The sequence below is a fragment of the Sminthopsis crassicaudata genome, chromosome 3 (assembly GCF_048593235.1).
Source record: "Sminthopsis crassicaudata isolate SCR6 chromosome 3, ASM4859323v1, whole genome shotgun sequence".
NCBI classification, from domain to species: Eukaryota; Metazoa; Chordata; class Mammalia; order Dasyuromorphia; family Dasyuridae; genus Sminthopsis; species Sminthopsis crassicaudata.
This window is the reverse complement of record NC_133619.1, coordinates 429719344-430007701: the sequence shown is the minus strand read 5'-3', so window position 1 is coordinate 430007701 and position 288358 is coordinate 429719344. Positions and strand designations below refer to the sequence as shown.

At 34.5% G+C, this 288358-nt stretch overlaps 1 protein-coding gene across 8 annotated transcripts; it reads left to right on the top strand.

The window, feature by feature from the left end:
* The first annotated feature begins 168631 nt into the window (after positions 1–168631).
* Positions 168632–269187, top strand: UBE2E3 (ubiquitin conjugating enzyme E2 E3). Of its 8 annotated transcripts, none has more exons than XM_074302970.1 (6): positions 168632–168654; positions 171596–171814; positions 173695–173745; positions 263980–264112; positions 267177–267324; positions 268539–269187. In XM_074302970.1, exons 2-6 carry the CDS (start codon positions 171621–171623, stop codon positions 268634–268636), a joined length of 624 nt encoding a protein of 207 aa, XP_074159071.1. In that variant the 5' UTR covers positions 168632–168654; positions 171596–171620; the 3' UTR covers positions 268637–269187. The 8 variants fall into 8 exon arrangements, with proteins under 8 accessions (XP_074159071.1, XP_074159066.1, XP_074159065.1 ...); XM_074302965.1 differs by lacking the exon at positions 168632–168654 and adding an exon at positions 169037–169080; XM_074302964.1 differs by lacking the exon at positions 168632–168654 and adding an exon at positions 169231–169359.
* Positions 269188–288358: the final 19171 nt, after the last annotated feature.

Below are 288358 nucleotides of genomic sequence, written 5' to 3'. Positions count from 1 at the left end.
AAAAATAAGCTTAATAGTCAATGAAACCTAAATCAAAGACAACATATGATGTCAATATTAAGTAAATTTAAAGCATACATCCTTCCTTTCTGTTAATAATCAGCAAATAACATGAGGATAAATTTGATTTGTTCAACTCTAGGTCACTGCTTTCTTCTTCCAGTGTTTATACTCAATGTGTCACATTAAGGCTTTTAAAATATACCCTTAAGATAATATTTCAGAGCCTCAAAATTAGAAATAAACCAAAGTTGTCTCTGAAAGACTTTCCCATTACAGCTTCAGCTTTATTGTAACAGTGACCCCTTACATAAAAGGTTCACACTAATCACTGCCATCAGGCACCTGGAAAAGAGACACAGAGAATATATCCTCCATGAGCTACTATTCTATAGAGACTATTCCAGGGAAGAGACATAAAGACATGGCCAAATAATACAATGACATCCTTCCCAAATTCTGGAAATGTGTGTGCTTCTTGCTTGCTCTGAGGATAATCCAAACAATCTTAGGGCTTAACTATTACCAGATTAATGAAATCAATGAGTCTGAATAATAGTTCTTTCTTTAATATTCCCATCATCAAATGCAATACTAACTTTCACCATTCTGCTTGGTGTGGCTATTGGCCCTGGTGTTGTCACCACTACAAGCCTTTGTATCTCTTAGTACCATAATGAGGCATTATAATAGGATTCTTTCTGGGTGCCAGAGGCATCATTAAAAATATTGTGAAGTACATTCTAATGAGAAAAGTAGGCAGTAGATGAATCAATAGGTTTGTAAGCAGTGAATGCAGAAAAAAGAAGAAAGAAAGAAAGAAAGAAAGAAAGAAAGAAAGAAAGAAAGAAAGAAAGAAAGAGAGAGAGAGAGAGAGAGAGAGAGAGAGAGAGAGAGAGAGAGAAAGAAAGAAAGAAAGAAAGAAAGAAAGAAAGAAAGAAAGAAAGAAAGAAAGAAAGAAAGAAAGAAAGAAAGAAGAAGAAAGAAAGAAAGAAAGAAAGAAAGAAAGAAAAGAAAGAAAGAAAGAAAGAAAGAAAGGAAAGAAAGAAAGAAAGAAAGAAAGAAAGGAAAGAAAGAAAGAAAGAAAGAAAGAAAGAAAGAAAGAAAGAAAGAAAGAAAGAAAGAAAGAAAGAAAGAAAGAAAGAAGAGAGAGAGAGAAAGACGAGAGAGAGAGAGAAAGAAAGAAAGAAAGAAAGAAAGAAAGAAAGAAAGAGAGAGAGAGAGAGAGAGAGAAAGAAAGAAAGAAAGAAAGAAAGAAAGAAAGAAAGAAAGAAAGAAAGAAAGAAAGAAAGAAAGAAAGAAAGAAAGAAAGAAAGAAAGAAAGAAAGAAAGAAAGAAAGAAAGAAAGAAAGAAAGAAAGAAAGAAAGAAAGAAAGGAAGGAAGGAAGGAAGGAAGGAAGGAAGGAAGGAAGGAAGGAAGGAAGGAAGGAAGGAAGGAAGGAAGGAAGGAAGAAATACAAGTGTCTCAGGTTCTATAATAATCAGGGTGGACCAGAACTAGAATTTTCTTTGATCCTCTCAAGTTATGACTATTCTCCAAACCAGAAATTATGTTCCAAATTTCCTCCCTCTTTCTTGTGCCATAGAAATACCAGTTCCAGGTCAGTGTGCCTTTGCAGTTCTCCAAAGTTGCTGAGGACACACAGACAGTGCCCCAGGGCAACATTCTGTGCTACAAAAGATCACTGCTGTAGGGTCAAGAACAGAGAGGAAAGGTAGGACACATGTCTGGCCTTGAAATGGAACTCAATACTACACTACACCCATGCTCCTTCCAGAGCTTTAGAGGGTCAAACTACAAAAATAAAACTAATAGCACCAGCATAACAGCTCTCTGAACTACAAGTGTCAGACCAATGAATTAAGAAAAAGAGAGTGTGGAAAAATTCCAGGTCAAAACACTAGGAAGTGGTCAAGGAAAAGGCAGGCTGTGTAGAATTCCATTAAGTCTTCGAGAAAGCACAGAATCCAGGTAGGTCCAGTATTAACCACCCAAAAGTAACTGGAGACAGAAAACTAACGTGGTATACCATGAATTGCTCAACATGAGAGAAGGCTAAAACATTTTGAGATTTAGTCTGCAAAGAAACTACCATCAAAAGAGAACAAGTCAGAAAACTCAGAAAGTGAGCAAAATATGGGAGAAAATAAAGGCTGAAATTATAAAATATTTCAGGAAGAAGAAAACTCAAAGATCTTGAACATAAGCAAAAAAAATATGGACAGCAAACATAGATATGGCCTCTGGGGCTAGTAAATTAGTTCAGATACCTTCATGAATAAAAGCTGCAGAACAAAGGGAAATAATTCAACACTTTATAAGAAAGTTTCTGGGGAATTTAAGAAGAATATGGAACTGCAAAACACTGTTTCTGAATGGTTCAAAAGAGAAATGAGAATTACGAGAGCAGAATTTTTAGTCTGAACAACAAAAATATTGGGCAAAATAGAATAACTGAGAACTTTAAAAACAAGTCTCACAAATGAAACAAAAGAGGAAAGTAGATCAGGAATGCAAATATAGAAACTTAAGGACAATGTAAAAGAGAAGCAAAAAAATAGTAACATTAAAAGAGAATATATTCATCAGACATGTAAAACATGCTGATCTTGAAGACAGGATGTATAATAAAAACCTAAGGATCATAAATCATCCAGAAGAATATGACAGGATAAAAAAAAAAAAAAACCTTAGCATCATAATGTAGAAAATAATAAAACTGCTCAGAACTTCTAAACAAATACAATTAAATACTCATTGAAAGAATTGATAGATTGCCTCCAAAAGGAAAAAAAATACAGGACTGAAAACTCCAAATTGTGGTTACATTCAATCAGGAAAAAAAAATTTCTGCAAGTAATCAGGAGAAACATCATTATATATAAGCAAAGGTAATCTTAATGACACAAGACTATTCAACAGCTATCAGAAAACATAGGAGGGAATGGATTAATATATTTTGAAGAATAATAAAACTCAGATTACAACTCACAGTGATCTACTCTGCAAATATAATTTTAATCAAATGGCATTTGAAACATTCTGAGAAAGAAAACCAGATGTGGAGATATTATTTGCTCCTCAAACAAATATATACAGAGGATAAGTCAATAAGTCCAAGGACAACAATAGCAACAAAATGACAACAGAGAGATTAGTAAGAGAACTCTTTCTAAATATATGCAACAAAACAAGCTCAAAGACAAAAATCCTCAAAATAGATGCTTCCATTTTCTCTCCTCTCCCTCTCTTCTTAATAATTTATGATCCAATTTATGATTCTTATTATTCCATAGAAACTGCTCTCTTCAAAACTGCCAAACCTAATGGTCTTTTTCAGTTTTCATTCTTCTTGACTTCTCTGCAGTCTGCCCTTATTGATCACTCCCTCTTCTTGATACTCTCTTCTCTCTAGGTTTTCAGAATACCACTCTCTCCTGGTTCTCCTCCAACCTATCTAACTGGTCCTTATCTTTCTCCTTTGCTGGATCCTCTTCCAGATTGTAACCTCTAAACATAAGTATTCCTCAGAATTCTACCCTGGATCATCTTCTTTCCTACCTCTATATAATTTCCCATAATGATCCCATCAATTTTCATGGCTTTAATTATCACCTCTATGCAAATGATTCTCAAATTGGTGTATCCCATCCTAAATTCTGATGATCTCCAATCTTGCATGTCCAAATGCCTTTTGGATATCTTGAACTGGATCTCCTAAATTCAATATGTTTAAAACAGAATTCTTATATTTCCCCATAAAGTCAGCCCAACCTTCTCTTTTATTGTACAGAACAATACCATCCTCCTAGTCTACCAGAATCACAATCTAGGAGTTATCCTGAATTCTAACCTATCTCTCATGGCCCATACCTAATCCACTGTTAAAGACTATTGATTTTATCTTTGTAACATCTCTCTTATATACCCCCTTCTTTTTTTCAACACTACTACCATTGTAGTGCAGGCCTATAACCTGACAATGGTTCTAACAACCTCTAATCTCTCTCCATTCTCCATTCAGCTACTAAAGTGACAAGTCTGATCATTACACATAGCCTTGTTAAACTCCAATGGCTTTCTGTGGCTTCCATAAGCAAATACAAACACAAAATATTCTGTTTGGCATTCAAAGCAATTAACAACTTCGCTGACGTCACCACCACCACTTTTCCAATCTTATCACACAAAACTCCCATATGTACTCTTTGATTCAGTAACACTTTCCTCCCAGTTGTTCTATTAACAAGATATTTTACTTCTTACTTTTTAGCATTTTTTCTCACACTCCTCCATGGTTGAAATATTCTCCCATCTAACTACTGACAACCCTGGCTTTCTTTAAGTCCCAACTAAAATCCCACTTTCTAGAGGAAGCCTTCCTGAGCCCCTCTTAATTTCAGTACCTTTTCTCTGTTTATTGCCTGCTTTTTATTCCGTGTGTATGTGTATATACCTATATATAATATTGTTTAGTTCCTTGAGAGCAGAGATTATCTTTTATTTCTTTTTGTATGCCCAGCACTTGGAACAATGCCTGGTCAATAATAGACATTGAATAAAAGTTATTGATTGATTGGTCTGGGGAGATTTGATGCTTGAAAAGTTCAATTTATATTTTTAGAACCAGTCTTAGAATTCTTATCAACTACCAGAATCTGGGAAACTTAGAAAGTATGAGCATGGCAAAGGGAAGAAATTTTGAGGCAAATAAAGAAAAGAAGTTAGTTGGGGAAGGTATGCATTAGTGATAGGTGGTATAATCATGGATATGTTGGGGGAGGGGCCCCATTATGGGACAGGGTCCTCTCTGAAACCAAGAATATGCATTGTTTTAAGTGAGGAACAATGAAAAAAAGGAATCTGCAGGGCAAAAATCTATAAATAGAAGAAAGTTTTAAGTGGGGAAAGCTAAGAGCAGATACTATAGAAATCAAAATAAATAAAGATTAGATAATAATTTGGGGCCAAAAATCAGAAAATGTATTTTAGAGAGAGAAAAAAAAAAGATAGATAATAAAGAGAGTGAGAGATTTTTTTTTTTTGGAAAGGTATACCAAAAATGAATTTTTTAAAATTAGTGAACAAGATGAATTGAAGAAGAGAATAAAGGGAACTCTACTTAACTGAGAGGGGGGAAAGGGTGAGGAATTTATAAATGGATAAAAGCAGAAAAGAGGAACTAATAAAATTTTAAAGAGAAAAGGATAACAAATAAGAAGAAAGAATCAGGGGGAAGGGGAAGAGAGTTGGTAGATATAGGGTCACCTTAAAAAGATTAAGATAAAGTAAGTAAAGAAACATAGTACTGTTTACAAAAGAAGAGGGAAGGGAAGAGAAGAGAATTATAACTTGAAAAAATAGTAAAAATGGATGGAAGAAAATGCAAAGTTAACTCTCATCTCTTTAAATGTAAATGGATTAAACAATCCAATAAAACAAAAACAAAAAAGTAACAGAATAGATAAGAAAACAAAACCCTACAATCTGTTGCTTATAAGAAACACATTTGGAAAAAAAAAAAAAAGACATTCACAAAATACAACTGAGTGAATGGGAAAAAATACATTATGCATCAGTGAATCCAAAAAAACAGAAGTCACAACCAAGCTATCTGGTGATGTAAAAACAAGCAGTCACAGCAGGATGATTTCAGAGAGGCCTGGAGAGATTTACATGAACTGATGCTAAGTGAAATGAGCAGAACCAGGATTATTATACTCAGCAATAACAAAATTATATGATGATCAGTTCTGATGGATGTGACTCTTTCCAAAAATGAGATGATTGAGGCAAGTTCTAACAATCTTGTGAAGAGAGCCATCTACACCCAGAGAGAGAACTGTGGGAACTGAGTGAGGATCACAACAATATTTTCATTCTTTTTGTTGTTGTTTGCTTGCATTTTGTTTTCTTTCACATTTTTTCTTTTTGATTTGATTTTTTTTGTGCAGCACAATAATTGTATAAATATGTATATCTATAAAACAGAGAAAATTTTTAAAAAACTATTCAGAAAATAGAGATAAACAAAAAATTACATAATGCTGGAAAGAATGATAACAAACTAATATCAATAATAAGTCTTACCTATATGCTTTCAATGACTTAGCATCCAAATTTATAAACATTAACTAAGTTATAAGAAGATTTAAACAGTAACACAATAGTTTTTGGGAGATTTCATCTTTTGGTTTTGAATAATCCCAATAGAAAGATAGGCAAAAAGGAAAATACAGAGTTGAACAAACTACTGGAAACACTAGAAATAAAAGACTTATGGCATTTTCTGAATGAGACTATAAAAGAACATACATATTTCTCAACACCACAGGTAGCTTCTGCAAAAATTATGTATAAGGCACAAAGATATTACAAACAATATAAAAAGGCAGAAAGTACATCCTTTATAGACCATAATGCAGTAAAAATAATAATTGGTTCAGGAACTACAAACAAAAGACATAGACCCAAATGGAGATTTAATGGAATTCTAAATGAGTGGTTTAAAGAACAAATCATAGGAATAACTATACTGAGGAAACAAAATACTAAAATTTCTTGGTTACCAGAAAAGGTGAAAATAATCTGAAAAGGTAGAAGTATTAACTAGTGGGGGAACTAGGAAAGACTTCCTAGCTTCATCTTGAAGCAGTCCTCAGGGGAAAAATGATATCTTTGTAAACATACATTAACAAAATGGAAAAAGAATATTGATAATTGAATATACACTAAAAAGTTAGAAAATCCAAGAAATTAACAAACACAAAATAAACACAATAGAGAACATATAAGAAATAAAGGGGAAAATAGGTGAAATGGAAACAATAAATCCTTACTAATTATAAATGAAACAAAAAAATTTAAGACTAACAAAATTGACAAACCCTTAACTAATCTGAATTAAGAGAGAAGAAAATCAAATAGATAAAATAGCAAATAAGCAAGATGAAATTAGTGCAAAACTAGAAGAAATGAGAGGATAAATAAAAGAGGGGAAAAGCAGTCAGATCAGGAGGGGATAATCAAATGTCAGATAAAATAAAATCAAAGAAAATTAAGATTGAGAAAAGGATACTGATTCTATTTTAGTAGAATGGTGGGAGGGGGCAGATTTCATGAGGTTTGACTGATAAGTGAGTGGTTAGAAACTGTTATCCCTATGGGTGCAGGAACTGTGTTTTATCTAATTTTTTTTTAATTTCCCAGGGTTTATTAATAGTCCACACCTAGTAAATGTTTAATGTTCATTAAATAAACTGGGGGAAACAATGAGGAGTTAGTAACTGTAATTCAGTAGTATTAATCTCAAATAGAAACATTTTCGTGAGATTAAAGCTAACCAGAAGAGGTGGTTTGTAGACATTGAAAAGAATGAATCTGGGCTTTTCTTTTCCAATAGAAGACATAAACCAGATAGTCTCTCTTTTTTTTTTTTTTTTTTTTGAAAATATAGTCTAGTGTGTTAAGTTGTTTCTTTCTCCACACATAATTGATTTGTGGAATGACATTCACTTTGACTATAGACAGTTGTGCCTTTGGGACAGATGCAGTTGTTTCTACCTTTGTCATTTTGTAGAATAGCAAAAGAAAGGAGAACACTTTTCTTTCAAAATTACTATGAAAGAAAACTAAAAACCAAACAATATCATTTTGTATGTTCACTAAAGAGAAAACAGGCTTTCTTCTATAAACATCTTTTCTCCTTATCGCCAAAAGAGGGATGGGATGGGGCAAAAGATCCAATAAAATCTTGATTATACAACTGAGAGTGAGAACACATCAATTACTCCCCAAGATAGAGGTATGTGGTATATAGAGAGAGACACAGAAAGACAGAAAATAATAGATAGATAGATAGATAGATAGATAGATAGATAGACACTTAAATGATATCATATTTCATAAATCTGTAAGGGATTTAAAAGTCATCTAGTTGGGGCAACTAGGTGGTTGCCTATCCAGTGTAGGTGGTACACCAGATAGAGTACCAGCCCTAAATTCAGGAAGGCCTGAGTTCAAATCTAATCTCAGACACTTAACACTTTCTAGCTGTGTGATCCTAGGCAAGTCGTGTAACCCTAAATGCCTCACACACAAAAAATTCATCTTGTCTAATCTATTTTTCCCATTGTACATGAGATAAACGAAGTCAAATAAGGTTACACGAATCACTCAGGTTCATGTGTAACAATCAGCAATATTAAGGTTCAAACTCAGATCCTCTGAAACTATAGTATATCTCAAGGCAGAAATACTTAGTAAACACAGAAAATTCTTTACATGTCACCAAAAAAATCATTAAGGCTTTTAAAACAAAGTGCTTTAAATTACTAATAGAAAAGAATTAACAATGCACTGTGTACTTTTCTTGTCTTTCCTTCTCAAATGTTAAATAAAATAGAGCAAAATATGCTTAATATATAACTAAATGCATACTGCAAAAAACAAATTATTAATTTGTGAAGGAATAAATTTTTCTGCTAACTATAATAATAAATAAATGTTAAAATTTTTCAATTGAGTTATTATTTCATGAATCTTTCATGCCACTGTATTCAAAAGTAAATCAAATACAAAAATGACTCACAGCTTAAATTAACCAGTTCAGAATTAAATAAGCAACATAGCTGGAAAGAAATCAGGAGATGAATATCATTTGATAGTTTAAGACAATAGATTATATACAATAAAAATGATTTTAAGAATTATACATGAATTTAGTATTTGTTAAAATAATGGAAAAATAATAGTTTTACGTGGTAAATGTTTTTCAACAAAATATACTTAATTAACAATACAGAGCTATAATATAATAATGCAACTGAGGAATTCATTTTTTTTAAAGTAGTGTTCTATTAAACTATTAATTGAAGGAATATAACATGTTAAATATTCTACTGAGAGTGAGTTTTCCATCACAATTGAAAAATTCATCTTACATAAATAAGAATTTCTGATTATAGCTGTCCAATCTCCATTTAACTGGTCCCCAGAGATCCATGAGTTGTTTTCCAAATTGGATCTACTTCATCTTTCCAAGTCATCAAAAATCTCCACAATTTGGTCCTCTTAAAATTTGCTCCTAATTTTTTCCCCTCCTTCTGAGTAACTAGAAGGGAAAAAAAAAATAAATGGAAAATTATATTATAGTCAGCTGAGAGATCAGGGTTTAAAGCCATAGTGATTTCCAAAGGGAGTGCTGCCTAACACCTCTCAAAGCAAAACTCCTCTTCACCCTACCCCACCCACAAGTTCCACCTTTCTCTCTCTTCTCCATACCCAATCCTCAGCTATCATTTGCTATCTGCTCTCCTTAGCTTAGCTTTAAAAAAATAAAAATAAAAACAAAAACAAAAGTCTCCACTTCTGGAGATACAAAGGGACCTCCTCCACTACAAATTCTTGGGAAAGGGGAAAAAAAGAAATCTTAAGATCCCTTGGGTCTAGAGGCCCCAACTGCCTGGGAACCTTTGTCTTTGTTGTCAATGAAAGTATTTTATATGTCTTGATTACTTGTGGCAAAGAATATCGAGGCATGAATGGAGAAAATTAGAAAACCATTGCTATAGAGTCTCTTTAAGCATAAGGAGAGCACAGTGGACAGGCACCAGCACTGAAGTCAGGAGGACCTGAGTTCAAATCTATTCTCAGACACTTAACACTTCCTAGCTTTGTGACCCTGGGCAAGTCACTTAACCCCAATTACCTCAGGAAAAAAAAGCATGAGGAAAGACAAAGTTATAAGACTTTCATGTATATGCTGCCATTTGTCTCATTTGTCTCTAAGGTATACTCATCCTAAATCATTGGCTTCATATTGTACTATGCTCAGTTCTAATCTCCTAATCTATACCTCTCTTTTTGAATTTTCTCTCAGTTCTTTGTTTCATTGCTCCTAAATCTGTCCTCTGGGGTCAAGCTGAATAAGTATAATTCTTTTTCTTTGAAATACTTCTTCAAATACCTAAATAAAATCATTTCTTCTAGGGGTGAGCATTGTTAGTTCCTTCAAATTATTCATATGGTAGCATGAACTCTAAGCTTTCAACATTGGGGCTGTCCTCCTTTGGATACTGGCTGGTTTATAAATGTTCTTCATAAACTACAATTCCAAAACCAAACAAAATACTTTATAGAGGTAGAAAAATAAAAGTGATAAAGGAAGGAAGGAAGGAAGAAGGAAGGAAGGAAGGAAGGAAGGAAGGAAGGAAGGAAGGAAGGAAGGAAGGAAGGAAGGAAGGAAGGAAGGAAGGAAGGAAGGAAGGAAGGAAGGAAGGAAGGAAGGAAGGAAGGAAGGAAGGAAGGAAGGAAGGAAGGAAGGAAGGAAGGAAGGAAGGAAGGAAGGAAAGGAGAACAAGTGAAGGCTAAATAACACTTCCAGACTTGAAATTATATGAGTAAACAATAATGCAAATCTCTATAGTACCAGGTTAAACATTTTTTTAATGATTGAAACTAAAAAAAAAAAAAAAAAAGTTCAATACTCTTTCCATTTATGCCATGATGCCTTTTTAAATTATATGAATATGTAATTTATAAGAGAAAATTCAAGATGAAGTTAGCAGAACCAGGAAAGTAATAGGCAATGACCACAATAATGTAAATGGAAAGAACAACCAAAAAACAGAATTTCATGGAAACACAATGACCAAGACTGGCCCTGAAAAGAACTGGAAAAAATGCACTTTTATCATCTCTATGCAGAGCCTGAAGATGCTGAGAATGAGATATTGCATAAACTGTCAGACATGGTTCATGTATCTATTGGTCTTACTAAAATTTTTCCCCATTTTTTTTAAGGATCTATGTTAAGAAGAAGAAGAAGAAGAAGAAGAAGAAGAAGAAGAAGAAGAAGAAGAAGAAGAAGAAAGAAGAAGAAGAAGAAGAAGAAGAAGAAGAAGAAGAAGAAGAAGAAGAAGAAGAAGAAGAAGAAGAAGAAGAAGAAGAAGAAGAAGAAGAAGAAGAAGAAGAAGAAGAAGAAGAAGAAAGAAGAAAGAAGAAAAAGAAGAAGAAGAAGAAGAAGAAAGAAGAAGAAGAAGTAGAAGAAGAAGAAAGAAGAAGAAGAAGAAGTAGAAGAAGAAGAAGAAGAAGAAGAAGAAGAAGAAGAAGAAGAAGAAGAAGAAGAAGAAGAAGAAGAAGAAGAAGAAGAAGAAGAAGAAGAAGAAGAAGAAGAAGAAGAAGAAGAAGAAGAAGAAGAAGAAGAAGAAGACAAGAAGAAGAAGAATCTGTGTTACAAGGTATGGCTCAGTAAATAGTATAAGGGGAAAGGATATATTAAAATTGAGAGGGGTGATTAATAAAAATAAGATTTTAAGCAAACAACCACTATACCAACAAAAGAAAAAGAAAGAAAGAAGAAAGAAAGAAAGAAAGAAAGAAAGAAAGAAAGAAAGAAAGAAAGAAAGAAAGAAAAGAAAGAAAGAAAGAAAGAAAGAAAGAAAGAAAGAAAGAAAGAAAGAAAGAAAGAAAGAAAGAAAGAAAGAAAGAAAGAAAGAAAGAAAGAAAGAAAGAAAGAAAGAAGAAAGAAAGAAAGAAAGAAAGAAAGAAAGAAGGAAGAAAGGAAGGAAGGAAGAAAGGAAGAAAGGAAGGAAGAAAGGAAGGAAGGAAGGAAGGAAGGAAGGAAGGAAGGAAGGAAGGAAGGAAGGAAGGAAGGAAGGAAGGAAGGAAGGAAGGAAGGAAGGAAGGAAGGAAGGAAGGAAGGAAGGAAGGAAGGAAGGAAGGAAGGAAGGAAGGAAGGAAAGAAGAAAGAAAGAAAGAAAGGAAAGAAAGAAAGGAAAGAAAGAAAGGGAAAAAAAGAACTACGGGGACAAGAACTCAATAATGCTCAAGGTATTTTGGGGCTCAGAGCAAAGTATAAGAGGATTATCAATACCTCCTTAGACAACCATTTGCCACTTAAGGTAGTCTAAGATAATATTTCTTTGTGACAATATATCGCACATCAGCAGATGTAGTAAATAGAGAGCTTTTGATCCATGACCCAGAAAGACTTGAGTTCAAGTCCCACATGTGAGATATAGTTGTTTTGTGATCTTGGGCAACTTAGCCTCCAGATATACCAGGTCTCTTTAAGACTGTAAGTTTCAGTACTATCACTGATCTGCATTAATATTAGAACTTCCTTCAATGGGACTTTCCTAAACCAATAAAATTATAAGTTTGAATCAAAAAATAAATAGAAACATATTATTGACGTACTGAGTTTGTATTTCACCAAAACCTCAAATCTTTTTCAAATGAACTTGATGAGGAAACCCAAAACTCTTAAAATCTCCTTGGACTCTGCCTCATGGAACACCCCAAGCACAGTTTCATCTTTATCTAAAAACTCATTGAATTCTATTCAAATTCTAACCCTGGCTGAAACTCAAGCCCAAAACCAATCTGGGATTCCACCAATGAGCCCCTTCAGATTATCCAAAGCCCCCTATTATAAAAAGAGCCAAACTAGAGTCCAATCTTTGCAGAGATCCCAAACATGGCATCCTAACGCCGGCCATGTTAAGGATTTCTGCCCACTGGAACTGTAGTTCCAGTGCCCTTTTATCTCTACCTTCAAATTTACAAACTAAACTTTACTTCCAAACCTCATAATAAACCTCTTTTATCAATCTAGGTTTTCAGGTATATAAATTCCTTTACAGAGGACTCTTGAGCAGCTACTAAACTTCATTTAACTCTGTATCTTTGCACCAAATCCAAAGGGGTTGCAGGGGAGCTCTATTTGACTCCCTGAATCCCAAACCTGCCACTAGACCTCAATTAAACCTAATTTCATCTAGGTGCCCCTTATCCAATTCTCATCAAACTGTTATCTATATAAACAACCCCAGTCTTGTGCTTGACAAACTGACTTTTCTGAAGCCAAGTCTTACCAACTCAATTTCAACAATATCTCTTACATTTGTCCCATCCTATCTATTCTTACTATCTTAGTTTAGATATTTGTGCCTGAACAATTGGAATAACTTCCAGATTGTCTCCATCTTCTCTTCTATCATATCAAAACTTCTGCTATGGAATATTATTGCTCTGTAAGAAATGACCAGCAGGATGAATTCAGAAAGGCTTGGAGAGACTTACATCAACTGATGCTGAGTGAAATGAGCAGAACCAGAAGATCAATATACACTTCAACAACAATACTGTATGAGGATGTATTCTGATGGAAGTGGATATCTTCAACCCACTTCCAGTTGATCAATGATGGACAGAGACAACTGCACCCAGAGAAGGAACACTGGGAAGTGAATGTAAAATATTAGCACTACTGTCTATCTACCCAGGTTACTTATACCTTCGGAATCCAATACTTAATGTGCAACAAGAAAATTGGATTTATGCACATATATTGTATCTAGGTTATACTGTAACACATGTAAAATGTATGGGATTGCCTGTCATCTAGTGGAGGGAGTAGAGGGAGGGAGTAGAGGGAGGGAGGGGAAAATCTGAAAAAATGAATACAAGGGATAATGTTATAAAAAAAATTACTCATGCATATATACTGTCAAAAAAATTTATAATTATAAAATTAATTTTAAAAAAAACTTCTTAAACTGTAAGTCACAAGTCCATATGAAGCTACATAACTGAATGTGGGTTATCAGTAAAATTTGATTTGCATATGTATTTTATATACCTACATAATGGGGTCTTGTAAAAATTTCTCAGGAGAAAAGGGGTCACAAATAGAAAAAGTTTAGGAAGCTTGCTATATACTTTCCTTATTCACCTGATAAAACTTGATAGCTTTAGTGGAAGGAACCTTAGATATCATCTTATCATACCCCTTTATTTTATAAATGAAGAAACTGACTCCCAAAAAGGTGAAATAATTGTTCTAAGTCACTTGGATAGTGAAAGAGTTATGATGATGAATCTAGGTCCTGTGACTCCAAATTCAATACATTTTTCCAGTAAACTATATTACCCTTCTGATGTTTCCTTGTTACTATAGAATGAAATCCCAGCTCCTCAATCGGATATATAAGAATCTTCACAATCTGTTTTTAACTTAATTCTCAGGATTTTTCTCATTCATTCTTCACAGAACCTATTTCCAGACAAACTATACTGCAATTATATTTCATTTTCATGTCTTCTCCTACTAAAATTCCACAATTCTCTACATGTTGAAATCATGGGCCTAGGGCATAGAATAAAGTCCAGAAGACTTAATTAAATTCCTAATTCCTAGAATGATTCTGAAAAGTCTTAATCTTACTTATGTTTTGGTTTCTTCATCTACAAAATGATGGATTTACATTAAATAGCCTCTACAATCCCTTCCAGATCTAAATCTTTGATCCTATGTTCCCATAAATTTTAAGGTCCCTGCCATTCCAAATCTATCAGACAAGCATTTGGTAAGCATATACCATGTTCCAGGTACTGTGTTAATTTACACTATGGCTAATTTTCTTTTTTTAATTAGATAATCCCTGTCCTAAAGGAGCTTACTTTCTAATGACAGTACATATTAATCAGAAGACACAAGTAAATAAAAGAAAACTAACTTTATGGGGGATGGCATGAAAAGTGACCAAGAGAGGGCTCCTATAGGGGGTAGTCCTTAAATTGAATCTTAAAGAAAGTCAGAAATTTTAAGAGTTGGAAGATCTTTAAGGCATTGAAAATAGCTAGTGCAAAGGAATGGAAATGAAATATGGAGCATCATATGAGAATAACAACAAGCAAGCCAGTATGGCTGAACTGTATAGTGAGCAAAATAAAACAGAATGAAACAAGATTGGAAAAGAAGGAAGAGATCAGTTTATGAAGAGCTCTTACTGCCAAACCAAGGAATCTAGATTAATCTTTCATGTCATTGAAACATACTGGAGTTTATTGAGCAGAACAGGGACAAGGAGTGTGATGATCAGATCTATGTTTTAGGGAAACAATTTGGTAGCAAGTCTCAAGGCACAAAGAAGCTTATAAAGCCTCCTATGGCATGCCCATGTGGAAATATTTCCATTCTCTTATTTCCCATAATTCTTTTTGTTTGCACTTATCATATGTACTTACCCTATTCTAATTTGTATTTTCACTATGTGTGTACCTGTCTCAAATTCAATTGTATGCTCTTGAAAACAGACTATCACATTTTTCTTTGAATCTCAATGCCTGGAGCCTCATAAATGTTTTTGTTTGTTTATTTGTTTGTTTTTGCTGAGGCAATGGGGGTTAAGTGATTTGCACAGGTTTGTTTGTTTTTGCTGAGGCTATGGGGGTTAAGTGACTTGCCCAGGGTCACACAGCTAGGAAGTTTTAAGTGTCTAAAATCACATTTGAACTCAGGTCCTCCTGACCCCAGGGCTGGTGCTCTATCCACTGCACTACCTAGCTGTCCCTCATAAATGTTTCTTAATGTAAAACAAATTCAATATCTGATAGTCTGGGCATGAAAAAGAATATTTCATGAATTTCACTACTATGCTGGAGTCCCTTGGATCAGAGAAAGAAGGTGTTTATAATTGGATTGCCTTCATAAATTCAATAGTGTTAAGTGAGCTAGGGGCTTCCCTTCATACTAACCTTGGAATGCCACTATCAGCAATTCTTTTCTCAATAGCCTAGTATTCCCAAATTTCATTAAACATTTCGATGAATTTATTCAACATTTGTTAGATCAATTAAACCATCTTTCTTTGAAAAGAAATGCCCCCAAAGTCATTTTCTTAAAGTTTCAGCTGCCTACCCTAACCAAACCCATGGCAATATACAAAAAAAAAAAAAAAAAAAAAAGAAGAAGAAGAAAGAAAAAAATAAAAAGATTAAAATGTGCAGATATTTATTCCTTACAGCACACTAATTACTTTTAAGACCACACTAAAGTTAAAATGTTTAGGCTTGACAACTACTTACACAGGATGTGTCCACAAAATGCCAAAACAACTAGTCAACTGAGCTAAAAACTGAGGCAATTCTGTGAATAAGTTAGGCAAATCAGACTTTCTTTTGGCATAACATGTAAACAAAGCAGTTGGCTAATTGGCTGATTTATTTTTAATAAAATCCTCTCAACTTTTTTTAATCATTCCTCCTACCATGACATACTGTCTATAATGTTTTCTGATTCACCATGACTTTCCCCATCTAGATATTTGAATATGAAACTTATTTAGTGGCCTTTTTCCAAATTTCTTTACCAAAAGAATCAGAAACTGACAGACTAAATATAAGCACTTTTCCATATTTACAACAAAAATAATGAATTTTAGTTAATCTGTATTCTAATAGTCAAACATTAATGTTTTTCAAAATAGTATCATGGGCACAATGTCCCATGTTATGTGTAGCTGTGAGATAGAGAGCATATGTGCTGTATCTTTATTCACAGAGACTTACAAAGTAGAAAGAACCAGAACATTTGGAATTAAGAGTTAGCAGTGTGCACCAATCTGAGAAAAAAACAGGTGGGACATCTGCTTAATTAACACTGTTAACTCTTGTTTTAGACACCTGATAAGCACATCTCCCATGAGCTATCTGTATACTGTAGTACATTTCTTTCCACTGCCTAAATAGTGAATTAGTAAGACTACCAAAAAAAAAAAAAATTACAAATCTAGATCACAAAAATGTGATATTTTTACAAAAGTGGAAAAAATGTCTTGAACAGAAATTTTTCTTTTTCATTTGGGGGAGGGTGTTAAATGGCTTATTCAAGATCACACAGTTAATGTCACCTATTCATTTTCAAACCATCATTCTCACCTTCTCTGCCTCCCCTTAATGGAAATTAAATTTCTTTAAAATTAGAAAAGAGGTGTTTTGATTTTTTTCCCTTTATGCTCTTTAGTTTTGAATGAAATTAGTAACTTTAAGCCTTAATTGCTTCAGGGAGAACAAAGAAATTTTGCCTTGGGAATTGGGTGGAGAAAGGAAGAAGGTAATTGTTATGAATAAGAATTCAACTAGATTTCTTAAACAACTAGCCAAAACCTTTCAAGTATTTTTAACCCAAGACAAGCAAATTTGATTAAAACCATGAATTTTACTTTATTAAGTATTATGATTCAAGACAACATTGAGTCTAAGTTTAACCATCATTTATTAAGTGCCTAGTAAGTGGTAGGAACTGCTAGAATACCAGGTGCTCTAGCATAGAAACAAATAAAATGATGTTTTTATTCAGTCATCTCCAACTTCTTTGTGACTCCATTTTGGGTTTTCTTGACAAAGATACTGAAGCAGTGTGCCATTTCCTTCTTTAGCTCATTTTTACAAATAAGGAAAACTAGACAGGATCAAGTGACTTGTCTAGAGTCACACAGATAGTTAAGTGTCCTAGGTTGGATTGGAATCTGGTTTTTCCTGAATCCAGACCCAGTGCCTGCCCATAGGGAAATTACTGGTGGGAAATTACAATTACATAGATAAGATAAAAATCAGTTTCGGGAAGGAATGAAGATTAACAACTATTGGGATCAGCAAAGATCTGTAGTTGGTGTCTGAGATCTGGTGTGAAGAAAATTAGGGACTTCAAAAGTCATGAAATAGGGGATAAAATGTTACTTCTGTAATGTGAAATAAAAATAAAATTTAGTTAAATTACAGATTTAGAGAATTATAAAGCTCTTTTGTTTCTGTTCAAGAGCATATCACCTAAAACATATGACCAGATTCAATCAAAAATCCAACTTCTGTAAAAATCCTCAAAATAGATTTTTCTGAAATTTCTGTATGATTAAGGAACTTCCAACTGAAAAACAAAGTAATGTTATTTTAATAAAATCCAAGCAACAAGTAAATGTTTTCATACATACACAAGGATATTTATTTTACTATCTTCCCAATTAAATTTAAGAATTAGTTCCAATGTTATTTTTCCTTTTATTCTAGAAAGCTGACCTGCTTTGGAATAAAATTTTGAAGCAGACATTAAAAAAAAAAAAAATGCCATTGATCCCCAAAGTCCTTTTTCATCATTTTCTTTCCTCTTGTAATTCTTCTCCTTAACCCTACAAATTTAGTATCATTACAAAGTCCTCCCCTACATTCAATGCAATCCCCAATAAGTATCTCTTCCAGATACACCAGACTTTTCTCTTTCCTCCAGCTCCCTAACATTAAAATTCATCTATCCATTACCCATTCCCTAAGGGCCCTGGTCAGAGCCAAATGAAAGCCAGCTAATCTTTATGTACTAATCTATACAGATGTGATAATAGCAAATAATATTTGCATTTTAACAAGGCCCTTCTGTGCCTTAGCTCAAAGAAGAAGCTGAAAAGGTTGAAAACAGATTATGTCTGGCTGATGAAGGAGATTTGGGGTATAAAAGGTAGGCAGATCTTTCTGTGCCCTGAAAAACCACTTTTTGGAAATTTCCCCTACTCTGGACTTTTTTTTTTTAATTATTATTATTATTATAGCTTTTTATTTACAAGATATATGCATGGGAAATTTTTTAGCATTGACAATTGCAAAACCTTTTGTTCCAACTTTTCCCCTCCTTCCTCCATCCCCTTCCCCAGATGGCAGATACACAAATACATGTTAAATATGTTAAAGTTAAATACAATATATGTATACATGTCCAAACAGTTATTTTGCTGCACAAGAAGAATCAGATTTTGAAATAATGTACAATTAGCCTGTGAAGGAAATAAAAAATGCAGATGGACAAAAACAGAGGGATTGGAAATGCTATGTAGTGGTTCACACTCATTTCCCAGAGTTCTTTCACTGGGTGTAGCTGGTTCTATTCATTACTGCTCTATTGGAACTGATTTGGTTCATCTCATTGTTGAAGAGAGCCATGTCCATCAGAATTGATCATCATATAGTATTGTTGTTAAGTACATAATGATCTCCTCTGAAATCATCCTGCTGGTCATTTCTTATAGAACAATAATATTCCATAATATTCATATACCACAATTTATTCAGTCATTCTCCAGATGATGGACATCCACTCAGTTTCCAGTTTCTGGCCACTACAAAAAGGGCTGCCACAAACATTCTTGCACATACAAGTCCCTTTCTCTTCTTTAAGATCTCTTTGGAATATAAGCCCAGTAGTAACACTGCTGGATCAAAGGGTATGCACAGTTTGATAACTTTTTGAGCATAGTTTCTGGAACTATGTTGAAAATTCATCATCTCTACTATGTGAGTTAAACGTTATGATATTCACTTTTTTTCATATTATTAGGAGACTTGAAAGGAATCTATTCAGTTCTGACAGCTATAACCCACATGGTTAGATCACCTAGAACTGAATGGGTTTTGGTGCAGTTGTTTTGGTTGTTGTTTGTTTTGTTTTATTTTGTTTTGTTTTGTTTTGTTTCTACTGGGCAAAAGTTAATTTAAAGAATATTTAGATGGTTTTTCTCCTTTTTAAGAAACTATGAACAACATCCTATCCTAGATATTATTCACCCCTATTCACACAAGTCTATTCACATAAGAGTGAAAATTGTATCATTAATTCTATATATAAAGTCAGGTTCAAATTTTTGAAATCAGAATTATAAAATGAAAGACTGAATCTTGGCTTAATATGAGAATCAAGTAAGATGTCCCTACTATTTTGAGCTATCACAGTTCTACTTAGAAGAAATAATGTAACAATGAGATTATAGATTTAGTGATAATGTCATTGAAACTACTCCATAAATGTTCAAAAAAATCAAGCATTCTATCAAGAACTATTTACTGTTGTTCAATCATTTAATTATTTCTGAATCTTCATGACCCCATCTGGGGTTTTGCTGACAGAGATATAGGGACGGTTTGTATTTCCTTCTCCAATTAACTTTACAGAATACAAACTTTACAGATACAAACAGGGGTGATGACTTGCCCAGTGCCACATAGCTAATGTGTCTGAGGTCAAATTTGAATTCAGGAAGATGAATCTTCCTGACTCTAGGCCCGGTACTTTGTCCACTATCACCTAGCTGCCCCTGTCAAGAACTATACCTTTGAGCAATTAAAAAGATAAATATAATGCCTTACATATTTGTATACAATGCCCTTCACATTTTACAAAGAGGTTTCATAGAAATTATTGTAAATGATCCTAACAACCTGTGAAGTAGCCAGGTTGGGACTTAGAAGTTACTCCATTTTACAAAGAGGACATTAAAAAAGTTCAGACATTAATTGTCTTTTCCTAGATCATTTAACCATGAAGTGACATTGCTATTACTAGCCTGATCCTCTTCATATAGAACCTGACTAAGAAATACCACTATCATCTTGATAATTAGGTGCTCCACCAAACAACAGAAAGAGCTTTGGAGAGGGAAAAAAGTGCTCTGTCATTCTCAGAAAATTAATGGCTTTTATCCTCTACCTCCACCACCATATGAGTATCATCTGTTCATTTAGTTAGTCTGAGGTATGTGGACAATATTGATTTATCCAATTTAAAGACTCTTCAAAAATTCTCCCCTCTTTTCTGGATCTATTGTATTACAATTAGCCAGAGTTGAGCAGGCAAGGAGTAAACCAGAAGTACAGACAAGCATGTTAGTTATATATAGCCTTTTTGCTTTGCAATCAATAAAAGGAATAAATCAATATGTAACATAGCATCCTTCTTATTGCTCTTTAGTCATTTTTCAATCATGTCTAACTCTTCATGACCCTATGTGGGGTTTTCTTGGTAGAGATATTAGATCTCCTTCTCCAGCCCTTTTACAAATGAAGAAACTGAAGCAAATGGGGTTAAGTGACTTGTCTAGGGTTACACAGCTAGTATTTGATTTGAACTCAGGAAGATGAATCTTCCTGATTCCAAGCCCAGAACTCTACCTACTGCACCACCTTGCTACCCTAATAGAACATATCCCCCCCACTCTTCTCAAATAATTGTTGCCCATCATCAATCTATAAAAAGATTCCAAACCCAGAAATTTTAGGAAAAACAACCCAATAGTTTAGTCCCCTTAGTGACTCTTCACTCCCAGGTACAAGCAAAGAATTTAAATTTAAAAAAAAACACACACTGTCCAAATGTTGTTGTATTCATGGTTTCCTGAAGGGTCTCAGTCAAGGTAGGTGAGGATTCAGGATCAGAGTGACTCATCTCCTCCTTATGGCACTGAGACATGGACTTGGGAGACAGCCCAGATCAGAAATAAATTATTCCAGCTGTGTTTCTTTCTTCTGGCTACTTCACTCATCATGCCTCCAGACTTACCATTAGACTCATGAACCATCTCCTGCCCAAAGGCATTACAGCCTCATAATGGAAAATTGGCAACAAAGGCAGAGCAAATTCTCTTTGCCCTGATTGCCATCTTGCTGCTCTCACTCTCTTCTTCAATGTTCAAATTTGAATGTGCTGACTGAAATCACTTCCTTCTCTGTTTTTTAAGCTTGGTTTTCAACTTTGGCCACTCCTTGTTTTTTAATTTTTTGAACTTTTAAAAGTTTTATTAATCTTTTGTTTTTACATCATAGTAGTTTATGACTATCCTCGTTCCCTACCTACCTCTACTACTGAAATTTGTCTTCTGACAAATATAAAAAAGTCCAGTAACAGTAATCAAGACAATAACCCCATACTCTCCCACCTTCTCAACAAACATTTCTTCATTTCTTCTCTAGATTAGACTTTGACATAGTACTTAAACAGAGTTGCTACTTTTTAAATGTCCTTTTTACTTAAATTGTGGATTGAGTTACTCTTTAATTGTCTTTCATCTGGTGAATTAGTAGATCCATTCAGTTGTCATATATGATTGATTCTATTTTTAATGGGGTGAATAAGATCCTGGCAAAAGGCCATGTCCCTGGTAGCAAACCAGTGACTAGGGAGAGAATCTGACAGGATTACCTTGTCTCTAAGTGGGCCTTTATGGAACTTCTTCCATTGACAGGATTATCTTGTCTCTAAGTGGACTCTTGTTGAATTTCTTTTAATAACAAGATTATCTTGTACAAATAAAGCTATTTTAAACTGACTCTCACAATTACTGTATATAATAAGGCTATATAAACCTATAATGACTTTCTGAGGCAAGCATACCCCACTTTGAGTTCTTTCCTATAAAAAGTCCTGTCTTTTCCCTTGTAAATTAGGAGTTATGCTAGAGAATTTAGATGACCTTATGGCATTATAATAAAACTTTTGGGCCTTGACTCATATGGCCTGAGCTTGTGAATTTTTTCCAAACAACTCCCCACCTTCATAGCTTTTTATACTCCATCAATCTTACCCTTATATGCTCACCTTATTATAAGCTCAACATCTTAGTTCAAAATGTATAACTTCTCACTTGGGTTGTCTCAATTGCCTCCTACTTGGTATCCTTGCCTCAAGTGTATCCCCTTTCATAGATCCAGCCCAGAAGAAGCAATTTAACCTAACCTATCAGTGAATCAATCCTGCAGCAAACTACTGCAAAAAGGGAGTAATTTATCTGTCAACTAGTCCACACCCAGAACAATTTATTGGGGAGAGAGCAGTGAAATCTATGATTGTCATTATCCTGAATCAACTCTTTCCAGGGATCAAATGGATATATGAAACAAAGAATATACCTCCGACTGGGGGATAACAGTACATCTGTTCTCCCTATACTTTTAAAGCAATTATTCTTTTGTTAAAACTAACTTGCATTAATGGGTTATCAATTATATTGGGGAGATATTAATCAAGAATAATTTTGGGGTAACACATCAGGTAAGTCTCTAGAGCAATAGTACCAGGAAGCTCCCCAGCTTCTCAGGGTTATGTCTAGAGCCTTCTAGGAAGCAGTAGGCTATTCTGTTCTGGGAACAAGGGCAGAAGGTGAATGAAATCCAAAACTCCATTTAAAGAGGTCAGTTTACACATCTCTTTTCTCACCTAATGTACTATTTGGGGGCTTGTCTGACTGAATTCTCCATCATGTTCTAGGAAGTTCATTTTTGAGATAGCCTTGGCATCCTGCTAGACTTTATCACCTTGATAGTCCTCATCATTACCCCCTACCCCACTGATTGGAGGGTTAAGCCATGAACTCCAAATTTCCATTTAAGAAGAGAGTTGGATTTGGACATCTTCTCAATTATCACCTGGTTATCGCACTTCCGACTTCTCCACCATACCCTTATATAGGATGTCTTCCCTTTTCCCAGTTAGATTGGAAGCTTCTTAAGTACATGGGTTGTCTTTTTTTTTTTTTTTTTTTTTATTCCCAATTCTTAGTATAACTTGACAGTTAATAAACATTTATTAGTGATTGACTGTAACGCCCGAAAAACTGAGGCAGGATAGAGATTAGAGAACAATTTAATAATTTATTTGAAAGGGAGAGATTTACTGGGACCAAATGGATCCATGGTTTGGTCCCAGGGCCGAATGAGAGTATCACCTCCAAGAATCCAGCAGTGAATGTTGGATACAAGATTCTTTTATTGGGTAACAAAAACAATGACCTAATGGGGTGAGGCACTTGGGATGACATAATGGAAGGAGATACCAAAGAGGCTTCTTATATTCTAATGCTGCCTAAAATGGTTAAAGACCCATCAAACCTTAAGAGGGAATGATTATAGCCTGAGGTCTAAGATATAAGACCTTTATCCTATCAAACATTAAGAAAGAATGATTATAGTCTGAGATCTTGGGGCAGAGTAACTGAGGTAGGACAGTTATGGAAACTGGGTCAGGACATTAAAAGGGAACTGTGGCACAACAGACTAGAATGTGAATTAGTAGAGGTTCCACTCTTTGTATTGCAAATCATAATTGCAGATCATTAGTCAAAGGGCAGAGCACATATCAGTCCATGTTAGAAAGCCTGCAGAGTATGCATCTTTCATTTCAGCTTCACTATTCTTAAGAAATAATTCTTTTAAAAGCATCATCTTCAATAATGAAAGGAAATTTAATACAGGGTGCTATTGTTCCTTTCCCTGTATCCTGGGAATATTTCTTTCCTCCCTTAAAAACCCATGTAAGCCCATGTAAACCCTAGAGCAGGGAATACCCTGAACATAATTTAACATAAAGCTTTTATAGAAAAGAATCAAAAGAATAGTAAGAGAAAGGAGACAACATTACTAGTTGTTTCCTGGGTATACAAAAAAGTCAGCATTGTGCTACACTGTGGTCAAAATTACTATTAAACATTGTCACAGTGCTTTATATTTACAAAGTGCTTTGTAGTCCTTAGCCTTATTATTCCTCACTGTAACTTTGTGAAGAGAATGACATTTTAATCCTATTTTCTGCCATTTCATGACACACAAATGCTTTCATGTAAGACAGAATTAACCTTGAAGAATCAAAATCTTCAGAGTGAGTAGAAGAACAAAGATGATAAGTGATAAAACTTCATGCTTGAGGGTTTTATTCAAAAAAGAAATACAAAAAAGAGATCTTTGTGTTGGAGAGGCAGATGAAAGAGAGAAGAAAGAGAGAGTAAAGGCGCTATTAAGAAATGTCTCCTCTGAGAGTAGTAAAGCTTGTGATGGTGTATGTGGCCATCACAGAATTTCAAAATTTCAGAGCTAAGATGGACCAACTTCTTTTTGGAAAGGAAGCTTCTCTAGAATCTTTTTAACACCTGGCTATCCAGACAGTACCATCTCTTCCAGCCCTTAATTCTCAACCTTCTACCAGGTAAATGAGATCTCTACTAAATATGCCTGGAGTCCAAAGCTCTCTGGTGACCTTCATCACATCCTGCTTTATAATGCAATGTTACCTCTCCTCTGCTCCTTTATGAGCTTAGCCTCTTTGGGGGGCAGGGATTTGTTCCTTTAAAAATTAACTCTTCCTCATTTGAAATTCTCTACTTTTTCTAAGCCCTAGTTCAATTGCTGCCTTCTTTATAGATCCTTAATTGAGTTATGGAGTTGAATTCACCAGCTAATAATGATCATGCCCTCTTCAGTTTTTCCTAGAGTATTTTCTCCTCCCTCACCCCCTTCTCTCTCTCTCCTTCCCCTTCCTTAACTTCATCCTATTCTATGTCTCATTTCCAAAATTTTGGAAGAGCTTCAATGAAGAATGAGATAGGAAAATAATTTCAGAGAAATAAAAAGACTACCTTGCTACAGTAATGGCCCAGTTATGATGGATAGCATGAATACATGTTATCCAGTTACCAAGATTGAGAGACTTAATCTGCCTATTTTCAGCAGCTCTCTAAGAGTAGAAGAGACTGGTGATGGGAATAATCAAGGTTTATAAGAGATAAATAGGAATAGAACATGTGGGTAAAGAATTCAAAAGCAAAAGACAAAATAAAGTTGAATATTGAAATTACAACTGAAGAGAAAGGAAAATAAAATCAGAATAGTCAAATAAAGACCAGAGAAAATGCTAAAGGATAAAAGGATTACAGGTTTCTATGAGGGCTAACAATAAATCAAAAGAGGAGAGGCCCAATGATAGGCTATGGTCAAATAGAGAAATGCTTAAGCTTCTACTTAATATCAGGAAGATATCAGAATATTCATGTTATGGATAATTTTATATTAAATATATAATTATATTTATATCACCTTCATCCACTAGCTCTTCCAGCTTTCCATGCTATTCCAAGTAGTACCCATGGAGGGAAAATGTTTTTCGTTTTGTTTTGTTTTTTTAATGTAGTCACAGTAGAAGGTGAAAAAGGTGATATTGAAAGAAACAGAAAAAGAAGAGTACAGAGGTTGAGGAGACTAATGTGTAAGACATGTAGTAATTATGTTCTTTGCACAGCCAATTAAAGTCTGTTGTTCTTAAGGAAAACAATAAAAATGATCACAATGTTCAAGCTCAGAGAACTTAAGAAGAAGCTAAAAGTCATCCAAAGAACAAACTGAGTGACTATTCTTCAGTCTGGATACCTTGTTACTCACATCATAAACTATTTAAACACATACCAAGCCTCTCTGATTGGGTTTCAACACTTGTTTGGACATGGCTTCTATTTAAAATAGTGGAAAGAGCACAGTCTGAAATCAGGAAGACCTGAATTCAGATCTTTTCATAGACACTTACTAATTGTGTGATTCAGGGCAAGTCAATTCACCTCTGACTCATTTTTCTCAACTGTAAAATGGGAATGATTGCACCTACCTTCCAAGATTGTTGTGAGGAGCAAACAAAATAGTTTTTTATAAATCACATAGCACAATGCTTGGAAGTATTTAATAAATGCTTGATCCCTTCCTTCCTTAATGACTGGTCCCCACTTCATCCCAATGAGCAATTTCTTCTATTATTGGTTTTAACTTATTAGAATGCTTCTATACCCTCATACCTCTCAAACTAGGGACTTGCCTGATGAATCCCATCTCCACTCTACTCAATCAAGTGCTCCAAACTAAAAGTGTATTGAGGAGCAACATAGAACTTTGTCAGATATAACCTATAATAATGCAGATCTCATCCTGAATGAGACTGATTGGATGAAGAACTGCTCAGCATTGAAACTGGGCCTGGATCACCTGATCCCCATACTCAGACCTTGAACCCTGGGTTGCAGGAGGTGATAGGAATTTGCAGAAAGTGATGTGACCTCTGGGGGAAGGGGGGGTGGACAACATTTATGACCATTGGTTAAGGATGGTTACATCCTTTTGGTCTATTCAATGAAAACGCTCGGGTCTTTTCCTATTTAATCAGTTGTTCTACTTCCCTCTGTCCAAGTTCAGGAGCACATGATGGGAGTTGGGATGGTTCCCAGGTGCTGATCTAGGCCTTTCCCTGCAGGGATTTAATAAATGCTTTCTCTTTGTACCTGAAGATGTCTCTGATTAATTAATTGGGAAAGGAGGTCTAGCACTCATCCCACACCATCCCAATCCAGGACTGGGACACAAGAAAAGACCCTAAAGAGAAAAACCACTGCTATTTAAGGCAAAATGCTGAGGATATACTCTCCTCCTGTCTACCTAATATAAAATCCAAATGTATTTCTTTCCATGTGAGATCCTTTTCCTTTTGCAAATGGAGGGTGGTTCAGGAAACTAATCACATTTTAAAAATATGATAATCTGATTCAATCGAATTCAACATTTCATAGGTGCTTGCTATGTGTAAGACATTGGGGATAAAAAGGACCCCAAAAATGAAACCACCTCTTAGTGAAAGGAGATTTCATTTTACTAAGTAGTTATATGATAAAGTGCACTAACAAGATATGAGTGAAAATCCTGTCAATGCTACTTACTATGGAGGTAATCTTCAGCAATTTCTTAACTTCAATTGGCTTAATTGCCCTCATTTGGAAAATGAAAAGGTTTAACTAAATGACTTCTAAGGTCCCTTCCATTTCTAAATTTGTGGCTCTTCCATCTTGTGTGAAACAGTCCCTGTCTTCAAGAAGCTTACACTGTATTATGTGAGGTGAGGAGGTATATTCACAGATAAGTAAATATAGAGTAACACAAAGCAAATTCAAAAAAAGAAATTGAATAACTGGGAAGATTAGGAAAGACCTCAAGCAGGAGATGCCATCTGAGCTGTGCTTTGAAAGAAGCTAAGGATTCTAATAATAACAATAATAGAGAGCATTTCTAAAGCATTTTGTGGTTTGCAAATCACTTGACATGTGACAACTCATTTGATTCTATTAGGTAGAGTTAAGAGAGAGTGCATTTAAGATGTGGTTACATTTGGCCAAGGGTTCTGAGGTAACACTTGAAAGGGAATCTATGGAGAATCACTAAGCAGGCCTCTTTACCATATCACCCCACAACAATCACCACCACCACCATCCTACAACTCTCAACTCCCCACACACACTTTTGAAGAACAAAGAGTACACGAAAGGAGTAATACAAAATAAGCCTAGAAAGGTAGGTGGGAGCCAGATTGTGGAAGGCTTTAAATGCCAGGCTGAGAAGTTTGTATTTTATCCTGGAGGCAATCCTTCATGCAAAATCTGGTTCTCATCCCACTTCTCAGCAAAAATGTAATCACAGAAGGGGGATTTTACATTGCTAAGATTTCATTATTGTGTAAAATTTGAGCTATGTTTTATACTAAATTTAAGCAACACTCATCAAAATAATAAAATCAATTTAGTGGAGCAACCTGTTTGATTCACAATCTTGCTTTTTAAATATCACTGACTAATTTGCAAAATTTGGTCACTTGCACCAGATCCTATTGTCAATATTTAAAAATTAATATCTTTTTATTATGCAGCCCATAAAAGGAAGAATTGGGAAATTATTCTTTTCTTTCATAGTTATCTACATTTAGTCATCCCCGTTAGAATGTAAGCTTCTTTGATTCTGTTTTTGACTTTCAATACAAAGACCTTAGCATAATACATAACACATAGTAGGTGCTTAATATATGCTTTTTGACTGACTTCTGGCCAGCCTAAAAGCTTCAGCCAGACACAAAAGTAAGTACACATTAAGTAATATTTTCTATTTATTGATATCCCTCTACAGGAATGCTTGTTTTCCCGAAGGCACACAGATTTAAGTGATTATGGCGTTGTGTCAGGCCATATGTTCTGCTGGTTGGGTTTGACATGTGGTAGGCTAACTATTCAGAGCTACAATCTTTGCTTTTTAGCATATACACTACAGATGAAAATTATCGAGCATCTAAATTTTTAGCTTGGTAAATCATCTATATGTCATTTAATTACCACCTACTCTATACCACACATTCCACATAAAAATCTTTGTAGATTCATTAAACATAAAAGAGCATCTAGCTTATTTAAAATGCCATTTCTGGTTTGTTTATCACATAAAACCGTGTTCTGGTGGGGCTTTTTGTGTAACTAATTGCTAATTTTTTTAAGACACCAAAAAAATCTTGATTTTAAATAAATCTTTAAGAATGAATTAGTGTGATTCAAAAATACCATCAAAGACTTGATCAAATTGAAGGGAAATTTTATATATATATATATATATATATATATATATACAAATATGATGTTTTTTTTTTTTTTTCATCAATGATCCCCTTGAGTATATGGTTCAAACCTTTGCTTAATCATATAACATAGTATTAACAAGAGTAGTAGCTTTTGTGGAATTTAGGGGAAAGAAGTGAGACACTGGTTCCACTCTGATATAATATCAATGTGAATGTTCCCTATGGAATTAATCGCAATATATAGTTGATTTAATCACATCCCCAGATTCTTCCTATATAGTCAAGAATGGCTAAACTTGTCCCATTCACAAAAAGTTCCCTTCTGGAGATCAAAATATCATAATTTAGAATTTATTGTTAAAGAACAATTTTAGCTAAAATAATTTCTAGTATAATACTCAAATACCCAATAGATTTATGATCTCACTGATATGGGTATTTCCTTTAAGAATATTGATCCAATTATATTATAAAGCAGCAGTTACCAAAACCATTTGGTATTGGCTAAAAAATAGACTAGTTGATGAATAGGTTAGGTTCAAAAGAAAAAACAGCCAATAACTTCAATAATCTAGTGTTTTACAAACCCAAAGACCCCAGCTTTTAGGATAAGAACTCACTGTTTGACAAAAATTGCTGGGAAAATTGGAAATTAGTATGTCAGAAACTAGGCATTGACCCACACTTAACACCATACACCAAGCTCAGGTCAAAATGGGTTCATGACCTAGGCATAAAGAATGAGATTATAAATAAATTAGAAGAGCATAGGATAGTTTACCTCTCAGACATGTGGAAAATGAAGGAATTCATGACCAAAGAAGAACTAGAGATCATCATTGATCACAAAATAGAAAAATTTGGTCATATCAAATTAAAAAGTTTTTGTACAAACAAAACTAATGCAGACAAGATTAGAAAGGAAGTAATAAACTGGGAAAACATTTTTACAGTCAAAGGTTCAGATAAAGGCCTCATTTCCAAAATATATAGAGAATTGACTCTAATTTATAAGAAATCAAGCCATTCTCCAATTGATAAATGGTCAAAGGATATGAACAGACAATTTTCAGATGAAGAAATTGAAACTATTCCTAGCTATATGAAAAGATGTTCCAAGTCCTTAATCAGAGAAATGCAAATTAAGACAACTCTGAGATACCACTATATACCTGTCAGATTGGCTAGAACGACAGGGAAAGATAATGCAGAATGTTGGAGGGGATGTAGGAAAATTGGGACACTGATACATTGTTGGTGGAATTGTGAATACATCCAGCCATTCTGGAGAGCAATTTGGAACTATGCTCAAAGAGTTATCAAACTGTGCATACCCTTTGATCCAGCAGTGTTACTACTGGGCTTATATCCCAAAGAGATTTTAAAGAAGGGAAAGGGACCTGTATGTGCAAGAATGTTTGTGGCAGTTCTCTTTGTAGTGGCCAGAAACTGGAAACTGAGTGGATGTCCATCAATTGGAGAATAGCTGAATAAATTGTGGTATATGAATATTATGGAATATTATTGTTCTGTAAGAAATGACCAACAGGATGATTTCAGAAAGGCCTGGAGAGACTTACACAAACTGATGCTGAGTTAAATGAGCAGGACCAGGAGATCATTGTATACTTCAACAACAATACTGTATGATGATCAATTCTGATGGATGTGGCCATTTTCAACAATGAGATGAACCAAATCAGTTCCAAGAGAGCAGTGATGAACTGAACCAGCTACATCTAGCGAAAGAATTCTGGGAGTTGACTATGAGAATTCTCAATCCCTATATTTTTGTCTGCCCACATTTTTGACTTCCTTCACAGGCTAATTGTACACTGTTTCAAAGTCCGATTCTTTTTGTACAGCAAAATAACTGTTTGGACATGTATACATATATTGTATTTAACTTAACACTTTCACATATTTAACATGTGTTGGTTAACCTGCTATCTGGGGGCAGGGGTGGGGGAAAGGAAGGGAAAAGTTGAAATAAAAGGTTTTGTAATTGTCAATGCTGGAAAATTACCTATGCATAAATTTTTTTGTAAAAATTAAAAAAAAAAAAGAATATTGATCCAAATCCATCCCACATATGCCTATCTGATATGATTCTTGTCTTAGTCCTTCTTAAATTTGTCATAACAGTCCCAACAAGAATGTGGGGGGGGCCTTCCTTGATTTCTCTTAATCAGGAATATGTGGGCTATCCAGCCAATACTCCTCTTTATCACCATATAACCAGCCTAACCTTTCTTTTTTTTTTTTTCTTTATACATTCAATTCATGCTATCTTTTATAATATCCCTACCTCAAAATTCCTTGCTTAACCCACTGAAGCCAGCTCACATCCACTGTATGTCTCTCCAAGTGTTTCATTTTCAATTATTTATAGATTATAGTATTGTTCTACCTAGGGAACTTAAATCAAAACCAGCCTTCTACTTCATAGAGGAGAAGGAATTTGATTCACAAATGAGTTACTTTCCAAATGGTCTTAAGATGCTAGTTTTAGGATGGGAAATGACATTGTTGTTGTTCAGCTGCGCACTACTCTTCATGACCCCATTTGGGGTTTTCTTAATAAAAAACACTGGAATGGTTTGCCATTTTCTTCTTCAGCTAGTTTTGCACATCAAGAGACAAAAGAAAATAGGATTAAGTGTCTTACTTACCTAGGGTTACATAGCTAATAAGTATCTGAGACTAGATTTGAACTCAGGTTCTTCTGGACTAGTGCTATATCTACTGAGCCACCCCAATCATCTATTTAGAGAATAATAGTATCACTGAATTTGAGAGTTGCTGAGAATGAGAATGCTGAGAACTTCAGCATTCATACAGATCAAAAAATACATGAAAAGAACTCCTTTTATATTAAGTCCAACAAAAGGATGTCCAGCCTCTGTTTGATGATTGTCAAGGATGCAGAGCTTACCTCCCATTAAATAAGTCCATTCTATTTTAGATAACTCCCATTGTTAGGATGTTTTTTTCTGACATCTAAATTTTTCTCTTTGAAACTTCTATTAGTTGTGATTCTGTCCTCTGAGGACAAATAGAACAAATCTACACTGACAACCCTTCAAATACTTTAAGACAGGAATCATTCCTCCCCCAAGTCTTCTTTTTTACAGTCAAGATGAATCAAGCATTTATTAAGTGCCTGTTATTGGCCCAGACAGGATAGCTAAGTAGTATAGTGAATAGAGGAATGAGCCTAAAGTCAGAAAGACCAGAGTTTAAATACAGCCTCAGACACTAGCTGTGCGACTCTGGATAAGTCACTTAACTATGCTTCAATTTCCTCATTTGGAAAATAAGCTGAAAATGGCAAATCACTACAATATCTTCCTCAAAAAAAAAAAAAAAAATGGGTACACAGAGAGTAGGATACAACTGAAATGACTGGGTAACCAGGCACTATGCCAAGTGCTAGAAATTTTTTAAAAAGCCAAAAAAAAACCAGTCCCTCCTCTCAAGGATCTTGTGGGGAGATAATTATATGCAAACAAGATCTATACAAGATACATTAAAGATAATTTCAAAAGGAAGACACTAAGATGAAGGAGGGTTGGGAAAGACAATATTTGCAACCAATTATTTCATGTCATGGACTCACCCATGAAATCCAATCAATGCTTTTCAATCAACTTTTACATGTCATAGACTCGAGGCTGTTCATAGCCTGATTGCTGTCCTCTGGACATTTTCCAGATTATCAATGTTCTTCCTAAAATACATAGAATATAGAAGTCAATATTCCAAACACAATACAATGAAGACAGAGAACAGTGGGACTGTCATACCCCTATTCCTGGAATCAATAACCCTCCAAAAACAATCCAAGTTTGTATCAGCTTTTTTTGGCTTCTACATCACATTGCTCACTCACCTTTTAATTCACTAAAACACCAACATATTTCTTTTTCAGTGCAACTGCTGCTTATTCATGGTTACAGATCTTACAACAGTGAAATTGGGTGTGTGTGTGTGTGTGTGTGTGTGTGTGTAACCAAATGTAAGACTTTATATTTATTCCTACTGAATCTCATCTTATTAAAATTCAGTCCCATGATCTAACCTGTCAAGCTCCTTTGGGATACTGACTCCATAATGATACTGACTCCATAATCCAGAATGTTAACTATCCCTTTCAGATTTGTGTCATCTTCAAATTTAATGATATACCTTTTATACCTTTATATAAGTCACTGAGAAAATATTTAACAGCACAGATCCCTTTCCATTTGGCAACCCTAGTGATTTCCTTAAAACACAAGCGCAACTCTCTCTCTCTCTCTCTCTCTCTCTCTCTCTCTCTCTCTCTCTCTCTCTCTCTCTTTCTCTCTCTCTCTCTCTCTCTCTCTCTCTTTCTCTCTCTCTCTCTTTCTCTCTCTCTCTCTCTCTCTCTCTCTTTCTCTCTCTCTCTCTCTCTCTCTCTTTCTCTCTCTCTCTCTTTCTCTCTCTCTCTCTCTCTCTCTCTCTCTCTCTCTCTCTTTCTCTCTCTCTCTCTCTTTCTCTCTCTCTCTCTCTCTCTCTCTCTCTCTCTCTCTCTCTCTCTCTCTCTCTCTCTCTCTTTCTCTTTCTCTGTCTCTCTGTCTCTCTCTTCTCTCTCTATTTCTCTCTCTTCTCTCTCTGTCTCTGTCTCTCTCACACACACACACATGCACACACTCATACATGTACATATACTCTAGTTCAGCGATATGGCTTCCTCACTATTTCTCAAACAGGACATTTGTACCGTTCATATCTTGGCATTTTCTCTGACTATTCCCCATATCTAGAATGTTCTCTTTATTCAACTCTGCCTCCTTGTTTCCCTATTTGCCTTTAAATCCCAGCTAAAATCCTACATTGTCTTTCCTAACCACTTCTAATTCTAGTGCCTTCTCTCAGTTAATTATTTCCTGTTTATTCTGTACATAATTTATTTGTACAAATTTGTTTGCTTGTTCCTTCAGGACCCTAGCTGCTTAATAGCTGTTTATTGATGGATTGATTGATGTAGCTCATGTGGGCCAGGTGACCTGAATTCATCAAGGAAATCTAAGTATTCACTTACTGTCTTCTTACTTATCTTTGGCTATCAACTCCCTGTTAGCTATTTTATTTCTATCATTTCCAGTGTAAAGGTCATTCTTCTTTCAAGATAATGTTGATACTGAGATAGAGAAAGAAGGGTAAAGATTCAGAGGAGGCCAGTATGTGAACCACAGAAATGTAGTAACTATTTCCTTTCCACGGTCAATGAAAATCTGCTAGTCCTAAGGAAAATAATGGCAACTTTAAAGTTGAAGGAACTTAAAAAGATGCTAGAGGACAGGGCTGGTCAGGCATAAAAATATACCCAAAGAACAAACTGAGTAACTATTCTATTGATCTAGACACTGTGGAGATTATGTTTGACCCCTGTCATGTCTTCCCAGTCTTTTTCTTCAGCAACCTGAATTAGGACTGTCACCATGTATCCCCACTCCATCCCCATTTCCAAATGACTGCAGAGCCAGAGAAAGTGAGAAGGACCAAAGAGACTGAAAAGACCATAGAACCAAAGTTACTAAAGAGAACTTGAAGAGACTCTTCTCTTTCTCACTCTCCAACCCACTTCTCCCCTCATGTAGGTATGGGGCATTAATTTCCACCAAAGAGAAAAGAGTTCTTTATCAATAAACTTTGGAAAGCTGTAAACCACTGGTGGGAGATCAAGGTACCTGAGGTAGCAATTCTAGCCCAGACGGTTATTGCTGTTGAAGATGATGATGTTTTTGTTGTTGTTTGCCTTTGTTCTGGAAGAAGACCACGAATCAGGAAGGTGATGTCATAACATGAAAGTGAACAGAATTTGATCGAGGGAAGGCTATGCAAAGTCACCAGCCTCACTTTCTCCTACTAAGTTATTTGTATCTAGTGGCAAGATTTAGGTTAGGACAACTGGAGATGACTCTGGATGCAATGGGAGAGCTTGGATGGGGAGAGGGGAGTGAAAGGGGGTAAGAAAAGCTAGTTAGAAGCAAGTCTTCAAGGAATTAGGGTAAGAAACTGGAGCAGGGCTTTTAGAATGAGAAAATACAGAATGGTGCAAACAGCAAAGACATCATCAAAAGAAGGCATATGCAAAAAAGATCTTAGCTAATGTTTATACAGTACTTTAGGTTTGGAAAGCAGTGATGAGTTTGATTTGAATCCTTGAAGGGACATGCCATGTGAGTAAGATCACAGGCAGATCAGAGCATTTTGAGATAGATAGCATTTAGCTCAACTTGGTCTTTAGCAACAAATTTCAAATTATGATTGGCTTATCTCCAGAAGAGGATTTTCAGTGAGTGGTTCAGATATGGACATTCTTAGATGTGGAGAACAATACCTGGGGGTGTGATTAGCTCCACCAGCTGTAGTGATTAATTCTAAAGTAAACATTTGCCTTGCTATATCAGAGTGAAACAAATGTTTCACCTCTTTTCCCCACTTTCACAAGAGGCATTTCCTATCCTGAAGACAATTAACAGCTGTCAAGAATGTAATATTACATGATAATGACATGTCATTTATGCAAAGTTCAATTCCCAGCTCTGACACATTACCTGGGTGAGTCTTTACAAATTGTCCTATAAAGGGAACCTCTCTGGGCTTCAGTTTCTTTATCTATTAAATAGGGATTGGGAGTGAAAGTGAACCAGATGACCCCTCTGGTTCCTTCCCAGTTCTCAATCTATCATCCTGTGATCCTACAAAAGTGGAGATAAACAATGAGAAACTGAAGTACTAGCTCTTTCCTTCACAAAACATGCTATTTCCAACCTCTACACCTTGTACAAGAAGCAATTTCCCCATTCATGGAATAAATTCTCTCATTATCTCAGAATCATCAGCATTTTTGAAAGCTCAGCTCAGATACTACCTCTTCCAGGGAGTCCTCCTTCCATGGAGTGAGTGATAGAAAAGGTGCTAGATTTTGAATTAAGAGTCAGGCTTTGAATCCCATCCTTATGACTTAACATTTAAGTGAACTCAGCCAAGTCACTCCACTTCCCTGGGTTTCAGTTTCTTTATCTGTAAATTGAAGATATTCGACTAGATGCTTTCTAAGGGTTTTTCCAGTTCTAAATCTATTATTTCCACCCAGTTGCTAATGTGTTTGGGCGTTTTTTAGCTCCTCTTCAAATTTCTTTCTGATTGTGTGTGCATGTTTTAATCACTCTAAAATGTAAGCTTCTAGAGGGTAGAGATGCTTCATTTTTGTCTCTGTATTGCCAACACCCAACACAATGCTTTATTGGCCACTTCGTAACTGTGTTATGAAATTTTTTGTTAAAGAGAAATAGTGAAAAGCAGAATCAGATGGAATGACTCTTCTATCCTCCGTCCTGTTTCTCTCTTCTTTATTATACCTGTCCTCCCTCACTTCTCTGTCTTTCTTCTATCTTCTCTTACCATCATACCACATTTGCTACCTTACTTCCTCACCATCCCCTTTCTACTCTGCCAGTGTTTTGCAATTTGGCTTGTCTCCACCACTATTTGATGGGAACATCCTTGTTCTCCTCCACATCCCATCAGTTCTTTCATTCTATCTCTAGCAAAATTTTGCTTTTCCATGTAGGGAAGGAGGGTTGAAAAGAGAAGGAGAATAAAAGAAAAGGGGCACTCACAAATCTTCAGTTTTTAGTGTACTCCCTTTAAACTTAAGAAAAGTAGGCCCATTCCAATACCTAGGCATACCATTTTGCTATACAAAATCCAATCCTGCCTGCCAAAACTAAAATTGTGAATGATGACACAGAAAAAGCAGAGAGTATGCTAATCAAAAAAATTAAAAACCTGAATTATGTGACTTGTCCCAGAATTCCACCTCTGGACCCTGGGCTGACTCCTCCCTTTCTTGCCCTTCCTGATTTGAAACTTAAGCAAGTCCTGCCCTTATTCCTTATCTCCTTAGAACCTAAGTGAAGTCAACTTACTCTCTTTATTCTTCTTTTCCTCTTGTGTGCCACTAATTTTGCCTCTTACCTTATGTTGTTTTCCAGTGCTTTCTGAACAACTTATTTGCATTCCCTGCTTTAAAAACCCCAGAAGAAGTTGGGAAATAGGTAGCCACAAAAGGAAGAGCAAGCAAATGAGTATAATCCTGTAAGGAAAAAAAAAAAATGCTGAAAAAGCAAGAAGCACCCTATCAGGCAACTAGAAGAGAAAGTACTATGTGGGAAAATTCATCTTATCTTATTTGTGAGTATGTAGTGGAGTTTGATGAGAATTTTTTTTTTTTTTTGCTTTTGCTTATATAAGTTATATATGTTCAAAAGAATCTGATTGTAGCTTATAGGGAAGCAAAAATACATATCTCTAGAGTCTTCTTTCTTGGCCTCCTCCTTCTTCAAGAAAGACTTTTATTCTTGTTGGGAGAGGAAGGAGAAAGTTGACGCCAGAGGCTAGCTACTTTCTTCAGAGAAAGGAGGTACCAGGCTAGAATTGTATCTATTTACTCCCTTAAATATTGTTAATCTAGAGAAAATAATTTTAGTTTCAATCTGTATTCCTATACTTAAATGGGAAAGGAAGATGCTAAGCTTTATATCAAAATAGAAATCAGAAAAAAAGCGTACATAAGAGATATCACATAATACACAATGAGTTCTCCCATTAGGAGTGAGAAAATTCAACTCAACTAAGAGAGAAGGTCTCAGATCTCACCCCCAAAGTCTCTAATGTCATAAACTGGGATTAGGAATGCTATTAAAGTGCCAGATCCTTAACATGTCAATGTCTTTCTTCTTAAGTCTAGCTCCCATCAAGGACCTGCAGAAAAGGTTGGAACTACATGTCTTCTTTCTCCAGGGTAGAAGCCAGTACCCCAATCTCTCTTCTACCCAGCTCTCACCAACTCTGTCCTTCACCAAATCAATCTCTACCAATGAGGAGAGGTTTATGTCAATGATCCTTTGATTCATAGATTAAAACAGAAAAACAGATTATTTCAAAAAGATCAAATAGAATGAATTCTCACAGCTCCTGAAGGAGGCCACTAAACCTGTGGCTGTGGGATTGGAAAGAATGAAGAGATTAGAGACATTCTGGTCCAACTGTTCTATAGCTGGTTCCATTTCCTGGACATAGGAATAACTACCTCCTCAAAAAGAGATCTGTGCATCATTGAACAAGTGGAGGAAAGATCAATAGTGGTTAATGAGCCCTGCATTTATATCTCTCTGGAAATTTATATCTCAAAGGTCTCTAAACCACTTGAATGGTTCAAGTCTCTATTTGGGGTAAAAAGTCCACTGGAAACAAACAAACAAAAAATAGCATGTTTGTTCTATATGTTTTGGAGAAAGAAATTCCTACTTTCATCTATAAATTAAACTTGTTCTTTATTTTATACCATGTGAAATTGAGAGCTGATTGTCACCCTTTATGGGCTAGCATACACTGACATTCTCATGTCATGTGCTACTCTGGTAGCAATACAATACTTCAATGAAGTTCTCAATGTTCATCTGGATAAAGGTATTTGAACCAGAGAGAAGAGTTTTTCATAATGAGGAAGATCCTCTAACACAGTAATCATATACCTTTAGAAAGTCTTTCATTCTATTCTTTCCTGTCTATTTCTACAGGTTTTTTTTTTTTTTTTTCTGTAGATCAGGCTATTATCTCTCATGTAGACTGTTATGATAGTCTCTTAATGCAAATGTCTGCCTCATGTCCATCTCTTTTCCATCCTAACCTGCATACAGCTGCCAAAATAATCTTCATAAAATAGTTAGATAGTATAATTTCACTCATCAAAATCCTTCAATAACTTTCCATTGTCTAAAAAGTAAAAATCAAACTTTTATCATGATATTTGGAGCCCAGATCTAGGCTTAATCTGTTATATCTCCCACCACTATGTTTGTAGAAATCTATACTTTAGATAAATTAGAAAACTCAATACATCTTACACTATAAATGCTATAAACTTTGGTATTTGTTAGTCTCTCTGCTTCAAATATCTTTCCCTCCTACATATTCTTCAAAGGCTATTTCAAATAATGCCACATTCTCCAGTGGATCCCAGCCTCCCTAATTCCCCTAACAAGAACTGAACTCTCCTCCTATGAACACCATAGTACTTTGTCCATATTTCTTTAAGAACACTTCTTCCTTATATTAGAGTTATTCCTTTATTCTTTCTTCAACTAATGAATTATGAACTCCTTGAATGCAGAAGCCACATTTTATTAACTTTGCAAAATTAATGAATCCCCCTAAATTCAACACAATGTTTTACATGTCATAGATTCTCTGAAGTCTTTTTTTTTTTTAACTGAATTAAATTGAATTCAAAGGGCAGCATTGAAAAAAGAGTAGCATCAGGATTTTGGATCAATTAGCAGAGACTCCATAGCTGTTTTCTAATATTTTTTTCAACTTCATTATTTCCTCAACTTCCTATGAAGCTTACCGATGCTAGCAAGTAGTAAAGAATAGAAATTTTCATAAAATCACAGAACATAAAACTGGAAGGGATCTTAATTATCATTCATCTTAACTTTTTTTTAATTGTATACTTCAAAAATAAAAACTTTTGAGCCTGTCCGTATGGCTAAATTGTGTATTTATAAATTTTATATATGTAATTATATCTTAATAATTATGTGCATAATAAATTTACATAAAAATATGAAAGCTTAAATAATGAAATTAAGATGAAATAATTTTTGATCATAGAATCAATAGGGAGCCACTAGACTTATTGAGTTTGGGACTGATATGATCAGATTTATGCTTTAGAAAGAGCCATGATGATAGTTATGCACAAGATGGATTAGAGAGGGAGATGTTTGAAGCAAGGAGACCAATAGGAGGCTAATGCAATGGTCCAGGTATGAAGCGATAAGGTTCTCAACTAGGATGGTGACTGTGTGAATAAAGTAAGAGGGAAACATTTGAGAGATGTTGTGAAATTAGAAATAAGATTTGATAACTGAAAATGAGGTCGTGAAGAAGTAACTGTGAACCAAGATGACTAGATACATGACAGCTAGTTTGACTATAATAGGAAATTCTAGAAAAGAAGTGACTTTGGATGTGTGTGGGGGGGAGATAATATAATGAGATCTGCAATGCAGGTTTGAACTCATCTAGGCTTGTTCATCCTGTCTTGCTAACTTTGTCCAACTCCAAGCAAAAAGTGGCAGACAGAGTATTTACAGGTCATTGCTCCAAAATATAGAATTTTCCCTTGAAAAAGATGGGGGTGTTTGAATAAGAGGGTACCAGTGATATGTGCCCATCTATGGCTTGGGATATCTGGGCACATTGTAAATCTTTGGAGGAGCTAGTGCCTAGCTCAGAAAAGGAGAGGTTTGGAGTTGTAAAGAAAATGGGAGAAAGTATAATGAAGACGTAGAAGGGATAGTTGTTCTACAGACATGTCCCACAAGTCTTTAGTGCTTTTTTCTCAGGATTCTTTTCCTCCTATTCTCCATAGATTCATACCAGGAGATTCAGGGAACACAAGAGGCCACTTAGTCAAACCTCCTAAGCTTTCTGAACGACAAAACAAAGCACAAGATCACATAAATGATAATTATCAGGGTTGGGATTTAAGTACAGATCTTATTCCTCTATAAGCAATATTTTTTGTTTTGTTTTGTTTTGTTTTTTCCCATTGTACCACATTTCTACCATAGACCTTTCTACCAACTAGCACCATGGGGCAGCTTAAGCATTGTGCAATCAAATCATCCAGGATTAGTCAAAATCTCCAGAATGAAAGTGGAAAAGGGTAGGGCATATAAGAGACATCAAGGGGAAAGAAAGGAGAGAATTACTAATAGGACAGAAAAGAGAGAGAGAGAGATGTCTAGGGAGGAACCCCAAACAGGTAAGAGGATTTCTATTTCCTAGTTGGGCAGACTTTTATGTAAAGGACAGACTGACCTTAAAAAACTCATGATTTGGAATAGTCCAAGTGTTACTCAAATTGTAAGAATCAAATGGTTTTGACTCTAGAATACTCTTTTCAACCTTTTGGATCTTCTGAGAACTTAAATATTGGCACTGGGTTAATTTCACAACAAAATAGTATTTATAGTTTCTAAGAAAGGGGGCTTTCAAATCATCTTGGATAATGAAAGACTCTAGAAAATCACATTTGTTAAGTAAAATATAAATGTATCACAATCTGAGAAGCATTCCATCTAACTGGTTGGGTTTTTTTAATGAAAAATATGCTTAGCAAAACATGCTTTCTATTTGAATAGACTCTAAATAGTCCAAAATATTCAACTTGCCCTACTTTACCATCATTCTATTATTACCTAACTAACATGCGGTAGCTTTATTGATCTGGAACAATTCAAACCATAACTTTCAGTCAAAGTAAATAGGAGCCTTTACTTTTCGCCCACTCCATTATAAGCAGAGATATTAAACTTCTGAAGTACAGCAAAAGTTATGCTACATAGAAAAACTGAGATTATTATATTGTTCAAAAGTTATTGATGGATCAGTTCTCCTGCTATCAACTGGATAGAAGATAAATGGATCACCTTCTTCCATTGGTAAGTTCTCCTCATATGCTTCACTCTTTAGACTTTGACACCCTTCTCCAACACCTTGATCTCCTTTTTTCAGTTCCCTTTTATATGTCTTCCCCTTTTAGAATGCAAGAACATCTTTCTTTTAACATGTATTTATATTTCCAGTACTTAATACAATGCCTAGCACATTGCAAGTGTTTAATAAATGCTTGTTAACTTGATCCAATCCAAGCTTGAATTCTACCTCAAATATAGAATTGTATGACAGAGTCAAGATATTTAAACTCTTTCAGCCTTATTTCCATCAATATTTATTAAGCATTTGTTATGTACCAATTACTGTACTAAGTTCTAGGGATACAAAAAAGAAGAAAAGACAGCCGTCAGTCTAATGAGGGAGACATATAAAAACTTCCCTCACAGAGTTATTGTCAGAATCATGAGATAACAAATAGGAAGTTTTGTAAGCCTCAAAGCATGATAGAAATACTAGCTGTTAGCAGATACCTAAGCCAGCACTTTAAATGGAATAGCCAGAGTGCAAAATAGATCTGAGTTAATGTTACTTTTTCTGAGCACAAGAAAATTGCTCTGCCCCATTCTCTCCTGCTTTCCCCTCTCCCCTGCCTTATTTATTTTCTCTTCTCTCATTGCCCCCTATTCTTCCACTTTATATTGGGCTGTAAAGAAGATGGACAGGGGCAGCTAGGTGGCGCAGTGGATAGAGCACCAGCCTTGAATTCAGGAGGACCCGAGTTCAAATATGGTCTCAGACACTTAACACTTCCTAGCTGTGTGACCCTGGGCAAGTCACTTAACCCCATCCTCAAAAAAAAAAAAAAAAAAAAGAAGAAGAAGATGGACAAAGAAATCATCCTTCCTATTTCTATTTTTTCACCTTATTTCCAGTCTTGATTAGTAACTAAAGAAGTAAAAAAAAAAAAAAGGGGGGGGGAGAATAAACTTTGAGTGATAGTTTTTCATGAAATATCCCACACAAGTAGTATTAAAGTAACATTACAGTCTTACAAATTTTCAAAATTTGATATTTGTGTCAGCTTTTCCAATTTAGACAGATGCTAATGTTTTATCTTCAATTTTGGTTTCTATAGATTTAAGGGACTATTAAATCGATGTTCTAACCCATCTGATTGTTTCCTTTCTTCCATGGGAACCAGACAGCTGTCAATTATATAACACTATAGAAAGTTTCTGAGATAAAAAAAATAAGCATCTGCAAGCTAAAAAGAGACTCAGAACAGTTTGGTAGTTTAGGCTTTTTCTCCAAAAACTGTCAGACTAAACTAACCACAAAAGAAAATGATGTAGTGTAGACAGAATTCCCACTTATCATAGTTTTTTGTAAGATTCCTCTATTTTTGGCTGACAGGCACAATTGCTTTGTAAACTCATAATTCTTGGATAGTTCTTGACCTGGGGCCTCAAAAAGATGATAAAAATGAATCCCTGAATGAGTAAAAACTACATTTAATAGGCTTAATTAAATGCTCTCTTTCAGAGTCAGTTGAATACTATGAGTGCAAGGTACAGGATGATTGAATCAGCAAAATCCTCTGGGAAAATGGTACATTTTTATGGGGGCACAGGTGACAGAGGAGTAAATGGCACAGCAAAAACAGAACCCCCAACATTGATTCCAAATTCTAAATATTCTGTCATCAGCTTCAGGTTCCTCTCCATTTTGTAATTTGGTGAGAATGCCCTCCTTGGAGGGTTTATCCCAAGGGCTATACTGCAGTCAGCTCTAACCAGATGAAGGGAAATAATTGTTCAATTTTCAGTGTGAGTGTTTATACCTTAGAAATCAACACCCTAACATGAATACATCGTTAGTGGAGTTGTGAATTTATCATACTACTCTGTAGAACAATTTGGAACAGTGCCCAAAAGGCTATCAAACTGTGATCCAGCATTGTCTGTACTGGGCCTGTATCCCAAAGAGATCATTAAAAAGGGGAAAGAGGGGAGGATTCTGGGAAGATGGTGAAGTAGATTGGCAAATTTTAAGCTCTCCTGATTCCCCACTCCCCCCAATAGAAAAATTTGTGCCTCAGGGCGAACATAGACTGGTGAAAAATCAAAAAGACTTGGGGCAGAACAAGGATCCTTCTGATACAATCTGAGAAAATCTGAAGAAAGATCTTAAGCTGGGGATTAGCCTGTCTGAAAAACAGACATCTCTGGGCTAGCTGTGCAAAAACATCAAGTAGAGAACCCTGGGGCTAGCTTGGTGTGACTGCAGCCTCAGCAGGAACCACAAAGAATTTCACCTCCCAGACTGTGGAGTTGGGGTTTGAATCTGGGAAAACAGGCCCAGCTGTGCTGCTGAGATGCAACCCTGGACTAGGTGAGTACAGAGGCAATGGGGCAGGGACACTACTGGCTGCGGGCACTTGAAGGAAAGTGAAGCTCTTGGTTTGAGATTCCTGGTCAGAGTGAAAAGCTGAAAGGAAGCTTGAGGCACCATCCTCCCCCCCCAATTAGAAGTGCTTACAATAATATCTCTTATTTTGAAAAAATAAAATGAACAGCAAAGAAGAAAGAGCTCCACCATTGAAACATATGGGAACAGAGAAGACTGGGATTCATATTCAGAGGAGGACACTTTAGTTAAAAAAAATCTCGTTTACCCCAGAGAATAATATGAAATGGCTCCCTTCCCAGAGAGAATGTGCAGAAAAACTCAAAAAAGAATCTAAAAGTCAAATGACAGACATTGAGGGGAAAAAAAATAAAAACAAGAACTATCCAAGAAAAACAAGATTATGAAAAAAAATTAACCAACTAGAAAAGGAGGTACAGAGTCTCAAAGATGAAAATGATTCTTTGAAAATTAGAATTGGACAATGAGAAGCCAGTGAAGCTATGAAAGACCAAGAAATTAAAAAAAAAAAAAAAAAAGAATGAGAAAATAAAACACAATGTGAAACATCTTATAAGAAAAATGACAGATCTGGAGAAGAGATCAAGAAGAGAAAACATAAGAATAATTGGACTGCCAAAAAGTTGTGACTAAAAAGAGAAGCTTGACACAATAATATGTAGGAAATAATCCAAGAAAATCATCCTAGAGTGATAGAATATGAGGGTAAAGTAGAAGTAGAAAAAATCCACCAATCACCACCTCAAAGAATTCTTGAAACCCCCAGATCAAAGAGAAAAATTTTCAAGAAACAAGAAAAAAACAAACACTGGAACTACAATTGGAATTGCACAAAACATCAACAGCTAAAATAAAAGACCACAAGTCCTGGAATCATATCTACTGACAATCAAAATAACTAAGCTTGTGGCCAAAAATATCATATCCAGCAAAATTATCTGTAATTTTGAATGAGAAAAAATGGACATTCAACAAACTTGCTGTTTTTCAGGACTTTCTATCAACTAAACCAAACAAAAAATTTAACATATAAGAACCAAGATCAATTTTAAGGAATTCAACATAGAGAAAGTTTAAACATGGTCAAATTGTTTATTTTCTTACATGGGAAATGTATGCTATATATTTAAGATTTACATCAACAACAGGGTAGCTCAAAAGAAAGATTGGCAGAGTTAAAGTAAAAATGGTAATCATGTTATGCAAATGAGGTGCAGAGGAAGAACAAAGGCATTAGAGGGAGGAGGAAGGCTCATGGTTCTGAAAACCTACTCACTTTGGGAATGAGCTCAATAGGCAACACTATATATATATAATATATTATATATATCCCATGGAAGGTACAGCACCCTCCAAAATCTATAAAGAAATAAGGAAAAAGGGATGGGCAGAAGGGGAAGTAAAGGGTGAGAAAAGAAAATAAGGGAGGGATCTTTGGGTGGGGAGAGGTTAAGTAATAGCAAGACAAGTTACAGAGCAGAATTTAATTAAAGAGTAAGCAAGAATAGGAAAGACATGTGTGCATATATGGGGGGGGGCGAGTGTCTGTATATATGTATATCTGCTTATGTATACATAAATATATCTTCTTAACTATAGCTTGCTTAACAATAGCAAAGGTATGAGGGTATGGGTGGGGATGAAAGGGGCAGAAGAATAAAGTAAGATATACAGCAGAGAACCAAAGAAAAATTTACAAGGAAGCAAAGAAAAAATGGACATTCATGAATATAATTTATTCTACTAATACACATATGTTCTTGATCTGGTCATTTATTGTTAAATATTTTGAATTCTCCCTAATGTTCTGCTGGGCACATGAAAATCTTCTCTTTTGTTTTGCTTTATTTTACTTTATATTCCTTTTCTGATTTTCTTTTTTTCTTACTCTATTTTTTCAAATAAATAATTTTTTAAAAAATAAAAATAAATAAAGGGAAAAAGACCCACATGTGCAAAAATATTTGAAGCAATCTTTTTGTAGTGGCAAGGAACTGAAAACTGAGCAGATGCCCATCAATTGGAGAATGGCTGAATGAGTTATTGCAGGGGTCCTCAAACTACGGCCCGTGGACCACATGCAGCCCCCTGAGGATGTTTATGCTGCCCACCTGGTTATGGCAAAATCAGACCGGAAGTGACATTTGACCTAAACTTGCATTAGCAACTCACACTTCCGGCACTGGGCTGAGGCGGTGGAGACAGAATGTGAGGTGATACCGAGGTGAGGTGAGTTCCCAGGCAGGGGTGGATGGTGTGGGGAAGGGAGAGAGATGCAGAAGACGGAAAACTGACAGCCCTCAGCCTTGTAAAATAACGGAAGCCACCACAACAGACAGGCGCAAGGGATGTACAGTGCATGCTGCGCATGTCATGGCTACTGCCGGGGGAATAGATGGGCTATGTCTGGTGGGCAGGTATAGTAACAGTTAGTACTACAAGTCCCAGCTTGACTCTATCATTGTCATTATGCTATAATGACAATGTAATAGATTCCTCTCTAGCACATGTTGCAGTACTGACTGCTATTGTCACCCAGAGTGAGGCTCCTGGTACCAGGCCGTGGCCCTGTATCCATAGTGACCTCATGTCTGGCTGTTGTGGTCATCAGTTTTATCATTGTGTGTATGTTCTGTAGTTTCATAAAGAGATGGAATATTGGGGCAGCTAGGTGGTGCAGTGGATAGAGCACCACCCTTGAATTCAGGAGGACCCGAGTTCTAATCTGGTCTCAGACACTTAACACTTCCTAGCTGTGTGATCCTGGGCAGGTCACTTAACCCCAGCCTCAAAAAAAAAAAAAAAAAAAAAAAAAAAAAAAAAAAAAGAGATGGAATATTGCTAACATATGTCATCACCTTATAATCACTGGGGGTCTGGCCTTAGTGCCCCCCACTTATCCTGAGTATGAGGGGGTGCAGAGCTGGTGTACTGCTTCTTCCCCCTCCAGATTCTTAAGGTTCCCATACACTTGTGCAGCTTCTAGTCACATGATGACCTCCCCCGGAAGCCCCAATGTATGATTTGTCACTGAAGCTCATTCTGCACATACAATATATAGCACAGTTATATACATATATGCACAGTCTTGCCCGTGATTATGACAAATTACAAGTGCAGCACATACAATCATGCAGCGCGGGATCATGAGAACTGATCCCAGGATTCAGAGGAAGTCAGGGCATTTGGGAGGGCCGCCTGAGCGGTGACTTGTGTGCAGTGAAGGTCTGAAGCGGGAGAGAGAGTGCGGGAAACAGAGGCATCACAGCGCAGAGGCAGCTGGAGGAAGTTGGGCATTGCAGTCTGCATGTCTCTGTGTGGGCAAAGTTATTGCTGGTATATATATTTTTAGCAAAATATATATATATATATGTATGTATGTATGTATGTATTTTACTAATAGCAATTTGGAATCCTTTAGAAATAATGATGTCAAGAAAAGAAAAATTGACTTGGAGTGTAGGATATTCAAAAAATAGTGGACTTATGATTACTTTTTCATGCAGTACAAGGAAAGAGCTGTATGTCTGATAGGCCAGAATATAGTGTCTATGTTCAAAGAATATAATTTGCATCAACTCTATGAAACTCAATATAAAGATAAATATGATTGTTTGGTTGGAAAAGTGAGAAAAGATAAAATATTAAAACTGAAAAATGCATTGACAACTCAGCAAAATATTTTGTGAAGCAGAAGCAGAAGCAGCTAAATATTTCATCACTGCGAGCAAGTTTTCAAGTTGCCAAGCTAATAGCACGCACTGGCAGACCATTTGTGGAGAGAGAATTTGTTAAAGAATGCCTTCTTTCTGTGGCCAAAGAGATGTGTCCAGAGAAGGCGATTTATTTAGTACAGTGAGTCTTTCAGGACCTACAATTACACAGAGGATTGAAGAAATGGGAGACAATCTGCATCAGCATTTGCAAAACTCCAAAAAAATTTTCATATTTTTTCCTTGGCACTTGACGAAAGTAATGATGTTTGTGATTCTGCACAACTTCTAATTTTTATTCGTGGGACGAATGATTATTTTGAAGTCATAGAAGAGCTTGCTGCACTGCAAAGCATCAAAGGAACAACTACAGGAGAGGATATCTATGAAAAGATTTCCCAAACTATGAGTGGTTTAGAGCTGGACTGGGCTAAACTAGCCAGCGTGACAACTGATGGTCTCCCTAGCATGGTGGGGTCTAAGAAAAGAGTAATTGATCACATTAACCAAGAGATGGACAAATATGACCATTCTCATCCAATAGCCATACACTGCCTCATCCACCAACAAGCACTATGTAGTAAATCACTGAAGTGGGACTCTGTTATGAAAATTGTGGTATTTTGTGTTAACTTCATTAGCGCTAATGCAATAAATCATAGACAATTTCAGGAATTTCTGTCTGAGCTAAATGTTGAGTATGAAGATGTTCTGCATCATACAGAAGTCCATTGGCTGAGACGAGGGAGAGTTTTGAAACATTTCTGACTTACTTCCACAGATTACAACTTTTCTGCTTTCAAAAACAAAGAAGTACCAGAGCTCAATGATGCAGAATGGAAATGGCACCTTGCCTTTCTGACAGGTGTAACAGAGCTACTCAACAATTTCAATATGCAACTTCAAGGAAAGGGGAAGCTCATCTGTGATATGAAATCACATGTCAAAGCATTTGAAGTAAAATTAGGCCTCCTCATCAAACAAGTGAAGGAGGAAAACTTCTGCCATCTCCCCACAACTCAAAATATGTTAGCAGAAAAACCGCTCATTGCATTCCCAAACAAAACATGTGTGGATTCATTGGAAAAATTGCAAAAGGAGTTCCAATTTAGATTTAAAGAGCTTCATTTCCATAAACAGGACATACAACTTTTCCGTAACCCATTTTCTATTGACATTGAAAATGTGGATACAATTTACCAAATGGAACTGGCAGAACTACAGAATTGTAACTCTCTGAAAGACTCATTCAAGTCAAGCAGCCTTTATAATTTCTATGCATCTCTCCCTTCTGAGACATATCCTCATCTCAGGAACCATGCACTCAAAATGGCAACCATCTTTGACAGCACTTATGTCTGTGAGAAGATTTTTTTCTAGAATGAAATATCTGAAATCTCCAATCAGATCAAGACTAACAGATGCATACTTGCATCACTTGTTACGACTAGCAGTGACAAATATGGAACCAGACATTGACCATCTCATTAGCCAAAAGCAGGCCCATAGTTCCCATTGAAATACTGGAAAGTTTGTTGATTTAACTTTACTTAATTTTAAATATTGTATTTGTTCCCATTTTTTTCTTCATTTCAAAATAAGATATATGCAGCGTGCATAGGAATTTATTCATAGTTTTTGTTTTTACTATAGTCCGGCCCTCCAACAGTCTGAGGAACAGTGAACTGGCCCCCTATTTTAAAAGTTTGAGGACCACTGAGTTATTGTATATGAATGTTATGGAATCTTAATGTTCTATAAAAAAATGATCAGCAGGATGACTTCAAAAAGGCCTGGAGAGACTTGAATGAACTGATGCTAAGTTAAGTGAGTAGAACCAAGAGAACATTGTACGCAACAATAAGATTTATGCATTGATCCATTCTGATGGGCGTGGCTCTTTTCAATAATAAGGAGATTCAGGCCAATTCCAATAGACTTGTGATGGAAAGAGTCATCTGCACCCGGAAAGAGGATTATAGAGACTGAATGTGAATCACAACAAAGTATTTTCAATTTTTTTCTTGGTATTTTGCTTGTTTGGAGAGGTTTTTTCTCATTAATTTTTCCTTTTTGATCTGATTTTTTTTGTGCAGCATGATAATTGTGGAAATATGTATAGAAGAATTGCACGTTTAACATATATTGGATTATTTGCTGGCTAGGGGGAGAGGCTGGGGAGAAGGAAGGGAGAAAAAATTTGGAACACAAGATTTTGCAAGGGTAAATGTAGAAAATTAACTTTGCATATATTTTGAAAATAAAGTGCTATTATTAAAAAAAAGAAAAAGAAATCAGCACCTACAAATCAGGGCTTAATTTATTGTTTTGTTGATTGTCTAGACTTAAGACAGTGATCAAAAATATTAACAATATAGATTAAACCTAAAAGGAGCTTCAGTCAGCTGAATCAACTTGCAGTGTCTTCACTGCCTGTTCTTCTGGAATATCCTTCTTCTGCCAAGTTGAAGTCTTTTGTTAACTATATAATGATGTGAGTGACTCCTTTTGTTCCAGAACCAAACCTAAATTACCAAGATCCTAATCTGAGATAGAACCAGCCCAGAACAGGTTTTTGAGATGAAAATCAATATTGAATACTGTCACTCAGTGGTATAAGTAGTGATTTTAATATTTAGATCAAGAGGGGAAGGAAGTAAAAAGTTGGGTCATTTGGGGTAAGATCTCTTTGGGGGGGGAGGATACAGTGAAGTTTCTAAACTGATTAAGTACATTCCTGGATAGTACTGTGGACCTCCTCTAGATTTTTATACCCCCAGGACAAAACTCCAGCCACTATTTCCCTAGGTTAGTTCTATTATTATTGTTTAGAAATAAAATATCATGTAACAAAGGAGAAACAGTCCCATTTCTCCAAAGTTATTAGATAAACAAACATGTTTATTTCCTTATTGATAGAAAACTAGCCTTGGGTTTCATACATATTTTTGAAGCAGGAAAACAAGATATCCTGATATCTGCCAGGATACCTCAAAATTACTCTACACATCAAAGGTGTCATATGGAATATATATTGCATCTTTTAAATTTCTCAGCTTTTTATTTATCTGGCATCTAATAGGTAGTTAGCTATCAGATTCCAAGCTCTTTGAGGGCAAGAGTATCATTTCACCTTTGTTGCCCCAGAACTTAGAACATTGTCTCACATATACGTCAATGATCCATGACTTCACTCATTCATCAATAGATATAGGAGACCTTCAGTACTTTAGAAAACCATCTTCAAGAGTTCCTAGAAGCTGAAAACATTATTAACTTGACAACTAATGAACCTCTCTAATTTTAGCTACTTGGTACCCAAGAGGAAGACATGCACTAGGCTAACCAGTTGGTATGTTCTGTTAGAACTTACTCTTGTGGCATAATCCTTGAGGATCTTGAGTCACATCCATTTCAAAATGGGAAATTAGAGTTGCGCTTGAATAAGAAAGTGTGACATTTAATTTCAGTGATAGTTATGTGGTCTACTAATATCACTTGAAAATCACATGTGAAAATCACACATTTCAAATCACACAATTATTATTGTTGTGTCATTTTCAATTGTGTCTGACTCTTTGTGACTCTGGTGGTATGTTTTTGTTTTATTTTGTTGGAGGAGTGCGTCATTTCTTCTCTAAATCATTTTACAAATGAGGAAACTGGGGCAAGGATTGCTCAGATTCACACAACAAGAAAGTATCTAAGGTCAGATTTGCACTCGGGAAGATAAAGACTCATAGAATCTTAAAAAATGTTAAATGAATTCTTCATTCATAATGTAGAACTTTAGAAATCTAAATGGTGACTGTTTTCATGTTAATAGCTGCTATGATGAAAGACAAAGTGACTATGCAGATGAATTGATTGTCCCCGGTTTTCCCTCTGTCCTGGACTAGGCCAGACTTTAAGAGGATATGATTCAGGATAGTTTCCTCACAATTTATGCAGTCATATTATTATTTTAAAAATAATTGTAATAATTTTAGCATTTATTTATCACTTTAAGTACTTTGTAGCACTTAACTTTAGGTATTAAAAATACTTTATATGTTATTACATTTAATCCTCTCAACAGCTCTGCAAGGTAGGTGATATAATTATTACTATTTTATAAATGAGGAAACTGAGTTTGAGAGGCCAAGTGAACTTTCCCAGGATCATATGGTTAGTAAATGCCTGAAGCAGAATTTGAATTCAGACCTTCCTGACTGAAGCTCAACGTGCCATCTACTAAGCCACCTAATTGTCATATGTTCAATATTGGAAAGAAATTAAATACCAGTGGGTCATTGAACAATTAACAATATTTTTTTGATTATACAAAAGGAATGATATTTAAAAGAGATATGCATTTATGCCCCATGTTAGTCCAGCTGAGAGATGCTCCCCTCAATGTTGTCTATGGTAATCCTCCAGAAAAGCATCAAATAGCACCTGAAGATGCCTTGTAGCCTTTTTGTATTTAGACTAAGCTAGAGTTATTGTGGTTATTTTAGTTACCTGATCAAGTCAAGTATCAAAATTAGTTTTAATACCTTTTGTTTGGCTAGGGAAGGGAGAGCACAAAGGAGATGGTAAGAGGAGATCAAATATTGTTACCACTATAAGTTATTTCTATAATCAAGAACTGACTTTTAAAATTTTTTATTTTGTTCTTATAGAATTAAAACAAGCATTCTCATAACATAGTACAATAAAAAGATTATTGCACATAAAACTGCAAATCTACTATGCACAATTTGCTATTCCTTTCAAATATACAACAATATTATCACATAAATTTCTTTTGTCTTCCTTGTGTTTCTCTTCCCTTCTCTTTCTCCACCATATAGATTGCTTTCATTAGACACAAATAGAAGTGTGTGTGTATATGTGTGTGTGTTTGTGTGTATAAGTGAAATTATTCTATACATCTATTTATTAGTTCTCTCTCTGGATGCAAATAGCATCTTCATATGTCCTTTATAGTTAATCTGGGTATTTATAATAGACAAAAAGAACTGACGATGAGTTATTGAGCAGAGGCATGATATCAGCAGAGCAGAGGATTCAGGGCTGGGGGATGATGGTGCAGCAATATAGTTGAAAAGCACTATACACCAAAACTCACAGAGATAACAACAACTCAATTTAATAGGTATTTGCTGAACTAGAACTGTGTTAGTCTCTATGTTGGTACAATACACTAGGCACAAGATTTAGAGCTTAGAAAACCTTGATTCAAATCCTAAATCTGACAGCTCCTACTTACATGTCCTTGGCAAAGCATTTAACTTCTCTGAGACTTTGTCTTTTGGGTACTAGATGCCACAGTGGATACAGCAGAGGACTTGGAATCAGGAATATCTCATGAGTTCAAATCCAGCCTTAGATGCTTATTAGCTGTGTGACTAGGCAAGTCACTTAACCCTGTTTGCTTCAGTTTCCTCATCTGTAAACTAAGCTAGAAAAGGAAATGGCAAAATCTTCCAGTATCTTTGCCAAGAAAATCCCAAGTGGAGTCTCAAAACAACAATAAAGTGACAACTGGACCAAATGACATAAAATTCCCCTTCATGTTTGAACTTTTAATTAAAAGACTCCAAAAGAAGAATATTGTTGGTTTTGTGTCACCTGTGACCATGCCTGCAAGTAAGATTGTAGAAGAATAAAGTCTATAGCTTTTGATGACTCTTCTCCACTCAACATTTAATAACTAAGAAGTATCTGACTGAACAAAACCATTTCCTAGTCTCTAAATCAACACCTTTGCTTTGGCATCACCTGCAGTGAGAAGTATATCTTTTTTAGAGAGTTTAAAAGAAAAGGGAAAGGTGTTGTTAGAATAGTCAAGGGAGTCTTTAACCACTGCAGATATAAGCAATGGCTACATTCCAATTGGAATGAATGTCCCATCTTGTCAGCAAAGACAGGAAACCTTATATTTTTTTAAATGATGCTACACTTGGAATAGTGGGGGGGGGGGTTTTGTTCATGTTGGGCTATAACATAGCATGGTCTGGGAGCTTTTTGCTCTTTTATTTTTATAATCTAATTCTTTTGCAACATAAAAGTTTACCTGTGAACATTTGAGAGACACAGCTTATGTTTTACAACAAATACAAAGTATAAGGGGGGGTGGACTATTTGGCACTAAAATGAAATTTTAGAAATTTTTCCACATAGGTAAAGATTCCTATTATTATTTTCTTGTTAGCTATTTTTAAATTTCCCTACTATTTCTAACAAATAGCTATGTGTTATATACATAGACACATACATGTATATATGTGATATATTTGCATGTTTACATATGTTTATCAACTATTATACTTATCTCTGTAAAATTACTAAATTTTCTATTGGTTTAATTTATTGATTTCTAAAATTATATATAATTAATAATACCTATTGACAATGTACTGGCTTCCAATTTTTTTTCTTTTTTTAATAGTATTTTATTTTTCCAAATACATGCAAAAATAGTTTCCAGCATTCACCTTTGCAAAAGCTTGTATTTCCAAATTTTTCTCCATCTCCTCCCCTTTTCCCCTTCCCCAAGACAGCAAGCAATCCAATATAGGTTAAACATGTACAGCTCTTATAAACATATTTCCATATTCATCATGCTGTGTAAAAAGTGAAAAAAAAATCAGATCAAAAGGGAAAAAAAAATATAAGAAAGGAAAAAAAAACAACAAATAAACAACAACAAAATACTGCTTGAAAATACTGTTCGTTGATACACTTTGATTCTTTCACTGGATGTAAATAGCACATTGATTGAGAATACTGAGGGAAGAACAATTGTACTCAGAGATTACTAATTTTTTAAATTATTCCACTTTAATCTGAGAGTCTGTGATACAGTGTCATAGGACTCTGTCCTTAAGCCTTTTTCTATGTTGAACATTTTTGTTAATCAAATATATAATACATAAAACCAAATTATCATTTATGCAAATGTAGAAAAACTTGGGTGAAATAGTTGTTGTGACAGATGACTTGGTAGAATAGAGATTCAAAATAATTTAGACAAGCTAGAATACTGGACTGGCACAGACAATAACAGTGATGATAAATGCAAAGTCCTCCATTTAGAGTCACAGAAAACTTGCAGAACTATAGGGTAAACCTACAGTTTAGTTAACCATTAGTTTAATATGAGCCACAGAGAGGCATGACTATTGAAGAGGGCTGTTCAACTATAAGCTACGTTGATAGTAAAGCAGCCAAAGGAAATGCTGATTAATTTTATACTGCTCTAAATGATCAGTCTCTTATTCATCTGAAAGATAACATTTTAAGAGAAACACAAAAAATAAGAATGAGGAATAACTAAGATGATAAGAAGTGTGGAAACCACCTTATGAGAAATTTGAGGATATTTTACCTGGAAGACAGAAATTTAAAGGCATACTAGAACTTCAAATAGTAAATATTCATTTGAAGGACTGTTACAAAGTCAGGAATGTTCTTCTGTTATGTTGTTTCAAAAGTCAGAACTATAACAACTAGTTAAATAAACTCTAGCTTTTTTTTTCCACTCTAAGATTCTATGATTCTATGGTATGTAAGTATGAATAGTTTATGAAGGATCCCCAGTATTCAGAATCCTTGTACTACTCAAAGGATTTTCTGGAAATTTACACTAACTATAAATAAAATGAATGAAACAATCACTCCTAACAAATCAATTACATTCTAATGAGGGAGACAAAAAAGTACATAGCATGTAAACAAATATAAAGAGTACAAATCAGCACCAAATAAATAGTCATCTACAAAATAGTTTGAGGGGGAGAACACTACTAGTAGTGGAATACAAAAAAGCTGCATGACTTCTTGTCTTGAAAGAAAAGAGGGATTCCATGAGACAGAAATTCCAAGAAGGGAGAAATTGTTTCCTACATGAGATTTTCCATCTTACACAGGCTATCCACATGCTTGAACCGCACCCCTCCTTACATCTGCCTTTCTCAACCACAATTTCCTTCAAATCTCATGAGGACATTCTCTTCATCCTCCCCAGTTATTAAAGACCTCCCTCAAAAAATTAATTGCCTATATATATTACAGGTAGTTCTCTGTGCACATGCTGTTCTCCCTTCAAAAAAATGTAAGCAAATGAGTGTAAGGACTGTGCTTTTTTTTGACTTTCTATTTCTAGAGGTTAACACAAAATCTGGCACACAGTAGGCACTACACAAATGCTCATGGAATGAATGAATGCACTCTAGTGACAATGCTTAGCCTTCTTAAATGAGAGCTATTTGTGGAATTCAAAACCAACTAGCAAAAAAGCTTCCAAAGACTCAAGCCTGCTGTTTCTTTAGATTGCCCTGAGAATCAAATTGAGAAAATGAGTAACGACTTTTATCCTCCTTTACCTGAGAATGTGATTATTTGGAGAGGAAAATAACATGAATTTTAAACATGTTCAACTTGGCCACAGCACTCTCCTGACAAGTTTGCTTGACAGGCACCATATGTATTCATTGTCTTACTGCGGATTTCCTCATGGAAATCCCTGAGGACTGCTTTAAATTCTTTGAAGCCCTTCATTTGTGACCAGGAGAAGCCTAGCATGATGATCAATCATGACTTGTCACATTTTCCCACAGTCTAGTATAAAATCTCATGATAAAGAAGAAATTAACACATGTCACAACTGTAGCTTCTGTGTCACATTTAACTATGCATGATGATTGTAAGAAATTATTTCTACAACCTGGACTTAAGGTTCCATTTCTCTTTATGTCTGTATCAATATATGCATATATTCTTAGTATATTTGGAAACTGTCAGTGATGCAGATAGGTTTCTGTTAATGATCATAGTTCAAATTTCTATAATGTTCTAAGAGTTACAAAATACTTTCTCCACAGCAACCTTGTAAGTTAACTAGTTCATGCATTAATATTACTGTTTTATAGATGAGGAAACTGAGTTTCAAAGGAGAATGTGACATCATCATTATCATACTAAATTATACATCAGAAGCTCATTCTCTTTCATAAGCTAAAAGAAGACAAATTCCTTGTACTACAAATACAGACCACAAAAACATCCTTGAATATTTAGCAATTAAATAGCTCTGGAACTCAAATATTATCCCAAACAAAATTGTTACCCATAATTGCTGGGATATAACATTTGATTCATAAAAATTAAGGGAAAATATTTTACTATTAAATATTTAAAGCTACATGGAATGAAATGCTTTCAAAATATAGTCATCAGAAAAATGTGTGAATAGGATAACATACATATCCTTTACTACTTATATGATCCTAAACAGGTCATTTTCATCTGTTTGCCTCAGTTTCCTTATCTGCAAAATGGAGCTAATAAAAGCACCTACCTCCCAGAGTTATTGTAAAGACAAAATGAGATAATATTTGCAAAGCACTTTGCAAATTTAAAATGATAACTTTAAAACGTTAAATTAATGCTACCTATTATATTCATTGTCTTGTCTATCACTAAAGCTAGTCTAAAGATGCTTTCAGCTGGTCTAAAAATGGTTTCTGTAAGCTTAAAGAAGATGAGCCCACAATATTAATACAAAAAAGCAATTATTTTACCCAACTGTTTTATAATCTTTGGAATGTTAAATACATAAGAATTATTGCAGAACAAAAACTTCTCCTGGGGCTATTTCTATCTGAACTCCTTTGAAAAATATGAGGATTGAGAATAATAATAACTATAAGTAACATTTATATAATACTTTATGGTTAATAAGTAACATTTATGTAGTACTTTAAAGTTTGCCTAACACTTTCCATATCTCATTTCTACTGGATCTCAAACTATTCCTCTGAAGTATGTAGTACAAATGTTATCATCCCTCTTTTTCTGACCTGAGGAAACAGGGCAGAGACTTCCCATAAGCAAGTCATTCAACAGTATAGTTATATTAACAATACAGTTAGTAAGCATGAGGAGCACAAATTTAACCAAGGTCATACAGATTTCAAGTCCACATTCTCCCACCAAGCCACAATAGTGCCCCCATAAAATTTGAAAGTGTAATGTATATAGATGTGTGTATGTGTACATAAATAAGAAAATAAATGTAAATACAGAATTACATTTAAAGGTGTTGACAAGTTGTTATGCAAATAACAGGGAAGAATTATATAAAAATAATAACAATAAAAAGAAAATCTTAGAGATATAATAAAGAAAAAGAATTATTACAGATATTGTTGGGATTAAATTATTCATTCAATCACACATTTTCACTCTATATTATGCAGTTGAAATTTCAGCAACTTGCCTTTTTCCTTTCTCCTTGGTCCTTGAAATCATGATTCAAATGTCCTCTTGCTTGTCCTGCAAAAGATGTCAAAATAGCTCAATTTAACATAGCTTTCTACACCGTTTAGGACAGTGTGTGTGTGTGTGTGTGTGTGTGTGTGTGTGTGTGTGTGTGTGTGTATGATAGAGCATACTATTAACTATTTTGCAGTCATAGAGAATTATAATTACAGCCTTCATTGACACTATTTACATGGCCAAAATTATACCCCTCAGCAAAGGAAATGTGAAATTAAAAGGGAATTCTCAGTATCTACATTATTATTAACTAATATATTTATCCCTGCTTTTGAATAGCTTTTGTTAGACATAGAAAAAGCATCTTAATGATTTTCAAGCTCTTCACTCCACCCCAAGAGAAATCACAGAATCTTCTTACCCTATATGTGATAGAAGTATTAGAGATGTCTCATTATTTAACTTCACATCTTGTTTTAACAAATTAAATATTCAATTTTTTCTTCTTTATATAAAATCACTTGTACTAAACACATATAATTTTCTGACAAATCCAGTTCAACTCAAATCCTAAGATTTATTTTCACCCTTGAGACTCCTTCCAGCTCTCATCTTATGATCCTATAAACTAACCCCAGCCTCAGACAGTTCCTTAAGCTTAAGTATGGGGCAGTGGGAAAAGTTTAAGATCTGAAGTCTGGATTCAAAACCTGGCTCTTTTATTTACTTATCTGTGTGATTCTAGACAAATCTATTCACTTCTTTATAATTCAATTTCTTGGTCTCTGAAATGAGAGGATTGATCTAAATAACCTCTAAGATCACTTCCAAATTGAAATCTATGATCCAATAATCAACTAACTTACAAGTTGCTTAAAATTTGCATAGATGGGAAGAATTCCCATGCCAAGGAAATCATAGATTGTTGATATTTGAAATCCTTGATGCTTATATGTAACCTTTTCCCTCTTAGTTGACTGCACAAGTGTAATGCAAGGTACATAGTTGCTTAATAAATGTTCACTGGTTGATTGATTAATCAATTAGTTGGTCTGGTAAATAAGAATCAACAACTACTTTTGTGGAGGCTTTTTTGCTTTTGTCCATTTCAGTTATTTCATTGATGGAGTTCTTCCAAGATAGAAATTCCCTCCAACAATGTAAATAACAATTCTTCTGTAACATTGTCTAGAGATTAAGTAACTAGACTATGGTCAATAAGTTCCTGTGTATCAGAGTTAAGACTTGAATGTAAGTCTTTCAGATTCCAAGACCATCTCTCTACCTACTATGCTATGTTCTTTTAAAGCCTTCATTAAAGCACGCTTGACCCAATTTCTTCCATTGTTTATTTTTAGCACTTTTTCGTGATTTAACAATTTTACACCAAAGAATTTTATTCAATTTAGTGAATATAAAGATGTGGAAATCAATTTTGGCATGTTGGAGAAAGTCATTTTACTGTATAAAGTGAAATAAAGTAGAGAGTTGAAATGATCTATTTAATTCAGAGTAACAAAACTGCTCTTAAGGGGAAAAAAAGCAAGATTTTAAGTTTATGGAGTGAAGAACATACAAGAAATTATCTAATAACATATAAAATTATCATTTTTTCTTAATTTACATAAATTTATTTTTAGAAAACTCTATATATTATTTTACTTACTTTTAAATTTTATTAGTACATTTAGTTTTGACACAAAACATTTTTTGGCTGAGGCAATTGGGGTTAAGTGACTTCCCCAGGATCACATAGCTAGGAAGTATTAATTGTCTGGAGTCAAATTTGAACTCAGGTCCTCCTGACTTCAAGTCTAGTGCTCTATCCCTGGCACCACCTAGCTGCTCCCAATCTGATTGTCTTTAAAAAAAACAACAACAACAACTAGATGACCTTATCTTTTGACTATTTTTTCTATGGAAGAATGTCCTTAATCTTACAAGTTTGTTTCAGTTCCCTTATATCAGTAATATTTAATACAAAAAATATTTTCTCAGCCTCCATTTTTTTCAGATGATAAATAGCTGCATTGATTTTGTTTATGTAATTTTTTAAAATTTAAATTATAAAGGTTTCATGTTGTATCATTTATTCTCTCTTCTATCCTTTTTCTGGAACAAATTTGTCACCTATTCAAAAGTGAGGAAAAATAACCTTCATTCTCCTCTAGTTTTTTTGACATGATTTTTAAATTTTAGATTCTCTTATGCATTTGGAATTTATCATGGTATGGGGTATAAAATGCTGATCTAAACTTGTTTTTCATCAGATTACTTTCTAGTTTTCCCAGTAGCTCATATCAAATAAAGAACCCTCTATTCAATTAGAATAGTTTGTGTTCTTAGATTTTTCTGAGAACTGGCCTGCTGTGCACATTTGCTTCTGGGTTATGCTTACCCAGTCTATTCCAAATCCCTAGGAGGAAATGTGGTGCAGTGAAAAGGTGATTGACTTTATAGCCAAAGGAACTGACTTTGAATTCCAACTTTTCAGTTTATTTCTGTGACCAGAAGAAAATGACTTCATCTCAACTTCCTCATCTCAAACACAAGGGAACAGAAACTAGATAATATCCAAGGCTCCTTTTCAACTCTAAACATTCAGTTCCTCCACATAACTCATAAATCTTTTATCTAACTCAATAAAATATCTCTATGATAATTTAATTAGCATAGCAGAAACTCTATAAAGTAATTTGCATAAGATAATCTTTACTATATTGATATGGTCCATCTAAGAACATTGACTATTTCTTCAATATTTCTGGTCTTCTTAGTTTTTTGTTTCTAATTATATTTGCTTAAGTCCTATATCTATATATCTATGATAGGCAAACTACCAATATAAAATGAATTTAATTATTATCATAATGAAATTTCTCTCCCTACTTATTCTTTTCTTTGTAACATATAGAAAAAGTGATAATTTTTTTTTTCCTGAGGCAATTGGGGTTAAGAAACTTGCCCAGGGTCACACAGTTAGAAAGTGTTAAGTGTTTGAGATCAAATTTTAACTCAGATTCTCTTGACTTCAGGGCTGGTGCTCTATCCACTGTACTACCTAGCTTCCCCAAAGTTAATGATTTTTGTAGCTTTATTTTATATCCTACTTCATTCCTGGGGCTATCAAATGTCATAATAATTTTTTAAATTGATGTTCTTAAGTTCACTGAGTAAATTACTTTATCAATTCCAGAAATAATTTTGTCTCCTCTCCTTATATGTATTTTCATATTTCCTTTTCTTGGTTCATTGTTATAGCTAGCATTTCTATCACTCTGTCTAATAATATTAGACATTGTGAGCATCCTTGCTTCTTAATTTTATTGTAAAATTTTTCATTGTTTTTCATTACACAAAATGTTGATTGGTGGTTTTAGGCAGATCCTACTGATCATGTTAACAAAAGAGTGCTTCCCATATTAATTTTTTTTATTTTAGATATAGATAAATGCTGATTTTGTTGCAGAATTTTTCTGCATTTTGATATAATTTTGTGATTGTTATTAATATTTATTATTATTGTAGTTTACTAAAGTTGAATCATTCTTAAATTCCTTATGTAAATTTAGTATAATTATAGTGAATATGGGAAGAAGATAGAAAAGAACTCTTTTAAGTTTTTAAAAATGTTTATGTCAATATTTGTTACTGATATTGGTCTATATCTTTCTTCTTCAATTATATCTATTCCTGTTCTGAGCATTGCAAACATAGTTAAAGAAAGATTTAGTGAAGATTCTCACATTTCTATTTCTATAAAGAGTCTATGTATTAAATGACAAATTTGTTCTTTAAATGTTTGGGAAAAAATCCAGTTGGATTTTTTTTTCTATTTGGAATTATAATTCTTTCTACAGTAGCACTTATTAACTTGGATGTTCATTTCTGAATTACTTGATTTCTTTTCCTGAGATTTAGATAACATAGATATTCTGTTTCATTAATTTGGGCATTTAAAAATATTCATTTCATGTAAATTGTTCATGTTGTTAATATATGATTAGATATAATAATTTCTAATTATTTTGTTGTAATCCCTCCATTTGTGTTCATTCTTCACTTTTTAATCTTTGTAAACTGGCATTCTTTTCTCTTTGTTTTAATTAAAAGGTTGTTTTTTTAATTGGGTTTAAAACAACACTATATTGTTTCTTGACTCTGTTCTATTTTTATTTTATTTTTAAATTTTCTATTTTTGTGCTCATGTGGTCATTTGTTGTTATTGTTTAATGTAACATGCTGTTGTCTCCAGAAGCTGCCAATCACTCTCTGGGAGGAGATCTGCTGTGTCAACTCAGATCTCTCAGACAGATTCTTCTTCCTGTAGAGAACTGTTGTCTCCAGACAGTTGCTGTTAACTCTGGTCCAGAGTAGTAACTTCCCTCTTTTATCCTCCCAGAGAATGGGCATGGGATAATGCAAGGGCTTCTGGGGAAAATTACTTCAACCAATGAACTTGCTCCTCCTAAGCATGCAAGCTCTTCCCCAGGAATTCACAAGTCAAACTCCCAGTAAAGGCCGGAACTAGAGAATTGTCAAGTACTGACATAGCACTTAGTAAGAACCTAATATCTCATTATCTCATTAACACTTAGTAAGTGTTTATAAGTAAGTTTAATTCCTGAAAGCTCACTAAAGAATGGAAAAGATCACAGACAATATTTCTTTCCTCCAATGAGTAACCAAGACTTGCAACTACCATCCCACATGCTAGCTTCTAATTTCTACAAAATCATTACAAGAATGATTAAGTATATTCTTGACAAAACATGAGAAGAAAATAAGACTTTTACATTCTATTGTTTTTAGAAGACTGCATCCTTGTAGTTGATAAAGAGGAGCTGATGATGCAATCAATAGAGTGGTCAGCACGAAAGTCAGAACAGACCTGAGTTCAATTCCAGCCTAAGACATTTACTAGCCCTATGATCCTATGCAAGGCACTTAACTTCTGTTTCCTCAGTTTCCTCAAGTATAAAATGATGATAATAATAGAACATACTTTAACAAAATTACTCTGAGGATCAAATGAGAGCTCTTTGCAAGAAGGGCTTGGCACAGTGCCTGGTACATATTGGGTGATGTATAAATACTTATTCCTTTTCCTTTACCCTTTACCTTAGTGATAAAAAAATTCTATTTAGAAACCTTTCTAGTCTCAAGCACTTACTAATTGGGCAACCCTGAATTAGTCAATTAACTTTTCTCTGCCTTAGTTTCTTCTTCTTCTGCAAAATGGGAACAATAATAGCACCTGGTTCCCAGAGTTGTCAGAGAAAAAATGAGATATCTGTAAAGTGCTATGCACACCTTAAAGCACTACATAAATGTTAGCTATTATTAAGAATGAAATCACAGGTCTAGAGAAAACAAAAGCAAAAGGAAGTCCCACTTACAGAAATGCCAGCTATTTCAGCACATCCACTTTTAGCTTCCAATAAAACATGAGCTTCTTCTTATCAACACTACTAAGGTAGGATCAGTTAATTTGGGCTATTGGATGGTGATTATATTCAAATAACTTTTTACTTAGATGATCTCTTTGGTTTATGTCACCTAGCTTTGACTAATGTCTAACAGAATAACTCTTGGTTAATCATTTACTCCCTTTTGCATTGCCAAGATATTATAGTTTATTTCCTATAATCTGTCTAGTTTCTTTTCATTTTCCACTAAATTGTCATTAATAGAGATTTTCTAATGTATCACAAGTTTCTAAAGTATCAGAAGGTGGGCAGCTAGGTGGCGCAGTGGATAGATCTGGTCTCAGACACTTAATACTTCCCTAGCTGTGTGACCCAGTGAAGGAGGAGGAAAAGCAGAAGCATAAGAAGAAACAGCAGAAGAAACAGAAGCAGAAGCAGCAGCAGCAGCAGCAGCAGCAGCAGCAGCAGCAGCAGCAGCAGCAGCAGCAGCAGCAGAAGAAGAAGAAGAAGAAGAAGAAGAAGAAGAAGAAGAAGAAGAAGAAGAAGAAGAAGAAGAAGAAGAAGAAAAAGGAGAAGAAAAAAGAAGAAAAAGGAGAAGAAGAAAAAGGAGGAGGAGAAGAGGATGAGGAGGGAGGAAAGGAGAGGGAGGGGATGAGAGAGAGAGAGAGAGAGAGAAAGAGAGAGAGAGAGAGAGAGAGAGAGAGAGAGAGAATGGAATGATGGGAAAGAATGACTCTTATAGTATGGAAAACCTAGGTTTAACCATCAACAACATTTAAAAATTTGATATGTGACCAAAACTAAGTCACTTAGCCTCACAGTGTTCTAGATATCCCTAAGAGCCTAAGCTGAAGAGCAATTTCTGATCTCTACTGGTAGAAGGAATTTCCTTACTGAAGAATATACATATCTTTCTAATATAATAAAACATTTGTATGCTTTTCCAGTGGTTTCCTGATCTCTCTAGATGCAGGTCACCCATTTATGCAAGATTAGTCTTACATCCCAAAGGTAATGGCAGCTGTGAATATGGTGTGAGAAATTAATAAACTGAGGTTTTAATGACTAGTAACTACAGAGAAAGATACCCCTTAACCAGAAATAACACTTCTTGTGGCCTTTGACCACATCTAAAATTCCCAACATTATTCACTCCTTTTTATTGCAGCATTGAAGGCAAGCAGCTATTAAAATGCAAATGCTAAACTATTATCAGCTATGAACACCCCAGGGCAAATTAATTTCTCTCTTACTAGTCCAGAGCAGGACCCTGAAAGGATATAGGACAGTCATGTTTGGAAAGACTGGAGGAAGAAATATTTCCCAGCTTTCCTATCTGTGGAATGCTTCAATAAAGTGCTCTAGGTTTCTACTTTGCAGAATGAAGACATTGAGTACCTAGAAGGGAGTAACTGAATGAGTGGAGAAGGGTATGCTAAACAAAGTTTTGCTCCTGTGGGCCAATCAGTAAAGTGAATTTCCTTCCTAGAGAAGTCTTTCTTCCTGACACTGAGACCTAGCTTTGACCCACCTCAAACTAGCTGATCCTGCAGTGGTGGTGCCTCTTTCCTAAAGAAGGCACCTGAAGAAAAGTAAGCCATTTTTTTTTTTATGAGTACCAGAAAAATACAAAAATAAGTCTTTCATGTTCAAAAGAATTAAATATGGAAAGACAATGTAGGTTAAAGTAAAAGCTAATAATAGGTTTAAGAAAGCAAAAGAAAAATAAAATTTGTTGGTTGAACATACTATTTTCACTCTTTTAGATGTTGTTTGCTTGCATTTGTTTTCTTTCTCATTTTTTTTTCCTTTTAGATCTGATTTTTCTTATACAGCATGATGTGGAAATATGTGATATGATATAGCTTCTAGGGAAATATAGCACTTATTTGGGGGTCTCCTGACATTGGAGGGCTTCTATTCTGGCAATCTAGTCCTCTGGCTTTGCCCCACACACATACACACCCAACCTAGGAATGCTATCATTCTGACAATCTGCCTGATTCTGGAGACCACTCTTCAATTCATTCCTGACTGATAATCTGTCAGGGAGAAGAATCAAATTCCAGAGACCACTTTTCCTTCCTATGAACCATAGAATTAGCATATCTATGATAGAAAGCTGGATAAATGTGTCTCCTTGCTTCTGTTTCTCTGCTAATTTCTTTTGGAAATTCAGCCAGCTTTGTAATGGTATTACAATTACAATAAATTTTGCCCCTTGACTTGGAGATGGGTTTAAGCCTGCAAATTCTTGACACCAATATGTGATCACAAACTTTTGGAGTCCCTTTCCCAACCTCAACATATATATAGAGTAATTGCATATGTTTAACATATATTGGATCATTTGTCAATTGGGGGAGAGGGTAGGGGAAGGAAGGGAAAAAATTAGAACACAGGGTTTTGTAGGGGTGAATATTAAAAATTATCCATGCATTATTTTGAAAATAAAAAGCTTTAATTAAAAAAAATTTCCGTGGTTGGTATGCACAATTCACCTTACATACTATATTTGATCCCACAAAATAGAAAAGGAAGTCGTTATACCAAATAAAATTTAACTATTAGGGTAAAAGAGAATGTTTGCAAAATTTAATTTTAAAAATTTCAAATTTTCTTCTAAAATTATAAAAGTGGTATACAATGGAAAAAGCTCTGGGTTTTACAGATATCACTACCTACTCTGAGTTTTACTCAGTCCCTGCTACTAAATCACCATCTTTGCAGTCTAGCCAGCCATGACCAAATCTATCTTACATACTTCAACATTGCCATTAACAAGGAGCCCTTGGACCAAATTATTTTTGAGTTCTTTGGAAACAAAGTTCCAAAGACTAAAATTAAACTTTCAAGCTCTGAACACTGGAAGGGAAAGACTCAGTTTTAAAGCATCCTGTTTTCATCAAATCATTCCTGGGTTCATGTGCCAGGATGGTGACTTCATTACATGTAACGGCACTGGTGGCAAATGCATTGATGGGAAGGTATTTGCTGATTAAAACTTTATCCTGAAGCACATTGCTCCTGGTATCTTGTCTATGGCAAATGTTGGGCACTACACACATAGTTCCTAGTTTTTTCATCTGCTGGCGTGATTGACTGGTTAGTTATTATCATCTTGGCTGTTATTATCATCTTGGGTCAGGTGAAAGAAGGCATGAATTATGAAAACCTATGTAGTTCTTCAGAATCCAGAATGATAAAGACCACCATAGTTAATTGTAGACAATATTTATAAGTTTTTGTTTTGTTTTCTTTGCCTTATCTATTAACCTATTCATCTGTAACTGGGGAGAATACCCCCAATCTTCAAGTGCTATAATCTCTATGTTCTCACTTGCTATAATTCTCTTTGGATTTTATTTCCTTCTTTCTTTCACAAGTCTGGCTAGATTATAGAATTAAGTTTATGATTACAAAATGAAAAATAAACTACAAAAAAAGAAGAAAGTTCGCTAAATTTGTAGCAATTGAATCGGAATCCAAATCTTGTATCTGTAATTTAGTAGTTTGTATATCAATGGACAAGTTACTTGAACTCCATAAGTCTCATGCTCCTCACATGTAATTTACTGGTAATAATACTTAGATAGTATGTACTTTGTAAATCTTAAATTGATTTATTAATTTATTAATTTGATTTTTTAACGAGTTAGCCAATCTTTTATAATTTGTGAAAACAAATTTAAAAGAAGATAATTTTAAATGCTAAAATCACAAATATTTTACAAGAAAATACTTAATCTCTTTCTTCTCAGATCTAAATTTCTCCTAGTTTGGCTTTTAATGAGGAAGCTAATTCAGTAGAAGGAAAGAAAATGCCAAGTTGATTCAAATAACCATCTTTTAGATGAATAATAGTTAATAATTGAATAGATGAAATGTTTATGTGGGATATTAGCAATTATTTCTGTTCAGAAGCTGGCTGATAGGAAAGGGATATGTATCTTGTAGCATAGATTTAGGAGCAAGGAGAGTTTTGCAAAATAGGGGTTCGGATTCTAGATTTATGTGGATTAAGTTTAGTCCTAGGAGAGCCTGCCCTTGAAGAGAAAAGTATCAAACTACTCACACTCCATGGCTCATTGCACCCTATTTCAGAGTTCTGGAGGAATATATCTTAAAGAAAATTTTGATATGGCTAAGAGTCTCTTCTTGTAAAGGTTCTCAATAAAGATAACAAGTATAGGACAGTTATTTCCTCAAATACACAGAAATGCTTGAAACACAAAAGAATCATAACAAAAACTTAAAACATGAAACAATAATCCATCACTCATATTATAATCTCCTGGAAATAAAGACAACATTGTAGGAAGTGAACTAATATTTTACTCTCTCCCATCACCTGTGTTATCTGCCTGCCTATGTATCAAATATTCAAATTTTCCCTATCTTGCACATCACATGACCACTGAGTGATCTATATGTGAATTATAAAGATACAAAACTAAGAATATCTCATTTATACTTTGAAAAAAAAAAAGGAGTATTTAATTTCTCAATTCTTTTATGAGGTATATAAGAATTCTTTAATTAACTTGGTGGAATTATAGGACAACTGCCTATTTCCTGACTGAAGGATCATGTGTGCTTCTGGCCTTTAAAAATTGAAATAGCCATGAGGAAAGCCAGTTGTCATCCCTCCATTGAGAGTCAGATGAGAAAGTCAGCTGTAAAATCAAGTTGAGCTACAGAGAGGAGTAAGTCCAGGTTTGCTTGTTTGCAAAATCGAGACACTGTATTAGTTAAAGAACAAAAATAGCACATTCCAGCCACTTTGAGTCAAGATGGTAACAGTAGCCCTCTGGACTCCCTAGTCTATTCCTCACTGCCACTTCCTAGGGCAACTGGTTTTACATTAAGGCACCTAATAGGAGATTGACCAAGGGAAGTCTGAGCCTGACCTCCAGATCTCACACTTCATCCCCTTTCCCAAGATCTTGGTAAAGAGGAAACATTTTATTTGGCTCCTCCTTACTACATGGAGCAGAGAACATTTGGAGGGAATCTCTTCAGAAGTGGCCAAATGCCCTAATGATAATAGTACTAAGCAAAAAGAGATTGGCTGGCCCAAAGTTTAACCTGTCAGTGTAAGGCATTTGATGATGACTATATTATTTTAAATCTTGATCCATACAACTAAGTAGAGAGGAAGGAACATGGTTGGGGACACCCCCTGTACTTGACCCAATTCCCAGGAGCCACCAGACAAAAGTAAGAATCATTTACTCACTGGAAACTAAAGATAGTGGGTGTGGGAAGAGGAGAGAGAGGAAACTTGAGTCTTCCCCAGTCCTATTTTATGCTTTCTCCAAAAAAAAAAATTAATCCTTTTATTATTTCCATGAAGATAGATAATACATATAAGATATTGAAACAGAGTCCATTCATTCCACCTTAAAGTAGACAGCTCCCCCTAAAACATTCAGAGGGTAGAAGCAGCATTGCCTGAGGAATCCAAAGGTATATCCAGATTGAGTCATATGTACCTGTCTTAGCTCAGGGTTTTTCTGTTTTTTTCTGGGAAAAACATCAGCCCCACCTGGTAGCTGATTTGATTTAGTAAAATTAATATGTCTATATCTTCCATGGAGGGGACCTTAGTAGACTGCTGAAACCCCTTCATTAAGTGGGTGACCAACTTGGAGTATTCCATTAGCCTGAGATCCTCTAAGGACCCAAGACCCTCCAAGGTCCCCAATGTTCCCTATTCAGCAGCTGCTGAAATTCAGAGTTGCTAGAACTGACAAGTCCTTTCAATTATATCATACTCCTGTTTTGTTGCAAAAACCACTTCCTGCTGGACAATCAGCACCCAAATTCAAGGATCTTAGTCTCTCTAGCTCATGAAGTAGTCTCCAGGCCTGAAAATAATTCTCAGAATTTCCGTTGGTCACCAAACAGAAGGGGCATCCAGGGAGCCAGACTTAGGATCTCTTAGTTGAGCACATTCTCTCACTGACATGTGTAGATAGTCACTCTTATTGCAAGGGGAGAGAAATTCCCTCTCTCCCTCACTGGAAGTCTAAGGGAAGGTTGGCAGAGTCCCAAGAAACATTCTCAAAAGAACAAGTTTTTCTCCTCACTCCCTTATATAGAGTACTGAGGGGGTGGCTCTTTCTGGCTCACTGTTCAATCCTCTTTGGCACAGTCCCCAGTCATGGCCACATGCAAATATAAGCCAGTTGCTGTTAGTTATGCATATTACTTTACTGAGGGGGGTCAGAAAATGTGTCTCTCCCCATAGAAGCAAAGTACACATGCTCAAAGTGCTCCCCAAGTTCACCAGACCAGGGTATTCCTTTAATTATCTCTGTTATATAAACATTAAGTAAAAATCCAAAGCCAAATGGAGTGAAAATTAATGCCCCCAACATTGCCTATCCCATAATTCCATTTTATCATAGTTAATCTGTGCTTAAATTAATTATACCAGCCACCCTAAGGTTAAAGAGAAAAATCAATGAGGTGCATTGAATCCAATATCTAAAGCTAAAAGGGACATCAGAGGTCATCTAGTCTAAGTCACTCAAAAGGAAACTGAGGCCTTAAGAAGGTAAGTGATTTTTCATGGTCACAAAGATAGTAAAAGTCAGAGGAAAGATATGATCCCTGATCCTCTAAACTGAAAAGCTAATGTTCTTCCTACCATATTGCAATAATCACTATAGAATTTGAGATTCAGAATTGAGAAGAGATGGATGGAATGAGCAAATGCTGGAAATTTTCCAGTTAGCAAGTTGTAGCTATGTTATCTGAGAAAGGAGGAATGGGAAGAAGAGGGCATGAGGAAGGTAGGATATCAAATGAGGGAAAAGAAAGCAAAGAAAAACTGAAGTAAAGTTGGATTGTAGACCTGCCACTTAATGAAGAAGTCTAAGAAGCTATCTTTGTTGTGTGTTCATGTGTATGATGAACTAGCTAATTGATTAGATTTTCTCTCTTCACAGGATACTGTAAGAGGAGAGGGTATTTTATTTTTAACTGAGAAAAACACAATACCCCTCAAAGTTATTGACTTCACCAAAATCCAGACGTCTATTTCAACCTCTTTTGGAGAGATGTATTTCTCTCATGGCATACCAAGATAAAATAGAGAAAATAGCAGAAGTAGAAAAAGAGAGAGCACAATGTAAATATAGAAACAGATCTAACAAAAATGTTTGTGTCAGCCCTTTTTGTAGTGGCAAGAAACTGGAAACTGAATGGATGCCCATCAAATAGAGAATGGCTAAATAAATTTTGGCGTATGGATGTTATGGAATATTATTGTTCTATAGGAAATGATCAACAGGATGATTTCAGAGAGACCTGGAGAGACTTACAGGAACTGATATTAAGTGAAATGAACAGAACCAGGAGATCATTAGAGACAACAACAGCAAGATTATATGATGATTAATTCTAATCCCCTCAACAATGAGATGATTTAGACCAATTCCAATGTGATGAAGAGAGCCATCTGCACCCAGAGAGATGACTGTGGGAACTGAGTGTGAATTACAACATAGTATTTTCACTCTTTTTGTTGTTGTTTGCTTGCATTTTGTTTTCTTTCTCATTTTTTTTTCTTTTTGGCCTGATTTTTTTTTTTCAGCATGATATCTGTGAAAATATTTGTGGAAGAACTGCACTTTTAACATATATTAGATTACTTGCTGTCTAGGTGAGAGGGTGAGAGAAAGGAGGGAAAAATTTTAAAACACAAAGTTTTGGAGGGGTGAATGTTGAAAATTATCCATGCATATATTTTTAAAATAAAAAGTTTGGAGTAGCTAGATAACACAGTGGATAGAGCACCAGCCCTGAAGTCAAGAGGGCCTAAGTTCAGATTTGCTCTCAGATACTTAACACTTGCTAGTTGTGTGACCCTTGGCAAGTCACTTAAGCCCAATCCCCCCAGCAAAAATAAATAAATAAAAATTAAATTAAAAGTTTTAATTCAAAAAAAAGAAAGAAAGAAAGAAAGAAAGGAAGAAAGAAAGAAAGAAAGGAAGAAAGAAAGAAAGAAAGGAAGAAAGAAAGAAAGAAAGAAAGAAAGAAAGAAAGAAAGAAAGAAAGAAAGAAAGAAAGAAAGAAAGAAAGAAAGAAAGAAAGAAAGAAAGAAAGAAAGAAAGAAAGATATCCAAAAGAATTAAGTAAAAGAAAGAAAATTAATTATCATGGAGAATTGTTATTACAGAAGATACTGCATGCATCCTGATGCCCTGAATTTTTACTGACAATCCTCCAAATCTGTAATTCTTTTCTATTCTATATCTGCCTCTTGGCTTCCTTAACTTCCTTTAGGTAACTGCTAAAATCCCACTTTGAACAAAAAAACCTTTCCCAATCCTCTTTAAAGTTAGTGCCTTCCCACTGACACTACCCTTAAACCTCCAAATTATCATGTATATGTGTGTGTGTGTGTGTGTGCATTCATACATGTATATATATATATATATATATATATATATATATATATATATATATAGACATAATTGTTTGCACATAATTGTCTGTATGCTGCCTTTCCTTTTACTACTACATTAGATTGTAAACTCTTTGAGAACAGATTATTTTTCCTTTCTTTATATTCCAGAGTTAAGCACAGCAGCTAGTACATCATAAGCACCTAATAAATGCTTGTTGACTGATTGGAAAATAGTAGTCACCAAATACATGCTTTTTGATTTAATTTGGAATGCCTTGAGAACTTCAACTTTTGGCTAGCCCCACCAGATATAATGTCTATTACTTAGGTTGTCACTTTATAGAAAATTCAATATCCCCATCTGCTTTTCCATGCCAAGATGAGGAGAAAAGATCAGAAATAGGGTTTTAAACATAAATAAACAAGAAATAAAACAGATCTTCACTAAAACACTAAAAAGCATAAAGTAGATCTATTTTATGTCCTATTCAAAGAGGCTTATTTAAAATACTGAAATAATTTGATTCTTATTATCTTACCAATAAAATTATCCAAAACCTTGAATCTTTATAGTAAGGCTCTAATTTCTATATGCATAAAACATCTGGAAACTTGGGAACTTGAAAAATATTTATAAGTTCTTTCAACAAACATTTGTTGAGAATTTACTTCTATGTAGGCAGAGGGGAAGGCAAGTAAAGGAGAGAGAAGACATAGAAACATGGTCCCTTCTCTTTAAATACTTTATAGTTTAGCTAGAAAGGCAGCCAGAGAAAAATACATAGCAACATGTAAGCAGATACCAATATCCAATAATTCCTAGTCCAACAACTGGGGCAGCTAGATGGTGCAATGGATAAAACACCAACCCTGAAGTCAAGAGGATGTGTGTTCAAATCTGATCTCAGACACCTAATACTAATTAGATGTGTGATGATATATGAATACAGTGGAATGGTATTTTACTTAGCATATCAGTGTTCTTTTGTACTTGAAGAGAATCTAAATTACATCTTGATATAGTATCAAAGTATGGTGTCCAGCTGTGGCTGATCAGACCAATACAAGCTCAGAAGGCTCTATTGTGGTTGGGTCCAAATAGTCCACTTAAACAATTGGGATGGATATGTGTACATTTGTACATCACATTTGTTTTGAGCTACTGCAGTTCTGTTTTGATTACACATTACAGCAACTTCTCTGATCCAAGTGTGCCATGCTGGACAGTTCCCATGTCTCACAATTGAGTTCTTTGGAGAAATCTTGAGAATCCTTGTATAGCTTCTTCTGATCTCTATGTGAGCAATCTCCATGTGTGAGTTATCCACAAAATAGTCTTTTAGGCAAACATACATTTAGCATTTCAACAACATGACCAGCCCATTGAAGTTGTGCCTTCTGCAGTAAAGTTTGAATACTTAGCACACACTTGTGTGTGTGTATGTCTGCATTTGTGTCTCTCTCTCTGTCTGTAGAAAGAAGGGTCAAGGGATGAAATGGGCCAGATAAAAGAAGTCCAGGCAACAGACTTTAAGTCCTAGACAAGGAAATTTAGTTGAATGACAAAATTTAATATCAAGGTGACCTGATGTAAAAGATATTTGGGGGGAATTATTCTGGCTGCTGTGGGTAATATAAACAAGCTAAGGGAAGTAGGAAAAGCTAAAGCGACAGTAAATGGGCACTTTTCTAGCTTCTTTTTCAGTGTCAGAGTCTCCTGCTCCACTATTTTCCTCATCTTCTCTTAGAATCCATAGTATTCTTCAGAGCTCAGCTCAAGCCTCCATTTCCCACAGGAAGCCTTCATTCAGCTCCCCTCACTCCTCCATTGAAATTCACAAATATGTCCATATTATCTCCCCAACAGAATATATGTTCTTTTAAGACCAAAGGCTGTTAATCTTTTTGTCTTTGTATTCCTAGCACCTAGTCAGCTCTGGGTACATTGGGTGGTTGTTTTCCTTTGTTCTTGAAGAGGACAAAAATAAAAACACTATGCTACAGTCAAGTTACATTGTGTCTGATTATGGCTGATCAGACCGATTGCAAGCTCTGAATATTCTGCCAGAAGTCAGGACAAATAGTCCATGTAAGCATTTGGTGTAGATTCTGCAGTTCTGCACATCTCACGCTTCTTTTGAGCTAATTCAATTCTGTTTTGCTCATAGAAAACAAGACCTTCTCTGACGCCATGCTGGGTGGTCCTGTGCTAGTGTCTCTCAGATCATACAATCAATTCCAAACTTTACATGCAATGCATGTGGAGAATCAGTGAAGAAATGTCAAGTGGAGAAACATGTGAACATATGCAAAAACTGTCCATATCTTTCCTGCATTGACTGTGGCAAAGACACTGTTAAAGAAAAAAATCATAGGCCAACACTTTCATTGGTCTCTTCGTTTTACTCTTGACATGTAGCCTTTTCAAGTTAAGAATTTAACATCCATATAGTAGCTGATTTTTGAGAGACTTTGAGAGTATCCTTGTATGATTTTTTTCTAATCATCATGTGAGCTTTTGCTTTGTGTGATTTCTCCATAAAATTGTCTTTTTGGCAAGTGTATGCTTGGCATTCGAGCCATGTGGCCAACCTAATAAAGCTGTACTCTCTGCAATAGAGTTTGAAAAGTAATTCAAGAAAAGACCTCAGTGTACAATATCTTATTCTGTCAGAATCTTCCTAAGATAGTTCAAATGGAAGTGATTCAGTTTTCTGACATTCCTGATATACTGTTCAGGTTTTACAGGAATACAACAATAAGGTCAACACAATGATTCTGGATACTTTCCATTTGATAGTCAGTCTGAGACCTCTTCTCTCCCACTCTTTACTTGGAGCCTCCCAAGCACTAAGGTAGCTCTAGAAATTCACATGTCAACCTCAATGTGAACATCCCTGGAAAGTATATTGCCAAGGTAGGAGAATTTATCCACAGCATTCAAAACTTCTCGATTTGCTATAACCAATAGTTCCATATATGGATGGTATGGTCTTGACTAATAGAGCACCTAATAGAGCTTTCCTGGTGTTAATGGTTAGATTAAAATTAGCACAAGTAGTAAAGATCAATTCATATTTTATTGCACTCAGCTTCAGAAGCTACATTATGTACATAATCATATGCAAAAAAAGTCATAAGGCAACACTCTCTCATTACTCTCTTCACTTTGCTCTTGATGTATAGCCTTTTCAAGTTAATAATTTAACATCAGGAGGAGCCACAATAAGGATAACCCAGGATCTAGCAGCGTCCATATTAAAAGAACGAAGGGCCTGGAACATGATATTCTGAAAGGCTAAGGAACTTGGTATGCAGCCAAGAATAACTTACCCAGCAAAAATGAGCATCGTTTTCCAGGGAAGAAGATGGACATTTAATGAAAAAATGAATTCCATCTATTCTTGATGAAAAAAACAGATCTACACAAAATGTTTGATCTTCAAATACAGAACTCAAGAGATTTCTAAAAAGGTAAAAAGAAATCTTGAGAACTATATTTCTGCCATAAAGATATGTAAAGAACATATGTATAATTTGTCCTAGAAACTAGAAGTGGAAAAGAAATTATATCATAAAAAAGTGTAAAGTGGTGGTACTACATCTCATGAAGAGGCAAAAGTAACCTATTATATCTGAGAGAAAGAAAAGAGAGAGATGAACATAGTGTGCATCAATAGATATATTCGATTTATGGTGAAACTTCTTCCACTTCATTGAAAAGTGAGAGGAAAGGAGGAAGCTAAGGGGAAGGCAATACAGAAATTGTGAGAAAAGGGGGTAAAATAGGGGGAGGAACTTTAAGGTGGGGGAGGGATACTAAAAAGGGAGGGCTGTGAAAAGCAAGTAGTGTTCACAAGTTTAATACTAGGTAGGGGGGTAAGAGGGAAGAAAAGGAGAAAAGCATAAGCAGGGGTTAACAGGATGGCAAGCAATATAGAATTAGTTATTCTAACTATAAATGTGAATGGGGTAAACTCCCTTATAAAGCAGTTAGCAGACTGGATTAAAAGTCAGAATCCTACTATATGTTGTTTACAGGAAACACACCTGAAACAGGGTGATACATTCAAACTAAAAGTAAAAGGGTGGAGCAGAATCTATTATGCTTCAGGTGAAGACAAAAAAGCAGGGGTAGTCATCCTCATCTTAGATCAAGCAAAAATAAAATTTGATCTAATTAAAAGAGATAAGGAAAGATATTATATCCTGCTAAAGGGTAGCATAGATAATGAAGCAGTATCAATATTAAACATATACACACCAAGTGGTGCAGCATCTAAATTCTTAAAAGAGAAATTAAGAGAACTGCAAAAAAGAAATAGACAGCAAAACTATAATAGTGGGAGATCTCAACCTTGCATTTCAGAATTAGATAAATCAAACCACAAAATAAATAAGAAAGAAGTCAAAGAGGTAAATAGAATACTAGAAAAGTTTGATATGATAGATCGTTGGCGAAAGCTAAATGGAGATAGAAAGGAGTATACTTTCTTCTCAGCAGTTCATGAAACCTATACAAAAATTGATCATATAATAGGACATAAAAACCTCAAAATCAAATGCAGTAAGGCAGAAATAGTAAATCTATCCTTTTCAGACCACAATGCAATTAAAATTACATTTAATAAAAAGCCAGGGGAAAATAGACCAAAAAATAATTGGAAACTAAATAATCTTATACTAAAGAATGATTGGGTAAAACAGACATAATTAATAGACATAATTAATAACTTCACCCAAGAAAATGACAATAATGAGACAACGTATCAAAATGTATGGGATACAGCCAAAGCAGTAATAAAGGGAAGTTTTATATCTCTAGAGGCCTACTTGCATAAAATAGAGAAAGAGAGGGTCAACGAATTGGGCTTACAACTAAAATTGCGAGAAAAGGAACAAATAAAAAAAAAAAAAAACCCAGACAAACACGAAACTTGAAATTCTAAAAATAAAAGGTGAGATTAATAAAATTGAAAGTAAAAAGACTATTGAATTAATAAAACTAAGAGTTGGTTCTATGAAAAAATCAACAAAATAGACAAACCCTTAGTAAATCTGATTAAAAAAAAGGAAAGAGGAAAAGCAAATTATTAGTCTTGAAAATGAAAAGGGAGAACTCACCACTAATGAAGAGGAAATTAGAACAATAGTTAGGAGCTACTTTGCTCAACTTTATGCCAATAAATTCAATAACTTAAATGAAATGGAAGAATACCTTCAAAAATATAGCTTGCCCAGATTAACAGAGGAAGAACTAAATAGTCTAAATAGTCCCATTTCAGAAAAAGAAATAGAACAAGCTATTAACCAACTCCCAAAGAAAAAATCCCCAGGACCAGATGGATTTACATGTGAATTCTACCAAACATTTAAAGAACAACTAACTCCAATGCTATATAAACTATTTGAAAAAGTAGGGATTGAAGGAGTCCTACCAAATGATACAGACATGGTACTGATACCTAAACCAGGTAGGCTGAAAACTGAGAAAGAAAATTATAGACCAATCTCCCTGATGAATATTGATGCTAAAATCTTAAATAAAATATTAGCAAAAAGACTACAGAAAGTCATCCCCAGGAATACATTATGACCAAGTGGGATTTATACCAGGAATGCAGGGCTGGTTCAATATTAGAAAAACTATTAGCATAATCAACTATATCAATAACCAAATTAACAAAAACTATATGATCATCTCAATAGATGCAGAAAAAGCATTTGATAAAATCCAACATCCATTCCTATTAAAAACACTTGAGAGTATAGGAATAAATGGACTATTCCTTAAAATACTAAGGAGCATATATTTAAAACCATCAGTAAACATCATATGTAATGGCGATAACTGGAACCTTTCCCTGTAAAATCAGGAGTGAAACAAGGTTGCTCACTATCACCATTACTATTCAATATAATACTAGAAACGCTAGCCTCAGCAATAAGAGCCGAGAAAGAGATTCAAGGAATTAGAGTAGGAAATGAGGAAATCAAACTATCACTCTTTGCAGATGACATGATGGTATACTAGATGCTAGAAAGCTATTAGAAATAATTCAGAACTTTAGCAAAGTTGCAGGATACAAAATAAATCCACATAAATCCTCAGCATTTTTATACATTACCAACACAATCCAACAGCAAGAGATTCAAAGAGAAATTACATTCAAAATAACTGTCGATAGTATAAAATATTTGGGAATATATCTACCAAAGGAAAGTCAAGAATTATATGAGCAAAATTACATAGCACTTGCCACAAAAATAAAGTCAGATTTAAATAATTGGAAAGACATTCAGTGCTCTTGGATAGGCCGAGCGAATATAATTAAGATGACGATACTCCCTAAACTAATCTATTTATTTAGTGCTATAACAATCAGACTCCCAAGAAACTATTTTAATGACCTAGAAAAAATAACAACAGAATTCATATGGAACAACAAAAGGTCGAGAATTTCAAGGGAAGTAATGAAAAAAAAATTAAATGAAGGTGGTCTAGCTGTACCTGATCTAGAACTATATTATAAAACAATAGTCACCAAAACCATTTGGTATTGGCTAAGAAATAGACTAGTTGATCAATGGAATAGGTTAGGTTCACAGGGCAAGATAGTGAATAAAAATAGCAATCTAGTGTTTGACAAACCCAAAGACCCCAACTTTTGGGATAAGAATTCATTATTTGACAAAAACTGCTGGGAAAACATGGCAGAAACTAGGTATGGACCCACATTTAACACCACATACTAAGATAAGATCAAAATGGGTCCAAGATTTAAGCATAAAGAACGAAATCATAAATAAATTAGAGGAACAGAGGATAGTTTACCTCTCAGACTTGTGGAGGAGAAAGGAATCTGTGTCCAAAGGAGAACTAGAGATCATTATTGATCACAAAATAGAAAATTTTGATTACATCAAATTAAAAAGGTTTTGCACAAACAAAGCTAATGCAAACAAGATTAGAAGGGAAGTAACAAATTGGGAAAACATTTTTACAGTTAAAGTTTCTGATAAAGGCCTCATCTCCAAAATATACAGAGAATTGACTTTAGTTTATAAGAAATCAAGCCATTCTCCAATTGATAAATGGTCAAAGGATATGAACAGACAATTTTCAGATGATGAAATTGAAACTATTTCCACTCATATGAAAGAGTGTTCCAAATCACTATTGATCAGAGAAATGCAAATTAAGACAACTCTGAGATACCACTACACACCTGTCAGATTGGCTAAGATGACAGGAAAAAATAATGATGAATGTTGGAGGGGATGTGGGAAAACTGGGACACTGATGCATTGTTGGTGGAGTTGTGAAAGAATCCAACCATTCTGGAGAGCAATCTGGAATTATGCCCAAAAAGTAACCAAAATGTGCATACCCTTTGATCCAGCAATGCTACTACTGGGCTTATATCCCAAAGAAGGGAAAAGGACCTGTATGTGCCAAAATGTTTGTGGCAGCCTTTTTTGTAGTGGCAAGAAACTGGAAAATGAATGGATGTCCATCAATTGGAGAATGGTTGGGTAAATTATGGTATATGAATGTTATGGAATATTATTGTTCTGTAAGAAATGACCAATAGGAGGAATACAGAGAGACTTGGAGAGACTTACATCAACTGATGCGGAGTGAAACGAGCAGAACTAGGAGATCATTATACACTTCAACAATGATACTGTATGAGGATGTATTCTGATGGAAGTGGAAGAGCTAATCCAATTCCAATTGATCAAGGATGGACAGAATCATCTACACCCAGAGAAGGAATACTGGGAAATGAGTGTAAACTGTGAGCATTTTTTTTTTTTGTTTTTCTTCCCAGATTATTTTTACCTTACAAATACAATTCTTCCTTTGCAACAACAACAACAACAACAAAATTCAGTTCTGCACATATATATTGTAACTAGGATATACTATAACATATTCAATATGTATGGGAATGCCTGCCATCTAGGGGAGGGGATGGAGGGAAGGAGGGGGAAAATTCGGAACAGAAGAGAGTACAAGGGATAATGTTGTAAAAAAAAAAAAAAAATATATATATATATATATATATATATGTATATATATATATTACCTATGCATAAGTACTGTCAAAAAAAGTTATAATTATAAAATTAATTTAAAAAAAAAAAGAATAACATCAGTATCATGGCTGATTTTGAAGTCATATTCATCCTCACTGAAAGCCTTTGACAATATGGCTGAAAACACCATGCTAAAAACCATGAAAGCAAGAACACAGCCTTGTTTCACTACATTGGTGACTGAGAAAGCACAAGAGAATAATCCATTATCCAGAAACTGAGCAATCATGCCATTGTGAAATTGCCATACAATACTGATGAGTTTTTCTGGGCAACCAATTTTCTTTTCTTTTTTTTTTTTTTTTGCTGAGGCAATTAGGGTTAAGTGACCTGCCCAAGGTCACACAGCTAGAAAGTGTTACGTGTTTGAGGCCAGATTTGAACTCAACTCCTCCTGACTTTAGGGCTGGCACTGTATCCACTGTGCCACCTAGCAGCTAAAGGACAACCAAATTTTAACATAATTTTCTATAAACTCTCACAAATTACAGGATCATAAGCCATGGTCAGATTTACATATGTAGTGTGCAGACCTCTGTTCTGTCCCTGGCATTTCTTCTGAAGTTGTCAGGCATCAGTGACTAAGAGAGAGACCTCCTTGTGACTGTCACAGAACAATCTATTCCCTTTATTTTTACAGAGATGGACAATAGAGACATCCTTGAACTGCTAGGGGATACCTCCTCTTGCCATGTGACTTGGAAAATTTCAATCAGCTTTTATATGAGCAATGGACCCACACACACACAAAGCTTGTAAAACTCAACCAGAATAAATTCAGCACCAGGAACCAGAATAAGTCACACAAAGGAACCTAATGGCATTCAAAACCTCTTTTTCAATTAGAACTTCAGGTAGGAAGAGATTGACTTCAAATCAAAGTAAATGGCCAATGGCTTTAACATTGATTGATGACAAGTCTGTTGAAAACACTATGGAAATGTTCAGCCCATCTCTCCAGGATCATATCCTTATTACTAATCAATCTGGCTCCATTAGCAGTGAGTAGTTGAGATGCATCATAGGTCTTTGACCCATAAATAGCTGTTAGGGCATCAAAAAAGCACTTTGGATTGTTACTAGCAGTATAAAACTGAATTTCATCTGCTGATAGTTCTAACTCCATTCCTCCCAAAGATTCCCTGCTGTAGTTTGAGCCTCCTCTAAAGTCATACAGAATTAAAACTTTGTCTTTTTGGCACATCGATGATAAGGGTATCCAGATCTTCATAAAAGCTTTCTTTCACCCCATCAGGATTCATCATGGTGGAGAAACATAGGCACTGATAATAGTGGCATGAAATTTTCCTCTAAGTGGCAATCTTGTCATGAGCCTGTCATTAATTCCTTTTGGGCAGGCATTCAAGCTTGTTGATTAGATTAGTTTTGATTGCAAAACCTATACCAACCTCACAGTGCTCCTCTTTACTTTGGCCACTCCAGAAAAACGTGTATCCAACTTTGACTTCAGTTAGCTAGTCTTCATTCACTAGCCTTGTTTCACTCAGGAGTGGATGTGACATCTACTGACTTCTCTCACAACAAGAGATGTTCATTTAGGCCTACTGTTTTTTGTGTTGTCTACAAGTGTGTGCATAGTCCATGTGCTTATGATGAGCAGAATCATCTTTGAAGAAATATTTGCAGATACTTTTGGGTGTCATCCACAGGGCTAAATGTCTGCCTGCAAAGAAATCAAGCCAGGATTGGAAAGCAGACAATTTTCCTCACCCCAGGTGGTGAGCAATGGGGTTCTAAAAAGTCTGATCAGATACTCAGGGAGCTGTTGAATCCTATCAATGCTTCTAGTAAGAAGATGACTCTACGGTCTGGGCTGCGTGTGTGCAGGGTTGTGACCACAGCTCCAGGGCAGCTGCACCTGCTGCTTCATCACTTGCTTGTTGCCACAGGATAGATAGAAATGGTAAAAATAGTTTGGTGATGTATTTTGAGTCATATATAAACTGCATTTAATTGATGCAAAGTTTCTGGCCTTCCCTTCCTTTCCACAGTCACCACTGTCCAGTGATAGGACAGAGAAACAAAATGACTAGTGATGGTTCAAAATGTAATGGATGACCTTGGGGTCTTTAATATATAACTAAGCTCTAAGTCCTCCACAGTGCCTGCTTTAGTTGCCTTCATTGGCAGTCATTTTGTATCCCATTTTGCCAAGGGAAGTCTTCACATAGTTGGAGTAAATACCTCCAATAGGAGATATTTGGAGGAAGAATGGAAGGGAAAAATGGATGAATGGATACATACATGCACTATTAGGTGAGAGACAGAAAATGTTTTGCCTGTAAAAGTTCAGAGTAATTCAGGATAAAGATATTCATTAACTGGTTTGATACCACATTGAATCTTTAATATAATCTCTTCATTCCTAATTTTTTGTTAGGACCTTCAGTGAATGTGCCATAAGATCTAATTTGGAGCCTGGGGATCCTTCTTTGATAAGGTGTTCTAAACACAGAGAAGGACATGTGATGATTGATTTCTTCACTCCAAGGCAGTTTTGTCATTCAAAAATGATCAGTTTTTTATACCTCCAACTGTTAGATATTGTTTAATCATATTTTAAAACAAAATATGAAAAAATAGTAATATGCAATGTTGGATCAGAGGAAGATGTTATTTTTCTTAAATTAATTTATGGATTATATGATAAAAAGGATAAAACTAAGATCGTGCTTGACTGTTTATTACTACTGTATTATCAAAGTAATAAAAATTGCATATTTAGCACTCACAGTGTGAGAGGTGCTGAATAACACCCTTGAGAAAATGGCACATAAAACTGCCCTCAGAAAGTGAAATCTGTGGAAACTGTGTGTAAATATTTGAGATCAGAATTTGGTTTGAAGTATTAAGGAAAAAGAGTAAGATATTTAACAAGAAATGGATGGCTTAGAGGCTTAATAGAAACAGATGGATGGCAATTAAAGAGAATGCTAAGCATGAAACACTGTTACACATAGTCCCTGATGGAGAAAAGCAGATGATGAAAGATTGGCAATGGGAAAATAAGGAAAAATAAGATCAAATCCTTCATCCCATGTCTTGATCAATTTTTTTTTTATATATCCTGCATATAAAACTTAAGACATTTTAAAGCAGACATATATGATAGCTGAGTTGGACTCCACCTGCCACTCTAAGTACATATGAGATTATTTGTACTATTTTCTCTTCATTTTAATCCCTTCCCTAGTCTTGCATTTCTTACCAAAGGTCAAGAGCTTAAGGGAAGGGATCATGAAATTGTCACTCACAGTAATGCATGCCACCTGCCCTAGGTCACCCAGAGCCTCTTTCCTCTGCCAGCCTCCCTCAGGCACTCTCTTCCCAAAATATAGAAATTCACCAAGTGCTTGGTTCATGAAAATCATATGATATCCAACTAATTAATAGCCTCTCATCACTGCTTATCTCCTAACTGTATATAAACACTGGGGATGAGGAGGCACTAGGACAGTCCTCCCTCCCCCCAACATTCTCCTCTTCCCCTTCTTCTTCCCTTTACACACTGTGTTAAGGTTAGGATCACAAAGAAAGGCGGACAACTAGGCAAGGGAAATGCCATATTAAATAAAGCAGCAGTCTGTTATCACTAATTATCCCCCAGGCTGTAAAAAAGCATTCATTCAAGACATCTCACCAAATGTATTCTGTGTGGTTTGGTATGTGGGGTGTGAGATCTGGTCTCTGACTATCTTTCTGACAGGCATGCAATGATATTAGAAGAAGAAAAATAGAACCTGAATATGTTTGTAACACAGAGTACAGTGGTGGCAGAGCAGAATAGAATGGGGGATGGGAGGAAGAATTAATGATCTACTGATGGGGTAGACAATATTTTCAGGGACAATGAATGAAAGGAAGAAAGCTAGCAGCTGAGCAGTACAAGGTAAAAAGCCAGGCTGAGGCTAATTTTCTCCAATTATTGTCAATTGTTTATTATGGTACAGAGTTTCCACATTAGAATATTATGGTTCTAAATATTTAGCTAAATTTGTGGCAGTATTGAGTAGCATAATACTCTTATTGGAACATAGTCTTTCCATTTTTTTTCTTAGTGTTTTATCCAGGCTTTCTATCTGCATGCCATGGGCACGTTTGTGCAACAGCTGGTTTTGTTCTCCCTATAGAAAGAGTATCATCTCAACAAAAGTGTAAAGAATTTTGTAAACAGCTTGAAAAGAATAAAATGCTTTGGGGGAAAAGAACATTGGTGTTGTAGGGTTGAAATATAGGTTTCTTATTCATAGCTTGAAATTCTGTCTCTTATTCTAATGTTAGAGGACATGCTCAAAGTTCCCTTCAACTATTTCAGCACTTGGAGGCTTTGAAGATGTTGAAGCCTTTGGGTGATTCTGACTGGCTATGTGAAACTTAGATGCTCAAAAAGCACTTTTGAAACAATGAAGCAATCCCTTTACTGGTCACTGAACAGGAAGGGCTGATAACTCAGTGGACCTTTAAAAGAAAATTACTTACTCTCCTTTTCTTCCTGCTTTTAGAGAGTATGAGTATGCTTCAAGCCTCATATTAGTGAAAGGTGGGCAGAAGGCTGGGGTGCCCTTTCCTGAATTGGTGGAAGTTCCTGTTAGCAGATAGAACAAAACAAAACAAACAAAAAAAAAAAAACAGGACAAGCTGTTTCCTCTACTTTGTTTCCTTGACTAATTATGGGGGACTGAACAGCGATTAGTCTTGTATCTAATATTTGTTATCTCACTCACAATGTGAGTTGGAGAAATCTAAGACCCTAGGTCCTTAGTGAATGCTGGTTGAACTTCATGAATCCCAGGCAACTCTGCTAACTACCTTGGAAAAGATGAAATCTGATAGAAGGATGAACACAATCCCTAGCATGGTTTATCCAGACATCTTTAAACAGGACTGGGCAGGGCAGGGCAGAGAAAATGTAAGAACCTATTCAGAAATACCTTATTTTTATGAGAGCATTTTGTATTAAATATTTCTTTTGTGTAAAGATATCTGGCATGTCCATGATTTGAATTGTACACTATGTACCTTCCTATTCTTCCTCTTTGTGGAGACCCTAAACTTGAGCTCAAACTTAAGGTTTAAGTAACCCAGAATGAGTATACCAAAATCTAACAGTCATTAGAAGAAAAAGCTTTCCCAGAACTAAATACATTCACCCTATACATGAATTCAGAGAAGAGAGGATTGTACTGGAGAGGGAGAGCACAACACTTCAACCTTGGGCTCCACAATTTGGGTTTGATTTATTACCTGGATAATTATGGACAACTCAGATAACTTCTTTGGGCTTCATTTTCTTTATTATTTCTATAAAGATGAGGTTCTGACTAGATGGCCTGTTCCATTCCACTGTTGACTTATGAAGTCCTAGTGTAGAACCCCAAGAAGCCAAATCTGTGTTGGGTACATGGAGTATGGATTCTAGCTCTTCACTAAATCAAGTAACCTTTGCCTTTGGAAATGGGCAAAGATTAGATTGAAACTTGTCCTAGTAACCACCATTACAACAATTCCACTAAGTGGATAATGATAAGCAGTTATTAGCCTAATTAGATTTTGTATCACATATCACATATCTGAGTTAGCATTTTCTGAGCCCCAAAATACTAGCATGGATAAGGAAAGGGTGAAAAAATTAAGGCCATTCTTTGAGAGCTCTTTCTCCCTCCCTCTCCCACTACCTTACCCAGATGTCTTCTGCCACTATTCCCCCCTCTTCACTCCTGTCTTCCATAATAAGGTGACCCTTCTCCTTGTCAAAATAAATGTCCTACTCCAGCCTACTATTCTTCACTCAATTGCTCCCTCTCTCATTTCTAATCTCTCACTAATCAATCATTCCTTGTCTATTGGCTGCTTCCTTATTGCCTACAAATACACGTCTTCCTCTTTCTCAAAAAATCCTCATTTGATTCATCTATTCCTCTAGCTATTGCTTGAACCTCTCTGACTTTTTTTTTCAGTGTGGCTAAACTTAAGAAGACCAACTAAAATAGGTGTCTCCAATTCATTTAATCTCACTTTCATCATTATTCTCTGGAATATGGCTTTTGTCCTCATCATTCAAACAACTGTTTCTCCAGAGTTACTAATGATTTCTTAATTGTCAAGACTAATGATTATTCCAAAATCCTCACCCTTTTTAAAAAATATATTTCAATACTTTTGTTTAAAGTTTTGAGTTTCAAATTCTATCCCTCCCTTTCTCCTTCCTGAAATGGTAAGCAATCAGTTATAAGATATACATATACAATTATATAAAATTTTCCATATTAGTCATTTTGTACAAGAAGACTTGAATAAAAAAAAAAGAATGAAAATGAAAAATAGCAAGCTTCAGTCTCTATTCAAATATCAGCTTTTTTCTCTAGATATGCTTCATCATTAGTTTTTAGGATTATCTTGTACTGTCATTTGCTGAGAATAGCTAAGTCATTCATAGCTCTTCATCAAACAATATGACTGTTACTATGTATATTTTCCTGGTTCTATTCATTTTATCATGCATCAGATCAGGTAAGTCTTTCCAGGTTTTTCTGAAATCATCTCCCTTGTCATTTCTTATAATACAATAATATTCCATTTTAATCATATACCACAATGGAAAATGTCATCTGCATCCAGAGAGAAAACTATGGAGACTGAATGTGGATCAAAACATACTATTTTTACTTTTTTATGTGCTTTTTCTTTCTTGTGTTTTTTTTTCCCCTTCTGATCTTATTTTTTTATTGATAAATATTGCTGTACAAATAGGTAATTGACTGTCTTCAAGATATAGGCCTAAGAACTGTATTGCTGAATCAAATGGCATGCATGGTTTTATAGCCTTTTTGGGCAGAGTTGCAAATTGTTCTCCAAAATGGTTAGAGCAGTTTACAACTACCAACAGTGTATTATTATCCCAGTTTTCCCATACCCCCTCCATCATCCAACATTTTCCTTTTTTTTTTTTTTTTTTTTTTCTTTTTTGGCACATCAGTCAATCTGATAGGAGTGAGATGGTATATCAGTGTTGTTTTAATTTGCATTATGTAGTTTAGAACATTTTTTCATTTAGTTATAGATAGCTTTGATTTCTTTGTTTAAAAACGCCCTTTTACCATTTATCAACACAATGACTTTTATTTTTACAAATTTGACTCAGTTCTCTCTATATCATAGAAATTTGGTCTTTATCAAAGATACTTGTCACAAAATTTTTCTCCAGATTTCTGCTTTCCTTATAAATTTGATTGCATTGATTTGGTTTATGCAAAAACTTTTTGATTTTATATAATAAAATTATCTATCTATATTTTTTTTGGTCCTAAATTCTTCTCTTATCCATAAATCTAATAGATAAACTATTCCATGTTCTCTTAATTTGTTTATGGTATCACCCTTTCTGTGTAAATTATGTACCCATTTTGACTTTATTACAATGTGAGATATATGTCTGAACTTAATTTCTATCCAGTTTTCCCAGCAGTTTTTGTCAGATAATGAGTTACAAAAGCTTGGGTCTTTGGGTTTATCATATACTAAATTACTATGGTTATTTACTATAATGTAATTTGTATCTAATCTATTTCACTGATCCTCCAGTCTATTTTTTAGCCAGAAATAGACTATTTTGATAATTACCACTTTATGATACAGTTTGAAATCTGGTATCGCTAGACTATTTTCTCTCACATTTTTTCCCATTGATTTGCTCCATAACCTTGAGCTTTTGTCCTATAAATGAATTTTGCTATTATTTTTCTAACGATAATTTTTGATCATTTGATTGGTATGGAAACAAATAGATTAATTTAAGTAGAATTACCATTTTTATTATATTGATTTAACTCAAGCATGAGCAATTATTATTTTTCCAATTTTTTAGATCTGACTTTAACTGTGTGAAAAGTGTTTAGTTGGGGGCAGCTAGGTGGCACAGTGGATAGAGCACCAACCCTGAATTCAGGAGGACCAGAGTTCAAATCTGGTCTCAGACACTTAACACTTCCTAGCTGTGTGACCCTGAGCAAGTCACTTAACCCCAGCCTCATGAAAAAAGAAAAAAAAAAAAAAAAAAAAAGAAAAGTGTTTAGTTGTATAATTATATATATGGTTGTATAGTTATATATATAGTTTAGTTATATAGTTCCTACTTTTGTCTCAGCAGATAGACTCCCAAGTATTTTAGATTGCTTACATTTATATTAAATGAAATTGCTCTTGATCATCACACAATGTTGCTGACACTGTGAAAGTGTTTTTCTTCATTGACCCACACTTAATACCATATTTTAAGATAAGGTCAAAATGAGTTCATGATTTAGACATAAAGAGTAATATTATAAGCAAATTAGAAGAACATAGGATAGTTTACCTCTCAGATCTATGGAGAAGGAAGGAACTTGTGATCAAAGAAGAACTGGAACTAATTATTGAACAGCAAATAGACAATTTTTATTATAGTAAGTTAAAAAGTTTTTGTACAAACAAAATTAATGCAGACAAGATTAGAAGGGAAACAATAAATTGGGGAAAAAAATTTTTTTACATTTAAGGGTTCTGATAAAGGCTTCATTTCTAAAATATACAGAAATTTATAAGAATTCAGCCATTCTTCAATTGATAGTCAAAAGATATGAATAAACCATTTTTAGATGAAGAAATTAAAATTATTTTTAGTTATATGAAAAGGGGCTCTCAATCACTATTGATCAGAAAAAATACAAATTAAGACAACTCTTAGATACCACTATACACTTTTCAGATTGCTTAAGATGACAGGAAAAGATGAATGATGATGATAAATGTTGGAGGAGATGTGGGAAAAGTGGGATACTAATCCTCTGTTGGTGGAATCGTGAAATGGTCCAACTATTCTGGAAAGCAATTTGGAACTATGTCCAAAGGGCTATCAAAATGTGCATACCCTTTGATCCAGCAGTGTCTTTACTATGTCTGTACCCCAAAGAGATCATAAAACATTGGAAAGGACCATGTGTGCAAATATGTTTGTAGCAGTCTTTTGTAATGGCAAGGAACTGGAAATTGAGTGTATGCCCAGTATTTGGGGAATGAGTGAATAAATTATGACACATTATCATTATGGAATATTATTGTTCTATAGGAAACTAGCAGTAGGATGATTTCAGAAAGGCCTGGAGAGATTTATATGAACTGATGCTATGTGAAATGAGTAGAGCCAAGAGAATGTTGTACATAGCAACAAAATTATGTAATAATCAATTCTAATGGACTTGCTCTTTTCAACAATGAGGTGATTTAAGCCAATTCCAATAGACTTTTGATGGAAAGTGCCATCCACATCCAGAGAGAGAACTATGAAGACTGAATATGTATCAAAACATAGTATTTCATCTTTTGTTGTTGTTGTTTGCTTGTTTTTTTTTTCTTGTGTATTTTCCTCTTTTGATCTGACGTTTTTCTTTTTTACACAGCATGATGAATGTGAAAATTTGTTTAGAATAATTGTACATGTTTAACCTATATCAAATTGTTTTATGTCTTGGGGAGGGAGGAAAAAGGAGGAAAGGGAGAAAATTTTAAAATACAAGGTTTTGCAACAGTGAATGTTGAAAACTATCTTTGCATATATTTGGAAAAATAAAATATCATTAAAAAAAAGAATTTCCTATAGGTCTGACAGGTAGATTATTTCTTGCTCTTCTAATTTGTTTATAGTCCCCCCTTTATGTCTAAATCATGTACCTATTTAGATATTCTTGTAGTACACAGTGTGAGATGTTGTTCTATATATACCTAGTTTGTATCTATTATTTTTCAGTTTTCCCAGCAATTTTTATGAAATGGTCAGTTTTTATCCCAAAAGCTGAAATTTTTGGGTTTATCAAACACTAAGTTTACTTTTGTCAATGACTATTGTGTCTTGTGTATATATTCAATTCTACTGCCCCGCCTCTCTCTCTCTTAGTCAGTAACAGATAGTTTTGATAGTTATTGCTTTATATTGGGATCTATAATTTCAAGGCCACCTTCCATTTTTTAAATTAATTCCCTTGATGTTCTCGACCTCTTATTCTTCCAGACGAATTTCATTGTTATTTTTTTCTAATTTTATCAGATAATTTTTTGGTAGTTTAATTGAATAGGTAAATTAGTTTAGGCAGAGTTGTCATTTTTACTATATTGACACTGCCTATCCATGAGCAATTGATATTTTTTCAGTTGTTTAGATCTGGCTTTATTTGTGTGAAAAATGTTTTGCAGTTTGTTCATATAGTACCTGGGTTTGTCTTGGCAAATATTTTATATTGTCTATTTATTTTAAGTGGAATTTCTCTATCTCTTGCTATTAAACTTTGTTGACATATAGAATTGTTGATGATATTTATGAATTTATTTTGTATACTGCAACTTTACTAAAATTGTCAATGATGTCAAGTAAGTTTTTAGTTCATTCCTAAGGATATCCTGAGAACAACATCACATCATCTGCAAAGAGTGATAGTTTTGTTTCTTCATAGCCTATTCTAATTCTGTTTATTTCTTTTTCTTCTCTCATTGCTATGGCTAACATTTCTAGTACAATTTTAAATAATAGAGGTGATAATACTTATCATTGCTTCACCCCAATTATACTGGAAAGGCTTCTAGCTTATCTCCATCACAAATAATGAATCCTCATCCTTTTTAATCTCTTTATAAACTTTGACATCAGTCATTCTCTCCTCCTTAATTGTATCTTCCCTGATACTATCTTCTAAGTTTTCATGGCATTACTGTCTTTGGTTTCTCTTACTATCTAATCCCTCCTTCTCTACCATCTTCATCCAGGTCACATCAACAAAGGATGAATGTTGCCCTGGATATTTGGCATGTTCAAGATTGAACTCATTTTCTCCAAAAAATAAATCTCTTTTTGGCTTCCTTATTAATTTTGAAGGGACTACAATCCTAGTAACTCAAGCTTACAACCTAGGTGTCAACTTTAACTTCTCATTCTCTCCCACTCCCCATATCCAATCTGTTACCAAGTCCTATCTATTTCTCCTTCATAGCATCTCTAATATATGCTCCCTTCTCTCCTTTGATGCTGTCATCATCATCATAATGATGCAAATCATCATCACCTCATGACTAGATTACAGTAATAGCCTATTGGTTTGTCTCCCTGCCAAAAGTCTCATCTATTCCAGTTTATCTTCCACATTGCTGTCAAAGTGGTCTTCCAAAGTTCAGATCTGATATATTAACCCTACTAAATAAAAGCCCTACTAAATAAACTCCATTCATTCCCTATCACCTCTAGGATCAAATATAAAATCCTCTTTTTGATATTTACAGTACTTCCTAACATGGTTTGCTCATATCTTTCCAGTCTTATTATCTCTTAAAACTCATCCCATTTCCCTATTGCAAAATACACTGTGATCCAGGGATATTGGCCTCTTTGCCATTGTTCCCAACTCTGGGAATTTTCACTGACTGTCCTTAATACCTGGAATGTTCTCTCTCCTCATCTCTTCCTTCTTATTTCCTGGCTTCCTTCAAGTCCCAGCTAAAGGCCTACCTTTGATAAGAAAGTTTTCCTGATCTCCCTTAATTCTAGTGCCTTCCCTCTGTTGAATACTAATTTAGCTTGTATTTAGCTTGCTTATACATAGTTGTTTGCATGTAATTTCCTCAGTTAGTGAGTTCCTTAAGAGTAAAAATTGTCCTTTGCCCTTTTTTTTTGTCTCCCTAGTATTTAGCACAATGGCTAGCACATAATAATAAATGTTTACTGTCTGACTGGCTGATCTAGGAGAAAAAAATGTGAAGGACTTAGTTGGAAGAGTTTCTGATGTATAAGTGTGGTGTTTGAATCAGTTAAAAAATTATCTTCCAGACCAAAACTCAACATGTCATTAGTTTCTATAAGTAAGCTTATATCCTCACACTCACAAGCTTGATAACTCAATCACTCTCAGGCACATTCATTGAAACTTCTCTCTCTTCTCTTTCTATACTATTTACCACTAATTGTATCCTCTTATAAGAGACTAGTTCTGACTAATGATGCCATTTTCTCTCAATGCAGAGTCTCATTTATTCTGTACAACCTCTAACTCTTCATCCATTCTCCCCCTTTCTTCCAATACTCAGGCTCCATTCTAAGTATCCAAAACTATCTCCAATCTTAAGATTACTTCCTTACACTTTTAAATCAATACCTAGATCAAGTAGGTTGAAGTTAATCACTTTTCCCGTATAATTCAAAATTATTTTTCAGAATAGCTGCAAACACTCATAGCTCTGCCACTATGTGTATGTTTGCTTTTCTTCTCCAATTCTCATTTTTTAAAATATTTTTACCAATTTTCTAGATATGGAGCAAACCTCATAACTACTTTCATTTGCATTTCTCTCAATGATTAGAAGCAATCTTTCATATGGTTATTAATCGCTTAAAATTCTTATTGAGAATTGTTTATTCATATTCCTTAAATACTTATCTAGTTAATGCAAAGATTTTTTTTCTCAGTTGAAAATTGTCTTTGCTATTTGGACTTTATATACAAGTTTTCAATTTTATGTAATGAAATACATTATTTTATCTCTTGTGATCTCTGCTTCTTATTTGGGTGTGTTTTCAGTCCTTGACCATATGGCTATGAAATTCCCTCCTTTCATTTTGTTCTAATTTTAAAATATATGTATTATTGTGACATTTATATCATATACCCATTTGGAACTTATTGTGATGTATGGATGCTGGTCTAAACCTAATTTTTATCAAACTGATTTCTAATTTTTGTTGAATTTCTCTTCAATGGAGAGTCTTCCTTATGTATTTCATATTCTTGGACTTATTGAATACAAATACTGAGTGTAATTGTTTCTGATTTTCACTTAGCCTATTTCACTCATTTGCCTTTTTTGTAAATCAGAGACAAATAATTGCAATAATTACATAATAATATAGTTTGAGTTCTAGGAAAGTTATCTTCCTGTTTTCTTTCTTTTTTTCCATATTTTCCTTGTGATTTTGAACTTTTTAACAGGAATAAAAACAGTTATCTCTTATTTAGCAGCTTGAAGTTTTCAAAGTATTTTACTTGGTTTATTAGTTCTAATCCTGCCTCAAGTATTTTCTAGCTTTGTGGCCCTGGGCAAGGCACTTAAAATCTCAACTTCAGTTTTCTCAACTGTAAGATTTAACTTCAAATTCAATGCTCTATGTATGCATTATATCACCTAGCTACCTCACAGTAAAGCCTGAGATAATGAGAAGTAAAGTGGCTTGCAAATTAAATGACTGAGCAAATATATTTCAGAGACTATTTTCCTCACTTCAAGACTAGCCCAATGTTGTGATGCTTTTCTCATGTATAAATATAAATATCAATTTTATTCAGTTGTTTGAATTGTGTCCGATTTATTATGATTTCTTATGGGGTTTTCTTAGCAAAGATAATAGAGTAGTTTGCCATGTCCTTCTCTAGCTCAATTTACAAATGAGGAAACTGAGGCAAACAGAAATAAGTGACTTGCCCAGGGTCACATAGCTTGTAAGTGTCTGAGGCCAGATTTGGAACATCAGTCTCCTGATTTCAATCCTAGTGCTCAATCCATTGTAAGACATAGCTGACCTATAAAAATTCATACATATTAGCATATAAGCTCCTAGAGAACAATATCTGAATCTCATTATCTTTGTATCCTTTGTGCCTAGCACAGTTCCACATACTAGACAAGTAATAAATGCTTACTAATTTAAATATGCAAATATTCTTATTTTTGTAAATTTAAAGATATTATCTTTATATCAAAGATATTACCACCACCACCACCACTACTACTACTACAAACATAGGAAAGAGGCAGAGAGATAAAAATATGGTATTTATAATAAAAATATCTGGATCCAAATTCTGGCTCTTCTTTTTATAGAAATATGATCCTGAATAAATCACTTCTCTTCTCTGGGGCTTGATTTCCTCATTTGCAAAACAAAGGAGTTAGGCTAGATGACTTCTAAGGTCCCTCCCAGCTCTAAATCATTTAATCTTCCACAGAATACAAACAAACCATCACTGTAAATTTTCTGCTAATTTATATATGGTAAGAGAGCTTTAAAAAAATATATTTAAAACATTACAGATTATACTTTTTTTAAAAAATTCTAGAAGAACTTCAAATTTGGAATGGGCCTTAGAAGTTTGCAAGCCCAATATTCCACTCCCAACCAGAAATCTCTTTGACAGAATCACTTACTGTTTATCATGAAGGTTCTATATGAATGCCTACAGAGATAGGAAACTTGCCTTCCCATAAGACTTCCCATTTCATTTTTAGACATTTCTAGTTGTCAGCTAAGTTATTTCTTATATTAAGCTGAAACATGCTTCCCTGTAGCTATCATTTTAATGCTTATCTCTGGAGAGATACAGAATTAATCTAATTTTCCTTTCATAAGACCATGGTGTAGTGGAAAGAACATTGAGATCTGAATCAGGAAGTGTGAATATTTTCTACCCTGATATAACTTGTATAATCTTTATCAAATCACTTCATTTCTTTGGGCCTTAGTTTTTCTGTCTTTAAAACAATAGTTTTTTTTTTTTTATTTTTTAACTCTAGGTTAATCTTTAACTCCATAAATTGTTAATACTTAACTTCTTTGATTAGAGAAATGCAAATTAAGACTACTCTAAGGTACCACTTCATATCTTTCAGATAGGCTAAGATGACAGGAAAAGATAATGATAAATGTTAGAGGGTATGTGGGGAAAATGAGATTAATACATTGCTGGTGGAGTTGTTAAATGTGGAGGGAAAAATGAAATCTGAATAAAGAGACAAAGGTGGATGCATAGAATACTCCCCAATTAACTTAGATTTTAAAAAGAAATATATATCCCTAATTGATAAATGGTCAGAGGATATAAACAGATAATTTGAAGATGAAGAAATTAAAGGCATTTATAATCATATGAAAAAAAATGTTCTAACTCACTATTGTTTAGAGAAATGCAAATTAAAACAACTCTGAAATACCCCTTGCACCTATCAGATTTGCTAAAATAATTGGAAAAGATGATGATATGTATACATATATTGTATTTAATTTATACTCTTAACATATTTAACATGTATTAGTTGACCTGTCATCTGGGGGGGGGGGGGGGAAGGGGAGGAAAATTGGAACAAAGTGTTTGGCAATTATCAATGTTGTAAAATTACCCATGTAAATTACTGGTAAATAAAAACTATTATTAAAAAAAAAAAAAAAAGATGATGATAAATGTTGGAGGGGATGTGAGAAAACTGGGACAATAATGCATTGTTGGTAGAGTTGTGAAATGACCCAACCATTCTGGAGAGTAATGTGGAACTATGTTCAAAGGTCTATCAAACTACATTCCCTTTGATCCAAGAGTGTCACTACAGGGTCTCTATCCCAAAGAGATAATAAAAAAAGGAAAAGGACCCACATAAATAAAAATGTTGTAGCAGCTTTTTTGTAGTGGCAAGGATTTGAAAATTGAGTGGATGCCCCTCAGTGGGAAATGACTATGAATGTCATGGAATCCTATTGTTTTATAAAAAAATGATGAGCAGGTTCATTTCAGAAAAGCCTTTGAAAGACTTCCATGAACTGATGCTGACTAAGGTTGTGTCAACTTTTTAGTAACTATATCACATATCCAGTTTGTGTTCAATTATGACATCAAGTTCTTTTAACATGAAGTTTTGTTAACACAGGTCTCTCAAATTGTAGATTTTTATTTTAATCTTATATGCTACTTCTGTGACCTTTGGAAAATCACTTTAAGGGGAGGAAGAGGACTTTGTTCCTTTATTTGTAAACCAAGGAGGCTGAATGAAATGATTCCTATGTAGCTTCAAACTCTATGATCCTGTTCTCTAACCTTCTACATGCAGAATTCACACTTGTTTCACTTATATTTCCTCTTTTTATTTTTGATTTAATATTTCAGCCTTGTCCAGATCACTTTAAATCTTGATTCTGTCATCAATCATATTAGCTATACCTTCCAAATTTGTATCCAATAAAAATTAAAAAGCAAATTTTCTATGTCTTCATCCAAGTCATTGATAAAAATGTTCACCAGAATAAGTCCAAGGACAAAAAAGCCTGTGAAAGGAGAGAGAACTCCCTCTGTGTTGATTCAGGGCCATTAATCAATACTTTGAGGGCATAGTTGACTTATTCTATGAAATAGTAGAAGCAACATAGATACTTGTGAACACAAGCCACTCTGAAGTATCAGCAAGTGGCAGGAAAAACAGAAGATCACCTCCTGCCATTTCCCTTATGCTCTCTAGTTGACTATGAAAAAGGACCTTATGGTCCTTCCAATTAAAAAAATCTATGTAAAAAATATCTATTTTGACTATGGTTATCTAACTAACTTTGAACCATCTCATGACATTATTATTTAATCTTTCAATTTATCCATTTATTTATTTTGCTAAGAGAAGTATACCATCTGAACAGAATTTACTTAATCTATCAATATAAGACTATTTGAGAGGTAGAAGGAAAGTAGAGGAGGGAAAATGAAGTTAATTTGGTATGACTGGTTCTTAAAGAAGGCATTCTAATATCTGACTCTATTCCTTCCTAAATGTTTCTATAATTTCTATTTATAAAGAGAGCTAGTTAGGAGCAGTTAGATCATATTGCATTCTTCTAATCAATGTGGTAGGATTATTGGGCGGGTACTTTTGTCCGAAGAAGGGCACCTTCCATAAAGTTTGACAGGAGAGCACTCATCTAATTGTTCCCCATTAGTTGACCGTTGTCCAGAACAGATCTCAAAGGAACTATCCTATAGTTCATAAGAGTGGATTGTAAAAAGCTTCCATGCTTTTTAAAACATTTTATTTTCTCTTTTGTTGACTTCCAGATATGAATGAAACAAGAAATAAAAGGAAATTTCTCTCAGTCCTCCCTTTCCAAGAAATGAATATGATCATTTGCAGCAGGCCAGTCCTTTGTTTGACCCAGTGAGTATGAAAATGGAATTCTTAAACCTTGAGTTCCTGATTTCTTTCTGTCTTTCCATTTCATTTTCTGAGGATAGCTCAGAAATTGGCAATGGAGAAAAAAAACAGTTCCAATCCTGGGTTTTATCTTGTGTAATCCTTGGAAAGGTCCCAAGATTAAGAGTCTGAGTCAGTTTTCTATTATGAGATCTTAACGCACACTTCTTGAAAAAAGAACAAAGACAGCACCAACAGAATCACCTTGAAATTGAGGGACTAAAACAATGCTATCAAGGGCAAGGAACTCTAGGCTTTGATTAATCATCTGAGCTATTCAAATGGTGCAGGTTTGAGGTACAAGGGAAGTAGTTGTTCAGCAGTTCAAACAAAAATCTGATTCTTGTTGATTGGACACCAATAGGTTCTAGGCCAAGTCCCATTTGGTCACTGCTTGGATCCTAATTGACTCAGATTGAAGGTAAATAGTAATCATCTCTGCTTTGACCAGAAGACCCTGAGAGTCGGCTTCTTCCAGATTCATTTATTTATTTACTTAGATTTTTTTTTTTTAAACTAGATGAAAGAGAAGAGTTTTTGCCTCAAATGCTATCTAGCCTAAATTACTGAATGGGTGCAGCCTCAATCAAACTGAGACTTGTTGAAGACCTTAATTTAAATAGGCCAAGATCTCCCACTGCATTCAGGGCCATTTTCAGGCATCTTGACATATATTTTGCCACTGGATCCAGATGTCTCTGAAGAGGAAAGTGAGGCAGGTAATCTTTCAACAATTCTCTCTCACTTAAATCCAATTCTCTTATATATCATAGCATCACCTCCCAGATCATGGTCCTCTTTGAGAACGAAGGATAAACAACAATAACAACAAGTATAATTGGCTATTTTTTGTGCCTCTTGTATTTGTGTGAATTTCATTGCATTTTATGCATCTTTGGTAGAAATAAAATCTGACACATACTTGATACCCACATTATACATTGTTCATTTCTGAGAGGTGATCCTATTAACTATATATGGGGATAGGTTGGACATACATTACGTTAGCTTCACATTACAATTTTCCCTGATATTTTTACTCTAGTGAAGGCAGAACCAAAGAAGGCTATCAACTCCATTTGTATAAGTCTCAGAATTGAACCTGATCCATGTGAGTCAAGCAGTCTTTTGAAGGGAAACCATCCAGATCCCATCCAGGATCTAAAGAGTTCATTTCCACTTAATTCCAAATGCTTAATCCTTTTTAAGGAACCCAATGCATCTTAAGAAAAGACTATTAGGTCTGATGATTAAAGTCATTTATAACTTTGGATAGAATATTTTAATTTGAATGATTGAGCTCAAAAGACAGATTGTAAGAGGGTTTAGAATCAAGTGGTAAGAGAGGAAGTGTAAGTACAAATTTTAGAGGATTTTCTTAAGGAGTTTATCCACAAAAGGGAGGAAAGGCAAGACAATAGCTAACAAAGCTGGTCAGATAAAGTGAGGCATTAGTATGATTGGGGACACAGGGGAATGTTTATAGACAGCGGGGAGACATCAAAGATTAATGAAAGAGTAGGGTAATAAAGAGGATAATCTATTGCAGAAGACTGGATGAAATAGGATTAAAGATATATATAGAGAGAGGATATTTGTATGCCTTAACATGGAGAAGGGCCATGTCTTCATGTAAAACAGTGCCTCAATCTTTTGCAGTCAGATATGGAATCCCATTACTTTATTAAAACTATTCTTTTCCAAGTTACTATGTCTTAGTTTCTAAATTCAATGACCTTCTTTTTGACTTCTCCAGATCATTTGATATAATTAGCTACCTATTTTTCCAGAATACTCTTATTCTTTGACTTCTGTAACAATATTCACTTTGTTTTCATCCTGTAAATGAATGAAATGGCATTTATTATGTGCCAAATACTGTTAAGTACTGTGTGTGTGTGTGTGTGTGTGTGTGTGTGTGTGTGTGTGTTTGTATGTGAGAGAAAACACTGCTTACTTTTCAAGAAGCATTGGGGAAGACAATACATATAGAAGAGAAATGACCAAGTAGGTATGTTTTCTTTTGGAAAATTTTAGGGTTTGTGAGCAGTCATAGGAAAGTAGACCAACACACTTTTCTCTAGAAGCAATGGCAGTATTGAATTGAATATAATCTCAGAACAAGAAAGTGGAAAGTACAATAATACTGTATGACTATCAATTCTGATGGACATGGCCCTCTCCAACAATGAGATGAACCAAATCAGTTCCAATAGAGCAGTAATGAACTGAACCAGCTACACCCAGTGAAAGATGGCTGTATGACTATGAACCACTACATAGAATTCCCAATCCCTCTATTTTTGTCCACCTGCATTTTGTATTTCCTTCACAGGCTAAATGTACACTATTTCAAAGTCCGATTCTTTTTGTTCAGCAAAACAACTGTTTGGTCATGTATACATATATTGTATTTAATTTATACTCTAACATATTTAACATGTATTGGTTGACTTGCCATCTGGGGGGGAGGGGAGGGGAAAAATTGGAACTAATGGTTTGGCAATTGTCAATGTTGTAAAATTACCCATGCAAATATCTGGTAAATAAAAACTATTTAAAAAAAGAAAAGAAAAGAAAAAAAGAAAGTGGAAGGTAAAAAAATAAGGGAAGGAGAAGCAAGCAGCTAGAGAACACTATTAAGAATATGGTCAGGTAGGAAAGGGAAACGTGGCTGGAGAGTGCCTAGATATTTTGGGCCACATGAGACATTTGCTGATTAGAACAATTCCTATGGCTGTAATCACATAACTAAAGGTGTTAAGTCCTTCAGGATTTGTTTTCTGACTCAGCATCAAGACAGCTGTGGAGAAAATGACTAAATAGCCATTTGACAGTTCCTTCTAAGACTTATTTGTTGGATCATCATTCATTTCTACCCTTAAAGATAGATGGTTCTCTCCTATACCCTCCAGCTCTGTTCTGGCCCTTAGTCTTTCCCCACTCTCTCTTTTGGTGATTATATCAGTTCCCATGGATTCAATTACAACAGAGTTTCTTAAACTTTTCCCACTTGTGACCCTTTTTTGCTCAAGAAATTTCTGTGTGACCCAGAGCATATAGGTATATAAAATAGGTATACAGATCAAACATTTATTGTTAATAAACTATAATTTAATGACACACACATTCAGTTACTAGATCCCACATGGGGTAGAAAACCATTGTCTAAGAAATTGGAAATTAGATGATTTCCAAATCACTGTATTCATCTTTAATCTCTTTATATCACTAACTACTTGCTCAATATCTCTACCTGGATATGTTAGCATCATCTCAAATGCAATATGTCAAAAAAATGGAATTCATTATGTTTTCTCAAAGTCCAGCCCTCCTAGCAATTCATTTATTTTTTTGAGCCCACTATCATCCTCTAAACCACATAATTTCACAACAACCTCTGAGTCATCTCCAATGCCAAACAATAAATTTTTCAAGCAGTCAGGAAAAAAAGCCTTCAACTATGAAGGAAAGTCAATTCAAGTATACCAATATTATTCCATTTTTACAAGATATTAGAGATGATATTTACAAAAAGAAAAACAAAAGCTTAAAGTACACAAAAAAATTAGCATATCCTATAAAACTAAACCTAATCATCAGTGGAAAAAAGATAAATTTTCAGAAAATTATTCCTTGTGCCCATATTACACATGTATTTGTTTTCTCTTATATTTTAACCTTGAGAATAAGGATTATATGTGTGTGGGTGTGTTTCCTATATTTGTATATGCCAGGCACTTAGCAAGAATTTAATAAATACTTGCTAATGGATTGAGTGAAAAGAAAATCATTTGAATAATTCCTGTAAAAGAAGTCTGATATGAATAGATTATTTGACTATTTTATATTCCCAATAAGTGAAATGCAAGATAAGTAAATAAGTACACTTATCAAGAGAATAACTAAATCAATATTCTCATTGTTTTAGAATATTGCTGTAAAAAAATTAATTCAAATTGGTTAAAAAATTAAACAAAGAGGATCATAAAGGGGGAAAAAAAAGAATTTAAAGGAAAAATTTAAAGATAATTTAGTCTCAGTCTAAGGGAATGAGTAAGAATGAATTAAAATTACATAGACTAAATGCCATGCTGGTTTATAAAAGAAATAATATCTTTGGGGGGTAAAATATAGTGGAAGTTGTTTAAAGGAGGAGAGAAAAAGAAAGAATTGGAGAAACTGAAAATATACCACTTAATCTGGACATGAAAGACAAAGGAAAATAATTTTTTAGGTTACTCAACAAGACTGAGGAATTATGAGAAAGAAGGAATTATAGGAGGCTGGATTTGCCCTAAAAAGTTAAAAAAAAAAAAAAAAAAAAAAAGATTCCATGAAAGGAATTTCCCAGTAAGGGAATCTTACATTGGGTTTCATCTGGGAAAAATGGGCACTGTTAAAGGCTGTATTTTCTTTTCTTTAAAAAAAATTTATTTAATTTTTTCTGAGTATATATATTATATGTATACACACACATTCATTTAAATAAACACTTTTTCTTATGAATCATTTTGGGAGAGAAAAGTCAGAATAAAAAGGGAAAAGCATGAGAAAAAAAGCAGAAAAAGGGGGAAAAAAAGGAACATAGGATGTGTTAATTTACATTCAGTCTCCATAGTTCTCTCCTTGGATGCAGTTGGTGTTTTCCATCCAAAGTTTATTGAGATTGCCTTGATCACGGAACCACTGGGAAGAATCAAATCTTTCAAAGTTGATCATCACACACTCTTGCTTTTACTCTGTACAATGTATTCCTGGTTCTGCTTGTTTCAGCATTAGTTTGTGTAAATCTTTCCAGGTCTTTCTAAAATCAGCTTGTTCATCATTTTTTATATAACAATAATATTCCATTACTTTCTTATTCAACCATTCTCCACCTGATTAACATCTGCTCATTTTAAAGATTATATTTTCCATAACTATCACCCTCCAAAAGCAGTAATGTTTAGATAAATGAGAGAGGCCAGTGAAATAGGTTGAACCAAACTAGATTCAGAAATAAGCCACCCTATTCTTTTCTCTCTGGAGAGGAAAGTGCTTTTCTGTCCATCTGTGCAGAGAAATTTCTCCACCAATGAATATCAGCAACTTGTCTACAACTTAAAAAATTAGAGGGTTAAAAGTAACATACCCACAGACATACAGCTTGTATATGTTATAAGCAAATCTTTGACCTAGGTTTTCTGAACTTTGAGACTAGACTTCTATCCATCTATCCTGTCTCTTGGGAGTTTTAACAGTGAATTTAAATCAAGAGACTTAACATTGTAGACATTTCAACAAGTATACCTTTGCATTGTAACCAGCAGGTGGTGATATCTGGCAAAGCTGGAAATACAGGTAGAAAATGAGAATGAAAGAAAGATGAACTCCCTCCAAGTCACCACCTTTGGAATAAGATTTTAATCTTTTCCAACTCCTCCCTTAAGTAGACCCTGGGGATATTCCTGACTGTCCTACTCAAACCTGGGTTCTCTCCCTCACCTGGGGCCAGCAGCTTCAAAGAGAAAAGAAACAATAGGTGGAAAGTGAACTTGTCTAGGCTACCTGAGAAAAAAGTTTGCCCAGACTGGTTTTACATCCTAAAGTCACTTCAATCTATATAAACACCATTCAGTATTCTATGTAAATAAATAAACTTGATTCAAGTGGTTAGTCTCTAAATCCCTAAATCTCTAAAATTTAAGAGTTTGTAAGAAATATTAGGGCAGGTAGGTGGTACAGTGAATAGAGTGTCAACCCAGGAGTTAGGAAGATTTATCTTCCTGAGTTCAAATCTGGTCTCAGATACTTACTAGCTGAGCAAATCACTTAAACCTGTTTGCCTCAATTTTTTCATCTGTAAAATAAGCTGAAGAAGGAAATGGTAAGCCACTCCAGTTTCTTTGCCAATAAAACCCCAAATGGGGTCAGAAAGAATCAGATGCAACTAAACCACTGAACAACAAAAAAAGAGATATTAATAAAAATCAAAACTCTGTTATAGCTAGAGCTCCCAGGTTAGTATAAAAAAGAACCTTAGCAATTTTAAATGGATATTCAAACATTTGTCCTAAAACTTGTTTACACTACAAGCCATTAAAAAAAAAAAATCTCCCTCAATTGTATTCCCTCTTTTAACAATTGATAAAACCTTAATCAGATGGAAGTTATGACTGCTGTAATTTTATATGGGGGGAAAAAACAGCAATCAGAAACAGAAAAAAAAAAAAAAAAGTTTCTCAGCAAGAAAAGGAAGAAATTAAGTCCTCATTGGCTTTTCACAGATCACTAGAAACAGCAACAATTAGTGAGCTTCAGTCTGTATAACAGCCAGGCCACCAGAGATTTGTTATTGTTTTGAAGTAAACAGAGGCTAGGGCCACTGGAGTCAAGTTTGCAACTCCCATACTCTAGATTCTGAACTTAACATTGCTAGATACCTTTAGGGGCTTCTCTCTCTAGACAAACAATATATGGTTCCTGCCAAGCTGAAATAAAACTTCATGCCTAACTACCTGAGCTTCATTTCTTCTCAGTTGGTGTACACATTCCCATAAGAGTCTCCCTCCCAGAGCAGGAAGAAAAGAATATTATTTCTCCTGGACTACAATTCCCAGAATTCACACATCTAAATTGCATGGATTTTCCTTGCCCTTGGAGAATTTGGTCCGAATACCCAGTTACACTATGTTTAATGAAAATCCATTAAACAAATGAGAAAATTAACTGGTGGGAGTGTTAAATGAGGCTTGGAAATGTTTAGCCTGATGAGAGAACTATTGGAAATTCATAAACTGTGAGTTCTAATCCTAGCACTTTCACTAATTTACCGTCAGAGCCTTAGTCAACTAGCCATCCTATGAGTTAGTTTTCTTCTTTTCCAAATCTCTATTATCTTCATCTCTTTTATAATCTTCTTGATAAGATGAATTATGTTAATGGTGGTGGTGAGATGGGGAGAATGGGTTCTCTCACTTTTTTTTTTCTCTTTTTTTCTCCTTATTCCTTTCCCTGTTCCTCCCTCTGGACCTCTTTCTTTTCAATGTTATATAAATCGATAGGAAACAGAAAGAAATCTGTAAACCAAATGCTCAGCCATGGTTTAAGTTTAAAACCATTTTGTTATATTGTGGTTCAATGCCCCAAGCTTGCCAAAGATTTATGACTGATTTGGGTCCCAAAGATAGCTTTGGTTAGATTTGTTCTAGCTCTCCTAGTCTAAGAAAAGATAGGATATAAAGGAAAAGTACTACCAAAAAAAAAAAAATCTATGTTTTTCCAAATATAATGTCACATAGAAAATATCCACCCACAGAGTGTTGAGTTGTTTGCTGTTTTGGTAGGGCTGGCAGTCGATGTCACACTCTCTGATCCCTTGAAAGCATATAGAACTACAGGCTGCCATTCCCTTGAAGGATGCTGTCATTACCTGTCAATTCACATTAGACAAGTATGGTATTTGGTAACAATTTATCTCCTTTAAGGTGATTTAGTTATTTTCTACTGAGATTATGCTCCAGGATGTCATTATTTTTGTCCTGTCAGCCCCATTATTTTTATTGTTAGAAAATGTTGTCATTCATTTTCACTCATAATCCATCTCTCTGGGAAGAGATTGCATTAATACTTCTGTGGGAGCTAAAAGCTTCTTTACTACATCAGGGGACATTTAAACAAGAATTCTGCTCACACCACTTTGAAAATGCAATTACTAATGAAAAAGAAAAATGCCACAAGATGAGCATCTTAGGGGGAAAAAATGTCAGTAATGCTTTGTGAGTTGAGTTTTTTAAGAAAGGAAAAACAGAATACTCACAACTATTCAATTATAGCACATTAAAATGATTTAACGATACTGCAGGGCAATCTGGAACTAAGGCCAAAGGGCTATACAACTGTGCATACCCTTTGATCCAGCAGTGCCGTTCCAAGGAAATGGAGGGAAAAAGAACCCACATGTGCAAAAATGTTTGTAACGGCTCCTTTTGTGGTAGCAAAAAATTGGAAAATAAGTAGAGGCCCATCAATTAGGAAATGGCTAAATAAGTTGTGGTATATGAAGAAAACTATTTCTATAAAAAATGATGAACAATTGATTTTAGAAAGGTCTGGAAAGATTTATATGAACTGATGCTGATTAAAACAAGCAGAACCAGGAATACATTGTACACAATATCAGCAAGGATGTGAAATGATCAACTTTGAAATACTTGGTTCTTCTCAGTGGTTCAGTGACGTAAAGCCATTCCAATAGACTTTGGACAGAAAATGCCATCTGTATCAAGAAAAAGAACTAAGGAGACTGAAATGTAAATCAATACATGCTTTGTTCATTTCTTTTTTTGTTTTTGTTTTCTCTTTTGCTCTGATTTTTCTCTTCCAACATGATTCATAAAGTAATTTATATTAAAAATAAATAAATTTACTAGGAAAAAAACTTTTAAAAATTATAGCACATTGACCTGTTGGATTACTGTATCAAGACTTAGAAATTGAGAGACATTCAGCTAAAAAAAAAAAAAAAAAAGCAGTTTAAATATCCTGCTTAGAACATACAGAATAACAGATCCTTGATGTAGAAAGGTGTTGGAAAAACTTAAGGATCTAAACATTTTCTAAAGTACTGAATAATTGAGACCATTTTATAGTCTTTTATATAGGAAGCATTTCAAGATGCAAAATTGTATAATGGCTAAAAAAATCGGTTAAATATCAAGTTAAGTGGTTGATAGAATGTGTTGATAGAATATGTAGCTAGGATTTGATCCTTCTGAATAAATCTATAACATAGATTAGATGAAACATACTCACTGATTATATTTTTCCATATTTGATGAATTTATTAGTTTCCATGAATTTGAAAACTTATTCTTGTCCTTGACTGACTCTTCATTCTGTTGTTGTTACTCTTTCTGTTAACTTTTCTTACTTTATTTTTCAATTAAAAAGCATTTATTTTGTCTTCTTCTCACCCTGAATTTAAAAACAGAACAAAACAAAACAAAAAACTTAAAGCAAATACACAGTCAAGCAAAAGAAAGATCCATATTGTCCATATCCAAAACTATATATCTCAATCTGTACCTGAGTCCATCCTCTCTCTTTCAGGAAGTTGGTAGCATCTATCATTCTCTGTCCTCTGGAAATAAGATTAGTCATTGTAATGATGTAAGATATTAAAGTTTTTCACAATCATGTGTCCTTATAATATTGATGTTACATTGTAGAAATTATTTTCTGGTTCTGCTTTGTTCACACTTCATACAAGGCTTCTAAAGTTTCTCTACAACTCTTTCATTATTTCTTATGACAAAATAGTATTCTATTACATTTACATATCATAATTTGACATTCCCTAATTGAATTGGTTCCTCCTTAGTTTACAATTCTTTGCATCACAAAGGATCTTCCTTTGATCTATTTGAAGTTTAGAACTACTATGGATGGGTCAAAAAAGAGGAAAAGTTTAGTAACTTTTGGAGTACTTTGAATAAGGGCTAGACCAGTTAATAGCTCATTTTTTAAAAGAAAAAACTCCTCAAAAAGTAGAATTGTTCAAATGGAAAAAGAAATACAAAATCTCACTAAACAAAATAATTTCTTAAAAATTAGAATTGGTCAAGTCAAAGTTAATGTCTCTATAAAACATGGAATTCAAAATTTTAAAAGAAATGAATGTTAAAAAATAAATTAATTTTTAAATTTTTATGTCATTTTATATTTAACTAACAGTAGGAAATCAAGGATTCTCTAGTTAAAAATTCTACTTTTAGTATTTTTGTTTTAATAATTTTAAAAACTTTTCAATTATAAAAAGAGCTATCAGTCATTTTCCTCATCTATAAAATAAGTTGTCCCTTTCAGATGTAACTTTGTAAATCCAAATTTGACTCATAACCAAAATGTTATGCAATTTTTAAAGTTTTCTTAATTTCTCCTTCATCTCCAGTTGTCTCTGGAAGCACAATTTAGAGTCAATGATTGCTTTGAATATATTTAAATATTTTAATAAAGTGTGATTTCAACCACATTTCGCCTCCACTAATCCAAATTATAATCCCACTATAGCATGATATACAATCTTGAAAAATATCTATGGCAAACAAAAAAATCCTAACTGCAGTCAATCCAAACTTAGATAGGCAAGTCTAACATCACAAAAAAAAAAAAAAAAAAAAAAAAAAAAAAAAGGCAGTCTTGTTCCAGACCCTTAATTGGAGCCTTTCAAACTTACTAAAAATTTTGCCCAATTGATTTAGCTCTCATAAAACCATGGTCACTGTGAAAGAACATCCCCAATTCACTCCTTTGTAGAAGCTGGAAGTCCACATATTGCACATTACATATTGCACATGTTTTCAGACTCTTCCAATGAATGTATTTATCATTTATGCAGTTTTTTCCCCTTTACTATAAATGCAACTCTTCAACTACTGGTATTTTGGTTAATTATTTATATAAAAGTCTTTGTCTAAATCATTTTGTTACTTTATGAATAGTGATAGCAAAACAGGATGGTATAAAGAATAGACAGTTTACTTCAGGAAAACATAGATTCAAGTCTTACTTTTGATGTAAATTGGTTGTTTGACCCTGGACACATCATTTAAACTCATTTTTCCCACAAATTTCTAAAATGATAAGCTGTGGAGCATGTTTGAGAAACCTTTTCTAATAAAAGCGCTATCCCCATTGGAAGTTTTCTTCCAATGCAATCACGTTTGTTAGTGTTGTTGAATCATTTCAGTCATCCAATTCTTCGTGACCTATTTAAAGTTTTCTTGGTAGAGATATCCAAGTGGTTTGCCATTTCCTTCTTCAGCTCACTTTATACAGTAGGAACTGAGGCAAACAGTTAAATGACTTGCTGAGAGTCACATAGCTGGGTAAATATCTCAACTTGCAAAGTTGAATCGCCCAGTGCTCTATCCACTGTACCTCCTAGATGTCCTGGGGAAACAAACTGACCAAGAATCAGCTGCTTTTTGTTATGTTGTTAATTTGATTCAGGTATATCTGATTCTTCATTACCCTTTTGTGGGGGGGAGGAGGGGGTTTGGCAGAGACACTGGAATGATTTGCCATTTCTTTTTCCAACTCATTTTACAGATAAGGAAACTGAGACAGAGTGACTTGCCCAGGGTCACACAGATAGTAAGTATCTGAGATGGAACTTGAACTCATGTAGACCATAGCGCTTCCTGATAGAGCTGCACCACCTGGCCACTCTTGCAATCATTGATCTGTTCTTTTTTAAATAAAAACAAAACTTGATACTTTTCCACTTTTCACCATCCCAATGCTTTGAATTCTCACTAGCTGATTGAAAAGTGGGAAAATTTAGAGGAATGAGTAATTTACTTGCCCACAATATTCTGGGCTGGTAGTGGACTGCCTTTGAAAAAGCAGTAGTGTAGGCTTCTTTTATACGGGTTTCAATTACCTATCTGGAACAATGACTAAACAGCTTATTTTGCCAATCCTGAATAACTCATCCAGTTGTCCCCAAATATACTAACATTGTGGATAGATTAATTCTTATGTAAATAATGAATAGTTTTGATTTCCAATCCCAAAACCATTTCTTGGGGATTGGGAAAAGCAATAGAAATGCACTAAGGACACCATTCACCTGGTATTATTATAAAGTGTATGTGCATGTGCAGGATTTCTACACAGCCCCTATAATTTGCAGGTCACATTATCTTTTGAGAGTGCAATCTGCTTGAAGGTTAAGACCATTCTTAATAGATCAACAGCCCAGGCTGAAAATTTCAAAAAAAGGAAAAAAAAATTTTAGCCAAGATAAGTTTTCTTAACATTCCTCATGACCATGACATCATTCAATGTATTATTTTAAATGTTATGCTTTAACCATTAGTTGACATGGCTTGTGACATGCTTATCAAAAATGCTTGAATCAACTTTAACCAATCAACTGATTGAATTTCCCTAGCTGTTCCTCCAGTCAATCAAGGAAAAATGATTGTTTAGCATTCTTCTATTGACCAAATTGAATATTTAAATATGAAGAGCAGAATGATAAGCACTAAATGATGCAAACAAATTTATCTACCTAATATATTCTCCACTTAAAATATAGATGTTTTGTTTATACAACAACAATAACAACAACTGGACAGTGATTTTCCAGGATGTATTAACTATATAGTCTATAGAAGTATTCAATATAAGAAATCCAACAGAACACAATATATAATAGTACAGAACTCCAGTTATGATTTTTATAACTGGTATCTTCCTTTTTGGTAGATTTAGTGTGTTATAATGCCATGAGAGAATTACAGGTGTAATGTATATTTATTTCAGGAAAGCATTTTTTGTGACATTTTTGTTAACCAGATGAAGAAATGTAGACTGGATAATAATAGTCATTGGATTTACAATTTGTGGGGGGGGGGGGGAATGCCCCCAAAAGCGTTTATTGGATGTTTAATATTAAACTGATTTCCAATGGCCTACTAATTTGTAATTTGCCATATTTGTGAATTACTTTGAAAGAGACCTATGGAGCAAATCTATCAAATCTATGAATGACAAAATTCTTCAAGGGATGAAAGCTGGAAGATAGAATTGAGATTCAAATACGTCCAGAATGAACTGAAGCCGGTTTTGAAAGAAAAGTATCCAAAAAGGCAGAGGTGGGGGGATAACCTTTTGGAAGAAAAAAAAAGAAGAAGAAGAAGAAGAAAGGTAGGATCAGAGTGATAACATAGAAAAGGATTCTGTTCTGTCTTCCAAAGGTAATAAAGTAAGTAGCCTCTAAGCCAGGACAAGCTGGGTTTAAATCCTGTTTCTAACATATCACTTAAATAAACTCAGGCAGTTCCTTAACTTAATAAGCAGCTTTGGTAGAAGAAGTTTCCTTGCAGCATTTCCCTTTGCCAATGGAATCACAGATTCAGTGTCTATCCATTTCTCTACCAAAGAGAATGATTTTTGAACTGGGAAGTGTTGAGTTTAAGAAAAATACAGGTTTAAAAAAAAAAAAAAAGTTGCCACAGTATTCCCATGATAATAGTTAAGAGAGAATTTATCTTCCCTAAGGGAGTTTTTCACCAAACCCAAACATACAACTTTGTCAGAGTCCTGAAAGAATAAGTGATTGTATTATACATGGTAACAACAAAATTATATGATGATCAATTCTGATGACATGGCTCTCTTCAACAATGAGATGATTCAAACCAGTTCCAATTGTTCAGTAATGAAGAGAGTCAGCTACACCCAGAGAGAGAACTATGAAAAAAGAATGTGGACCACAACACATAGCATTTCCACTCTTTCTGTTATTGTTTCCTTGAATTTTTGTTTTACTTCTCAGGTTTTTTTCTTTCTTTCTAGATCTAATTTTTCTTGTGCAGCATGATAACTGTATAAATATGTATACATATATTGGATTTAACATATACTTTAACATATTTAACATGTATTGGACTACCTGCCATCTAGGGGAGAGGGTGGAGGGAAGGAGGGGAAAAGTTGGTACAAAAGGTTTTGCAAGGGTCAATATTGAAAAATTACCCATGCATGTTTTGTAAATAAAAAGCTATAATAAAAAAAAGAATAAGTGATTGTGACTTTTGACTTACTATAATACATCTTTCAAGAATTGTGAAAAATAGGTGAGATATCAGAGGACTAGAAAAGGAAAAATGCCATTATAATGGCATTTAGAGGGTAGAATCCGCAAGTTCTGGGCTGGTGAATTTCCCTTTGCTCCTAGAAAAACTTATGAATTTATTATGAAAGAACTGGTTAAGGAGTATTTAGAAGGATAAATAGTAACCACTCCAAACCAGGATAGTTTTGAAACCAACTCAAGTCAATTTTAACTTCATTTCCTTTTTTGATAGGATTATGAGTTTGGGAGATGATGGTTATGTGGTTCAGTAATGTAAATCAGTGAGTCAAATCAACATGCACTTATTAAGCTTTTACTATGTGTCAGGCATTATGCTAAGCTAAGAATATAAATGCCAGCAAAAAACCAGTTCCCTACTTACAATGAGTCTACATTCTAGTGGAGGAAGACAATATATAAAAGGAAACTTAAGGGAGAAGTTTGCAAGCAGTAAGTCCAAGTCTAAAAGAGAAGTGGAGCCCAGAAGTATGACCCTGGCTGATGACATGGATGATCTGGATGTTTCTTTAAAAATCTAGATTCTAAAAAGAACCTGCCTATTTTGGAGAGGGGAAGAGAAAGAAGTAAAAAATGTTCTAGTAGAAGTAGAGTGAATTTTAAGGTCAAGAAAATTTCTGTGGTGACAAGGTAGAAAAAGTCTGAAGAGTCAGGGGAAGTCTGGAGAGAATAATGACAAGGCTGGCCTGGGTGTTTTCCTTAAAAGTGGAAACTCATTTGACAAAATCTCGCATGTATCCTTGGGTATAAGATGAAAAGATGTGATTTGGCTGACAGTATAGAGTGGCTTCAGAATTGGTTGAGTAGCCTGACCCTAAGTGTAGTCATTAATTGTTTGATGCAAACTTGAAGAGAGGTTTCTTTTTTTTTTTTTTTTTTTTTAAATAATTTTTATTATATATATATTTTTTATAATATTATCCCTTGTATTCATTTTTCCAAATTATCCCCCCCTCCCTCCACTCCCTCTCCCCGATGACAGGCAATCCCATACATTTTACATGTGTTACAATATAACCAAGACACAATACATGTGTGTAAATACCATTTTCTTGTTGCACAATAAGCATTAGATTCCAAAGGTACATGTAACCTGGGCAGACAGATATTAGTGCTAACAATTTACATTCACTTCCCAGTGTTTCTTCTCTGGGTGTAGCTACCTCTGTCCATCATTGATCAACTGGAAGTGAGTTGGCTTTTCTTTATGTTGAAGATTTCCACTTCCATCAGAATACATCCTCATACAGTATTGTTGTTGAAGTGTACAGTGATCTTCTGGTTCTGCTCATTTCACTCAGCATCAGTTGATTTAAGTCTCTCCAGGCCTCTCTGTATTCCTCCTGCTGGTCATTTCTTACAGAGCAATAATATTCCATAACCTTCATATACCATAATTTACCCAACCATTCTCCAACTGATGGACATCCATTCATCTTCCAGTTTCTAGCTACAACAAAAAGAGCTGCCACAAACATTTGAAGAGAGGTTTCTAATGGCATGTCCCAAGGATCTGTCCTTGACCCATTTTAATCAATGGTTTCATTGAAGATATAGATGACATGCTTAGAAAATTTGCTGGTGAAAGCTGAGACACACTGATCAAGTCAGGATCCACAAAATCAAAATAAGCTAGAACTATGAGCTAAATAATAATAACTAACATTTAAACAGAATTTTTGGCTTGAAAAGCAAGCTGCAAATATTATCTTATTTGACCCTTTCAGCAACCTGTGATATTAGAGCTATTAAAAAAAATAGCTCTTTTTACAGATGAAAAAATTGCATCTGAGAGGTCCCACAGCTAATGTTTGAAAAAGGCTTTGAATTCACAACTCCCAATGCAGCCACCTCCATGCCTCAAAATAGAAAATGAACTGTATTTGAGATAAAATATCTGGATATTTCAGGGAACTACTACTTCAATGTGAGTCAGCATTGTCATTACGATAATCTTGTAAGCTTTACAGAAATCATAGTGAAGATAGAATTTATTATCTTTCCCTCTGTATCCTTCCCCCCACTTCCTATCTTCCCTACTGATGTAGAGAGCAATACTAGTCACCCTGTCTCTCAAGGCAACCAACTTAGGAGTCATCCTTGGATGCCTCATTATCTCTTCCCACCACCATACTCAATCTGTGGCCAAGACCTGTCATTTTGATCCAGCCTCTCTCAAATATATTCTCTTCACTCCAAAAATCCTATCACCCATGTAGGGGGAAAAAAAAAAAAAGATTTGTAGCCTACTTTAACAGTCTATTAGTGAGTCTGCCTATTTCAAATTTCTATCCACTCCAATCCATTGTCCATTCAGCCTCTAAAGAAAATTTCCCAAAATACAGGTCTGATCATGTCACCCCCAACCCACGCACTCAATATACTCCAGTGGTTTCTTATTTCCTCCAAAAGCAAATATAAAATATACCATTTGGCATTCAAAGCCCTTCATAAACTAGCCCCCTGCTACCTTTACAATCTTCTTACATTTACACTGTCCACAAGTACTCTTAGATCCAATGACACTGACTTCCTAGATGTTCCACAAATAAGAAATTCTGATTGTTAGAATGGCTCCAGCCATTTCTCTTGCTATTCCCTAAGATTTTTTCTTTTGCCTCTTTTTGTATTCCCAGTGCTTAGCATAGTGCTGGCACATAGATAGCATTTAATAGATGTGTCTTGAATGGAATTTTTTTAAAGGACACATAAAATAGCCTTCTTGCCCTGCACTCTTGTCAAATCACTTCTGGAATGCTGTGTTCAATTCTAGCTGTTGTGTTTTAGGAAAGACAAGGACAAACTAGAAAATATGCAAAAACTGGTGGTGACCCAAATGGCAGGAACTGGATAGTCTAAAATCCCCTCTAATTTTGAGATTCTGTAAGGATGGGGGAAATCTAGTTTAACAACCCTTTTGGCACCAAAACCTAGGGTTTCAGTTGACTGCAAGTGCATTGTGAGAAGACATGGATGCCAGGAACCAAACGTAATCTTAGGCTTTGTTAATAGAATGTCTAGGTCAAAGGAGATAAAAGTCTCATGCTAGTTAGAACACATCTGGAATATGATGAGTTGATACAATGTTTTGAGAGGCACATTGCAACTTGGAATTGTGTCTAAAAGTAGATGACAGGATGATAGAAAGTCTGGAAACCATTTCATTTGAAAAAGGGTTGAAGAAACACAAGGACTATATAGCTGAAGAGACAAGAAGATGAGCAGGGAGAATAATGCTCACTGTCTTCAAATAGTTCATGGGTTAGCCTGAGGAAAACAGATTGGAAAGTATATACAAAGGTATTGCTCATATAGAAATGCTACCTAAACATGGTAAGCTCTACAAAGTACTTCCCCCAAAACAAATCTGTAAGATAGGTAGAGCTAGTATTTTTTTCCCCATCTTAGAAATGAGGAAATTGAAACTGTGTGGATTAAGTGACTTGCCAGTGATTGTACAACTGGTAAGCAGCAGTAATAAGATTTGAAAGTACATCTCCTGGCTTCAACTACATCCAGTATAATACATTCTTTTTCAGGCACACCAAAGAATAAAAGTAATGGCAAGGGATAGAAGTCCCAGAAATTCAGATGACATTTCAATATATCAAATATTTGGTAAGAATAAGAGCTACCAAAAATGAACTTTTAGTCAAGCAGAAGCTGAATGACTGCTACTCAGGGCAGTAATTGGGGAATTTGTGTATTAATATTATTAGCTAATATTTACAGAGTATTTTAATGGTGAGAGGCTTTACTATCTCATTTCTAAGGTCCTTTCCAACTGTAAGTTTTTGATTCTGTTTTATTTATGTCTTTCTTTACACGATAAAATGGTATTTAGGCAATATATACTTACTATAAAGACCAAAGAACATTTTGGTTTTTATTTAAAGATAATTTTTATAATTTTCAAGTGGCAAGAAAAATAATTGTGTTGACCTTCTTTTAAAAGTTCCTGTCTTCCTAATTATCAGCATTCATTGAATTAAATACAAACACAATAGGACATATAGTTCTTATGGAAATTAAACCAGATCTGAGGAGCAAAAAGAAAAAAAATATCTCATAGAAAATGCTTATGAAAATTATCTATCATACCAAGGAAATAAACACATTATATCTTAGTGAATGTGGGGTTACACACACACACACACACACACACACACACACACACACACACACACACACTTTAAGGAGAAGAGAAATTATGAGGGAATAAAGGCAGATGAAAAGATATACCAACACATTTCTAATCTCAGTCAAGTGAAAAGACATTAAATACTTGAGCTATTCAGAATCCTGTGGGAATTTGCAAATTTGTTGCATAGGTGAGTATTTTAAATCCTAAAACTTTATTATAATTTTAATAATGTTTGATGGAATTCTTTCTAAAATAAATTTCATGCTTCCTTTTACTGAACCTATTGAATGTAATTTAACCTTTTCTTAATAATTTGAGATCACAACACAATCACAGAATTTTATAGCTAATAAAGTCTTTAAATATCATCTAATTCAGTGCCCTAATATTATTCCTGAGGAAGCTGAGGTCAAAAGAAATAAAAACAATTTGCCTAAGGTCATACATCATACAACCATTTAGTGATAGAATAAGAACAGAAATCTCTTATCCCCAACTATCTCTTCATGAGTTTTATCAAATATCAATTATTCCACTTTCTCTAATGCAGTCATTTCCTTGGAGTCATTTTAGGTAAGTATCTGGCACATAATGTGTTTGTTTGATCTGAAAAAAATGTTTGTTGATTTCTATATGGAATGATTTTTTTGGTAACAGTAGTTTTTGGTGGCTAGTCTGTATTTTATCTACTTCACTCTTCTGCTTTTTGTCTCTGTAAGATTATCAGTAGTCACTTTTCTTTGATCTCTATATATTTCCTCCTTTCCCCAATGGTCCCTACATGCAAATTTGGTTGTTCTTGGCATTCTTTATTAGCCTTGATTTTACTTTAACACATAATTATGGGATACTTTTGTATTCATCTTCCATTTGCCTCTTGTTTTCAAAATCTAAGTTGGTAGATGAGTTTCCTTTAAATCTGTATTTTGTTTATTGTTTTATTCTGAACTTAACAAACATCAAATAAAGTGAGTATATCTATACATATACTAGAACAGGACAAAGAATATTATACAAAAAGCTTCAAATTCTTATTATCACAATTGTTTTTCTTTTTAAGCATATAATAATTTCAACATGAAAACTTCCAAAGCTCTTTTGTTTGTAATCCTTTCTGGCTTTCCTCCTATTCTCTTTTGTATTTAAAAAAAAATGACTCATTGACCCTGAATTTTATTTCTTTTTTTAAATTTTATTTTGGCAACTCTCCATAATTGAAAAACAAAAATTAAAACAAAACCTTTGTACTAAATAACTGACTACATTTGTCAACTTTAGGCAATTCCCTTTTCCCTCTTCATTGGATTTCTTCATTTCTGTGACTTCAAAATTTCATTATTATGATCTTCCCAGTTCTCACAGATTGGTTTGACTTGTAGATTTTCATCCATGAGATCCCAATTATATTTTCCTGAAACTTTTGAAAATTTATTGCAAAGACTATTATAATCTGACCAAAATGGTTTTAAACTGGAAAGCCATATGATAGGAGGAAAAAACTAACTACATAGCCATCAAACCTAGACATCATAGGGAATTGCTCCAATGTAAGAAGAATAGATGTAGAAATAGCTCTAAATTCTAATTCTAATGGCAGTTTTATTTCATCCCTGAGTTATTATTTAAATTATTTGAATCTTCATTCACATGTTCTTTACCATACTTGCTCTCTAGTTCCTGAATATTCTTCGTTGGGTATATCTTCTTTATACAACATTCTACTCTACGCTTCATGCTGTTTTGTTTCTTTTTACTATGGTAAATTCAAAGCTAAATTCCAGTCATGGCTCTCATTCTACAAAGTTTCAGCTATACTTGTAAAGTCAAATTTGCTTCTTTAGAGGAGGATCTCTAGTACATTCTATATGTTCTCTATAATTTGTGCATTTGTGTATAGGCAACTAAGGCAATAGGTTTTATTGCTAAAGCTCCCCTCTTAATATTTCTTCTCCTTTGAATTTCAAGCTATCTCTACATCTATTCTTCTTCTTCTTCTTACAGTGGAGCAATTTCCTATGATGTCTAGGTTTGATGGCTATGTAGTTCATTTTTTCCTGCTGTAACTTGGCTTTCCAGTTTAAAACCATTTGGGTCAGGTTATAATACTCTTCACAAATATATTCTTACCAGCCCTTGTTGAGTATACTATATTCTTGAATAAGAATCCTGTCATTCCTATGTTTTATGATAGGGTCCAGAAACTCAAGCACCATGTTTAGGCACAATGTTTAAGCCAGCTGCTCATTTCTTGAATCTTTATTTCTCTTCTGAATTTCTTATCTTTGATGAGCAGCCCTGATTAAAAAAAAAAAAAAAAAAAAAGCAAAAGACAAACACTATCTATATACTTTTGTTTCTTGCTTCTGACTTCATAATCTTTAATGGTACTTCCTAGATTCCTTCTGGCAGTAGTATTTGTGGACACATAAATCATCAGAAGGATGTTATCAGAATCATCCTGTTTAATAAATCTGGGGAGATTCTTTGTCATGTCTCAGATTCTTTCTTGTTCCAGAAATGCCTCTCTATTACTGCTCAGGATCCTGCAGCAGAGTATCAGTCACCAACAACCACTACTGATCACCATTCAATGGTTCTTAACCTATTAGAAATAGAAATCTATGTCATGATTCCTTGCTGGACAAGTAGCTGCTTCTTCATTAAAGGGTAGAGCTCTCTTTTCCCTGAGGAAAAAAAAAGTGCTTTATATCTGTTGCTTTGCTCCAAGCATTTGCTCTAAGTGGTCCTTCTCAGAAAAGGACTTTTTCTCCTTTTCTCCTCTGTAGAACATTTTCTGCCCAGCTTTCTGACACAAGGAAGGAATCTCAGCTTCTTTAAAAAAAAAAAAAAATGTACTTCATTCTTCTGAGTACTGTTGAGAGACAGTCTTCAAACCTTTTATCTTCTTTTCTAAGAGAGAAATCACTTTGAGTACTTTGTGCATAGAAAATAGACAATTTGGCTTTGGCAGAAATGCAAACATTGCCACAATCAATGCTGCCATTGTAAAATCCCTCACTCTTTATATTTGATAAACTATAGTCCAAGTTTCATTTTTCTCTATATTTGATATTCTAGTATCTTGAATATATATTAGTGATTTGTTCATATTGTATTGAATCAGAAAAAGGCATCTTTCAATATTTGTTATTATTAAACACAGAAATCCAAAATTACCTACTTGAATTTTTCTAAGATAAAACGAAATGTAATAACCCATAGAAGGAAACTAAAAAATTATAGAATTAGAACTAGGCCAGAGATTTCATAAGGACAACTATTTCAAAAATTTCATCTAGATATAGAAACATCTATGATGGAGATAAAGCAACTATATAAAAGAGTCCTTAGTGTTATGACTCTCAGCTGGTAGGACTCAAGTCTCTAAATGAAGCAAACAGGAATCCATTAGTAAGTGTTTTTACCAAGAAGTCTAAGGAGAGAAGGTCAAAAAGCAGAAGAAAGAAGTGCCAAAGAAATTTCAACTAGATGATGATTTGGTTGAAATATCACAAAGGAGAAAGTCTAGCTTCATTCTGTCTAGTCCCTAGCCTCTGAATGGACCAAGGTCTAGCCAACAAGGGCATCTTGCCATCTGCTAGACTATGCCAACATCCTACCCCTTCCTCCTGTGTATTTCTTACTCATTGAATAATAACTGAATCAAAATTGCTATTTCCTTTTTTTTTCCCCAAAATTGCCATTTCTACAGGAAATAGTGTAACACTTTCTTCTCCCTTTGATTCTACTCAGAATCTCAATTTCAGTCATAGAATAAGCAGAAGCTCCCTTCCTTGGCTACCACTTTCCATTCCCTGATTCCTATCCATATTAGTTCTATCTTCTTCTGAGTACCTATCTCACTCTACTGGCTCCTTCTACTGTGCCCTCTGTAATTTCCCCAGCCCCTATTTCCTCTTCTTTTTCTTTTCTTTTCTTTTCTTTTCTTTTCTTTTCTTTTCTTTTCTTTTCTTTTCTTTTCTTTTCTTTTCTTTTCTTTTCTTTTCTTTTCTTTTCTTTTCTTTTCTCCTTCCTTCCTTCCTTCCTTCCTTCCTTCCTTCCTTCCTTCCTTCCTTCCTTCCTTCCTTCCTTCCTTCCTTCCTTCCTTCCTTCCTTCCTTCCTTTCTTCCTTTCTTTCTTTCTTTCTTTCTTTCTTTCTTTCTTTCTTTCTTTCTTTCTTTCTTTCTTTCTTTCTTTCTTTCTTTCTTTCTTTCTTTCTTTCTTTCTTTCTTTCTTTCTTTTCTTTCTTTTTTATAATCTGCACTTTGAATTCTTTGCATCTTGCAATCATAAAAACCTAGCTCCCCTCAAAAGCCACAATATCCCAGGTCAACCTCCTTAGAACTGAATGAATCTCTCATTAAATATCCACATTTCTCCTCTAAACCCCAAACCAGAAAGACAATTAGATATGTGTCTGGCTCCACTAATCCATATCCTGGTGATTGCTCTCCACTGAGAAGTAGACTGGCATATATAAGGAGAGCTTAACTTTGAGGGTGAACTTTTGTATTCCTAAATCCCTCTTGGAACCTGAGGTCTGCCACTTGCTACCTGGATGATCTAGGGGATCCTTTCTTGGAATCTTTCTGATTTTCAGTTTGTTTCTTTATTAATACTATCTATATGTTTCCTCTTAGCTCTGAATTTATGATCTTTTAACACTTCCCCAGTCACTCTACCTCTTTTCTCAGTGTTTGTACACAGCTAAGCATTCTCCTCTTTACCTCCTGTCCTTATATTTGAGTTCTTTAAGTTACATTTTGATAGTCCCCCAATTGGGAATTGTTTCCCAATTTATCATCTCCTTAACTGCCATGACTTGTTGGTCCTATCTTTGGTTTCATCATAACTCACAAATGTTTTAACTTCACAATCTACATTTTTTACAATCCTGCAATTTTTATTCTATCTTTACTTTTCTGTTAGTTTTTATATCCCTGGGTCTCAGTTCTTTTAAAAATATTATTCTTTATCTTCACAACAACCTTTAGTCACTTAATTCTCCCTACTTTCTTATTATCCTTGATTTGAAATTCCTTTCCTCCTTATACATCGATAATGAAAATTTAACATCTATTTTGTATCAGGGACTGGGGATATGAAGAAAAAATGAAATTGTTCCTGCTCTCAAAGACCTTATGTTCTATCAGGGAAGGTATGTTCAAATATAAGTGTCAAGTCCTGAAATAAATCAAAATTATGAATTAAGGAATAAAGTATATTTGATTGAGACAAGAAGGAAGCAAATCTACCTTACATTCCTGAGGATGCCCGATGAGTGCAAAGGACAATGAATTTTCTAAACTAGAGGCTTTTTGGGAAAGTCTTTCATACTTTTTGGAAGGAAAGAAGAGGAGGCAGCATGAGGTAGCAAGGCCTGGTCATGAGATCCCAGCACCTTCAGCAATTCAAGCTAGAAGAACCATTTCTTCCTCATTGTTTTGCCCTTCATGCCATGAATTCCAGTAGAAGGGGATAAGTGCATTAGAAGTTTAGATCTGCCTTCAGCTGGGTTCCCCCACAAGGCAAGATCTGAGTTGGGACTTAAGATCTGACTCAACTCAACCTACTCTCATGGTAAGGATAGGAATGTAAGAACATTACTGAAATTTTGGCATAGTCAGAATGAGTAAGAGGTTGCAGCAATATTGTCATATTAACAATTTGTCATAGGTATCTACAAAATCTACATGAACTCAATACAAGGTAATTTTTTGAAGGGTAGGGAGACAACTTCCAGAATCAACAGTGATTGGCCTTAAGGAAAAACAGCATTCTGAGGAAAAAGAAATAAGGTCAACTTTGAGTTTAGCTAGGCAGATGGTTACCATACTCTGTAATCTTAGGAACTCCTTTATATAACTTTTTTGTTGTTGTTGTTAAAGCTTTTTATTTTCAAAACATATGCTTAGATAATTTTTCAACAATTTCATCAAATTAAAAAAATTTCTGAATTGCAAAATTTTCAAATTTTGACCTTGTAGCTAGGGCTATAAACAAAAGAATAGGTCAAATCAGGAATCAGAGATCCTCAGGAATTCCAAAGTTCAAGGGTCTGAGACAGTAATCAGGAATTAAAGGGAGGTTTCAAGCCAGGGAAGTCTATACAAATACTTGTCTAGTGTATTCTTTTTCTCTCAAAATCCCACCCATTTCTTATAATGGATCAGTATTGGTCTATGACTATACCCGCATTTTCAGTGCACCTTTATTTTTCTTCCTTGAATCATGCTATGGAAATTAATAACATCAGTTCCCATTGAAAGGTTCTTATAAAGGTGCTCTAAATCACTATTGATCAAAGAAATGCAAATCAAAACAATTCTGAGATACCACTTCACCTATCTCAGATTGACTAAGATGACCAGAAAAGATAATGACAAATGTTGGAGCTGATGTGGGAAAACTGGGACACTAATACATTTTTGATGGAACTGTGAAAAGATCCAACTATTCTGGAGATCAATTGGAAACTATGCCCAAGGGCTATCAAACTGTGCATACCCTTTGATCCAGCAGTGTTTCTACTGGGCTTGTACCCAAAAAGATCATAAAAGAGGGAAAGGGACCCATATGTGCATAAATGTTTGTGGCAGCCCTTTTTATAGTGGCAAGATATTATGGGCCAAAATTTTGAAACAAGGATTCTTACAAGGTGTTAAGTCAGTGGAATTGATAAAGATAATGGTTATCTAGTTTAGCATGGTGCTTAATAGTTCTCCAAATTCAATATCATTGATTTAATCTTACAATAAATAATGGTTTCCTAGTGATATAATGATTGGCTTATATTCAGTGTAGAGCACATAAGCTGGGACTCAGATTCAGAGTCAGATTCATTCACTTCATCTCCTTCACTGAGACCAAGGCCTGTCAGAACCAGAGACAGACTCAGAAGGGCCAGACACAGACTTGGAAGGGAACCAGAGTCAGATTCATTCACTTCATCTCACAGCACCTTGGTGGCAGGCCTCTCCTTTGCTCCACAGAAACCAAGACACCGGAAGGCCTCTAAGAAAACTAACCCAGGCCCCAGGCAAGGAAACTAGATTTTGAAGGAGATAATAATAGATTTGGACTTTAACATCTGGGTCTTCTTGTGGTGATTACTCTGACTGAAATGAAGGCTGCTCAAAGACCTCCAGAAAACCAAACTAAGAACATTACAGCAAGAAATTGGAAACTGAGGGGATGCCCATCAGTTGGAGAATGGCTGAATCAGTTATGGTATATGAATGTTATAGAATATTATTGTTCTATAAGAAATGATCAGCAGGATGATTTTAGAGAAGCCTGGAGAGACTTACCTGAACTGATGCTAAATGAAGTGAGCAGAACCAAGAGATCATTGTACATGGCAACATCAATATTATACGATAATCAATTCTAATGAATTTGACTTTCCAACAATGAGATGATTCAGGACAGTTCCAATAGTCTTGTGATGAAGAGAGCCATCTACACCTAGATGGTTTTTGTTGTTGTTTGTTTATATTTTGTTTTCTTTCTCATTTTTTTCCTTTTTGATCTGATTTTTCTTGTGCAGTATAATTATAGAAATACGTATAGAATAATTGCACGTTTAACATGTATTGGATTACTTGCCATCTAGGGGAGAGGGTAGGGGAAAGAGAGGAAAAAAATTTGGAACATAAGGTTTTGTAAGGGTCAATGTTGAAAAATTATTCACCCACATGTTTTGAAAATAAAAAGCTTTAATTAAAACCAAAAAAAGGTTCCTATAACAATGCAGATGATATGGCTAGTATAGGCTGTAAGGGTCTGTGGGACAAACATTCATTTAGGCCTTGCTCAAGAAGATACTTCATTTAACTATATTTCCCTCAGATTTTATTACAAATAATTATATTTTTGAGAGACTTTCATGCCTTAAATTTTTTATTATGTTTGATGGTTTTTGTTATGTTATTTGTTTGCTTTGACCAGACCTGTCATTTCATTTGACAAAGGCAGCATAGTATAGTGGGTGAATAGAGAGCTAGTTTTAAAGTTATCCTGAGCTTTTGTCCTGCCTTTACCACATACTGGCTGGCAGACCCTGGGAAAGACAACAAAATCACTTCATCTCCCAATGTGTCAGACAACTCTCAAAATCTAGAAAATACAGGTGCCAATCTGCAGTAGAAAAGGAAGTTCCTTCCAAGATTTTCCTCCACTAATGAAATCAGAGGCCTCAGTGTTCCTTCTTCTTGTTCTTGGGAATTATTTCTGTGCTTGCATAACATAAATGTTCCCCCATTCCACCTTAATGAGATCATATTTGATTCTTTTCTTTGAAATGGTCAATAAATCTTAATGCTTATCCATAATGCATTTTTCTGAAGTGCTTGATCTCCTTTGAGAGTTGCTTGCTTCTGTGAATTGATTGATAGTATTAAACAAATTAAGGTGAAATGAAAAATTTTCTCCACCTAGACTTTAGAGAGTTACCAGTGTTCAGAAATTAATCTAGTCTAGAAATGACCATCTTTCTGTCTTGAATTTACTTTGGTTGCTCCTCTGATATAAAAAACAGATATGCTATGAATGTCAAGTTTGACAGTATATATTGGAATTGCTTTGAAGATAGAACTATTTGACTCTGGAGACACAGGTTTGTCTGGAGACACAAGATTCACAAATTGGAAACTCCCCAGAAGAATGTGTAAGTCTATTTTGCCCAGACCTTACAAAAGAAAAACCTTTGAAATGAGTCATTGTCTAAGCTAACTGAAGCCTGAAAAAAAAGGAAGCACAAAAAGAAGATGGCACTCAAACTCATCATATAAAAACTAGGTGGCTTTCCTGTTCTACTTTTCTATCATTGTAAAGAAAAAACAGGTTGAAGGAAGAGCTCTGGTTCCAAAGAATCTTGGGAACAGACTTGCCTGACAATTTCCCCTTATCAGTAAGAAAAGGAAGTAGATCAGCATAGACTTTAAGTTTTCATATCAATCTTCTTTCAAATTGATTTGGGAAAAGTGTAGACAAATCTCCAGGCACATATACATGAAGAGTTTCTGGTATCTCAATTTATCATAGAATGGGCAGTGGGAATCAGTCCTTGCAAATAAGAACTCTAGGTGATTTGACTGTTTCTTCCCAGTAGAGCAATTTGAAGAATAATTAAGATACCTGATTCGTGTTTGTTGGTAGTCTCTCAGAAAGGGAATGTTAAACCCTATTTATTGGAGGAGGAAAAAAAAAAAAAGATCTGAGGGTAAGGGGAGAGTTTAAGGTTAACCCATTTACAAATAGAGTCAATGATGCTTGCTCTCCTGTAATCATAAGGCCAAATCAGAGGGCTTTGAAGAAGCACAAAGTTGACACAACAGGGATGTGTCCTGGAACTTAAGTGCCTTTATTTCAATCTTTGAATTTTAAACACAAATGACAAACTAAGAATCCCTAATCTGGCACTTTATTTTTAGATTTAGAGACTCTACTGGAAAAGTAATCACTGGTTAAATCAGGAAAGAAAGCTTTAGGCTTTCTCTGCTAATACTGAGGGTTCCTTTTGGACCTCAGGGCGCTCTGAATAACTGAAAGATGGTATTAGCTAGAAGACAGTGCAACTAATTAGATCAATTGATAAGCATTTATTTATTTCTTACTATGGAAATGTGTCAGAGCTAATGGTGATTATTTCTTTTGAAAGACTATGGGACTTTATGCTATATAATTTTCCTATTGCAAGGGGCAGTATTACTGTTAATTTTAATTTTTTTTTGAAATAAAAGGAACATCCCTCTCATAAAATGTGGCCAGCATGCTGATTAATTGGATGTTGGTGCTAGCAGATTCCTGATGGAGGGAACTTAGCCTAGTGGAAAGATCACTGGATATAGAATCAGGATATTTGAGCTCATATGTTTTTAACCTTAGCCTCAGTTTCCTCATCTATAAAATGGAGATCGTATTATTTTTATAAGGTTGTGAGGAAAGCTTGTTGTAAATCTTACAATATAGCAATGCTGGATAAGTCAGACACCTGCACTTAAAAAGATCACAAGGTAGGGCAGAACTTTGCTACTCCATGAAGCATAGTTGGGAGGCAATTGGACCCATGCTTCTGCTCTGTTATTTGTTTGCTTGTTTGTTTGTTTTTAAGAGAATCTTAACCTTGTATCAAATGAGGCTACTCAAATGTATCTATTTTACTTCAACCCTCAATCTGTTAATCTGGATCACATCTTCATTGACCTTATATTAGATGTTTTCTTCAAAGTAATTAAAAACATCATATTGTCTGCCTGGTTGCAGTGTATTTCAGGTCCACCTCTGTGATAGTGAATGAATTGTTGAATGAATGGAGTGAGTGAATGACAATCCTCACCTTTTATCTAATTGCTAACATCAAAACAAGTGTGATAAGTGGATTTGGATTCCAAGCAACTAAAATCAAATCCTGATTCTCTGGAGTCAGATCCTCTGGATTCAAATACTGCCGATCATTTGCTATCTGTGTGACCTTGAGAAAATCAGTCAACCTCATTGAATATAGTAAAGTAGACGGTTGAATTAGATGACTTCTGGGGTCCTTTATAGCCCTACAGTTATAATCCTGTCAATTAAGCTAAATCAATTAGGCTTCTGTTTTCTTATTTATAGAATATAAGATTACATTATATCAGAATTCTTGACCTGGAATTCGTGAACTTGGATGGGGACAAGGACAGAGAAGAGAATTAGATTTTTACATTTACTAATCTAACTGAAATTTGGTGTTTACTTCAATTATGACTAGAACAACAATACATTATTCTGACCAATAGGCTTCATCAACTGCTAAGGGGGTCTATGAAGACATAAAAAAATAAAGAATCCCTTGAATAGACTATTACAGTGGGTAGATGGACATGGACAAATGTAAATAGACAAATAACAAAAGCAGAATAAAATTAGCAGTCAAGAAAACAATACACACAATGATCACAATACAAATGTAAAGAACAACTATACATTGCAAAATTATAAAGAACAAGCATAGTTCAAAAGAAAAATAACATACCTCCACCTTGTCCCCTTTGCAGAAGTGGGAAATCCATTGCACATATTTTTAATTTATTGATTTTTAAAAATTTACTGATTTTAATTTATTCATCTGTTTTGCTGATTTTTATTTCTCTTTCTTTTTGTCTTAAGAACATGGCTCTCTGGGAGAGCTTTGGGAGGGATGCTGGGGGAAATAGTAATATTTAAAAAACAAAAAAATATTTTTAAGAGAGACAGAGAGACCCAGAGAGAGAATGAGAACATAATACTCCTCTAAAATAAGTTGGAACCTTAGATATCTCTGAGACATGATACAAATGTAACAGTACTACTCAGTTGGCATTATGTTTTCCTCTGCATAAGCTCACATGACTAACACCTAGAGGGAGAGAATCACAGAATTTGAGAATTAGAAGGGAGCTCAGAGATCCTCTAATCCAATCTATAAATATAGGGAATTCTCACTGTAATATATTCAATAAGTCGGATCCCTCCAATTTTTGTCAATCATACTTCAAAATTTGAAACAGATTAGATGTTTATAAAAGCTTTCTTGGGATATTGGGAAATAACATGTAAAAATAGATTGTACAATGAGAAAGATCAATTTTAAGAATAACATTAAATGAGCTGGTACACACAAATCATCTTTTAATAAAATTTTCATTCAGCAAGAAAAAAGTGCCTACTATGTACATGTTTTTACAAAGTCTTCTACGAAATTATATTAATTGTGATAATGTTGGTAAACAAAAGAAACAGTGTACTACAGTAGGGAAAAACCATATTTTATATATGTATACACATACATTCATGCATGCACACAGACATATTCACTCACTTAATAAAATTCATTCAGCATACATTAAGTGTCTGTTGTATGCAATGTGCTGAGTGTTATTATTAGACTTTTGGGGGGCTTTTGTAAATTATATCAATTCTGGTAATATTATTAAACTAGAGAAAAGAAATTCCAAAGTGGCAAAAAAAAGTCCTGGATTACCATTTTGCAAATGAGGGAAGGGGAGGGAAGAGAGCAAACTAATCCCAGGATGACCTGGATCACCATGGGCAAGACATTTAATCTGGTTTTCTATTTCCTCATCTACAAAATGAAGGGATTAGATTTGATCATCTTGGAGGTTCCTAGCAATTTTAACCTATGATTAGGACTAAATACCTAGCAGGAGTGAGTAGTAATCAAAAAGGGCACACATAATCTCTCTCCAAGGGACTGAAAATTGACCACCAAGAAAGCTGGCTAGAAATTAAAATCAAACAGAATTTCCTGATGAACTTTTAATATCCCGAGGGGGGGGTGTGGAGAAAGAAAACCTGACAACCTAAACAATTGCCTAATCAAAACCATAGTTTAGTTTGCCAGGAGTTTAAAGAGAATTCCCTCTTTAAGGAGGGCAGAGCAAGGAAAAGTTGCTGTGTTTAAGATTCACATCTGCAAATACAAATAATGGCAACCATGTGTTTAAGTGGAAACGGATGCACTACTTATAGGCAATTTTCAAACATCTATACAATGATCAAATTTCTAAACCAAATTTCTCTAAACATTTATTAAAAAAAACTATTCCAGACTACATAAAAACATTTAAATGATTTTAAGAATAATATTGCTATAATTTAAGGATAGGAGACTTTTAAAGAGCTAAAAGCTTTATTTCAGACCACACAATTAAAGATAATTTTTTAAAATCATGTTATGAAATTGTACTTGTAGTAATATTTATCAGTTTAATGCCACGTTTTTCCTCTCCTTGCTCTGATTATTATCTGGGGTTTTCTTTCCTTTCTATTCTGTCTATTCTTGTTTCCTTCTCTTTTTCTTGGACAGGAAGATGTACAGAAAAGAACAAGAAAGGTTTTTCCCAATTTTTCCTGTGGCTTCATTTTATGTTTCTGGTTTTAGAAAATGAAAAATCTTCATGTGTCTATAAAGTTAACATTTTAATACTCTATTTCTATGAAACAATCGGTAGCCAGAATCTAAAAACACCTTCTACCACAAAACCCCTAATTTCTCCCAATAGATCCTTTTTTTCCTCTCCTCCATCATCACCAACCTAATCTGACCCCAGAGGAAATCTGATTGTTGTGGCTGTTGTTGTCCTTCATTCTTGAAGAGGATGCCATGATACGCAAATGAACTGAATTTGAATGAATAAGAATTGTGCAAAGTTGCCTGTCTCACTTTTGCCTCCAATCATTTGGATCCAGTGGCAAGATATAGATCAAGACTTCTGAAGGTGGACCAATTTTCACTGACTTCCTGGGTCATATGTTGGCAAATCTTTTCCTAATCTCTCTAAGAAAAGGCCAGCTTTACAAAGCTTTACTAAAGAATCATGAAAAATGAGAAATAAAATGAAGCAAAATGAAAAGATAAGTTCTTTAAAACAGTTTGATAAGATTATCTTCAATTCCATACACTATCCTACAATATGTTATTAAGAAATTTTTACTTTTTAAAAAGGACAGAGGGCTAACAAAAAGCTACTTAGGGTTTTATCAAGAACAAGATACACTAGACTAACTTCCTCTATTTTTGACAATGTTATTAGACTTGCAGATCAAGAGACTGTCATAAACATGATATATTTGCATTTCAACCTGCCACTTAACAAATTTTTCATGCTATCTTTCTGAACAACATGAAAAATATAGATATGGAGCTATTCCAATGACCATATTCAAAGAATAGAGCTGTTGAAGTTAGGGGAGTGCAGTTAAACCATCCTAGAATAGAGCCACCAACATGATGGGGTTATCCACCAAAATGATGCAGTATGAGGGATAAACCCCAAAATCTATATTGGGGTTAAGAGTCAGTATCATCTCATAAGTATTTGTAGGCAGAGGCATCCTCCAAATCAAGAGGCAAAGATTTTATTATGCTACCAAGAGCAGGCTAAATCTGTAAGGTTTCTTTTTTTTTTTTTTTTTTTTTTAATAAGGAAAGGGGTTTAAGCAATTAACAAGGGGGAAGGCAAGTTCCTTATAAATAATCAGGAGGGAAGACATCATTAAGGGGAAGATGCTATAAGGTAGGATTACTCCATAGTCTGATGGGCTAAATTCCAAAAGAAATTTAGCAAGGATCTGCACTATAAGCAGATCTTTTATAGGATGATTTTATATATATATATAACCTGGTTGGGGGGAGGAAAGGAAGATGACTTCATAACTTAATTGAATACAGTTAAGGTGGAGTTTCCAGAGACACCCCCCCCCCCAAACCTGGATGGATCTATAATCAAAAGTCCACTTGAACCAAAGGCCAATTTAAGGACAAAAGGCCCACTTAAGGCTGATCCCAACATCGTCCTTCCCTGCCTACCTCAGGGATTATTATAATTCCTTTATAAAGGATTATAATAATTAAAGAACACCTACATATCCAGGGCCTCATCAGAACGAGCTATTGATGGATTTATGTCTACTAGGAGGGAGATCTCTTAATGTCTAGCTCCAAGGATTTGTTCCATTTAATTTTTTTTCTGTGTTTTTGACAGAAGAATAGATAACATGTTCATCAAATTGGAAGCTGAGAGGTGACAGCATATAAAAATATCTTAGATTAGAATGATGAGTCCTATTGAATGAGATGGAATTTAATTTGGGCAAAAGTAAAGATCCATGTCTACAATCAAAGAACCAATCTCACAAGTACATTTTGGGGAACAAAGTACATTTGGGGAACAGGTCCAGTGAAAAGGATGGGGGGGAGGGGAAGAAGGGAAAAGGCAATCAAGCTCATTTAGTTTAATATGAATTAAAAGAGCAACATAAGTCTTCCCATCCCTATCCTCATTCCTTCCCCCCAAAAAACCCCAAGACAAACAGGCTTTATTAGAAGGGGCACATAAAAGCAATTATAGTCCCACTGCACTTTGCTACATCTAGAGTATTATGTTCAATTCTAGACATATATTTGGTTAAAGCAACCTAGAATATCTCTAGATGAAACTAACTATAATGGTAAAGAGACTATCATGTGATAATCAGTTGAAGAGATTAGGAATGTTTATTCAGGAGATGAGGAAGATTGTAGAGATGTGTAGCTATCTTGAGGCATTTGAAGGAGCATCCTTTTTTTCCCCCTTTTGATACTATTGGAGTTAAACGATTTGCCCAGGGTCACACAGCTAGGAAATGTTAAGTGTATGAGGTTGGATTTGAATGCAGGTCCTCCTTACTCCAAGGCTTACTTTAGTGCTATCCTGTTCTATCTCACTGTTCCAAGGAATCATTCTTTAAATTGTAAATAACAAGTAATAATTGCAGAGGCAGATTTAGTTTCAACAAAAAGAAATCTTGCTAACAGATAGCTGTGTGAAAGCAGAATGAGCTCTCTCTCAGAGGATAGTGTCCAAGATTTTGTAGCTGGGGATTCCTCTTCAGTCATTGGCTAGAAAAGATTTCATGTGGGGTCCCTTCTAACTCTGAGATTTGGTATTTTTTTAAGGCCCCCAATTAATCTCTCTATACAATTGTATCACCAGTGCTCAGAACAGACAACTTTTCTAATATCTAACCAGTGTTCCTTCTGATACCTCACACCCAAGTCTGGCTAGAGGATATTTTATATGAACTTTTATCTTTGGTTTATTTGAAGCTCAGGTGGTACTAATATCTCCCTATATTCATTTACTTCCTCAAAGCTGTCCTGTCCCAATTGTCTGTTTTGTCTTTATCTGCTTCACAATATTCTCAAGTCTGTGAGTCATCTTTAGGATGGTCCTTCCCCACCCCTCCTACCTTCACCAGGGAAATAATCCTTGCCTAGAACCTCATCTTAGAGTTTTGCAATAATTGAGTGGCTTTACATATACAGTAATAATAGACAATTTCTCTCTACAGTAAGAGAAAGGTCACTTTGTCACAAGTACAGTAAACGCTACTTAATTAGATACATTCCCAACTGAAAACATGGATGATGAAAGAAAATTTAAGAGTTTGTTGCATAGTAACCATTGCATACAGGAACTTAGCCACAGAAAAATGTGCTATGGCTTGCTTAATCTAAATTGCAATTTGGGGCATGGGAGTGGGGTGGGTGAAGAATTCTTTGGAAGATAAACTTTACATGTAGAATTGCTACTTCAACAATAGTTGATATTGATATATGGCTTGGTAGGGGAAGGTCAAAGCAGAATTCAGGAATATAAAAATGAATAAAGATAGCAAAAATGACAGCCACTATAATCAAGGACTTACACACAGTACAAGCAGTTAAAAGTAATAAATATTTGCCAGAATGGAAACTAGGATGCCAAAGGAAGACATTTACAATTAACTACTTTGCAGAAACTGGTACTGTTATCAGTGTGAGGATAAAGTAAAAAGAAAGGTATATTTGGAATTGAAAGGATCTTAAATCCTGGCTCAGTTACTTCCTGAATGACATTAGATAAGTTTCTTAACACTGGGCCTCAGTTTCCTTGTGGTAATATGATTATATTGCCTTATTACCTTGTTACTGAAGTTTCTTCCAACTCTTAATCTGTCACTTTAAAGGCTTAAATGTACATCTTTAATGACCAATAATTGAGAATGACTACCACCATTCCCTTTCCTGATCCCAAAGTAGGTGGGTACATTTAAATTGCTATATTGGCAGCAATCACTTTTGAGAAATTAGCTATACTTATCTGTGAACAGAGAAGCTCTGGAAATATCAATCAAATAAAAATTCTCCTAAAATGCAACAGGGTCAATAGGAATATACATACAAGGATTTCCTGTATGCATGGATTTCCTCCTATTTTATCCTTTTTTTTTTTTCCTTGCTGAACAGTTCTATTTATCACTTCAAATGCAACATGTCTAAAATTGTACTCTTCACCTTTTTTATAACATTATTTCTCCTTTGATTTCCTTATCTCTGACATCATTATCCAAGTCACTTAAATTTTAAACTTTGGAATCATCTTTGACTTCTTCCTCCTCTTTGCTAACCTTTAGTTATTGGCTAGATTAGCAGGCCTTGCTAACTTAATAAATTAATTCTTCCTTTCTAATGTGTCTTCTTTTAATCTTCTAATCTGTTTCTTCCCTTCTCTTTCCATTGATCCCATCATAGTACAGACCCTTATTGCCACATCCTTGGACCACCATAGTAATTTCTTCACTGGCTTCCCTATCTCTAATTTATTCTTTTCTTTAATCCATTTTATTCATCAGAGCTTACCTTATTTTCCTGAAAGCATTTTTTGTAAATGTTATCCTCCTAAACAAAAATCTTTAATAGCTTCCCATTTCCTACAGAATCACATCAAATTAGTTTGGTATTCAATATTATACAAAATCTGGTCTCAATGTCTTATACTATTTGCCAATATTCCCCTACAAATACACTGTACTCATGAAATCACTTCAAAGGAGAAAGATAATAAAGGATGTAATCAGCTAAATGTATGATCAATAAAGATCTGCCGATTATATAGTGAGAGCGAGAAATAACAGATAGACAATTGAATCCTCCAGTATTATCCTATGATGTCAGAAGAAAGCAAGACAACTAGAGAATTGGGCAGATGGATCCCTTATAGTGAACATACTGTACATAGGTAAGAGCTACATAAGATGGGCCAGCATGAATGGATTGCAGTCTACATCTTTGGAAAGAACAACCAGATTGAGGAGATTCTAAATCCTTTTGGGTTCCTGAGCCCACATTTTCTGTATTGTGGATCACAAAAATGCCAAATCCAGATAGAGCAAGAATAGAACTAATAATGTCTATTTGTCTTTAAGCAAGGTTGGGAAATTCAGCCCTGATTCAATCATAAGCAAAATTCGTCTAAATGTTGAGGAACACTGTGAACAGTATGAGACTAAAGACAGATTGCTGCTAACTAAATGTTTACACATTTAAGCACATGTCAGAAAAAAAGTATAAGGTCAAAATTTCAAGGTGATATTAACTCACCTGTATCTTTATTTTATGGTATCACTGTGAGCTGCCTAGAGATTTAAGCTATCATATAAGCATAATGTAGTTAACACAATAATTAGGAGGCTATTATTTCTCCTTCAATTAAGATGAAAACTCAAATGAGGCTAATATTAGCATTGAAATGGTGTAGACAACATTCATATTAATTAATGCTAAAGTACATATTCAGGCTGTGAATTGTTTAAGAAATAGGAATTCTACATAGAATCAAATACTCCCATAACTTCTCCAAATGTGATGTACAATACAAAATTCCTAGTGCCTTCATTTTAAGAAATATGAAGTAAATATAAAATATATTCTCTATAACTCATACTATTATAACTTTGCTCTAAAATATTACTATTTCAAAGCCTTATTTTAATTGATGATTTTGCTTTTTTGCATTTATATTTGTATCCAATCCTCCATAGTCTTACGAGTTGTATAGTGTCACTATTTTCTATATTTCTGAAATGTGAACATTATGGAGAATATTAGTACGTAGAATAATGGATAGATGAGGGTTTTCTTCTTCCTGGAATTACTAAACTATCTGTCCATTGATACAGAATTTTAGGGCCCATGATAAAACAGTTATCTTCTGTGTCATCTTCTGGGAGAATTTATCTTTTATGTTTTCTGTACTGCAGAAATGGATCTCGTTCCCAGCCTTCATAGCCTCTGATGCCCCCTTGTGCTAAATGTGATATGGGTAAATTTGTATCTCCAGGGAGACAGGTGAAAGTTCTGTTCACTCTCAAGACCCCATCATTAAAAAAAAAATACTTAACAAAAAGAATTTTAAAATTCTGACTAGGAAGATGAACATGCTATTCCTCCCAATCAAATGCTTCCCTATGAACTTCCCATAAATTAGAAAATGCTATAAAATGTGTCCTGTGACCATAATTATTGGTTATTATGTTTATATTGAAATACTTTTAAAAATACATTTTCAAAGCTTTTACAATTAGAAAATTGTACTTCAAGAATACTTAATGTTTGATGCATGTTATTTATTTAATGTGATTTATACAAGAAAGAAGATCTTTCTTTTCAAGTTATTCAGGGTTAAAGAGATGAGGATTCCAAATCCAGTTCTGTCACTAAATGAATATATTGCCTCTGGAAAGTAAATTAAACAGAGTAGACCTCAGTTTCCTCATTTATAAAATGGTCATGAACACTCAAAGGTTTCTTTCATTAAAATGTTACTATAGTTATGTGGTAAGCTCAATTCTCCTAAGTATATGTCTTCTCAAAGACATTTCTTTTAAAGAATGAGGTACTGAGGGCTACATTCAGCTAATTTTTTAATGTAATACTAAAAGCCAGGGTTTACATGTTGCAAATATCTGACAGAGGATATATGCAGGAATAAAATAAAATATGCAGGAATAGAATAAAATAGAAGTGAGACTCAAGAACAAGTTGATGCAGCTAAAAAATAATGGTAAAGATGTTATTTAATTGGTATAGGGAATTCCCTCTACAAATTCAGAAAGTCATTTGTGGTGTCAGTGCTATTATTATCCACATTTTGAAGATAAAGGAACTAAGAACTGAGGAACTAAACTGAGAGAGCTTAAGAGCTTTGACTACCTCAGGTCAAAATCTGGTAAGTAACTAAAGTGGGATCAAATTCATGTCTTTTTGATTCTATCTACTATGCCACTATGCCTGAGAAGGTTTTCTAAAACAGGTGGCAACTGAAAGAGACCTTGAAGGAAGAAATTTCAACAGACAGAAATGAGAGAGGCTAGAAATTCAGAAAACTAGAAATTCAGAGCTTGACAAGATATAAGAGATGAGCTAGTTCAATAAGAAAAATGAGGATTAGAAATGTTGATTGACTTATCTAAGATCATCTAGAGAGTAAAAGGCAGAATTAAAATGTAAGGCCTTTGACAAATCTGTTGTTCTTTCCATTATATTCTGCTGCTTGAAAGAATAGACTGTGAATGGAAATAGCAGGGTGACATTGAGAAGTAAACTAGAACTTAGAAAGTGTGAACAAGAGTGATGCGCAATAAAGCTTTACAAAAAAAGATCATTAAACTTTTTTTCAAACAGATGTATTTCACATATAAATGTTTCTATAGTCTCTAAATTGAAATACTGCAAAATAATGCTTTAAAGATCATTGCAAACTTCACTTGAGGAAGAATGAAAATACTCTATCTATGGGAATTAATCTCAAGCAACTATAGAATTTTGAAGCATACATCATTTATAAATTTATTTCTAGATTTAAAATTTAGTTAGTACTGAGGTAAATAAGCCTATTAGAAAAAAAGTCTGTTTCTATGAATTATTTTATTACTATTTGATAATAAATATTGATAATTGATTATATTATTATTATTTAAAATTAAAGGTGCTGCAGTTGATAATAGTATTCAAATTTATAACTCAGGGTGACTTCTACCATCACCAATACCAACACCAACTAGGGACAAAATGCCAGACAGGGAAGATAAGCCAGCCTAGCAAGGGCATTCTGAGGAAGAGATAGGAGGTAATATAACAAGATAGGTCAAACCATCTTAATTTATATATCCCCTCAATTTCTAATAGAGACAGACCAGGATCTGAAATCCAAAAGTCCTCCAAATTCATAGTATTGAACTCTACACTTTCAGCTCTACTTCCAGATTGTTTCTTGTAGCATAAGGGAGACAACCCTAGTGAAGAGTTAAGTCATTCCTAATACCACTAACATCAGTGAACCAGCAACTAATTCTGAATTTGTAAGGCCAAGATACCCTGTGAACAGCAGGCCATTTATTCTTCTTCCAATTTGACCCCCACAATCACAGTTCAGGGATGAAACCTGGTAACTTTTTTTCCAGCTATTGCAGCTCTCACCTCCTCAGCACCCACAGTTACTGAAGACTTAGGGGGAAAAAAAGGCTCTCAACATAAAAGTCCTTGATATATGTTTTAACATCAGAAACTTATGTGGTTTTATTAACAGAAATAAGGCCAAATGATATGCATAACTATGTTTTTCCACTGTTCCTTAAGATCTATGAAGCCCTTCAACTTGACTTGTAGCTTAAACTTCTTATATACATTGACTCTTCTATTAGGATTAAGCTATCTGATAGTAGTGACTACTCTATTTATATCCATAACTCTTAGCACAGAGCTTTCAGCATAATGAATGCTTAACAAATACATTTCATTCATTCATTTTATAGAGCATGCTTTTCTGAACTCCCTGACAACTCATCCCAGAGTCCCTTTTTAATGACCTCATTCCTATATGATACTGTTCTCTGAGGTCTTTTTTCTGCCTGTACCTTCCTTAGTAGAAGTGAGAAGATTAGCCTGAAATCAGGGAAGACCTATGTTTTAGGACTTCTTATATACTCCAGCTATGTGACTAACCAACTTTTTAAGACTATAAGTTATAGATGAGCTGCAAATCTGAAGGGGAGTGGAGGAAGATTCCATACCAAGAACTGATGAGTCCAGCACTTTCACATCTATTATTTCATTTGACCATCCTTCTTAGTCTGTGAAAAGGGCAACATAGATATTATTATTCCCATTCTTAAAATAAAGAAATACTGACAATATTGCAATGTACTTTTAAAATATTTTTATTACAAACTTAACAATTATTCATTATTATTATTTTTTTGTAATCATCAAATAAACACTCAAAATCTTGGGGTAAAATTTTAACCCCAAAGCCTTAGCTCTTAACAAGTCAAGACCAACAAATTAATGAAGAGCAAACAAGCAAAGAAAATATTTTTGTTCTGTATCTCCTTAAAAATTCTGCAGCCTTTGTCCTTTTCTTCCTATCTTAATTATATAATGGTAGGCAGCATGTGTGCACTGTTGTTTTCCTTAATTTGGCTCTTCTCACTTCATATAGGCCTCTCTACATTTCTTTATGGACTCCAAATTTATTGTTTTATGGCATCACAATATTTCATTACATTAATATTTATTCAGTTATCCTCTAACTGTTGGACATATAGGTGTTGATGGTGCTTTAATCATATTTCCTTTATTGTACTAACACATATATTTGTGTTTTGAGACTTCCTAGCTTAGGGAGCAGTTTAAAAATTATCATATGGAAATAGATAGGAAAATAGTGCTTTTGACACATTATTCATTCAGGTAAGAAAATTTTTAAAGTGCATTTCTTGATTTTCAGTAGATTTATTAAAGTGGCTTACCATGGAGACAGTTAGACTTCAGTGTTCTCTAGGGGAAGACAATTAGAGTCTGTCCTGGTAAAACTTTATGGAGCTACCAAAAAAATTCTTCTAAAAATAACAAATATACATTTGAAGTAGGTAATAAGTGATGGTCCAATATATTTATGAAAGTGCAAGTAAAGTTTGTGTAGGATATCTACAAATATTCAGCAATAATTGAAAGTCTTTTTCCATTCCATTAATATAATTGTAGTACTGATGAGGATAACCAATAGTTGTAGCTGTGCTAACATGACATTACATATTGGATGAAATCATGCATTCATATGTATATATATATAACTGCATATATATGATAACTATATCTTCTGAGGAATATATGTATATACTGACATATACAAATATGTATTTAGATGGTAAGAAGAGAATGTGATTTCACCATAAATGTAATATCATCTTAGCACTACAACTGATTAGTTATTCTCATCAGCACCATATTTCTATCTATAATATTTTATCAATTCTAAGTATAACATAATGGTATAACATGTAACATGCTCATACTATATTATATGTGCAATATAAGATATAATTTGCATATATTGTATATGCATGTATATCTGTATGTATGTGTATACACATATGTTGTTGAATGAATCAGTCTAATCGCCTACACTGAAGAAATTAAACTTAATCAAACTGGTGAGGAGCAAACTGTTTAACCCTTCCCAGCAGGCCATCAAACTTGGACCATAGTAAAGAGAGTGCTGCAACCTAACCACTAGGAAATACCTCATTTTGGCAGCCAATGAATTTCCCAAGCACACTGAGTTCTAGCTAATCAGTCAGTCACAAATCTTTCCTTCCCCACAAAATTGCCAAATAGGAAAGAACAAATAGCTAGATGGAGAAATGAATAGAGGGGATGGCCTGGAATCAGAAAGAACTAAGTTATCGACAGACACTAGCTGTGTGACTCTGGGAAAATAAGTCACTTAACTTTTGCTGGATTCAATTTATTCATTAGTAAAATTGGGATAATAACATAATGGTAATTATGAGGATCAAGTGAAAAAATAATCATAAAACATTATGTAAATGTTAACTCTTATTAGCCATATTTCCTATGCAGTGGTAAGTTGGATCCCTTCCTTGAAGAAGGCTCACCAATACCCAGGTTGGTTTTCTACACATGTTAAGGACTCTTTGGTTAGGTTCCCTTTAGTCAGATTCTGATTATGTTTCCTTTTATTTATTTATTTTTGCCCTGCTTTACTACATACAAATATTCCCACATATTTTTGAATTTTTAATTTTCATTGTTGTTAAAATATTATTGCATTTCATTAATATGTTACTATTTATTCAGCATAGACACAGACAGGGAGATTAGGACACTGACTCTACTCTCTTCCCACTAGAAGTCTTACAGCAATCTTTGTTTTCATCACCCCCAAGAAAAATTAAAGACATTTTGACTGATTGATGTCTTTGGCCTTAGCCATTGGCTCTGATCCAACCCCAGCGCCAATCAAAAGAATTTTCTTTTCATTCAGTAAATAGAGGGGGAAAGAATCAGAAAACCAGAAGACCAGCCCCTTATTAGCCAGCCTTCCCGTACAAACAAACAATATCTGTTTATTTTCACTTTGTGCATTGACTAAGGCCATATGGATAAGGTTAGAAGAGCGACAAATTCACACTCTACACAATCAAGAGTGTCAAAAGAATAAGCAAAACAATGTAACTGGATACTAATAAATGAAAGTTAATGCATCTTTTGTGATGTGATTAATTATAAATATTAATGTAATCATTTATAACATTTTGTTTGTTTTTGCACTTTTCTTCATATCTTTTCTTAGGCTTGCTTTTATACCTGTATTTGCTAAAGGAAATTAGCTAAAATTTACATTTTAAAATCTATTATATTTAAAGTGTTCAGAGGAGTCACTTTGTTCCAGTGCCCATCTCAATTCATTCAAGTTCATAGCAACCAGAGTTAGCTTTTACATTTGGGGCAGAACAGAAATTCGTAACTATTTGTATCATAGAGACTTTAAAAGTCTGGTGAAGTCTATGCTATTTTTCTCTGAATAAAACTTTTAAAAATGTAAAATAAAATACATAGGATTACAAAGGGAATTAATTCTACTGAAATGAAGCTATCACTTTTTTTTTTTTTTTCCATCACAGACCCTAAATTAAGAATCTTTGGTGTAGAGCTGTTGTCTGGTTTTGGTTTGTTTCTTTAAAATAGGACAGGTTGAAAAAGTTAGGGGAAAAGAATGGAAGGAAAAAGGTTGAGGAAAAGAAGGAGAGAGAGGAAGGAGGAAAGGGCAGAGGAATGGAGAATAGGATAGAAAGCAGAAGAAAAAAAGAATGGAAAGAGGGCAAAAAAAAAAAAAAAAAGAGGAGAAAGAAATAACTTTATTGAGATGTCCCAAATTTAAAAGCAGACTAGAATTTTAAAAAGAACTAAACAGGACCAGAGAAGTTGGGGGACTTGAGTTTGGAACTTCATTCAAATCCGAGTAACTACTAACTGTGTGACATTGACTAAATCACTTAACCAAAATTTCCTCATTACAGAATGACAAAGCTGAACAAGACAGTCTCTAAACTTGTCTCCAGCTCTGAATCCTATGAATCTGAGACAAAACTATTGAATGAATGATACGGCTAAAATACCTGTGTCCAACATATTAAAGGAAAAAAAAAAGTTTTTTTCTCTCCCCCAAATTTTTAACTTAATTTATTTGAGGACTTTTTCACAGAAAAGCTATTTAATGAATTTTTCTACCATGGCAATTCTGGAAAAACATGTAATTCTAGAAGAGCTAGGATCTGTCTCAATAGATAGAGTATCTGCTAAACCAAAATCATGATTCTCTGAATTCAACAAATATTAAGCACTTGCTCTGCAAATTCTTGAGAATACAAAGAAAGTCAAAACAAGGAACTTGCACCCTAATGAGTATTATTAGTATAATATAATAGGATAACACAATTCAATACGCATTAGGTTTGTTTTGTAGACTTTTCAGGAATGTAAATCTTAGATGCATCCTATATCGATATAGTACTCATAGTATAGATATGCATAGAGATAACAGGGGGTGAAAGGAATTGTAAATTCATGTAGAACATTACTCCAGCAATATAGCCCAAGGAGATTAAAAATGTAAAATTTGTATGCATACCAATATATTTATAGCAGTACTTTTAAGGTAGCAAAAAAAAAAAAAAAATCTACAATGAAGGGGATTTTCAACATGTGAGGAATGACATAACAAATTATGCTATATGTTATCATTCCTGCTGTTAGAAATGACAAATGAGGTGTTTAGATAAGTATGGGAAAACTGAAACAAAGAATGTAAACTACATGATAACAGAACCTTCATATTTTAGGTGTCTAGCACAGTATCTGGTATACACTAGTTACTTAATAAATGCTTACTGATTGATTCATTGAAAATAAACAGAACTAGGAAAACATTATACTCAATAATTGCAATGATATAAATAAAAGTTTTTAAATGAATCCAGATTCTTATTAATTGAAAGATATGTAAATATATGTGTGTATACACATATGTAGTTTAGAGAACAAAGGATGAAAAATATGTTCTATCTTTTCAGTAAAGAAACTAGGGGGATTCCTTAAGTGGATTGATGCAGATGTGGTCATTTGTGATTGCTCTCTGGTTGGAGATCTGCAGTCTCAACTCAATTTCTTGGCCAGATTCTTCCTCTTGTAGACAGCCGCCAGTAGAGACTCCTCTCCCTTGCTCAATGTTGCCTCCTTTATCCTCCCAGAGAATGGGCGTGGAATAATTCAGGGACTTCTGGGAAAAAATATTTCAACCAATGAACTTGCTCCTCCTAAGCATGCAAGCTCCTTCCCAGAAGTTCAAAGGGGTAAAACTCCCCCCAAAGGCCAGAACTAGAGAATTGTTAAGTACCGACTTAGCACCTACTAAGAATCTAATATCTCATTATCTCATTAGCACTTAGTAAGAACCTAACAATTTGCCTTTATTTTCTTTGTTTTTTCTGTGTTACAAAGGATGCTCAGTGGGAACCAGGATAAAAAAAAAGATTTTGGAAATAAACATGGTATGAAAATTTAACCTAAATGTGGGTTTTAGATTTTTACATACCTATTAATAGGTTTACATATGCCAGATCAAAATGTTATCTATACACTTTAGAACAGAAGAAAGAATAGAACTACAAATACAACTTCAAAAAAGATGTTACATGATTGTGATCATATATGGGATAGAAGTTATTATTGCATATGGGTATGGACCACCACTCAAGGTCCACACAAATGGCTCTAAGATCAGCCTAGCTCGTCAAGGAGGGATGAATATTTTTGGTCACAGTTTCTCATGAAAACTCTACAAAAGGGATTGTGGAGGGATTGTGATCAGTATCAATAGACAAAGAACACCAACACTAATAGTCGTTTCAAGAATCATTTCCTTATAATGTTTATTCATGTAAATATATTCTGTCTCATGGTATTCCAAACATTGTTAAAAATTTCAACTAAAACTCTAGCATTAAAAAGGTAATAACTATGATGTAAAAAAGGGAAATTGATTTAAAAATTTTGGAATATTAAAAAAAAAATCCACTATGGCATATAGCTAGGTATTTAACCCCTACATTATCAACTAACATTTACTGACTCACATGCCCCTAGTACCCAAATCAGTCCTGATAATGAGTCTGGTGCTTTTGAAGGAACATTAACTGTTTCATTAAGGTGTCATTTAATGCTCTCTAGAAATAATGGATTAAATGTCATCCCTCAGGATTTTGCTCTCCTGGACTTCTTCCAAAACAACTATTCACACTGTTGGAAAAATCTATTCAATAATAACAATATCTAGAATTTATATTTCCCTTTATCTTTTTAACAACTCTGTGGGATAGGTGCTATTGTCATCCCCATTTTACAGAAGAAGACAATGAGCCTGAGGCAAGTGACTTGCCCAGGAACACATGGCTAGCAAGTGTCAGACAGGATTTTAACTGAAGTATTTCTCACTCCAAATCTAGCACTTTAGTCACATCTACAGAGTTACCTTAAATCATATCTGTGTCAGGAATAAACTGCTGAAAAGGAAAGCAGAGTCAAACTGTTAGAGAATCTTCTAATGGCTCTAATGTTACTTTGTACTAACAATTTGGTTTTTTTGTTTGTTTGTTTTGTACCATAACTTGAAAGATGAGATGTAAAACTAAAAGGTAACATGTTTTGTTTGTTTTAAGGAGAGGAAAAGAGAATGATTCTTTAGAGAGCATTCTGCAAAAGTGACAGACTAACATCTTTATCATCAAAAGCATTTAAGGTCATGTGGGGCTGTCTGTCCTTCATGCAGTGATAAGCACAGTACAGAGTGAATTGTTACAGATCTGTTCCTTGTCCTCTAGGGGGATTATTCCAAACTAAGGATTTATTCGTCCTTCTTAAAGAATATCTAAGAATTCTCAGAAGAATAAATAAATTTTGAAATGTAAACAGCTGTCTTCATCTTCCTTAAGGAGCATACCCAGTTCAGAGCAGAGTCCACAGCAGTAGCTTCTTGAGGAAATAGTCATGACAATGAAGAAAGCAAAATTGACAAAAGCAGTTGGGCTCAGCCCAGAGATGCACAGAGGAGGTCTGTGCTGTGTTAGGATTACTAAGTGAGAACTCAGGTTGTCTGGATAGTGACAAGGTGAGAATTCAGGTTGGACAATTACAAGGTGAGAACCAGGTTGACTTGATGGAAGGAGCAGCTCATGGCTGAGGTGGTTCTTCCCAGAAGCCCTTGCATTATCCCACGCCCATTCTCTGGGAGAATAAAAGAGAGAACAGTGGGCCTGGAAAGTGAGTCTGCCTGGAGAAGGATAAGAGCTGGAGGAGATTCAGAGCCAGGATTCAAGGAAAAGACTCTGCATTGCATCAGGCTTGACGGGGCTCTCTGCAGGAAGGGAAGTCACTTCTCTGGACAAGAGTTAACAGCAACTACCTGGAGACAGCGGTTCGTTACAGGAAGAAGAATCAGTCTGAGAGATTTGAGTAGACACAGCAGATCTCTTCCCAGAGAGGGATCCGGCAGCTTCTGGAGACGACAGCACGCTACAGTGCTGGAGGTGAAACATTTGAGGACACTAGGATATCAATCCCCAGGGTATCTGAAAGAAGATAAGATATCAAGGGTTCCAAAAAAAAAAAAAAAATCTCTGACATTAAAGGAAGTTACTGAGAGAAAAAATCACTAATTATCAATTCTCAAGCTAATTTCCCCATCCATATAATAGTTGGAAGAGAATAGGCTTTTTGCATATGATACTCCAGAGCAGAACAAATCTTTGCGATCACAAATTGACTAAAAAAAATATAAAGTACATAAAATCCCATGATGCCTATTGTTTAACTAATTTTTAAAATAAGTATTTGATTTAATAGAGTAAAGCTCAACCTTAAAATTTCTCCTCAAAAAGGTGCCTTTGATGAATATATAAAAGTTATATAAGACTATTTGAAAGAGGTAATGAGATGATCTGGTTTGATGACATTTGTTATCAGCATCAATCAAGGCACAAAACATGGAGATGTGTTATTCTTGTGGGTATTTGGTACTATAATGGAGGAAATATAACAGAGTCCAAATTGGAGAGGAATTTCTTACTGATTAGGTACTCCTATTTGTGATGACATGTTGACTGACTTATCCTGGACCATTGAAAAGCCTTCCAAGTGAAAACCCATCATCACTCAAAAGAATTTGACCACAATAGCAAAGATTTGGAAAAGGAGTGTTTGTTTCTTGGGGGAATGGTTGAACAATTTGTGGTACATAAAAGTAATGGAACATTATTGTTTTATAAAACATGATGAACTAGCTGATTATAGAAAGTCCTGGAAAGAATTACATGAACTGATGCTGAGCAAAACAAGCAGAACCAGGGCTACAATGTACACAACAGCAGCAAGAATGTGTGATGATCAGCTTTGAAAGGCTTGGTTCTCCTCAGTAGTTCAGTGATTCAAAGCAATCCCAAATAGACTTTGGACAGAAAATGCCATCTGTATCAAAAAAAAAAAAAAAAAAAAAAAAAAGAAAGAAAGAAAGAAAGAACTAAGGAGACTGGATGTAAATCAACACATTCAACACATGCTATGTTCACTTTTTTATGTTTTTTCTATTTCTCTCATGGTTTTTTCCTTTTGCTCTGGTTTTTCTCTCCTAACATGATTCATAAAGCAATGTGTATTAGAAATAAATGAACTTACTACAATTAAAAAACAAAAGAATTTGACCACCTGAAAAACTTAGTGGACAAAGAATGCTTATTATCTAGACAATGATGTTGAAAGGACAACTTGTAGAATTCATTTATATCTTTCCTATTGTGGATAAATTCTTTTGAGTGATGATGTATTTTATTTGGGAGGCTTTACAATGGTCCAGGATAAGTTAGTCAACACAATGTCATCCACACATCTAGAATCAGTACACCCCTCCCCCCCTGAATATAAAATACACCTATATGTGTGTATATATATATATATATATATATATGGATAGATATATCTGTATTACATACAGATAATATCTGTATTATGAGTGTATGTACAGCATATCTTAGAGAGATATTACAAATAAACATTTAAATGAGCTCAGAATTGAATATAGAAAAAACAAGCTAATTTACCTTTATGAAACTGAAAAATTCTTTCTCTGAAACAAAGGTCCATCATCTCTTTTAACAACAATATTCTTCTGGTGGTGTATGATTTTTAGTCATGGAACATTACAATTTTTGAAAAATTGAAGTTGCAAATCACATAAAGGGCAATGAAGAGGAGCAAAGTAGGCATGATGAGGTAGTAATAGATTATGAACAAGGAATTACATGGGGTAAGTAAAGTAAAGGATGTCATTAAAGAAATATAAAATTAAAAAAAAAAGATAGATTAATTATATGGCAAAAATGAGGGATAATTGGAAAGCCCATGGAGATAATTCTCCATTGGCTATTTCAGCCCCATGGTTTCAATTATCATTTCTTTGTATATGACTATCAAACAGATAAATGTAATCTTGATCTCTCTGCTGATCAATTACAAAGTTTTGTCAATTCTAACTCCAAAAGATTTACATCTATCCTCTTATCTCTACTCATATAACTACCAACATAGCTCAGGCCATCATCACCTTTTTTTTTTTTTTTTTTTTTTTGAGGCAATTGGGGTTAAGTGACTTGCCCAAGGTCATACAGCTAGGATATGTTAAGTGCCTAAGAACAGATTTGAACCCAGGTCCTCCTGACTTCAGGACTGGTGCCTTTCTCTACTATACCACCTAGCTGCCCCCTTCATCATCTCTTGAATGGATTTTGGCAATAGCTTTCTAATTGTTATCTTTGCCTCTATTCCCTCCCCTGGCCTAGGCATTCTTTACCCAGTCACCAAATAGATATTCCTGATAATAAAACTGATCATGTCACTGTCCCTGTTCTCCTCTCAAAAATCTTCAGTTATTTTCTATGGTCTCTAAGATAAATTACAGATCCTTTAGCTTGGCATTTTTTAAAGCCCAGGCCTTAGACTGGTTCCCACCTACAATTTCATTTTTACTTCATATTCTTCTTCTTCAAAAACTCTGGATTAGAGTTTAAATGGTAATTATTCCCCATTTATACCTCTATGTTTTTGTACACATGGTTGCTCATGTCCAGAATATAAACTGTTCTTACTCTAATTCTTAGAGTAAAATTTCTTCTAGGCATGGTTGAGATGCTCTCTCTTACATTGAGGCATTTCTGAATTCTAAGCATTCCCCTCCCCCACGCCTCTTGAAATTTCTTTGCATTATATTAGTACATATATGAAATGGTAAGGAAAACCTGGGTTCTAGTTCCACTTAACACACTATAAAAAATTTATAGAACAAATGCCAATCTTTCTCTCTGGGAGTTTCCTCTCTGGGAAGCTCTCTATATTCTCTCTCTACTCAAAACAGAACAAAACAAAACAAAACAAAAATGAGTACTATATTTACCTTCTTGTGTATACAAGTTCAATCTAAGCTCAGAGATGGATTGTTTGGTCTTTATCTTTGAATATCTTCTAACACATAGCACTGTACATAGTAATCGCTCAATAAATGTTGGCTGAATTAAGTTGACAGCCCCATATGCTCCACTGCTATTCTCACAGTGCCCAAAGAATGTGAAGAAGACCTGCAGTGAGTTGGGTGAGCTTTCTGTGGTAAGCTTTCCAGGACGTGTCAAAAAAATCACATGGGACTATGATTTGTATCCCAACATTAAAGAGAGCACAGATGTATTATCGGTATTATTGGATTCTTCATTTTAGGAATTAGTCCATGCAATTTACTTCTTCAATCTCCCATTACATTTGACATATGTGAGTGGGATTCAAAGAATGGCAGGAAAGAAAGGCATCAAAAAATCTTACAGAAAGGCTTGGGAATTACTGTTCTCTTAGCTTATTCTAACCCCTTTTAATGCAAAGCACATTATTAGTCATAAAATGCACCAGTGCATACTCTCAACTCGGTAAATAAGGTAAAATGACCTCTCTAATTGACAAGTTCGAAAGTGGTCTAATACTAAAAGAGGGAGTAGATTATGACTATCATCTAGTGTCACTGTCAATGAATTATGGTGTCAAAGAGTCATCTTTGGGGAGAATAGACAGGAGGTTTTAGGACAACAAAATAAGAAGTGTAGCTGAACATGAGACATGTAGATTGTAAGGGATAATTTCTCCTCTAAAGATAACTGTACCAATAGTTACCACCTATAGAGAAATGTCTAGACTTAAGGTCACTTAAATGATGATTGAAAATGGAATAATTCCTATCCTTTAAGTAAGGCTTTGATTTCAGAATTAAGACTTTTGGTTTTAATGAAGAAGAAATGAATTTTTAAAAAATAATCATTAACCAAAACAATTCTTCAAATGTTCACTTGTTTACTACACTTTTAAAAATGAAGCTTTAATTTGAGATATTTGCCTTTCTTGCCTTTTTGCATTTACATGTGCAGATTAATATGCAGATTAAATAATATTGCTGAAATAACTCCAAATCCTTCTTTGACTCTAAGATTACCATCTTTAACCACCAAAAGTTAATATAAATTAGTATATCTATTAATTTTGAAAGTATAATAGCATATACTATGCCATTACCAAGTATACTTTATTTTAAAACTAGCCTAAGGTACCATTCATTATCCAAATGAAATGTGATTTCATGCTGTGTAAGTTACCAAAATGCATGTACTAACAATTATATAAAAGTATACATAACACAAACTGGAAGACACAAATTAAAATTAAATCAGACTTGAAGAAGGATTTACTAGCTTCTGGAACAATCTAAATGATAATGCTTATTAACAAAAATAAATAAATAAAAACTCAGAAACATTTCAAACTATCTATCTGAAACTTTTTCTTCTGTAAGGTTCAAAATGTCTAAACTCTCCTGTCCAAGGACATTTCCCCAAACTTCTGCCATTTGAAAGTTATACACTTTGAATGATAGCTATATCTTAACTTTGTATGTTATAGTGTGCTGAAAAACTATACTAAATGTTTTTTGATTATAAAATTCAAAGCAAAATTTTTAATTATCTTTTTAAAAATTTCAACCAATCAAAAATAATCTGTGCTAAAATAAAATTGTGATTAAGAGTTAATTGTATCACCATTCAATAAATGCAACCAAAATGATGTTTGAAATATCAAGTGTTTAAAAAGGTATTTCAATATATATTTCTCCTCCTTCTTACTGTTCCCTTATTTTGCTGCCTTTTGGCATCCTTACCAGAGGGTGAGTAGGAAGAGAGAATGGGAAAAATTCAAAGCAGTGAGTTTGACGGATGCTGAAACAAATGGCTTAACACTGAGATTTTTGGATTAGCTACAGATTCCAATGTATATGTTATTTCTGCCTTGTCCCTCATCGCCACCCCAGTACCATACAAAATTGAGACTTGGCTACGTTGTTATGTGATAATTCTCCTGACTCATTATGGAGCATGACCTATAATCAGATTACTATCCCATTGTAGCAATACTCATAATATTATCGTGCTTGCTTCTGGAGTTCTGTAACAAAGTGCATTTGGAGTCACCACACCAGAAACAATTTCACTGATTCTACTGCTTGGAAATAAATTTAGTGTGGGCAATGTGTCTACTTTTGTTCTAAAGATGAATTTGTAACAGGATATTGGACAGTAATCCTCCCCAAGTTCCTTCAAAGACAATCAGACCTACTGATAACACTACTGCCAAAATAACTTTCTACACAGCCAAAGTAACTTTAGGTAGGCCATGCAATCTAGAGAGATAACTGCAACAGACTATCTACTTCTGATACTACTGTATTTCCTGTAAAAAAATAGATGTGGAGGAGAGCAAGATTTGGTAAACTAAATGATTAAGAGTGGAAGCAGTTCCCACACCAGGGCAGCATGGTACAATAAATTAGAGAATCAACATACAAATCCTGGATCATCCATTTACTGCCTCTGTATCCTTAGGCAAATCACTGAAACCATTCCATAAGTCATGTAACCTCATCTGTTAAATGAAGGGGATGGACTAGATTCTAATATTCCTTCAGCTCCAAGTTAATGATCCTTTGATTCTTTACCCTGAGTCCTCTAGGAACTTGGTCAGCATACTTCTTTAAAAATTTTCTTTCTTTCTTCCTTCCTTCCTTTCTTTCTTTCTTTCTTCTCCTTCCTTCCTTTCCTTTTCCTCCTCCTCCTCCTCCTCCTCCTCCTCCTCCTCCTCCTCCTCCTCCTCCTCCTCCTCCTCCTCCTCCTCCTCCTCCTCCTCCTTCTTCTTCTTCTTCTTTTCCTTTTGGGTCCTCTCCTTCGTTTCTTTCTTTCTTTCTTTTTGGATAATTTTTTAAAATTTATTTATTTATTTATTTAATAATTTTTCAGAATTGACAATTGCAAAACCTTTTGTTCTAACTTTTCCCCTCCTTCCTCCTACCCCTTCCCCCAGATGGCAGGTTGACCAATACATGTTAAATATGTTAAAGTATAAGTTAAATACAATATATGTATACATATACAAACAAACAGTTGTTTTGCTGTACAAAAAGAGTCAGACTTTGAAATATGTACAATTAGCCTGTGAAGGAAATAAAAAATGTAGGCAGACAAAAATAGAGGGATTGGGAATTTTATGCAGTAGTTTATAGTCATCTCCCAGAGTTCTTTTGCTGAGTGTAGCTGGTTCAGTTCATTACTGCTCTATTGGAACAGATTTGGTTCATCTCATTGTTGAAGAGGGCCTTGTCCATCAGAATTGATCATCATATAATATTGTTGCAGTGGATAGAGCACCAGCCTTGAATTCAGGAGGACCCCGAGTTCAAATGTGGTCTCAGATACTTAACACTTCCTAGCTGTGTCAAGTCACTTAATCCCAGCCTCAGGGAAAAAAATAATATTGTTGTTGAAGTATATAATGATCTCCTGGTCCTGCTCATTTCACTCAGCATCAGTTCATTTAAGTCTCTCCAGGCCTTTCTGAAATAATCCTGTTGGTCATTTCTTACAGAACAATAATATTCCATAATATTCATATACCACAATTTATTCAGCCATTCTACAATTGATGGGCATCCACTCAGTTTCCAGTTTCTGGCCATTACAAAGAGGGCTGCCACAAAACATGTTCTTTCTTAAATAAATATTTTCAAAACCCAAGTGATGTGATAATAAGGTCACTGAAAAAATACATAATTGGATGATGAATACTTAATAAAATACTCTCAAGAAGGATAATTATTTTTTATCTAGTTCTATCTATATCTTTAACACTTTTATTATGTTATATCTAGTTCTTTTATTCTATCTATAACACTAGTTAAAATCTAATATTCCTGCTGTTTTTTTAACTTTATGTTTAGACTCTGTGTCATTACACATCAATACTTTATATACCTCTTTAATATCATATCTTTGAAACAGAGAATTGGCAGAGCAATAAAAAAAATAATATGTAAGAAGAAAGCATAACCTCTTATGAGAGAAGTTGTAATGTTCTTTTGTTCTCTAAAATATAATCCTTCTCTGGGAACAGATTTCTTGGGGAGCTTCTGCAAGCATCTTTCCTTTCAGTTCAATTCAATAATCCCAAAAATGCAGCCAGGAGTTAAAGTCCTTTACTGTCTCTTTCCAAATCTTATCTCCAGATCCTTTATTTTCTCCTTCAAGTCTTGTCTCCTTCACTTGGGGCTCAGCTAGCTTTCTGGAGGTCTTCCTCTCTCTTTGGTTCCAGAGAGCTCTTGTTGGAATGTCTGCAGCCTCTCATCTTCCTCAATGTCTCCGGCCAGCACAAAAGTAGACATGGGAATAACTCTGCCTCTGCCCCGGAGAGTGTTGGATTGTGGGCTTCCTAGAAGTCAATCCTAGTTGTGAATCTCCCGGAAGTCCAAGAGCAGGCTTTTCCTTTAGACTTGTAAATCTGCTGGACTTGGGAATCCACTGAATCCTGGCTCTGCATCTCCTCAAGCTTCCTTGAAGTTCTCCCGGGGAAGTTCTCTCCTTGACTGAAATCCAGATCCTGACCCTCCTCACTGAATCCTGGCTCCTTATCTCCTCCCAGAGAATGGGTTTGTGGGTATTCCCTGGGCTTGTGGGAGCTCCTTAAAGGACCAATGAGCGAACTCCTTTAAAGGTGTAAACTCCTTTGAACTCCTTTAAAGGTATGAACTTTAAACTACAGAATTGTTAAGTATCATGCTAAATTAGACAATTATATCCATTCCAGTGACTTAGCACCTTTTAAGAATCCTAACAGAAGTATCATCATTGAAACTTCAGGTTAGTGAAGAATATTCATTTAAATAAACATCTATTACAAGGGCAAGTTTCTGAAATGTTTGCTTCAAGATGATACTTAAAAACCTGAATATCATCTCATGGTTTCCCCCACAAACTTTTAAAAACAGATTTTAAATTTTTTTACATTGAAATTGTAACAGAAATATCAAAGAATAGGTATTGAGTTTGGACACCAAAGTTCCTAGGAATTTATTTCTTCCTGGTCTGTCATGTTCAGATTTATTGATCTTTTCATTCCTGTTTATTTATAATATCTATTCGATGTTATTATTTTTGAAAGATATTACATGTTTGATCTTTGTTCTTTAAAGTCTTTACACTAACAAGCTCAGGCAAACTGAGAAATGGGAAAGACCTTAGTTTAAAAAGGACGTGATCTCCCACTATATCTAGGATCATCTTCTCCTATGTCTTGCCATAGGACTCTGATGATTCTGGAGGAGAGAGTGAAGCTGATGACTTAGCACAGCTCTGCCTCACTTAAATCCAATTCCATTGGATTTAAGTTAATATATCATCTTTATGAAGTCATAGGGACTCTTAGAGAATGAAGGACTAATAAACAACACTAACAAGTATTATCTTACATGTTTTAGGCTTATCTATACAGAGGGTTGCTCAAATCAATCTATTTACTGTTTATACTAAGCAGATTGGCTCAGATGGTAGAAATTGGTCCCAGACTGCCTTTGAAAATAGCTTTCTAGTATCTTTACTTTCTATGTAATTTGTCTCATAGGGCATTTTTAATACAGTTGTCTAAGTATACCCTCTTTCCATTCTCTAAGAGTAACATTGTAATACTGTGCCCTCCTAGGATTTCTACCTATCTGAACAATCTTTTGAAAGATCTTCTTCTGGGTCTTCATCCATCACCTATGCTGCCACAACATCATGAATGTTTCCCAGGTTTCTGTCATGAGTCCTGTTCTCTCTAAACACTATCTTAGCAATGTCTTTGGCTCTTACAAATTCATATATTAATTCTATGCAGATAATTCCAAATGCTATCCAACCTTAAACTCTCTTCTAAACCTGTTTCTCATTATTAATTGCCTTTCAAAAAATCTATTTCTATATGTTTCTTAGGCATCTCAAACTCAACAGGACCAGAATGAAAGTATTTCCCCCTTACCTTGCCCTACTCCAATTTTCCATTTCTCTGCATGATACTTCCATCCTCCAACACCCTAGTTTGCAACTTCAGAGTATCCCTTTACTTTTCCTCTCTATAATTCCTCCAATATCCAATCAAAATTTAATTAATCATATCTCCAAAATTTGTTTATACTTTTTCTCCACTTATCCAAACATCATTCTAGATCAGGCTGGCTCCAAATCACCTTTTACCTGGACTATAACCATAAGAATCTCTTAATTGGCCAAATTTCCAATATTCAAGTATAACTATATCATTTTTTCTGTTAAAAAAAATCTTGAATGGTACCCCATAGGGTAGAATAATATTTCCTTGGTCTAGAATTTAAGGTCCTCTACAATCAAATTCTCATCTACCCTTTTAGACTTGTTTCATAATATTCCCCTTCACACACTACTTTCCAACCAAATTGGACTGCTTTCTAACTATTCCCCAAATTCTATATTCTATACCTTTGGTGTATTATCACAAGCCATTCTACATGTTCAGATGTACTACCTCCATATCATTCTCTTTGAATATCCTTGTTTTCCCTTGAACCTCCATTTAAGTACCATCTTTTTTTGTGTGTGAAGATTTTCTCTTATTAAAAAAATTAAGATGTTCTCTCTCTCTTCAATTTTTATATACTCTATTTATATTTTTTGTGCATTTTGTGGTCTTCCCTCTCCCTCCTAAGCTTTTAGACTACTAACCTATTAGAAATTAAGTTCCTTCAGAGCAAAGCTATTTTTCATCTTCATCCCCAGCATCTAGCATCATAACATGTATAATTACTTAAATGATAATTCCCACAACAAATTTTATATTTGATTCTAGAGGTAATTGGGAGCCAGTGGAGTTTGTTGAGTAGAGGATGACAGGGAGTTGATATAGTCAGACCTAGTTTTAGAAGAATCATTTTGGCAGCTGAGTGAAAGCTAGGTGGAGTAGGGAGATATTTAGCTTTTAAAACTCTTCCTAACCTCATATCCCATTTGCCTTTCTAATATTCTTACATTCTACTCCTCTCCAACTACTATAATTCAAATATATGTCCTGCTTGCTGTTCTTAGCACATGGGATACTTAATTTCCCAACCTCCAGCTTCAGAATCCCAGTTGACTCTTAAGATTCAACTCAAGGGTCATTTGGTTTTCTCCCAGAAACTAGTACCACACCTTCTAGGATTACTTTCCATCTACTTCAAATTTATCTTGTATATTTCTGTAAAATCTATTGTCCTCCCCATTAGAAAATAACTCCTTAAATACTATACACAGTAACAGGAACTTTGGTTTGATGATCAGTTATGATTGACTTAGCTCTTCTCAGCAATATAATTATCCAAGACAATTCCAAAGGACTCATGATGTAAAATACTATTGACATCCAGAGAAAGAATTGGTGAAGTCTGAATGCAATTGAAAGCATTCTAATTTCATGTTCTTTATTTTTTTCATTTTTTTCCTTTTGCAAACTATTTAGCAAACTATTTCTTTTTTCACAATATGATTGAGTTTCACAGTTATGAAAGAAAGACAAAAAGAAGGAAAAAAACCAAGAAAAATAAAGTGAAAAAACTATGCTTTGTTCTGCAATCAGAGTCCATCATTTCTTTATCTGGATATGGAGAGCATTTTCCTTTGTGAGTGCCTCCTACTTGGATCAATGTGGTTGAGAAGAACAGAGTCATTCATAGCTGATCACCACACAAGGTTGTTGATATTGTATACAATGTTTTCCTGCTTCATCTCAGTTTGCATCAGTTTGTACAAGTCTTTCTAGGTTTTTTCTGAAATCTGTTCAACATTTGTTATTGCATAATAATACTCCTTTGCATTCATATACCAATTGATGGGCAACTCCTCAATTTCCAATATTTTGTAAGGCAGTAATTGTTAACAAAGAATTTTCATCAGGAATTTATTAACTTCAAAATATTTACACACTATTACTTTACAGCACCATTGGGTAGGAGTGCCTTTTGATTCACAAAAAAATAAAATTAAGGGCCATCCTTAAGTAAAAATCAATTGACTAATTTAAGAAAGTAGGTTTTTTATAAAGCTTAGAATGCACTATATTAAATGTATCAGAGGCCACATCTTGGATGACAACCTTTTTTCTCTAAAACTTTCACCTTGTGTTTCTTTCCCTCTTTTAAAGTTTGATGAGTGTCTCTCTTTCATTTCACTCCCACACATACCATTTTAGAAGAGCCCTCCTTTCCAGGGCTGGAAGCATAATCAAATAAATTCTGCTATTGCTACTAGAAAGAAGTATCAAAAGATATTCCAATGGTTCTACTCACCATACTTATAATTTTTAAAACCTTGCTTGGGCTACCACTCTCCATTAGGTAGTTTTTCTTTTTAGAATATAGGCTCTTTCAGGACAGGTATTATTTTAGTTAAGTCCACAAACATAGATTTAACACCTACTAAGTACCAGGTTAAATGCTAAGTGCTTTTTCTTTAGCTTTTGTATTTATATCCCCAGGGCTTAGCACAAAGTACATGTAAACACAATAAAGGCCTTTTCATCCATTCTTCTTTTAAAATTTAGGTAAGGGAACAAAAGCTTATTTCAATAAATATAACAAATAATTTTCTAATTCATTCAGTTCATATTATAGCCATATTAGCTCGGTAACAGAAAAAGAGAGGGGAAAAGCATGAGGATATGAGTTAGAAATTGAGGGATGCTGTGCAACATTTTCCACCTCCTCCTTCCTCTACCCACTTCTTCACTTCCTCTAAGGTAATATCTGGCCTGCATCAAACATGAAAATATTGTATTTCAGTCCTCAGCCTTTCAAATCTTCCACTAGAATCAGAATTCCTCAGGGCTGGCCAGCTCTTGCTTTTTACCAAACTCTTTTTTCCTCTTCAGCTGATTGAGAGGTTTGTGTTAGCATACATTTTGAATCCTCACCTACATTCAGAGTCTTTTTCCCTAACCTCAGGCAAATTGAGCCCAATCATCACCAGTTTCAATTGGTATTAGTGTTGATAGTCTCTGTCGAGGCATTTAACTTATGCATGAAGAGGTCCTACAAGTAAGCTGATTTATCTTAACAACTTAGGGTTGTGGGTATTTTCCTGTCTGAAACAAAAGGATTGTGGGTTTTTTTTTTTTTGTTGTTGTTTTTTTTTTACCATTTAGACTGCTTCCCACTCCTTTCAAATAATATTTTTTTCCTACTGAGCTAGTCCCTCTTTTTTGAAGGGTATGACATCCAACATCGATGTGGAGTCAGGAAAAACTGAATTCAAGTCCTGCCTCATGTGTTTCTGGGCAAGAGTCTTTTTATAACAACAAAACAAAATAAAAACCCAATATATTTATTTTTAATATCTTTTTAAAAATTTTAAGTTCTCAATTCTCTCCTTTTTTTCTCACCTTCTCATACCCATTGAATAAGCAAGATATCAATTATACATGTGAAATCATTTAAAACATTTCAATATTAGCTATGTAGCAAAGAATAATAAAATGGAAAAAATTATGCTTTATTCTATACTCTGATTTTATCAGTTTTCTCTTTGGAAGTAGATAGAATTTTTCATTATAAGTCCTTCAAAATTGTCTTGGATCGCTACATTGTCAGTCATTAAAGTGATCAGAATAACAATATCATTCCAGGTGATCACAACACTACAATATTGCTGTTACTATGTATAATGTTCTCCTAGTTATGTTTACTTCATTTTGTATCAGTACATATTTTTGAGATTTTATATATATATATATATATATGTATGCATACATATATATATATATGTATACATACATATATATGTATACATATATATATATACATACACATATATATGTCTTCCCATGTTTTTCTAAAACCATCCAGTTCTCATTTCTTACAGTATTCCATCACAATCATATATCACAATTTGTTCTATCATTCATTCCCCAATTAATAAGCATCCTCTCAATTTCCAGTTCTTTGTCACTACAAAAAAGTTGCTCCCAATATTTTTGTACATAGAGGTCCTTATTCCTTTTCTTTGATCTCTTTGTAAAATGGATCTAATAGTGGTGTTGCTAGTTGGAAGGGAATGTTTTATAGCTTTGGGGCATAGTTTCAAAGTACCCTCTAAAATGGTTGAACTAGATCACTACTCCACTAACAATTCATCAATGTCCCAATTTATCAACATCTCTAACATTTGCCATTTTCCTTTTGTGTCATGTTACCTAAAGTGAGAGGTTATATCTCAGAATTGTTTTCAATTTGCATTTCTCTAGTCAATAGTTATTTTAAGTGTTTTTTTCAAATGATTATACATAGCTTTTGTTTCTTTTAAAAACTGCCTGGGGAAGAGTCTGAACTTGAAAATTAGAATATTCAAAACACCACTTTATAGTATTGTGCTGAGAATCAAATAAGAGAATATATACAAACACTATAAATCTTAAAGAATTATATCATTGTTAGCTGTTATATACTATAATAATAATAATTATTATTATTATTTCACATATGAGGAGCCCATAATTTGCTCAACACTGACTTTTTCCTCAAAGTCAGAGGCCTATAACTCTTACAAAGTGAAACTTGTTTCTTAGTTAAAAAATAATAGTAAATAATTACCTAGGTATTCAAGAATTTTATGTAAAACATCTCATTTGATTCTCATTACTTTCTGAAGTAAGGACAAATACTAGTATTCTATCTCTACAGGTGAAGAACCAGCCTCAGACATGTACTAGTTGGGTACGAAGTACAGGTCACTAAACCTCCTTATCTGTAAAATGGGCACAATAATTATAAAACTATCTCCCACTGCCAAGTTTGTTGTGAGAATAAAATATATATATTTAATATCTGTAAATGTTTTGGAAACCTTAAAGAACTATATAAATTCTAGCTAAGTGACTTATCTGTGATCACTTAATCTCAGAGATAGAATCTGAAATCTAAATCTTCCTGACTGCAAGTTCAGTACTCCATTACCCCATATTTGATCCATAATTTAGTTCAACATGTATTTCAGTTATGTGAAAAATGATGCTACTAGGTGATAGAAAACAAGGAAAAAACAAACCTCAAGGTCCTTGTACTCAAGAAACTTATGAACACACTGTGGCATACAAACTAGAGTTGACAAAAAACAAGTTAAGAAGCATTTGTTAATGCTCACTAGGCACTAGACACTGTGCTAAAAGCCTGGGGAAAAGATCCAAGCAAAAAGATACAGTCTGTTCATTGTAATAAGAGAAGCCTACACCTAAAATGAAGTTTAAAAAGGAAGTAAGGTGAGGAAGAAGGATGGGGAAAAATAAAGGTACCTCACAATGTGCACTAACCTATGGTACCTGAGGAAATTAAAAGATTCTAAGGGGCCAAGAGGAGGAGAAAATATTTTCATGCTATTGGATGCAGGGTATTAGAAGAAAGAGTCCTTTGGGGTTCATCTCACTTCATTAAACAGGGAGAAAATGATTAGAGGAAAAAACAAAGTGAAAAAATGTGAACACTGATAAAATACACAACAGCATACTCTAATTTGTTAACTTTTTCCCTTTTACATCATAAACTTCTAAAAAGAAAACACGATGTTTCAATTTAATTTATTTAATAGCAACTATGTATTTAATTGGGCAACTAGGTGGCATAATGGACAAAGTCTGGAATTTTCTTCTCCCTGAGTTCAAATCTGGCCTAACATATTAGTTGTATTACACTAGGCAAGTCAGTTAACCCTTTTCCTCAGTTTCCTCATCTGTAAAATGAGAAATTGAGAAGGAAATGGCAAACCACTTCAGTATCTCTTCCAAGAAAACCCCAAATACAGCCATAAAGTCAAACTACTACAAAGAACTCAAAAAACCAAAATGTAGTTAATGTTTCTTTATAATATTTATATAGTGCATGTATATAAATCACTTTAAAATTTGTGAAGGGTCTTATATGTGTTATCTTATTTGATTCTTACAACTCTGGGATATACGTTTTTAATCCCCATTTTTAAAATGGGAAAATGAGGCTGAAAGGTTAACTGACATGGCTGGCAAATGTCTAGTGCCAATGATAGGTAATGGTCATGTTATTTCATTGATACAGTATCCCAGTTAGGAAACTATCTCTATTAACTTTATCTGGCTCCTTCTTACAACTTAAAAGCCTTAAAAATTTGTCTAGTGACCTGTGAGCCCAGGTTATAGCCAGCATGTTTAAGAGATGGAACCCGAAGTCAGGTTGTTTTATATTGGAGGCTGTTCTCTATCCACTGTATTAGGCTGCCTCTCTTCTTAATAAGGCAAAAATGATGTTCATATTCTCTGAAAATTTCTGTATCACTAGTGTGAACTTGATCTGATAGACTGATATATAATCTCCTATATTTTATTACACACACACTTGATATAAAAAACAAAAAACTAATATCATCTCAAAGTCTTTAAAGCAGATCCCTATTTGAGTTAACAAGGACAAGGTACTGGGGCTTAAAGTGATGACATTTTGAGGAAGAACTTTTGAAAGTAATTCTGTATATAAGAGAAAGGGTTGGAGAACAATAAAGTGAGGAGCAAAAATTGCTATGCCCATATGCTGGTGTGAACTTTTGCACTAGACAGCTAGAGAAAGTATGGAAATTGTGTGCCTGAAAATACACAACAACCAGCTCTCCAGAGCCCCAGGACTTATTTTTATGTTGAATCTGTGTTAGTAGCATTTCCCCCTATCATTTTCTAAAGTTTGTAGCACTTGCAGATTTCCAAGGTATGAAGGCTCATGCCAAAAATTTAATCTGGAGACAGTACTTGCTGATTCCAGAGTATAACTCTTAATGTCTTCTATTTCTGGGGCAGGTCTCAGCAGAAAGTCCCCCTGTTCCAGCTGTCAAATTTGAAAATACTCTCAAGACTCTGACTCAGAAGTCCCCCAAATTCCTTGTAAGAAATGCAGCAACTGCAATCCCACTCAGGGTTTTACTAGAAAAGTGATCCCACCTCCTGAAAGCTGTGACCAGATTTCATTTGGTCATTAGTCATACAATAGTTATTGTCCCAATGTTTAAAACTTCCTTAAAATGACCTTGAAACTGGGGCTGAGAACAGGATGGACCTACAACCTTCCATCCTTGGAGTGGAGGAAAGAGATAAGGTTGTTAACTTGGGGAAAGAGGAGTGGAGAATGCCAACGAAAGATGTACTTTCTTGGTAACATTACTTTAATGCTGATATTCAGGCTAAGTGATTATTCACAGCAGCAGGATCAGAAAAGGATAAGGAGTTGTCCATGAGTGGGAGCAGAAAGAAATTAAGACTTATCTAATGTTCAAGGAGGAAAAAGGGAAAACAAGTCTTTCTGAAAGGAACTTTTACACAGTGCTCCTTTCTCCTACCCTTACTTTGATAAAATTGAAACCATTATATACTGTAGCTGTTTTCTTTTCAGTTACTACTTATGAACTCCCTCTGCCTGGTATTTTGGGGGTTTCAGTTGATTGACTTTGGTTAATTTTAGATCAGGTAGGCTCAAAGGATTTGCTTTCACTGAAGATGAGAATCAGCTACCAGTTGACTTAGCCTGTTGATGGCAAGCATTTTATTGTTGATTGTTGTTGAATTCTTTTCAGTCTATTCTTTGTGACCATTTGACCTCATGTCCAGGAAGCTAGATAGTGCAGTAGATAGAAGACTAATCCTGGAGTTAGGAGGACCTAATTTAAATACTGCCCCATATAACTGTGTGACCCTGGGCAAGTCACTTAACACTACCTAAATTTTCTCATATGTAAAATGAGCTGGAGAAGGAAATGGCAAGTTACTGCAGTTTTTTTTTTGCCAAGACATTTCTAAGTGGGGTAATGAGGAATTGGACTCAACTGAATAACTAACTGACTTAACAATCTCCTGACTCCAAGGCCAGTGCTCTATCCTTTACATGACTTAGCTGCCCAAATTAGAATTTTCTGACAAGATTTATTGATTAGCATTTATAATAACATGATAGCTGGTATTCTGGTTCTAATTGAGTTTGTTTTACTTCACCTTTCTTTTTCTGACAAGACACAACTAGGGGGTCTGGATAATGTAGGTTGAGAACCTGGTGCCCTGCACTGAGTTAATTTTCAGTATCTAAAGATAGGTAAGTCCCAAAGGTCAACCTGAAATACTTCAGGAATCACCTCCAATGGAGAAAGAACGTAATCTCAAATTGCCCAGAATCTGTACTAGCTCATATCTAGTCACTCATAACATAATCTATTCTTCTCTCATACCCTTTACCTCAGACCTTTATTTTCCACAGCATGTAAAAGTATATTTAAAGAAAGCAAAACAATATTTATATACATACATATATATGAACACCAATTCTTCATTTTCTGCACACTTAAACTCTATTTTACATTTTTTTACAGACTACCAGTTGTTTCCTAACATGACTACTCCACCAATTGCTAGCATCAGGAAAATATTTTGATGCTTTTTTTATACTAAGGTGGGGAGCTGTAGTAATTAATGTTTGAGGACAGCTGTGTGAATTGTATACAGTATTTTCTTGCCTACCTAATCTTCCTTTCCCTAGGGTTCTTAACCCTAACTTTCTCTTTCATTTGACTTTATCAATTTATAATATGATCATTATTATTGTAGACTTTTAAAAATAATCATAGGAAGAAGTGCTTTTCTCCTAAATCAGTACCTTTAGAATAAACAAGAAACACTGGGAAGGAAAAAAAAAACATTTTTAAAGCACCTACTATATGCCAAGCATTGTGCACTTTACAAATATTACTTCATTTGACCCTTAAAACCTGGGAGATAGATGCTATATTATCTGTTGAAGAGTCTGAGACAGGCCCAGGTGACATATCTACTATATCTGAGGTCAAATTTGAACTCAAGTCTTTCTGATTCCTGGCCTATTTCTCTATCTACTGTGCCACCTGTGCCCATAAGAAAGACCATCTTAGACCAGATCAAAGTTGTATCAGTTCAATATGCTTTGATAGCAACTGGCTCAAAGATGTTGTAGAAGAGCAGATTAGCTATTATATTATTTTGTCATTGTAGATATTTTCTCCACTCTGTCAGACTATCATATATCTATGACTTAGTAAATAGTTTTAAGATTTGCTATGCCTGAAAAATTGGTCACTGATAATGAGTTTCTTTGAAATGAGTTTGGTCTTTGGACAACAAATTTAAACTCCATCTTTGGATCTTATATTCTAAGCTTTTCCAATTTGGTTAAGTACTACCTTGGCAAAGGATTACCTTCAGAATACAGTGAGGCACTGGAGTAGGTCTTTAGCAATGGATCTTTCTACAACATTAACTCAACAAGATGAGCAAAATCAGAATTCTAACTCCATCTAGTTCACTTAGGTATATAGGTTTATCACCTGGGATTTTGCTTACACATTTAATATATCTACTTTTACCTTCATCTTTCTATAGTACTGATGAGGTCCTGGGCATTTGGGTAGGCTTTAGCAGAGAAAACCAGGAATACTAATAAAATTATAATACTCCCTGAGGCAGACAGGGAAGGACACACATGGGATCTTTTCAACCTTAAGTGGACCTTTTGTTCAAATGGACTTTTGATTACAGTACCACCACCCCAGATGGAGATTTCTAGAAATCCCACCTTTTATTATAGACAACCAGAAAGTCAAGTTATGATGTCAAATCATCAAGATTATGTTTTCCCTATAAAGATGTACTTATGCAATAGATCCTTGCTAAATTTCTCTAAGAATTTAACCCACCAGTCAATTGGCATCTTCCCCTTCTTCCCCGTTAATTTTAAGTTCCACTAGGGAACTTGTCTTTCCATTTGTTAACTGCTTTAAAACTTCTTGCTAACTTCTCCATGAACTTTGACTCCATTTGCAGCATAATAAAATCTTTGCCCCTTGATTTGGAAGATGTTTAAGCCTACAAATTCTTTTGAGGTGACCTGTGACAGCCACCAGTAACCACTATTTTGGGTATCACTCCCAAACGCCATCATTTGGTGACTAAACTTCATTTTGGTGACCTGATACAGGGAGAGCTTGACTGCACCCTGTAAGCCCAGCAGTACTATACCTCCTAAAGCACTTGGAAAGATTTACTGTATAATATGTAAAATCACTAAACTACTTTGTTCAAGATTCAAGGGGCTGAGGCTGGCAGGAGCTTCAGGAAGGCTTGGTGAACAAAGTATGTTTACTCCTTACATTGGAGAGTTCTAAATATTTCATTCTACACTTACTCAGAATTCCATCTACACCTAGATCATTTTAGTTAACCTTATTTAACTTTATCCTAAGTTGGAGCTACTAAAGTGCTTGAAGCACTCCAGGTAAGAATGCACTATATTTTCATGCAAGAATGAGCATGTTTTCCCTCTTTTGTTTCCCAGAATTTTCTGGTGATATTCAGCATTTTGTTACTCTTTTTGACAATAATGTATAAGGAATCTATAAGGAATATAAAGGACTAGGAGGCATTGTAGTGTAATGAAAAGAATAAGGCCATGGAAATCAGGGGATGTGCAAACTGGGTTCTAGTCTTGGTCTTCCTCTGGTTAAGTATATGAATCACTTGGTGTAATGGGTATATCAATCATAAGGTTTCAGTTCCCTTATCTGCAGCTATGGTGTATCTATTTAAGCATTGTTGTCCTACAGACTCTTAGTTATTTACTGATGTGATGAATTTCTGATCTGAAAAGAGACTATTTAAGGTGCCAATGTCCCATTAATACTATGGAGGAAGAATTAAGTCAGTATTAGGTGGGCTGCTGAACCACACCTTTTTACATGTCCTTTAATAAGGAGAATAAAGAATAATAAAAGCTAGCATTCATGTAGCCCTTAAGCACTTTACATATGAATTTACAGAAACTCTGAGAGGTAAACGCTTCTATGACCTCCCATTTTCCAAATGTGGAAACTGAGACACAATGATTAAAGGACTTGCCCAGAGAAGTTGAGAGAGAGGGAGACAGAGAAACAAAGATGAAAAAAGACAGGGACAGAAAAAGAAGAGGACGGGAAAGGGAGTAAAGGTGGGGTGAGATCCAGGTTATGAAGGATTTTAAAGATTTTTTATTTGATCTTACAGGTGATACGGAGCCACTGGAGGGTATGGGCTATAAATGTCCTAGGGACTCTCTATTGACCTTGAATTCTTTCCTTCTTTGGGGTAGGTCTCAAACAAATTAATTCTCTAAATTTGAAGGTGTGTGTATTGGTGGGGGGAGGGCTCAATGGAAGGGAGGGTAAAAAAAAATTCTGTTTAATATTCAAAGCCCTCCATAACCTGTTGTCCCCACTTTTCTTAACTCTCTTTCCATTTGTCTCTCAGAAGCAGCTAATGGCAGAGGAGATAGATTATGGGGCTTGGAATTAGGAAGACATGAGTTAGTTTGAATCTTGTCTCAAACACTACATTTGAAACCTTGAGCAAATCACTTAATCATTCTGTGCTCATCTGGAAAATGGGGATGACAATAGCATTCTAATAACTCTTCATGCTTTCCCTCACTGGAGGTGAGTGGGAACAGAACTTTATATAGGGAAACTACAAAGTAGTAAGAAAGGTGAGAAAGTGTTTGAATTTAAAGGCTATTAAATACTTTTTTTTTTTTTTTCTCAAGGAAGATCCCACTCAAAGAAATAATGCCAGTCTGTAGGACTATTTAGAGTCTGAGAGGAAAGGTGAGTTTTTATGATGTTACCTTCCATAGAATGTAGTCTATCCTATTAATACTCAGGTATTATTAACCTGAGTTCTGGCATGGGAGCTAATGACCCTTTAATTTCTCTGTAGAGATCTAGGCAGGAACCATATTCTTGTAGTCCCAGGAAAACTTGGTAGGGAAACAAGCCCAAGAGAAAAACCAAGACAACCCAGTCCACGTAAATCCAGAGCTGGGGCTCTGGGCCCTAAGTTATTGGTCCCATGCAACAAATTGCATAGAGGTCACATGACTTTTCAGAACCTTTTTCTAGATCATAATTATTTTACAAAGCTTACATTTATATAACACTTTAAAAAATATTATGTATATATTTCACACACTCACAAATTGAGACTCACTGTAGGTAAGAAAAATGGCTCAGATTAGTTGAGTTGTCCCAAGTTATACAGTTATAATTACTGTCTGAGTCAGAAGTTGAATTCAATTCTTCTGAATTTAAGGGTAGATCACCTAGACCCAAGGCTATCACTTAAATGCAGGGTAGATTTATTTTTCTGTATACATTTACCCAAGATGAAGCTCATTTGCCATTTCTCCTCTGGCTTGCAGAAGTTGATGACCTCTTTACTTTATCCCAGGCCATCTGGGATTTTTCTACCTGGAAGAACTAATATAATTTGTACTTTGGAATTTTACTCTATATACCCTCTTCTAGAACCTTATATGAAAAGGTTAAAAAAGACTTCCTAGTGGGGCCTGAAGGAAGTACTTTTAACATTTGTCTATCTAAGAAAGACCTATTTATTTTTAACCTTTGTTTTCTCTCAGCTAGTTTTTTTAGCCATGATAAAACTCTTCAACCCATCTTGTAATAATTCAATTTCTTTCTTTTTCTTTAAAGATTTTAGGTCTGCAATCTTTTCCACAAGACTGAATGCCAATCAAATTCAAAACTCTGGATGCACACCTATTATTTCTTATTGGGTTGCCTCAATTTAGACAAATGTGTTATACTTTAGCATATTTAACAAGTATGGGACTACCTGCCATCTAGGGGAGGGGGTGGAAAGAAGGAGGGGAAAAGTTGAAACAGAAGTTTTTGCAAGGGTCAATGTTAAAACATATGTTTTGAATATAAAAAGTTATAATAAAGAAGGATATTATATTTTTAAATTAAATTTTCTATTCACAAAAATATTAGACAATGTTTGAAGGAATACAGAAGAAAAGGCTAATGTCCAAAATGTATATGTGCAAAGTTATTTGTTGGTAAAAATCTCACTTTTCCTGTGTGTTTGTGAAAAGCTCTAGGTGCCATACTTTAAAGATTTTGTCCTTTTGTTAACCATGTTTTTCCTGGCTTCAAATGAAGGATGTTGGGGAGGGCCAGCAACTGAATAAGAATGCAATTGTGTGCCTTTTTGATGTGGAAAATGCAGATCTTTACTACTCAAACAAATGTTCTATCTAGGGTACATATTTTAATTTACCAGTACTCAACTAAGCGAGAGGCAGGGGAAGAAAAGATGAGCATTTTGTTTTCTAGGCTAAATATCCCCAATTCCTTCAACTGTTCTTTATGACATGAATTTTATAGGTTCCTCACCATTCTGATTGATATTAGGAAATATCATAAACAACAGCACAGATGAAAAGAACAGAATATGTTTTCAGGAAATGGAAAATAATCACATTAAATTGGAGGGGAAATATGTGAAAAACTAATGTGAAACAAACTTGGAGGGGTAGGTTAGTGCCAGATTATGGAAGACTTTAAATGCCAAGAAGAGACTATTCAGTTGGCAGTGATATGATCAAAACTGTGTATTAAAATGTTTAATCTGGAACTATACCTCCAACAACTTCAGTTAACAGTGCTTATTAGCATTACTGGTTTAAGAAAAAAGAAACTTTTTCAATTTGTATCAAAATCCTCTAAAACAGAAGGGATCCCAGGATTTGGAAGGAGGGAATTAAGAGACTGTATCAACTTCATAAACTTTTTTTCAAAACTATTTGAAAAAAAAAAAAAAAAAAGGAGAGAAATTGTTTCTCCAGAAAATGTCTAAGTTTCCTGTTTTGGAGAAAAGCTGAAATGAGCTGCCTACTACTTCAGATAAAAATGGGTAAACATGAGTTTGTCCGTTTTTTTTTTTTTTTTTAACTGAAGCAAAACAACCACAGCAAAATGCTTTCCTGGTGAACCAGTCTAATTCTATTGATGGATGAAAATTTTCTATTTTCACATTTTATTGTATAAAGAAAGATGGGTATAGATACCTGTATCACAGGATTTTGGAGCTGACAAGGACTTTAGTTAATTATTCGATGTTTTTATTCTGCAAATAAGAAAATTGAGACCCAGAGAAATGAAGTGACTTGTCTAAAGTCACACAGTTCTAGCTTTGCTACTAACCGGAATTCAGGTAACCTAATTTCAATCTAGTACTATTTACATTGCATTATATTGCTTCCAAAAACTAAACAGGAAGGAAGAAGGGGGAAAAAAAAGAAAGAAGGGAGGGAAGAAAGAAGAGAGAAATGAAACAAAGGAGAAAAGAGAAAGAAAAAAAGAAAAAGGGCAAGCAGAGTAGAAGGAACACTGAAAGAGCTTGAGGGGATACCTGAAAAGAAAGAAAATAGCTTAAAAGAACAAAAGATATCAATCAACATTTATTGAGCACTATACTAACCATTCTTGGGGATATCTGGTATGAGGTAATTGCTCTCCTGGAGTTAACAGTCTGGTTAGGGAGATAAACTACAGATATTTGAAATGTTAAATAGTAAGAAGAAAAAACAATTCCATATGAAAAATATTTTAAAATCATCAAAAAGGCACTACATGAGTAATTTATGGGTGAATAGGATAGGGGTTAAGTGCTCTAGGAATTCAGAGAACATCACAGATCTAAGTTTTAAAAAACAAGGGATTTTGATTGGGTCTTGGAGAATGAAAGGGGATATTTCTTGAAAAAGGAATGATAGTAGAAACAAAAAAGTATAACAGTAGACTTATTATAACAGTAGACTTATTAAGTGCCTGTCCAGTTTAAGTTAGGGATTGGGTCTGTGGATGTGAATTCATTGATAAAGGAAGCTTCAAAGATAATCATAAAAGTTCCTGCCCTCAAGGAGCTTACATCCTAACAGAAGTGGAGAAAGTTCCAGATTTAACACAAGATTTAGAATTGAATCAGAGATTTTGAACTGGAAGTTACTTGAAATGTGTTAATCTAAGTCCTTGATTTTACAGACCAAAGAGTTGGGACTCTGAAAGGATGGTTTGCTTGTCATTTACCTTTACATAGTGGCAGAGAGAGAACAAGGGCTAGACTTCGGGTCACCTAACTTAATGGTTTACTATTCTTTCCACTTTATCACTGGCTCTAGGTCTGACTCTATAAAGCGAGGAATACTACTCAGACCACCACCTTATAGGGAGTTATGTGCCTTTAAAATTTATGAAGCATTTTCTTATTTTCATATTATCTTTTTTTTTTTTGGACTAGGTAAAAGAGATTATTCTGTCTCATTTTTTACCTAGCTTTCATCACTGATTAGGTGTTGCTTCAGTCAAACTGAGATCTGTTAAAAAAAAAAAAAAAAAAAAAAGACCTTAGTTTAAAAAGGCCACCATCTCCCCACTGCATCCAGGGCCATCTCCAGTTGTCCTAATCTCTATTTTACTAGTGGGGTCAAATGATTCTGGAGAAGAAAGTGAAGCTGGTAAATGAATAGAACCAGAAGATCGCTGTACACTTCAATGCTGTATGAAGAGGTATTCTGATGGAAGTGGATATCTTCAACATAAAGATCCAACTCACTTCCAGTTGATCAATGATGGACAGAACTAACTACACCCAGAGAAGGAACACTGGGAAGTGAATGTAAATTGTTAGCACTACTGTCTATCTACCCAGGTTACTTATACCTTCGGAATCTAATACTTAATGTGCAACAAGAAAATGGTATTTACACACATATATTGTATCTGGGTTATATTGTAACATATGTAAAATATATGGGATTGCCTGTCATCAGGGGGAGGGAGTGGAGGGAGGGGGGATAATTTGGAAAAATGAATATAAGGGATAAAGTTATTAAAAAAATTACTCGTGCATATGTAATGTCAAAAAAATTTATAAATAAAATTAAAAAAAAAAAAAAGAAAGTGAAGCTGGTGATTTGGCACAGCCCTGCCCCAACTTAAATTCAGTTCACTGGTACATCTGGGCATCACCTCCCTGAAGTCAAGGATATCTTCAAGAATGAAGCACGAGAATTAGTAAACTAATTTAATTCCCATAATAGGTCTATTAAACAAAACAGGAATCATTGATTTAAAATACATAAATATTTAAATAAATTCACAGAGGAGAAAGCTAAGATCCACAAGTTAAATGACTTGTCTAAGGTCACAGAGCTAGTACAGAAAATGACAAAATTGTTTGGGCCTAGAGTCCAAATCTTAATGGATCCAAATTATGGTATCCCCAGACCTCTAATCTTCTCTGTGCTTTAAATTTGTAGAATTTATCTTTTCCCCTCAAACCAAGTCCTTCACTTGACTGCCCTATTTCTATCTCCATCTCCAAAGCACAACAATTGAATCATCTTTCACTTTTTTCTTTCCCTTATCCTTTCCTATAACCAGTCACCGCGTCCTATTGATTCTTTCTTCACAACTTTCTATTTTTCCATTTTGACTATTACCACCTAACTCCAGGGCTTTAACAATTCACAGCTAGATAACTCCTAACCGGTCTCCTTGCCAGTGGTCTTTTCCCCTCCCCCCTCCCCCATTCGTCTTGCTAAATAAAACACACTATCACCCAGCTCCTCTGCACAAAAACCTTCCCTGGCTCCCCGATGCTGACCGAACAAAGTCCAAACTCCTAGGCTCCTAGGTAGGGTCAAAGTCTATTTTCCCAGAAATATCATCCCCCCCCCCCCATTTGTGTCCTTGACACAAGATGAATGTTATTTACTGATCAGATCTACTTGGGGGCAACCTTTCACAAAGCCTTTCTATTTGGGGAAAAAATAAAATCAGCCCAGTGGGGGGACTTTTTCCTTTTTGATGTTCTTTTCCTTTGAACTTCCCATACTTCCAGCACTCTGATCTCTCCTCTCTTTTTCTTTTGCCAACATCTGTATGAGTGGAATCCACAAATTCCTCTCAGGCTCCATCCCTGGAATCGGGGCTGCTCAGTAGCAGGGGCGGGCAGGTCTGGGTTGTAAACAGGAAGTTTTTGTATTTCTGACCACCTTGTGATTGACCTGGAGCCGACTGCCAGGAGACCTAAAATGAACGGTTAGTCAAAACTAGTTAGGGGATGGAGGGGAGAGAAGGAAGAGAAAAGACTTTATCTTGAGTTTGGACAATCAATTTAAGCCAAAGCTGCTATCAAGGTGCATCTGTCCAGGGCTGGGGTCTTACTTGCATGTCAGAATCGCGCTGCAGAAAATGTGCTTGTGGTCGCGCCCCTTTCAAGCGTGAGCGGGACATTTAAAATTTTTATTCCCCCTTTTAAGTTTCCAAGGCATCCTGAGCCCCATCCCGTGGGGGAACGGTGTTAAGGGGAAGGGCAGAAGAGGCGCTGAGGTCACCCAGCCCCCTTAAATCCTTCTTGACCCCAGTTTCCAGGACCCTTCTTCCCAATCCCCCACCCCCTTCATCCCCTCCCACTCGGACTGCAGGGAAGAGAAGATGGCTCTTCCACATTCCCTGGGCTCTTCAGTAAATATCAATCAATATTCTAGGGCAGGAGGGAGGCTGCGGGGTGGCTTCTGACAGCAACTAAGGGTCTGGGGTGGCAGGGCCGAGATCCCGGGCCCTGAGGATTCACCCTCCCCCAACACCCAACCCTTTGGTATCCAGAGCCGCCGCCGCCTCCTCCTGCACTGGGGGAAGGGTGCCAGGCAGGGGAGGAGAACCTTTGGGGGTGACCCTCCCTACTGGCACTACCGAGGTGCACCAGACGGCGAGCTCTCTCCTCTCCCCGCGCAGACCCTAGGGGTGGGTAGCTCAGTGGGTAGCTCAGGGAAGGGCGGTGGGATAGGGAGAGTTGAGTGGTGCAGGCCGGAAACCACCCTGCTGCAAAATCGGCCCTCTGGCCCCTCGGGCTGGTGCCCCCGCCCTCCCCGGGGCTGGCTGGCTGGCTGGCCGGCCCGGCGCATTCCTTCGGGCCAGTCTGCCCCTGTCCCCGGCGGGCGGCGCACTCTTTGTCCTTGGCCGGCCCAGGCGGGCGGACGCGTGCGCCCCCCGGGGTGAAGGGAAGCGGAGGGAGGGAAGGAAGGGGGGAGAGAGAGCGCGCGCGAGAGAAAGAGAGCGAGAGACAGAGAGAGAGAAGGAGGGAGGGAGAGAAGGAAAGAAGGAGGGAGAGGAGGGAGGGAAGAAGGGAGGGAGAGAGGGAGGGAGGGAGGGAGGGAGGGAAAGAGAGCGCGAGCGAACGACGGGAAGGAGCCAGTCCGGGCCGCCGGCGCGCGCCCCACAGCCAGGCAAGCGAGCACGCGCGCCGCCTCCTCCTCCCCCTCCCCTCCCCTTCCCTCCCAGCTCGCGGGGAACTTGCTGACTGCACCGATCGGGAGGCGATCGGGGACAGGGGAGGCCGTAGAACTCTCGGATCTCCCCCGTTCCATCTGGGCTCCCGGGGAGCTCGCGCCCTCGCACAGCAGCGGCGCCTCCTCCTCCCTTTTCCCCCCCTCAACCCCTCCATCCCACCCCCACCCCCGTTTTCTTTCTCTCTCTCTCTCTCTCTTTTTTTTTTTTTTTTTTTTTTTGCAAAGGCGCTGGGCGGCGCCACCCTCCGGCCAGAGCGCCGCACTACACAACCCCCTCCGACTTTCAATGTTCCACACTCCCCGGCCAGAGCCTCCTCTGCTTCTTTTTTTTCCTCCCCCCCCCTTCCCCCCTCCCGGCTGCTTCCATTTCCTTAAGGAAGGGTTTTTTTTTTTTTCTCTCTCCCTCCCCCACATCTTAGCTGCGTGTAAGCGGGACAGGACGGCGGTAAAGGTAAAGCTGGAAGGGTTTTTTTTTGGGGGGGGGCGAGAGATGGGGGGGTAGGTTTGCAGCAGCGGCGGCAGAAGCAGCGGCGGCGGCGGCGGCAGGAGCAGGAGCAGGAGCAGCAGCAGCAGCGGCGGCGGCAGCAGCAGCAGCAGCAGCCGCCGCCGCCGGGGCGAGCTGGGGTTGGTTGGTGGGGGTAGAGGGGGGGGAGGGGGGCAGAGGGGAGCTTTGTTCTTGTTTTCAGCGCTCGCCCTGTCGGTCTCCGGGAGCCCGAGGAGCCAGGACTGACTTCACGCATCACTTGGTGCACACACCATGCTGATATTGGAGCGCTGCCTCCTACCATAACAAACCCTCTCCCTGTCCCTCCCCACAAAGGGGGCTGCAAAGCTGCATTTCCACCGCCACCACTGCTGCTGCTGCAATTTCCTATCTAAAGCTTTTCTTTTTTTCTCTTTTGCAAATTCTGTTCAGAGTTCTTTTGAGGGGCGTGTGGGGGTTTTGTCCCTTTTTTTTTTTTTTTGGCCAAAATGTCGGTCTATAATATAAAAACTGAGCAAGGAACGGTGGCATTGGGAGCTTTGCAGAAGGTGCAGTTTGAATTTTGCTTTTCACTGTGGAGCAGCCCTGTGGTGGCCAAATGAATCTTTGCTGCTGGCCGTGTAAACGAAGGAGGCTGCTTATTAGTCCCCCCTCTTTTTTTTTTTCCTCTGGGGAGGAGGGGGGAGGTAGAGTGCTTAAAGGCTTAAATGCATAGAGAAAGGGGTTGTTGCCACGTTTAGGAAGCATATGGGTGATTAACAGGACATGTTTTTCCTTCAGAGAGGGAATTTGGTAGCTCTGACCAACGTAAATGTGTAAATATTTAGACGTTATTAGTGACTTTTTAACATTTTTCAGCGAGGTCTGTTATTTACAGTGTGTCATATGTTATTAATGTTCATTGCCTAAGTTCCCTGGCAAATCTGTTTCGTGCCTTCTGAGAAAGTAGACAATTGATAGATTGTCCAAGGGACGAAAAAAATTGTGAGTGGGTTTTCCAAGTTGAGTTCTGTAAATCTTTAAATATTGGCATTCTGGTACACACATCACTTCCCAGTGTATCCTTGCAGTAATCATGAGATAAGTGTGCAGACACTTTTCAAGTCTTTGCATCTAAAAAGAAGATTTTAAGAAACATTTTGCAGGAAGGAATGATATGGGATCTCTTCTTAAGGTTTAACCCCTTTTTTCTTTTCTCTTTTAAAAGTTTTCAGAGAAATAATTTGACCAAGATGTCCAGTGATAGGCAAAGGTCAGATGATGAAAGTCCAAGTACCAGCAGTGGTAGTTCAGATGCAGATCAGAGGGACCCAACAGCACCAGAACCTGAGGAGCAAGAAGAAAGAAAACCGTCTGCCACACAGCAGAAGAAAAACACCAAACTCTCTAGCAAAACCACTGCTAAGTTATCCACTAGTGCTAAAAGGTAACACCTATGAGAAGTCATTTTTAAAGCACAGTTCATAAACTGTATTTTAAGTGAATTAGGACTTGTTATATTATCTCTAGATAGAAACCAAAATCTTGTTACAAACTTTTTTTTTGTTAAATTAAAAGTTGTCATTCCCAAAATTTAAAAAATTATGCTTTAAAGCAAACTTCACTAATTCGTTGACATGAGTAAAAGAGTCTTTATGTAGAGATGTAGTATCACATACCCTACCATTACTGTTATTTTACTAAATAGTTCATGAAGGAAAACTATATATTCTCAAAGTAGATGGTGCTTTGAGATTGCTTTTCCCACTTTGCTGTCTTCTCAACTAATACTATATTAATAGAGGCAGGTCAGCAGTTACTCTTTTAAGTTTTGGAAATCTTGAAATTCAGGTAATCTTGGAACTCTGATCTTATTGGGAGGTAAAATGTATTAGTTTGCTCTAAAAAATTGTAAAGTGATTAAAAAAATGGGCATCATTATAGCTAAATTAATCATCACCTTTTACTTTGGAAAAAAAGAGGCTTTAAAATGCTCCATATTTCTTTGCATTTAAGCAGCGTCATCCTGCAAATAAAACTGTGGGGAATAAGTTTTCCAGTTAAGAAGTCGCTGTTTCATTTCAGAACTTAAATTATCCCATTACCTGTTCAGTAGGAAAGTTGTAGGTACATTTGACTGTCCACATTCATGTGGATCAGTAGTAGAAAAAAAATCATATTTTCTTATGTTGAATGAGGGGGAAATCATTTATTTTTCTGCTGATTTATAAACATTTTGATGGACATGCAAAACAGATTTTCCCTATAGAAATCCATTAATGTTGGTGGTAAAGTTGGAGAAGAAAGTCATTAATGCAATTATTCCTTTTCTCTGAAGATTAGTCATATCATTAAGCTACATTAAATTTACTGGTAGGCAATGCTTTTTAAAATTTTTGTGAAAGTACGTAGAAAATGGAAGAAAAATTATTTAACTTGATCAGTTTAACTGAGCTTCAGAGATGTTGTCTATATAGTTTTCACACTTTTGCCTTTTCTCTAAGTTACCTTAATTTGGAGCTCATTAAACATGTGCAGTACTTGAAATGGTTAAATGTTGACATAAATGATTCATTTTGTTGTAGCCTGTTGTCAGAGAACTTATTAAACAAGTTTAAAATCATCAAAGCTTCCAAAATTTTTGAAAGACAAAGATGAAAAGCAAAAGTCAAGTTTCTGAAGTTGACGGAAGCTACCACACATGCTTAGTTTGTAATCTTAAAATACACTTTTCAATTTGAGTACTGTACTTAGGATGTGGGAAAGAGAATCACTCAAATGCTAAAAGTAAAAATCCTTCAAAGTGTTTTTGTGAAAATGTTTGTAAATTTCCAGCAATTGATTTGTAAATGTTTTGGGGTTCAAAGAAACAGATAAAATATTGTCAAAACTATTTGTGTACTCCCTCCTGTAGCTTGTTAATTCTGCCTCAGTAAAACTCGTTTAAAGTCATTGTCAAATATTCTAGTGCATTCCCTCCTCCCTTCTTGCCTCATTTGCATATAAGCTTGAAAAGAGAATCTCTTAAGTAAAAAGTGTTCTAAAATGGATTTTATTCACTTTACTCAGTGCTAGTGGAAGATTGCTACCCAAATCAGGTGTCCACATCTCATTTATTTATAGTAGTAAGAAAGAAAAAAGCTGCAAAGTTTCTGTTAGGGGATTTGGGTTATGCCTCTGAGAACAAAGAGGAAGCAGCCATGTTAGCATTACTGAAGGCAAAGCCAGTCTTGCATTTAACTGCATGTTGGTAGAGGGCAGTGTAATTCCCTGATTATTCTATAGACTATCTCCAATGCTTTGTGTCTGTTCTCATTTCACCAACAGAATTCAGAAAGAGCTAGCTGAAATAACCCTTGATCCACCTCCGAACTGCAGGTATGTAACAGAAATCTTTTTGTTTGTTTGTTTTTTAAATTAGGGACAATCTGGAGAAGTTAATGAATGTTCTTAATGTTTGCTGAACAAAACAGGCAAGCCCATTTAATTTTGGCTTTTACAGGTGGATTATTCTAAGACAAATTAAATAACTATGAGAGAAAAAAAGTTTGATGGAATGTCATGCAAGTATTGATTTGTGAATACATTGATTTTGCATCTTTTAAGGGAGATTACTTTGAATGATACTATTTTTTATTGTGGTATTTATGTTGTTGAGTGTATCAAATTCAAAAGTATATTGTGAAAACTTTAAACAAATTTCTAAGCTTTAAAGTTTTCTTCTTTTGTGAAATCTTAATCTAATTGACCTAAGAGCAGAAAATATAACTATAACATTAGAAATAGATAGAATATAGATTATCACTATTTTATTTGATTTAAGGAAGTGTGCTTGAAGGACACATTTTATGTGCTAAAATAATGAGTTTAGTTATTGCTAGAGCTTTTAATATAATATCTTGATCTAGTTAGAATGATCTAAAATGTTTTCTTGGTGAACTAGAGAATTTAAATACATGGATTAAAAGTAAGTGAGTTATAATGAAAAGAATTACTTTTACTGCAACCTAAGAAAACTAAATTGAAGTAAATTAGCAGAATAAGTTTGAAAGAATAAGCTTGAAAAAATAAAATTGAGTAATATTTTCCATTTCACTGGTCTTACTTTCAGAGACATCTGAATGTAACTTATTTCTAGAGAGCAAACTTTAGAAATAATGTTCTACTCTAAATATTCAGGAGCTAGTATTTGTATTTAAGAAAAATGGGTTATTGGGGAGAAATTTTTAGTTTTGATATGATGTATTGGTGTTTTTAGATGTATCTTTGCTGTATCTAAAGATTTATAATATTAAAGATGAAATCCTTTTGTGGGATCTATGAATCATACTCCTTAGAACAATACAATTACTTTTGTGTTTTATGTATTCACTGTTGTGATCTGATCCCAGCTTATGTGGTGGTGATTTTGTATGAGTTATCTTTTTAGCATATAAGCTTTATATTTCAGGTGAATTGAAAAGAAAAGGGTTTTGGGTGTTTTTTTTTTTTTCCCTATAAAGTGTACACAGACTCATTTTGAATAGGTAGCCTTATGTCCGAATTCTTTATGTCAGGTCTTTATAGGACAAATTTTAGCCATGGTTTTGATTTTTTTAACCAATAGTCCGTAATGTCTGTAGATGAATTGTTAGAAGAGTTATAATTTCTAGAATTTGTTTTTTTCCTTCTGTTTTACTAAGAAAAAAAAAATCTAGATGTGTTAGTACAAACTACTTGAGGATTTTGATATGACAGGGAAAGTCTGAAATCTCCAAAAAAAAAAAAAAATTCTTACCATCTGCTTGTGATATGAATTGATTTGGGTGTTTTCTTTGTATAAAAGTGTGACCTAAATGTGTGACGTGCCCTTTAGCAATAGTTGGGTGTTAAAATAGTTAAATATATTCAACTCAGCAAATCCAGAAATATGTCCAAAAGTCCATTGAGAGTTATTTTAGAGAGCAGGAGCATAGTTCATTGATGCTTTCACTGTCTCTTTCTCTAAACATCAGGGCTCATTCAAGACAATGAAATTACTACTTCAAGTTTAATTATTACACTAGTAAAATGGTGAAGTGAACTAATATGCTTGTGGTTGTGACAAAGAACAGATTTCCTAAACTCTTTGACTTTATAACCTCTAGCTTATGTTTAATAATGCAAACTGAACTATTACATGGTTTTTCTCTCCATTCATTTAATGAGCAAATTTCTGGGCGACACATAAAGTAATATACAAATACAACTATATTGCACATTTATATATTTGGGTTTGTACTTTTATTGACATACAGTACACTCTTCCTACTTAGATGTCTCACTGAAGCATAGTGGTGTGATCCTGAGTTTTTGAAAGTTTTGTCAATAGAAGTAAAATTCTAGTAGGTCTCTTTTTCTGCATAGCCTTTGATTATGGGCCAGACATTGGTCTGTGTCTTTTGTCAGAGGGCCAAGTTTAGAAAGGCTCATTACTGGAAAGTTTGTTAATGGGTGATGACTTTTTTTTTTTGGCCATAGAAACTCAGCCATTCATCGATCATCAGGTATGAAAGGATTGTAGACTGCTTTCAGTCAGTATGGATAGTGGATTCATAGATTGCCCATATTGCTCAATTGACGGTTTTGAGGTCTCTAAATATGTTTGGGGAAGGAGAATTGAAGAGCATACATATGTCCATGTGGTCATCATTTTTAGAATGTGACCATTTGGGGAAGAGAACACTTTTTTAAGGAAGCATTTAACATATGAATGTTCGACTATACATTAAATTCTTGGACTCTTCACTTTCAGTGGAGAAACTCTTATTTGTAGAATTATAGTGTGTTAATCCATAATTTTTTGAAAGACTATCTCCGTTTCCATTAGTAGACTTAGATGTTTGGTGGTTTAGTTGGAATATTCCTTTTTTAGAGGAGAGATTTGGGGGCTCTAGCAGATTTTCTTTGTCTGACCTTGTTGCATCTAATGGATAAGCCTGGTTCAGTGGAGAGAACTGGATATGCAGTTAAATCTTGGATTTGCCGTTTACTACCTGTGTGGGCAAGAAACTTAATCTTTCTGAGTCAGTGTCTCTCTTTTTAAAATAAGGGATTTGTGCTCAGTGACCTTTTAAAAGTACCTTCCTCTGTGTCACATTTTGGTGTGTTGAGTTAATCCAAAGGTCTGCTGCCAGTGCAGTGTCATTTGTTTTTGTCCAGGCTTGTGATTTCATCAATTTGGAAAACTTGGGTATGAGAACTTTAACCACTGATGCAGACTTGTAGTTTATAGGCTTAGTAAATTTTCTCATGGTTATGGAGGAGTTAGGATTTAGCCCATGCATGGTCTTATACCCAATGTATACCAAGCAGAAATTGTACCCAATTCTTCCTGATTTTAAGACAAGCCTTTCTATGCATTGTATTATATTGTTTGTATCTTAAAGAGTTTACATAAGTTTCTCTCCCCAAAAAATGAAAATTTGAATCAAAGAAGAAAATTACATAGAATTTTTAAAAAAGCTGAACAGTAAACTTCCAAAAAGATTTTCTTACTTTTCTGATGTTTAACAAGTTTCTTAATTGAGTTAACACAACTTCTGTGTAATGTCTTCATTAGTGTCATTCTACAAGAGATTTGCTATGGAATGAACTGTGATATTTTGAATTATTTTTGTTTTCCTGAGTGATATGATGAGTTTCTATATTCTACATATTTCTATTTCATAATTAAAGTTATTGAGTGATAAAAAAAAGACTAAGATTGCCATAACTCAATACATAATATTTTAATAATTCCTGTCAGTGAGACTTTCTAATATATGTATCACATTTGAACCTATAGTATAAATATCCTAATATATCTAGGAGCTAAAGGAGAATTTGTGTATTTTTGACAGTGATGATTCTAGCATTTTTTAGATAAGGTTACATTATATTGTCCAAGTTTCTTACAATACACTTTCATTCATGACAAACACATTGATGACTATTTTAGAAAGTCTAACCTGTGACTGTCCAAATATGATATTAACTTCTTACATTTGTCATGGTTTTAGTACAAAAATAGTGATATTTGTGGCAGAGAAATGTCAGTTGTCAGGTACTTGATTAGCGCCTACTATGAATCCAGTTTCTCCTTCCTGATGATGATAAGACCATTCTTTACCTTGAGCATTTACAATATATTTAGAATATTCAGTTTTTAGAAGAGACACTTCTGAACTCTGGCAAATAACCTTAAATTAGTGTGGGGCCTTGGTGCCAGAGTCGAGAAGATAGGGATTCAGATTCTGTCTGTCATGTACTAGTTGTGTAACCTTGAGTAAATCACATAATCTCTCAGTGGGCCAGACCACTAAAGATTATAAATTGCTGAGCATGGTGCTAGTCTACATTGATTGAAGGAGTTCCCTATCATTGAAATCACAAGGCCAGACTCCTGGAAAAGGTGGATTAAAGTGTACCCCAAACCTGGAAGTCTTGTAACATGCCAGATAATTTGAAATGGTGTTTATTAATATATGATAGTGGAACTTTTGACATCATAAAATCTATGCAAACTCAAACCATATTTGAATGTGGATACTTATAAGTAGTTAATTCTTGACATCAAAACAGCATGGTTAATTCACAGCATCTGATTATAATGTTAGTATGAGTATACTTGAAAGATCTGAAAACAGTTTCTGTAATATATGATTTGCAATTGGCCTTGGTTCTTCTGATTAAGAAACAATTAAAGCTCCAATGGGCTTGTCAAGCTTTGACTGGTTCCCCTTGCCTATTAGTAAGAGATTGATTTCATTTCACATTATATTCATCTGCTACCTGTTTTGACTACAGGACCTTAGTTTACTGTCAGCTATTTCTCAGGGATTCAGGATTAAACCTCTGAAAAGAGGCTTCTCTCTGGGATTTGAAAGTGCCTTTTTGGTGACTGTAATTAATTTTCTTTCCTTTTTTCCTCCTCTGCTGCAATAGTTGGATTGATTGATATATTTTTCTTCATTTTTCCCCCCTAATTAATTCCTAATGTATTTATTCACATGACTATTGTTAGATGACTTTGAGCCAGATTCAAGTTGTATGGCCTTTCATTGAATTATTGAATATCAGTTACAGGTCCCCCATACATTATTGTTGTTCAGTCTTTTAGTTATGTCAGATCATTTGGGATTTTCTTAGCAAAGATATTCGAGGGGTTTGTCATTTCTTGAGAAAACTGAGGCAAATAAGGTTAAGTGACTTGCCCAGGGTTACATAGCTAATAAGTGTCTGAGGCTAGGTTTTAATGTTGATTGTCTGATAGGGATCTTTGTGATCATCTAATGCAATTCTTTATTTTACTCTTGAGAAAATTTAAGATTTTGAGAAGTTAATTCATTTGCTGAAAGTCACAAGGTAGTTTTTATTTTTTCAAAATGGGATATAAATTTGGTTAAAGGGAATTTTTTGATGAGCTCACCAATACATTTAAGAGTATACTTTTAGAAGATATAATAGCAAGAAATACTTTCATTGAAGACTTGGTGGTAGGTTCATCAGACTTACTTATGAATTGTGCAGGCTAACTTACATTTGTAAATGAGGAAGCTGAGGCCATATATTAGAGCCAGAATTGCAACCCAGGCGCTCTGATTCAACTCTGGTACCTTTTTCACAATATACTATTTTGCCCCTTCCTTGGAGATGTTTAATAGTATATGATTAACATAAAATAATTTATTTTCAAATCCAAATAATTCCATTTCTCTGAATAGTCAGTTCATCAGACTGCCATAGACAAAGAAACTATGCAAAAGAGTGAGATTGTACTTGTTGCATGCTTTGTTGAAATCCTTTATTGTATGCCATTTTTTCCCTTCATAATCATGCTGAACATATTGCTTTTATTCAGTAATTACTTACTCATTTGTTAGCAGTCTTCACTTCTCAGGTTCTCTGAGCCATAAATATTCACTAAAATACTTAAAATATAATAGAAGAGAATTTTACCTATCTGGTAAGCATTGATTAGTAAAATTAAACTTCTTACAAATAAGAAAGCGATGATCATAAAATTAAGCTTTAAAACTTTGATTTACCAAATGTGTGAGGATAACAGTAGGCATTAGTATTGTTTTACTACCAAAAACTACCTCCTGAATACAGGTGAAAAAAGTTGCAAAAAATACTTGAGATTTTTATTATGAAAAAAAATTGAACTGAATAAAATTAAGTTAATCAACTGAGACTTTTAATAATGCTAACCTCCCTAATGCATTGCTATTTAAACCCCCAAAGTAATTTCAGTACCTAATACTGTGAAGGCCTTGCACATATTAGATGCTCAATAAATATTTGTTGAATTGCTTCCTTCCATTGACAACTAAATCACCTCTAATTCTGCTTAAAGATTTTCAGGATATTTTAAGATCTAAAAGAACTCCTCCTGTTATTTTTACTGAGCAATGTAGTCAATCTTTTCCTTGCTCCCCAAGTCTTTTTGTCCAGATAGATTATGGCAAAATTTCACTTTAGAGTGCTCAGAACAAAGCTATAGAGGTCCTGGAATTCCGTAAAAGAAATGGGGGAAAAAAAAAGGTTATTTTTTTTCTTAATTATTTTGATAAAAGTAGGGTGTTCTTTTGTTGTTTTTGAAATTCATTAAAATCTGGAAGGAACTGGCTTGAATTCTTTTACCTTTAAACTATTCTAGATACTACCTGTTGAGATTTTAAGAGGGTTTTTAAAAATATAACTGTTTAACATCTCTGATTACCAGCAGAGAATATGTCCCCTTGTTCTTTTTTCAGAAGGGACTTGTATTTCTCTTTATCCTTGCCTACCAGAGAACATTTGTTGTTACCCGAGATATGTATGTTTTATTTCATATAGTAAAGTTGTCGCTGCTAAATTAATGTGACCATTTTTAGAGTGATATAGTTTATAATTGATGGTTAATTAATAGTGGAATAGTGTATTTTGTTTCTTTATTATACTTTTTTTTCCTAAGCCCAACTCTTAATGACTAACTCTAGTTGTTTTTTTTATTTAAAATTATCTTTTTTTGGTATCATGCTGTTAGTTTAAAATTGTGTTTGTTAACTATTTTGATAATTTGACCACAAAACCACAAAAATAATCCTTTTTTTCCCCCTTTGATGGAATTTTAGAATTTTAGAGATTTCATTTTCCTTTTTTGAGTTCATGATTTTTTTTTTTTTTTTTTTTTTATCACTAGTAATATCTTAGGGTCAAATGCATGTTGGTTTTTTCCCCTTGGATGTGCTTTAGAACACTAAGTTCAAATAGCTAGAAAAATGTTCTTTCATGATCAAGCATAAGGCTTAGGTCTTTATGGATGAAACCCATTCTGTCTTCATTTCAAAGTATTTTTGATTTACTAGTAAAATCAAAGGATATTTGTAGGATTTAATAAAGCCTCTTATAGCTCCCCCAAATTAGCTTATGACTTTTTTTAAGCTTTTTATTTACAAAACATGAGTAATTTGTCAACATTGACCTTTGCAAAACTTTCTGTTCCAGATGTTTCACTCCTTCCTCCACCCCTTCCCCTAAATGGCAAGTAGTCCAATACATGTTAAATATGTTAAAATATGTTAAATCCAATATATGTGTGTGTGTGTGTATTTATATTAATTGACGACTTCTAACTTAGGGAAAGGGACCCTCTAAAATATACCAAAGGTTAGCCCAACTTTTCATCTGAGCTGCAGGGTAAGTCTTCCTTGGCCGTATGCCAAGTTGGTTTGCAAGACAAAAGAAATAATAACATTGACATTTACATAATACTTTAATGCACATACATAATCTTAACTGAACCTTGATATGCCCTAGTGAGATAGTAACTCAAGTATTTTACATTCATAGAATGCCTAAATAATATTGGAAGGGTTGGAATTCAACTTTTTCTTGACTTAAGTTGTAGTATTGGCAGTAGAAAAGCAAAAGGTGGTTCGTTTGGGTCCTCTGTCTCCATTCTCTTTCCATCTCCAGTTTTCAAGAACTCTCAGTCCATCACCCCGAAAAACATTCTGGGCTTATCTTTATTGAGGCTGGGGACATGAAGGAAAGCTAAATCTATACCATGTAAATGGTAGGTGATCTCGTAGGGAGGTTATTAGAGGAGTGGAGGGCTCCCCCTTGGTAGAGTGTTAGCTTCTTTTAATTGCTTTTAAAATAGAGAAGAGACACGTATAGGATCTAGACTCTACAAAGGAAGACTGATTGGGAAAGCCTGAGTGAAATCTTTAACCTTGTGATTGTAGTGTATTTGGTGAACATCAGATTCGATCCCTAACAATACTAGAGTATTAGTGGGGGAGTGGGTCTTGGGGTAGGGGAGCAACTCTTGAGAGTTGATTAATTTAAGTTTGATACCAATAAAAGAAATAATGCTTACTATAGTTAGAAATAAACTTAGTGGAGCTCATTTCTCAAGGTGATATTTAAAATATATGAAAAGTTTACTTGGATAAATTTGTGAGTGACAGAATCACAATTGGTTACCAAGCAAAGCTGAGGAAACATTCTGAGGCTGACTTTCCCCTAACTTGGTATGCATTATTTGGGGACTCCCTTTTGTCAGTAAACTTCTTGATCGAGTACAACAAGGTCTGACTGTTCTTCTATAAACCTTTCTGTCAAATTTTCAATCACATATATAACTTATCTATCTTTTAGAGTGGTTGTGTATTTCAAATGAAATGACAAATGTAAAAGTACTTTTTAAAGCTGAAAATAGTATGCAAATACAGTTTCGAATTTGTGAAGTAAGACAGAGACCACAAATAATGCAGCAATTATAAGTACAGATGAAGTACTTTAAAAAACATGAGTAGAAATAAAGTTTGCTTTGGATTGCAGAATAGAAAACAATTTTGAAATGGAGAATGCAGATTATAGCAAGTCTTCCAAGTGACTCCTGAAGTCTTTCAACCCAGAACTGGGTGACCACACTTGTCTGGTATATATATTCAAGAGAGAATTTCAGTTAAATTAATGATTCTTGCAAGCTAGATATTCTGCTATACGTTGTCTTTTATTTGGGGGGGAGTATTTTGGTGTGGTATTGAGAACTTTGGTGCCTTCAATTCATTAGACACATGTCTTCAGCAAGTAATATCTAGCAAAACTTTATCTTTACTTTTCTCCCTGGGGTGTTTTTAAATTGTAAATTGCTTTGAGAATGGGAAACTCCTAGAGATTAAGAGTGTGTTTTAGGAAAAACTTCTTAATCATCTGGGATTTTCTGGAATTTTTAAAGATTATGCTTTGAAATAAACATTTACTTTTCTACTCTTATCTACTTATTTTTTTCTAAAATGTTGATGTCAGAGTTTTCTAAGGTCTATGTAAGTGAGTTATTATTATTTTAATGTAGGTAAGTTGTTTCCTTTAGTGCATTTGATTCTTTAGCACATTTAGTCCATTAGTTTATTGGTTCACTTAGCAAAACACTCCTAATATACTTCAGCATGAACTCTCAGGGTAATGTGATGATGTGCTTTTAGGTTGGTGAAAATAATTTACAAGATTAGTGATATTGTTGCCCTTAATCTCTAGTGTCTGATCAAAACAGAGCATTGAAGAGAAGAAAATGAAAAGCATTAAAATTATATATGCTGACAATCTATAACTTTATAGAAAGAGATGAACACTCATAAGTTGTTCCTTTTAATATCTATTTGTGTCATGATGGTGATACCTCTGAATGATAGTGATCATTTATAGCCTGAAGCATAATAACTTCGTGGATATGTGTGTGTGTGTGTGTATAATTTGTTTTTAAAGTTATTTTAATCCTGATCTTGTTTTGACTTGGCGCTTTATATGGGCTTAAAGTTTTAATTTTATGGTTAGTAGTAAAACTTTGGATTGGATTGTGATGCTCAATTCATTTTCTGAGATTTTGTCTGCTTTTGTTTTGGAAGTATTTCAGGCCAGAAGTACCAATAATGCCATTCTGAAGTTTCTTTGTTCTTTCACTGTCCCAGAGCAAATATACTTATCATCCTGTTTAACTTTAGGGGAAAATAAAGATATCTCTTGTCCAAAATTACTTTTTAGGATCATAACTGCACATCATTTGGTCTGAATGAAAGGTATAGAGAAACATGAATTTTTTTACTTTTTGTTTTCCTTTTTTAATAAATCATCTCCTTGATCCTACCTTTACCTCTAACATCCCTGACTTTGTAGAAACATAATTTTTTTCATTTTCTTAGGATGGTAATTGTATTTAGTTTTACAAATCTTCTAGGCCCTTCATAAATGGATTATCTTACACATTAAATTACAGTTGGTCAGGGAATAATCTCAAAAAGTTTTGTGTGTGTGTTTCTAAGAGATGGAGAAAAACTGCTTTTTATTGCTTTCAAAAGCTTCCTCCATTTATTTACTTTTAAGAAATGGAAGGCCCTGTAGAACTTGAGCTTTTTGTGACTTTTTTTTACACTTCACATTTATTTTTGAGGATCATTGTCTCATTTGTTGCATCTTTTAATGTACTGACCTCTTGTAATTTAGTGTGGAATCACAATTGTGGGAAATTTGGCTATGAACTGAATTGTTGGGGGAGGTCTTGCAAGCTATACAAACAGCCATTAAGGTCTCTAGAATTACAGGATATTCTATTTGATGGTCATTTTTTTTTTCAGGGATGTTAGTTTTACTGATCTCCTATACACTTTCTAATACATTTTCAGAGGCCTTGAGTTGCTAGAAAATTAGTATGAATCTTTTTCCCAATCTAAAATAAAGGAGAGTGATTTTTATCTCTCTGCCTAGATACATGTGCAGTGATAAGGTAGGATCTGGAGAGCAAAGATTTCATGATAGAAGCTTTATTACTTAATCATACTACTCAATAATATAATCTTAAATTAGGAGAAAGGGGAAGACAGGAAGTATTTATATAACCCACTACTTGCCAGGAATTGGGCTAAGATTCTTTGGATCCTCATATGCTATTGTTATTCCCATTTTGCAATTGAAGAAACTGACACTAACTGAAGTTATCACTAGCCCAGGGTCACAGAGCCGGTTATTGTCTGAGGCTGAATTTGAATTTAGGTCTTCCAGATTCCAGGCTCAGTGCCCTCAGCTGCTTCACTTAACATCCTGAACTAGACTACTAAGGTTCATTCTAACTCTAAGCCTTAGGAGATTTTCAAATGTAAATAGTTTTGCCTTAGGAAAATAGATGCATAAAAAGTAAAATATTACATTTGGCAGCTACTATATCTTTTAAAGTTACCATTGCCTCTAGATCTTGCATGAAAAGTAATCACTTTCTGAAGCTTCTATTTACAGCTATCATAGTCATCTAACATGTTTCTTCATATTTTGTCAGTATCATAAGATTTTATCACTGAACGATTGGACTGCTTATGTTAAAGTTAGCTTACAAATTAAAGTGAAAATTAAGATCTCTTGTTCGAATATAATTAATTAGTGACATAAACAAAACCTAAATGTTTTGACAGTAGAGTATATTTCAGTCTAATATAGACCTTCGTCTATGTCTAATAGAATATGCAATACTAGTCATAATTCTGTATGAAAATAATTTTTTTTCAGGATTTCAACAAGAAACTTGGAAATACACTTTATTAATGTCAGAATCCTATATAGTATAAAGTACAGTATCATGCATACCCAAAATTGAGAGATTTTGCTTCTTACACAATTTTGTGTATACATAACTTCCCCAACTTATGGTTTTTATTTTTCATACCCTTTTAAATTCTGTAATCCTACAGGAAATTAAAAATATGTATATATGTGGAGGCATGTGCTTTTGTTTTGATTCATTTGATTTATTCATTAGTGGTTTTTAACCTATAGAAAAAAACACCTCTATGTAAGATTTTTTCATGTAAGCTGTCAGCATCAGGTTTTGAAGTGTTTATTCTGTTGTCTTTATTTTTAATCTCTTCATAGATAATTGAAAGAAGTGCTAAAATTATTTTAAATTTAATAATTAATTGTACTTTATTAATTTATTTCTATCATCTTCATTTAATAATACAGTATCTTCTTGACTTTATCTCCAGATGAACTGAGTCTTCTACAACTACTGTCTCCAGTTTTTGCTCTGTAGTTGTCTCTAGTAGTTTTGTATCTTTTGTAGTTTTGCTCTATCATAATCTGGATTTTCTACTTCTATTCTTTTATGAAGTTTTACCTATAAGGACCACCTTTTGACATGTTTGTGAGTTAGGAAGTTGACTTCTTCATATTAAATTTTTATAGCTTTTCAATTTACTTTAGAATCATCTCTATTACTATTCATTTACAAGATGGACTTTTGGTTTTCTCTCCCTAATCTTGTCTCTATTCTTTTCTTTACTTTACTATTTCCTGATTGATGTAGTTTGTCTCCTCTCTTTTCCTTCCCTTTCCCACATCTGTTGTTGTGTTTTCTTCCTCCCTCCCTCTCTCTCTCCCCCTCCCTTCCTTCCTCCCTCCCTTCCTTCCTCCCTCCCTTCCTTCCTCCCTCCCTTCCTTCCTCCCTCTTTTCCTTCCCTTCCCTTCCCTTCCTTCCCTTCCCTCCCCTCCCCTCCCCTCCCCTCCCCTCCCCTCCCTTCCCCTCCTCCTTTCCTCTTTCCCTCCTTTCCTTCCTTCCTCAATCCATTCTCATTTGCAACTTACTCAAACATGATTGGCCAGCATTTCAATTGCCAAGTTATAGGTTTAGCTTCTTTCCTGTTTTGGAGGGAGTCATCAAATCATGCTGTAATATTCAGGTTTTACTGTGTCTTTATTTAAAAAAAAAAAAAAAAAACAGGGTTGGAAATTGTTGGGGTTGCAGTTACCAAGTAAGATTGAATTTAGTATAGGAGATTATATTGTTAGTGCTTAAAATCATAAAATTCTTGTCTACAGGAAAAGCAGTAAAGATCTGTGAAAAAATTATTTACCATCTTAATTATCAGTATTCATAATGGTTTCTTTCTAAGTAACATCACTTCCCTTATGTAACCTGCTTTAATTGTTTGTTTTTTGCTTTTTTATTTTACTTGGCTACCTCCAAGGAAGAGGAGGAGTAGAAAAGGTTCGGGGATCCCATTGTCACACCCCCTCCCCCAAATCCATTCATTGTAATCCATAGTAAAGTCAATCAGGTTCTTTATCTTAAAACTTAGGCTATTAAAATAGTCCTCTTACTAGTCTTCCCACTTCTAATTTGTCCCAGTGCCAGTTTTTCCTTATAATGTTGCCAATTTCTTTTTGGTCTAGATCTGTGATTTTTATCAATATTGCCGAAATAATCTTCCCCAAAATATAACTTTGATCTTACCATTTTCTGCTTCAGAAAACTCTGAGGGCTCTTCATCAAGTCTTTCTTTCTTCCTTCTGCCCCAATCTGTGTTTCTAGCTTTATCTCCCATTTCTCCCAGTGTATAAGAATCTTTTGTTCCAGCCAAACTGGCCCACGCACTGTACCTCGAAAACACCGTGTGTTTTGCTGTTTCTATGATTTTGTTTAGATCCTTTCCTCCTCCTTCTCTTCTAGGCCGTTACCCCTTGCCCATTCTTCACGATTTTTGTTCAGATTCCTTTTCCTGACCACTGCAGATTAAAATGATTTCCCATATCTCTATACTACTTTAACATGAAGTCATGGAGTCAGAAAAAACTTTGAAATCCTACTCCCTACATTTAATTAGCAAAGGAGACTAGGGCCACGTTAACCTTTCTGAGTGAGCCTTAGCTTCTTCATTAAAACAGGTGTAATTATAGTACCTCTATTTCTGGAATATTGTGGGGGTCAATGCCATTTGTGCTCTTTGTTGTGTGGATTTCTCCTCAAATATGATGTCTTTTACTGTTGATCTGAAAATCTCAGAGCAGCCTTAAGATTTTGGAGACATCCTGTATAAGTGGCAGTTAATTTTATGTAGGGTTCCTATACGTTTGCATTTTGGTAAAATGAAATCATCAAAGAAAAAAAATTACATTTTTGGGGGTAGGGAATCTAAATTATGAAGGACATTCTATATTATGTGAATTATATTCCCCTAGGTAACAACTCTTATAGACAGACAATCTTGATCCCCTATTTCGTTTATTATAAGTAATGACAATTAAAATTAAAGACTATGTCTAGTAGAAAAATCAGACATGTTTATTTTTTTATATAGGCATATATAAATATGCCTGTTGATAATTTGTATTTCTTCTTTTGAAAACTATGTATGATCAGAAAATATATAATATTATTTTTATATATAGGCATAATGTGATAAAGGCAAAAAAGTAATTCAAAGAAAGGACCGGAAACAATGGAAATGAAAGTTTAAATTGGGAAAGCATGCTGATGATTTTCTTTGTTGCTGTATTGGGATGGTCTTAACATAAGTGCAGACTTTTACTTCTGGACTAATTAATGTCCATCACTTATGGGCAGAGTGGCAGGCTGTATTAGATTTTCAGTTTTAACCTAATAGTTTATAAAATAGCTGCTCTTGTTGAGGAAGTAGAGGTTGGAGGGGCATTTTTAGCCCACCAAGAGTTGTGTTAAGTAACATTCATCCTTTTGTATTCAGGGCCTTTTGTCAGGTTTAATATCTTCATTAGATGTACTAGCAGCCTTTGATGTAGACTGCAAATACTTATTTTTGAGCTTAAGTAAAACGGGGTGGGAATGGATGGGAAGTTGGTTGGTAGGCTGGCTACTTGACAGAGAATTCTTTGGCCATGGCAACCCAAACCCTGAAATGAATAATTTACTGATTAACATCATCAAGGACATATTTGAGTGCAAATGTCAATATATAGCCAGAACATATTAATCATGTAGCTAGAAAAGGTTTATTATTTCTAGCTTTACAACACTTCTTGCAAATGCCCCCCGTTCTCTTCTTCCACTGCCTCACCTCCATTTTAGGTTTGGGCTGTTGCAATACTTCTCTGTTAAGTCTTTCTACCTCAAGCCTCTCCCTATTCCAGTCCCATCTTCTATGTTGGGGTATAGATCAGTGAATTTTGTGATTTTTCTGGAAGTGCAGATCTAATCATGTTACTTTCCTTCTTTAATAAACTTTGTATACTATTACCACTAGAATAAAACATAAATAAATAAAATTGTTTGTTATTTAGAACTCTTCACAATTTATTCCCTACCCAGTCTTCTGGAAGATGGGTAATATTGCTTCCCTAGATTGACACTGAGATATAGCCATACTAGCTGTTTGGTATATGTATTACTCATCCCCATATCTGTATCTTGGGTACTAGCTATCTCCTCTGCCTTAGAAGGTACTTCCTCCTTAGCTTCTCTACCTCTTGGGGTATGCTTGTTTTCAATCCAGATTAAATTAAAGTACTAATTTTCTAGATCAGAGGTGTCAGACACTGCCCAAAATACCAGATTAAAATTCTATTGGGAAATATTTAACAAAATATGTAAAAATACAATAAAAAAATAACATTTCATTTAAAAACTAAGATAGTATGTAGCCTGCAATAATACTTATGTATGGTTTATTGGCTCACATTTCTATTTCATTGATCCCTCTGGTATAGATGAAGTTTCCCCCTCTCTTCCATTTGCAAGTTCCCATCTTTGACTTTCACACTTCATATCATATGCATTATGTATATGTATATACTTAGGGGAATATCCCTATTTCCATTAGAATCTAGGCTCTTTTTAAAATTTTAATTTTTAATCTTTTTGCACTTAATAGTACTTTTTTCAATGACATGTAAAAATAATTTTCAATATTCATTTTAGTATTCAGTAAGATTTTGAGTTCCAAATTTATCTCCCTCTTTCCTAAAACAGAAAGCAATCTCATAAGTCTATACACGTACAATCATGTTAAACATATTTCCATATTAGTCTTGTGATAGAAGAATCAGAACAAAAGGGAAAAAAACAAAGTAAAAAAGGAAAATAGTATGCTTTGATCTGCATTCAGACTCCATAGCTCTTTCTCTGATTGTGGATGATATTTTCCATCACAAGTCTTTTGAAATTGTTGTAGATCATTGTATTGCTGAGAAGAGCTAAGTCCACCATAGTTGATCATCGTACAATGTTGCCGTTCCTGTGTACAATGTTCTCCTGGTTCTGCTCACTTCACTAAGCATCAGTTCATGTAAGTCTTTACAGGTTTTTCTGAATTCCTTGCCTACTCATCATTTCTTATAGCCCATAGTAGAATCTCAGCTCTTAAAGGACAGACACTTTTGTCCTTGTAATCCTGGTGCTTAGCACAGACCTGCCATGGAATAATGCTTAATAAAAATGAGTTGATTTAAGCCATTTATCATTCAGAGCTGGCTAGCTAAGTGGTATAGTAGATAGAGCATGGAGCTTAGAATTAGGAAAGCACTCATCTGTCTAATAACAGACATTATTAGCTGTGTGACTTGGTCAAGGGGCTTGATCCTTTATGCCTCAGTTTTCTTATCTGTAAAATGAGCAGAAGAAGGAAATGGTAAACTACTCCAGTATCTTTGCCAAAAAAACTCCAAATGGGATTTGGAAGACACCAACAAAGTGTGAATGCATCAAAGAGTGTAAATAACTTGGTAATTTTTCTCACTTCATTCCAAATTATTTTGCTGAATATTTTATAATCTGACTAATAGTCTATTAATATGTCCAACTTCTCATAGTTCTTCCAACATTAACTCCTTCTTTTTGGTCATAGTGGCCAGTTTGCTTGTGGATACATGGTAAAAATACAATTATTTTAATTTGAATTTCTCTCCTCACTAGTGATTTGGAGCTTTGGAAAAAATATGCCTGTTGATAATTTGTATTTCTTCTTTTTAAAACTATATATAATGAGGAAACATAATATTTATACATTTTATTTATTTACTTTTTTATTAAAGTGCTTGGCACATACTAAAGCACTACGTTAATCTTGTTGCTATCCACATATCATCACCACCACCACCACCATCATCAGCATTATTATTATCATTAGCAGCACAATACTGGGAGCCAGGAGACCTGGCTTCTAGTCCTGGTTTTGTCAGTGTAACCTTGGACAAATGGCATAACAGTCTCTCTCTGCCTCAGTTTTATCTTCAGTAAAATGAATTACCCTGGTAATGTAACAGTTTTGTTCCTAGTGAAGTTTTAATAGAAATAATAAAAGTGTTTTTCATTTATCTGGTCTACTTTCATAATGTATTATAATAACTTAGAGAAATAAGAAATACTCTGGCTAGGCTTGTTTTTGAGCCTGGACTGATGTTGGAAACTAATATCCTAAGGCGCAATGTCCCTCTTTTTTTTCCCCTTTAATTTCCTTGAAAACTGAGGAACAAAATTATAATTTCCCAAATTTGCTGACTGCCTCCTAGCTTCAGAACAGAATGTTTCATTCTGTGAACTAGATGGTCTTTAAGGTGGTTCTCCTTGCATTAGTACAATTAGGGTAAATTATGTGGGAGAGTGTGAAGAGGTGAGCTGTATTAGTTATTAATCAGAAAAAGTGGGGGCAGGAATAAATCACTGTACTGCCTAACTGGAAGTTGAGAAACTGCTGTAGAAGGTGCCATTTCAACAAGTTTTTGAATTGCAGAGAAAACAAAACTTTGATGAGGTTTAAGGGGATTGGAGAGGTTTGAGGTTGATGTGCTTGTGTCTGTGGGTTGGAAGAGGAAATTAGTTGCCCTGGAACGTAGTGGGATGAGGGAACTGTGCCTGAGTGGGTTTGCCATATTGCGTTGAAGTGAAGCAAAAAAGGGGAGTAGAGAAAATGAAGTGGGTTAACTCTGGAGTGGCCTGATGAGGGCTCTTGAAACTGAAGGTGAGAATCCTGATTCATAAAGCGCCTTTGAGGTCTTGAAGAGAGATTGTGATTTGGCTGAAACAGATTAGTCTTTAACTGAGTTATCTGTGATTAGATTGATTGTAATAACTGCCAGAGGTTGATGATTAGAAAGACTTATCTGGAAGAAATTCAATCTGTCAAATCTATTACCTTGCAGCTTTCTAGGAGAGGAAGTTTTAAAAAGTAATCTATATTCTGGTTTAGAAAAGACTATTTTGGTAATAATGCTTATATTTACTACTGCCCAAAAAGTCATCAAAGGTCTTTTTTTGGTGCAGAGGCTCTTAACCTTTTTTCTTTTTCTTCTCCCCCCTCCCTTTTTTTTTTTTTTTTTTTAAAGTCATGGATCCTTTGGACAGCATGGTAGAATTTTTTATGGATAATATTATTGAATCACAAAAATTTGGGGATTTAAAAAATAAAAGAAAGCAATCACATTGAAATAAAAATGCAATTCCCCCCCTTCATACAGGTTCACTGACCTCTTGAAATCTCTTCATGTAAACCTTGCTTTAGTGTCATTTTAGTACCCAAAATATTACTAAGATTTGTGCCTCCTTGATCTCTAATAGGTTAAAGTTTACAAGTATACTATGCTTTTTACAGCTGCTCCAGCTGGGGAGACACAGGTGTCTAAACAACAGGAACAGCAGGCCTTTCAATAAAGTTGTCATAAAAGCCCAACTGGCAGAGCAGTGGTGGTATTCACAGGAGGCACAGATGGCCTTGCAACCCAAGGCTCTATGGGTACTGTAATTCTAGGGATTAACTTGACTTCATGCTTGGCCTAAGTTACGGTCTCCAAATCTTTCAATGAGTTTCTATTTTAGCAAGATGAGAACGTGAGTAGTCCTGGATGCCTTTATTGTGATATCATCAACTTATATTAGCAACTTTCCTTTTTTTTTTCTTCTATTTATTAGTCTATAAGCTTATTTAATTATCTGCTATTGGTGTAATGATTGGGAAAAGCAAACTGATGTAGCACATATCAAATATAGCACTTTAAAGATTCATAAAAATGCTTTTTATGCACTACAGAAAGATATTGGGCCTAGGTTTAGAAGAAGAGACATTTAATTAAAAAAAAAACTTTTGGATTCTAGATTGAAAAGTTGTGAATGTTTATGTTGTCTCTTGCTACTCCATTTCATGGGTAAATATCCCTAAGACTATTCCCCCCCCCCCAAAAAAAAAAATTCTTATGTTATTGCTTGCAGTCTGTTGATAGACAATTAGCTGAGGCACACCCTCCCTGTTAAAAGGCAGATTACTAGTTCTCAGTTGGAGACCTGTCAGGATCTGTGAGGCTTGAGAGATGTGTTAAATTAGAGAACTTTTTATCTGAAAGTGGGGTACTCTGACATTAGAAATACTCTTCATATTTTTGAATCAGAAGAATTAAAAGAAAAATGAACCACGGGCACATTTTGTGTAAGAAAAAAAATCCCTCTTTATTCATAAGTCTTTATTATGAATAGATCCTTCTTTACCTATAGCTTGATACCGTAAAGGATTTGCAGATTTCTATAGCTAGACTATATCCCTAGAGAAGGGAGAGGGTATCTTTTTATTATATCCCTAACTTTTCTTGTGACAGGAAGTATACTTAAGTGTTTGTTTCCCAAAAGTAATAACTTTCTGAATCTCATTTTCACAATAAAATATCTTCTTCAATATTTTAGTAATGAGCCAATAGATTTTCTTTTAGACTTAGATAAAACCTTTAAAGGTTATATATTTACTTGTATGAGGGTGATAGATGGCTAGACTATTGATTTCACTGGTACAGAACCTCTCTGATGAGGAAATTCACTTTTCTAATCAGATCTGTTCCTTGAGCATTTAGAGGTTGTAATTAGCCCAGTTATACAACTAGTAGATGAGAGAAATGGTCATCTTGGCTTTAAAGCTGGCTAGCTATCCATTCCCTTGGACTGCTTCTTACCAACTGTATCAAAATTATTTTATTTTTTAGTGAGATTGTTTTAGTTAAATAAAGACAGGTAATATTCCTTTTTTTTTTTTGGTCTGGCTTTTTAAATATATTTTTAAAAATTATTTTTGAACATCTTTTTTTTTTTTTTTTTTTAACATATTTACATATGAATCATGTTGGGAGAGAAAAATCAGAACTAAAGGGAAAAAAGCCATGAGGGAGAAAAAAAGTGAAAATGGGATGCTTTAATTTGTATTCAGTCTCTATAGTTCTCTCTTTGGATGTGGATGCCATATTCCATCCAAAGTTTATTGGAATTGCCTTGGATTACTGAATTGCTGAGAAGAACTAAGTTTATCATAGTTGATCATCACACAATCTTGATGTTGCTATGTACAATATTTATTTAAAGGCCTGCTGTTCCTGTTGATGCTTCACTCAGCATCAGTTCATGTAAATATTTTCAGGTTTTCCTAAAATCAGCCTGTTCATCATTTCTTATAGCACATTAATATTCCATTATCTTCATATATCATAACTTATTGAGCCATTCCTCAATTGATAGTATCCACTCATTTTCCAATTTTTTGCCACTAGAAAAAGAACTGCTAAAAGCATTTATGTACATACGGGGTCCGGTCCTTTTCTCTCTTTTATGATTTCTTTGAGATCAAAGGTGTATGTACAGTTGAGGAGGTAATATTCTTAATTATAACTCATTGGATTGTACTGGAATCTATTGTAATCTTACAATAATGTCTTTAACATACATTTCCAGGTATGCTTCATGAATAATTTGCATCAAACTGTCCTCTTTTCAGTAACTTAATTTCAGAAGGAATTGCATCATTGTTTTAGATGTAAATGTGGCATGAATTACCATAGTATTTTATTCAGTATCCTTTAGGTGTGTTTATTTGCCATTTTTCTTGTGCCTGAATTATTTACTAATACCGTATAATTAATGTTATTTTCAAGTACCAAATTTGACTATTATAAAATTTTATAAAAATTACTTTTTTCCTTTGCATTTACTAGCATGAGGTGATCAATATTTTTTCAAGATTATTTTTAATGTTACACTTTTCCATAGTCATTTATTTTCAGTTGCAGATTTGTGGTGAATTATGCCTAATATCTCTTACTGGTACATAAAAGTTAATTGTTGAGTACTAGGTGGTGCAGTGGATAGAGTGCCAGGCCTGGAAATAGGAAGAACCATCTTCCCAAGTTCTTCAGAAACTTACTAAATGTGTGACTCTGAGCAAGTCCCTTAATTCTGTTTTCTTCAGTTCCTCATCTGTAAAAATGAAGTGGAAGTGAACCACCTTACTATCTTTGCCAAGAAAATTGGGATTGCAGAGGCTTCCCACATGGCAGGAAAATGACCTAACCACAAGAGTGTTTGCTTTTGTACTTGACAGTTGTAATGAGAGCAAAAGCTTGGAAGTGCAAAAAATCCTGTGCTGCAGAAATGTCATTTTAATCTTCTTATTTTACAGATGAGGAAAATGAAGACCAAATAACTGAAATTATATTTCTTAAGTTACAAGGTTATCAGTAGGGGAATCAGATTTGAACCCAGGTTCTTTGACTTTAAATTAGAAATAGAAAGCTTGAACTTAAATTGTTTTTTTTTCCTCTTTGAGAACATCAAAAGTTTCTAATATTTTACACCAATGGTCTTCAATTTAAAAATACAGTTTATTTAATGAAATAGGATGCTAATGTTTTAACAAACTTGAATGACTTAATTAAACTTTTAAAAAAGATGTTTTATTTTTATAAGGTCTAGACTCCTGATCCCTTAGTAGCAGATCAAAATGCACTTTTCAAATGTAGGTCAACCATTCTTTAATTAATTAATGAACAGATTTTGTCCAGAGGCACTGAGAGGTCAAGACTTGTCCTTGGTCATATTGCTAGTATTATAACCTATAATAAATAGCATTAACATATTGTTAAAGCATTTTTGCATATGTTATCTCATGTAGCTTTTATTCAGCACTGACTATGTGTCCTGCAGGTGTGTAATAATCTATTTGCTAGGTACTATGCAAAATGCGGAGGTTGCAAAGAAAGGCAAAAGAGGGAGTCCCTCTTTGAAGCCCAACCCCCTAATGCAAACATCTATGTACAAATATATATAAGCTTCTTACACAAGGTAGATTTTTCAGCTGAGACTTGAAGGAAGCTGGGAAGCTAGGAGGCAGAGAGTTTTTGAAGCCTGGAGCATAGTCATTTAAAAATGCTTGGAGATGGATGTAATAATATATGAGAGGGGGCCTGTGGCACTGGCTCACTGCACTTGGAAAGAGAGGTAAGATGTAAGAAAACTGGAAAAGTGCTAAGGTCTTAAGTTATGAAGGAATTTAAAAGCCAAACAGGATTTTGCATTTGAGCCTGAAGATAAGTAATAGGCACTGGAGTTTATTGAATTAGGGAATTGATGTAGTTAATCTGTGCCTTAAAAAGGCAATTTGACAGCTGAGTGGAGAATGGACTGGAGAGGACAGAGATTAGAGGCAGGGAGATCAATCAGCGGGCTATGTCATCAGTCCAAGTGTGAGGTGATGATTACCTCTATCAGGGAAGTTGGAGTTATCAGAGGAGAAAAGGAAATATGTATAGGAGAGATTTTATAAAGTTAGAAACAATAGACCTTTGCAATTGATTGAATTTGGGTTATAAGAATTAGGAGTTCAGGAAGCCTCCCAAGTTGTGAGCTTGAGAGATTGGTAGGATGGTTCCTTCTGTTGAAATAGGGATGTTTAGGAAAAAAGGAAAGTTTTGGGGAAAAGATAATGAGTTTGATTTGAACACATTGACCAGGGGACATCCAGTTCAGAACATTATTTGATTCTCACAATAACCCTGTGAAGTTGTAGTCCAGGCTAATATATGTCAAGCAGAACTAAAACCAGTTCTTCTTGATTCCAAGGTAGGCCATGCTTATATTAATTAAAGTATTGTCTTTGAATCTTTCTTTCCAAATTTTAATTGATTAGATTTAATCAACTGCCATGCAACAGAGTTTCTTTGGAGGGAAACAATGTAATGCTAGTATTAAATTAAGTAAATTAAATAATTGGTTCCTAACTCAACTTGGTGCTTTAGGCCTCTTTAAAGCTTTCAGTGCTAAAAATTCTTTCTGGTGTTTAAGGGAAAAACAACAACAAAACAAAACGAAACACATACCATTGTTATTGAATTCAGTTTTGCCTGCCAAAATAACCATCTCTATATATTCTTTAGCAAGTGACAATCATGATCTATCTCTTCTTGGCCTTTTGCCAATTATATAATTAAAGGCCAGTGTTTATATATCACATTTTAAAGCAGAGTATCAAATCTTACTAAGAAAATGATTTTGAAATACTTAAGGTCTAAACTAATTTATTTTTCTGTTAAGAGATCTGTTAAAAGAGATATTTGTCTCTTTTTTTCCCCCTCTCTTCAATCTTAAGTTATGCATTTACATTTTTTTTAATACACTTGGGATGTTTCCATTCAGTTATCTTTGGTATAGTAGATTAAATATACTTTTAAATAGTTCACTAAGATTCGTTTTAGTTTCATTGATTGAAACTTTACTGTATTGTCTCAAAGAAGCTTGAATCCAGGATTAACACATTATGTCAAATTCCATTTAGCCTATTCTGTACTCTCTTTTATGCTTGTTTTTCTTGACTTCTGCCAGATCCAGGGAAGTACCTCCAAATATTCATTGATAAATGATTAGTACTGAGATCTCCTGGGATATGATTATCCATGAATTTAGACTTTAAAAAATTTTTTTTACTGTAAAATATTAAAAAATGTTATTGTGCCTGTCACCTTCCTGTGGTATGAATTCCATAAATTTACACTGAAAAGAATAGAATATCATTTCAATTCATATGTTAACTGTAAACTTTCTTTTTAAAGTATCTACTAAATAGGTTAGATATAATGAATAAGACAGCATTTAGCCTGTTCATAACTTTCAGAATTTATAGATTTAGATTTTGTTCTTTTTCAGTACTTGTTTTCCCAGACTGTCTTCCCTCTCCCTCTTTATTTATCCAAGATAAAAGTCTTCATTCTCTTGATACTGAAATAAACATTGAATGGGCTTCCTCTTTCTCTCTAATTCATCCTTGGACAAGAAAATTGGTGGGTTTCTTGTTATTTTGAATTAATTATTTATACAACAATCATGTTTCATTCATCAGCTTAGAGATTAAGTGATTTATCTGTGACCCCAAAGTACTAAGGGCAAGCAAGAGGAGGGGCAGTTTATGCCCTGGGTATACCTGACTACAAGTTGGCTAGGCTATATTATTGTGTCACACTGCCTTCTTTTTGAGCCTTTTCAGAAGTTTAAAAGCACTCTGGAAACAGCTAATCTCTTAATGCATGTTAATGCTCTTCATTAAAATTATTCCTTGGCTTATTTTTTTCAAATTATACTTAGATTACTTTGCTGAATTGACTGCCTTTTTTTTTTTTTTTTAAAGTGTTTTATTCTTTGGTGAATGTTTACAAAGTATCTGATACAAGATTAGTTAGAAGTAGTCAAATTGTAGATATATCAGTATTTTTCCTCTCTTCTGTCCCCTTCTTTCCCTCTTTGTTTTCAATAGAAGTCAGAAACTGCTGGATTTAAAAAAAAAAAGCAAAAAAAAGCACTGGATTAAATCTTCTAATGAATTATTTCAACTTTAAAAGGGAGATATTTGAAAATTACGTATACAGGATATTATATATTGTATTTCTTCCTATCATTTAAACTTCCATCTAATCTCTTAAGGCAGAAGGGAAAAAATATCCAAAACTAGTAGTAAGAAGTGGTAAGAGTATCAATAAACTGTATGTATGTAGGCTTTTGTTCTTCTCTAGTGTATAAGTTTTTGGTTTCTCTCCTGACTAGGTTATTTTTAGGGGCAACTTTTATTTTTCTATTATTTCTACAAAGCTGGTTCTGTCTATTGAACAATAGATCCTTCCCTAAGTACTTCTGATTTAGTCTGTCTGGGTGCTCTGGTAGTTACTCTTAGTTTCTCTTCAGACCCCACAACTACTAGAAAAAGTAATGCAGATGTTTCCCACAGCATCAACCAGAGAAGAAAGTTTTCTTGATGGGAGTCAACATTTGTAGTATGTATGCTGGATCTTGATAATTCTGTAGTGACTTCGTATAAGTTTTTTCTTTTTTTTTTTTTTTCATTTTCTATATAGCTCCCCAAACCACAGTAGCTAAATGCATAAAGTTTTCCTTAGATGTAGGTAAATAAAGTGTTTAAAGCTATCAACCCTTAATTATTAAAACATCATTTGGCTGGTGTGTGCATAGCTTAGGGAAAAGATGCTTTTTGGCAAAAAGAGGTATGGTTTTTATAACCTGTATACACCTCTCCTGCTATCCATTTTCATTAAATTATTTTTCTTCTTTGGCTTTTATTTCACCTCCATGTACAAAGTAGTGCTCCAACCTGTCTTTGCTAGGCTTATGCCCAAGTTTTGCATCTTTTTGTGAAATATAGTAGTGTGCTGTGAAAACTTCTACTTTGGAAATAATGAGTCTTCTTTAAATTGTTACTGAGTTCATCAGATTATCAATTAATGGGTTCATCAACTCATTCTTAGTTGTTGCTGAGCCATCATATATTGAGAAATGGCATCATGAACTGAGTTATCTAATTTTATAAATTCAGGCCCAAGGGGGTCAAATTTTCAATGTTGTTACATAGTGGAGCCAGTGATGGAGCCATTTATTCATTTTAAGGTGATTGCAGTATGCAAACAAAAAATTAGTCATCTCTAGAAACTTAGATTGGGCCCTGGAATGTGTGTGGGTGAAAGGGAAGTGAAAGGTACATAGATACATAAATAGAGAGTATGTACAAATCTTTTAGGAGAGGGGAGTGAAGAGAGCACCAACTACTTGGGACATCCAGATAGAAGTCTTATAGAAGGTACTATAGCTGAGTCTTGAAGGAAGCTAGGTAGGGATTCTAACCCTAAGAAAATATTCTCTATTGGGAACATTCCTCTCATGTGGGATTATGCAACTTGTGCAGAGATGGGAGTTGGAATTTTGTCTGTTGGTAATGGGGTGTCTCTCCCTATTGCATTTGCTTTTTAAATAGCTTCCCAATTTTCTTTTTCCTGTATAGCAATAAAAACACATTTCTGATAATGCTAGAGATGTATTCTTTTCAGAGTTTCCAAAATGGTGATTCCAAAGTATATCAGTTACCTCTGCTTCCATATGTAGTCTTTGGTTTCTTTGAGTACAGTAACTGGCTGAGTGAAATGTTACCTGATTTACCTAAGGATAGTACTGAGAGGATCTTATCTATGACTACAGGTGCCATGGGACTGTTTGGGGTCTAGATGGATACTTTATCTGTGAAGTCAGTAAAAAAAGAGATGGAGGTCTTGGATTATAAAAGTAAATGCAAAAAAACAAGGGACAGTCAGTATTTAAATGACAATTAGCTAGCAAGCACCAGAAGTTACTCTTGCAAATGAGAGGGGAATAGTAATTCACAAGAGGCTTTTTTCTTTTGGATTGCTACTTAGATTACATTGTGAAAATAAAATAAACTGCTCATACACAGAAATCCAAATAATTACATATTAATGTAGTTATGAACAAAAATGTGTATACACACATATACTATTGAAAGTAATTTTAATTACAAATACTCCTCAAAGTACAGAATGATATACCCAGCTTAAAAAAAAAAAAAAAAAAAAGCTTCTAGAAAAAAAAAAAAAACAAAAAAACATATCCTCATGCAGGATAGAAGGGGGGAAAGAGAATGTTGAGTCCAGACGTTGAAAACTTCAGAAGTTAATTTTGTTGGTCCTATCTCAACAGAATCCTCAGGAGGATGGTTTAATTGAAATGCAGGCTATGTAAAGAGGCATAGTGTTTTTAAAAGCCTGAAAAGGTTGATTGGAGCAAGATTGTGAAGGATTTTAAATGTATCTACTCTATTCTCTTTTAATCTCCTATAACCTAAAAAAGAAAAGAAAAAGAAAGTACTTATTATTAGCTCTCATAATGGTTACTTGATTTAGAGCTTGAACACTTCTACTTTTCCCTTTCTTTAGAAATATATATATATATACTTGCAGAGGATGATTGAGACTTAATTTAACTACTGAGATTATATTATATGTTGAGGTATATAATATGATAACATTTTGTTCTATTATTGTTTTTAATAACTCTTTTTTGAAGTGAATTAAACATTTATTAAGTGCCAGTCATACGGAAGGCATTGTTTTAGGCTCCAGAGATGCAAAGATAAATATAACATAGACCCTTGGCTTAAATTAAAAATGAATGAAAGAATCATGTTATTTATTTTTCTTCTTTAATGGCTTTTAGAAAAAAAAAGCAAGCAATGAGGGAAAAACAGTATTTATTCCAGTGATCTAATTTTTTTGTTTTATGGATTCTTGATTTTTATTTCATTTTAAATTTTTTATTTCATGGGTTTCCATGTATCTGTCAACCCTCAATTATCACTAGGTGCTCATCCTTATTGTCAAGTCACTTAGGTCCTACTATGTGTCAGTCACTATGCTAAGGACTGTCCTTGTCCTCAAGAAACTCACAAATATATCAGTTACCTCTGCTTACAAACTACAGTAATTGAGTGGAATGTTACCTGATTTACCTAAGGGGAAATGGTGAGAGGATCTTATCTATGACTATAGATGCCATAGGATTGTTTTGAGACCCCTTGCTGGGGAATAGGCAGGGAATCATGAAGTACACATTGCCAGTTGGTAAATGTCCATATGGCTACTCTGGGAGCACCCTTTAAATGGAGGATACAGAAAGAGCTCTCTAAATCAGAAGAAAGAAGGGGTCTTGGGTAACAAAGTGCAGAGGAGGTATGAATTTCAAGTATGATTTTGCAGCATGATGTTTCCCTGTAATTAGTTAGATTGGCTTCATAAGAAAGGCACATTACAAAGGCCATACTCAGAAACTTTTCAGCATGGTAGAATCTACCAAAACCTCTATTTCATTGGTGAAGCCTAGGGGTTCATGAATTTTTTTGGCATATTGAACTCAATTATATTCAAATAGTTAACAAAACATTTTTTAAAAAGTTTCATACATCCCTGTTTTTAAGAACCTAGAATGAAGATACCTAAAATTTTTGAATATATTTTGTCCTTGAATTGTTTATTGACCAAGTGAATGACAGAAAAATACATTTTTTATCTATTCTTTTTAAACTTCCTGCATGGGAGATGTCAATTTGGCTTACAGGGCTTCAACTCCAGGTTTGCTCAATTGATGGAGAAAAATTGTTATTGACTCCTTTTACAAAGAGCTATTTACATTCTTTTCTCTGATGACAAATTGATATGGGTTCATTTTACCAGTGCAATGTTTTGGCAAATCTAATGGAAATGGCCAGCACACATTTTAATTCCAGCTTATGTAGATATTCTTTTATTTTATTCTTTTAAATATATTTATTTTCATATGCAATTGTCTAAGAATGATTTGCCAGTTAGTTATTTCCCTGCTGTCATTTACAAAAGTTATGGTTGTAACTGTACTTAAGATAATTGTGAGTTATTTGCCATGTGTTAAAACAGTTTAATAAACCTTTTTTTTTTCTTTAGTGTAGATAAACTTAAGTGATATGTATGACAATTATAGATAAGTACTCAATGAAACATAAAGAATAGCAAATTTAGTGATTAGTGGCCTAGTTTTCCCTTAGCTTAGGGAATTTGGCTGGTCACTTTAATCTGAATTCAAGTTTCCCCATGTGTAAAGTGGGAATAAAAATACTTCCACTACTTACCTTATAGAACCATTGTAAGAAAAAACACTTCATAAACTATTAAGGACTGTATAAATATAAGCTATTTTATATGTAATATTCACAAAGTAATTATGTTTTATTATTCAGTAGCATAGTGTGGAAGATTTGTCTTTTCATATGAATTTAATATATGAGCAATAATGTGTGTTTATTTATTTGAGAGCTAGGTAATAGATTAATACATTAAATCTTTAGTCACTAGGTGGCATTGCATATTAGCATAAAAGTGAAATGTTATCATGGGCAATGTTTTTAATCAGAATATACTTAGAGCTGATAAGGAGAATTGTTAAAATGCTTATTCAATATATGTATTTCTGTACCTATTAAAAGAGAACCTAGGGGAGAGTCCTAAGGGTGCCATGCACAAGGGGTACATAGCTAAGAGGAAGCCAGTAGAACTGGAAACTGTCACACTATCATTTATGGCATAGCAACCAAATAGTGTGACCCTTATGTGCAGTCTCATTAACTTATATTTTAAGGGGGTGGAGGCCTCACATGGCTTTGTATAATTTAGCTTTTGTGTGTACCTTTTAAATAGAATTGATGACTTGGTAATTACTTTGGTAATTGTTTTTAAAGGTTGCTTGTAAATTCAGAATGTATTTGGGGAGAATGTAAGGATAGTCTGATAGTTACCATTAATGCTGTTGCAATTCAGTATTTTAAGTTTTGCATTAAATTTAAATCCCAAGCAGAGCTAAATATAGGATTTGGGGAGGAGGGGAGTGGAAGGAGGAAAATCTCAGAGACTAAAATAAATTGTACCCTAAGATCTAGGAAGGAACAATAGAGAGATACTTAAAACTTACAGTAGTAATAAATACGGGTTTGAAGTTGCTAGAAAAATTGAGAGTGGGTATCATAAAAGAAGGAGTTAGGGCCAATCTTACCTCCTAACTTTCAATCCCTGTGGATTAGGAAATGTCTAAAACATGATAAGTAGGAAGAAAGATGCTTCAGAAGTTCATAAGAAATAACAGGTATTTAAATTTTGAATAGAATTGTAAAAAGGGGGACAGAGCTATCATTTCAGTCAGTATTGATGGATAGTAACCTTAGAAATAGCAATAATAAAGTTGTTGGAACTTCGTAGTGGTCTGTATGTAATTGGTTGAAGTGTGTCTGTCTTCTGGGTTCACTGACTAAAAAAAGATGCTGGAGCTTAAATCCAGTCAATTTATGGGTGCATCAAACTAACTAATTTAGGATGAGGCAATATATAATGATAGAAATTTCTTTTGGGGGAACAAAAGACTCAGGTTCAAGTCCTGGCCTAGCCACATTTTAGTCATCTCTTTATCTTTTTGGAATTTAATTTTCTTCATTTATAAACTGTTGAACTGTCATCTTCAAAAGGTTGGTGATGAGTTGAGATGATACATGTGAAGATCTTTGTAAAGCACTATATACATGCCATCTATTTTTAGCCTGCCTTAATTCTGACTTTGGGCAAAGTCATTCTTTCTCATCTACCTGGCACAAAGTAGGTGCTTAATAAATATTTATGGATTAATTGATTCATCTGTAAAATGAAGGGATAACACTAGATGGTCTGAGGTCCCTTTTGTGAGAACACAAGAACTTGTGTTCTTCAATAAGCATTTATTAAGTATTTTCTATGTGCCAGGCACTGTGCTAAACTTTGGGATGCAAAGAAAATACTTATCCCTGTCTTAAAAGAGAGAATATTTTAGAGGAAAAAAAAATCCTTATTATGTTTTTCCTGATCCTTCTTAAGAGGTGACATTTGAGCAGTCTTCAAGGAGGCCAGGATTTCCAAGAGGCTATGTGAGGTGGGAGGAGATCATTCTAGGTGTGGAGAGCAGTCAGTCCAAAAGCACCATCAGATGATGGATGTCCTTTGTGTGGAACAGTCATGCAATTGGATCATAAGAATTCATGAAAAGTATTAGAGTGTAGAAAGGGACTGGGTTATAAAGAATTTAAATACTAAGCAACAAACTTTGTATTTGAACTTAGAGACCATAGGTAGCTGGAGGAGCTTAATTGGAAGGAAGGGGTGAGCATAGCATGGTCAGACCTGTGTTTAGCAGTAAGCGGGAGTTGGTTGGAATAGGGAGAGTTGAGGCAAAGAAACCACTTAGAAGGTTCTTTGTAATAGTCCAGCAGAGATAGGATGTGGGCAATACATGAGTGGGGGGAAAAAAGAATGTACATGAGAGATATGTAATGATAGAAATAAATTTATGGGGGCAGCTAGGTGTTGCAGTGGATAGAGCACCAGCCTCGAATTCAGGAGGACCCAAGTTCAAATCTGATCACAGACACTTAACACTTCCTAGCTGTGTGACCCTGGGCAAGTCACTTAACCCCAGCCTCAGGGGGAAAACAAGAAAAATTTAAAACAAGATTTTACAAAAGATAGTGATGAGTGTGATATTGACATTTGGGAACTGGGGTGACTGGGAGGATTGTATTGTACTTGACGTTAATGGGACATTTGGGAATAGGTGTAGTGGGGGGAAATGAGTTGTCTTTTGGTCAATCTGAATCTGAATTCTTTAAAAATTTTATGGCCTCTTACTCCCACCCTTTTGGACTTCCTCCTAAATTATTGTTTCTGAAGGATTGCCTTAAGTTTCATTGTATCATTAGAACGGTAAGTGATTTTGCCCAAGTGGGAAAACTGGGATTCAAATTCAAATCCTCTGCTTGTAAATTTTGCATTTTTTCTGAATTAATTTTTATTATAATAGTGACAGAGTACTGATTTTAATGACTATTAATATCTGGTAATGTAGAAAAAATGCAGATGTCCAGGAGACCTTGTTGAGTTCTGGTTTTGAGGCTGGTTGTGACACTAACTCTCTTTGGAAATTCTCTTCACTTTTGAGACTTAGTTTGGTCACCTGTAAAAATGATTATATTTAAACTTGGTTCCTCACAGTGTTGTTGTGTGGAAAAGAGCTTTGTAAACCTGAAAACACCATAGGAATGTGAAGAATTAGTTGGGATCCTTAGATGACTTAGTCCTCCTAGAGTAGTGTATTTTTTTTCCCCTTATCATTGTAATTTTGTACTAAAGATACCCTTTCATAAGTAATCAGTTTTCTTGGTGGTAGTGGTGCTTTTATTCATTTATTTATTGTTCAAGACTGATTTCCTCCGAATAGTGAACTCTCTGGGGGGTGGGGAAAACAGTGCAAAAAGACAATTGAGGGCTTTGCAGTAAGAGACTGTGACTTATAACACACAGGTAGAGTACCTCCTAGAGGCTTATTTGAACTTAGTTCTTCCATATTAACAGGCTGACTTGCTATCTGCTGAGCCACAGTAATGGATGACTACCATCAAGAGTCATTTTGTGATAGTTTTCAGTCAGAAGGAGAGAATAGACACCAACCTATAATTTTGTTGGTATAAGAAACAATTTTTAACCCCTGAAGGTTCTCACTTTTTCTGCAATTTAAATGCTTTGATCACTGAGAGTTAGATTAATTTGCTCAGGGTCACCATGGCCATTTTTTCATCCACTATATCAAGTTTGTTTTCATCAGACATCAGTGATGAATTCTGAAAATGTGTAGTTTACCTGAATGAAATTAATAGGGTTACAAGAATTTTAAAAGGAGGAAGAAAAAGTATATTTATTCTAACACTTTGAAGCCTTTATAGGAAGACTTTACCTATCTATCTATCTATCTATCTATCTATCTATCTATCTATCTATCTATCTATCTATCTAATCTTGATACTGATCCTTTTGAGGCAGAATGAAAGGCTCTTAAAACAAGTTTGTAGACTTGAAATGAGATTTTTGAGGTGTTTTGTTTAGAACAAAGGGGAAAAAAATTCTTCTCTTCATTCACCTGAGTGCCCAGATAATACCACCTGGGCTGCTGTATCACACCCAAGCAGAAGCCAGTTGTCACTAAATGTGTACAAAATCCGGCAGAGCAGAGCTTCTCCCATCTGTTCCCCATCTCAGTGAATCCTCACTTCAATGAATCTTCACTCAATAGGGTGATGCAACTTTCATATTAAATGAGATGAGTGACTATTGTTCAACTAGGGCTGTTTCCACAATTCTCTGTTGTAATCATCAAACAGCATACTCCATAAGTTGTGCTTGCAATAGGGATGCTCTTGCCCCCATAGACTGGAAATCAAGGGGATGGGGGAGTGGGGAAAGGGATGAATGGAATGGAGAAGAAAATATTTACATCTCTATTGCTTCCGATCTTTTTTCCATGTTTGAGAATTTTGGGTAACAGGAAGAACTGATGGAACCTCTGGGATTATATAGATAGCACAGTGGATAGATTCTGCAAAATCTGGATTCAGGGTGATCTATTTCAAATTCAGCTTCAAACACTTACTAGGCAAGTCACTTTAAACTTTCTTTCCTCATTTGTAAAATGGGATGACAATAATATCACCTACTTCACAGGGCTGTTGTGAAGATCAAAATGAGGTAAAATTGTAAAGCACTTAGTAAACATTAAATAAATGTTTATTATTATTGTTATCATTCGTATTTTTAATCCATTCCTCTCAATTTACAGATGAGGAAACTGAGGTTTAGACAAATGGAGAGATTTGTTCAACTTTCTACATGGGGCCTTTTCTGACACCCTATTCATAATGTCATTTATATATTTCATTAAATGTTTATACATACGTTTTCCTCAATTAAATGTAAGCTTCCTGAAGACAGGGAGTCTATCATTTTTGTTAATTTTGTTTTGTTGATTTTGTATCCACAGTGTTTGGCACAGAGTGGCAGTTAATAGATGCTTTTTTGTGTGCGACCTTAGTTATTAATGAATATAAACATTTCAATTTTCACAGACTCACAAAGAAACTTGTATAAGAAATTGAACTTCTGATATACACATTGTCATATAATGAAATGATTTACTGGCATGAAGATTAGTCTTCATTTTCTGATCTGCTTCCTGCCTGTGTGCTTGTAGACAAGTCACTTAGTCTCCCTCAGTTTCTTCGTTTGTAAAATGTGGTTAGATTAGTTAGCTTCTACACCTATGACTATCATCTGTAATTTAAAAAAATGTATAAAATTTAACAAATTAGTAGCAAAAGTGCTATCTCTTACATTCTTGTTTTTCATCTGTACATTAAAAAAATGATAGATGCTTTCTTGAAGGAGGGGAACAATTCTGGGCTCTTTCTACTCACAAGCTAGCCCTTTGATCTCCTCTAGTCCTTATTATCTCCCTCTGTGTGAACTGAAGGGTTTAATTATTCTCTTAAGATCTGATTTTTAACTTTCCCTCTTATAAAAAAGATCACTTGATCTTTGGCTTTGTGTAGTACTTACTCTAGTCCCACCTGAGTCTTCTTTTGTGTTTGAAAACATTTAAAATTTAAATTGTATTTAAATCCAAAATACTTTTCTGGCTGGATGCCTATTTCTGTCTGTCTAGTGCTTTTGTGAAGTGCTATAATGATTTTGGAGGATTATTCAACTCTCAAACTTTAGGTTGAGGTTATGGTGGTAGTCCAGAGTTTGGAGGGTGGGGGGAAGGGTTTTAAAAAGTAGGATTTTCTTTCTTTCTTTTTTTTTTTTTTAAACGTCCCATTCTGGATTTGAGTTGTGGGGTTAAATGGGGTTGAGATATGTATGCAAGAAGGGGGAGAAGCAATTAACTCTTCAATCTTCAGAGATGGGAATACTTCTATTCCTACCAAGGAAAAGCAGTTCTTATACTGTACTTTGGAGTAGAAGAAAAATGCTGGGACGCAGGGTGAGGTTGGGAATTACTAATTCTCTCAACTTCTTTTGCTTACCTCTCTATTTTCCTCCTTTTATTGAGATTATGTCTCTGTCCTTGGCCACTTGGAGAATGAAATATCTGATGATGTTCTTACCTCCTAAATATTATGCTGTTTTTCCTATGCGCAGACCTGTCTGTCCTGTTTCTTTTACTCTTACCTAAATAGCTTTTGCTATGAGTGATGAGTTGGTAAATGTTTGACAACCAATCCTTTGAAATGTAGGCACTATACAATTTAATTTTAATCTGCATTTATTAACATTTTCTTGAGCCTACATGGATAATAAAATGAGAAATCAAACTGTTTTGGTAGCGTTTGCTAATCTCTGGTGTAAATGCTTACATTGAAAATTTAATAATTTTTTCTCAATACTTTGTGCCCAATACTTTGGGCTCATCTTAGAGTATGTAGTTAAAGCATTTGTTTACATACTTCTCAGTTGCTATTGGTCACAAAAACTGCTTAAATTTATGGTGCATACCATTTTTTAGTAGTCATTTACTTAACAAGTTAAGAAGTTAAAAGTATGAAAAAAAATCGTGACATTTTTGGTCTTTATGTGGGAAGAATTTTTTGTTGTTGTTTTAAAATTTTTTCTTAAGGCATCTTCTGCACAGGTCTAACACTAAATGGAAGGTTTATGATAATAGGTAACATTGTAAAGAGAGGCTGGGTATCTAAGTGAATAAAGAAAGAATTGAATTTGTCTGAAAAACTGCCTTCAAGGTCAGATTTTGACACATAATAAGTGACTTTGAGTAAGAGGCTTAATTTCTTTGTACCCCAGGCAACTGTAAGACTTAATGGCAGTTCAGCTCCTAATGTGCCTTAGTAGAAGTTTATTAATCTGTATATTCCTATACTAATTTCCAACACTGTCCTTGTTCCCCTTCTCCTCCCAAAAAAGGAAGTTTTAAAATATTGGACCAATACTGATAAAGAAGTTTGATTTATTTTTCAAAAAAAAAAGTGAGGTCCAAAAATGATGCCTTTTCCATTCGATAAAGAGGCAAAACTTTGTCTAGATAGAAGATGAGCTGGGCCTTCAAATTTATAATTGGGGTAAAACAAATTGCTGCAGCATATCCAAATAGTGTGCATCATTGATCAACAGTGAATCAAAGGAAAACACCTCAGAGAGGTGCAAGCCCCACTGACTTCGAGGTACTTATTTGCATTTATATAACATGTTGAGTTTGAAAAGTTGAGCATAAATTGTGGATAAAGTAACAGTGTATTTTACTCCTTCATGGATGTTATTTGTAGTAGTAACTTATGGCTGGCATTTATAAAAACTTTGAAATTTATAATGTGCTTTCATATTATCTCTTTTGTTTTGTACCCTGAATTTTGAAGGAATAATAGCAATTGAGAACCTCTCAGAAATTGAGGTGTTAATGGTAATTCTATCAACAAAATATGTATATAGATCCAGTGGGGTGGAGGTAAGGGACAAAGAGTAAGAAAATGAGGGAAGGCTTACTGTTGAATTACTAGTAATATATTAGAACTTGGATTACTGTCACTTGATTTTGTATTATCAGCACACCCCCTATCCATCTGCTATGGATCCCTTTGACTCTGAGAGAGGTCAATTGAGAATATGGTCAAAAGGACAGTGTGTAGGTTATAAAGGTTCTGAAAGAAGCCAAATGTGTAAGTAAGAGGAAGATTAAAAACTCTGTGTGAAATGTAAAAAAAAACTAGCATTCTGTGGTAAGAATTAGAAAACTCTAAAGTTCAATAAAAATGTCATCATTTTCCATAGTGTGGATTTAAAATCCAAAGATATAGTAGTAGTCAACAATACAGTTTAAAATATTTACTAAATTTTTTGATTCAGAGAAGTGTGGAGGATGGGAAAAAAGGGGAATTTTTACCCTTCCTGCCTCATAAGATTTTATTTGGAAATGTTTCAATATTTTGAATGCGTTTGCATCTGAAACTAATGAAAGGGTTATTGGAGGCCTCTTGAACTGTTTTATAGCTTGCTATATCTGAAAAGCTGTACTTATTTCAGGAAAGGTGGTTTTACTGGGGAAGAAACGTGTGTGAGATCATTTCTAAAGCAATATGCTAGCCCTTGTGGACTTGCATATGTTACATTGGAGTGGAATCTATTATCTATTTATGGAGGTCATTCAAGATTGTGGTTTTCTTATGGATAAATAGCAGGTTAATTAACGTGGGATTTTTTTTCCCCCTAGAAATAATATATTTTAGAATTAAACAATTTTTTTTTTTTAAATTTGAAGTTAGAACAAAGTTTAGGACTTTTCCATCCAAATCATTATGAATTAGTTTTTCTTAGGGATGGTGGTTATATGCTGTTTTTTGTAATTAACTGGTTTGTTTTACAAATGATTCATTACTAGTAGAGGTTTTATATATATAGATATATATAAATTTTAAACAAAAATGTAGTTATACAAAGTCTGCATACTTTGATGTCTCCTGATACCTTTTAACCAATAATAATCTTGTACACAGTTGGCCAAGGTCAAGTACGTAGACATAGAATAAAGAAGCTTCAAATCTATTTCTGTGGAAACTTTTGCAAAAACTGGTTCATTTTGTGCTTGTATCACCAGCTCTTAGTACAGTTTTTGGCACATTGTGTGTGTTTAATAAATGCTTGTTGGTTAATGATAGCAAATAAGTGCTTACTGTCTGAAAGACATTAAGTCTAACTGCTCTATCAAATGAATTGTCAGGCTTTTTAGTATAGCCGTAGTGGTTTCCAAAGTGGAAACTGAGACCTGACTTCAAGGGGTATGTGATCTAATCATTTGCCAAATCTTAAAATTTCTACATTTCGAACTCTGTCCACATATGACCCCTTGCTGTCCACTTAGACAACCTGTATCCTAGTTCTAAAAACCTCTTTTCAACTGTGGTTTTTTTTTCCAAAATGATAACCAAATGATAATTCTAAAACGTAGATCTAGTTAGTAAACTCTAAGCTCAAATGCATTATTTCTCTTATTCTTTTAGAATATTTATATTTATGTTTGTTTTATAGTGCACATAATTTAGCATAGTAGTGCATGTATAATTTATAAATAAGTAAATATGTACTTCAGGGATTCACACTAAAATTTTTTACTTTAAAAGTGCATACTAAAAAAATTTTGCTGCTCTAGCCAAATGAATTAAGCAATTGTTTCTGCTTGCTATTTATTTATTGAAAAACTTAATGCCTTGTAAAATAGCAAAGTTGACAATAGGAATAGTCAGCATTGGTGAGGTTGTGGAATGATAGACACTAATTCATTCTTGGTTGGAGCTGATAATATATATAATCATTTTAGAAAGCAATTTGGAATTAGAAAATAAACAAAAAAATGGCCATACTTAGACATACTATTACTAGCTTTATATTCTAAGAAAACCATTGAAAGGAAAAAGGTTCCTATGTTTACCAAAATATTTCTTAACATGATAATTAGGAGAGACTTGGAAACAAAGTAGTAGATGCTCACTGATTGGGGAATGGTTAGACTAGTGCGATGAGTGGCATATTATTGTACTACAAAACAGGTAGATATGATGAATAAAGAGACACATGGAAAGACCTACATAAATTGATGCAAAGTGAAGTGAGCAGAGCCAATAAAACAATATGTATCATTATGACAGCAATGTAAATAGAACCACCAAAAAAAAAAAATCAAAAGTGAACATCATAAAATTATATAGAAGCCTAGTTCAAATGAGATATGAAAAGATAACCTCACTCTTTTGTAGGACTGGATATCCACAAGTGTTATATAGTGTACATGTTTCAGACTTTATCAATATATTGATCTATTATGATGATTTTTTTCTCCCCCCTTTCTATTCTCTCTCCCCCACCTTTGTCTTAATAGCACTATTAGTTATACAAAATGTTTCTAGGAGAGGAAGGATATTGAGGGAATTATGGTGATGTTTTAAAAAAAACAATCCCAAAATAAAAACTTTTTTTCCCCTCCCTAAAGCATAGTAACATTGTCAGAATTCATGACAATATTGTGACTTAAATATTGAACTTCTGGTTTAACTACTCATTTGATTTCACTGAAATAGTCATAATCTGAAGAAATCAAAGAGAAATCTGTCTATAGTTTTAGCCATTAATCTAAAGATTCTTATTCTTATTCTTATTTTTGGTGGCTTAAATAACCAGAAGATTTGAATATGCATAATCTCCCATTTTTAAAAAATAAAATGAGTATTTAAGCCAAAGAGAGGAAATGACACTTTTATTATTTGAGGATATTTAATGACTATGGAACTTTATAAAGTTTTAAAGCATCTCACTTATGAGACCTATTATCTAGATAGTACAGATATTATTAATTCCATTTTCTAGATGAGGGGATAGCAATCATAACCTAAAAATAGTAATTGTCAGAGGTGACTTAAATCCAGTCTCCGCTGCTCTGTCTTGCCTACCTATTTAGACATAATAAGTACTCTTTTTGCTGTTTTTACTGACTGACTGTGAGAATCAAATAGGAAGTTAAATGTAAATGTAAATATTGAAAATTGACAAGTTCTATATAAGCTAGGAGTATTAAAATTTTGGAATTTAATAAATATGGGAATGATATTCTATTAATGCCTGAGATACAACTTATTCTGTTGAATACAGGCATTTGTTGTTGTTCAGTCATTTTTCAATTGTGACTGATTCTTCGGGATCTCATTTGGAGATTTCTTGGCAAAGATACTGGACTAATTTCCCTTTTCCTTCTGCCATTAATTTTGTACATGAAGAAACTGAGGCAAAGGAGTAAGTGATCTATGTAGGATCACATAACTAGTAAGTGCGTGAAGCCAGATTTGAACTCAGAAAGATGTCTTCCTGAAGTTACTGATTCCAGACTCACACCCTATGTTCTAGGCACTAAGTTATGGTCTGGGTTACAAAAAGGGACAAAATATAGTCTTTGCTTTCAGGGAGACCACAATCTAATGGGAGAGGAAACAAATGTGTACAAACAAGCCATGTTTAGGAAATAATTGAGAGGGCAGGGACTTTTGAATTAAGCTTGGTTGGAGAAGGCTTCTTGTGGAAGATGATGAGGCTTCAAGATGGTCAGAGAAAATTCTTAAGTCAGCAGAGGGAATGTCTTGTTCATGGAATAGCCAGCCAGGAAGTAATTATTAGTGGATTTAAGGTTATGGAACAAAGGATTAAGGTTTAAGAAAATTGGAAATGTAGGAAGCAGTGAGGGTATGAAGGACTTGTAGTTTATTGAATAGGGAACATAATTGGACCTGCATTTTAAAAAAAAATCATATAGTAACGGAGTGGAAGGTGGATTGTAGAAAGAAGCTGGGAGGTCCACCAGCAGGCTTACTGCTGTAGTCTAGGTTTGAGGTGAAGAGGATCTGAAATAGATCAAAGGAGAAAAGGGATTCCAGAAATGTTGCAAAGGTGAAATCAACAGGCCTTGAGGAATTGAGGATGATACTTAGATTGTGAGCCTGAGAGACCTGGGAGGATGGCATTGTTTGCTTTCTACAGTAATAGGGAAGGTGGAGGTGGGGAGTGGGTGGGGTGGAGTCCAGGGTTTAGGGCAAAAGCCAATAAGTTTCATTTTGGACTTGGTGAATTTCAGATGTCTTATGGACATCCAGTTTGAGATGTCTGAAAGACAGTTGGAGATATGAAGACTGGGGGTCAGCAGACAACTTGGAGAATCAAAGGTAGATCTGAGACTCATCAACAGGGATGATAATCAAATCCATGCATCTTGATGAGTCACCAAGTTAAATAATATTTAGCGAAAAGAGAAGATGGTGAAAAAAGAAGATGGCCTAGGGCACAGTCCTGATTAACCTGAGGTTAGAGGACATGAGCTGGACAAGAATCTATTCTAAATTTTAACAGGTACATGTAACTTACTTTTTAATATGGGAAATGGTTGGTTCACTCTAAAACACTCTAGAGTGAATAGAATAGAATGGAAACAGGAGATATCATCTATCTTTCCTTTTCCTCTTCTTTTTCCTATGGATACATAGTTATGCCATTAAATCTCTGCATTATTCACTTAGATGGTTTGGTACTTTGGTCCTATGTACTGACAGGGGATTTGTTCCAGATGATGGTGAGGTAGCTCGTAGTCAACTGGGGTAAAGGAGCCATCTCTAGCAGCATGGTTTTCCTATCCAGGCCTGTCCTTCCTTAGTTATCACTACTCCCTTCAGTGGCTTTTATTAAATTATACATTGGCTGGTATAATTTTCTTTTTCTTTTTTAAAGCTTTTTATTTTTTTATTTTATTTTTTTTCTATAGTTACCATTTTTTTTGTTTGTTTATTTAATTTTTATTTTATTTTATAATTATAACTTTTTTTTTGACAGTACATATGCATGGGTAATTTTTTACAACATTATCCCTTGCACTTACTTCTATTCAGATTTTTTACCTTCCTCCCCCAACCCCCTCCCCCAGATGGCAGGCAGTCTTATACATGTTAAATATATTACAGTATATTCTAGATACAATATATGTGTGTAGAACCGAATTTCTTGTTGCACAGGAAGAATTGGATTCAGAAGGTAAAAATAACAGTTTACACTCATTTCCCAGTGTTCCTTTTCTGGATGTAGCTGATTCTGTCCATCATTGATCAATTGGAATTGGATTAGCTCTTCTCTATGTTGAAGATACCCACTTCCATCAGAATACATCCTCATACAGTATCATTGTTGAAGTGTATAATGATCTTCTGGTTCTGCTCATTTCACTCAGCATCAGTTGATGTAAGTCTCTCCAAGCCTCTCTGTATTTCTCCTGTTGGTCATTTCTTACAGAACAATAATATTCCATAACATTCATATACCATAATTTACCCAACCATTCTCCAATTGATGGACATCCATTCATCTTCCAGCTTCTAGCTACTACAAAAATGGCTGCCACAAACATTTTGGCACATACAGGTCCCTTTCCCTTCTTTAGTATTTTCTTGGGATATAAGCCCAGTAGTAGCCCTGCTGGGTCAAAGGGTATGTGTAATGTGCTCTCCTGGCAGTTACAATTACTAGTCTGTCCTAGACCCACCAGAGTACCTTTGACCACTGTCCTCTGCAGTGTGAACTCTACCCAGCTCGCCTCCTCTGAGGCCTTCAAAGGTCTCTGGCCACAATCTATTGAATCTATAGCTTAATAACCGGTAGCACGCTCAAGAACAACCACGTGTAATCTTAAAAGCCTTTATTATACCTAGTCACATAATGCCCTGACTGATGCCCTGACTTGTTGGTTCCCTAGTGAACACCTGGTCAGAAGACCCACGTGTTCACTACCAAAACCCTTACCTCTTTTGGCTATCCATCTTGGCTTGGCCACCCAGGCTAGGAAGCCAGGGTGAAGAGCGTCAGATTAAAGAGGGCGATTGCTGCCTGCAGTGGGCTTATATAGGGCTTGTGAGGTCACACACACAGCCAATCAGCGAGAGAGTCACCCATTACGAAGCTATCTCAATATGGCCAGGATCCCGCCCAAGGGCAGTCCTAATATCCACAGAAATTACTTCCGGGCCTCAATCTCCCCATGCGCTGTGGCGCCGCCCATTTAAAGGCCCCTTACAGGTATGCACATTTTGATAACTTTTTGGGCATAATTCCAGATTGCTCTCCAGAATGGTTGGATTCTTTCACAACTCCACCAACAATGCATCAGTGTCCCAGTTTTCCCACAGCCCCTCGAACATTCATCGTTATTTGTTCCTGTCATTTTAGCCAATCTGACAGGTGTGTAATGATATCTTAGAGTTGTCTTAATTTGCATTTCTCTGATTAGTAGTGATTTGGAACACTTTCATATGAGCGGAAATAGTTTTCATTTCATCATTTGAAAATTGTCTGTTCATATCCTTTGACCATTTATCAATTGGAGAATGGCTTGATTTCTTATAAATTAAAGTCATTTCTCTGTGTATTTTGGAGATGAGGCCTTTATCAGAACCTTTAACTGTAAAAATGTTTTCCCAATTTGTTACTTCCCTTCTAATCTTGTTTGCATTAGTTTTGTTTGTGCAGAAACTTTTTAATTTGGTGTAATCAAAATGTTCTATTTTGTGATCAATAACGATCTCTAGTTCTCCCTTGGACACAAACTCCTTCCTCCTCCACAAGTCTGAGAGGTAAACCATCCCATGTTCCTCCAACTTATTTATGATTTTGTTCTTTATGCCTAAATCTTGGACCCGTTTTGATCTAATCTTAGTATGTGGTGTTAAATGTGGGTCCATGCCTAGTTTCTGCCATACTAATTTCCAGTTTTCCCAGCAGTTTTTGTCAAATAATGAATTCTTATCTCAAAATTTTGGATCTTTGGGTTTGTCAAACACTAGATTGCTATTTTTATTCACTATCTTGCCCTGTGAACCTAACCTATGCCACTGATCAACTGGTCTATTTCTTAGCCAATACCAAATGGTTTTGGTGACTGTTGCTTTATAATACAGTTGTAGATCAGGTACAGCTAGACCACCTTCACTTAATTTTTTTTTCATTACTTCCCTTGAAATTCTCGACCTTTTGTTGTTCCATATGAATTCTGTTGTTATTTTTTCTAGGTTATTAAAATAGTTTCTTGGAAGTCTGATTGGTATAGCACTAAATAAATAGATTAGTTTAGGAGCTTTTTATTTTCAAAACATGCATAGTTTTCAACATTCACCCCTGCAAAATGTTAAACATATAATTCTTCTATATATATTTCCACAATTTATGTATAATTTTCTTGAAAATCCTTTCATATTGCATTTTCATTTGACCACCTAGTGAGAAGAAGTTTTCATCTGGATTCCAGTTGCTCATATTACTGGAAATTTTCATACCAAATTCTCTTAGCAACAGCCATTAATGGAAGCTGCATGATGTTTGGCTTTCTTTACCATCCTTTAGCATTTGTATTGTATGGAAATTAAAAAGGCTAAATATGTGAAGCTTAATTTCTCCTTTTCCTTAAATTTATTTGTTTTAGAAAATATCTGATAGGCAAAGCTGCCAAAAGACCAGAAAGTCAAGTGTAAGTATTGTTTGACATAGAAGCCTTGCCATTCTTAGGGACTTAAATGCCCTTTTCATTTTTCTTTATCCTCTCAAATAGAAAAAGTGAAGTTGTCTGTCTTGAGGATGTCTTATTTTATTCCTTTAATAGACAGAAGTCTTGTTACTTCTGTGGTCTTACGATAGCTAGCCAATATCTCTTGATTTCTGTCTTCAAAAGATTTTGAGGAAATACACCTCTTCTGCATTATCTACTCTTCAGACAGCAGTCTAGCTATTGGGGAGTGGAGGGAGGAGAATCTATGAGTTTTCTTCCAGAGAAGGTAGATAATAGAAAGAGTGATCTATGATAGGGCACTATTGTTGGATGCCCTATATTAAACTATAACTAGATCAGACATGCTGAAAGTGAGAGGAAGAAGTTAGTTTCTGAGAAAGAACAGCAACAGTCCTCGATTTGATTTATTAGTTCTTACCATGTACTGCACAGGCAAGGAATACGAAGATGAAAATGAGTGCCCCTGTTCCCAAAGAGTTTATATTCTGCTACAGAGATAATGGTTAGGAAAAGGTTTATTGATCCATAACATGTACCAGTTCAATTTAGTGAACGTATCTCAGTTGGAAAGACTGGCATCTTTCCCAAGATATACGAATAATTCACAATTCTGATCATCAGAAACTGATCATCAGAAATGTGAACTTAGTACATATATGATTTTATATATTTCAAGTGTTTTAAAGCTCGTTTTGTATACTTACCCTGGAAGATACATTCATATAGTAATCAGAAGATAGCTTTATGGACTTTACTCATGATAGGGTATTTTCTCATATTAAGATTGACTTTTAAAAAATGGATAGTTATTTGCATGTTTGTTTTTCTGTGTGGACAGAAATTGTATGGAAGAAAAAAAAATAAGGCTTTTCATGAATTTAACTTATTTCATAGGTTTTAGAGTTAGGAAAGATGGGCTAACCTCATCATTTTCCAGATGAGGGAACTGACACCTGGAAAAGTAACCAGCCCAGAGCAATTGGGATTTTAACTTAAGTTTCTTGAATTTAAAACCGGGGTTCTTTCCACTAAACCATACTGATTTAAAAGCATCAAAATTAGTGTTTTTTGTTTAAAAAAATATATTTCTTATACTTTGTTTCTTAATGATTTTGTGATATAGGAAATCTGTCCAATATGCAGGAGTGGGGTGGATGTGGGATTAATCTTTCTAGGTTTCTGATAAATTTTCTGAACCAGTCAATTCATTGGAAAAGGATATCATACTGATGTATCAATAAAACGTGTATAAAATCTATTTGAATTTGGTGTCTTCTATTTCCCTTTATTTGTTCACTGCCACTGTAGGAGCAGAGAGGGAATCCTAGGAACTGAGGGATTGTATGTTTTTCTTTTTTTCGTGTTTCATATTATCATATCCAAAGACAAAAAACATCATTTAATGTCTTCTCTAGCCATTTAGTGCTATTCTAACTAAAGAGAATTGTAGGAATATAAATTATGTTGAAATTTTACTGTAGCTTTTTCAATGTAATATTGATTGTGTAATATATATGATGATATTATAAAGGCCAAATGATAGTGATATTCTGCTCTAGAGATGAATCAATCTATGAGATTTAGTTTTGTGAAAGTAATTTGTTAAAAAGTTTTACAAATGTGAAACCATATCTTCTGAAAATGCAATCTCAGCTTTTGATAAAAATAAAATAAACCTCTTTAATTTTGTTCTGATCTAGTAGCATATGCAAATTAGGTAATGTAAGTTCTAAATGGAGTTGAATTTAACATTAATAATCTATGAACAGTTAAATTAGAAAATATAGAATTCTCGATTAAAAATCCTATTAATAAAATGAATATGAGAGCAACAATTTTGAATTAGTATTTAAATACTTGCTATGTGCATTCCACTGTAAGAAATGGAAAGTTTAGATAAAATCATAGTCCTTAACTTTCATGAAGCTTACAATTTAGCTAGGAACAAGAAATAACATGGCTAGTTGTAATAAATCAAATTATTAGAGATATCTTGAAGAGGGGGACACAAAGCAAAAGTTTTATGTGAGGTCTGAAGGGGATTTGAAGCAAAAAAGGAGATCATAGAAAACTTCATCAAATAAGTGACATTCAGATTGAACTTTAAAGGATGAATAGGAAATCAATAGTGAAATCAAAAGGTGATGAGGAAAAAGGAATACATTCCCAGTACAGGGTATATGTCACAAGTATGAGTCAAAAACATGGAACATGTGCAGAAAGCAAAGTTAAGTCCAGTTTGCCTGAAGCAGGGAGTGTGTGTGTAGAGGAAAGCAAGATGACATGAGACTACAAAGTGAGTATGGCACCAAACTGTGTTCTGTCTTAAATGTCAGAAATGATTGTTTTGGAAATTCTGTGAAGACAGTTAGAGGCTTTTTCAGTAGTCCAGTAGGCTGCCTATGATACAGGAAGGTGGCAGTGGAACTAAAGAGGAGGGGGCTGATGTAAGATGTATCATAGGTATAAAATCTACAAGACTTATTGACTTGATGAGAGAGGTTAGGTAGCAGAAGGGAAAAAAAAATCAAATACCAAGATTTCAGATGTAGAAAGCATAATAAATGGTACTGCTACAGACAGAATGAAAAGGTGTTTCAGGGAATAAGGTAATATCCCATAAGAGATTTACATGACAACAATTATTGATTCATTTGGGTATTGCTACTCTGCTTTTGCCATGATGGTATCTTTGATCAGATACCAGAGACATCTCTGACTTCTGAGCCAGGATTTTGTATCTGGGTTACCAAGGACAGCTTTGGACCACTCATAAAGACTTGTTTTAGGAAGGGAAGCAATATATAATTTTTTAATAATGAGTTCATTTTTAAATATGTTGAGTTTAAGGTGCTGCTGAGGTATTCTGTACGCAGCTGTAGAGCTAGAACCTGAATCCAGAATTAATATGTTATTTTGGAAGTCATTTGCATAAAGCTGGTCTTTCAAGTCATGGGAACTCTGTGCTTATCTTTCCCCTGCTTCAAGCTTCTCCATTTTTGTCCATTGCTCCTAGTGTTATATAATACTCTTATCTCTGCTTCATCCCTATATCTAGTCAGTTGCCATGTCTTGTCAATTCTAAACAACCACATCATACATGTGTTTCAGTAAGTCAGATCCACTCCTTTCCACTCACACAACTACCTTTATCTCTTCCTACCTAATTTGACTACTCCTTCCTTCTCTAGTCAGTTCTCTGTATGACTGCCAGAGGAAAAGACCTTATATAATAATCATGTGTGTTAATTCCCCTGATGATAATTCTTTAGAGTACTTATTGGATAAAATACAAACTCCCCAGCTTGACATCAAATTCAAGAACCTTCACAGACTGACTCTAGTTTAATTTTTTTGCAGACATTTATTTCATACTGTTACCCTTTACTCACTCTATATCCTAGCTAGGCTGTAGTGGCAGATGTTTTTGAACTCAACATAAAATCTATCCTCTGAAGTATAGTTATTTCAGAATCCTCATCTTTCTTCAAGATAGATAGGGAAAGCATTTACTGATCATTTACTGTGCTGGGCTCAATTTCTTATGAATAATAGTGATTTTGATTTTGTTTTTTTGTATCCTTCAGTTGAAGTATATAGTATTTTAAGCTTTACAAAACACTTTACATATGTCATCTCACTTGAACCTCAAAGTAACCATATGAAGTTGGAATTTCTGGGATGGTTCTACCATTTTGCAGATGATGGAACTGAGACTTGAAGGTTAAGGTTTGAGTGTCATCACATAATTAGTAGCTTCCAGAGTAGGAATTTGAACCTCGGTTTTTAGAACTCAATGTCCAGAACGTATAACCATCAATGGTGATGCTAATGATGATAGTGATTACCCATAAGACAGCAAGTGTCAGTGTCCTAGGGACATAACTAAATTTCTAGGAATTGTAGTCATGAAAAGTGTTGAGGAAATGAAGACATTTATTATAGAAAACTTCTTTAGAACATTGAATTGTGATGTCAGAGAGAAGAGAGATAAGAGGTAGTAGTTGGTTGGGGAGAATCTAGGGAAAATCGACTGTTTCTTAAGTTTAATCAGTCCAGTGAGAGAAAATCAATGACACATGACATGAAATGAATAATATTCTCTCTTTCTATAGCCTAGAAGATAGGTTCTTCTCAAGCCTAATGCAGAGATTTACTTGTAGTGTCTGTAGCTTCAGTTGGTCAGATTGGTTAAGTGACTTTCAGTACTACTTCCGCACTTGCATATCTAGCACTGTACCAAGCCAATTGGAATTAAAGTCCTTCAGATATTTTCTCAGAACTCATCCTGGTTTCCATAAGGTTCCTTGATTATAGAAAACCAGAGCTACCCTATCTCTTTAAAAATCATCTTGTAGTTTTTGTTTTTCCTGAAATGTTTTTGAATATTATGATCGATTTTGTGATAAATATCACTTAAATATCATTAGTAGTTTTTTTTCTTTTGAGAAGTGATCTAAGTGTCTTAATATATGAATTTGGTTTTATAACCAGCACTTGGTAGAATTTTTCTTAAAGTATTTCCTATGAAAGCAGGAGCATTTGAATGCAAACTTTTTCAGAGATGGTCTCTTAAACTCTAAATCCCACTTGTTACAATGACATGTCTTTTTGTTCACGATTTAAGTTGCTGCTGTCCTGTGTTATTGAACTTGTCATTGGGATAGTTGAAATATGAGGTCATATACTAAATTAAAGCTGTATTTGAATCACATTATTGCCAATTAATAATCTGGCTGAAACAACCCTAAATTTATGAGCAATAATGAATCATTTTAGTGAGATTTTATTGGATTTCATTAGGTAAAAAACAAAATTTGACTTCTTAGCTTTTTTTTTTTTTTTTTGAGGGGGGGGTTAATTCTGATATTCCAGTTTCATTTTTGATTTCAAAAAGTAAGTGATAGTCTCCGAGGACTGATAAATTTGATATTCAGGTAATTTTCAGAAGATCAGAGGAAGGTGCTTTTGCAAAAGTGTTAGTTTTACCTGAGATTATGGTTTTTCCTAAAAGGTATATGAATGATATTGCCTTGAACAGTATCTTCAAAAAATGATGATGAGATTTAAATAGCACCAAAGGAGTTTCAGCTTTTTCTTCACACAAATAAGAATAAATTGATTCTATTTTTTCTTTTTTTTTTATTTAGAATTTTTTTTATAATATTATCCCTTGTATTCATTTTTCCAAATTATCCCCCCCCCTCCCTCCACTCCCTCCCCCCGATGACAGGCAATCCCATACATTTTACATGTGTTACAATATAACCTAGATACAATATATGTGTGTAAATACCATTTTCTTGTTGCACATTAAGTATTAGATTCAGAAGGTATAAGTAACCTGGGTAGATAGACAGTAGTGCTAACAATTTACATTCACTTCCCAGTGTTCCTTCTCTGGTGGTAGTTATTTCTGTCCATCATTGATCAACTGGAAGTGAGTTGGATCTTCTTTATGTTGAAGATGTCCACTTCCATCAGAATACATCTTCATACAGCATTGAAGTGTACAGCGATCTTCTGGTTCTATTCATTTCACTCAGCATCAGTTGATGTAAGTCTCTCCAAGCCTCTCTGTATTCCTCCTGCTGGTCATTTCTTACAGAGCAATAATATTCCATAACCTTCATATACCATAATTTACCCAACCATTCTCCAATTGATGCGCATCTATTCAACCTCCAGTTTCTAGCTACAACAAAAAGAGCTGCCACAAACATTTTGGCACATACAGGTCCCTTTCCACTCTTTAGTATTTCTTTGGGATATAAGCCCAATAGCAGCAATACTGGGTCAAAGGGTATGCACAGTAATAAATTGATTCTAAGAAAAGTAAAAAAGAATTGTAATTGAGGATCAAGTATGTCAAAAATGAGCTGAATTGTTTTCATTGGATTTAATTTTAGGCAGCAAGAAAAATTAAGCGAGTCAGCTCTTGGAAAATTTGGGCTAAATATTTTAAGATGTTTAGTAGCTGAAAGTTTAATTTTTATAAATTCAGAGTAATTTTTGTGTGTAGGGAGGGAGTTTTATAGTCGATAAAGTTTGAATAATAATAGCTAGCTTTTACATAGTACTTATAGTTTTAAAAGAGTTTTACAAATATTATCTCATTGGATCCTTAATAACAACACTAGGATGTAGGTAATATTATTGTCCTCATTTTCAATGAGAAAACAAAGTAGTTAAGTAAACTCTCCAGGGTCACATAGCTATTAAGAGTTTGTGTTGGATTTGATCTTGTCTTTCTGACTACTGAACCAGTATCTCTATCTTTTATGGTAATTCTTTGAAGAAGTTATAAAAATCACCACTCATTCTCTGTTCTGTATAGCCTTTCCATTCAAAAGCAATGTAACAAGGCAAAAGATGCCTATATACTTTGACCTTTTCCAGTATACATCACAAAATTTTCAGAGTGCTTTATATTATATATCATTTGATCTTAATGAAACTGGTATGAAATGAACACTGTGGTATTAATTGACTTATTTACACAGCTAATTCACTTGTTTCTCATGTCCAAACTTTTATCTCAAGACAGTTGTCAGCATGAGTTAATACTCCCAGGCTAAAATGTAATTGAGAAATATTTAACAAAATAAATAAAAATACAACATGCTAATATGACCATGTTAATATATGGTTTCTAAGTCAATTAATAGCCTGTGGGGATTCTTATATTTGGTTTAGTGGTCCTTGTTGTATTTGAGTTTGTGACCAATATTGCCTTAAGATATCGATTATTTCAACCATTATTAATTACAGCAAAACTAATTCAAAAAGGGAAAGGTAGTGGAATTTTGTAGGTTTTTTGGTTCAGTAGGAACCAACAGTACCTTCAACAAACAAAACTAAGTAAAGGTGGCTATCTGAACTTGGCATATTTGTGTGTCCAATAGTATGACTCTTGGCAATAATTTTTATAGTGCCTTTAAATCTTCTTTTGGCCAGTCACAAGTTGTTTAATTTTCAGATAGCATCATCTAGTTTTAGGGTACTTGTGCAAAATGTTAGTTTTTCTTGGGATTATGATTTTTCCTAAAAGATATATAAATGATATTGCTTGTATGTGTAGTAAACTTTTAGTAATTTGACATCAGACAGAGCTTTGAATTAAATATCCCCCCCCCCCACTGGGGTTAAGTGACTTGCCCAGGGTCACACAGCTAGGAAGTGAATTAAGTATTTTGAAGCACTGCTAAATAGAATTGTATAATACATGCAAACATGATTGATCTAAAACTTAAAAGAGAAAATTTATTACATGCAGTGAATGTTACCTTCAGGAATTGGTTGATTGAAAGTTTCCCAACTAATAAAAAATATATCTAAAGGTCCAGTTATTTAATTGGTAATTAAAATAACCAATGCTACTAGGTGGTATAGTAGATAGAATACCAGATCTGGAGTCAGGAAGACCTGAGTTCAAATATGGCCTCAAACATTTACTATCTGGTTGATGATCCTGGGGAAGTTACTTAACTGTCTTTACCTCAGTTTCTTCATCTGGAAAATGAGCTGCAGAAGAAAATGGCAAACCCTTCAGTATATTTGCCAAGAAAACTCCAAAATAGGATCATGAAGAGTTGGACATTCCTGAAACAACTAAACAACAAATAAAAGTGAGAGAAAGGAGGAATTATCATTGAAAATAACCAATAAACATAGACTCTGGACATCATCTTGGTTTGCAAATATAATTCCTAATATCTTTATTTAAAACTTTATTCAAGGCTCAATAAGAACTCTGAACTTAGATCTTTTTTGAATTGTTCCCTTTTGTAACATGTAAATTTTAACTAATTTTAAATTAATATTTTATTATTGTAATAAGTACATTCATATATATCCTATAAATAAGTTTTAAACATTTATTATGATTTGAGAGAAATAAAATTGAATTCAAATTAGAATGGTAAAATGCTATGTGGATTCTTCTGTCCTTCTCCCCCCCACCCCCAATATGGCAAAATCTGTTACAAAAACTATGTGGAATATAGTTACTGCTTTGTGGTAAACTGAATGTTTCATTTGAAGTGAGAGGAATGGTTAATGGGAACCAAAAGTCCTATTAAATTTGAAGGTGCTCTTGTGGGAGAATTATTTGGCCCATTAAATGGAAAGATTTTGCCAGAAATTCCTAAATGCAAAAACATATAACTTTAAAACAACTTTGAAAGTTGAGTTTTATTATTATTATTATTATAATCATCATTATTTATAAGTTCTTGGTAGTGGCGTAGGAGATATATAGAGAATTTCTTCATCCTCTTTTTAGTTTATTTATAATAGCTCTTTTTTTGTGAAAGCAAGAGTGTAGAAAGACATTTACTACTCTTACTACCTCTTTAAAGTTGTTTCTTAAATATCCCAAAGCCAAAATTTGCTTCTTTCCTTTAATGCATTAATTCCCATCGAGTTTTACTTTCTCTGAACCATTACTTGTAATCCCATTTCCCAGACTTGACACCTATACTCCTCCTCCCTCCCCCCCCCAAAAAAAAATTCCTTCCTGATCTTTCAAGATCTTTCTTTGGAGAGAATGTCTCTGAAGTTGGACAAGCAGAATGTTGTCTTAGGCTAATTCTTTCATCTTTTTACTATCTATAACTTTAGAGCTCACTAGTTTGTCATTCTTCACAAATTGCACTCTTGGGATTTGCTAATGAGAATACTCAAACCAAATTTAATTTTTTGGTCACATTGACTTGCTCATTTTCCTGGTGTTCTACTCTTCATCTTTCAGATCAGTTGTTTTCCTACCTTGAAAAGAGCATTCATTATTCCTGCATAAATCCTGCAGGATTTATTTCTTCTCTCCTCCCTTCCCCCCACCAAAGGAAAAGAAAGGAGCCCTATTAATACTTTATGTCAGTATGTCTGCTGATTTGCAACCACTGTATTTGGGCCATATCTTCAAAACTAGAACCATTTTCATAAAATAACTCGGATAGAAGAAACCACCTAAGAAGAGACAGAGACAAAGACAAAGATAAGAGAATGAATCAGGTAGACCCAGAGAAGGTCATTTTAAATAGTTGGCATTGTCCAAGATAGACTCCATTTGACTGTGGCCAGTTCAAAGGAGAATTTTCTTTAAAAAGTAGCAGCTTTTAAAAAAATGGATTATGTTGTATATTACCAAAAGGGACTACTGGAAGTAACCCTGGCTTCTCTCAGCAATGAAATTAATGCTAGGCTTGCAAATGCCTAATTGGAAATGCTAATTCTTGTTAAAGGATGATTTCCTGAAATAGGAAACTTTGATTCTGCAAAACCAAATAAAAAAACCCTCCCAAAAAGTGGTCATTCTCTCTTCTGACTTCTCCAAAGGAGTATTTCATTATGTCCCTCAGAATTGCTCAGTCATTTCAGGAAGCTTGTCTTGGGGGATTTCCTCTAATAAAAGAAACTTTCCTAATCTATGAAATTATCCAAGAAGATCGAGGGGAAATTCTTTAAGGTAACATGATCATTATTACCATGTGCAAAGAAAATAAACGAAGTTTTTAAGAATTATTAGTAGATTTCACAATTGTCACCTTATTCAGGAATGCTGATTTTAATATTCCTTTAGTCTTGTTTAGTCTTAGGACTATTGAACACTATTTTAACCAAAGATACTTTTATATATTGTATTGTTCCACACCACTATGAAAAGCCAGCATATTTTGACATCTTTTAAGATACTAACTCATAACTAAGATATTTATTTAGTTTTATGTAGTGTACATTCTAATTTATTTTATGGTTTCAAAGATGTATTGAGAATGGTGAAATGTTCTTCTCAATGGTTATTAGATTGTTTTTAGTAAAAACATTTCTTAATGATAGGAAATATTTCTGAATTTTATATACTGATAGTGAGTTGGGACAAGCAACAATGTTGATAATCACCATCAATTTATTTTTGAAATTTATTTCCCCATGGGAAAGTTATTCCAGGAGAGAAATACTTGGGAAAGCCTCCATAGATGTGTAAATTGAGGTACATTTTCATTAAAAATATGTTTAGGATTTTTTTCTGACTTAATTCTTTTAATGACAGATTTACACACATTTGTTTGGAGATTATGTATATCTTCTTTTTGTCTTTCAGGAGTAATGATTTGACTTGAGGCTACTTTAAAAAAATCTTTCTTCAGATAAACACTTTGTTTCTATATTTTGTATTTAAAAGTCAATAGTATATTTATTTAGGCAAAGTAACCGTCAAAAAATGTCCATTATAGCTTTAGGCTTTACAATTTTGGAATATACCAAGATTGTGCTTCTTTTCCTTAAGGGAAAGTATTATTTCCGAGTTTTTTTTTTTTTTTTTTTTTTTCCTTTGTGAAAGATTTAAAGTGATCATTTTGTTGAATTGTTTTATAAATATGCTAGAGTTTCATTGTAATGGCCTTATAATCTATGTTGTGGAACTTGCAACTTGGTAAGATTCCCCAGCAAAATTTTTTTTGGTGGGAGGAATTAAAGATTTGTTTTATCCACAATTCTATGTTATGGAGGGTGGAAGAATATTTAGGCTCTCGTTTAGTAAATTATATAAATAACAAAGTCCTGCCATGCTCTTAAATTTATTCTTTTTAGTGTATAATACTAGTGGACAGACTTATCATTTTTTGAACTTCAAAAAACTTTGAGAACAAAATATGAGTGAAAGAAGATATTTTTGAAATGCCAGAATTTTAGGTGCTATTCTATAGTAGTTATGTTATATCTTAATAATTACAAAGTGCTTTTCTTGCAGCTTTGTGATAGTAACAAATATGATTACCCTTATTTTTGTGGATAAGGAAAGTAATGCTTTGAGAGAATCTTTTTAGTTGTTGAGTTTTTATTTCATCTAGGTCTCTGGTCCAAATTGAGACCTCTTTCCTCTTCCTCATGCCACTTCTTAGCAATGCTCTTTGCCAAGTTTGGGGGCCATTGCTAAAAGGATATAGGGGAGGGAGGAAAAGCTGCTGCTACAGTGCTATCATATCCATTATTTGTATTCCATTGAGAAGTCTGAGTAAGGTCATTTGAAAAGAGGGAGCTGTGAAGAATAATTTTTGTTTTCTTTCATTTTTTTGACTGGACAAGCATGCCATCTTCTGGTTGAAGTGATCTCACTTCTCTTTTTATCAGTTGAGATCTTTTATGAATGGCAGAAGTCATAAAATGCTAACTTATTGTTGATCTCTTCCTTTTAAAATGTCTTTTTTTAAAATTTTCACTTCAGTGAAGAGCTACCTCTCCAAATTCTTATGTAGCTGTAAAAAGCTTTTGATTGGTCAAAGAAGATGATTGTACAATTGGAGAACATTAATGCAGGAAAGAACCTCAAGTCCTGAATGTAGGTTAGATTGTGTGTTTGTGTCTGTGTATACACATTTGTGTACTTTTTCACTTTACATGCTTTTTTTCCTGATTAAAAAAAGGTTTGGTCAGATCAGCAGGCATTAACCTAAGCATTTTCTATGTGCTAGGCAAGACAGCATCTATGCAATACAGTGAATAGAAGGCCAAATCTGGAGTCATGAAAGACTCTTCCTTGTGAGTTCAGATCTGACACTTAAATAGCTGTATGACCCTGGTCAAGTCATTTATCCCCTTTGCCTCAATTTCCTCATCTGTAAAATGAACTGGACAAGATAAATTGGGGAATAATTAACAGAGAAGGCATTACAATTGAATGGGGATTGGATCAGAAAAGACTTCATAGATGCAGAATATATACAGTGATTTAGACTTAATTCTAGAGTCAGGCAGGGTCTTTTCTATTTTTAAGGGAAATTTTTCATTTTATTTTCAGATTTGCTATCTCTTTTCTTATCTCATTCCTTTAAATAAAGCAAAGAAAAAAAATTGCAAACCTGTATAGCTAAGTAAAATAAAACAAATCCCTACATTGACCACATTCATGCACGTATGTGTATATTTTATGCTTCAATCTGTACTTTTGCTTATCACCTTTTTGTAGGAAGCCGAGTAGCATATATTTTTAAATGTTTCAATTGAGACAATTAACCAGGACATAATGATGAGCCTCTACTACTTTTGATAAGTGATGTGAAAATACATTATTTAATATATTGTGTCTTCTGGAATGACAACACTAAATGAAATGTTGCATTTTGTTTTTTGTAACACAAGTCTATTCTACATTATAAAATTAGATAGGTAACTTCTGTGTATTGGTAAATAGAAATTAAAGTTTTAATTACATAACTTATCTAACTAATATTTGAAAAACCACTCCATTTTGCTAAGAAACCTGGCTTTGGATACCTTCTTGACAGAATTGCCAACCTGCTTATTTTTCTAAATAGATTTTTTGGGGAGTAATGTGTCTTAGTGGAAGAGCTACATCAGTAAGTAAGCATTATTGCTTTTTATCCAGTAAAAGAATGCTGCTCATTAAACCAAAATTGTATTGAATCTTTTATCATGCTTCTTACAGTGTGTACTGTACTGGTTATTTTCTACAATATTCTTAATGTTCCATAAAAATACAGTGTGTGTTATTCTTTAACTCAACATTTGAAGAATAATCACTGGTGTATGTTATCTTAGCCTAGATTCATAGAACATTAATCTTTTTAGTTGACTAGCTATTTTGTTCTTTTGTTTACCTAGTCTGTATATATTCTGCATCAATCATGAAACAAATATGTCATTTACTTACTATAGTTTTTAGTGGCAATAATCCCGAGAACATGTGTTGGTTCAGCTACTAATTAGACAGTTTTCCCTAAATACATCAATATAAGCTTGGACAAGCTAATGCAAGTTAGCATATGAAGCCTTTTGCTTTCCATTCTAATTTTCTTCTTGAGTACTTTGTAGAGTATCTGAAATAAACTGGCTGAAAAATATTGAATCAATTCTAAGCCAAATTAGCAGAATGTGAATAAATCAAATAGATGGTTTTACATCCACCAGAGAATTTTGAAAAAATTCAAGGATGGGGTTGGGGAAGGAGTGGTCAAAATACACAAGTAATATATGTAAACTTAATTGTTATAAACACCCACCATACGTAATATTGGAAAGTTAATGATATAACATTGATATATCAAAATAAAATCCAGAGGGAAACCTGGGGATCTAGATGGATGAATTTGGCAGCTGAGTGGTATAGAATGGACTGAAATGGAGAGAGACTTATGGCATCAGACTAACCAGCAGACTTTTGTAGGCGTCTAGATAAGTAGTGATGAAGGCTATCTATTTTTCTTGCCTGGAATATACACCCACCTCCTCTTCACTTTTTAGAACCTCTAATTTCCTTCAAAACTCAACTAAAAAAGTTTACTGTGTATAATCATGCCCAATTCTTCACACAGGTACGCATCTCTCCAGAAATCACCTTGCACTTGTTTTGTGTATGCTCATGTACAGATTGTTTTTCTCAATAGAATATGTAGTCTTTTGAAGAGTAGGAAATGTGAATTAGATGTGTAAGGGGGCTGTCTTTTGCCTTTCTTTGATGGCTAGCACATACCAGGGCAGAGTCAATTTTAAAGCAGAGAAATGAGGTGCATAGAAGAAATTTTACAAAAGTAAAATCAATAGGAGTTGGCAGAAGATTTGATATGGAGGAAGAGTGAGATGAGACGCTTAGGTTTTATGTCTTAAGTTTTCTCAGATCAATGTAGGAGCAGTTGTTTGAGCCTTAATTAAAGGATAATATGATGACAATTTACCCATGCAAAAATAGTCTGTTGTAAGCGGCAGTATTTATCTAAGGACAGTCATAAAGCTTGATTATTTATTGGGTGAAAGATTAAAATTAACAAAGATAAAAGAAAGCTGGTGAGAATATTCTAGTTGAAGAGTTTTTAGCCATTTTTGTGCTATGTACTCCTATGGCAAATTTGGAAAATTTATCTAGTTATCTAGTCAAATCCTTTAATATGTTTTGAGTCTCCTCTCCTCCCTAATTCTGTCAAATTCATTCTCCAATATCAACAGTGTGATTTTCTTTATGCTTATTACCTAAATCAGTAAACACCAATGACCATTTAAAGCCCTTCATAACCTTATAATTTTATCCTTCCAGCCTTATTTTATATTATTCTTCACTTGAACTTTATGATGGAGCCAAATTTATTTTCTGATTGTTTCTCACACCAGTATGTTATTCTTCCATATTCATGCCTTTGCCCTAGCAATCTATTTCCCTTGCCTAGAATATATATCCACTTCCTCTTCATTTTTAGAACCTCTAGTTTCCTTTGAAATTCAGCTAAAATACTTTACTGTGCACAGTCTTACTTGATTCTTCACACAAGCACTTTTCAAAAATAACCCTGCATTTATTTTCTGTATTCTCATGTGTAGATTGTCTTCTCCAATGGAATGTTGTCTTTGAAGAGTGGAAAATGTGTATTAGATTGTGTAAGAACTGTCTTTTGCCTTCCTTATTGACTGCTTCATTTTTGTCTTTGTATCTCCAGTGCCTAGTACATAAACACTTCTTGATCGAGTGAAGAGATGGCTTGTACACAAAACTGCACTATAGTATGGTTAATATAGTATGTTATCGCATGACTTTTACATAAGAAGTTCAGAAAAAAGGAAAGGCCATTTTCACCCGGGATAATGAGGAAATGCTTGTTGGGAAAATGGCCTTTGAAATGATCCTTGTGAATGGCCATTCACAATTAGGTATCATATTGGGTAGGAAGAGGTGGAATAATGTTATAGAAAAAAGAGCTAAATGAAGCTGTGGATATTGAAAAGTCAAGGTGTATGGGAGGTGGGGGAGGTGAACATGTTAATACAGTAGTACTAATACTGAAGAGAAATCAATGAGAGATTAGTACATCCTACCTCCCACTCTTTCTTCCCTGTGGCCTTTCCCTTTCCCCCTTTCCTTTTGCCTTTTTTGGTGCAGGACGTGGTCTTTATTTAGTAAACTAATTATTTTAAGCTGGGGAATGACCCAGTGAAAATTCAGGAAGATTAAATTGGAGACTAAATTCTCTCAAAGAATTCAGTCATAGTCAGAGATACTTTGAATATTAGTAGGGCCCAGTGGCTGTGAGGGTGAAAGGGGACAGATGGAAGAGAAGTTATGAAAGAAGAATTATTTTAAAATATTGACTGGATTTAGGGAAGTTAGGAAGGAGAGGCAAAGGTAACTCTCAAGTGTGTTAGTCTGAGGCACTTAGAGAATGGTAGTATCATTAATAGAAATAGGGAAGCCAATAAAAAGATCTAATTCTGAAGGATGATAATGAATTATATTTTAGACATGTATCGGTGATACAGTGTAAAAATATAGGTAGAAATGTTCAATAGACATGTAACTTGGGAGCAAAGCCAGGATTAGAAATATAAGTAATTTGTTTGCATCTCTGTGTAATATTTGAAGATGAGAATAGATGAGATTTCCAGGGGAAAGAGCATAAAGAGAGCTAAATGCAAAACCACAGGGAATGCCTAGTATTTTGAAGTGAAAAGAGAAGAGTTATTGAATGAGACAGAAAAAGAACCTTGGGAGATATAGGAGGAGAATGGTCAGTAATGGCTTTACAGAGATTGAGAGGAATAGGGGGTGAGCAAAGGCCATAAAGCTTGATAGTTAGGAGTTTACAAGTGATCAGAAGAGCTGTTTTCAGGTGTGGGAGAGGTAGAATATACTGGAACCTTATGTTTTGTATTGATTTGAGAAATTTGACTTCAGTAGAAGAAAGGCAGATTGTACAAAGGGTATTTAGAAGTCATTTATTTATCAAAATCTAAACTATACCTAGCACCTCATTTATGAAATGGATACCTATCAAAGGGTCTGTCCCTGCTCTATTTTATCTAATTCAAAAGTATACCAGGAGTAATAGGCCTATGATGTGGACCTTTAAAGAATTAATTACTCATACTCAGTTACATTTACAAAACCCTTGACCTAAGCTGATATGTGAGTGTGTGTAAAAAATTAGTGTATTCAGAGGATACCAAGTGCATTTTCTTGTCCACATGGTTAAGTAAGTGATAGACTGGTTCTTATAAATAATGCTGCCTCTGTGTATCCACTTCTTTCATGTATACTCTACCAACTTTCAACTTATTAGTAGGGAAAGGAGGAGGAAATAAATTATGTGCCAGATACTGTTCTAATCATTTAATACATATTATCTTATTTGATCTTAACAGCTATTATGATCTCCATTTTAGATTTGAAGAAATTGAGGAAGATAAATTTTATGCTTTGATCCGTATATGAACTTGGTGCTACCTGGTAGGCCGACCATCCTCTACAGTTAATATTTTTGCTCCCACACTATTTCCTTCTCTTGTGGCCTCCAGAGTTGCAAGATGATCTAAATTAGAGGAAATCTGTAATAATTTTCTTTTTTTTGAGGCTGAGGTTAAATGACTTGCCCAGGGTCACACAGCTAGGAAGTGTTAAGTGTCTGACACTAGATTTGAACTTGGGTCTTCCTGAATTCAAGGCTGGTGCTCTATCCACTGCGCCACCTAGTTGCCCCGAAATCTATTTTGCTGAGCCTACATAACTCAAGCCAGAGGCTGTGAGAAATAGCCTTGCTGAACATGTTAATTCCACTACCCTCTTAAGTGTCAAAACAGACATTTGTTAAAGCCATCTTTTAACTGTGTTCCCCAAATGCTACTTAATCTTTAGTCCTGTTGTTTAGTCATTAAAATTTAACTGTGTAGCTTCTGCTCCTGTCTCTGGGCCACAGTTAACTCCAGCGAGGGGCCTCATTGTCAAGATGCTGTTGACTTTTTTCTCTTACGGTAGGTATAATTCTGATTACCTTTCCCTATTTTTTCTCTCAACCAATCATCAATCAGTCTTTGAGGCATAAGTATATATACCTTGCCCACAAAGATTTAAGAAGAAATAAAAGATCCTTCTTCCTGGGTTCCCACCTCCCAGTTAAACCTTCCCAAGTGTATTATTATACTTTATACTTTGTAACCGTGAGAAACTTCTTGCCCATACTCCTGTCATCCTTAGCCTTTAGCTATTTTAACCCTCTAGTCTCCATATTATTTAATCAATATGTATTTCAAATCTCCAAAAAAATGGTGAAGTTAGGAGTACCTTATAAGTACCAAATTCTGGACCCAGTGACATAAAAAGTGAGTATAAATGTGGGACAAATGTAAAAAAAGGAAAGCTTTATAGATTACAGAGCTCTTTTCTAAAATTAATTTTACTCCTAGAGGAGCCTAGTATGACCTGTGATAAGATGAAAAGCTTGGCCCATGAAATTATCTATGTAGTATCACCTCTTTGAAAATGAATGTGTGATTGTAGCCTAATACTCCAGATGAATTAAAGCAGGAGTGAGTTGTTAATTAAAGTGACTAATATCTCTGTGATAAAAACAAGGCTGTTCAAACACCTGCACTATATATCTTTAGGTTTAGCCTTTAAAAAGATGTAAGGAAAGAAAGAATGAAAATTGGACTGTAGAAACAGACCTCTATTACACAGATTGAGACTCTATGGATCCAGGAGGGGAGGTTTACACATACACACATCTCCCCTTTGGGAAACTATGGCTGTGGGAATGAAGGCAGTAGTGGAATAATGGGATTCTTGGAACAGCAGTGGGCTGTGCTGTTACTGTAATGATTAGGTTTATCCCTGGAGGGGTAAAATGCAATTATGTACCTTTTTCCTTTACTTTCAGAGATGGAGAAAGATAGTTATGAAACTTTACATACACTATTTGACTCTGTTGCTCATAGCAAGGAGCATTATTATTTTTTTAATTAAGAAGGTGCTGTTAAGTGTTTTATAAAAATTATCTTATTTGGTTTTCTTAACAACTCTGGAAATTAGATGCTCTTGACCCCATTTTTTGATTGAGGAAAATGAGACAAATTGAGGTTAAGCAAAACTTTGAAAGATCATACTACTAGTTAAGTGTCAGAAATCAAGATTAGAAAGGGGAGAGTTTAGGGCTGAAATTAAGAAGGTGAGAAGTGGAGAGTTCAGAGCTGAGATTAAGAAGGTGAGAGAAATGATAAGACTCTGACCTGTTTTTAACTGGATGGAGTTTGGAGGCAGAATTGACAAGATTTGGCAACTGATTTTCTAAGTGAATTGAGGAATAGTAGAAAATTAAGACTGCATGACTAGAAAGATGATGACCTTTGACTTAAAAACAGAAATTGAGAAGAGATTTAGTTGTGGTGTATTAGGGAAAAGAGAATGACTTCTGTTTTGAGTATGCTGAGCTTGAAAAACCTTTGGAACATTGCAATCTCCCTGCCATCCCTCCGCTTCCATGTGGGAGAAAAAGCAACATTCAATTTTCATAATTCCTCCAAATTCCTAGATCTGCCACCAGATCTTTAGTACCTTTTAGATTCTGCTGAGGAATTGTCTTTTCTCTTTTAAAAATGTGAACTCTTGGAGAACAGAGATTGTCTAGCTTCTGAACAATCTAGGTTGTTTTATATTCCATTTGTATCCATAGTGTGTGGGACATAACATTTAAATGCTTATAATTCATTCATCAAATCTGAGATGTCTCAGTAGGCAGTTGGTAATATATATGACCAGGACCTTGAACTCTCATCTTGTATTGGTAGGTTAGGTTGTGATTGCTAAGCTTTTGTTTTGTCTAGATCCAAGCTCTCATATCACTTTCCAGCCAAGTCACACTGCTGATGCTTTTCCTCTAGCCTCAGTTTGTTTTGAATTTTCCCCTATTAGAATGTAAGTTCCTTAAGATAAGGACAATTTTGCTTGCTAGCATTGGTATCCTCAGTGATTAGCACAGTGTCTAGCACATGAATACTTTCTTACTGCCCTAATTTATCTTGGGAGACTGACAGACCAGGGTTTGATATACAAATACAGGAGTGTTGGGCATAGAGATGATTGTTCAACTCAGAAGCTGATGAGGAAGAAGAGGAAGGAGAAGTAGTGATCAGATTTGGTAATTAAATGGATAACTTTGGCTAAAGTAGTTTAAACTGAGATTGGAAACCAGATTGCATAGGTTTAAGAAGGGAAGGTAACTATTTCTTCAGATATTAAGGAAGAGAAAATGGTGAATCATGATGTTTTGAGATGGAAAATTGGGGAGAAGGAACTTATGGAGAACGGGTTCTGCTTCCTCATTGAAGGGTAAGGAGAAATCTTTATCTGAGAGGATGGGGGGAGGAAGTAATATGACTTTATAGGAGAAAAGATCACCACAAAAACTCTACCACCTTATTTACCCAGTTTATATCACAATAAATGTTAGGTCTTGAGTAAAGTGGGAGGGTTATTGAATTATGGAGACATACCTAATAACTGTTTAGCATTTTATAATATTAATAACAGTTCTTTAAACCCTTCTATTATTGAATATTTCTGCATTTTTTCATTTTTTGGCTATTTCCTGGCTTGAAAAGAAATCTTACTGTTATTAGTGATTTGGAATAATCTTTCCTATAATTATTGGGAACCCCTTCTCAGATTAACATAGGTAGAAATTATTAGTAATTTGTCTTCAGGATTTCCCCAAATCCTTATTCTAAATCTGGAGGGTTCAAGAAAATTATGATTGTCCTGAAGTAATTCTTTTTATTAAAACAGTGAATCAGTGAGCATACTTATTTATGATTTCTGTATTCTGAAAGTTTAACAATCAAAATTCCTTTTTGCCTAGTGCTAAAATTAACTTGCAAATCTTGATATTTGCCAGATTTTGAGGTTCATTTCTTTTTTTTTCTTTTTTTTTTTTTTGAGGCTGGGGTTAAGTGACTTGCCCAGGGTCACACAGCTAGAAGTGTTAAGTGTCTGAGACCAGATTTGAACTCGGGTCCTCCTGAATTCAAGGCTGGTGCTCTGTCCACTGCGCCACCTAGCTGCCCCTTGAGGTTCATTTCTAATCTGTTTTGAACAATTTTATTTTGTCATTTGTATGTTTAAATTGATGCTGTCTATTCTTCAATATTATTGCTTGTAGAGAAGCTACTTATGCCCAATAAATAGTTTAAGAGAATTCAAAGTATCAAGGAAAAGAATGGATTTGGTGGGGTTGACAATGTTTTAAGGTTATTTTTGGATAATTATGATTTTAGTTTTCATTTGGAAGGAATATTAGTTGTGAAGGCTTGGTAATTTACAATATTAATGGTAACAAACTGCCACAAATGCGCAATTTTTTTTAGGATCAGAGTTATTTGTGGGTTTTGTTTTGTTTTTATATTTAAATGAATTCATAAAAGCCTTTAAGAGAATATTTCCATTATAGGTCTAAAATAGTTGGTATGGAATATGAAGGAAAGTGTTTAAATAAGCACCATAGTATCTTTAAAAAACAAACAAACAAAGAAAAAAACCTTCTGTTTTTTCCTTCAATGTTCTTCAATGCTTATTTCAATCCTGACATTTTCTACCTAGTATAGAGTCCATTCATTTATTTCTTTACTCCATTCTCTTTACCCATTGTTACCTCATTAGTTCAAATATTGTTTGACTAACTTCCTCTTAGTCTCCCTGATACCCATCTTATCTTTCTCCGTTTCGTCATCCTATATATCACTATGACATATCTGTCTTCTAATTTTCCCTACTCAAAAAAAAAAAAAAAAAAAAAAAAGAATCTATTAAGGACTTCTCACTTGCTCTGTAAGCAATTGGTGGTTCATTGGTGATCTGGAGTTCCAATTTGACCTCACATGCAATAGTTGTGTGATGATGGACCAGTCTAGTCAGCCTCATATTCCTCACCTGTAAAATGAGGATAATGAATACCTTTGTGAAGTTCAAATGAGGTATTTTAAAAGTGCTTAACACAGTGGCTGACACATAGTACATGGTATATAAATGTTTCTCCCCTTTTCCATCCCCCAGCCTTCTCAGTCTGGCATTAAAAGCCCTTCACTATCTGGTCAACCTCCTTTTCTAGGTTTGTCTCATATTACTTGCCTTCATACATTCTATGGCTGTCATATTGGACCTTGTACTTTTTTTGCTCTTTCTAGTCTCTGTATCACACATTCTTGGACTTCTCTCCCATACTTGAAATCTTTCTCTTTCAAGACCTGACTTAGCCACCTCTCCTGCATGAAGCTTTTTCTACTTTGAGCTTTATACATATATCACATTCTGATTTGTTTTATTGCTGTTTTGCATATATTTGTCAATTCCTAAATCAGTATAAAAAGGGCAGGTATCATGTCTTCTTCATCATCCCTGTCTCCTTGTGCTTATTATTATTATTATTATTAGCATATTGATTTTACATAGTAGGAATTTGGTAAATGCTAGCAAAATGAATTTGTTGAATATTAAAGTTAGTACAAAATAAATTTTTGTTGAGGGATGCTTTTTTTAAAGGGGACTTGAAGAATTAAAACATTTCAAAAATCACTGCTTTAATAAAAAGAATTGCTTCAGGACAATCATAATTTTCTTGAAACTTCCAGATTTAGAATAAGGATTTAGGGAAATCCTGAAGACAAATTACTAATAATTTCTACCTATATTAGTCTGAGAAGGGGTTTCCAATAATTATAGGAAAGATTATTCCAAATCACTAATAACAGTAAGATTTCTTTTCAAGCCAGGAAATTGCAAAAAAATGAAAAAATGCAGAAATATTCAATAATAGAAGGGTTGTATAAAGACAGATGCACTAATGCACTGGTGGTGTAACCTTCATTTGGTTCACTTGTTTTGGAAAACTATTAAGAATTAATACTGCAACGTGACTATAATTCCATTTTTGATCCAAAGATCTCACTAACCAACATGTATTTACAAGGGATTAAGGATAGAAGGAAGGTCCATGTATTCCAAAATAGTCATAGTAACATTTTAGGTGGCAGTAAAGAATTTGAAGCAAAATAGGTGTGTGCCCATTGATTAGGGGATAGCAAGCTAAATTGTATTTTGTGGTTATATTTGTATTAATATTATTGTGCCTTAAATTACACAGAAAGAATTCATGGATTCTTGGGAAGGTTTACACACTGACCATAGTATAAAGAAAATGAACAAAAAGGAAACTAAATGTTGCATAATTATAACAGCTAGTTTGTATATAATGCTACTTTTAGTATTTACTTTTTCCGAATAATCTTCCTGAGTGGTGGATGGTAGTGCTATTTTTATCACCATTTTACAAATGAAGAAACTTCCATTCAGAGGTTAAGTGGCTTACTCAAGCTAGAACATCTGAAGGGAGTGTCAAATCTGAGTCCTCCTGATTCAAAGCCAACACTATGTGCAGTGTCTTCAAGTTTGGACCGGGAAAAGAGGTGAGAAAATTCACTTTCTTCTTTGCTTTACTTCAGAGATGGGGATGAGACCAACAACTATTTCTCAAGCTCCTTCTAAGTGCCAGACACTGTGATAAGAATTGGGGATACAGAGGAAAACAAAAATAGGCTTCCATTCTTAAGAAATTTGCAATCTAACGAGGGAAAGAGTCTAGATAAAAGACTATAGAGGTGCAGTATTGCATATTCTATCAGATTTGTGGAGGTTGTTTTGGTTTTGCTGAGTGATCTTAAAAAAAAAAAGAACTTAATTTTTATTGTTCCTAGAGATGGCTTGTTTGGTAAGGAAGGAGGAGGAGATATATTTGAAACTTAAATTTAAAAACGAAATTTATAAATTGAAAAAAAGCTAACTTTTAGGAAAAAATAGGTGTTTTGAAAAATTATTTTGATGCTGCTTGTCATTTGTGACCACCACAAACTTTTATTTTTGAAAATAAGATATGAATCTTATTGTTTATAAAGTTTTCTAGAACTTAATTCCGGTTTTAACTTAATGTCTCAGACAATTGCAGACTTCTTGATATCTGAAATCATACTTTAGGCTTTTTTGTATCCTCCACAAAGGAATTCCTTGAATATTAGTTGTTGGTCTTTCCCTCTGACTAGAAGTTTTTCCAAGTCCACCAGGAGAGTAGTGGAGGTTTTGGTTCCTGTGTCTGAAGCAGCCAACCCCTCAAAGATGAAATTAAAGAAAGCTTTCCCTTTCTTTGATCTATCCAGAATTGGACTGTTTTAGAAGAATCAACTTTACATTGTCAGTCTTCAGGTAGAGGCTGAATGAGACCCACCTAAGATATTTAAATTGTTAAGAAATTCCTGTTGAGGTAGATCTTAGTCTTTGACTTTAAGATTTTGCGATTTCATGAATTCTCTGAAGCCACATGTACCATGATAATATAAATTTGAAATAATATTTATAAAGAAGAGACATACTATTTCTAAATCAATGACACTAATTACTAAGTTAACTACCCAGGAGAACAGATCACATGATATTAAAGCTATTATCCAATACTGTACTTATATATACTTTTTAAAATCTGGTTTTCTGAGATATTTCTTTTAATAGGGATTGCTTTTTTTTTTTTTTTTTTTTGTCTCTTTGTAGTCTAAGGACTTAGTACAATGCTAAGATACAGTATGCATTTAAGTAAAGGTTTGAAAATTATAGTCACATTAACCAGTTTCATTCAGTCATTGATTGACTCCCTCATGCTTTGGTTGATTGTTGTCCATCATACTCCAGGAGGATCAAAATGACATCATTATGTTGGGATCAAGATAAAGTGTGTTTGACTGAGTGATTAGACCATTATGAGCTCAGAAAACTCTACCACAAATTGGACACAAATAAGTTTATATGAATAGTTGGAAGGCAGATGTTTTTAAATTTGTGCATCTCCCATTTCTTTTGAGCTACAGCAATTATGCTTTGCTAATAGAGTACATCACCTTACCACATAACTCAGACGCTTTAAAGATATTGAAAATTTTCAGTTAAATTTTTTTATGTGTGTGTGTGCCAAGTTCTTAATTTCTTTCCAACTTACTTTTTCAGCAAGTAGTCTATCTAAATCTATGTAGTTAATAAGCCTGCAAGTCCTATAGTACCAATGAAAAGATAAATAAGAATTTACTGATTCATTCATGTGCCTGATGAACTCTGTTGTAATGTACCTGATGCTAAGAATAGTTGTCTTTCCAGACTGGTTCCATGGTCTCTTCTTTACTAGTTTTATAGGAAGGAGTTGAATCTGAATAGGTCTTCTAAACTTTGTTGAAATTTGACCTCAGGTACTTTCTAACTGCAACCCTAAGCAAATTTCTTCACCCTCTTTGCCTAGTTTCCTCATCTGTAAAATGAGTTGGAGAAGGAAATGACAAAACCAGTCCAGTATCTATGCCAAGGAAACCCTAAATAGTCTCAAGTAGAGTTAGACGCTAACAACAGCTTCTAGACTCTAGGTATTTGACTTTTACTGAGTTGTCTTCCATCTTAATTCTTATTTTAGTTCCATGGCAGTGTCTGAAATGTCCCTAGGAGTGACTGTTGCTGTGCGGGCAAAAATTTCACAACAGTGTTTCACAGTTGTGGCTTTTTAAAATTTTTCTCTTAAATGCACATATATCTTGTTTCTATCCTTTGTGTGCCTTTTCATTAACACTTGAATACAACTTACTTTTTCCCAGCTAGATCATAAATGAAAAAACTTGATATAGCTGTTGAAGAGGGCAAAGGGTATGAAATAGTCTTTTAACTCATTGTTGGATTCCTCCTGTTGTAATACAGTAAATGCAATGTTCATTTGTTATTTTATCAACAAGTATATATTGAACTCCTGTATGCCTGATACTGTACTAGTTAATGGGGTTTGCAAATACGAAGAATAAAACAGTCCCTCTTGGAAAGGAACTGTCATTCTAAAGGGGAATATTTTTAAAAATATACATAAAAATTTATACTGCATCAATATTGAGCACTTATTGTCTGTAGGGCTTTGCGCTAGGTGATAAGCACCACAAGGTGAAGAAATATGAATCCAGTAAAGGCAATGACATAAGGTTAACAATAAAGATATAAAGCATTTAAATCAGTATGATTCCTGATAGGATTTTTTTTTTTTATTAAAATGTAAAGGATCATTCTCTCCTATTCATATTCCTATATTTAGTAGCAAATGCATCTACAAATTATGATTTTTTAAAATGGTAAAGCAGTGTGTATTTTAGGAAAAGAAAAGAACTCAGGAACAAAATGTAAGCTAATAAAGTTATTCCTCATGCTTCTTTACCTCTCTATAAGCATTTGACACAATTGACCAATCTCTCCTTCAGAAACCTTCTCAGGATTTTAATGAAACCAAACTCTCAATGTTCTCTTTATCTAATCCCTTATCATTCTTTTTCTAAAAAGCTATCAAATTTTATTGCTCCTATCTTGACCATGTTTTTTAAACTACATTTATTTCTGACCTCTATTGTTGCAACAATCTCTTAATTGATTTCCCTTCTTTAAGTCTTTCCCCATCCTCATAAACTGAAGCCAAAAGTATTTCACCTTAAGAACAAATCTGACCATCTCTCCTTATTCAGAAGATTCCAGTAGAGCCTAAAAATTGAAGTCTTTCTTCTTCTGTTTAGCTTTTACATTCTTAACAACCAGGCCCTGACCTATATAGTCAGACTCATAGGGTATTACTTGCACTCCCCTACAAACTCTGTGATCCAGCCAAACATATGATACCCTGCCATCTCCCCACACATAACATTCCATCATCTCCCTTCTAAACAGGCATCCGCAGCTGCTGATAGTACATTTCAACTTGGGTATTTCAAAATAGGCAACTCAAAAAAAAAAAAAGTACAAAATAGAATTGTACTGATGATGTTCCTCACTACCACCCTCAGCTACCCAAGCTTCTCAGTCTTGATTCTTCACATTTCCTTTGCCATCCATCAACATCCAGCCTTTGCCACGTTTCATTAAGTCTACTAAACTGTCACCCAAGTTAAAATCTCTATCACCTGTCACATAGGCTACTGGAAAAGCCTCTCATCCTCCTCCACTCTTCCCTCCAAAAGTTACCTAAGGGATGTTATCTTTCCCCATAAGTCTCTTTCCCTTCTACTTGATCTTTTATAGAGGGTAGCAGTCCCTCAAGCTCACAACTTAGAAGTCCAGATTCCTCACTGCATCTCATCCCCCCTATATCATCCTTGTTGTCAGCCTCTGTCCATTTTTCAACTTTGCAATATCTCACATAGACACAGGCCCTCATGCCACAGTGACTACTATAACCTGCTGGTGGAGCTGCCTGCCTCCATCTCCCCAATGCGATCCATCCTCTCTTCAGCCAGTAACATGATTTTCCTAAAGTTTAGATCCAATTATGTCACACAAATCTTCCTTTTTCCTCAATAAACTCCAGTGGCTTTCTTTTGTTTCTCTTTCCCCTTGTGCTTTATTGACTTCTTTTAAGACTCCAATAGAAGTCTGCCTTCTACAAAAAGTCTTTCCCCATTCTTCTTAATTTTAGTGTCCATCTTCTTGTTATTTCCTTGTATCATTAGCTTATTTTATTTTCTCTCTCTTCACCCCAATTCTTCCGGTAGGTTTGTGAGCTTCTCTGTTTTGTTTTTTGTTTTTCCCCAGATAATTCTGCTTAGTAGAGTGCTTGGTATGTTATTAAGTTCTTAATTCTCAATGCTATTGACTAACTTCTACTTGGGGCCTTTCTTTAGCTCACCTCCAAAATTAACTTGTATTTATTTTGTATATTTATTTTCTCTCTTGTATTTGAGTCAGAGATTGTTTCATTTTTGACTTTGTATTATCAGTGTTTAACATGTAGCACCTGAGTAAATGTTCTTTAAAAATATTTGATTTTTTTAAACTTCTAGTAGTGGAGGATGGAGAAATTCTACAACCCTCTGGGTTTTAGTTAGATCACCCTGAGTTTGGGGAAGGGGGGAAGAAAGAATAGAGCAGTAGCTCCAAAGATGACATCCTAGGTTCCCTTTTTATACACAAAATGCTACCTTGGAATTGTGTCTAGGGTTCTGTAACAAGGTGAGGTGAGAAGCAAGTTATTTGATGTTTTTGCTCATAAATTTGTATTTGGGGGTCCTTAAGATTTTAATTGGCCATAAATGGGATTTTAAATATATTATTATCAATATAATATTATGTATTATATATATTAATATATTATTTTGTGTGTGTATCTATATACACACATTTATGTATATTAGACTTCTTATTCTCATTCTCATCTCTTTACATTATGGTCTGTTCACGAAGAGATCATACAATACTTTCCTGGGGTCTTGGGTATATACTTTTTTTTAATGAAATTCTGATTTTGAAATCAATTGAGTGGGTATTTTCTTGCGTTTTTTGGTGGAAAGAGCAAAAAAAAAAAAAAAAGTGGAAAGCAATTAAAATTACTTTGGTGTTCAGAACAATCATTAGTATAGACCTAAGTATCCCCTGGGAATTCTAACTCTTAAGTTGTTGTTTGGCTATTATCTGGAAAATGGCCCCAGGATACCCTTTGTTATGAGAGGACAAAGGTTCTTTGATCAAGGGTCTTAGAGCTTTCCTCTTGGATTCACATATGAATGTTAGCCTAGATTCTGGAGAAAACGGAATGTTTGTTGTTTGAAGAAAACTTCTCAAATACACAAGGATGCTAATATAGGGAAAGGGGACCTCACTATCCATATAGCTGTGTATAAATGAAAAAAAAAAGAGTTATATGGGGAGGGGAAACAATTGCTGAAATGTATCTCTGTGTGTGTATGCATATATGTGTGTATGTGTATATATGTAGAGGGGGAGAAGAAGGGGGGGAAGGAAGGTGTGTATGAGTTCAGGGGAAGGGGTCTTTACTAGCTCTTAAATGAATGAACATACTTTAGAAAATTCAAAAGAGCAGGATAATTGGTTCAAGGACCAAAAGGGTGAGAGGCTATACACTATTCTGTTCTGTAGTGGGCCGAGTAAGAGGAAAACCTTGGTCGTACTCTACAGGTAGTAAAAGTGCAGTTGTAGGCCGGGAAGTTCAATCCCTGGGGCACAAGGAGAAAAGAAAGGGAGTTACTGGGAAACTGACTGATAGTTTGTCTGGGTGTTTATTTTGGCCCAGGCCCCACCTCCTACAGTTTCTTCACCCTGGCGGCAGGGGAAACCTCATTCTTAGCCCTCCAATCAACCCCACCTCCCACACTAACTTCTGGAGTCTCTCCCAGATCATGAGAAAAGCTACAAGCTGGAATCCCCTCTGCCACTCTTGTCCCTTTTGACACATTGATTTCTTCAGGCTATGTTGAGACTTTGAAGCTTACTTTCAGGAGACTGAGGACCATAGTCTCTTGCCTTCTTTTCCTCATTTGGAATATAAAGGGGGTACATCTGTAGGTTCTTTAACTAGTAAAACAGGAAATAAGATAACTGCATATATTAATTACATAGTTAGAATAGTATAATACATACTTAACTGTTCTGAAGAAAAATAAATCAGAATTTGTCGGTGTATATTAATTTTTTTTTAATTGTTAGTTATTTGTGAATTTTAATGTTATTTCCTATGGACTTTGCCAAATACTGCTGTGGCCCAAATTTCCTGGATTCCGGATCGCTGCTATATTAACAGTGAAACAATAGCTATTTATTGTAAAAGTTATTTTTATTTTTATTTAAGATGAAGTGCAAGGGATAGAGCCTTAGATCTGGAATCAGGAAGATCTGAGTGAGTTCAAATGTGACTTCATTATTTATTATCTCTGAAACCCCAGGTAAGCTATTGAATATCTTATTGCCTCAGTTTCCTCATCTGTAAAATGGGAGTAATAATAGCACTTAATCTCCCAGGAGCTATTGTGAAGATAAAATGATCTCTTTTTTGTAAAGTACATTATAACTTCTAAGGTACTATGTGCATACTAATTATTATTTTTGTTATGTTATATGCCATCACCGGGTTAGTAATAGTCAATAAACATTTATTAAACACTGTGAACCAGGTAATACAGTTCCTGCTCTCAAAGAGCGTGTGATCTAAAATAATACTCAAAAGGAAAATGAAAAGGAGACGGTGTCATAGGGTTCCCCTGCACAGGCATGATATTTTATGGAAATGAAACCAAACAGAGCAACTACTAGGAAATATAAAAATATAAGCATTCCTCCAAATGATGTATTCCCAAATAAACATATCCTAGTACACATATCCCTTCCTGCTCTTTCATTATCTTTCTTTCAGAGCTTAATTATAAGTTCTATAACTTATAGGAATAAGTTATAAAGATCTGAGAAATAGAAAGAGAAAGCTTCTGGCCTCAGTACCAAAGCTTATCTTAGATTTTATTGCAGGAGACCCCTTCAAGTCCACCCTCATTTTATCATCCTTTGGCTATTCTAACAAACTTATTTATCTAGTTTCCTCATTCCTTATAAATTAAAAGCACAAATTAGAAGATGAATGAGGGAGTTATTAGAAATCAATTGTGCCTACTAACAGGGAGAAATTAAAAAAACTTTTTTTTTTTTTAAATTTAAAGATAAATAAAAATTTGAAAATGCAGCAGCCTGGATTTATTAGCGTAGGGGAAAAACAGCTCTATGCACCATGGCAGTTTCTAAGGACATTCCCTTGCTACAGTCCAACATAATTATCAAAATCATATTCCTTATTTGCTCTTTTGGATCACAGAAAAAATGTATGGTATATTTAGAAGGATCAAACTTGTTAAATATTTTAACAAAAAAGTTGGTGCTTAAAGGGGCAAGTATGCCTCCAGTTTCAAGAAAATTCACAAATTAGAAGCCTAACTGGTTCATAAAAGAACTCTTAGTTTGGACACAGGTACTGGGATCTGGATTTAATTTCTGGCCCTGCCACTCACTACCTGATTTCTGACTTTGGATGATCCTTTTATTTATTTGAAAGTTTCAGGAGTTAACCTTTGTGGTCCCATTCAGCCCTAAATCTGTACTTCTGTGATTCTAGGACGACCTTCCTCTTTGACCTCTTTCTAGAAAACTGAAGCATTAATGTGCAAGGTCAGTGCACCAGTGGTACACAATATAATAAGTACTCATAACAGTTGGCTTGTCAATCAAGCATTTACTCTCACCAGATTATTAAGTGTCTAGCTTTCTGCTAAGTCTTTATAAGGAGTTCACATTCTAATAGGGAGAGATTACATGTAAAAGAGAGCTTTAAAAAAAAGTGGGGAGTAGAGAAGAGAGGGATGCTAGAGATAGAAAGTCTTGTAGATATTAATAGGCAGTGCTGTTTGGAGATGAATAGAAACTTGAGTTTCCCTAAATAGGAGGTTTTGGAAGGAATCAGTTATTCAAAAGGTGAGGCCATGTTGGGGGGATACTTCCAGTGTGAGAACTAGTCCATTGTTAGGAGTAAGCTTTTGAATTTGCATGGTAGAAAAATAGGTGATTGTATATGTTTCTGTAAATTAATAATTCACTTCCTTTGAAAAAATGACATTTTTAATGTGAATTTAATTTTACCTTTTTTTTTTAACATGGAAAAAAAGATGTTTTCAGATTTTCCCTTCCATCAGTACAGTGGAGAAAATGTCCAGAAATTCAGTGGTACAAATATTGCTTTTTCTGATCATTAGAATATGAAACTTTTTTACTTTGAGTAGAACTCATTTTAGAGTTTAAAAAACATTTGAGAAGCGTAGTGTGCTTGAGCCTACTTTTCACAGTACAAACTTAATGCGCTTATCGTTAGATCTCTAGAGGAACAATGAAGTATTGAATAAAGCACTGGATTCAGTATGTGGTAGGGCTGAGTTCATATTTGAGTCTCTGATACTATATGACCATTGAGGCATCTTTGAGCATCTGATCACTCTTTGAGACTTTACTATTAACTTTTAGATGGGTTGGTAAATAAAAATTTTAACACTAGTGAAGTTATAGATCCTTGAAGTACTGAATTATTTTGCATTAATATTCATTAATTTTGCTTTTATGAACTTACCAACCAAACATTTCTGAAAATCACTGAAAATTTTAAAATTGGGATTTTTAGAAAATATTTTAAAAGCTAATGTATAATACAAATATTTTTCTTTTAGAAATATGTTAGAGTTCCTTTTTAGACTAAAACAATTTCTCAAGTGATATGACCTAGGATGGTAGGATCAGAGATCTAGAAAGGACCATCTCAAAACAGTAATTATAACAATCCTGCTTCGTTCAATTCTTCTTCTTTACTTTCATATTATAAAGTTGAATAGAAAGATTTGAACCAGGCAGTAAAAGAAATACCTTCTTTCTGCCTTAGGAAAGTAAAGAGGTTGGATGTTTTTTTAAGGTAGTAACTTTCCCTCTTCCTGCCAATACTTCAGCACATTTCCTTTTCTCTGTAGAGAAAAAGTCATGCTTCAGAGATTTCAGCTGGCTTCTTTTCTTTTTAAAGTAGATTTAGGGCTCATAAAGAGTGTCAAACAGACTGTACTTGAGCTTGAGCCTTTTATTTATCCACATAAGGAGCACAATAGTTTAAGCCTTAGAACTGAAAATTTTTCATAGTTGATCAATATAACTCAACACTGATGCTTAGAAAGGACTTGAAGGTGTCAGAAAAGGTGGTTGTAACAACCTGCCTATTCACCTTGCTTGTCTCTATGGTAACTGTCTGGAACAAGGATTCCCATTAGTGGGAATCCAAATAAGGTTTTGTCAAACACTCACACCTCTAGCTAATGCCTTTACTTGTTATCTGTTCTAAGTCATAATCTGCTTTAGTAGGGAGCTGTTTGGAAGAGCAGTGGATGGTAAGGCAGAAGATTGCCATTCTTAGCCCAGTTCTGCTTCCTACAGAGCTAGCAAATCAGTCAGTCTCAGAAGCAATCAAAGTAAAATAAGAATAAGAATACCAATCCTTCAGTAATTATGGTATATCACCTCCTATGTCTTTCCTCATCCCACTGGGTGCTAATTTCTAGCTCCTCTCTGCTTTTCCCTACTAGATTTCAAGTCTTTATTTTTAAAATCATTGATCTAAAGAGGTAAGTTAATATTATGTAAACTGAAGAATTTTTTAATCATGGCTTTCTAAATAAAGTGTATATTTCATTCAGCAGACATAGAGGATTTTAGAGTTGGGAATGCTGTTCCATCTTGGGGCAGAGGAAACTAACTCATTTATCATTCAATTAGTGATATAAATCTATACTTCTGTGATTTTATGATGACCTTCCTCTTTAGCCATACTAGAAAAGAGAAGCATTAATGTGCAAGGTCAATGTGCCTATGATATGTAAGTACTATAACAAATGCATGTTGGCTTGTCAGTTCCCAAGTTACCAAGTGTCTAGCTCTGCTAAGCCTTTATAAGGAGTTGTATGAAAGAGGTAGCAATTGATAGGAAGTCTATGTAAAATAATAATATCATAGTTATTTAACCTGGCACTCTTTAACCTGGCTCCCTAACTTGGGGTAGCTGAGCCAAGCGGATGGATAGCCCAGGGAGGTAAGAAGTTTGGTAGTGAACACGTGGGTCTTCAGACCAGGTGTTCACTAGGGAACCATCAAGTCAGGGCATTATGTGAGTAGGTACAATAAAAGTTTTTAAGATTACACGTGGCTGTTCTTGAGCGTGCTACCGGTTATTAAACTATAGATTCAAGAGATCGTGGCCAGAGACCTTTGAAGGTCTCAGACGATGCGAGCCTGGTAGAGTTGACACTGCAAAGGTCAGTGGTCAAGGGTACTCTGTTGGGCCTAGGACAGACTAGTAATTGTAACTGCCAGGAGGGCATGTTGCAAATGTTATAAATTTGTTATGTAGTGTGTCCAGTAATCTTGATTATGTGGAAGGAGCCAAATTTGGAATTGGAGAATTTGGAAATGAATCCATCATCTGCCACTTGCTATTTTGGTATCCTTTGATATTAAGGATAATTAAGCCAGTTCATTTCTCAGGGCCAGTTTCTTTATTTTAAAAATGAGAGAATTTGAGTAAATCAGGAGTCTATGAAGCTGTGAGTTTTATTTTGTTTGTTTGAAATGTTGACTTATTTCTATGTGAAATCTGTGCATGCGCACACACACACACACACACACACACACACACACACACATTTCCCTGAGTTTCTTGTGCATGTGTGTGAGTGAGAGGGGGTAGGATATCCCTTTTTGGTTGCAAAAGTTAATAAAATTTATACCAAGAAGACAAAATGAGTATTATGGTCTCCAGAAGGTACCTTGAAATAGGAGAGAAGAGTCCAAGTTCTTCATACAGTTTTACACTTTAATACAATGAGCCTAATTGTATGATTAGTACAAGGAGTTTTCCTAATTGCCTCATTGACACCTTGGAATGCTGAAGAGCCTGATAGATTGAGAAGGGCATGAAATATAGGGCAACAAGGAAGCAAAAGTTTAGGTAGAGAATGTATGTGTCTATGTGTGTAGAGAGGGAGGTAGGTGTTAGTTTTGGGATGTTCAATGGCCAGTGACCAAGGAATTTATGGAAGTCTTTCATGTAGTGATTTTTTTTTTTGGGGGGGGGGGACAGAAGTATACATTTACTTGTAGAATCTTGATTCTTTTTATTTATTTATTTTTATTTTTTTTATAGCTTTTTATTAAAAAAAAAAACCACATATGTATGGGTCTTTTTTCAACATTGACCCTTGCAAAACCTTCTGTTCCAGCTTTTTCCCCTCCTTCCCCCCACCCCCTTCTCTAGATAGCAAATAGTCCAAAACATGTTAAATATGTCAACATATATGTTAAATACAATCAATATATGTATACATATTTATACATTCACCTTGGTGCTCAGGAAAGATCGGATCTAGAAAGAAGGTTAAAAAAACCTGAGAAGGAAAACAAAAATGCAAGCAAATAATAACAGAAAGAGTAGAAATGATATGTTGTGGTCCATACTCATTTCCCATAGTTCTCTTTCTGGGTGTAGCTGATTCTCTTCATTACTGAACAATTGAAACTGATTTGGTTCATCTCATTGTTGGAAAGGCCATGCCCATCAGAACTGATCCTCATATAGTATTGTTGTTGTAGTGTATAATGATCTCCTGATCCTGCTCATTTAACTCAGCATCAGTTCATGTAGGTCTCTCCAGGCCTTTCTGAAATCATCCTGCTGGTCATTTCTTATAGAACAATAATATTCCATAACATTCATGTGCCATAATTTATTCAGCCATTCTCCAATTGATGGACATCCATTCAATTTCCAGTTTCTGGTCACTATAAAAAGGGCTGCCACAAATATTTTTGCACATACAGGTCTCTTTCCCTTCTTTAAGATCTTTTTGGGACATTAGCCCAGTAGTAACACTGCTGGATCAAAGAATCTTGATTCTTTTATAAAACAGGCTACCTCCGTGGTATCAGGCTGAAATAGAAACAGATTTCTGTCTATATTGGTGTAGAAAACCACAAATTTACATTATCTAAGTTTTACTTTATTTTTATTATTTTGTTAAACAATTATATTTTAATTTGATCCTGCTTGTACAAGGGAGTTGTGCTGAATTTGACACTTGAATTAGATATTCATTTCAGCTTTATCATCTGTTAAGGTAAGACACATGCCATCTGTTTCTTCACTTAAGTAAGTTATACAAAAATAGGGCCATGGACAGATCCCTGGAGCACTAAATCATATTCCCTCCAAATTTGACATAAATCCATTAGTGACTGCTCTTTGGAGGCATTCAACCAGTTCTTAATGCATATATCTTTACTGCCATCTAACTCTTGTATCTCCATCTTATCCACATTGATATCAAGAGATGTTTTGTCAGAAACCTTGCTGAAATCCATGTTTAAATATTTTTATGACAAATCCCTGCTTAACCAATTTAGTGACCCTGTCAAAAAAGGATTTTAAGTCCATATATAGAGTATCTCTTGAATTTTAAACAAAAATGTAACTTAACCATGATAGAAGAGTAGCAGGGAAACAAGATTAACCAAAGTAAATGTCCTGGTCCTATTCTAGAGTTCCTAAAAACACTCATTAATCTTTGATCTGTCAGCAACAAGAGAATTTTGTTTGCTATCATGTGCCACAGGATTTCCCAATTAATTAATTAAATCCAATAAACACTTTGGTAGCTCTAGTGTTTAGCTCAGTCAGGAAGATTTAAATTTAGATCTTTTTTTTTTTTTTTTTTTTTTTTTTTGTCCCTTTACTAATTGTGTGAAAATGAGAATATCACTTTTTGACTTTTTTGTATGTGCATCACTTAACCTAGTGCTCATCACATAATAGGTGCTTAATAATATTATAGTCATCAAGTAAAGATATTTTCCATCTGTAAAATAATCATCTTTAGTATTTATTTTATAGGGTCTGATAGTGTCATAATGGAATAAAATGTTAAATTGGGTTCCAGCAAGAGACTTCTTATAGAAGGGATAGGAAAGGGGGGAGAAGGGGAATCCCTTCCCTCATCCCTCTTTCACTTAAGGAATTAAAAACCAAATTAAGGATCAAACAGTCAAGTTTTCACTATAGATATTTGCTTTTTGAAAATCTATTTGAAGAAAGAGTGTGCATATGTTGAGGGAATTTGCTAGAAATATGCCTACTGCTTCTCTTTCCCCCAGGGGGGATAAAGTCCAGGATATGAATACCTGAATTTATAAAGCATTACTAGTTATTTGTACATTTTGCAAAAGGATTCTTTATTTTTTTCAATCCTATTAAGGCATTTAAAATGAATCAAATTGAAAAATTCATTTTATACACTTTCCAGAAACATTCCATGTATATAAATCAAGGTATTATAGTTCTTCTGACACAAACTAAGTTCTTGATAAATGCTGTTTCATTCATTCATTTTTCCTACAAAGTTGGCAGCCCATGCTGGATATAACCAGAATTTTTTCACTAGGTCTTAATAACCTTTTCTACTTTCTACTTATTAGTTTTCAAATTATAGGAAAATCATTTGAGGAGCCTGTAATGTGTATAGTATGGAAGAGCTATAGTAGCAATTAATACTATCTGAAGATAGGTCCACCAGTTCATTGATTTATTGTCTCAGTTATTTCTTATTTTGAAGGAGATTGTACCTTAAACCTAGGAAGATGCATACGAATCCTTCTTTAATGAATGATATCTTAAAACAGTTTGTTTTTTTTTCTGTCTGTTAGAGATTTTGATGAAATCTCTTCCCAGTGCAAATTTACTCTTCAGTTTGTTCTTTGGTTTACTGTGGCTAGGGCGGTGCCTGGAAATGGAGAGAAGGTTAAGTGATTGGTCACATAGCTGGACTTGAAATCTGGTCTTAAATCTGGTTTTTCTTCACTGGCTAGCTATGGCTTCCGAGTCTATCTGCAAGCATTTTTTAAAGCCCTTATTATGTAGTTGGTGCTGGGAGTAGCCCCTCCCCCCCTCCCAGCTCACTTTGTAGTGGATGTGGATGTGCTCCCCTGCTTATTTTCTTGTAGGACTCTTAATAACAGTTAGGGGAGAAAATCCTTTTGGCCATTTGAAATTAACAGCTTAGGAAGTATATAATTCTCTTTCCTCATTCTCCAGATTTATAATAATAATTTTAATTTCTTGTTAGGATTCGAATGTTACTTTCTCTGTTCTATGAGGAGCTCCCTAAAGAGAATGTACGTATTCCTAGGATGCCTTTGCATTCTACTCTAACAATGGTTGTACCAGAGGTTATATTCTTGAAGCCTGCAAAGCAATATTCAGGGGTTCTAGAACCTCAAAGAACCTATCTAGAAGGGAGTTAAGAGAATTTCCTAAAGTGGCAAAAATTTAGTTGTAAAAACCACAATCAACATTGCAATAGTTTTTGCCTAAATTGCAGTTTTTGTATAAATTGTACTTTAATATATAAAGTGAATTGAAAAAAAATTCCAAAGGATTTATAGATTTTTAGTACAAATAGTTTGTATTCCAAAGTTTTTTGGTTTTTGTTTTCTAAGTTGACAAATTAACACTCAGCACATTTTCCATATAGAAACGTTATAAAATATGATAACTTCTGGTATATTAAAATAAGTGGATTGTCCTGGTTATCTTCAGAGGTTCCTTCCAGCTATAAATCTGTTATCTCCCTAAAGCTCATTTATGCCACAAATATGTGGCATATTTATTCATTACATAGTTGCGTTATAATGTTACTAATTCTTAACAACAACAACAACAAAAAGCCCTGTGGGTCAGTGACCTTTACACAAATTAAAATATGAGACTCTCGAGGTTTTAAAAAAGGGGGGAGGGCAAAAAAAGGATTTATTACAATCTCTAAAGAAAGGGCAACTTCCCACAGACTAGGTGTCAGTAGAGGAGTATAAAGCACAAACTGCAAAACACAAGATTAAATAGACCCTAAATGCAGAAGCCCTTCCCTTCTCTTCCACCTTTTCTTTCTTTGTCTGGGGTAGTCCAGAAACAAAAGAATAAATAACAGACCCTTAATTTAAATTTCCATAGAGAACTGCTATACAAACCTATGTTCTTGGATGAGAGAATTCTGTTACCTGAATTCCCTAAGCCATCATCATCACCTTTAAGTGCTAATTAAGAGGTGGGGGAGAAACTGAAGGGAAGTGTTCATCCAAGACAATCAAATACCTGCATCTTTTTTAGCTGTAGCTCATCTTGGTTTTTGCAAAATCTCTAGTCATAGTTCAAGGCAACACTGCCATGAGGAGTCTTCCCCCTATTTATCCCATTCAGCTCCACCATTTGTACCCTTTTTTTTCTCCTTTTAAATATTTGAGTCAATTTTTATTAATATCTTTTGGTTTTCACCACCTGCATTTCTGAATGCATCCTTCCCACCTTGCCAACCCAGCAAGCATCCCCTACTGTACTAAGGAAGAATATTTCAGACCAGGATAAACATCTGTGAGTAAGAGCTAAGTTAAGGGAATATCTCCATTACTCTTATGAAAGATAAATCTTTATTCATTGAGACAGATTTTTGTAAAGACTATTTAAGTTGAAGTGGTTGAGTATTTTAGTTTGAGTACTGTTATATGGATGTACCCATAAATAACAAGACACTGCAACTTCAGTCTTAAAAAGTCTAATTGGATTGTGCCTACAACTTTGAATGTTAAAACTCAAAAGAATTGTGAGTATTCTTGGACTTGATCCTGTTTATCTTGTCAGCTGGTGTCAGATAATGTTATTACAAAAATTTTCCACCTGTATTTACAAAACTGCAGTTTGCAATTAAGCATTTGCTCTCCAACTGTGTTACTGTCTCATGAATTTATACTGTAGTCTTAGCTACATTTCAGCAAATGTCATAATATGCCTTAAGATAGACAAAACACAAGTTATATAGTAATTACTTTAAAGATCTGATTGCTGGATCAAGGATGCATTAAAAACAATGCATATTTAGATAGGGAAAAAATTTAAATAGACAACTAACTAATCAGTCTACATGTCTCTTGAAACAATGATGTGTAAAATAACTATTAAATCACAGAAGGCCACTAAGCATTTTATAGAAAAATTAGAAGATTTTGTAGACCAAGTGATAGGACTTCCGAATGACATCACACAAGATTTTTTTCCCCAGGGAATCTGTTAATATTTTGTTAGCAATATAGTTTGCACAATATTAAAAACAAATTACAAAAGGGCAGAATGGCATCCTTTGATTGTAAGTATAATATATCACTTAACCTCAGTGCCCTGGACAATTGTTTAAGATGATAAATTACTGGCAAATTGTTAATTGGATGGGCATTGGGGTAGTTTCCACTTTGGGGATTATCTTCACCAATGAAATCACAGTTAATAATACTGCTTTGCTTCTTTATATTTCTTGACCTTTAGTCTTTCAGGGATAGTCCCCTTTTCAGGTTAATAGAAAAATGTTTTTGGGGCAGCTAAGTGGTCCAATGGTTAGAGTCAGGAAGTCCTGAGTTCAAATATGGCCTCAGACACTTAACACTTCCTTACCAGATCCTGGGCAAGTTACTTAACCCCAATTGCCTCAGCAAAAAAGAAAAAAAAAAGTTTTTATATAAAACTTTACAATTTTCTTTTGAGTTGAGGAAGTAAAATGCTTTTTTGAAAAATAAGTTTGCTGTAAATGAAGTTTTCATATTTAAAAAATACAATAATAACAACCCCCCCAAAACCCAGAACACATTGCTCTCTTTATGGGAGTATTCAGACATTTTGTCTATTACTAATCAGAAAGAGATAATAGTAGTTACTCTTTTTTTCTTTTTTTAATTAAAGCTTTTTATTTACAGACCATTGCATGGGTAATTTTTCAACTTTGACTCTTGCAAAACCTTCTGTTCCAAATTACCCCTCTTTCCCTCCACCCCCTCCCTTACATGGCAGATAGTCCAATACATGGTAAATATGTTAAAATATATGTTAAATCCAGTATACATATATACATATTTATAGTTATCTTGCTACACAAGAAAAATCAGAGCAAGTAGGAAAAAAAAAACTGAGAAAGAAAACTAAATGCAAGCAAACAACAACAGAAAGAGTGGGCATGCTATGTTGTGGTCCACACTCAGTTCCCATGGTCCTCTATGGGTGTAGGTGGTTCTCTTTATCACTAAATAAGTGGAACTGGTTTGAATCATCTCATTGTTGAAGAAAGCCATGTCCATCAGAATTGATCATCGTATAGTCTTCTTGTTGCCGTGCATAATGATCTCCTGGTTCTGCTCATTTCATTTAACATCAGTTAATGTAAGTCTCTTCAAGCCTCTCTGAAATCATCCTGCTGGTTGTTTCTTACAGAACAATAATATTCCATAACCATAATTTATTGAGCCATTCTCCATTTGATGGGTATCCATTCAGTTTCCAGTTTCTTGCCATAGTAATAATTTTCAACTATTTAATTGGCACCAAGAAGTAGTACAATCTCTTTGCTAGACTTAAAAAGAAATTACATGGTAACTATGTCTAGATAGTCTGAGACACAATGTACAAAAAAAGATGATGTTGTAATAACCAATTTGAAAAAAAATCATTCTCGTTAGAGGAAGTTTTCTTAATTTTAAAAGCATTTACATTAAAAATTGTAGTCGTATTATCTTTATGATAAAACAAATTTTAATTATTAGTAAGAGTTATATATGTAGCAATTTCTAGAGAAATCAAATACAATAGAATTTTTACTATTTCATATAGTCGGTCTTGATAATGTTCTATCAGTGCTGAACAAAGTTGCTTATTTTAGCTGTTTTTTTGTGGGAAGTTTTTAGGTACCTAAATTAAGATTTTTTTTTTATTTGCTTGAATTTTTAAGGATGAGACATTCTGTTTTTGTAGCTTGTTTAGTTATGTGAAAAAAAATGAATATGACATTTATTTCAATTCCCTAAAGGGTACCCATACTGATAAACTTGTCAAAAGAGTAATGGTTTGGAATGCAGACATCTTAGACTGAATTAGAATAAGATATATCTCAAGCTCAGGCATCCAATTTTTTTTCACTTACAAACTGTTCCTTTTAGACTACTCTCTCTCTTAATAATTCTCTTCCTTGAGGAGGTGCCAGTAACACAAGATGATAAGAGAGAAGATATTGTGCATTGTGAACCTATGTTTAATTTTTACCCAGTTAACCAAAAATCATTTTACAACTCATAATGCTTATCTTCTTTTTGGTAATCTTCTCCAGTGGCTTGTTTAAAGAGAAATTTCAATTGTAAAAAATATTTTAGTTAAATTAAATTTTTATTTTTTGCTACTCTTATCATTGTCAATGCTGAAAATGTATTATTAATGTGAATAAAAATCATTTTGAATAGAGACTATCTACTCACTATATTTTAATCAGTTCTCTTGTCTTCTGGGTCACTGAAGGGTTTCTTTGTAGTTTGACAGACAAAATCATGTAATCTGATTTAATTATATGACTGATTTATAGTACTGGAAAAAACAGTATTGAAAAAAAACTTTTGTTATAGTTGGTTGTTTCATTAGTCAGATTGAATCTTATTCACCTATTTAGGAAAAGATAGTTGATATAACCACATCGAAGTAAAAAAAAATAAATGTAGTATTTACACAATGAAATAACATTAGTATAAGTAATTCTCAAATTGAATTGCTATGTAGAAATTTGGGTTGCAATATAATACTAGTTAGAATCTTGGTTAAGAATTTAAAGTACTTCAGAGCTTGGTGTGGATTTAACTTTTCTTGTTCATCCAACTGTTTTTATTCTTAAATACATTTCTTCTCAGAAATTGACAGAGTAATAAGATATCCTGGGATTATTTATCCTCCTAAATAGTATTACAGCAATTATGCTGTGTTTTAAATAAGTAGTTTTTTTTTTTTTTTTTTTTCTCTCTTCTGTCAGCTGTATTTCTAGTTATTGAAGTTCCTTTGTTGAAATTCCCACATATTGTTTTTTGGTGGTTTTTTTGGGAGGTGGGGTAAGAACTTGAGGATAGTTTCACCTTTTCTAACCCTCCCAGGTAGGGAGTATGGAAATAACAGAGAAATTCTAGCTAGGTTCAAAACAACAAATAATCTGAACTTCTTAGTATTTCTTGTAAATTTAAGGAACCATTTCTTCAAAAGTGGTGGTTGGAGGAGGGTTTGGAAATAGTAGTAATTACGAAAGGACAATAAGGGGACAAGTGTATGGTAATATAGAGGAAAGAAGGACAAGCGTGGTATCCTAGTCCAATTTCCAGTTTACTACTTACTGTTTTTTTGATTTTGGACAATCACTTCAACTCTGTATCCCAAGTGACCTGAATGACTTTTCAAATCCCTTCTAGTTTTAAATGTATACTAATATACTCTATACACTCTATAAATTCTCTGTCTCTTTCTTTCTGTCTCTCCATCTCTGTCTCTCCCCTTCCCCTTTCCTTCCCCTTCTTCTTCCCCTTCCCTATCCTTTTCCTCCCTCCCTCTTTTTTTCCTTCCTTTCATTTATACTCTGTATACCTCCTAGGACTCTATTAATAGACATGGAAAAACTGAATCTTAGTGAAGGGAACAAGAGATGGAAGCTTCTTTAGAGAATAGGCAGGATTCATTAAGCACAAGAAGCTGACCATTGTTGTAACTTTCTCAGACATAAAAATGTCTAATTTATATACATTCCTTAGGACTTGCTGCTTTCTTTTCCTCCCTCCCTGCCTTCTTCTCCTCCTCCCTCCCTGCCTTCTTCTCCTCCTTCCTTCCTTCCTTCCTTCCTTCCTTCCTTCCTTCCTTCCTTCCTTCCTTCCTTCCTTCCTTCCTTCCTTCCTTCCTTCCTTCCTTCCTCCCTTCCTCCCTTCCTCCCTTCCTCCCTTCCTCCCTTCCTCCCTTCCTCCCTTCCTCCCTTCCTCCCTTCCTCCCTTCCTCCCTTCCTCCCTTCCTCCCTTCCTCCCTTCCTCCCTTCCTCCCTTCCTCCCTTCCTCCCTTCCTCCCTCTCTCCCTCTCTCCCTCTCTCCCTCTCTCCCTCTCTCCCTCTCTCCCTCTCTCCCTCTCTCCCTCTCTCCCTTCCTTCCTTCCTTCCTTCCTTCCTTCCTTCCTTCCTTCCTTCCTTCCTTCCTTCCTTCCTTCCTTCCTTCCTTCCTTCCTTCCTTCCTTCCTTCCTTCCTTCCTTCCTTCCTTCCTTCCTTCCTTCCTTCCTTCCTTCCTTCCTTCCTTCCTTCCTTCCTTCCTTCCTTCCTTCCTCCTTTCCTCCTTCCTTTTCCTCCTTCCCTCCTTCCCTCCCTCCCTTTTTCCTTTCCTCCCTTCCTTCCCTTCCTTCCTTCTTTTTATTAGTATCACCTCTGAGAGTATTTTTCTGCCTTCCCCTTTCTTTCTCCCTCTTTCTCTCTATCAACTCCTCTCCTCTCTTTCTTCCTCTTCTCTTCCTCTCTCCCAACTCCACTTGACTTGCCTTTAATTCAGCTGGATGGCAAACCGTTTTAAAGAAATTTCTCTAGAGTTGGAGTTGGAAGTCCAATCTGTCTTTTTTTTTTCCTTTTTTAAATCAAAATCTGAAGCCCCTAAAAGAAAGGACTTGCTCAAGTTAATGGTAAAGAAGGAAATAGAATCCAGTTTTTCTAATTTCCAAGCCATACCATAGTTTCATTTCCTTAAATATTAGAGTAGCACCTCCAACTCCTCTAGAAGTTTAAAAGAATCTCCATCCCATTCTCTCTTGGCCAGTTTTCATTTCTTAGCTCATTCTTTTTTTGTGTTTCCCCATTTCTACTTTCCGTTTTTCCATTCATAGTTGAGTAAATATTTATAGCTATGATTCAATTCTTTCACCACATTCATGGTTTGGGGGCAGACTGTTAAACCTAATGCATTGTAGTCTTTTTAATATCACTATTGTGTATGAAATGCCCTTATTTTATTTCTAATTAAATTGGGCTCTATAGATTCAATAATATAAGTTTTTATAACTTTTTTTGTATAGAAATGAATTCTAAAATATAGGAATTTGACTTACAAATGTACTTTTGTGATATACTTAATTTTTAGTTGTAGATTAGCTGTTTCTATTTTAAAAATTTTGATTTTTCTTTACTTTAGAAACATTTACTTGTTCTATAATGTATTCTTTATGAATTAGAAGAGGGGGCTGTAACAAGGACTAGAGTTTGAAATATTTGAAAATTTGATTTCAGGAAAGGAAAGGGCATAGAAAATACTCAATTAGGAGTTTTGGAAGGATAATTGACCTTCAGTAAGAGGAGAAAAATTAATAATCCAGATTGAATAGGAATCATACTGGGCTATTAGAAAGAGAAAGTGGTTTTATTTTAATGATTGCTGATCTTTAAAATTAACTCTGTTTAAATTCTAACTAAGATATGTATGACCTAAGAATTTATGTCATTGTAAGATGTTTATTCCTGTTAGTAAGCTTTTACTGTCATTGTGGAATAAAACTAGTATGGTAAGGTCTTTTTGTTTGCAAAATGTTACCTGCATATAGTAGGAAGATGGGAATATTCACTGACGTTTATCAATAAGAATTATATGAGAGAATTTATTGATTTGAAGATTTTCTTATTTATTCTCCTGCTAAAATTCAATCCAACTCATTTAAATTTTAATTAGCAAGAATTTTCATTTTCTTTCTTTTTTTTTTTTCCTCATCCCTAGCTAAACAAAAACAAGTCAAACAAAAGATTTTTCTCATTGACTGTATTCAAAAATGCACTTTTTATTCTGCATTGAATCCTATTACCTTTTTTTCAGGATATCTTTGATCCTCTGGATTTGTAATCTTGTATTGATCAGAGTTTTCAAGGCTTTTCAAAGTTTGGGAGTTTTTTAATGTTACTATGTACCAGTGATTCTCTTGATTGTGCTTGCATTGTTTGTTATCAGTTCATTTAGATTATCAAGAGGTCCATTTCATCAAAATCATTTATTCCATCATTTTTGTAGTATAATAATATTTTATAACATTCATATAACGTAATGTTTAGCTATTTCTTAATATATGGGCATTCCCCTGTGTGTCCAGTTGTTTTGCTGGTACAAAGGAACTGATATGTTTTCATGTCTATCTCATTGGTAATTTTGGAGTATGTGGTTAGTAGTGGAACGCTGGGTAAATGGCTATGAAATTTAGTAACGCTGGGCAGAGTTCAAAATGCTTTGCACAATGGCTTTATCAATTCAGAAGACCATGAATAGCATATTAGGTGTATGTATACATTTTTAAGAAATCAGTTTATTTTTCATGGGGAGTAAAATAAAATTGCCAATGATATTGTTTTTGGCTCGACATCAGGCCAAAAAATTGATAAAATAGAAAGTCTAGAGGTAGGAAAATGAAATGTCTGTAGAAAAAATTAATTATAATAATAACTAGTTTTTATGTAGTTTGGTGGTTTACAGAATATTTTGTAGCTCTAATCTCATTTGGTCATCAAAAAAACCCTATCCCCATATTGTAACCATAGCTAATAAGTGACTTGTGATTTAAACCCAGAATTTCTGGTTAGAAAAACTAGTCTTTTCCATTTTATCACTGCTGCTTCCAATAAATTTAATGCTTAAAATTTCTTTGCCACAGTTGCCTCTGTTAGAAATGAATAGTGTTTATGGTCCCTGGCAAAGAGTAATTATACCCAAACAATATTCAAGCAATGAGAAAATGGATTACACTAAGATATTAGTCATTGTGCTATTGTTAGTGTTTAAAATAATGTCACTGTTCAACAGTAGGAGCAGCTGTTTACTGAAAATTCCCAAGTTCAAATTTGTCATTGTTTTTGAACTTTATTTACCTATCTCATATGGTTATTTATTTATTATTATTAGTTACACCAGTGTAGAAAATATGAATGGACTTTAAAAGGAGCTTAAGAACTAAATAACAAAAAACCTTTAGGACTGATGTATATAACACATTTGGCAGAGTAGGAAAGAAATAAAAGAATAGTGATTCCATTCACAAAATAACTTGGTTCCAGATAATGAAAATATAAGGAGGTGCTAATTAATGAATTTTTCTCATTGATTTTTCCCTACTGTTGGCATTAGCTCCTGTTATTTTTGTAAGCTAAGTAGGTTCATTCCACCACTATTGTGGTATATAGACAGCTCTGCTGTATTTTATTCATATCCAAGTTCAGATCCCAGTCTTATTTATTACAGGTTAGACCCAAGGCATAATACTTTACATAGAGAAAAGAGAGTTGTACTAGAGACCCTTGAAGTTAAAAAAAAATTATATATATATATATATATATGTATATGTGTGTGTGTATATATATATATATATATATATATATATATATGTGTGTGTGTGTGTGTGTGTATATATATATATATATATATATATATAATTGTTCTGAATTTAGTTTTATTTTTTCATTGTTGTTGAAGAATGAGTATACCAAGTAAATTAATATTGCAGTCAAGCTTGAAGAAAACTTGTTTAATTGCCCAAGAGAGGAAATTATTTTTTTAAAAATTGTAGGTTTGTGTGTGTATGTGTGTCTGTATGTGGGGTATTCTTTCATTAAAGTAGTCCTGGCAGAACCTAGGCTTGTCAACAGCTTGCTGTACTCTGTAACAAGCCACTTTCCTTCTGGAAACTTTCATGATGAGCACAACTGTGAATTCAAAAGTGAACAAAAATGATTAAGCTTGTAGGTAATACTTTGTAGGAAAGGTGAAGCAATACTTGGGTCCTTAACCATGCGTTCTTATAAAATTAATCAAGTTAACAATACCAACCATAGCAAGCAATTATATAGAGCCACAGAATGTTGTAACTGTAGCTAGTAAGTGACTTGATTTAAACCCAGGCCTTCTGATGAGAAAAATTAGTCTTTCCATTTCATCAGTGCTGCTTCCAATAAATTTAATGCTTAAAAATTCATTAGGGCTTATTATGAACACTCAAGAAAAAAAAAAGTAATTTGTGTTCATACTACTCATTTAAGAAGGCATAGAGGTGTGTGAGCTTTTTTAATTTGATTTAAAAAAAAAAACAAAAAACTTGAACCTTAAATGGGTAAGTTTCAGTTATCTGGAAAGCTTATGCAGAACTATTACCTAACTCTAATGGTGCTAGTTGGCTAAGAATTTGTAGTTGGTAATAGTTATTGTAAACATTGAAATTAAAAAACAAAACTTTTTTCTTAAATATTTATAATTCAAGCTGGACTATATTCAGTTACTCATTCATGAGTGTGCATATACTTGCCATAAAGTATTTAGCACCCTTCTTTGCTTATCTCATTTTAATATTAGCATCACCTTTCCCCCATTAAATCCACTACATATAATTTATATTTTACATTTTTATTAAAAATAAGTCAAGATATATCCAAGTGATTTTAACATTGGTCTAGTTTTTCAGATATTTGACTTTGGGCCAGTGTTATTAATATGGCTTAATGCTATCACTATTTATATCACTTATTTTAAAATCGTGTGTGTGTGTGTGTGTGTGTGTGTGTGTGTGTGTGTGTGTGTGTGTGTGTGTAAAGCAATTTATCTGAGTTTATATATAAACTCAGATAAATTGCTTTACCTTTCTGGACTTCAGTTTTCCTGTTTCTGAAAGATGAAGTTGGACAAGCTCTTCTCTAAAATCTCTTCAGCCTTTAAATTATCTGTGATTGTAAAGATAAAGTTTTGAATGTACATATAATATGAAGCCATGCTCAGAAAGTCAAAATAATGAAAATGTGGGTGATATATCAGTCAATAGTATCCGTTATATAAACTCCAGGATTCTTTAGCAGTCGGTATTCATCTATAAAGCATTGTGAACAATATAAAAATATGATTGGATTTTGTGTTCATTGAATTACACTCATTTTTGAATAGAAATATATATGTTGAGAAAGACCGGCATCAGAGGATAACAAATTTATTTCCTTTAAAGTAATCTAGGCTTTTTTTAACCCTCCAAAATGCCAATTTACCCTAAATAAGTGAGTACTTTTAAAATACTGTTTACTGCTAATACATTTTTTTTTTTTCCTTTCTTGATAGTGCTGGGCCTAAAGGTGATAACATTTATGAATGGAGATCAACTATACTTGGACCACCAGGTTCTGTATATGAAGGTGGTGTTTTTTTTCTGGATATCACATTTTCATCAGATTATCCATTTAAACCACCAAAGGTAAGCCTCTTTTTAGTATTTGCCCACTTCTCTTTTAAAAAGTTATTTCAAATAGTAAAATGGAATAATTTGATTATGGTGAGTTTTATGTAATGATATTTTAAGGGAACATATAGAATTGAGGAAGTCAGGCAGCTAACATGTATTGAGCTTAAAAATGGATTGAAGGAAAGAAGCAGACATGACTGACAGAAACAAGAGGGTTGGCAAACCACTCAAATCATATATTTATTCCTCAGAAATGCATTCTTCATTCATTATTCATTCATCTAGCAAACTAGAATCAAGTCATTCTGCCTGATACTGAGAAAGATTACAAAGATAAATGAGACATGGTCTTTGCCTTCAAAAATTTTATAATCTAATAGAAAATGCACATAATGAGAAAAGTCAGAACAAATATATATGTGGAGTCATAAGCATGTTTTCCATCTTATTTAAGCAAAATATTTTCATGGAAAAAGATACCACGCTACCTTGTTGTCTATAAAATCAATATCCAACTGAATTTTAGGAGTAGAGTAGACAAAGATTAGGGAATAGCTTTGAACCCTTTTCACACAGAAGGAAAAGCATTTGGAGTTTAGTTTGTATCTAACCAATGTACAAAGTACGAAGAGAGACCAGATTCAAAAATAGAGTAAAGCTTCCTGAGTGGTGAATGCTAAATATGAATAATGTCCAAACCTTCAAAGAATGGGAAGACTAGAGAAAAGTCTCTTCCAGGTTTAGATCTATGATTTGTGAACTAACAATTCCCATGTGAAGAAGCCTAATTTAAAGTCAGTAGCATTGTTAAGAGATAATATAAAGGCAGTTACCTTGCCATTTATTTCTTTAAGATATTTTTTCCTTATCCTGCTTTTGTCCTATTTAACATCTGTATAGAGAGTATGTGTTCCTTATTTTTCAAAAAAAAGTTTATTTTTGTCTATGGTTGAGTTAGTATAGGGGGAGAAATAGGTCTTTGCTATTTAAAAATACAATTAACACTACTAGAACAGCTCACAAGGTTCCTGGGGTCCTAAGAAGCCCCTACCACAGTGTTCCTGGAAGATTGAACCTTAGAGAATGAGCCTAGTCATATTATCAAGGATAAAATCTCTAATTGACTGAAAGCCCAAAGCGGTAACTGCTTTCATTCTTCTGCCCATTAGCCTTCAAAACTAGTACAATATAAATGTACTATACTGTATAAAAAAGGCCAGGCCTTAAGAAAATAAGCCTATGAGTATACTGGATTATTGACATTTATTTCTACCTGCTCAGTTTCTCCAAGTAGAAATTGAGTTATTGATGGTAAAAGGTCAATAAACAATTTCTTCCTAAACAAAATCCTACAAGTAAGAAAGAAAAATACCTTGCTGAAAGGAATGACTCTTGCATTCAGAATTCGAAAAATGGCTTTATATTTCACCCTTCCTCCCCTCCCCCCCCAAAAAATTATAGTACCACATCAAGGGACTATAAGGGTAACAGTGTGATATAGCAGAAAAAAATGCTAACTGATATTACCCAGTACAACTTTGAAAAACTAGGAGCTAGTAACAAGCTGGTAACTGGGCTTCATTTTCCTCATCTGTGAAATGAGGAGATTGGAAAAGATAATCTCTGAGGACTTTTCCGGTTCTAAATTCTTTAATCTTTTCCTCCTTTGTGCATTTTATATTGGTTCTACTACACTTATCATCACTAATTATTACTTTTTATTGAGGGCTCTCTTTTTTTGGTTATTTAGAGAAGTAAATTTTTTTCTCACTTAGTAAAAGTGAATTTTTACTAAGTCACTGTAATTCTCTTGGTAAAATTCCTCATTATTTTAAGTGAGTGTTTCTAACAGTTTGATCTGGCAGATGAAAGCTTAATGTAATTCTTGCTACTCTCCTGTTCCTCTTGTATATTTGATAACGTCAATTTTCTCAAAAACAATGTGAATATCATTCCCTTTTATCATTCAGAAACACTTTTGTTGTTTAGTAATTTGCTTATGTCCAGCACTTTATGATCCCATAGAGCATATTTTCCATTGGTTTTTCTTGCTAAGAGTATGGGACTGGTTTACTATTATTTCCTTCTCTGGTGGATTAAGGTAAACAATGATCCATATCTGAGGTTTTCCCTAACTCTATGTTCAACATTCTATCCATTGAGTCATTTGGATGTCTGGAGAACATTCATCAATAGTTATGAATATTGGTTGCTAGAATGATTGATAAATTATCAGATATATCAATGCCTTATTTAAACCAAAATTAAGAGTTATTTCCTTTTATGTCACTGTTTGTAGTTGACTTTTCATATTGTGCACATGAGCAATCTATATTCTCTGCAGTCTACCTCTCACTTCTTTCCTTACCTTTATTTTTAAAGTGTACCACTTCATCTTAAAGAAGCTGCCTTTGTCCCATTTTTGCAGCTGCCTTTACTCTTCACTGTCTCTTCAGTCTAATATGGGAGGGAGCCATATGAAAGAATGTAGATGGGGAAGTGGAAGTGGAGGAATAGGCAGAAATGAACATTTCTAGTCATTCCTCTGAACCCCACCATGGTAGTTTCTTCATTGTGGCAAGAATTGATGTAGTTGATAGTGCTTTTTTACTACTGAAAGGCTTAACCTAACTATAGACTTCTTAGATAAGATAGGTTCTGTTAATTAAGGAAATTTTTTTTTTTGCCTTTCTAGCACTCTTCATTATGATCTTCACATAAAATGAGGAAATTTAAAAGGAGACAGGGATAGACTCATTAAACAGTGTTTCTTTACAAAAATAGTTTCAATTCTCTTGCCTCTTTCTCTGTTGTTTATTTCAGTGTTCCCTACAAGGGGAAACTTAGATTAGTCATGATGACTAAATTTCCCAAATAAACTGTGTTTTTAGTATAATGTAGACCAATTGCTTCATATCAAGAAGGTACTCTCCAGGTGAATTTTCTCCCGTTTGTAGATAACTCTGTGAAATCTTTGTGATAATGCTTTTCTTTATTATTGCTAATAAGCAAGAGTTTGAGGTTTCTGTTATAAAGGATGAATTTTAATTTCATTTTCACTGTTGACTACCTTTAGGTTACTTTCCGTACCAGAATTTATCACTGCAACATCAACAGTCAGGGAGTTATCTGTCTGGATATCCTTAAAGACAACTGGAGCCCTGCTCTGACTATTTCAAAGGTTTTGCTGTCTATTTGTTCCCTCTTGACAGATTGCAACCCTGGTAAGTGAATCCTAACCACCATAAAGTCATACTGTCAAACAACCAAACTCTGTGTCTTTCCCTAGTCATCTTAAATGTGGAATGAAAAGTAAGCAGCTGCTGGTGACCAGAAGAAATAATGAGAAGACATTAGTATAAATTTCATTTTATTTTATTTATTAGTTTGCCAGCATTTTTAAAAAAATCAATTCCATTAATATCCTGGAATGTTCTGCTTTCTCATAATCTCTTGGTCTTCATTGCCTGTCATTCTCCTCTCTTTAGAGAGGGCTAAAACTGTCTCTTTTCTCCTATCCTCATGTCCTTTAAGTTAACTATTTATAGATGAATGGAGAAGTTTCTTGTTTCTTTCTTGGTAGAAGTAGTTAATTGTACATTATTCTGAATTTGCACATAAAAATAATTGCTGTTAGTGAGGTAATTGGACTAAACAATTTCTAAAGTAAGACTCTTTGATGCTCTAAAATCTATGATTTGGTTATTCCAATACAGACCACATTATATCAAGAGTTTCTGGATAATACTGTTAAGATTGAAAGTTTATCCATACATAATGTACTTGACTGTCATACCTGGTTGTTGTTTTTTAAACTATAGTTATATGTCTGTTGAGATAGTATTTGTTTCAGTTGAGCAAATTGACATTTAATTTGTTGCATTATAATTGTCAAAGCTGATTTAAATTGGTAACCTAATGAACTGTAGCACATAGCCTTATGTTCTATGTAGGGCTCTTGAAACAAAATTGCAAAAAATAAATGTCATCTCAGAGGATGGAAATGCCTGATAATCAATTTATTTTAGAAGGTGAATATAAAGTCCAATAACAAAATGTTGTTTTCTGTTCTCATAATTATTAATAATATATCAGAGCATTAGTCTTTTAAGAAATAAAAAAAAAAAGACAACTATTAATGAAACCTCCTCCCTGAAATTTTTTAATCAGAGTTGTTTTTTTGTTTGTTTTTATTTTGTTGTTGTTGTTGTTTTGATTTGGTTTGGTTGATTGGTTTTTTCCCTTTCTTGCAGAGGGTGGATGGATTATGGGAAGTAATCAGCCTCATATGTCAATTTCAACTTTTTTTTACATATAAGTCTTGCCATTCTGTCAAGTAGCTGTAGCAAAATATAACCTTTTCTGTGAGAAAATGGTATACTAATCACTAAAGACCTGATACTATATTTTCTAATCTTTTTTTCTTCCCTTTTTACAGCTGATCCTCTGGTTGGAAGCATAGCCACTCAGTATTTGACCAACAGAGCAGAACATGACAGGATAGCCAGACAGTGGACCAAGAGATATGCAACATAAATGGCGTCTTTTTTTTTTTGCATAGTGTGAAGAAGCAGGAGGCCTCTTTACACTGTGTAGCAAATCTTTATAGCCTTTACAATACGGACTTCTGTGTATATGTTATACTGATTCTACTCTCTGCTTTTATCCTTTGAAGACTGGGAGACTGCCCAAAAAGGTAAATGCTATCACGAGTAGAACTTTGTAGCTGTAGATTAGTTATGTTTAAAATGCCTACTTGCAAGTCTTGCTTCTTTGGGATATCAAAATGTATTTTGTGATGTACTAAGGATACTGTTCCTGAAGTCTACCAAATATTATAGTGCATTTTAGCCTAATTCATAATCTGTATGAAGTTATTAAAGTAGCTTGTAGATGACTAGAAATTATGTCATTTGTATTAAACCCAGATCTATTTCCAATTATGTGGTACATGCTGTTGTGGAAAATGTTTTACCTTTTACCTTTGTCAGTTTGTAATGAAAGGATTTCCTTTTACCCTTTGTAGCTCAGAGAGCGAGCACCTAATGTATCATCTCGAACACAATAAACATGTTCCCGGAGGTGTAGTTTCCTTGTCGTACTGTTCTAAGTTAATGGTTGAAGGGATTTATATATCAACAGTAGATATATCTGGTATATTTATGGATAAGATAAAAATGCTGGGCATACTATTAAGTGCTAATTGCGGAATCTTAAATATTTAAGTTTTAGTAAACCTAATTGAAAATATAAACTTGCTCCCCTGAGTTATAATGACCTTAAATTATAATTACTGGAGATTCTTTGGACACTCCTGGACCATATAAAAAGCCCTAATGCAAGTCTAAAAAAAAAATGAAACATTTTAAATAACTCAGGTTATTTGTAATATAAATTACATTATTTCAGAGCTGGAAGGGATATTAGGGATCATTTCATCCAGTGGTATCAAGCTCAAAATAGAAAAGCAGACCACTCAGTTGTACATATGGATCCCTGTGGGCTGCAGATTGACTTAGAAAACCACAAATTAACATTTTTGATGATTTTATTGTATTTTTATTCAATTTAGTTAAAAATTTCCAATTTTATCTTAATCTTATTTAGGGCTCACTTGGGATGTTGTAGGCTTCTCAATGAAATGAGTATGTGGCAGAAACCTATGATCTAGTCCAACCATTTTATAGATGAGAAAACTGAGGTTCTTAAAGTTCTAAGTGACTTCCTTAGGTTGTAATAAGTAGTTAGTGGCAGAGCCAGGACTAGAATTCAGTATTTCTTATTTATTCTAAGTCCTAACCCAGAGCTCTTTCCACTATAGCTTGCTGCCTTTTGGATTTTTTGCTTCTGGGTTGATGTCTGCCCAGCTTTGGTCAATTCAGGTCAATAATATAGTTTGTTGTGAATGGGTCTTTTTCTTCCTTTTAATTTCAATTCTGCTGCTGAAACTCCAATTTCCATAGAGTGCATTTATTCACATTATTAATATTAATTTCAGCAGAAATACTTCCTCTGACAAAATTAAGCCCCCCAAAATGATTAGTCATTAAGATGGAATGGATTTGAAGACTTAGTGTGGAGAAGCATATAATAGTACTGCTTTTAAAAAATAAATCCACATCAGTACTTAAATGTCACAGTCCTACCCATCCTGTGGTTATATTTATTAGTAAATAGGGATCTTTTATTTTTTTGTCCAAGTTTCATGATTGGAAATTAGAATGAAAAAAGTTCTTTTTTTTTTTTGTGACTGGGATAATTTTTGAGGTATTATTATTTGATAACATAGTTGGAATCCCAGAATAATTTTATGAAGGTCTCTTCTAGTTTCTAAATATAACCTCCAGATTAGAAATCTTTGATATAAAGTTCATGTTATGTAACTCTTAATGGGAAAATTGATGCAAGGTCAGAAAACAATTGCTTCTTAGTTGTGTGCACTGGCACTAAGAGTGCCTCTGATTGTACTTGTAAAATAAGTTTGTTAAAATAGAAAAGTCTGAGAGAGGAATATGTGTAAAGATAAAATTATACTTTTGTGCTAACTTTTATGGAAACCCTCTACTAAAGGAAATGGGTTAAAAAAATACATTTGTGTTGTACTTGTATGCTCAAAGTTAGTTCTGAAAATACTTGAGTGTAGGTAGTTTGCAGGGTAAATATATACTTTTGAAGTCTTGCTCACTTTGAGCAAAAAACTTGAGGTTTTTTTCCCCACTCATCAAATTGTATTAGATGTTTAACTATTCCTGTTTTCTACTGTACTGCTGGCATCCCTGTGCCCACTTTCCGGGAAGTATGGGAATAGAAAATTGCATGATTTGATGTATGCCTTTGGCATACAGATAAATGCAACTTTCCAAGCTAAAGTGGGACATAAAGGTAAGTTTGAGGTTAGAAAGAAGATTTTTGAGATTTTTCTTAAAACCTCATTAAGCATAATGGACTTAATCCCCCTCTGTGAGAAAGGAATGATTTCAAGATAAGATTACAAATAACACATAAGTACTTAATTGGTTAACTACTTCAGCTTTTTAAAATTTCTGATTCTTCCTTGGACATTTTGCTTCCCTAAATCAGCGTTCAGATATAGCCAGAGATAAACTGGATCATGTTTTATCATCATGTAAATTTTGCCCACATTAACTAGAAACACAGATTTGAAAGATGTTTTTATAAGTTGTTGAGAATCCCTCAAAATGGTCTTAGCATGATGAGTTCACATTATACCCCAGAAGAGTCTGCACTCATGTCTATAGTGTCCCCTTAAAATGGTAGCTTGGTGTAGCAGGAAAGATTTAGATTCTAATCCTGGTTAAACCACTACTAACTTTAGGCAAATAATTTAATCACTTTCTTCCTCAGTTTCTTCCTCTGTAAAATGAATATTGAAACGTCACTCTTTAAGCTGCTTCTAATTTTTAACATTCTGTGATTTCCTTAGTTATAAGGAAAGCAAAACATGAGTGAAATCACATTATTACTATATTACATGCTTATAAGATTTCCATTTTAGTAAAACTTTGAAAGAGGTATCAAACATCAGATAGCTGTGCATAAAGCTGTTCGGTTAATAAGCATCACTTAAGGTTGGATTAAGCAGAAGATATAATTAGCATCATATATTAGTTGTTATTATAGCATCATCAACTAATTTTTATCGAACATGCTCTTTGAAACTTTCTTCCCAGCATATCTCTTTTCTCTGTTAACTTAATTTATAGTATATTAGCTTTTCTTTTAATAAATCCATTTTGTTTTTAATATTCTATTTTAATATCTCAAAAAGAAACTTTAAAAAAATTATAAGCTCACTTATTTCTAGTGACTATGAAGAATCGTTACTTTTCTCCAGTGAAAATCAGAAAGTTACATAAAATTACATCATGGTTATCAGGTATCAGGTTTTTTAAAAAAATTTTTTTAATTTGGCAAATTATTTGAGAGCTCAGTGGATTTCTCATGTAGCTATAAATTTCCACAATTTTTTATCTTTTTTAACTTTGTGCCTTTTAATGGAATTTATATGTAATTAATGTTGGTTTGAGTAAAGATTGTTATAAATATTTGAAAATGATACTAATTTGTTTATCCAACTGCTAAATATCCATCCACAGAATTTGTATTGTGGACTAAGATATTCAATAACAAAAACACCATTTTCTCTCATAGAATTATCAGGGTATTCTGGGGTTATATCATCACTGATATTTACCGAATACATCGGTGTGTTAAATGTTAGTTTAACATTTACAATAAGATGTAAATATGTTGTCCTTTATAATAAGGAACTTTAAAGTTTTATTTATTTTCTGTTATTAAAAGTATTTATAGGGCCTTGAGTTAATATTTTAATTTTGTCAATGTTTGACTTGTTTATCACAATGTAAAATAACTATCCTTAACAACAAATTTTGACTATGAGTCCTACTGTTAACAGATTTCTGACTAAATTATTATGCTGCTGGCATGTGATACAGACTTACTTAATCTATACTTATGTTGTGTCCCTGAACAGAATTTTAATGACATGACCTGGAACATCATGAATTGATTTTTTTTACACCAATGCAAATTAAAAAATAAATTACATGATAATTCTTTGATAATTATACCATGCATTATCATTTTTCAATTAGCAGTGCTTTTATAGTTGCATTGATTATATAAACAAATCCATTTACTTAATGTCTAAACAAATTACTGGATATTTTGTTAATGCATTTTCTCAAAGTAAAAAATAATTCATGACATTATTGTCATGGGTGAGAGGAATCTGGAATGAATCCTGCAGATTTTTAAAGCAGTTTATCTCCCTTTTATTATGTAAATCCTTTACCCACTTATATGACCTCTTTCATTGTTCCAAGTTCACCCTTTCCCTTCCAACAACTAATAGGATTCATATGCTGAGTAGCCAGTACTTCTTTCAAAATCATTTTGGAGTGAGTGACTGATTTACCAGTTTTGTATTGGCAGTCCTGGAAGAGCCTCCTGATGTGATTTTGCGAGCAAAAACATGTTGGAATCTTTAAAGTTACAAATAAGCACAGTCATTCTTAATAGAAATGAAGGGAATCATGCAGCCATAATATACACAATTCTCTTGTTTTATTATCTATGCTTATTAGAGCTTTCATCATTTCCTTAATGGGCATACTCTGGAACACTAGTGGTAATACAGGGATTATTGTAGAGGTATGATTGTGTTACACTTTAGTTTGACAGCACAAGTGTTCTAGGCTACCACAGGGTTGTATTTCTGATAGGAAGGCTACAAGTTTACTTAAAATACCAGTGTAGCACCAGTGTAAGACAGACTCTGAAATTAAGGAGGATGAATCTTAATTTTTTAAAATTAAGTTACATATTTCAAACTATGTTGATTCCAACCATCATTGGTGTAGTTTTGGCAAATTTACTGCATTTCTAGGACTATTAAAAACTATTGCAGTCAAGCACTGAAAGGCAATATACATATGTTCTAATTTGACTTACATTATATAACAAGTCAGTACAATTAAATTGGCATCATAATTCAGTTATTAGTCCTGGGTACAGAAACTTGATTTTATTTTTTATAACAGCTAGAAACAAATATCAAAAACTAAATTGTTTGAATTGCTTTGATGTTCGTAAAGAAATGTTTAGAGAAATATTCCTAATTCTTCTAGTGGTAAAAGTGATCTTAAGCTTAGCTGTGAAAACTAATGCAATCACCTGAGTCACCTCAGTTGTTTAATTTGCAGTATTTCAAATTTTGCTAAGGGACATCTCAATTTTCCCTGAAGGACTTTACTTATAACTTTCATTAACAAACAGCTACAATTCTGGTAATTTTCTATATTGTGTCAGTCATTTATGTGTAGTTTTATCTGCTTTGGTAGATTATAAAACCCTTGAGAACAAGCTGTTTCTTACTCATTTTTTATTTCCCTACAGTCCTAGAGCATCATACCTTGCACATGATGATGAAGTGTTTGGCAAATAAATGAATGAAATAACAATTCAATACTCTTCAGAGCAGTTCAGAGTTGGAAAGGGGCTTAGAAGACATTAATTTCATGATGAATTCCTTCTACAATGCTCACCTTACACATGGTGATGAAGTATTTGGCAAATAAATGAATGAAGTAACAATTCAGTACTCTTTTCAAAGCATTTCAGAGCTGGAAAGGGGCTTAGAAGACATTTATTTCATGATGAATTCCTTCTACAATGTTCTTATGAGTGATCATCCAGTCCTTTCTGCTTGAATACTCCCGGTGACAAAAAACTCACTTGCCTGGCAACATTGTATTTGGGTGTTATTGGTTCCTACAAAAGCCCTTATTTCTATAGGACTTTTGAGGACATCTGACCAATCCATCACTAGTGAATATTTTCTCAGAGAAGTAGTGGTAGTGACTAATGAGACAAGAATATAAGTCAAGGCTTTCCAGTCACCCTATATGTCTCAAAATTGTGATTCATTTAATTTTGTAAATGGCCATATTAGATTTTCAAACAACAGATAATTGGGGTTGTTTAAGATGCTTGGTTAGGATCACCAAGTATTTTGTGAATTGATATACTTCCCACTTCAGGACAGATGGTGTATTGCTTCTATGCCTAGGAACATTTGGCAGTGCTAAAATTGAGAGCCTTCTGTTCAAACCAAAATAACTCAGTGGCAAGTGGGCAATTTAGTACAATCTTTTGCAGGATTTTGGTATTTCAGTGTTTTGTCTCACCTTAGAAATTATATGTAAGTGTCTTAGAAATGACATTCACATATTGGCACTACAAGAGCTGGAAAAGACCCAGAACAGACTCGAATTACCAATACCCTCATATCCTCATTTGACATTTGAGGAAACTGAGGTCAGCAGAAATAAATCAAAGTCTCAGAGGTATTATTTATGAAGAAGAGCTAGGATTGTAATGCAGAACTTTGGACTCTGAAAGCTTACCATTCTTAAGTATTTTGGCACTTAAAACTCTGTGCAAGTATTGTGTGTGTGTGTGTGTGTGTGTGCGCGTGTGTGATGACAGTATATTAAGTTAATTAATAAAACTTGCAAAATGTTAAGTCATCAGCATTTATTAAATATGAAGTTTATATCAGGTACTTTGATAAGCTCTAGGGGTACAAAGAAAGGCAAAAAATAATCTTGGCTCTCAAAGAACTTATAATATAGAATAACAAAATATAATCAAATGGTCTAAGAAGTTTTGCCCTCATGTTTAAGTTAGCAGCTTTGACAATGTTTCTGTGATGCTAGGTCAATAGATTTAGAGATGAAAGAGACTTTAGTTTATGACAAATACCTCTTCCCCCCAACAAGGCAATGGCTTTCATATTTTAGAACTTAACTTATTTACCTATATTACAGATATGACTGAAACTATCTTGGAAAAAATATAATTATTTTAATATTTAAGATCTTTATTATAAAACATTTTCTTAGTATAGAATATATTAGAATTTTAGAACTTAATTGATTACATAAATTTCCTTCATATTTTGTAGTAAGACTTTTTGTATGTTGGGTTTTCCCCCCCTGAGGTAATTGAGGTTAAGTCCAAGGTCACATAGCTGGAAATTTTAAGTGTCTAAGGTCATATTTGAACTCAGGTCTTCCTGACTCCAGTGCTGTGTTCTATGTACTGTGCCACCTAGATGCCCCTGTATGTTGGTTTTTAAGATGTTAAAAAGAAGTAACAACTTGGTAAATTGAGCTAGCTTCATATCTCTTGGCCAGTATACTACAGGGAGTAAAAATAAGGATTAGTGACCAGAATTTTATCATAAAGTTAAACTATTCATTGTGGTAATTCATATTTTCCTTTTCAGGGCAATTTAGGACATGAGTCCCAAAACCTGATTGAAATTTTTGAAACACAATGCTTTATATATGTTATCTCTTTTGTTCATTGCTGACTGTCTTAAAGCTATGAGATTGTGTGTAACTCTTTTCCTTTCATCAGTGGCTCACAAATAAGATTTTTTCTTCATTCCCCCCACCTCCCACCCCCTGGAGACTAGGTCTGCTTTATCTTTTCCAGCTACACACCACTCAATCCTTATTACTAATCCACAGGGAAATTTTGGCCAGCTCTGTTTTCAAACTGGATTGGTTCACTCCTCCTTAAGCAACATGGCTTTCCCAAGGACTTACCATATTGATGCTGGATTTAATGTAGACATTCCATTAACATAGCTGTTTCTCAGAACTCAAAGGATCCACCTTCAGCCTTCCAGTAGCAAGGAATACAGATGTGTACCCCCATACTCAGCCACAAATGGGATTCTCGACAACTTGGAGCCCTTTGGAAACTGAAGAGCACTGGGTAAAACCATTTCCTAAATCCCAATACTACTGTTTTTCATGCCCTATTTTCTCAGATGAAGAAATTTGAGGTCTGTACATTTAAAAATTTTTGATCACATAGCTGGAAATTCAGTGATGCCAAATCCAGTGTTTTTTCCATTATTATATATAATCATACCTCTATGTGTTCTCTTTTTGGACTTTACATGAAAAGGATATGGATGGAACTGAAAGATCATGGCCCCTAATTTCTTAACATCCTTATTTTTTTTACAAATGAAACTGAGACCCTGGAAGTCAAGTGAAATCAGATGAGCTGATAGGTAAAGCATTGATTAAATCTTAAAGCGTAAATATTAGCTATTATAATGAAATTATTTGCCTAAATTACTTTGTTATTATAAATAAAGCTACATAAATATTAGCTATTATTTTTATAAAATGATTCGCTGGTCATATAGACTAAGGGTGTCTGGGTTTCAAATCCAGAATTTGGATTACTATCCTATTCACGTAGGTGGTGAATTTGTCAGCAACAGTATAACTGGAGAGTTATCTAGGCATGGATAATGTGCTTGTGTATAGATATAGAATGTCAAAGCCCATAAGCTCCCACGTCAGTAAGCTAGTTTTTATTAAGTGCCTACTAAATGACAGGCACTGTTAAGCACTGGGGCTACAACATTTTTTTCTCCATGCCCTTCCTCTCCACTTGTAATAACTTGGGAAAGACTCTCATCACACCTTGCCCAGACTTTTGCAGGACCTGCTCTGCAGCTGCCAAAGTGACCTTCCTAAAGTGAACCTCTGATCTTGCCACTCCTCTACCCAATAAATTGTAGTGGCTCCCTTACATTCAATGTCAAATGTAAATTCTCTTTGGTTTTTAAACTCCTTCACTATCTGGACTCTTTGTAACGTTTCAGTCTCCTTATGTTTTACTCCTGTTTACATATTCTACAATCAAGGGAATTGTCTTCTTAGTGTTTGCAAAGACATGGAGAAACAACAATCTCCCATTTCTGGACTTTTCTATCCTCATTAACTTTTCCTAGAATTTCCAGGTTTCTTCCTCTCCCTTTCCCTTTTCCTCTTCCTCTCCCTCTTCTTCCCCCCTCCAATGACATAACTTCCCATTTACACTGTTTATATCTTACAGTATCACCCATTGTACTATGAACTCTTTGTGGCAGTCTATGCCAGCACAATCAAACCTAGACTACCACCTCCACTGCCATCTACTCTCACACCCATTTGGAGGGCCCAGGACCCTGAACCCAATAATCTTTGAAAAAATAGATCTTGAAGTCCAGCCATAATCCTAGGAAGCATCTTCTAATGAGATACAGCTTGCCCACTGCTCTTGCAGAGCCTAGAACCACATCTGTTGAAGAGTCAGAAAGGAGTTCTTCCTGCCAAAATCCTTGGCACTGTTGAATAATTCAACATCAAAAACTGATAGGATTTTTATCAACAGAATGACATTAAAGAGGCATTGCCAACTGCTGTCTACTCCTTTCTAAGGATCATGAGACTTTTTCATCTGACTTGCAGCTGAAATTTTCCACATGTTTTCTCCCCTTTTAAAATGTGAGCTCCTTGAGAGCAGGCACTTTGACTTTTCTATTTGTATCCCTGCCATTTGGCAAACAGTACTTTGAACATAGTAAGCCCTTAAATTTTCTCATTCATTCATGGAGGACTAGAACTTGGTTTTCACTTTTCTTTGTATTATGAAGTCTTAACACAGTGGCTAGCATTTAACATAATAAACACTTCATCAAATGCTTATTGACTGACTGACATTAATTTCATTTCCCTTATTTGGTTCCCATAATCCTGGAAGACCCAGTTTCTTCCAGTATAGCACTGAACCTTATTAAAAGGTTCATATAAAAAAAAAATATAAAAACCTTATTATTCTCTAGTCGTTAGTAGTCAGGCCATTGGAACATGTTGAGAGGATGGGAGTCATTACTGTTAATATCTGTAAGACAAAAGAATAAACCAGGAGATTGTAAAAGCCAGTTCCTGCCGAACAAGAATCACACAGCATAAGGCACATGATGACAAGGTCAGCAGCATGGTTGGGCCACTATAGCACTGGATCTTAGTTCAGATCCTACCTCTGAAGATTACTCTTTTGTCACAAGTCATTTAACCTATTTGGGCCTCAGTCATTTCATTTATAAAATGAGATCGTTGGACTAGATTACTGAAGTCCTTTGCACATCTAAATCTGTCAATTTCCATGATGAGATTCCTGCTCCCCTGATGAGTGTTTGTCTCCTGTAAAAGAATAAGCCCTCGCCAAACCCTTCACAGCTGCAGATATGCATGCTTTTGCCACACCCCTTCCCTCACTGTAGTCAGCTCTGCCATTGTTCCTGTGTGGGTGTTTCCCTGTAACTGCAAAAACTGGTGAAATTGAGAAAGAATTGAGGATTTCTCCGAGATTGGGAACCCTGGGAAATCCTGTTAAGACCTTTCCAGATAATCTTGTTTCACCCTCAGAACAACCCTGAAAGGTAGGTAACTTTATATCTCCATTTACAGTTGAGGAAAAAGCAGACAAGTAAAGTGATTTGCCCAGTGTCACATAGCTATATAGGGAGTAGTGGATGTGGTGGTCCTCTTGTCCAACTCTCTGGGATCCCCATTGGGGTTTTCCTGGCAGAGATAATAGAATGATTTGCCATTTCCTTCTGCATCTCATTTTACAGAAGAGGAATTGAAGCAAGCTGTATTAATTGATTTAGCTAAGATTCCACTGCTACTAAGTGCCTGAGGCCAGATTTGAATTGGGGAAGACTGTCTTCTTGATTTGAAACCCTGTGCTCAGTCTGCTGCCACCTAGAGAGTATGTGAGGCCCATTTTGAGCTCAGATATTCCTGATTAAGCATCATCTACTGACCCACCTAGTTACCTGTAGTGAGGCAGATGAGTTTGCTTTTGGTTATGTTTATCCTAATGGGACATCCAGTTGAGATATCCAGTAGGCGAATTGAGAGGCAACATTTGGGCTCAGCAGAGTTAGGACTAGATAAATAGACATAAGAATCATGGGAATTATAGAGAAGAATACCACATAGAATAATGTCAAGGGATTAGAGAAGAAAGTAGAGAATGGAGCCTTTCAGAATAGATCCAGTTAGCCAATAAGATCTGGATGGAAGATCCAGCAAAGGAGACTGCTTTAATAACAAAGGAGAGAGGAGGGGAAGGAACAAGCTTTTATTTACTGTGCTAAGCTTTTTTTGGACCATTTTAAAATATTGCTGACAATTCACATGTGTGTCACGCAATTTTAATGTCATTCTTACAATTAGAAGAAAGAAAACGGGGATGGGAGGGAAACCCAAGTAACTGGATGTACACATTACTTTTCAGTTCAGCAATGAGTAGTTGCCACTTCAACATAGATCTAATAAATTATGATTAGCTCTTTACAATTATCTCATTTGCAAATATCAAATACAAAATGCTGTTTGACATTCAGAGATTCCTCACTACCTTCACTCCACCAAGACGCTGGCCACCTCCCTGTTCCACAAGCAAAACACTCCATGCCTCTGCTCCTTGCATATTCTTTGTTGCCCATCTGGAATACTCTCCCTCCTGAATTTCACTTGTTAGCTTTCCTGTCTTTAAATTCCAAATAAAGCTCCTCTTTTACTGGAAGCCTTTTCTAACCCCTTTTAATTCTAGTCCTTCCTATTTTTTATGTAAATGGTTTGCTTTGTATATATTTGTTTACATGACTCTATTACATTGTGAGCTTCCTGAGAGAGAGAGCCTTGTCTTTTTAAATTCCCAGAGCTTAGCAGTGTTTGGCACATAGTAGATGCTTAATAAATATAGAATGATCGTTTTGGCCTTCCAACAATCCTAGGAAGGCAGGACCTATTATTCTCCCCATTTTACAAAGAAACTCAGACATAGGTTAAATAACTTGCCCATGGTTACATGGCTAGTAAATATCAAGGCTAGATTTGAAATCAGAATTTTCTGAGTCCACGCCCAGATTTCTATCCAATGTGCCACCTAGCACCCAGAAGAAGTAAGAAAAGAGTTGTATGACAAAAAAACCTAGAAAAAGGGTCACAGAGAAGAGGTTATCCATGGTGAAAGCTTCAGAGAGGTCCTAAAAGATGAGGTTCCCCGAAAATGATGATTAGTTGTGGCAATTAAGAAATGACTGTAACTCTAGGGAATAGCTTCAATTGATGAAGTTAGAAGCCAGGCTTTTTTAAGGAGAGTTAAGTAGAGAATTAAGGCTGGGAGAGGAGAAATGGGAGATCCTATCGGAGCGGTCTTCTCAAGGAATTTAGCTACAAAAGGCAGAAGAGAAATAGGATGATAATGGAAATGATTGAATCAAGTGAGAGTGAGGGGGACATGGGCATGGTTGTAGGCAGCAGAAAACCAGCCAGTAGATGTTGAGAATTCAAGAATAAATGAGTCACTATGCAGGGGAAGATGGGATGGAACAGAATCATTAGTGCATATAAGAGGGGTTAGCCTCTTCTTTTGGAGATAGTAGCAAAAGGCCACTGGGTTATATAGATGGAGAGTGGAAAAGGAATTCTTTGCAAATGGACTCAATTTTTCCAATATAATAGGAAACAAGGTTCTCTGAGAAGACGGGGGAGGATGAGCCATGAGAAGTTTTGGAAGAACCTCTGGGAGACTGGGATAGTGAACCATTTGGAAGATGTAAAAGAATTGCCTTGCTGTGACTAGGGCCTAGACTCAAATTTGTAGTGGACTAGTAAGCAGAGTATATGATTTTCTCCACCTTCATTCAGCAGCGTGTACATAGGAGCAAAGGCATCTCCATTATAACATGCTTAATAAATACTTTTTCTTTCATTAATCCAGCTGAAGCATCTCGGCCCTTTGCTTTGGAAGATAGTGACCTGGACATTGCACTTCTTTATTTCTGACTTTTTTTGCCATATTTGAGTCTTTGGATCTTTGGATCATTGAATGGCCAGCAAAAAAAAAAAAAATAGCCTTGAGACTGAGGCAGGATATTAAAAGAGTAACACAAAGCTCACTAATTTTGTTTCTGGTTCCTGAGTCTTTAGTGGATAATTTGAACATGCCAAAACAGCTCACCGTGGAGTTGATAATTCCAAACTTTTAAACCACTATTTTGTTTGGCAAGTAATCAAATTTCTGTACCATGTTTCTTCTGGACATTAATTTTATCTGATAACACTTCATGTGGCATGGAAATAAATCTAGAATTTTGTATTCCATATGAGTGGATTATAAGTTTGGATAGATTTTGCTTGGCTGCAAAGGATTAAAGTACAGTGATAACCTTTCATAGTAACATTGATATAGATCTAGAAAGAACCTCTTATACTTTCTTCTACTTTCATTTGACAAACAAGGAAACTGAGGCCTAGATCCTTGAAATAAATATATACAGCAAAGAAATAATTAGTAGAAATAATGGAGGGAAAACACCCTCTTAGGTATTAATACAGTACCTTAATATAGTTAACAGAATCTCATTAAACCTAACTGGCAAATTCTATCAGGGACCGCTATATTTGAGTATATACACCATGTTTGTATGAAGCTTTACTTTTGGATTCACATGATATATATGCAAAATATTTGGCTAAACAAAAAATATGTCAGTGTCAGTTATTGTTATTTTTCACATACATCATTAAATAGATTTACTACTTATGTTCTATCAGAGACAAAAATGTTATAACAAATTCCTACTGAATATTTAATTTAATCCTAGTTTCCACACATGTGCATACATGTTCAAGTTTAACTTTGGGAGTAAAATTGGCATTCTGTCTTGGCCACTTCAGTATATCCCTCCAGTCTTTTGGAATTGAGCCCTTTAAGGAAACAGAAGCCAGAATTTAATTTTTGTGAACTTAGTAGCTTGAAAAGCTCAGAGTGGGAGAAACATTTGTTTTGGTTTACATTTTGAAACCTTAAGTAAATGTAGAGTGTTAAGTGAACAGGTTTGAATCAGTTCTTTCCAATATGCCAAGTTTTTGTACCATGCATATTTACTTACAGAAACTTTGGAACCAATAAGTTCTCACTTTAAAGACCCAGCAATGATTTCTAAGGATAGATATGGAAAAGACATTGTAATTTTCATTGAAGATTAACATATTGTTACCAAATGTAGATTGCAAAAAAAAGCTACTCTCATAGTTGGGCTTTTTGATTCATGGAACTTGGGGAAGATTTTTGATTCACTTTTGGTGAATTGTTTTGTTTCCTAAAAGGGGGATTTTGACCCAGACCCCAGTCTAATTTTTCTTTTGTGAGCTGCACAATGTTTTTAAACTAGAAGAACTTTAATATGCAAGGAATATATGCCTAGCTGCCTTTGCTTTTTTTCCCCCTCATTCTTTATGTGGATATTAGATTATGATTTTTGTTGTTTTTGAGGTCCTGCACCAATAAAGTGAAATTTTTTTTTTTTTTAAAAACATACCACAGGTATCTTTAGTACACAGTAAATCTCCACTAGATGTCAGTGTGTCACTAAATGAAACTTTGTTCCTTCAAGTCCTCTAGGAAATAAATACTGCTCTAGTCATGCTATATCTGAAATTGTCAGTTTTTGTGTGAGTGCAGAATTCTCCAACAGACATTCCAGAAGTAAATTCATTTAGATATTGGCCCGTTTCTATGGACCACTTTTAAATAGTACATATAAACAAAACTAAGCAAATTCCTAGTAAGAGGAAAGTAAAAATATTGTATGTATAGTATTAGGAGGCTCTCGTTGCAAATTTACTTACTGAAATTACACAGATACACCCAAACTACCCTGGAGCCTAGAATGGGTGCTAGAGAACTAATGTAAAGTAAAAATTACTTAAGATTCCCCCAAAGAGTTTTAATTTTTTAATACAGTTATATCTTTTGACAGATCTTTATCTGTTGATATGGTTATACCAATTGATATTTACAATTTAAATTTAAACTGATCATTTAAAAAAATAATGATAATATCTGGCATTTTTGGCACCTACATATGTTCTTGGCATTGTGCTATTGATGAGGCAAATTGGGAGGCAAGCAGAGATTAAATGATTTGCCCAAAGTCACACAGCTAGCAAATATACAAATAAAGTCAAATTTGAACTTAAGTTTTTCTGACATGGAGCCTGGCACTCTATTCACTTTGTACTCATTTAAAAAAACATAGCAAACCCATTATTTGTTAACATAAATGTTTTTGGTGATAAGTAACTATATTTTCAAAAACAAAAACAAAAAAATGGTGAGGAGTGACATTGATTTACATGTGTATTTTGTTATTTCTTTAGTGTCTAACTTTTGATTAAAGTCAGCTGGATTCTCTTATTGGCTTTTGTATGCAATCTATTAGAATGTTGTTTTGCCTTGGGACTGAGGGGTAGGAGGAAATAGGAGGCCTTCTTGAACCATACTTTGAGAACTGCTTATGCTGTTGGCAGAGGAAGGGAAGGGAAGAGCACAAGCATTTATTAAACATCTACTGTGTTCTAGGTACTATTCTATATGTCATGAGGTTTAGTTGAATCCTGAGTTTTCTGGCTTCAATGCCATCTCTCAAATGAGATAATATGTGACACACATGTTAAACTCTGCCAATTTACCTAAATTTCTAAATGCTCTAAGTAAGTCTCTTAAGACTTTTAAGTTTCAGAGGAGGTGTTATCCTGCATCATAAAGGGAATTTCCTATATCAGTGAAATCACAAATTTAATCTCTATCCTTTGTCCTTTTTGGAAATCATGATTTGTTTCTTTCTCTAATTAGCCAGGAAAGCTTTTAAGGACTATGCTAAAGTGATCTCTTAAAATTGCCAAGGAGAAAAATACCATAGCAAGATTTCAAGTACAGAATCAGCATCTATCTTGATGTGATTGATGTTCTCCATTTGTGCTTCTTTTGATAAGTAGAAATGGGAAGAAATGCAGTTACATGACCCATGATTTTTAGAGTCCTCAGGACTCTCAGAATATGAACTATATTACATATTATATGTCAGAGCCTATAATTTCCTTATTAGGAGTCTGAATATAATCATAGACATTACAGATTAAATGCTGGTTTGTCTCTCTTTCTGCATGTTGTTGAAACTTGTTTGTCACTGTTCTCAAATTTAGAGGAGCTTATTCAGATCACTGAGAATCACTATAAATAATTATAATTCAAGAGGATGTGCCTGATGCCTGACTTACAATGTTTACTTGAAGGGCTCTCAGTTAAACCCTATAAATCAAGTTAAACTGGCAGAAATACAGTGTAGGATTTTCAAGCTTTCACTTGGATTTTCTGTGAAAATAGAGGATTGCCCTAAATTCCAGCAGCAGTTTGAGTGGTTAGGGACACATTTGACAAAGTGCTCAGTGCATTGCTATGGTGCTCAGTAAATATTGATATTAGAATAGTATAATAAATGCACTTCTCAGTTGGTGTTTTCATTTTAAATGGTGCAAGGTTAAAAGTGTTACCAAGAAAGCTAGAATGATTTTTCAGAGCTTTAATTGAGTGATTAAAGTGGTTATTGATTTTTCATGCTTCAACCTTCATTCTAATTTAGGTCTTATATAAAGCAAATCTTGCATGTAACAGATCTAGCTTGTTCAAGACTTTAAAACTACAAAATTTTATATCAGCAAGAGGCATAGTGTACTTTTTTATGTTTTCTAATTTTAAAACTAGGATTTCATGGAACTCATGACTTAGACAAAAGCTTATTGCATTTTAGGATATATTAAGAAAGGCATAAAATCCTGAACAAGAAAAGTAATAATTCAGAATACTTTGTACTATATTCAGTTCTGGATGCCATGTTTTAGGAAGGAAAAGGTGGAGGGTAACTAGGAGCCTGTCTAACCATGATGGTAAGAAAACTGGAAATCTCCACAATTCTTTGAAAGAATTGGCAATATTTAAGGAGAAAAGGCTTAGAGGAGCATGATGACCATTTTTAGGCATATAAAGTAACCCAGGTTCTATGTTGTCTCTGATATCTGTCATCCCACATAGTCTACCCATTGCCAGTTCATGTTATTTTAAATTTTGTAGTGTCTCTCTTGTGTTAGGGGAAGGGAAAAGTAAAGAAAAAACAGACACTAATGAATACAATTTCTTCTACAGATATATGTGTATATGTATGTATGTGTGTGTGTGTGTAATATATATATGTATATATATATATATATATATATATATATATATATATATATATATATATATATATATATATATATATATATATATATATATATATAAAATTTCTTAAATTGGTATTTATTGTTATTTATTTTGAATCTTCCCTGTCCCTGATGTTCTGTTGAGCATATAATAATTTTTTAAAAAATTACTTCATTTTGTTTGTATTTTTTCTGTTTTTTTTTTTTTGTTTATTCTGTTTCTTCAAATAAAATAGATTTGGGGAAAAAGTTTTACAACATTTTTATATATTTTCATATATATAATATATATTTTTATATAATTCCCCTCTTTTTCCATTCACTGCACTACTGTTGCTTAAATCTACATCATTTCTTTCAGTAGCCTTCTAATTGGTCATCCTCCCTCAAGCTTCTTGCCAATCTTACACTGTACTAGCAAAGTGATCTTAGTAAAGTATCTATGCCTGACCATGTTGCCTTTTAACTCAGTAAATTCCAGTGTCTCCCTGTTACCTCCAGGATCAAATATAAAGTCCTGTTGGCATTAAAAGCTATTTACAACTTGGCTTCTTCCTACCATCATCCATACCTACATGATCACAAATTCTGAAATTCCCTAAATGTAATTTTCCTTAAAATGGTAAGTAACATCTATCTAAAACCATCTTAATAGCATTTTATGTAATATGGATTAGGTAGAAGCATTCTCAAATTTTGAAATTGCTCTTTCTACCTACTACCTCCTGTCAGAAGTGTTTCCTTGTGTCTCTTATAGTATTCATTGTCAGAGCTGCTTGTGGTAACTCTCCACCTCTCCCCTTCCTTCCACTCCTTATCATTCCTGTTCTGACTTCACTTTCACAGGATGACACTGTGATCCATCATTTCAGACTTTACACTTGGTTACTATTGAATTCCTTGTCCCCTTGTCTTATCATCAAGTCTTACCTGCTAAAAGTACAATCCTGGGTTACCCCTCCCTTCCACATTCTCTGCTCCTAATCACATGTGGTAACTAAGTTCACGATAAATTTGTTAACTGAGTATTCACTGATGTATTACAGTCCTTTTATTCTTCCTTTATTGAGTTGCCATTTTATTTCCTGAATCTATTGTCAAGTCAGTAAAGTAAAAGATATTCCCTGTCCTCAAGGAGTTCCCAATCTAATGGAGGAGATGACATGTAAATAAGTATAAAAAAATTACATATAGGATAAATAGAAAATAAAAATAGAAGAAATGTACTAGAATTGAAGAGGGCCTTTTATAAAAGATGGAATTTTAGCTGGGAGTTAAAGGAAGTTGGGGAAACCAGAGCAATGAGATTTTTATACAGGGTTGAAAAGGCAATGAAAATTCTTGGAGTAGTATTGGAGTGTTTTGTTCAAGGAACAACATAGAGACCAGGGTCATTAGACCAAAGAGTAGACTGGGAAGTCTTCTTTTCTAGAAGACTAGAAAAGGTATATGGGGAAAGGAGAGGCAGGTATGTGTGTTATGAAGATTTTGAATACCAAACAGGATTTTACATTTCATCCTGAGGTAATATTGAGGTACTGGATTTCATTGAGTAGAAGTTTGATATGGTTGTACCTGCCTTTTAAGAAATCACTTTGATGGCTGAATATAGGATGGATTTGGGTGGGAGGGGTGCTAGACCCTCTTCCCCAAATTAATTAATTGGAGACATTCTCAGGTACAAAGAAAAAGCATTTATTTAGTCCCTGAAGCTCCCAGTGGTGCCTGACCTGACAAGCCAGAAATAGTAAAACTGGTTAAATAGCAAAAAAAACAAAAACAAAAAACGTCTTTTTATTGGATGGACTAAAAGGAAGAGTAACCTTTATTGACCAATAGTCACAATGTTGTCTGCTTCTTGTGGGTCACCATCACTTCCTGAAACTGACCTAAGGTCTGACTTTTAGAGACCTCTAAGATTCTACAACTTGGGCCCAAAGCCTGATCTTCCGGGCTCTACAGAGAATAGGGATCATGTGATTTAGGCCTAGTCTGACCTACTCCATCTCATACACTCTTTGAGAAAACTTCATCTGGTTTTACTCATTTTGGAGTGGGGAGAGACTTGTGGCAAGTAGAGACCAGCCACCAGGCTATGACAATAGGTCCAGGGTGAGGAAATGAAGGTCTGGACCAAGGTGGTGATTCTATCAGAGGAGATATTCGCCTCTGTATAATGGGGTGATGAAAGAGAGGGAGATTGTAAGTTTGGGTGACTAGGAGGATGATGGTCCCTTTAAATAATAAAGAAGTTTGAAGGGAGGAACATTTGGGAGAAATGATAATTAGATCAGTTTTGGGAATATTGAGTTTAAGGTGTCTACTGGATATCCAGTTTGAAATAATAAGCAAGGCTGGAGATCAACCGAGAGGTTAGGTTTGAGTAAGAGATTTAAGGCTCATCAGATAAAAATGATGATTAAATCCATGGAAGCTGAAGAGATTACCAAGTAAACAAAAGGGAAAAAAAAGAACAGGGCCCAGAACAGAGCCTGTAAATAACACATTTGCCATAGCAGTTCTTTCAAATGGAAGGACTTCCAACTTTCTCAACCACTTATTCTCCTTTAAACTCCCTTCACTTTCTTATTTGGAAAATGGAAACCACATGTAATGAGATCTCTCATATTCTATTCTATATTTCAACATCTTCAACATCTTTCTCTATTCTCCAGTTTGCTGTAGTCTTGGAGGATGAACTGAAATCTTCTTTCCAAGGATATTTCCTTTACTTGTATGA

Coding starts and splice junctions, on each gene's coding strand:
- UBE2E3 (XM_074302970.1), top strand. CDS start 171,621: ATGTCCAGTGATAGGCAAAGGTCAGATGATGAAAGTCCAAGTACCAGC. Junction 171,815..173,694: donor TTATCCACTAGTGCTAAAAG/GTAACACCTATG, acceptor TTTCACCAACAG/AATTCAGAAAGAGCTAGCTG. Junction 173,746..263,979: donor GATCCACCTCCGAACTGCAG/GTATGTAACAGA, acceptor CTTTCTTGATAG/TGCTGGGCCTAAAGGTGATA.